General features: G+C 41.8%; 2 protein-coding genes, 2 long non-coding RNA genes, 2 other non-coding genes and 1 pseudogene across 18 annotated transcripts in view; 3 read left to right on the forward strand and 4 right to left on the reverse strand.

The window, feature by feature from the left end:
- Positions 1 to 24,540: 24,540 nt before the first annotated feature.
- Positions 24,541 to 36,996, reverse strand: LOC123607272 (annotated as a pseudogene).
- A 9,508-nt stretch (positions 36,997 to 46,504) lies between these two features.
- Positions 46,505 to 145,037, forward strand: ZNRF2 (zinc and ring finger 2). Of its 2 annotated transcripts, XM_045495201.1 has the most exons (5): positions 46,505 to 46,983; positions 98,832 to 98,927; positions 129,203 to 129,308; positions 136,467 to 136,546; positions 139,809 to 145,037. In XM_045495201.1, the coding sequence occupies exons 1-4, from the start codon at positions 46,515 to 46,517 to the stop codon at positions 136,522 to 136,524; spliced, it is 729 nt and encodes a 242-aa protein (XP_045351157.1). In that variant the 5' UTR covers positions 46,505 to 46,514; the 3' UTR covers positions 136,525 to 136,546; positions 139,809 to 145,037. The 2 variants fall into 2 exon arrangements, with proteins under 2 accessions (XP_045351157.1, XP_045351158.1); XM_045495202.1 differs by lacking the exons at positions 129,203 to 129,308; positions 136,467 to 136,546; positions 139,809 to 145,037 and adding an exon at positions 123,410 to 123,576.
- Positions 51,977 to 52,084, reverse strand: LOC123607745. Its single transcript, XR_006716894.1, has one exon. It is a non-coding gene; the product is annotated as a U6 spliceosomal RNA (small nuclear RNA).
- On the reverse strand, positions 134,075 to 146,987 carry LOC123606645. The gene is made up of 3 exons (XR_006716413.1): positions 146,815 to 146,987; positions 134,299 to 134,383; positions 134,075 to 134,189 (listed from the first exon to the last, which is right to left on the reverse strand). It is a non-coding gene; the product is annotated as an uncharacterized LOC123606645 (long non-coding RNA).
- A 20,330-nt stretch (positions 146,988 to 167,317) lies between these two features.
- On the forward strand, positions 167,318 to 179,582 carry LOC123606646. Its single transcript, XR_006716414.1, has 2 exons — positions 167,318 to 168,098; positions 179,341 to 179,582. It is a non-coding gene; the product is annotated as an uncharacterized LOC123606646 (long non-coding RNA).
- On the forward strand, positions 176,073 to 176,141 carry LOC123607808. Its single transcript, XR_006716946.1, has one exon. It is a non-coding gene; the product is annotated as a small nucleolar RNA SNORD2 (small nucleolar RNA).
- Positions 179,583 to 185,307: 5,725 nt separating the features above from the next.
- The window catches only part of NOD1 (nucleotide binding oligomerization domain containing 1), a 78,388-nt gene continuing 25,714 nt past the window's right edge, over positions 185,308 to 237,981 (reverse strand). For 3 of the 12 annotated variants that reach the window (XM_045495203.1, XM_045495205.1, XM_045495206.1), the window contains 12 exons: positions 226,619 to 226,715; positions 224,458 to 224,769; positions 223,392 to 223,566; positions 218,188 to 220,012; positions 215,412 to 215,495; positions 214,165 to 214,248; positions 213,257 to 213,340; positions 209,232 to 209,315; positions 208,255 to 208,338; positions 205,833 to 205,916; positions 198,490 to 198,573; positions 185,308 to 186,397 (listed from right to left, as the gene is read on the reverse strand). In XM_045495203.1, the coding sequence (XP_045351159.1) occupies positions 186,325 to 186,397; positions 198,490 to 198,573; positions 205,833 to 205,916; positions 208,255 to 208,338; positions 209,232 to 209,315; positions 213,257 to 213,340; positions 214,165 to 214,248; positions 215,412 to 215,495; positions 218,188 to 220,012; positions 223,392 to 223,566; positions 224,458 to 224,658 (2,862 nt within the window). In that variant the 5' untranslated portion in view covers positions 224,659 to 224,769; positions 226,619 to 226,715 and the 3' untranslated portion in view covers positions 185,308 to 186,324. The other 9 variants (XM_045495204.1, XM_045495207.1, XM_045495208.1 and 6 more) reach the window with 9 other exon arrangements.

The following is a 237,981-nucleotide window of genomic DNA, read 5'->3' on the forward strand; positions in this document are numbered from 1 at the left end:
TTTCTTCTTTTGATGTATGAATGCGCAAGAGTGATAGAAGATAAATGTGTAGGTACAAGGGTGCTCTCTCCATAAATACAAAATTTTTAAATTCTTAAAAAAAAAAAAAAAAAAAAAGGAGCTACTCTGGTAACAAACGTGGCCGCATAGGAGGGGCCTCAGAGAGAACCTAGCCCAAGCCCCTCATTTTACAGCCGCCCCAGAGAGAATTGTCCGAGGTCGCCCTGATGGTCAGCGAAGACAACTAGACAAAAGTCTCCTGGCTATTGCTGGACCACCTTCTCCTTCATCCGCCCCCAAGCTAAGTAAAGTAGCACCACAGTGTTGGTGCTCTGTAAACTGTGATAAAGAAGCAAGTGTTTAGGGGCGCCTGGGTGGCGCAGTCGGTTAAGCGTCCGACTTCAGCCAGGTCACGATCTCGCGGTCCGTGAGTTCGAGCCCCGCGTCGGGCTCTGGGCTGATGGCTCAGAGCCTGGAGCCTGTTTCCGATTCTGTGTCTCCCTCTCTCTCTGCCCCTCCCCCGTTCATGCTCTGTCTCTCTCTGTCCCAAAAATAAATAAACGTTGGAAAAAAAAAAAAAAAAAAAGAAGCAAGTGTTTAGAAACTTACAGTCAAATCCTAGCACACAGTGCAGGCCTCTTTTGTGACTCATCGTGCAAGTTCATATCCACCCGGCCTCACCCTGCTCAGTGAAACAAGTATGCTCGGCGAGGCAAGTGCCAATCACGTGGACTAGCTGCCACGCCAAGTCGCCACGGAGGTCTCAACGTTTTCTCTCAATTCCGCTCTTTGTCATGGCTGGTACCGGTTCTCAGACCGGCCCTGAGTAGCTCCGTCCCACCATCGTACAAAGTCTGTAACAGACTGATGGCAGAGAACATCCCTGGATATCTCCGTAAGCAAAAGCTTAAGTCTCTGCGTTGTTTTGTTTTCATTTCGTTCCCCGGGCGTAGTCTGTGAGGGTTAGGAGCACAGGTTTGAATGAGAATCACGACTAGCTGTGTGGCCTTGGGCTGGTGCCTCAACCTCTCTGAGCATGAGTTTTCTCACCCGTGGAATCAGGGCACGTGAGTAGCCAGCTCGAGGGATGCTGTGCAAAGGCCAGGGGGCCTGCTACGCAGCAGGCCCTCGTAAGCATTAGCTATTATTAGTGTTATTAACCCTCGCCTACTAATGGGGAAGGTCATCAGAAACACCTGACGGCCAACTGACCCATGAGTTGGACCCGGGCAATTAGAAGCTCCTCACCCCCACCCCTGTCCTGGGAAGTTGGGTTCCGCTTGCCTTTCCCGCTCCCAGAGGCTGCTCAAGAACGTAGATGTGAGATAATGATGCGGTTTAACAACACCTGCACGGTATATGTGCGCCTAGTTAGAGCCTCTACGTAAACTTCTAAGATCTGGCGGGGGCAGGCGTGGCCACCCATTCGTCCCGCTCCTGACCAAGACAAGCCTCCTATGTAAGTTCCCTTTGCTTATTAGCATTGCCACCTACGACCTGGAGCGGCCTGCCTCTTTCTTTGGTCCCTCCTTGCCCTCCGTGTACGGGGCCAATTTTACATTACACCAAGGAGGATCCTGAGAGGGTCGTGAGCCAATACTTACCTTTTTGGCTGGGGGGGGGGGGGGGGGAGGGGGGTAGGGGGGAGATAGAGGTCGTGTTATGTGTCATCGTGCAGCTACCATGAACGTAGCATAGGACAAGGAGAGCACTAGGCCAGGAGTCAGGGTTGTGGCTCCCGCCATGTTCTCTGGTGACCCGGCCTGTGTCACCATGTTGATGCACATTCAATAAGCAATAATGGGGCTTTGTCTGGTGCCAGGCCTTGCGCTGGGCGCTGGTTGAGAAAGGGTCTCTGACCTGGAATCTCTCACGTTATGGAAGAGACAGAGACACTGACGGCACATAGTAGGTGCACATCCAGAAGTTGCAATCCCTCACAGAGGAGCCCCAGCCAGCTCTGGTGGGAGTAAATGAGCCTCTCTGTCTATAGTTCTGAGTTCGAGCCCACAGAGTGAGCATGAGTTAGACTCACGTTAGAGAGGGACGCCTTCCCCTTCTCTGCCTCCCTTGAGGAGAGATTTTGCCCTAAGTGTACCCGTTACCCCCCCTCCACCTCCCGACCCGATCTGATCTGAGTGGTAAATCTGGGAGAACAACTGGGTGCTGGATTCTTTGCTTGGCTGCTCCCCCATGTGGTCCCTTGAGAGCCTCCTCTCGCAGGAAGCCGGCCCCCTGTGCTGAGTTCCAGGGCAGGCCCCTGCCCATCCTGGGGACCTGTGGGGAGACCCTCACGGGCCAGCTCTGCCTGCGAATGGGTGAAGGGTTGGCCCATTTGGGGGTTCAGCTCACAGACCTACTAAGCCACATTCTCCTGCTTCACTTCGATCAGCAAGAAAAGATGATACACGGGGGTGCCTGGGTGGCTCAGTCGGTTAAGCATGTGACTTTGGCTCGGGTCACGATCTCACGGTTCGTGAGTTCAAGCCCCACATCAGGCTCTGCGCTGGCATTGCAGAGCCTGCTCGGGATTCCCTCTCTCTCCCTGTCTCTTTGCCCCTCCCCTACTCTTTTTCTCTCAAAATAAATTTAAAAAAAGAAAAGATGATACATGTTGGGCATCACCTGCAGATATTCTTTGATTTATTTCTCAATAAGTTTGGAATTTGGTCAAGAGAGAGCGATGTTATTTCCTGCGCCCCGGGGGACCCCAGGAGTTAGGCATAACATGTCACTAGACGGACCGCAAGCTCCTTGCCGCAGGACCCAGGGGCGTGTTCACAGAGTGGCCTCTCTGGCTAGGACACCATTGACGGTTGCTCACTGATACTGGTTAAATCACTTAGTGGTTTAGGCTCGGGGGGCTGGAGGGAGGCGCAGGCAGAGGGGAACAGAAAAGCTACAGAGAAGGTGAGGTGTTTTATTCAGGCTTCAAGAGATAAGAAGCAATCTGCCAACAAAGCGAGGTAGAAATAGGCACTGAGCAGTGAGTGTCCGGGGCGGGGCTCGTTCTGTGACCATTTGTGAATTTCCTTCATTGTGAAACCCACTTTTTTTCATCTGTAGAACGAGGATAAGACAACTGCCCTCGCCTCCCTCGCTCGGTCCTTGGGAGTGTCCTACAACATACCAGGGGGCAGAAATGTTTGCAAACTAAAAAGTGCTGCGCGAATCGTTATCTAATACTCAGCCTCCAGCACAAACATCAACTGTCAGCAGAGAGGGTTAGAACAGAATTCTGTTCAAGTTGACGAATTCTTTTAATCTTTTAGAAACTGAACCCTCCCAGAAACGGTTTTTTGTTAATGTCCGATGCCCACAGCTGAACCACCAAGCCTCCTGTCTCTTACTAAAGCACGGGTCCCACACAATCTGGCTCGCCTTTACGGATGTGTTGAAAATGATATTTTCAGGGAGAAAAACAGACAGTGTTGTCAGTTTGACATTCCTGGCTGGGATATTTCCAGGCTGCTGATGTCTATATGCAAACAATACATTCAGAAACCAAATGGGTGCCTTATGAATTTCTTTCTTCTCCCCAGTTTGCGCGGAGGGGAGGCCAGTAGAAAATGTAGTGGCAATCAAATTTCAATGGTAATGAAACAAAGAGACGTTTTTGACTGTGGGTAGTATTTAAATAATCATGAAAGCAGCAGCTGGCTCCTTGCTCTCTTTTGTCCAATTAGGAGGCGCTTTCTCTGCGAGGAATACTCCATGGCAAGCATACCTGACCCTCCATGTGTCCAAAGTCTGTCTGAAAGACTGACTTCTCATCAGACAAAGCCACTTAGAAAAAGAAACGGCACAATTTATTTTTCTGCCTTGGTACGATGCCACCTCAGAGAAAGGCTGCTAGCTCGGAGCAGAAATCGTCTTTCATCCCTGGCGTGTCAGGGAGGGCTGTTTCTTCTAGGGCTTGGAGGGGATTGTGCTAGGTGAGGTAAGAACCCCGTAGAGCCAGCGGCTGTCGGCAAACAAAGGGGCTCGGTGGGACGTGTGAGAGAACGTGTGCATTAGGGCGAGGAGGTTCAGAGTTGCCGCGCAGCAGCAGCTCTGGGAAGGGAGAAGCTCTGTAAATAATCCACTTGCAGACAGTTTTAATGCTTGGAGAATAGTAGCAGCCCATGTGCAGAAACCACCTGATAGGGCACACTGCAAATTGCACTTCTAGCGATACGGATGTGCTTTCGCTGCGAGCTGAAGTTCTGGCAGCCTGGGGAGGAAGAGGGACAAGAAGGAAGGCTTTGAACTATAGCTGTAGCTGTCCTCTGCTCCCTGGTGCCACAGGGAAGGGGCTCTACCGCAGGGGGGATCCTAGCTATTGATGAGAGCCAGCGTAATTTCTCCCCCAGACTTAAGACTGATCTCCAGTTGCTGACAAAGCTCACGGAGCCTGGTCGTAGACTGACCACCTCTAGTGTGTCCAGCTCGGTGCGAGGTCCTCTGGGGGAGTCAGAAGACCTCACCGTAATCCCTAGCGTCTGTAGAGCTCTGGATGGCTTACAAAGTGGTTTGCACTTAAGGAGTTGTAGCTTTTTGCCTCCCAATAATCCTAAGGGGTAAGAAGGGATTTGGAAGTTATTTCCCAGGGAAGAGGAGTAAAGCAGTCAGACTTCATAATACTAATAACTCAGATGTATTGAGCATTTGCTGGAATTACCTGCTGAATTTTCACATTGAGTATCCACAAGCACCATCATCTCCAGCTTGCAGATGAGAAGACAGAGGCTCAGAGAAGTGAATACGCAGGTCCTACCGCTGGGCCATGGCAGAGTGAGGCTCTCAGCCAGCCAGCTATGCTGCCTGGACGGGCCGCCTCCCCGTTTGGACATTGGGTCCTGTTCTTCCCCCCAGGGAGAGAGCTTCAACAAGCATTAAGAACCTACTGCGTGGGGTGCCTGGGTGTCTCAGTCAGTTAAGCATCTGACTCTTGGTTTCAGCTCACGTCATGATCTCACGGTTTGTGGGTTTGAGCCCTGTGTCGGGCTCCTTGCTGTCAGCACAGAGCCTGCTTAGGATTCTCTCTCCCTCTCTCCCTCTGCCCCTCCCCCTGCCTCTCTCTCTCTCTCAAAATTAATACACATTTAAAAAGAGCCTACTGGGTGTCAAAAATAGCTCTAGACGCCATTCAACACATATTTCCTGAGTGCCCACTGTGTGCCAGGCACTGTTTTGTGCTTGGAGTACATCAAGGAGCAAAGCTCTCTGCCTTCCAGGAGCTTACATTCTCTTGGGGCGGGCCGATGTAAACATGATATGGTTAAGGAAACAGCGTGGTAGATTAGAAAGTGATAAACTCTATGGAAAAAAGAAACTCCAGGGCACAGGAAAGGGGACCAGGAGCGCTAGAGTTAGGGGTAAAAGAGACGGGATATGATTGTAAATAAGATGGTCAGGGAGGTCTCATTGAGAAGGTAACATTCAAGTATAAACATTGACAGAAGCGGGGGAAGTAATCATGCCCTCGCATAGCGAAGAGCACTTCAGGCAGAAGGAACAGGAAATGTGTGGTGTGGCCAGAACGGCGAGGAGAGCGGAGGGCAATGGAAGATGTGTAATGGGGGACCAGGCCATGGCGGGCCTTGTGAGCTCTTGACTTTCCCTCTGAGTGAAATGGAAAACCCTGCCAGGCCCTGAGCAGCAGAACAGCCTCTTCTGACCTCTGGACCACACTGGTTGCTATTTTGAAAATGGCCTCCAAGGGGGCAAGGGTGGGGGCAGGGGGAGGCCAGCCAGGAGGCTGCTACAGTGATCCAGATAAGAGGCGATTTGGCCTGCGATGGTGAACAGAGGTCGGATTCTGCATGTTTTTTGACCATAGATTCCCCACCAGGTCATTAGACCTGCTAAAACCCGGTGAAAAGAAAGTTGTTTTCGTCAAAGAGGAGAATAGAACACAGGAACTCGTGAGTGGTGATTAAAAAACAACAACAACAACAACTGAGAAACAGTGCCAGCTAGGAATGAACTATACTTATAATGACCCAACAGAAAGCACCAAACTGTAAAACCAGAAAACATAATACAGTCTTTGTTTTTATTCTTTATATCATTAAATTCAATGTATTCATGCAAATTAGCGAGCCTGGCGAGCAAAGCCACGTCATTTATAACTTTATCCTCGTGATTGTGCTGTGAGTGTAGTCCAGAGAAAGAGTGACGGTATTTTAGGAACCATTGCTTCTTTGTCTTCCAAGCTGAACTCGTAACTATTTTAATCCACTGGGAAATGCAAATAAAAGGAGAATAGGAAGGAAAAGAATGCATGTATTATGGAACTGTTCCTGATCCCTAGGACGATGACATCTTGTGATTTTGAGGATTCAGAGGAGATTGGGTCTTTCTTATCTTATAGATTCCATCTCTCAGATTCTAATTTGGAAAATAAAAGTGGCCAGATGGACTTCCCATCCCTATCTCTTGAGAGGAAGGTGAGTTGTACACAGTGTGGAAGGCAATCATCCCTGGCGTGGTGTTTTCATCCTCTCTGGATGTAGCAAAGGAAGTGTTTTGCTGGGAACACAGATTGGATCATCACTTGGTCTTGTATCACAAGTCCGTGTGGGCGGGGAATGAGCACCAGCAATGTGTTCTGATTGACTCCTGTGTGCCAGCCCTCTGCTGTCTCCTTCACCTTTGCTTACCCAGCGTCCGGTCTTTTAAATCAGCCCGATGTTGTTCCTTATTAAGGGGCACGCCATCTTTAATAGTCACAGTTGAATGAAGATCTTGCTTTCTGCTCAACTATATCCTCAATGCTCTTCTATTAAGGGGACATTATTCTTAATGGAGCTCCCTCCTAAAAGTGGGCTTTTAGAATCAGGAACTAGCCTGGAAGATCCATATGGTCCTGCTTGCCAGGGTTGGGTCGGGGAGCAAATCGTACAGCCAATATCAGACTATGGGGTGAGAAAGTGTGACCCAACTCTCCCCTGAGGAGACTACTATGGATAAATGTCTCAGCCTCTTCTCTGCCAAATACGCTTAAATACGCAAAGCATTCTTACCAATCAGGATCGCTATTTCTGGAAATTCTAGCCACCAACAGACAAGAAAAGGAAATAAGTAAACAGCGTGATTATTCTTTGTGAGACTTAATCAGGGAGGGGAGGGGAAAAAAAAAAAAAAAAAAAAAAGGCTCAGGAAGGAGCCACTGCTAGAAATCCACTTTGAGGGAAAGCTAAGAGACCAGCCCTGGCTCAGCAGAGCCTCAGACATCAACTTGCTGACTTATGGTAGACAGGACGTTTATTCTTATATTGAACTTTGTCCACACTCGATGTAAGATCAGAAGAAAGAGAAAAGTTTGTGAACCCTATGTCCAAGAAGAAAACAGAGGGCTGAAAACGAAGGCTTCCTTATTCTTTAACCATCTAAAAAGGAAGTCGGACATTCCAGACCAAGGACTATGGCTACAAGAACTTCGGGTATACAGCCAAATTTCTCACATTTTTTAAAACTCCATGATGCATGATGATCCTTTATATGCCTGTCCCTATCACTAAACACACACGTACGCACACACACTCACACAGGGATTAGTGATACACCTTTAATAAGACAAGAGCCTACAAGTCTGTTTTCAGGAACAATGACCGTAAGATTGTTGTCCTATCCCACAGGCAGGTTTCAGAACCCAAAAGTGATGCAGTAGGTAGTAGCAATGACTGAGGTTGCAGTTAGGCTGGATTTGGGGGAATGGAGTGCCAGGTGTTTAAAAATGGATCCAAAATTCTGCTTGGATGTGGCAGACAGGTCCAGCCCATGAGAATGGCTGGGGGAGACAGGGATGGTCACTTGACCTCTGGGGGGCGACCTCAAAGAATATTAGAATAATTTTTCTTTTGGTTTCAAAATATCTTCTCCATGGCTTTCAGTACATGGATCTTTCTAAGTGTGTCTGAATCTAAGAAGGCTGTTTCATGGCAAGGCATACTTTTCCCCTTGTTGCCATGGAAACGGCACGGTGCTCGTGTCTCGGCAGTGTATGTGCACATACACGCACTGTATATTCATATGTTCTCAGGGAGATGCCTTTTATGCCTTCTCCTTCTGGTGTTCTGTAGAATTTTAAAAGATACATCCAGAGCCAGAAATTATAATTTTACTAATTATTGCCACCCAATTGTTATTATCCCCTTAGCTTTTCATTAAAAATTCTGATGTTAGGGGGCGCCTGGGTGGCTCCGTCGGTTAAGTGTCCGACTTCGGCTCAGGTCGTGATCTCGCAGTCTGTGAGTTCGAGCCCCGCGTCGGGCTCTGTGCTGACAGCTCAGAGCCTGGAGCCTGTTTCAGATTCTGTGTGTCTCTCTCTGTCTCTCTGACCCTCCCCCATTCATGCTCTGTCTCTCTCTGTCTCAAAAATAAATAAAGGTTAAAAAAATTTAAAAAAAATTCTGATGTTAGGTTTTTCTTTGACATAGTCTCTCCTGGAGGTGAAATAATCTATTATTTGCCCCTTCATCTACCTCCAACTTTTCTTCCACTTCTTTTTTTTTTTTTTTTAATTTTTTTTTTTTCAACGTTTATTTATTTTTGGGACAGAGAGAGACAGAGCATGAACGGGGGAGGGGCAGAGAGAGAGAGGGAGACACAGAATCGGAAACAGGCTCCAGGCTCTGAGCCATCAGCCCAGAGCCCGATGCGGGGCTCGAACTCACGGACCGCGAGATCGTGACCTGGCTGAAGTCGGACGCTTAACTGACTGCGCCACCCAGGCGCCCTCTTCCACTTCTTAAATGAACATACTGTAGATCTCAATACATCTAGTCTATTAATTAAAAAAGAAACCTAGGGGCATCTGGGTGATTCAGTCGGTTAGGGGCATCTGGGTGATTCAGTCGGTCCGACTTTGGCTCAGGTCATGATCTCCTGGTTCATGAGTTTGAGCCCCACGTCAGGCTCTGTGCTGATAGCTCAGAGCCTGGAGGCTCCTTTGGATTCTGTGTTTCCCTCTCTCTCTGCCTCTTCCCCACTTGTGCTCTGACTCTCTCTCAAAAATAAATAAACATAAAAAAAAAAGAGGGGTACCTGGGTAGCTCAGTCGGTTAAGCATCTGACTTCTGCTGAGGTCATGATCTCCTAGTTCGTGGCTTTGAGCCCCATGTCGGGCTCTGTGCTGACAGCTCAGAGCCTGGAGCCTGCTTCAGATTTTGTGTCTCCCTCTCTCTCTGCCCTCCCCTGTTCATGTTCTGTCTCTCTCTCTCTCTCTCTCAAAAATAAACACTAAAAAATTTTAAAAAAGAAAAGAAAAGAAAAGAAAAAAGAAACCTAGGGGTGCCCAGGTGGCTCAGTGTGTTCAGCATCCAACTCTTGATCTCAGCTCAGGTCACGATATCACCTTTCATGAGACTGAGCCCCAAGTCCGGCTTCACTCTGACAGCCGGAGCCTGCTTGGGATTCTCTCTCTCCCTCTCTCCGTCCCTCCCCTGCTCACTCTCTCACAAAATAAAGAAAACATTAGAGGGGCGCCTGGGTGGCGCAGTCGGTTGGGCGTCCGACTTCAGCCAGGTCACGATCTCGCGGTCCGTGAGTTCGAGCCCCGCGTCGGGCTCTGGGCTGATGGCTCAGAGCCTGGAGCCTGTTTCCGATTCTGTGTCTCCCTCTCTCTCTGCCCCTCCCCCGTTCATGCTCTGTCTCTCTCTGTCCCAAAAATAAATAAACGTTGAAAAAAAAAAAAATTAAGAAAACATTAGAAAAAAGAAAGAAACCTAGTCCAGATTTTACTCAACCTCTCTGATGGGTAAATGATGCATTTTAGGTACTTCATTCCCTTAACTATTCTTTGTCCAAAACATTTTTAACTGGCAACACAGCGAGCGATTCTTCAGAGGAGTGGTGATGAGTCACAAGTTTGAGTGTGGGACTGATGTTGTCTGGTTTCATTTTCAGTCTGTATAAACTTGAAAAGAAACTAAACGAATCTCTGATGCAGAGGAGTAATTTATTTCAGCAGGTCTTTCTTGGGCACCTACTCTCTGACCGTAAATGACCCAGTTCCCTTGAGAGCTGATTCTGACTATGTGGAGAATCTCAGGGACAACTTTCAAGCTGGCCGGGCAGCACAGTGTGTGTGTGTCGGGAGACCCGTCCTGGATTTCACCACCGGCTCTGGGCTTTCACTTCAACTGAATTGGGCTGTAGGATGGTAACCTATAAAATGAACGACTCGAATTAGACTATCGCTCTGGTCCTTTTAGCTCCGTGATGCCATTCCTGTAATTCCGTTTCAGAGCCCGGCCTGATGGAGGTATGTAGTTGAACAGGCAGCCTTAGCAAGGCCCACAGGCTAGGGAGTGACTCAGCTGTGCCACTGGGTGAGGTCTGACACCCTATCAGTCTTCCTGTCCCTTGTTGTACCCATATCTACCCAATGCGTTGGCCTACACAGTGGGATGGCGCTCCTTCCCGAGTGTCCCTCCAAGACCATACCCTCTTCTGCTTTCATCAAATCTGACTGTCCTTTGTCACTCCCCCACTGAATTCCTCAACCTGCTACATTCCTTCACGCCAACCTACCCAGTGGCTTCATTAGCGACATTCAAGGTCCTATTCTTTCATTATGAAGTTACTTTTTGAAGATCCAGACCCTGCCAAAGTCTCCAATTCAGTTCCTACAACTTGCCCTCTCACATGCTTTGCTTTAGCCTCAAGGACAATTCCTGGAACTCACCAAGCTCCCAACTGCCCCGGGCCTTGGCCTATGGCCAGTGCCGCTGCGGCTGCCCAGAAGGGCTCTTCCTGCGCTCAGCCCTCGGTTAACTCCTTCCCACCCTCAGGCTCACTCAAAGTCCCTCCCCATCTGAGCCATTGCTCTCCTCTTCTCCTTCTTGAATCTTACCACCAAGGACAATTTTGTAATCCTTGACTGTCCATCTCTCCCGGTAGATGATTAAACTCCACAAGAGCATTGTGTCATCGTATACACAGTGCCTGGCCCACCTGAGATTTAGTGCACGGACGAGCAAACGAATGACAGCTCTTGTCCCAAAGAGGAGACAAATGTTGGAAATCTCAGGCCCCGACCCACGCTGATGGGGGAGAGACATTTTTGAACAGGTCAGACTTGCCTCTCGCCTATATTTGCAATGCTCACCTGGCTCTTAAAGGACAGACATCAGCAGCAGAAAACCTCATTACTTCCAAAGGTACCGGCTTAGCCTACAACTATTTGTCAACAGGAAGGCTGTGACTCACTGTGAAACCTTTCTTTACAGAAATCCAAAGCATTTTACAAAGGGGCGAACGTATTGGTGATGACAGCTCTTAGAATATAGAGCACGATGGTAGGAACAGCAGATCGAGATAGAAAAGTTGCGACTTGCTCCCGTCTCATGGCGAACCTTTAGTGGAACGAGGACCCGAAGCTAACTTTTGCCCACCAAGTCACTGCCTCTCTGGGCCTCAGTTTTCTTCCTCTATAGATGCATTTCCTCCCTTCCCCCATGTCATCCCTCAATGGACACTGGAACACCATGATTTAATGCAACTCTTCCGAAATCGGTAATGCCCAAATCCCTCCCTTGTATTTAAAAAAAAGAGTATAGACGAATGTCAGGCATTTAAGTACTACACATAAAGTAATTTTTAAGTGTTGTGATGTTTGTGATTTTGTCAGCTCTTTACAAATTGTTATATTCTCTAAATATTCATGTTTATATCTTAAAAAAATCACTCACGGGGCGCCTGGGTGGCTCGGTCGGTTAAGCGTCCGACTTCTGCTCGGGTCATGATCTCCCGGCCTGTGAGTTCAAGCCCCGCGTCGGGCTCTGTGCTGACCGCTCAGAGACTGGAGCCTGTTTCAGATTCTGTGTCTCCCTCTCTCTCTGCCCCTCCCCTGTTCATGCTCTGTCTCTCTCTGTCTCAGGAATAAATGAACGTTAAAAAAAATTTTTTTTTTTTTAAAATCACTCACGCGCGAACTTTTCCTTAAACAATTGGCTGATAAGAGTACACATATTTCTGGGAATACAAAAAAGCATTAGCGCCATTTTTGCAGCCCAGATTGATGCTGGCAGGTTTACAGTTGTCCCGCTTGTTCAATTTGTCCTGCCTGAAGAACAGATAGGACTGAGGGATTGCCCTCAAATCTTTGAATGTTTGTTCCGGCTTTAGAATATGGTTTCACATCCTGTTTTTACCGTTAAATCAATGCGAATTAGAAAAATCATCCAACCCCTTTATGTGTTAGTTTTTTCGCACGTCAGAGGTAAAGAGTACCTGGCTCTACTTCTGTCCCAAGGGATTTGGCAAAGACTGTCGGAATTAGTGGCTGTGGCCATGCCAGTTCCGTGGAGAGGTCTGACCTCAGGGCAGCACAACGATGTAGGCTTGTTAGGGATCTGTGGCACTTCTGTTACCGGGTGCCACAGAGGATTTCTGGAGTGGAGTTCTGTGGCCTAAGAAGACCGATTTGATGTTACTTTTAGCACAATGCCTTCCCAGAGGACCAAGTCCCATTGGGTCTGGTCTATAGACAATAAGTGAATTACAGATAAGCATGCTATATGTGTCTGTGTGCAAGTGTGTGAATGTGCAGGTTACTGTCGGCTGTTCTTCTGAGGTAATTTCCTTCCTCAAATTGGTGTTTTTAACATCCGTAAAATATACTCATCCATAAGATTCCGAAGTCCGCTTAGAAAACCTGAGCTGGGGCGCCTGGGTGGCTCAGTCAGTTAAGCGGCCGACTTCGGCTCAGGTCATGATCTCGCGGTCTGTGGGTTCGGGCCCCGTGTTGGGCTCTGTGCTGACAGCTCAGAGCCTGGAGCCTGTTTCAGATTCTATGTCTCCCTCTTCCTCCTACCCTCCCCTGTTCATGCTCTCTCTATCTCTCTGTCTCAAAAATAAATAAATGTTAAAAAAAAAAAAAAAAAAAAAAAAAAAAAAACCTGAGCTGAAGGACAACCTTGTTATTGTTTCTTGGATCTTCTATGACCTGGTTTTGTCCATCAATGATTAACTTACTTTGGCTAGCAGGGATAATGCTAAAGTTTGAAAATTCACCTAGCTTTCTAAGTGGAAGGATGCTAACATTTACTGAGCTAAACTGTGTGCCCAGAACTGCTTTGGTGATTCCGTGCCCATTATTGCATTAAATCTTCTTCGTAACGTGATGAGGAAGTATTACGTTCTCTGAAGCTTGAGGAAGACCAGTCACTTGATCAAGGTCCCAAGTTGCTAACCAGCAAAATCTGAATCTGAACTTAGTTTGTCTGAGACCAACGTCCATTGCCTTTTCACCTCACTGGCTTAATCCCCCAAATGAAACCACTAGATACATATTTTAACCTGGAATATGCCTCTTTTATGTTGCAGTATAATTAATGTCAGTGTGATATTAGTTTCAGGTGTACGATACAGCGATTCAACAATTCTTTACTCAGTGCTCGTCACATCACAATAACTGTACTCTTAATTGCCTTCACCTGTTTCACCCATCCCCCTACCCACCTCCCCTCTGGTAATCATCAGTTTGTTCTCTATAGTTAAGAGTCTGTCGTTGGGGGGGGGGGGGGGATACAATTTTGATGTCAATTGAAGGCTATTTTCTGTCTGTAGAGTGTGTGACAGAATCCAAAGAGGTCCCAAGGCCAAGCACCAAGCAAGACCAAATGCCCAAGTCACAGCGTGTCTCTGAGTATGCTCCAGAACTAGGTGTAAAACATTCTGGATTATCTCCTTTTTGGTACCACCTATCCTTGATTGTCCCTTTGTCTTTTATTCTCCTTAAGAATAACTAGTGTTGGCTAGATTTCATGACGTCAAAAAACAAATAATTCATTTGCCCTCCAGGGCCATAACCAGTGATTGCCCTTCTAGTCAGTGATACATGGGCCAGTGTTTATATCTGATACCTTGTTTTATCTGTGGTCAAATTCTGCTGTGAAGATAACAAAGAAAGTTGAACGTTCTGAATTTTAAAGACTTCATTGTGAAGAAATTAGCTCAAGAAAAGGCCAAGTCTCTGGGAAGAAAGACTGAGAATCTCTAAGCCCCAGGTTTGCAAGCCTTGGTTAAAAAGGTAGAGTCCTAGCCTGCCTGCCTGAAGGTTCCCATTTAGTAGGTTGGGAGTGGAGTCCTGGAATCAACGTTTTAACAAACAAACCAGGGGATTAAGTACAAGCAAAAACTGCAGGGAACACACATTGGGAAACAGTTCTAAGATACATCTCATCCAAGGAGGATATAATTCTTCACTTACTAGATGGAGGTTCTTTCCTTTCTTTTTTTCTTTTCAGCTGACAGAGATAAAGGACCGCACCTCTTTACCCTAATGCTGAGAGGGAACTACGTGAACCTCCACAAAACAACTCATTTTCTGGGCATGTTTCAATATAAAAAATGGTTAGCTGTGGAGAATTCCAGAGAGCTGAGGTGGGGGAGGGGTGGTAACCAAGGAATGCTAAAGATCCAAGAGAGGACGCCCTCACGAATACCCTTCATGAGGACAAGGAATGTGCTTGGCCCAATCAGTATGAAGGCCATAAATCTGGACTAAGCAGTCGCACTAATTCAAAAGTCCTTTGGAATTTCCAGACAGTTCTGTTTTTTATCGAGTATACGAGTCAGCATATCTTTCAAAAGCTGCCTGAAAATGCCAACGCTCTGGCTGGCTGCCATGTTTCTCCAAGGTGACGCGTACCGTGTGCAGGGCTGTCTTCATGATTGTTTATGGGCAGGGAGCCATTTTGGTTGATCAGCACCTGAGCCAAACCAGTTGTTAAATATACTGAATGCCATCCCTGACTGTGCCAATACCTCTTGGGCAAGTGTTGGCCATGGAGGTTCACAAAGAGTGAAGGGTGTAAAGGGTGCCTTGAGAAAGGAGAGCTGGAACCTCAGGCAGGGTGGGAAGAAGAGGGGCAGGGAATACAGAAATACTTAGCTCGCTGTCCCCAATTAACTGGGGTGGAATCTCTTTAGAGGAGTCAGGGCTGAAGGGCAGGGCGTGGCTCCTGGGGCCTGAGCTGAACCTGATTCAGAGATCATAGTCTCAGCAGTGATCATCTGCAGTGATTGATTACTGATGTCTGCCAAGGGCTCAAGAAGGGCAGTGTATGTGTGGCATGCTTGTTAGCTGGGCTCTAACTGACGTGGAGCTACATTTTTGAACCCTCCAGCATTTTGCTGATCTCTCCCTTCAGAAACACACACCAGCTTTTTCTTTCTCCTCATGAATATACATAGCCATCAACATGCTGCTCGAATAAGAGATTTATAGTAGTTTAGGCAGACTCTCTCAGAGGTATCTGGCCTAATGAGCAGTAAATGCCACTCAGCATATGTCGCTAAAAACTACGAACAGGGAAATCCCTATAAGATAGCTTTCCCTGTGTAGCCACTTATTTTCTTTGCAACAGATGTCCAACGCATCAGGTTCTTTCGTGCCCTGGAACCAACTGTCACCCTCAAATCCCCTGGAGTGGATCATGACTGTGGTAGGATTTATGACATCTGTCACCGGGCTTCACACAGAAGACCTGGTAGATTAATATGAAATATGACTGAATTCATCAGCACTTTCAGCCATAACTGAGCTCTCTGGAAACATCTGTACCACTTGAGCGTGCTGATGTTCCCAGTTGTGTCCAGCTGAATGGATAGGAAATGGGACCAAATAGGGCACTTATCTCCCTTCCTTATCACACTCCACTGCCTGGATTTTGACCTTTTTTTTTTTATTAATAAAAATCAAATATCCTTGGGGTACCTGGACCACTCAGTCAGTTAAGCATCCAACTCTTGATTTCAGTTCGGGTCATGATCTTACCATGTGGGATCGAGCCCCATGTCAGGCTCCACGCTGAGCATAGAACCTACTTGGGATTCTCTCTCTCTTTCTCTCTCTCTGCCCCTCCCTTGCTTACTCTCTCTCAAAATAAATAAGTAAACTTTAAAAAATCAAATATCCTTTTTAAAAAATTGTTTTTAAGTTTATTTTGAGAGAGAGAAAGAGACAGAGTACACAAGTGGGGGGAGCAGAGAGAGAGGGAGAAAGAGAGAATCCCAAGGAGGGTCCGCACTGCCAGCATAGAGCCTGATGCAGGGCTTGAACCCACAAACCGTGAGATCATAACCCAAGCCAAAGTCAAGAGCCAGACGCTCAACCGACTTGAGCCACCCAGGTGCCCCACAAAAATTAAATACCCTTAAATATTAAATAATCTTGATTAAATCATCTTGTTACAAGATTTCTAGAACTTGTGTTTTCATTGGAAAGCACCAGTCTTTGATAATGTAACCAAAGTTTCTAACACCAGAGAGTTTGCTTTACAGTTTGATCTGGAAGTTTTGTGCTTTGGGCTTTTTGGGGGTTGGTGTGCTTATGGTACTGGGTTGAATTAGTCAGGATTCTCCAGAGAAACATATATGTATATATACATATGGACCTATTATAGGAATTGGCTCATGGGAATATGGAGGCCGAGAAGTCCCACAATCTGCTGTCTGCAAGCTGGAGAGCCAGGAAAGACAGTGGTATAATTCAGTCCAAGTTGGAAACCTAGGGAACCAGGAACACTGATGGGCCAGGGCAGAAGAAGATGGATGTCCCAGCTCAAGCAAAAACAGCAAATTCTCCCTTCCTCTACCTGTTTGTCCAATTCACTTCCTCAATGGACTGGGTGATACCCACCTACATGCTAAAGATGATCTTCTTTACTCAGTCTACTGATTCAAATACTAATCTCTTCTAGAAACACCCTCACAGACACACAGAGAAATGATGTTTTGCCAGCTAACTGGGCATCCGTTAGCTCAGTCAAGTCGACACATGAAATCAACCATCATATGGCTTGAGAGCATAGATTCTTAAAACTCATTACGATTTAGAGAAATCATACCATTTAGAGAAATGGTATTTGTCAGTTAAAAAAAAAAAAAAGCAGTGTGATATTTGATTACTAATGTGAATTGTAGAAAAATGCCATTGAGGAATTGTGTGGAGAAATACCAAGAAGAAACAGCAGTAGGATGGGGAAAAATAGTTTGGGCCATCGAACCTGTTTTCTGTTAAGTGATGTTAAATGACAGTTCCATTTGCTGAGTTATCAATGTGATGTAGAAGGTTAGGAGCCACACCTGACTTCAGATCCTAACCCACCACTTATTAGCAGTGTGGCCTTGGGCTAGTTTTTAAATCTAAGTCTCAGTTTTGTCACTTTTGAAACAGGGATAGTAATAGCTTTTACTTCATGGGATTCAATGAGAAAAGCCAATGGGAATATACGCGAGGTAACCTAGCACCATGTCTGGAACACGGTAAGTGTGTGTTAAGTGTTAGTCATCGTTATTATCATTTATTATCAGCATTAGGAAGCAGGAGCCCTTTCCTCAACGACTTACTTAAATTAATAATCAGGGTAACAACAACAGTAGCAAACGCACGTCCAGGCCCTTAACACGTATTCAACTACAACCACCCTATGAGGAAGGTACTAATGTTATTATCACCCGTAACTTATAACTGAGGAAACTGGGTCACAGTGAGATTAAGTATTCACCCATTTGTGTCTGGCTTACTTCCCTTAGCGTAACATTTTCAACGTTCACCCGCATTGTAGCATGTATCAAAGTTTCACTCCTTTTCAGGGCTTTTTAAAAATTCATGCACCTGTTGGGGCACCTGGCTGGCTCGGTTGGAAAGGTGTGCGACTCGTGATCTTGGGGTTGTGAGTTTGAGGCCCACGCTCGGTGTAGAGTTTACTTAAAAAATAGACTAAATTCATTCGTCTGTTGATAGACAGTTGCCTTGTTTTCATTTTCTAGCTACTGTGAAAAGGGCTGCTATGAACATGGGTAAATGAGTATCTGTTTGAGTCCCTGCTTTCAGTTCTTTTGGGTGTATCCCTGGGGTGGAATTGCTGGATCACGTGGTAATTCTATGGGTAACTTTTTGAGGAAACACAATATTGTTTAGCACCGAAGCTGCACCATTTTACATTCCCACCAACAGTATACCACAGTTCTGGTTTCTTCAAATCCTCATCAACACTACCTCCTCCTCCCTTTTTGGTAATAGCTATCTCAATGTGTTTTTTAATATACCTTTTTAAGTTGTTTTTTCTTAAGTTTATTTATTTTGAGAGAGACAGAGATCGTGTGAGTGGGGAAGGGCCAGAGAGAGGGGGAGAGAAAGAGAGAGAGAATCACCAGCAGGCTCTGTGCTGCCAGTGCAGAGCCCGACGTGGGGCTTGAACTCCTGAAACTGTGAGAGCGTGACCTGAGCCGAAACCAAGGTCAGACACTTAACCTACTGAGCCACCCAGGTGCCCCAAAGGTGTGACAGTTAATTTTATGTGTCAGCTTGACTAGGTCATGGGGTGCCCAGATACATGGTCAAGTTATTCTCCATTCTCCATGTGCCTTTGAGGGTGTTCCTGGATGAGGTTAACATTGAAATCAGTAGACTGAATAAAGAGGATGGCCCTCCCTAATGTGAGCCTCATCCAATCAGTTGAAGGACTGACTAGAAACATAAGACAGACCCTCCCCTGAGTAAGAAGGAACTTCTCCTGCCTAACTGACTTTGAGCTGGGACATTGGTCTTCTGTTGCCTTTGGACTCAAACTGAAACACTGGGTCTTCCTGAGTCTTGAAGCCTACTGGCTTTTGGGCTGGAACTACATTAGCATTCTTGGTTCTCAGGACTTCAGAGTTGGACTGGAACTACCATCCACTCTCCTGAGTCTCCAGCTTGCCAAATGCAGATCTTGGGACTTTACAGCCTCCATAATCATGTGACCCAATTCCTTATCATAAATCTCTCGATAGATAGACAGACTGACAGATAGATAGATAAGGGGCAGGGAGGAAGAAAGGAAGGAAGGGAGGGAGGGAAGGAGGAAGGAAGGAAGGAAAGAAGGAAGGAAGGAAGGAAGGAAGGAAGGAAGGAAGGAAGGAAGGAAGACACCTCTTATTCTGGGTTTCTCTAGAGAATTCTGACTAACACAAATGGAAAGAAAAAAAATAAAATAAAACCTTGGATTCTTATGTACATGTAACCTGAAATAATCAAAACCGACACAGTGTTGGATTTCATTATGTAATCCAAGGAGAGACAGGCATATTTGGATCCTGAGATTCCGCTTTGCGATAAAGTTTTAAACTGAAATCTAAATTCCAATGGTTCGGACAAAGTGTTTCTCCTTAGAATCTCTAAAGATAGGCTACGGAAAACTATAAAACAAGAAAGATCATAGTTAAAAACACTACAATGAAACATTAAGGAAAAGAAGAATGGGAGCTCCATAGAGGAATGAGAAGAGACAAAAACTTAGGGCAAATATATTTAAATGAAACTTCCTCTTATATTAACATTTCTAGGCCCCAGAGAAGGAAGCTCCATGTGTATATATTGACAACTCACTAGAAAGGAAATATAAGAGATACCTATACATTTGAAAAAAAATGTTCAACTTCATTAATGAAAGAAATTTCAAACCATTGAAATAGCCATGTTTTTGTAACAATGTGAATTCTCACTGCTGGTCAGGATGTGGTAAAAAAATTAGCAGGAAAGGAAATGGATATGAACAAGGTTCATGGATATGAACTTGGATATGAGCTTTCCGGACACCATTTGGCAACACGTTTTAAGAGGCTCAAAAATGCTCATCATTTTGACACTATAATTCTTAGGGAAATATTTTTCTTAGGGAAACAAAGCTTTATATCAAACAATGTGCACTGCATTATTACATAGGGCAGGAAAAGAAAAGAAAGAAAAAAAAGAAAAGAAAAAGAAAAGAAAAGAAAAGAAAAGAAAAGAAAAGAAAAACGAAAAGAAAAGAAAAGAAAAGAAAAGAAAATTGCTACAGACAGCTTAAATGTTCACAAAAAGTAATGATTCAGTAGATCATATCTACGAAGTAATCTATAAAGTAGTTTTTAAAAACTGTGTTCGTGAAGTGTTTGTAACGTTGCAAATGCTTATAATAAGGTTAAAGAGGAAAAAAATCAATACTAAACTTATATGCCAAGCAGGGCCTAAACTGCCTAGGACAGGTCTTGGATGCCAGCCATTCCTTATGGTTCTCTTATATGGGTCTTTTATCCGGTGACCTTTCCAGCTGACCACAGCTGGGCCAGGGATGGAACGCTGCCCAGGAAAAGGCTGTTTATCTACCGAATGGCCATCAGGGAAGATAGTGATTAACTGGACCATGCAGAACATTCCTCAGCAGAACCTGAAGTTGAGGCCCAGGGACAGCAAAGCAATTGGACACAGGGGAGAGGTTAAAAAGTTGTCAAGTCTCCAACACGGTGGCGATGAAGCAGTGTCTCCATTATCTACTGTTGTATAACACACCATCCCCAAACTTGGTGTCTTAAAACAGCAATAAAAATTTACCTTGCTGGGGCGCCTGGGTGGCTCAGTCGGTTGGGCGTCTGACTTCGGCTCAGGTCATGATCTCACGGTTCGTGAGTCCGAGCCCTCCATCGGGCTCTGTGCTGACAGCTCAGAGCCTGGAGCCTGCTTTGGATTCTGTGTCTCCTTCTCTCTCTGCTCCTCTCCTGCTTGTGCTCTGTCTCTGTCTCTCAAAAATAAATAAATGTAAAAAAAAATTTTTTTATCTTGCTAACACATCTATTTCTTATTTTATTTATTATCATTTTTTAAGCAGGCTTCATGTCCAGGGTAACGCCTAATGTGGGGCTTAAACTCTTGACCCTGAGCCGAGATCAAGAGTCAGAGGCTTAACCCCCTAAGCCACTCATTTGTAGGCGCCCTCACAAGTCTATAATTTGTCAGAGCTGAGTGGTGACAGTTATTTTCTGTTTCATGAGGAGAGTCAGGGAGGGAAGTTCACCTAGGGGTAGAGGGTCCAGTTTCAATATGGCTCACTCACAGAGCTGGCACATTTGGGCTCACTATGAGCCATGGGCCTCTGTTCTCCTCCACATGGTTTTCTTCATGGACTTCCTCCCAACATGGTGACTGGGTTTCAAAAGGACAAGGTTGAAGAGCATGGCTTTTCTTTTCTTTTCTTTTCTTTTCTTTTCTTTTCTTTTCTTTTTTTCCTTTCCCTTTCCTTTCCTTTCTGTTCCTTTCTTTTAGCACATGGCATGTTTATGACCTGGACTTAGAAGTCAGAGCGTTGTTGGAGGTCACCAAGGTCATCGTAGTATCAAAGGCAGGGGGCATAGGCTCCCCATCTTGCCACAGGAGTGGCAACGGTCTGGAGCGGCACGGGGAATAGGAGATACTGTTGCAGCCATCTTTGGAAAACACCGTCTGCCACAAGTCCATAGGGTTAAGGAAGTGAGAGGGAAATAAATAACCTGGTTTGCTAAAGCTGTGCTGGGCCCTGCATGACCCGAAGTCTCAGAGCTACATTCTAGACACCATGAGACCTGATATTCAGTCCTGGGGGCCCATGATATCAGGCCTGTGCTCTTACAGTAAACTTCCATTACTTGATTGCTTAAGGTGACTTTAGCAAACCTTCCACCTTGCATCAACCGCAACAAAAGCCCAACTAATCCAGACACATCATGATTTCAGTTATTGAAAGAAAAATGAGGGGTAGCCTGGGTGGCTAGGTCGGTTAAGTGTCTGACTCTTGATCTTTATGAAGGTCCTGAGTTCAGTCCCCATGTTGGACTCCATGCTGAGTGTGGAGCCTACTAACAAAGAAAAGGAAGAAAGAAAGAGAAATTAATGGAAGGAAGATTGGAAATATGTTGAAATGTTAATAGTAGTTGACTCTGAGTGGCAGATTCTTGGGTGATGTTTTTGGGTGATTTACCCCTTTGAGATTATTACATTTTAATATGAAATTTATCATCAAATTGGTTTCCATACATTTAAGATTATTTTTAAAACACTGAGGGGTGCCTGGGTGGCTCAGTCGGTTAAGCGTCCGGCTTTGGCTCAGGTCATGATCTCGAGGTTCATGAGTTTGAGCCCCGCATCAGGCTCTGTCTGAGCTGTCAGCTCAGAGCCTGGAGCCTGCTTCAGATTCTGTGTCTTCCTCTCTCTCTGTCCCTCCCTTGCTCACAAACACACTCTCTCTCTCTCTCTCTCTCTCAAAAAATGAATAAACAGTAAAAAAAAATCATTAAAAAATTAAAAAAACACAGGAAGGCTAAAAAGAACTAAAAAGCTTTGCTCAGAAAAGAAATAAGGTTCTTCATGGTGTGGAGATTTGTCTTATAAATGACTCTTCTATCATGTTATGTCCAGTCCCTTAGACCTGGTTCTCATAATGGCCCTGATTGTACCTCATTCTTCCTAAACCTCATTTTTAATAATCCCGGCTTGGGGCCAGTTATTTGCCAGATGGCTTTCTAGACATCGTCATGTGGAATGATGACCCTACAATTGGGAGTTCAAAGGAAATTGTAAGAGGCCTCTTGTCTGGTCTGCTTCTCTCATTCTTCCCTGCCCTTGAGCAAGCAGACCCTCAGAAAGGGCAGACTATTAAGCCCACTCTGCAGACAACCACTGCATCAGGTTGGTCGGTCAGGCCTGCCAGTTTCTCGAATGCTCTGTTGCTTGTCACAAAGAGCAATGACACTCCACCGCAGGAAAGTCCTCAAGGGCTCAGGACTCCATTTCAACTCAAATCCACTGAAGGGTCCCCATTTTGTTATTTCTGCTTTCCCACGACAGCTAGCTGGTCCAAAAGTAGCAATGAAGCAAGTTCAAGCCGAACTCTCTCCATTCTACAGATCCTCTAGAGCTGTCCCCAGTGGCTCTGTCCCTTTCACATTGTCTTGTATGGGGACAGGACACATACTGTCACCAGCAGGCATGGCCCCTCAACGTGGTGGGAAGTCAGCTCAGCTCCCAGAGATTACCGGAGCATTCTCTCTCATCCTGCTCCCCCACTTCTCTTTTCCTTTTCTTGCTCACCCTGCCTCACACACTCCCACCCCCTTTCACCTCACTCACATGTGTCATTGCATGCGCGTGCACACACACACACACACACACACACACACACCCTCTACTGTCACCTCAAGCAGATCTGTTCATCAGGGTTTTTGTTGTGTCTTGGTACAATGTGGTTTCCCCTCATTCAACACCGAAACCTCTATTATCCTTTATCCTCAATCCCCACCTACTATCTCATTGCCTGCAGATAAGCTGTGTTTCCAAGCCTCTGTGAGCTGTGTAAGTTTTGTTTGCTGAGAAGTTCCAAGCATCCAGGTTTTTGTTTTTTTTTTATTTTAAGTTTACTTATTTTGAGAGAGACGGAGACAGTGCCAACGGGGAAGGGGCAGAGAGAGAGAGCGAGAGGGAGAATCCCAGCAGGAGGCTCCATGCTCCCAGCGCAGAGCCCCGATGTGGGGCTCAAACCCACAAAACTTCCTGATTGTGACCTGAGCCGAAACCAAGAGTCGGGTGCTGAACCGACTGAGCCACACAGGCGCCCCGCATCCAGACATGTTCATGGTCAAAATGGCTAGGGAAAAAGGGGTGGGGGTGGGGTCAAGCCAACATAGGGGATCTGTGACATTTGTTATTCCAAATGTGTGACCTCAGGAGGAGCCCTGCCACGTACTAGTGAGACCGGGCTTTCAGATCTGCCCCATATTCCCCTAGAAACGGCGAGGGCTTCTCGGACAAACAAGATTGCTCTATCTTGGAGGCACCTCTCCGTAAGCGCATGTTCTGGCAGGAAGTAATCGCTGTTGTGACCTATAGTAATGGGTCTGAGCGCTGGTGTGGAGCGACTTCGACGCATTTCTCATTGGCTCGTTTGACAATTGCAGAAGTATTAACAGCAGCGCGGCAGAATCATCTCGATCACACGAGCACAAGGTGAAAGCGGCAATTGGTTTTTCCTTGGTCACTGCGTTTATGAAGAAGCTTCACCTGTGAGGCCTCTGCCTGCTCGCCCGGCACAGACACTGCCCAGCCAGAAAGAGTCGTCCCTTCGTACAGCCATGCTTGTGTGCCAGGAATGTTGGGATTTGGTGCTAAGGCATTTTAGTCCTTTTGAAATCCTTGGGGAACAATTAGAATAGATTTGTATCAATAAAGCCAAAAACTGTCTGATGAAGGGCCCATCTCTTCCTTGCTTTCTAAAACAAAACCAAAAAATGCAGTATTTTGCATACTTAATGCAGTATGAAATACAGTTTTAACTTTAACTACAATTCAACAAACCTTTACTTAATTGCAACGATTTGTTCTAGGCCCTGAGGAGGGAACAGGCTTTAAAACGGGATTCTCTCTCTCAAAGAGCTCATTTCCTAAACAAAGTAATTAGACCTGTGTGATAAATATTGCAAGTATATACGAGGGAAAAGGGGGGGGGGCGGGACACAGGGGAGGAAGAAATGAACTCTGGAGGGTTCAGGAAGTCTTTCTGCAGGAAAAAAGTGCTTGCGGTTTTGCGGGATGAGTAGGAGTTAGTCTTGCAAACAAGGTGGAGAACAGGACATCATTCCAGACAGAGGGACAGAGGCAATACTGTGGGTGAAGGCATAGACAACCGATCTGTATGGGGAAGGCAGTGAGGTCAGGAGTCGATAAGACAAATTGGGAGAAAATGGTGGGGTCAAGAGCCTAATGGTGTTCATGAAGTCTTTAATTTTTAATTGAGATACAGTTTACAACCATAGGATCTGCCCTTTTAAAGTATCCTTTAAAAAATGGTTTTTAGTACATTCACAAAGTTGTACCACCATCACCCCTATCTAATTCCAGAGCATTTTCATCACCCCAAAAGGAACCCTGTCACCCCCTTTTCACCTCCCCCTGTCTTGCTTCTGGAAAACACTAAGCCACTCTCTGTCTCTATGGATTCACCTACTCTGGACATTTTATATACATGGAATCATAGAATATGGGGCTTTTTCCATCTCGTTTCTTTCACGGAGCATAGTGTTTTCAAGTTTCATCCATTTTGTAGCATGTAACATGATTCCTTTTTAGGGTAGAATAATATTCCATTGTGTTTGTTAATCACTTGATGGCCATCTGGGTTGTTTTCACATCTTGGCTATTACAAATAATGCTGCTATGAACATTTGTTTACACCCTTTTGCGTGACACATGTTTTTAATTCTCTTAGGTATGTACCTAGAAATAGAATTTCCGGGTCTCATGATTACTCTCTGTTTAACTATTTTTGTTTGTTTAGTTCTTATTGCATAATCATAAACTTAACTCTGCAATCCAGCTAGACTTGGAGGAGAGTAAGGAAAATGTGGAACCCATAGAACTGCAGCGAAAGCACAAAGATTATCGAACAATTTGAGCAGATGGGGGTGAAGGGGGCTCTTCTGAGCTACAGAAGGAATGGTCTGGTAGTTAAGATAAAAACACAAGTCAAATGGTGATCTTCCTGCTGGTCTTGCCATTCATGGACCCAAAGTGTTTCATGGCTTCTGCAACATACCCTCTTTCGCCCTGCCAAGACCACATGCTTGCCATCCAGCCACTCAGTGTCAGCAGTGCAGATGAAAAACTGGGAAGCATTTGTGTTGGGTCCAGCATTGGCCATGGACAAGATGCCGGGGTCCATGTGCTTCAGAATGAAATTCTCATCATCACATTTCTCCCCATCGATGGACTTGTCGCCAGTGCCATTAATGGTGTGGGAAGTCACTGCCCTGGCACAGAAATCCCAGAATAGTCCTATGAAAGCAGGAATCTTTAGAGCCAAATCCTTTCGGCCCAGTGCTCAGAGCACGAAAGTTCTCTGCTGTCTTTGGAACTTTGTCCGCAAACAGCTCAAAGGACACGCGGCCCAAGGGTTTGTTGTCCGTGGCGATGTTGGAGAACATCATGGGGTTCACCACGGCTAGGCAGCGCAGGCAGCTCTGGGGTAGGGGTGTCTCCAAGGTCTCTGTTTAACTTTCTGAGGAACAATTAGACTGTTTTGCAAAGAGGCCGTGCCATTTCCCATTTCTGTGAGCAATCACAAGGGGTTTCAATTTCTGTGCATCCTTACCCACACATGTTATTTCTTTTTTATTTTTTTTTTATTCTACCCATCCTAGTAGATGATGGGTAGACTAATGATGTTGAACATCCCTCTGTGTGCTCATCGGCATTGGCAAATATTCTTTGGAGAAATGCATATTCAAATCCTTTGCCCATTTGTCAATTGATGAGAACCTCATAAAATTTATAAAGCTTTAGTTGGACTGACACCGAGAGAAGAATAAAAGTACTAAAATTGGGACATTACTACCAACCTTACGGGGAATTCTATGAACATTCGTATGCCAACAAATAAACCAACTGGATCTTCTCAAAATAAAAAATGTGCTTCAAAGGACACGATTACAGTAGAAAGACAACCCACAGAATAGGGGAAAATATTTGGAGATCATGTGTCTTGTAAGGTTTGCTCTCCGGCATCTATAAATAACGAACTCTTACAACTCAATAATGAGACAAATAACCCAATTGCTCTCAGGGCACAGGATTCATCCGTCTTTGGTCTTACGCACAGAGTCATGAATATTCATTAAGTAAACTTCTTTCAATTGATTTTTTTCACTGTTTATAATAACAAAGCGCTCGTGGCCTACACCACCGATGTGTGTGCGAAAGTATCAGACACTGCAATGTCCTAACTGGGCCATTACCAAGTTACATCCGAATACAAGCAAAGACATCAAGATTTGGGGCTGAAAAACACTCTCAACACAATTGCTTAAACCCGCTACCGCTCTGGACAAGGAAAAAACGCTTCAAGTTCAGCTCCCAGACTGTGAAAGTGAGACCCAGGGGACCTGGGGTAAATTCAGCGTCTCTGCCTCTAATTTCCTAACCACATGTTTCCACCAGACTCAGAAGTAAACAGCATGAGGAAGCAGGGAAATTGCCTCCCCCTCAAGCCACTGCAAGCTCCTTCTCCTTCAGATCCATCGGAGCCTCCAGGGAAAAGGGTCCAGAGTTGGCTTCGAGGACTCATGCCCCTGCTGCCTTCAACGTGCTGTGTGGCCAGGGTCCCACTCCCACCGCTCCAGAAAGTTGAACAACGATGGACGCTCTCGCGTCAAGAATGGTGTCAGTCTTCATCCCATGCTAGCTGAGGGTCCTGAATGAACGAATCGGTCGTCAGTCCCCAAACCTGCTCCTTCTATCACCTTCTGGGGCACTCTCTCTCCCGTTTGCCCTTCTACCCGCTCTGACCCCATCTTTCTTCCCCAGCTCCTCTTCTCCCACCAGCCCCTTCCCGTTTCTTGCAAGTGCATCCTAGGTTTCATATTTCATATTTTCTCCCTCCCTAGCTCCTCTCCCTTGGTGATTTTCAGCAACTTCCTCCTAGCACCGTTATCTATAGTGACCCAGTCTCTGTCCCCAGTCTCCACCTGTGAGCTCCACGCCTTGAGCCCTAACCGCCTGTGGGACGCTGACACTGACAACGGTTTTGAGCAAGTGTCTCCAACTCGACGTGGCTCGGACTGTACCAGCTCTCCCCCAAACCTGCTCCTCTTCTTGTCTTCCTTAGCTTAGTCCTCACATCACCCAGCCTGGATAATTCTGAGTCATGAAATATTCTCCCTCCCCCTCCCTCTGTCCCCATATATTCAATCCACTGCATTTCTGACAAAACCATTCCTGGACATCTCTCCTCTCCACCCCCCCCACCCCCCCCACCCCCCCACCCCCCCGCTGCCTTCCCAGCTATCTGCCCGACTGTAGGCACGGCCTCTCCTTTCCAATCTGCACTGCTACCAGAATCTGCTTTCATACACCCAAACGTGAACAGTGTCCGGCCTTCAGGTTTTTCCAGAGCGAGGGTGACTGGACGTCCCTGTTAGCCTGGACCAGGGCAGTTGTGTGTTGGGTGTTCTCTTATTCCCTCTGGGCTACCTGCCCTTTTACTCCCAAAAGTGACCTAGATGGATGACGAATTACGTGGTCATCCTCTGACGGCTAACAGGATGAAATCCCAGCTCTTTTATCTGCCTTAGAGTCTGGCCCAGGCTGACTTTCTAGCTCTATCTTCTTCCACTCTGGCCACCTGCCATTCCCCAAACATACTGACCTGACCATCCCAAGCAGTTTCCTACCTTATCGCCACTGTCCATGCTGTTCTCTCTTCCTGAACGCCTTCCCCCCCTTCCCACTTATCAACTCCTCCTGAACCTTCACTGCCACAACAGCACCTCTTCTGTGACACCTCATATGCGGTCTGTCCCCATCCCCACCTGTCAGAGCCTGCTGCTCCCCGTCCTCCCCCAGACCCCTAGCCTGTGATCCTGCAGAGGTTCAATTTGTTCACACCTCTGCCGTGGGTTCTTGGAATCCGGTCCAACACCTGGAATGTTACAGTCTTCAAAGGGTTTTGCAAGAGAGGATTTAAAGAAGCATGAAGTCAGGAGTATTTTCTCTGGCTCTGATTAGAATTAGGAGCTTTCGTCCTTCATATGGGACTTGCTCGAGAAAATCCAACATGTCAGAGCCATGTCTGTTTCTTCGTCTATAAATTAATAAGGACAATAATTGCTGCTGCCCAAAGCTACCCATGTGAACTCAGTAGGGTAATAAAAACAGGTCCTGCTGTTGAAGTATAACACGTTGAAATAAAGAGTGAGATGAGCTTTGCATCTCCTGTCATCTGGCCCTCAGCCCGGGGCCTGTGGAGGGTGGGGGCAGGAGAAGTTTCTGAGCGCTGGCAGATGGCTAAATGGAGAATTACCTATGGGAGGCCAAAATGATTTATCCCCATTCAAATGAAACTAATGTGAGGAATAACCATCTATTGATCACGTGCACGGGTCAAATACCGTGCTAAGAATTTTACATGCCGTCTCTTCATGTAAAGCCCATCTCGTAAGATGGATGTTATGATTTCCCATTTCACATTTGAGGAAGCTGAAGCCCAGAGAGGTTCAGTTCATTTGCCAAGGGCACGAGGCTAGTAAGTGGAGTTGGGATACATAATCATGCTACTGATAATGCAAATGTATGTGTCTGAGTCTTTCGGAAGCGTGATGTTTGGTCCTCACAACCACTCTATGAGTTACCATCATCAGACGGGAAAACTCTTAAGTAGATGGCCCAAGGTCACATAGCTAGTAAGAAACTGTGCCAGGCACTTTACTCCAGAAACCACATGCCTGGTCACCACCTTTGCTGGCTTTCAGGTCTGTTTGATTTTGCTGTCTCGGCTTATTCTATGTTGCCAGCCTCCATCAGACACTCTACTCTTGTTCCTGAAAGTGTAGTCTGCAGACAAACAGTATCAACAACACCTGGAAAGTACGTGAGAAAGAATCTTGAACCCCACCGCAGACCTAGGGAATCAGAAGGTGCATCATAACAAGATCCCGAGGTCCTGGTCTAAGCCCTTGGGTCTCAACCTTGTCTGCATGCTGGACTCCCCAGGGGGGGCTTGAAAGTGTCCTGATGTTGGGGCTCCACGGACAGCAATTCTGTTTCATTGTCTGGGTATGGTGTGAGTCCTGGGCTTTTAAAAAGCTTCCCAGGGGATTCTGATGTGATGCCAGGGCTGAGAACCACTCTCTTAAGCAAATACACTGTTGGTTCCTTCCTTCCCTCATTCCTTTATGTGCAACAGACCTCACTAAAGGACACGCACAGCTTGCTGGGGAGATGGACAAAAAAAAACCCAATTACAATAGAGTAGAAGAAGCACTATGAAATCATTATTCCAGGGCCAGGAGAGAGTCAAAGGAAGGCCCAATGTCTGGGTCTGCATGAAGGAGTCAAGGCAAATTGCTCACAGGACTCTCAAGGACAGATAAGAGCTCTTGGATCTGCTGAGGGGGGTGGTGAGCTGGTGTGGGTGAAGGGAAGGTTCTGTGTTTACTAGTAAAATGAGCTTTATAGAATTTTAAGCTAGAACAGATTACACAGATCACTTAATGAATCCAATGGTTTCCTAACATTTTTGACTATGGCCCGATTTAGGAGACACATTTTATGTGTTGGCCCAGAATATATACAGAGTTTCATGGAATAGTATTAACCTTCACTACATGTGATGCACTTTGATATCTTCTAGTCTTTCAACACACTTCTCTTTCATTAGAAAAAAAAATCCTTGGGGCCCTTGGGTGGCTCAGTCGGTTAAGTGTCCCACTTCGGCTCAGGTCATGATCTCACCGTTCATGAGTTCAAGCCCCGCGTCGGGCTCTGTGCTGACAGCTCAGAGCCAGGAGTCTGCTTTGGATTCTGTGTCTCCATCTCTCTCTTCCCTCCCCCACTCATTCTCTCTCACTCTCTCTCTCTCTCAAAAATAAGCATTAAAAAAAATTTTTTTAAGGAAAAAAAAAATCCTGGGCATGCCTAACTGAACTGGTCTTCTGTTCCACTAACAGGTCATAACCTGCAGTTTGAAAGACCTGACTTAATCTCTTCCATTTCTTCCTTGAGGGAACAATGACCAAGAATATTTAGACAAGCTAGCCTGAAAGAGTAAGGAAAAGTGTATTTAAATCCCAGTGTAAAGAATTAGTCTTAGCAATAAAGAAACCCTTCTCTAGGGGATTAGTTGTTGGAGATTTCAGAAGGACTTGCCTTCTTTGGAAGTCCTACCAATTTTCTGGGAGGCTAAGACAGCCCTGTAGAGAAGGCAAAAGGGTGAATTAACAAATGAAATGTCCAAGTACTTTCTAGCCCCTCTAAAATATCCTAGATGGATGAATATTACTAAGCAAGAATTCTCAGTTTAGCTAGGTTTGGGGAGGAGTCAATGTCACCTGGAAGGCAGGGGGGAGGGGGTTGTGGAGAGGGCCCTATTAGAGCCCCCTGGGGCCCATCTAATATTCATGACTCCCAGCCATTCTGACATGCACACTGCCCCTTTAAGGCCAAAATTCCAGCTGACAATAAGCCCTACTGAGGTTGATGGAGGTCTATCATTCACTCCAGTGCATTGGGACAGGCAGGAAAAACAAAGGTGAGCACCACTGATCTCTTGAGCAATGGTTCGCCAACTTTTTGGTTTCACAGGCCCATAAAAATTCAAACTGAGTTTAGGAATCAATAACAGGGTGCAAACGTTTATTGTGTCAAATAAGGAAGTAAAAAAGAAAAACCCAAATACACAAAAAAACAAATCTCTCCCCCCGCCCCCAAACTACTGCCATCTACAACTATCATGAGGATAGAAGGGACATGATCTTAAACGAAAGGAAAGTCTTGCAAATTGAATACATTTAGCTTTAAGAAAATTTTTTAGAGTTTATTTTCATTTATTTTGAGAGAGAGAGAGAGAGAGAGAGAGAGGGAGCGAGAGGGGGAAGGGCAGAGAGAGAGGGAGACAGAATCCCAAGCAGGCTCCGTGCTGTCAGCACAGGGGCGGATGCGGGGCTCCAACTCACACACTGTGAGATCATGACCGGAGCCAAAACCAAGGGTTGGACGCTTAACTGACGGAGCCACCCAAGCACCCCTCCCTTTAACAAATTTTAAAGAAATGTTTAATTATGGTAACTATACATAAGACAAAATGTATCATCTTAACTGTTTTTAAGGGTACAGTTCTATGGCGTGAATTAAATTCAATTGCTGTGCGACCCATCTCCAGGGCTCTTCATCTTGCAAAACTGAAATTCTGTATCCGTTAACGAGTCACGAAATCCTCCTCCCCGCAGCCCCTGGGAACCATCACCCTACTTTCTGCCCTATGAATGTGGCTACTGTCTAGTTACCTCATATAAGTGGAATCATACAGTATTTGTCTTTTTGAGACTGGCTCATTTCACTTAGCGTAATGTCCTCAAGGTTCATCCCTATTGTAGCACGTGTCAGAATTTCCTTCGTTTTGAGGTCTGAATAATATTCCATCGTGTTACAATGTTACATTCATCCATGGATGGACACAGGTCCCTTCCACTTCTGGACTGTTGTGAATAATGGTGCTATGCACATGGGTGTACAAATATTTGTTTGAGTCCCTGCTTTCAGTTCCTTTGGGTGTAAACCCAGAGGTGGGATTTGGGGGTCATATGGTAATTGTATGTTTAATTTTTTTAGGAATCATCATACTGTTTGAAGACATTGAGCTCTATATAGATAAAAAAAAAAAAAAAGCAACTACTGCATTGTCCTAATTTTTTTTATTTCACTATGAATATTTCATCACAGACTGGCATTTGTTTATAGATCAATGCCTAGAATGACTGCTCCAACACATACAAATAAATACAAGAAACCAGAAAATCTGGATTCTTTATATTTTGTCTGACAAGAAAGCGAATTCTTTTAAATCATAAAACATCCATTAAGTAGTTTGGAAAATTATACAAAAGCCATTAGCTTGATTACACTAACTATGAAAAACAAGACAGTTCCTATTATTCAATTTATCGCGTCATCATCATTTCAAATTTGACTGTAAGCCACAGTCATTCTAATATTGGGCATTGAAGGTAACAGACATTGTTTTTCCCCTTATATGAAGTCTGTGTATATCAAGCTAAGTAAATTTTCTGCATGGTGGGGCTTTGAAAAAAAAATTTTTTTTTTTTTTGGAGTGGTATGTACATTTTAGGTTCTTTGTGAGCTACAGAGGAAATTCTTTTCCTACTGAAACTCATGAGTTATTATCAAACAATCTTAATTCAGTAGAACAAAAATCCTACCGTATTAAAATGAAATCCTAACCGTAGCTGTCATTCTCCTCATTATTACTGGTCTTGGCAGGGGGCGTCTGGGTGGCTCAGTTGGTTGAGCGTCCAACTTCGGCTCAGGTTATGATCTCACAACTCATGAGTTCAAGCCCCGCGTCGGGCTCTGTGCTGACAGCTCTGAGCCTGGAGCCTGCTTCAGATTCTGTGTCTCCCTCTCTCTCTGCCCCTAACCCACTCACATCCTGTCTCTATCTCTCTCAAAAATAAACATTAAAAAAAAAAGTACTGGTCTTGGCAGTATTTTTCACTTCTTCACCCAATCATTGGTGGGAGATGGTGATGAAGAGATAACAAAATTTATTAGTAGTATGCCATCTGTTTAAAAAATATGCTGGAGAAACCAGATAGACGTACATTTGAACATTTAATTGAAATGTTTTACTGAAGAAATTAAAGATCTCCTCTAATTCCTCCCTAGAAGTTCAGTGAATCACAATGTATTACAAGTTCTGAAAAGCAACAAATTGTCTTTTCCAAACCTATGAATCTGTTGTTTGCACAAGTCATATCTGAAGTTCCTTCCTATTTATCTTTCCTTTTTTTTCCTTGCCTCACGGAAGTAACTGAATTCTGGAAATGCTTTTACCGCTTGTATTTTTGACGGTGAAAACTGAATCAGAAGATGCCTAATGGACTTTTCCCCCCCATTTTGCCCTGTCTCTGCAAAATATGTGTTTTTAGTGCAGCACATTTTATTTTCCTATTTGTATGAATTGCTCGAAGCTTGATATTAACATGTCACAGAAGAAAATGCTCTACGGGTATGAAAAAAACACATCGTAAGATCTGATTATTTCATGATGTTTAGGTCTGTTTGTTTCAGTGAGAAGGTTGTAAGAGTGTTTTGGACATTAGTGTGCTAGAGGTTAGTATTTGTTCATCTGTAGTTAATGTGCACGTTTTGCCCATGAGAATGATAGGAAAATGTATCTGCCTCCAATCATTTGATTAGACCTGTGGAATCTTCTTTCATGCCCACTGCTACTGATGTGGGTCAGCCTCTCATTAATTTTTTATTCTGGTAAGATATACACGACATAAAATTTATCACTTTAAACATTTTTAAGTATAGAGCTCAGTGGCATTAAGTACATTCACATTATCATACAGCTAATCATTTTCTACCTGGGTTGCTGCACTAGCCTTTAAAATCTAGCCTTGTTATGGGATGCCTGGGTGGCTCAGTCAGTTAAGCATCCGACTTTGGCTCAGGTCAGGATTTCACGGTTGGTGAATTTGAGCCCCGTGTCGAGCTCTGTGCTGACAGCTCAGAGCCTGGAGCCTGCTTCAGATTCTGTGTCTCCCTCTCTCTGCCCCTCCCCTGCTCATGCCTCTGTCTCTCTCTTTCTCTCAAAAGTAAATAAACGTTTAAAAAAAAGTTAAAAATTCAGCCTTGCTTCTAATTTTGCCCCCATTAAGGAAAGACATAGAAATCTTACCTCTGTTGACTTATTTTCACCATGTGCATAGGGAAAAAATGGAAAAAAATGGATGGGGCATTCTTTGCCATTTCTTCTGTGCTTTCAGCTTCAGAATTGATGAAAACCTAATGGGGATCAAGTTCTAGGGGCAAAGAAGGGCATACGTACCTGCCGCCCTCGTTCCATCCCTGATGTGGGTTATTTCTTGCTCAGGACATCACACCCAAAGCAATTGTTCTGTGAACCTAGAAAATATACATGCTCTTAAAAACTCATTTGGCATTAAAGTGTCTAACCACTGGAAGCACGAAAAGGTTTTTAGAAGTAAAATGTTTTAGCTTTACAATGTGTGCAAATAATCATTTCAAAAACTTAAGAGCTAGGACTCTCAGGTGGTTAAACTTGGACAGGTTCACACAAGTGTTAAAGGAGCCTGCCTTGCCCCCGGCCCCACCTGCGGGGGAGCTGGAATCCCCTGGTCTGCACTGAGTCTTGAGTCCTGGAGAGGGGTGGGGGGGGTGGGGGGGGTGGGGGGGTGGGGGGCACTTGTGCTTTAGAAACAAGGAGCCCATCCATGCAGCCGGCTTCAAGTTTCAAGCCTTTGGCAGTGCAGTTTTGTATCACTAGATGTCAGTGTGGGCTTTCACAGCTGCTACCTTCTTTCCTCTGTGGGACTCGTACCAGACTTCACCCAGGGGCCTTCTTCAAGTCCTGGCAAACGCAGGCCTATCTTCAGAACCGCAATTTCACCAAATCTATCGTCCGCTTAGGTATTTTAAAACACAAAAACCCCAAGACTGCTCCTTTTAATGCTATGGCATTCTGATCTCAATGCTTGCATTTAGAAGGCGGTCTGAGAGGCTGTTGTGAGGCAGGTGATGGGACGTCGTTGGGGCTATCTATGCTCCACGTGGGGTCTTTTAAAAGCACCGTAGATACTGGTAGTGCCCGGCTGCAGGAGACCACAATGTCCTATGCTACCATGGCTCAAGAGTGGGGCAGGGAGCCAAGAAGAAATACGTATGATCCACCACATAAAGATTTAAGGATTTCATGGTCATGTTTATTAGATTTTTTTCTGGTTTTGAGGCAGGTTATAGCCGGGGGCTAGGGGGCGTTCTGAAACCTTAAAGGATAGTCATTAGTTTCCTGTTGCTGCTGTAACAAGTTACCACAAACTTTGTTGCTTAAAACCACAGAAATCTATCATCTTATGGCTCTAGATAGAGCTTGGAAATCCCAAATGGGTCTAACTGGGTTAAAATCAAGATGTTGGAAGATCTGTGCTCTTCTTGGAGGCTCTCGGGAAGGATCCGTTTCCTTGCCTTTTCCCGTTTCCAGAAGCCACTGGCATTCCTTGGCTTGCAGTCCCTTTCTGTGTTCAAAGCCAGCAGCGGCCAATCAGGTCTTCCTTGCACCGCACTCCACTTCCTCTGTCCCTCCTCCTCCCTCTTTCACTTTCGAGAACCCTTGTCCTTACATGGGGCCACTCAGACAATCCAGGACAATCTCCCTGTCTCAGGTTCCTTCATTTATTTGCACCTGCAAAGTCCTTCTTGCCACAGATGGTAACATATTCACAGGGGTGAGCGCATGGACATCTTTAGGTGGGCATTTTTCTGCCTATCGTAGTCACCATTTTAAAAATAATAAACGATGCAATATTTGAGGTGCTGAGCCTTTTAATAGCCTAATTTAGTGTAATAGGACCCTGCTGTTTGTACCGTAGACCGTGTTAGAAAATATCAAGCCCTGGATTTCCTTCGTTCCTGGAATGTTAACAATGAAGAAAAATAAATTTGCCACACCTAGCATTAATATTTGGTCGCCCTCCAATCTGACTGCACAGCACTAACTCTGCTGCCCCTTGTGACTCCCCATTTTCGGGAGGTCTCTCCTAGGGATGGCACCCAGCTAGTACAGGGTGAACACACACGGAGAACAGGAGACGGGGCTCCAGCGCTGACAAGCGTTGTGCAAGATGCAATCCGGGGCTCGGAGAAACCTGACTAAAGTAACCCACGTACCCCTCCATGAAAATTCCACATCGGCTGGGTGTCTAAAGCCAAGAGAACTTAACCCCATGCCTTGCCACAACCTAAAGGCCGGTTTTGTTCTGCTTTGTAAACCTGACTTGGTCTCCCTACTTCTCACACTTGATCTTTCCCCCATGTTTCCCACCTGGAGATACCAGGGACCAGAAAGCTTACCTGTCACCCTTGAGCGTCCCTTCTCAGTCATGCACAAAATCCAATTGGTTTCCAGGACCTGTGGAGGCTTCTCTCTCTCTCTCTTTAAGTTTATTTATTTATTTTCAGAGAGAGAGAGAGAGAGAGAGAGCCTGCGAGCAGGAGAGGGCAGAGAGAGAGAGAGAGAGAGAGAGAGAGGGAGAGAATCCCAAGCAGGCTCCATGCTGTAGCGTTTGAATCTGCCCTACATCAGTCTTCTGCTTCACTCTTTTCCCCCCTCCTATCAATAAATCCTCCAAAATGCCTCCTGAGTTATCCTTCTAAACTGTAAATACAATCACGCTACTTCCCTGTTTGCAGGGTGGTTCCCTTTTGCCTTCTGGAATGATTCCAACCTCTTAGCCCAGCGCACTAAGCCTCTTAGACTCTGCCTCAACCTACTTTCCCAGGCTGTTCGCTCACCTCAAGGCCTCCTCCTCTTCATTCCAGCTACAATGAGCTGCTTGCAGCGCTTCAGAGGCTCAAAGCTCTCCCTCGCTTCACGTTCCCTCGGCCTGGAATGCCTGTAGTTGCTGAAGCCAGCTCTCTCTCTCTCAAGACTCAGCTCACTATCACTTCTGGGAATGCATCCTTGTCCTTCACCCAACCCCCATCCCTGCACTCAGCTCCGGCGTGCACTTACCACACTGCATTCGATACATCTCATTATTTATGTCTGTGTCCCTGATGATAAGCTGTAAGGTTTTTGGAGGCAGGGACCCTGTTTGACTGAACTTTGCATCCCCTGTGCTAAACACAGGGCCTGACATATTACTGACATGCAGTTGCTTTTGGTTTAAGGAACGAAGACATCTCCGGTTTGGGTCCCAAGGTATCCCGATGTCTCCAGGCACCAGGGACGGACTCAGATCGGGGCTATGTTCTGAAACCTCCCCAGTTTAGGCCTGTGGCCTCTAGAGTACAGCCAGAGAGCCCAGCTGGCTTTTGGGAAATGGGGGGTGGGGCAGGTTGAACTGAACAGTAGCTTTTATTGCTCTGGGTTTTTGTTTTGTTTTGCTTTGGTTTTTTGTGGGGTTTTCTTTTTGTTTTGTTTTTTTTTTTTTTGCTCGTTTCCCAGGAAAGTTAGTCCCGCAATTATGAGCTTACCACTTCCAATCTGGCCCAACCTGAGAGCATATATCAATCAGTAGCAACTCTAAGGGAATTGACTACCTAAGGCACGGGCTGCCCTGGCCCAAGAGTGCAGAAGACAGCAAATGTGGCCCACACAAACGTAATGTGGTAATAGCAGCCTGTTAAGTCAGTAGTAATTCAGGACATGCGTTATCACCGCTAGCCCTCGTGATCCCCAGCAGTTACTGAATGTCTTGTGTGTGCACACTGTCTGGGAGCTCTACAAGCAGGCACTGTAGGGACTTAAAAATAAAACAGAAACAGAGTTTCCGTACTTGGGAGGCTTGTGCAATCTATAGGCCAAAAATAGGGAGCTTGCCTTTACTAGGGCTTTTGGCTACCTCTGGGGGGTGGGGGGGGAGGAGGTGGTAAGGGAAAATGTCTTATAAGACTTTTTAATCATTCATGTCTAACCATAGTGATTTAAACCAGTGGTAGGAAGCAGGGATGAGAGAGCATAGGCATTGGGGGCGGAGCCACATGCATTATGTAGCAGAGAACTATTTTTTCCCCAGATTCTTCTTCACTTCAGTAGGCTGGGAAAATTCCCTTGATACTGACCCCGTGTCACACCTTTCCACTGAGCGTTATACCTTTTCAACAGTAGGTCCCTAATAAAGATCAGGGATTCCTTTGAAAACGCTAGGTATGGAATCTGAGCGATTTCTTCATAATGGAGGAACAGTAGCATGGGTTGTGGTTGTTTTGTGTTAAGGGTTTTAAAATAAGGGCTTTTAACGATTTTTAAAAAATATCGTTCGCAAGCCAAAGTGGATTGAAAGTAGAGCATAATATAAATATTTAAGCTCTGGTTACTACTTTATGCCATTTTGATAAGAAAGAATTAAGTTATTTTTATGTAATAAAGATAGGTGCTGACATTGTGTCTCGACCTGTATTTAGAAAGGAAAATGATTCAGAATCTATGTTTAACATGGCTTAGGGATCTGGTCACCGATTGATTAACATGAAGTGCTTTTCCAGCACATTTAATCCTATTCAGGACCCCAAAGTCTCCTTAGTGGAAGTGTAATTTAACTGCCCTCTAGAATCAAAAGATATTTTTTAAAAAGTTTTAATTTTTTTTTAAATGTTTATTTATTTTTGAGACAATGCGAGAGACAGAGTGCAAGCAGCGGAGGGGCAGACAGAGGGAGACACAGAATCTGAAGCGGGCTCCAGGCTCTGAGCTGTCAGCCCAGAGCCCGACGTGGGGCTCGAACTCACGAACTGTGAGATCATGACCTGAGCCGAAGTCGGACGCTTAACCGACTGAGCCACTCAGGCACCCCCAAAAAGTTTTAAATATTAGAGATTTCAAATAGATAATCCTGGTCTCTCAGTGATAGTTTCTTTTCAAATTTCATCGAGATATATATGCATGCACACCCATCCGTCCCATGGTAGAAAGATGTAGGCTGGCCATCATGATATGTCAGAGTGTCCTCAAGATTCATGATGTACATATTTCTTAGTAAATCACTACTAAACAATTATCACCCATAAAGCATTAAGTGTCAGTGATGCATTCAAATTACACAAAGTGGACGGGACACCTGGGTGGCTCAGTCGGTTAAGCATCCGACTTGGGTTCAGGTCATGATCTCACAGTTCGTGACTTTGAGCCTTCATCAGGCTCTCTGCTGTCAGTGTGGAACCTGCTTCAGATTCTCAGTCTCCCTACCCCCCCCCCCCCCCCACCTCCCGGCTTGTGTGCTGTCTCTCTCAAAAATAAGAATAAAAAATAAACATTTAAAAATTAAAAAAATAAAATTGCACAAAGTAGTAAAATCAGTACCAGTATTGGTATATGTGACAATATCACGACCCGCTACAGATCATATGCAAATTAGTACAACTTGCTAGAGATAATGACACTGAGATAAAAATGCGTGTATCTATTAACAAATTTCAAAGTCTTTTCAAACAGAGACTGAGTCACTTGAGACTCGCAACTCCTCTGTGAGACTGGTATTATGATCATCTGTGTTTTACAGAGGAAACAGGTTTAGCCAGGTTCACTAGTTTGCCCTAAATCCCACAGTCAGCGCTAGACAGAGCCAGGACCTAACTCTGGCCTGAGCTCGCCCACTTCATGGTGGGTGCACTTGTACTCCTGTAGCACTTGGCTCCTTCCTTTGGAAGACAGGCATGATTGATTAAAGCATCAATGCGAGTAAAGGGAAAAGATGTTCTCTTGGCGTACTCAGAGAAAAGTAAAAGTGTGTTAAGGGCATTGTATACATTATGGATGTTCTCTGTAAAAAAATTACCCAATGATGTGGTCCCTAAATATTCCTCTAAACTAACTTCAGTTTTACAATGTAAGAGACAAGTTTCTAATCACCACTAAAATCCTAAGCAGTGTTTTCTGTATTAAGATGTATTAAGATAAATTTTAGATGGTCCTTTTATGTCTTTAAAGAAATGAAACCTATTTAAAGATAGGTAATAATACGGACAGTCCTATAGTTTGGTAAAGAGACTGGGTATTGTAAAAGAAAAGAGACAGAGAAGGAGAGTTTGTAGTGTGTAACACTAAAAAACAAACCAGGCAAAACCATGGCCATCTTTTACCTACTATAATGAGAGGAAATGTGGGCTGGCAGAGACCTTGGCAAAAAGTGCTCAAGTCCTGCTGCCTGCAAGAGGGCCTTAAGACTATGCCAGACAGGGGCACCTGGCTGGCTTAGTTGGTAGCATAGGCAACTCTTGATCTGGCGGTCAAGGGTTCGAGCCCCTTGTTGACCGTAGAGTTTGCTTAATATAAATCAGTAAGTAAGTAAGTAAGTAAATAAATAAATAAATAAAAGAGTGGGCGAGACATTTGCAAGGACATGGATGGAGTTGGAGAGAATACTGCTAAGTGAAATAAGTCAGCCTGAGAAAGATGAATGTGGGAATTTAAAAAACAAAACAAACGAGCAAAGGAGAAAACAGAGAGAGAGAGAGAGAGCGCGCCAAGCCAAGAAACAGATTCTTAACTATTGAGAACAAGCTGATGGTTAGCAGGGGGGAGGCAGGTGAGGGCTGGGTGAAACAGGTGGTGGAGATTAAGGAGTGCACTTGTCCTTGTGAGCACCGGGTGATGTTGAATCACTATCTTGTACACCTGAAATGAATATAACACTGTATGTTAACTACACTGGGATTAAATACTTTTTTTAAGTTTTATAATAATAAAAGAGTGGGCAAGAGAGGGAAGAGAAGCACAGAAAAGAGTAAGTGCCAAAGAGAAGAGACTCACCTAAACTGAAATTCAAATGGGGTCACAGCAAACCCAGCAGTCAGGTGTGGGTTTTTTTTTTTTTGTTTTTTTTTTTAAGATTTTTATTTTTTTAAGTAATCTCTATACCACTAAGCTCTACCAGCTAAGCCAGCCGGGTGCTCCATTAATCAGGTATTTTTACTGACAAGCCCAAAACTAGCTTATCTGCTCCAGTGTGGGTTTCTGGCCACCAATGTTGTCAATGTGTGGTGCTTTAACAATTCAAAGTAATTTTGAACCTCAAAAGCCATGGGTCAAAGTATCACCATTTAAACCATGTGAGGAGGAAGAAAAACAGAACATATTTTTTCATATGATTACGAAAAGCTTCAAAGATTAGGAATTTTAAAGAGCTGGGACTCTGTTCTCTTTAAGAGTCACCGAGACATGAAAAGAACAATTCTGATGATGTACAGGAAAGCATCATTTAGACCAGTGCTTCTCTAAATACAGTCTGAAGTGGTGTGGCACCAGCTTCCCTGGGCTGCTTGTTAGAATGCCAATGCTCAAGGCCCAACCCTGAACTAGGGAGTGGGAATCATGGAGGGTGGGGCCTGGCAATCGGCTTTAACAAGATCTCTAGATGATTCTTTTTCGTGCACTAAAGCTTGAAAAGCACTGATTCAGACCATCCTTAGTCAAACTGCAGGTTACAACCCATTAATGGGTTGTAAAATCAATTCAGTAGGCAGTGACCGGCATTTTACAAAAGTGAAATGGAATACAACAGAAAATGGAGTGCATCCCAAGTTGCATGGGTATGAGCTCATAAAATTTGTTTCAGTTCTAGATCTGTATGTATACCCATGTGTACCGATTTAGATGAAGCAGCACTTTTAATTTTTGAAGAACTGGTAGGATATAATAAGAAGCTACAAATTTTATATGAAGCCAGAACTGTTTGGTTGACGATAAAACACAGTGACAGCTTAATGTGGATTCCTGTTTGGAGAGAGATTGAGGAAGGAAGGAAAAGGGCCAAGGAAAAAACATAGCAAGCCAAGGTTTTCTAACTCCAGGATCCTCATGGGGAAAGAATCAAAAAGGCCTATCCAGAGAGGAAATCTACCACAGAGGAGATGTCAAGGAGGGTAAATAGAAGATAAGGTCATGTATGACCTTCAAGAAACAATCATTGGGGCGCCTGGGTGGTTCGGTCAGTTACGCGTCCGACTCAGGTCATGAACTCTCGGTCCGTGAGTTCCAGCCCCGGGTCAGGCTCTGTGCTGACAGCTGAGAGCCTGGAGCCTGCTTCAGACTCTGTCTCCCTCTCTTTCTCTGCCCCTCCCCTGCTTGCGCTGTCTCTCTTAAAAATAAATAAACATTAAAACATTTTTTAAAAATAATCATTTAAGTAGGAATATTCATTCACTCACTTATTCATTCACGGATCATTTGTTTTCCATCAAAGGTGCCAGGCACTGTGTTTGGTGCTGGGGGTATAGAATACATGTGAGGCCTATCGTGGACTGCATTATTTAGTGACAAGCAAGCAAGATCAATAGCATGATCAGTGCTGTGGAGAAGTATTAACACAGCATTTAGTGGGAATACAGAAGTCAACCTGCGATGGCGAGGTTGGGAGTGGGGTCACAGGGGACATCCATATGGAGAGGGCATTTAATCAAAATGGTGATCACATTGTAACATGGTATTCTACTATGAAACTAATCAGTGATTATTTAGAGCAGTGTTTTCTCAAACATTAGTGTGCATCAGAATCACTTAGAGGACTTGTTCAAGCACTTTTCCATTCAGTAGGTCTGGGGTGGGGGTCTGAAAATCTGCCTTTCTGACAAGTTTCCAGGCAATGCAGATACTGCTAATCTGGAGACTGTTTTTTGTGGATCACTGATCTACATGGCTAATTAAAGAGTTGTGTTAGACAGCATTTCTAGAAACACAATTTAGAGTAGATAGAATTTAGGGGCACGTGGGTGGCTCAGTTGGTTGAGTGTCCGGCTTAGGCTCAGGTCATGATCTCGAGGTTTGTGAGTTGGAGCCCCACGTCGGGCTCTGTGCTGACAGCTCAGAGCCTGGAGTCTGCTTTGGATTCTGTGTCTCCCTTTCTCTCTGCCCCTCCCATGCTCATGCTCTGTCTCTCTCTCTGTCTCTCAATAATAAACAAACATTAAAAAAAATTTTTTAAAAATACAAAAGATAGAATTTAGCTGATCCACATGCACACAAAAAATTAGTTTTTCTTCACTATATTTTGATGGTTTAATAACAGTAACTGTCACTAGAAAATTTTCATTTAAATTAACTTGATTGTAAAATGTTTTATTAAGATTTAATACTTAGATATTTGACAGTCAGGCAACTAACTGTTCTTGTTTGTGACAAAGACATACTTGCTCTGTACTTGCCAAAACTGTTTCCTTTTCTTTCTGGGCACACACATAAAACCGCATTTCCTGACCCCTTTGCAGTTAGGTTAGACCATGTGACTGATTTCTGCCAGCTTGGGTGGTGGGTAGGAGGGATGCATACCCTTCCAGGCTTGGCCAAAACTTCTTTCAATATCAGTCCTTTTCCCTTGGCCAGCCAGGTACACAGGTTTTAGAGAAGGGCTCTGTTAGGGGTCCGAGGGCCTGCGTAGCCATTAGATAAGAGTGTGGGTCCCTGAGTCACCACTTGAAGAGAAACCCAAGATTGCTACTCAGGTGGGAAACCGTTTGAAGAGAGATGAGAGGGCAGATCAAGTGAGCTCACAAATGTGCTTTCCTTCCTTGCATCATGGCCCTCAAGGTTAGGGGTTTGATTCCACTGGGTACCTTAGCCTGTCCTGACTAACATGCTTTGCCTGGTGCTGAGTAACACAAAACACATGTTTATGAGCTAAATAATTAATTTCAATTTGTGTTCTCTTCTATCCAACATTCAGCCTGTAAATGGCCTCCTGGCCACTCATTTGTTCAACAAATACTTACCTAGAGGCTACTGTGTGCCAAGCACTGCCAATGGTGAGCAAGAAAACTACACGCTTTCCATGCTCTCATGGAATTTAGTCTTGTGAGAAAGGGACATAAATCAAACAATTGCTCAAACATGTGTAACATTCCAGCTGTTATGCGTGCTATGAATGTTGGAAACCTGGTACTATAAGGGGATTTTTTTTTCCTAGTTAGGAATAAATATTGAGTGCTTTCAGGTGTAATTACCATCGGAGTGAAAATGATTTAAAAATATAAGTTTGGATGTGATGATGCAAAATATAACTAAATCTGGATTACAACTAAGAGTCATACAGTTTCATTAAGTCGTTTCATTTAATAGTTTTAACTACTGAATGGCATTTGCTCCATATAATAGTTACATAAACTTTTTTTTTAAGTTTATTTATTTATTTTGAAAAAGAGAGTGTGAGTGAGGGAGAGGCAGAGAGAGAATCCCAACCGCCTCTGGCTATTAGCGCAGAGCGTGACTGTGGACTTGATCTCACCAATCACGTGAGATCCTGACCTGAGCCAAGATCAACACTGAGTCACCCAGGCACCACTACCTAAACTTTTAAAATGCATATATAATGATGAATGTGATATCCTTTAGCTTATCAGTTGTTATCTCCTCAGAGACTTGCAAAACTCTTTTACTTTTTTTAAATCATAGTGCCTGTTACTTTTCTATATTCCTGCTGAACCAGAGTTTTACACTGAAGACCCCGTTCAGAAAAAGTTAAATCAGATCAAATCACTTAAATACCTTCTTGAACTAGAACTTATTCTGGTGACCACTTTAGCCTTTCAAAATTTGCTCTGCTTACCAAGTAAACAATGGTTTCAGTAAGCTCATACATAAGATGACAGAATTTTAGATTTGCATGGAATAGTTTTGTTTTCCCATTCTCAGATACACTGATATATACGCATATGTACATACACACACTGATACATATATATTGATAAATACACATATACGTTCTCATATATATATACATACATACACACACAATGCATCTATATCTGTACATATATTCTTTACTTCTGTTTAAAAACTTGATTCTCATACTTAAATGATGAAAACAATTACACCAATGACATTACAAATATGGAAAAAGAGATTTATTTTTACAGTTTGTACAAAAATACCGGTTGCTATTTTCACAAGAGAGGACCCTTCAGCCATTTTCAAAACGAATTTCCAGACCATGCTCTGTCACCAAGATACTACATCACAGTAATGAACCGAAGAGAATTTTGCTAAATTCCATTTTAGAGACATAGTGGGATTTTTTTTTTTAAGTTTATTTATCTATTTAAGTCATCTCTACACCCAACCTGGGGGCTTAAACTCCCACCCCCCACCGTCTGCCGACCGAGCCAGTCAGGGGCCCCTAGAGAAATTATTGCATTTTAAGGCTGCGGGTGCCCTAGGGATTTAATCCCAGGTCAGGAAACGAATGTCCAAAAAGGTAAAATTTGCTTACTGCATGTAAGTTATTTCTGCTCCCAGACCCAGACCCCTGGTCTCCGAAATCGGGTGTAGCTTTCTCTGCACCACAGTTTTTGCTTTACTACTGAAGGTCAGGCTCGATTATCTTTCCTTCTTCCAACTGCGCTTCCTCCACCGTCAGTTTTACGGGATAGGTCTAATTAAGATGGAGCTGGCTTCTGCCTTCTTGGTTATTTCTTTTGTTTTCGCTATTCATAGTCTTATCATCAATATTGCTGAGCTTCTGTTTGATTAAAAAGAGATGCTCTGAATAATACCAAAGAGGAGCTTAAACACCCACCCAAACTGAAAGTTCCGGACCCAAAACCCAGCCATTCCCAGGCTCAGTTGGGAAAACGTGAAGTTCCTACAGCCGGTGTAACCCAGGGTCCTGGAGCCACGTGCAAGAGGAGGGGCCGCTTTCTGGTTGGCGCCCAGAGGGGCTTCATCCCTCCAATCCGCTTAGGCCCCGCGGTGAACGAGGGGGCGCGCCCTGGGGGAGGGGGCGGAGCCAACGACCTGTCCATCACCGAGTCCACGGGTGGCAGCACCTACCACACCGCTGTACCTAGGCGAGGCGGGGCCGGGGCGGGAAGGCCGCGGCCGGGGAGGCGGAGCCGGGCCGGCGGGAGCCAATCCGCCGGGCGGCGCGAGGGGGTGGGGGTGGGGCTACCGCCCGCGACCCAAACACCCGGCCCGGTGCACTTTGGAGCCGCGCTGCTCCTCGGCCTTCCGGTGTGAAGGCCGGGGAACCTCCTCCCCTACTGGGCACCCCCACCTTCGTGGCCCAGACCCCCCCCCGCCCCTCTTTCGCGGGGGGGAGTGCGGCGACGGTTGCCGGGAAGCGCGCGCCGCCCCTCCCTTCCCTCCTCCGTCCTCCCCTCACGCGCCACCCGTTTTTCCTCTTTCTCCGTTAATAACAGCTGGGTGGCTGGGGGAGGAGGGAAGGTGGCCCCCGCGGAGTCTGGGCGGGCGCCTCCCACTCACCCGCGAGCCGCCGTGTGAGCGGGAGGATGGCGGCGGTAGTTGCGGCCGCCCGGGAGGAGGCGGTACCGAGGCCCCGGGCGCAGAGCGCGGCGGCGGCGGCAGAGAGCGGCAGCGGCCCGTCCCGGAGCACCAGAACCGAAACCAGCGGCAGCCGCACAGCCACCTGAGCCGCCCCTCCCGCCGGAGCTAGAGAGCGGCGTCCGCCGCAGCCCGACCTCCTTCCTCTCCGCCTCTCCTCGTTTCCTGCGACCTCCCGCAGGCCACCGGTCTCGCCCGCCGCCCCCGAGCACAAGAGCGCGCCGGGCGCCTACCGCCCTTCGGGGCGCGGGGCGGCGGTCCTGGACGTGCGGGCTGCTGCTTGCGCGGGTCGCGGCGCCTCGGCCCTTCCCGCTCGTTCCTGCGCTCGCTCCCGCCCTCCCGGCGCTCCGGGCGCCGCGCGCGGGCCCGGCCCGGGGCTGGGCGGACATGGGCGCCAAGCAGAGCGGCCCGGCCGCTGCTAACGGCCGCACTCGCGCCTACTCGGGCTCGGATCTACCTTCCAGCAGCAGCGGAGGGGCCAATGGGACCGCGGGCGGTGGCGGCGGCGGCGGTGGCGGCGGAGGGGCGCGGGCCGCGGCCCCGGGGAGGTTTCCGGCTCAGGTGTCCGGCGCGCACCAGCCCAGCGCCTCGGGCGGCGCCGCCGCGGCCTCGGCGGCCCCGCGCAGCCGCTCCCTCGGCGGGGCCGGGGGGAGCGTGGCGTCGGCGGCCCGCGCGGCGCAGTCCTCCTTCAACATCCCCAACAGCAGCAGCGGCCCGTACGGCTCTCAGGACTCGGTGCACAGCAGCCCCGAGGACGGCGGCGGCAGCAGGGACCGGCCGGCGGGCGGGGGCCCCGGCGGACCGCGCCTGGTGATCGGCTCCTTACCAGCTCACCTCTCGCCGCACATGTTTGGAGGTACGGCTCCCTCCCCTCTCCGGCTCCCCGGTTCCCTGCCTCCCGCGGGCGGCACGTGGGCCGCGGCCGCGCTGGGTTTTTACCCTTCTCCTTTTCTCCTTCAGCCTGAGCGCCGCGGCTTTGCCTCGCGGCCCGCTCGCCTCTCTGGGGAGGAAAAGCGCCGCTTAACCCTGGCGGCGCCGCTCCCGCTGCGCCCTGGGCTTTGGGTTTTAGACACCGGGTGCACCCCCGCCTCAGAGTGGGTCCCCAGCGGAGGAGGCACACGTTTTCCCCTTGGGGTGAAGGGAGCAAAGATTGTTTTTGAAACCAACCGACCCTGCAGCCCTCTTGCTTGTGGCTTTTTAGTATCAGGAAGTGAGCGGAAGACCCATTGCCAAACGTAGTGCTAACTGGGGACCCAAGTGGTGAGCGTTTTCTAAAGGCCGAGAGTCAAAGGGTCTCCAAGGAACGTGGGAGTATTTGAAAAAGGAGGGAGTTCTCTCCTTTGGACTGGCTGTTAATATAAAACTGTAATTCTTAAGTCTATGTCATTAGCCACACCTACTGCGAGCAGTTGAATGGGTTGAATGTGTGATGAAAAAAATGCATTTTTGACTCCAGTGAACTGCGACTTTAGGTAATGGTTAATGCGAGCTCCTCTTACTTTGGAGGAGGAGGGCATTTTAAACATTGAAACCAGTTTCTTAAAGGCTGAGTATCAGGACTCTGCCCAAAAGATGCAGTAAGAGCCGAGGTGCTTCGGAAAAGCAGTGTTGACAAGAGTTCAGGAAAAGTCACTTGTGAGAAATGGACATTTTAAATAGCGAAATGATGTGCTTTTGTGTAGAAACAGAGGAAGGGTGCACTTGATCTGAGGAAACGGAGTTTGGCCGCCTCGTGTGTTCAGTGGTGATTTACTTTACCTCAAAACGGTTAATACAGTAAATGAATCAAGAAACCCCTCCCTTCCCAGTTCATGAAAAGAAATTGAAGTTTAATCTGATTAGAGATGCTGACTGTAGAAGATAAACCTCCCCATATCATTGCATTATGTTCACAAGTGAGTGCAGCTAGAACAGTGAAAACACTATCCCCTCCATTTTTGTGGCCCTTTTATTCATGTTTCCAAATGTGAGAGATCTGAGTTGAAGTGGAATGTTCAATAATGTTATTTATCTGCCCTAATGTTCTGTACTATCAATATTCATGGTAACATAAATTGAAAACGAGAATGTCATGTTTAGTTTTTTCCATGTTTTTAATGCTGCTTTGCACATTCAATATAGAATAACTCTTTACCTACCTTTAATTGTTATAATTTTGATACGTAAGTAGAAATACTGACATTTCCTAAAATTGGGCCATTAAAAGCTTTTCCTTTTTTGAGAAAAAGAACTAGTGCCGTCCTTACTGTGGCTTGATCATAGTTAACATAGTTGAAGGTTAGTTTGATCGTAATTAACACAGCTGTAGTCACTACATTGAGGAATAACAAGAGTTTCTTGAGAATGGGAGATTAAAGAGCACCTGGGTGGCACAGGTGTTTAAGCTTCTGCCTCTTGATTTCAGCTCAGGTCATGATCTCACACAGTTTGTGGGTTCCAGCCCTGTGTTGGGCTCTGCGCTGATGGTGTGGAGCCTGATTGGGATTCTCTTTCTCCTTGTCTCTGTCTCTCTCTCAAAGTTAAATAGATAAACTTTAAAAATGAAAAAGTTAGGGCCGCCTGGGTGGCTCAGTCGGTTGGGCATCTGACCTCGGCTCAGGTCATGATCTCATGGTTCGTGAGTTCAAGCCCGGCGTCGGGCTCTGGGCTGACAGCTCAGAGCCTGGAGCCAGTTTCGGATTCTGTGTCTCCCTCTCTCTGCCCCTTCCCTGCTCATGCTCTGTCTCTTTCTGTCTCAAAAATAAACATTAAAAAAAAAAAAGGTTAAAAAAATACCTTAAAGTGAAAAAGCAACTGCATTTAGCAGTTATGATCATCAAAAGATGTATTTAAAAGCTTGCTAAAGGAATACGAAAAAGCCTGTCAAATTAATATCTCGTTTCTTTAATATACTGATTACTATCTCTGTTTTTTTTAAGAGCTGGTAATTTCCTTTAACAAAGAGTCAGTAGATCTGTATGGGTTTATTCTCTCAAAAAAGAAAAACAAAAACAAAAAAACCCCCTTCCATTTAGAGCAGGGGAAGATAATTGACATTCATGCCATTGCTATTAATTCATAGTAAATTAGCAAATGAAAAGACCTGGTTCCTGAAAGTAGAAGTAAAGCAAATTTATCTTTTCTTGTTGAAGTTCCTAGTTTTGTTTTGTGCACCTAGTTTTGTTTTTTTGTTTGTTTTTAAATACCTTGGGGGTTAGGATGACTGGAGCCTAATAACACAGTGACACTGTGGAACTTGTTGTGGCAGTATTTCTTCCAGGTCTGTATACAGAATGGAATCCTAATGGCCTAAGTTCTCTGATGTGTGCAGCTAATTCACTTTTTTCTACTATGCATTTAGAACGATTCTAGTTACGTATCATTCTTGGGAAATTGGAGAAAACGGTCAAATTATCTGTGTTTGGTAGTTCAGATGAGGAACCCCAGTTGAGAGAGCCTGGAAGGGGATCAGAGAAATTACTTGCTTCTGTTGTATGGTAGGAACAAATCAATGTGCCACAAATTCAGTGTACCTTGAATCCTAGTTAAGACAAGTGGATGGAGCACACTTATGCAGAAACACATCTTTGTAGTGGCATTTGATTTCATGAGATTTTTGCTTCTATTTCAGTGGATAGGTTCATCAGGGAGATTTAATAGAAGCAAGATTTTCCTCATCCTGAGATTTAGGAAACCAGATGAATCTTATCTTCTTTTTATGTATTTTTCAGATGATGAACCTTATTTTAAAAAATAGACTTGATTTGGGGCGCCTGGGTGGCGCAGTCGGTTAAGCGTCCGACTTCAGCCAGGTCACGATCTCGCGGTTCGTGAGTTCGAGCCCCGCGTCGGGTTCTGGGCTGATGGCTCAGGCCTGGAGCCTGTTTCCGATTCTGTGTCTCCCTCTCTCTCTGCCCCTCCCCCGTTCATGCTCTGTCTCTCTCTGTCCCAAAAATAAATAAACGTTGAAAAAAAAAATTTAAAAAAAAAAAAAAATAGACTTGATTATACTTCATTTTGACTTAATTTCTTAGTATGTATTATGGTATTAATGTGTTTATTCAATTACAGGTTGTACAGATGTTTGGGTGTGTATAAAGTAAGGCCCTCTGAAAATTGAGAAAAGGAATATTTCTGAGTTAGTGTGAAGTTTTGCTGTAATTTTGTAAAACTTATTTTAATTGATATTTACATTATTATTTCCTAATAAAATACAGTGCTAATAAGATTCAAAATTGTTACTCTCTTTTAGGATGTCATGTGATTTATGGAAAAGGAAAATCTAAACGGTACCACTTTTTTTTTTTTTTAAATATTAGTCTAACAGGTTGAATTGTTACTAGTTTCGTCATAATGAATAACCAAATTGCATGAAGTTTTCTCTGTTGGTTTTATGTTTTGAATGTGCATTTTAGCTGTGTATACTTTCTTATTTCTCTCTGGAGAAAACCTGAAGAGAGGTGCTTAATCCAGATACTTTAGTTTACAGAAATTCCCTAGAACTGAAGGATGTTTCTTTTGTTTTATGACTGCTGAGTTTAATACTATTAAAATGAACAAAAGCCTTCTCTTGGCTATCATGTTTGTTTTAAAACAGGTCTTCACTGATATATAGGCCAATAATTTAAAAGCCTTGGTGGCATTTTAGGATTTTTTCGGCTTTTTGTCTACATTTTCCCTATTAAGTTGCTGGTGTTCATAAAATGAATTATTATGGGGGCACCTGGGTGGTTCAGTGGGTTAAGCATCTGGCTCTTGATCTCTGCTCAAGTCATGATCTCAAGGTTCATGGGATCGAGCCCGGTGTCAGGCTGTGTGCTGACAGTACGTAGCCTGTTTGGGATTCTCTCTCTGCCTCTCCCTCCTTTTCCCTCCCCCCCCGCCCCCCCCCCCCCCGTCAAAATAAATAAACTTAAAATCAATTATTGTGAGTGGTAGAATAGTATTCTTTAATGATCCAGCAAGGATGGGGAAGGAAAATTGGAGTATACAAATATACCAGTGAATGGAGATTATTTCTGGAGAAATCATGTGGGCTTCTGTTAGAACCTATCCATGCACCTAGAAGTGACCATGTAAAATGAATTAATCTGGACAGTTAACTGGTGGTACTCAATTGCTTTTGGCCTTCTAATTGGCTTGAGTTGTGTCCTTGAGTGTTTCAGTAGTCTGTAATTCAGGCGCCTCCTGTTCCTGAGGAAACTTGCTTCCTTATGTTGGAGTGTATGTTATCTCTTAACACGAATATGTTAAATAAAACCTGTATTTCCAGGCAGATTTATTTCTCTTAATCTTCAAGATAGGTGAAGGTTTTTAAGGTAGTTAATTATCTTCATTAGTTGTTACTGAATTGTTCTCATTCTTACCAGTTATCTAGTGCTAAAAATGTTTGAATTTGGGATATTGTGATTAGTCTTCCTATTGCTGAATTTTATTCAATTGAAAATCTTTGTGCAGTGTGGCAGAATAGAAATATGTGCTTTTTCCTAAGCAAAATTACACTTAAAACTACCACCTCTGTCACTTCTCAAAAGAACAAGAACTCTGGTGGTTAATATACTTTTTCACATTTTTTTTTTAAGGATTTCTTTTTTAAAATGTTTTCGAGAGAGCATGAGTGGGGGAGGGGCAGAGAGAGGGAGAGAGAATCCCAAACAGGCTGGGCACTGTCCGTGCAGAGCCTGACTTGTAGGGCTCGATCTCATAAACCATGTGAGATCATGACCTGAGCCTAAGAAATCAAGAGTTGGAGGCTGAATCTACTAAGCCACCCAGGTGGCCCAGTGTTTCTCACTTGTAATCCCACGTGTCTTTAAACACCATAGAAGATACCTTGCATTGTATGCTTTGCTAAAGTGTGGACTCTGACCTAGAAGTTTCTGCATTGGGAATATTTTGAATGTCATCCTTGTGCAGGGGCCATGCTAATCTTGTCTGTATCATTCCAGTTTTAGTAAAGGGACTGCCGAAGGGAGCACGGGAATATTTTGACAGTTCTTTTTTTCCCTCCTCTCTTCTACCTCCAGCTTTATTTTATTACTTTTTCCCCTGGAAACTTCTCTTGACTGCAGGGTAGAAGATGGGCTGGAGGGAGGGGTGGTTTGTGTTGCACCGGGCATCATCTGATAGGAAAGCTGTCTGACCTAAGTACCTCTGATGCTTTGCTGGCTGCAAAGACAGTTGTTTCACTAAGGATGGTGCCTCCAGCAAGTCCCCAGCCCCCTCCAATTTGATTGCTTTGCCTGGTAACTAGTAAATGGGTTCTTATTTGTTTTTTGGTTACCAGTGTCATTAGATACCAGCTTTTTTTAATGTTTATTTTTGGGAGGGGGGGGGGCAGAGAGCCAGGGGGATAGAGAATCCCACACAGGCTCTGTGCTGACAGCAGAGGCCGATGCAAGACTTGAACTCACGAACCATGAGATTATGACCTGAGCTAAAGTTGTACGCTTAACTGACTGAGCCACCCAGGCTCCCCTAGATACTAGCTTTTAAAGTATTGATTATTTATCCTGTGTTTATAAGGAGAATTGCCTTAATATTATACTTATTGCATATACTGGGTATATGTACAATTGGGTATATTAGTAAGTTGGTTAAAAAAAAGAAATACAGGCAAAGTTTTATGTAGCAAAGTATTTTAAGTTAAAAATTAAATGTTTTAATTATGCATGCACTTGACTGGTATTAACTGATGATTTAAATTTGTTCTGTACTTGTTTAAGTGTTTAGAAATTGGGGAAAACATGTCTTTTGTGTAAACAACAAAGGGTTCAGAAATACCTTAGGTTCTCATTATATGTTTTCCATGCTCCTTATTAACAAATTACTATAATTTCTTTTTTTTTTTTTTTTTACGTTTTTTTATATTTTAGAGACAGAGTGCAAGCAGGGGAGGGGCAGAGAGAGAGGAAGACACAGAATCAGAAGCAGGCTCCAGGCTCAGGCTGTCAGTACAGAGCCCAACGTGGGGCTCGAACCCATGAACCACGAGATCATGACCTGAGTTGAAGTTGGACACTCAACCAACTGAGCCCCCAGGAACCTCCCCCTTTTTTTTTTAATTTTAGAGTGCAAGCAGGGGAGAGGGGGCAGAGGGAGGGAGATAAAACAGGCTCCACACTCAATGCAGAGCCTGACAAAGAAGGGCTTGATCCCTCGATCCTGGGATCATGACCTGAGCCAAAATCAAGGGTCGGGTGCTTAACTGGCTGAGCCAACCAGATGCCCCAAATTACTGTAAATTTTGCTAACCAAAACAATGCATATTTATTATCTCACGGTTTCTATAGGTCAGGAATCTGGGTTCATTTTAGCGTGGTTCTTTTGCAAGACTGCAATAAAGGTATGCTAGGACTGGGTTGTTTTTTCAAGACTCGACTGGGATAGCATCTACTTTCAAGCCCCCTCTGGTTGGTAAAATTGATTTCCTCATGGTTGCTAAGCTCATGGCAGCTTGCTTCTTCAAAGCCAGCAAAGGAGAAAGTCTAGCAAGATGAACTGATGCTATACTCTTACGTAAATACGTGCGTGTAATCACACACAGCTCGTTGCTTTACTGCTTCCACTGGTTAGAAGTCATAGGCCTTGCTCAGACTCAAGGGGAGGGAATGACAGGTGTAAATTTCAGAAGGCAGAGATCATATGTGACCATTGTAAAGTGTAACCACCTTTGGTTATAGACTTCGTTTGGCCAGTTAAAGATGGAACTGTTCTAACTTTATTTTTAAATTCATTTTTTATTTCCTTTAGAAAAGTTGTAATAATGAATGTGGTAAATGTTGCTTTAGTAAACATAATTTTTTTCTTTTTTCTTTTTAAGGGCTGGCATTGTAGTTGTCAGGGGTACAAACCTGGCCTCTCTTGTGCTTGCTTGGGTCCCAGTTGAATTTGAGATTATTATATATTATAACAAGTGCCATAATAAGACTATTACAAAATGCTTTGTAAGGTATGTTGTCTCAGGTAAGGAATACTTCACAGAGGAAGGTGACATCTGAACTGTATTTTGAAAGGTTTAGAAGTTGTATGCAGGGGAGACGCTATAGACGAAAGAATCCACAAAAGCCTTGGATTTTGATAGGGTACACTGAAAGGTTTGGATTGTAGTGTGTAAGGAGGACTGATGAGAGCATGAAACTGGAAAACTCGGTTTGGACCATTTGTTGAAGGATTTTATAGTGCTGTGCCTTTGTTTTACCTAACCAACCAAGTTTTAAAGTAGCAACACTCCTATCGTAGTTGATGTGGATGGCAACCTTCCTGAGTACTGCAGTGTGCAGTCTGTGACACTGTTTATGACATTGCTAATCATGATTAAATTGGTTGTTAGGAGGGGAGAGGTAGCAGGAAGATAAGCTAGGAGGACTCTTGCTTTAAATTTTGTTTATTTCAGAGAGCGCGTGAACAGGCAGGAGGGGGGGAGAGAGAGAATCTTAAGCAGGCTCCTCACTCAGCTCGGAGCCCAACCCAGGACTCCATCTCACTACCTGGGATCATGACCTGAGCTGAAATCAAGAGTTGAAAGCTCAACTGAGCCACCCAGGTGCCCCAGGCTAGGACTCTTTTAGACTATAATTGGTGGAAGATGCCTAAATTGAAATTATGGCATTGATGGGGCGCCTGGGTGGCACAGTCGGTTGAGCGTCCGACTTCAGCCAGGTCACGATCTCGCGGTCCGTGAGTTCGAGCTCCGCGTCAGGCTCTGGGCTGATGGCTCAGAGCCTGGAGCCTGTTTCCGATTCTGTGTCTCCCTCTCTCTGTCCTCCCCCGTTCATGCTCTGTCTCTCTCTGTCCCAAAAAAAATAAACGTTGAAAAAAAAAATTAAAAAAGAAATTATGGCATTGGTGAAGGAGAGGAAAAGTTGGATTTGATTAAGATTTCTAAGTAGAACCGATAGGATTGAGAGCCTGGATGCATAATGATGTCATTAACCAATATTAAAAAAGGAAAGAAATTTTAGGAAATGATTAGTTCTTTTAGGCCTGCTTAAATTTTGCGTGGTTACAGGAGTTCCATTTAGAAGTATCCTTTAAGCAGTTGGAACATCACTAATGTAGAACATTACAAAAACTTGAGAAATAATCAGATTGTAAGTGAAGCCAAAAAATGGACAAAATTACTATGGGATGAATATAAATTGAGGAGCAAGCATGGAGGCCTGGGGAACAAGAATTTTAAGAGACAAGCAGAGTAGGAGAACAGCCATTAGAATTGAACCCAAGGAAAAGAAGTTGATTGAAATATTTTTTTAGTATAAAAATAATATTCATTAGAAAAAATCAGAAAATACTGAAAAACACACAAAAGAAATAGCAAATTACTTGTAATCTTGCCACCAGAAATAACTAGCATAAAATGTCGATGTCTAGTTTTTCATATACATGTTTTTGGAACATTCATTCTATACTTTTCATTTTAAACTTTTCTCATGTTCTAATGTAAGATTGTAAGGCTACACATTTCCCTCTGAGAGTTGCTTTAGGTGAATCCCGCAAATTGTGAAGTGGTTTTACCTAGGAGTTAAAAATATTGCTTAATTTCTCTTGTGATTTCTTCTTTGATATATGGGTTTGATATTCTTTGATAACACCCTGTTTCCACTTCATCAGTTTCTTCCATCACTTTGAATTTTTTATAACGTGGTTTTTAATGACTGCTCAGGGTTCCAAAATTCAATCCATAAACATTTAATGAGAACCTATTTTGCCATTCATTGTCCTAGAGATACAGAAGTGAAGAAATAAAACACATGTCCCTGCTTTCAGGTACCTTATTTTCTACTTTAGGGAGACAGTAAACAAATAAAAACACATAGTGTGTCAGAGGGTGTTGAATGCAATGGGGAAAAATGGAGTGGGAAGGTGGATAGAGATTGTGGGGTGGAGGCTTGCCCCTGTTTTAAATAATGTTTTGGAGATCACCTCACTGACAAGGTTGACATTCAAACCAAGGGGAGGGAGCAAGCCATGAAGGATCTCTAGGGGAAAAGCATACCCAGGCAGAAGGAACAATTTCTAGAAAGGCTCTGAGAAATGATTGTACCTGATGTGTCCTGGGAACAGCTGTGAAACCAGTATATTTGGAGTGCAGAGGGTTGTAGGTGAGAGCAGAGAGGGGTTGGGTAGGACAGAATCCTAAAATGCCTTGTAACCACTGACCTGGTGTTTTGACTTTTGTTTTAGGGAGAGATGGGGAGGCATTTGAGAGTTTTTTGAGCAGAAGATTGACATAACTGGACTTGGGCTTAAAAAAAATTTTTTTTATGTTTATTTTTGAGAGCGAGGACACACGCACGCACGGGGGAGAGGCAAAGAGACAGAATCTGAAGCAGGCTCTGCGCTAACAGCAGCAAGAGTGACACAGGGCTTGAACTCAAACCATGAGATCATGACCTGAGCTAAAGTCAGATGCCTAAGCCTAACTGACTGGGTCCCCCAGTGTCCCCCCCTCCTCATACTTGGGCTTTAAAGGATTACTCCGGCCACGATGTGAGAGTGGATGCTGGAGGGCAAGACTCAGGTAAGGAGTTAAAAAAAATCAGGGCAGGGGCGCCTGGGTGGCTCAGTCGGTTAAGCGTCCCGACTTCAGCTCAGGTCACGATCTCGCGGTCCGTGAGTTCGGGCCCTGCGTCAGGCTCTGGGCTGATGGCTCAGAGCCTGGAGCCTGCTTCCGATTCTGTGTCTCCCTCTCTCTCTGCCCCTCCCCCGTTCATGCTCTGTCTCTCTCTGTCCCAAAAATAAATAAACGTTAAAAAAAAAATTTAAAAAAATCAGGGCAGCAGATAACAGTGGCTTGGGCCAGGGTGGTAGCGCTGGAGGCGGTGTGGACTGGCCAGATTCTTGATGTCCTTCCTGTTCTTACCAACCAGATGTGCGGAGGAGGGAGAGTGAGAGGGGAGCTGGGGTTTTATACAGTTTGTTTGCAGTGGGCGCTGTCACCGTGTACTATTGCTGTCAGAACCCTGACTCGCAAATGTTTTATGTTTCTCCAGTCACTTCTTAAAAATTTATCAGAGATGTGGCATTGTTTGAACCAAAGGTATGCATTTGTTCAAGGCTTTTGATGTTTATTGCTGAATTGCCCTTTGGAAAGGGCTGCTTCTTCAAGCAAGGTATAATTTCAGGACTATCTGATTTTTTTTTTTTTCTCCCCATGAAAACTCCAGTGAGGTTTTTTAATACTTAAAGTGGATTTTGAGTAATATCTGTCAGTCATTATTGTATTCAGTGCCCGTTTTTTAATAATAAGTTTAGTGTATCAAAAAAGAATAAGTACATTCCATCATTTGAATTTAATGAATTCTGACATCTTGTATATCCTAATTTTTGTTTGAATTCTGATTAGTCTGTGATAATGTGTCAATTCTATTTGTATACATATGAGCTGAGAAAAATAAACCATATACTGTGCATAGTGAGTTATTACATGTAATTCATTTCAAAGAACCAGCTTTTGGTTTGAATAAATTTTACCACTTTTATTATTGATTTTTAAATTTCATTAGTATTCTTTTATTTTCTTTCTCATTTTGTAAAGTTAATTTTGCCCTTTCTCCTAGCTTTTCTTAAATTTTATTTTTTTTAAAAATTTGTTTAATGTTTTATTATTTTTGAGAGACAGAATACTAGTGGGGGAGGGGCAGAGAGAGAGGGAGACACAGAATCTGAAACAGGCTCCAGGCTCCGAGCTGTCAGCACAGAGCCCTATGTGGGGCTCAGACTCACAAGCTGTGAGATTATGACCTGAGCTGAAGTCAGATGCTTAACCAACTGAGCCACCCAGGCACCCCTAATTTTTTTTTTTTTTAAGTAAGCTCTATACCCAGTGTAGAATTCATGACCTTGAGATCAAGGGTTGTGTGCTCTACCAGAGCCAGCCAAGTTTCTTAGTTCACTTTATTTTTCATTTGTTCTTTTTTTTAATGATAAAAACAGTAAGGCGATGATTACCCCCTTGGTACATATAAGTAGTCACTTCCCATAGCTTTAGATACTTAGTATTTTCACTGTCATTAAATGAACTCCCTTGAGAAATAATTTTGTTCACTACATTTATTTATTAGTTTTTAAGTTTATTTATTTTGAGAAGGAGCATGCATGGGATAATGGCACAGAGAGGGAGAGAGAGAATCCCAAGCAGTTTCTGTGCTGTCAGCGCGGAGCCTGATGCAGATTCAATCTCATGAACGATGAGATTGTGACCTGAGCCAAAATCGAGAGTTGGTCGCTTAACTGACTGAGCCACCCAGGTGCCCTTTGTTCACTACATTTAGATTTTTTATTCTTTTAGCGAGGAGTTAAAGTGTGGCTTTAACGTGTTTTGGTGGGAAATTTACTGTTGTTCTTACTGCCCTTTTGTTATTTCTAGTGTTCCCTAGAAGTGTTGCATTGTGGTCATTGTCTTAAGACTTTTTCAGTGGCAAATGATAGAAACACAATGCAAAATAGCATTAAGTGGGAAGACAATATTACATGTGTTGGAATGGTTCTGTGTTCATGCACTGCATATTTGGTAGGTCCTTTCAATCTGCTAACTCTGGTCTTTCATTTTGGGTAGTTTTTAAAAATTATTTCTGTGATTATTTCTTCCACCATTTTCTTTTCTCATTATTTCAGTGTTGGATATAGAGTGATCCTTTGCTTTATCTTTTTTATATCTTTTTGTTCTTTAGGGGGGATTTTTCCCCCCAGCTTTTATCTTCTAACCCTTTAGTTGATTTTTGTCTGTTGCTGTAATCTTTTAAAATTTCCGAGAGTTTTTTATTGTGAATTTTTTCATACATTTTGTTTGTGTTTTGTGGGTACAAGATCTTTTCCTAAGACTATTAATGACATGTGTTTGTGTGTATGCATATGCTTTTTTTTACCCTCCCAATTACTCAGTTTCTTCCCAGTTGCTTTTTCTGTTTGACTTCAGTCTTTCATTAGGTTCTTTCTTCAAATGTTTGGTGATCGTTGGTTGGTTATTCACTCATTTTTAAAGCACTAAAAAGCTGATTGGAAGCTGTCTGAACACCTAGGGTTATCTGTCTGTGCCCTTTTTCTTAGGAATTAAGAAATTCCTAAGAATTAGTGTCTTTTTCTCTTGAATTGGTCGTATTTTCCAGAGTGGCTTCTCTCTCTCTCTCTCTCTCTCTCTCTTTTTGGCCTGGAGGATGCACTTTTTTATACCTCTATTCTAGGAGCAGAGGAGAAGAAAGTCGGGACTGTTAACACTCAGTGTGGTACTTTTCACTTAATTTTCATATTCGTTATCAGTAGGGACCTCTGCCTGTCACTATTCCTGTTGTCCCCAAGTCCAGAAACTTTTCTCCCTCCAAATAACAAACTTCCAGTCTAATGCCAGGGTGGGGGGGGGGGGGGGGGATAGCTGCCTAGTTGCTGCAAGTCAAGGAGGACAACTGGAAAGAGACTTGGAGTAACTCTCTTTTTAGTCCTTTTCTCGCGCCTGCCACTTCATGTGGCTGCTGTAAATCTGGTTGCTTTTCTGCTTTCCTAGTTCTGTGATGAAAGTTGCCACTGCTTTTCTTTCTGTAGTCTAACGATAACCCTTTTATCCCCTCTATCTTTTATAGGCTTATTTCCTTGAAAAAAATACATTCTTAAAGATTTTAGTAGGATGTTTGAACTGAGCAGAGGCTGATAAATATGTTCAAGCAATTGTCTTTAACTGGAAGTCCTCTTTTTTTTTTTAATTGCCTAAGAAATATGAATCCATTTTTATGAAATTTTGACGGTTCAGATAAAATGAAAGTCACTTTCACTCCCCTGGTGATGCATTCACTCCCCAGATGTCACTATTATGATTGTTTTGTATGTGTACTTCCTAACTTTTTGGTAAATTGATTCACATACTTGGAGAAAAAACGGTTTCATTTGTATGAAATTTTGTGATAGAGCTTATTGACAAGACCGGCGGGGGCGTACTATCTTCTGAAACCTGTTTTTTTCTCTTAATGGGTTTAGGAACTTTTTATGTGGGAGGACATATGAGTGTAACTCTTCTGTAACTGCCGCATACTTACTATTCCATAATCTGCATATATACTGTAGTTTAACCCTTCTTCTGTCGGTAAGCATTTAGGACGTTTACACTTCACCAGTGTTGTAAAAAACACCTTTATGAATATGTGCACATGTATGGATCTTTCTCAGACATCAACCCTCTGGAATTAATGTCAGACTCCAGGTTTAAGGGCACTGTCTGAAGACTGCCCTCACTTGAGATTCAGTTACCTTTTGGGGTTCCCAGGCCATCTGTACTTCTGATCAGCTGACTACAAATTTGGAGGAACTGGGGTGGCAGGGGAAGGTCCCATGACTGTTCACGTTTGGGAATTCACTAGAATAACTCATGGTACTCAGGAAAATGCTATACATGGGACTATAGTTTTATTATAAAGGATATAAAGTAGGAGTAGCCAAATGAAGAGACACGGTGTGAGGTCTGGGAGGATCATGAACACAGTGCTTTCCTGCTTTCTCCTTACCCTCCTACCACAACTGTGTGTTCACAAACTAGAAAGCTCCCCCAAACCAGGTGTCCCTTTTTATTTGGGTTTTATTACATAGGTATGGTTGGTTAAATATTGGCCATATGATTAGCTTAATCTCTGGCCCTCTTTCCTCCCTAGAGGTTGCCTGGTTCATTGCCCCTCACGCCTTCACTCACAGGGTTGGTCTTTCTGGTGACTAGCCCCCATTCTGAATTGTCTCAGTAGCATGAAGTCACATGTCACCGAGGGGGCTTGTGAATAGTGAAGACATTCTTATCACTCGGGAAATTCCAAGAGTTTCAGAAGCTCTGTGCCAGGAACCTAGGAACAAAGACCAGACAGACACCTAGAAGTAGAATTTCCTGATTGAATGGTATACACACTCTAATTTTTAATAAATCTCAAACTCCCTCTCAGAGGCATTAGTAATCTGCTTTGTACCATATATGACAATACTAAATTTTCCATAGCTTTTCTGGTATTAGATGCTATTTTTCCTTCATTTCACTTGATGAAAACTTTTGATGTGCATTTCCTGATTGCTAGTGAAAATGAGCATTTTTCCATATATTTTTAGCCACGTATATTTCTTTTTTGAATTGCCTACTCATTGACTTTGTTCATTTTTCTGTTATGTTGTCATCTATTTTATTTATATTGATTTGTAGTTCATCATATATTCTACAAATTAGTTTTGGGTTGTTTATATGTTTTAAATATTTCCTCTCAGGTTATTGACTTAAATTTTTATGAATTAGATTTATTGTGTCAATTCTAATGGCACAGGGTTATGAATTTAAATTATTAAAATGCTAAGCTCTCGTTTCCTATAAGTGAAGAAGAAAGGGCCTTTAGTAATGGCAAGATTTTGGGGAGTGATTTTTAGCTATCTTAGATATATTAGAGCTAGTTTCATAGGGATTTAAATTATATAGGCCCCCATTTGTGTCTGTCCCATTATTTGGGAACATTTAAACTCTTTAAAAGTAATGAAGAATGGAAAGAAGAGGGAGAATATGTATTGTGGCAGTATGATGAGAGAAGTCCAAAGGTAATAACTAATTTTTTAAAAATTGTGTGAATGGTATTTATCCAGATCATTCCTCTTCTGTTTTATTAAAGGTGATGTAAAATTGACCATAACTCTAAGTGACATAATTCTATAAATATTAAATTCTCTATTCTAATAATTTATTATACGTATAGTATCCTTATAAATTGCTATGTGATGTGTTCTTTATGGAATGAGAAGTATGTAGTAGAAGACTTAGTTCTTTTAAAATTTTACCATTGAGGGGCGCCTGGGTGGTTCAGTGGGTTGGGCTTCTGACTTCCGCTCAGGTCATGATGTCGTGGTTCATGAGTTCAAGCCCTGCGTTGGGCTTTGTGATGACAGTGTGGCACCTGCTTGGGATTTCCCCTCCCTTCCTCCCTCTGTCTTCCCCCCCCTTTCCCCCCCTCCCGCTCTCTCTCTCTCCCCCTCTCTCTCCCCCTCTCTCTCCCTCCCCCTCTCTCTCCCCCCCCCTTGCACTTTCTCTCCCTGAGTGAATAAACTTTTAAAAAATGTTTTTTAATTTTACCGTTGAAGGGGCACCTGGCTGGCTTAGTAGAGCATGCAACTATTTAAAAAAAAATTTTTAATGTTTATTTATTTTTGAGAGAGACAGAAACAGAGGATGAGCAGGGGAGGGGCAGAGAGGGAGATACAAAATCCAAAGCAGGCTCCAGGTTCTGAGCTGTCAGCATAGAACCCAACTAGGGACTTGAATCCTTGAACCAAGAGATCCTGACCTGAGCTGAAGTTGTATGCTCAACTGACTGAGCCACCCAGGAGCCCTGGGCATGCACCTTTTGATCTTGGGGTCATGAATTGAAGCCCCATGTTGGGTGCAGAGCTAACTTTATTTATTTATCTATCTATCTATTTATTTACCATTGAAGAGATTTCTTAGAAATTTAAATGATTTTTTTGACTTAAAACTTTCAGGAATACATAGTTCAATAAATATCAACGAAGCCTTGTTTATAGAACTCTTAATTGTATATGTATATACAACATATTGAATATATCTTTATATCCCAGCATGAGGGTTACCTTGTTAATATTGATCTTGTGTAAAAATATTTACTAGCTCACATCTGTAGACATTTTATAGTTGATAAAAACATATTTACATATACTCTGTTTTTTGGGGGGTAGGAGGCTTTATTTCATTGGAGGGGCAGGAGGGAGAAACTGGACACAGGCAGCACGTGGGGTGGGGGTCAGGGGATACCCTCTATATTTTCAAGTAAATTATATAGGCATCTTTGTAAGATGCAGAGAACATAGTTTCCCTGTTTCATAAATGAGAAAACTGAGGCTCTGAGATGTAAAGAAATTTGGCTTTTAAGTTGTATAAATCATAATGACTCTGAATCAGGTCATTGCTTTTTTTTTTTCATTCCATCCTATGGATTAGTTTCCTATGGATGTTGTAACAAATTACCACCAGCCTAATGACTTAAAACCACACAAATTTATTACAGCTGTGGAGGTTAGCGGTACAAAATGGGTCCCACTGGTTTGAAACCAAGGTGTTTGTAGGCTGCTTCTGGAGGTTCTGAGGGAGTACCTGTTTCCTTGTCTCTTTCTAGCATCCAGAGACCACCTGCATTTCTTGGCTTAGGACCCCTTCCTCTGTCTTCAAAGGGAACAGTATTGGGCCAGGTTTTCGCACGCTGACCTCTCTCTGGTTTTGACTCTTCTGCCTCATTTCCATATTTTAAGGACCCTTGTAATTGAGTTGGGCCTACCCAGATAATCTAGGATTATCTCTCTATTTTAAGATCAGTGATTAGCAACCTTAATTCCACTTTGCCATGTAACCTAACATGATTCCAGGGATTAGGCTGTATACATGAAGCAATGACAATGAGTGGACGGGTAGAATTACAAAAAACCAGTAACAAAAAAAATGCAGTGATCATCAGATCTAGTCTCTTGAATGATTGAAAGCAGAGTTGTCACTTCTTTGACAGACCTCTTTGTGGAAAGGAAGTAACTACTTTTTTTTCCTTAAGAACGTAGGGTTAATTTGCATACGTTGGAATGCACAGATTCTAAATGTGCGGTTTGAAGAGTTTTGACAAATACAGTGACAAATACATTAACACACCATCAGAGTAGAGAACATTTTCTTCACCCTGAAAGGTTCTCTTATGCTCCTTCCCAGTCATTCTCACCCTGCTTCCAAGAGGCTGATTAATATTACCTATTTCTACGTTCATTGATTAGTTTTGCCTGTTCTTGAACTACATATAAATGGAGTCATACAGCAAGTCCTCTTTGACGTTGAGGGTTTGGGGCAATTGTAAAGTAAGTTAGAAATGGGAGACCTTGGAAAGATGCATGCAATTCTTCCCTAACTGCTGCCATTATCCTGCTCTGTCCCTTCATGCTACTCCATCCCCACTTGCTGTACAACTCTGTAATGTGTGCACACCGAAACTAAGAATATGCTAAGTACTCGATGGATATGTAGTAGAAAGCATGATTGTGTAAATATCTTAAAATTCAAGATAAACTTAACTTGAAAAAACTAATGCTTAAATTTATCCCTACTTGGTATATTCTTTCAGTTATCTGATTGGCAAAGTTTTTGGATGCCATTAAATGTTTTAGATGGTATTCACTATAGCAAAGCAGGATATAGTGGTTGATTTATTTGCAAATTGTCAATTCTCAGGAGAAGGACAAAGTTCAGGGAACTTTATTTTTAGGGTCAGTGTTTTTCAAGTAGGGAAGTGGTTGAACAAAAACTTGAGAGTTGGAACTTCACTATGTTTTTGGTTTAGTATAAAACTTTTTTAAAAATTCAGGGGGCGCCTTGGGTGGTTCAGTCAGTTGAGCATCTGACTTTGGTTCAGGTCATGATCTCAGGGTTTGTGAGTTTGAGCCCTGCGTCAGGCCATGCAGAGCCTGCTTGGGATTCTTTTTCTCTCCCTCTCTCTCTGCTCCTCCCCCACCTGCTCTCTCCTCTCTCTGTCACAATAAATAAGTAAACTTTAAAAAATTCAATAGACAATGGCCAGGCATAATTTTCTTTACGCCTGTAACTTGTTTTTGTTTTCATACGAGTCCAATAAGTATAAATGAGTCAGGTCCCATATTAAGTTTTGTGTACAACTCACCTGTACTCCAAAATAACAGCTTGGCCAAAGAGAAATTCAGCCTTTATGCAAGAGGAATCAGCAAAGGGAGTTCTTGTGGCTATTGTGATGGCGAGGTGGACTGTCCCCACTCTCAGATGTGGAATCTGTACTCCCCAAAGAGGAGACTGGTGAAGAGAAGGATGTGCTCATCTGTTGTAGCCTTCAGGGTGGAGAAAGGGGACAGGGGTGGAGAGCATCAGTCAGGGGATTCCTTTAGTAATTAGGAGGAGGAGTGTTTTTATTTACATATTAAAAAAATAAAATTTGACCTAACATTGTGTAAATTTAAGGTGTACAGTGTGACGATTCGATGCACGTATGTGCGAAATGATGATCAAGATAAAGTTAACATTTCATCACCTCACATAATTACCAATTTTTTGGTGGAGAGAACATTTCGGATGTACTGTCTTAGCAAATTTCAACTCTAATGTAGGACTACTAGCAATAGCCACTATGCTGTACTACTCATCTCGTAACTGGAAGTTTGCACCCTTTGACCAACATCTCATTTTCTCCACCACCCAGCCCTGGCAGCTACCACTCTGTTTCTACGAGTTTGGCTCGTTAAGTCATTTATTATTTATTAAAGTATAACTAACATAGTGTTAGATTTCATGCATACAACATAATGACTCAGCAGTTCTGTACATTATTTGGTGCTCGTCACGATAAGTACAGTCACCATCTGTCACAGTACAACACCATCACAATATTGACTGTATTTTCTGTGCTGTACTTTTCATCTCCGTGACTTCATTTTATTTTTATTTATTTTTAAGTAAACTCTGCCCCCGACATGGGGCTCAAACTTAGGACACTGAGATCAAGAGTCACACGCTGCACTGACTGAGCTAGCCAGGCATCCCATCAAGACTTTATTTTATAATTGGGAGTTGATATCTCTTAATCTCCTTTATCCATTTCACCCATCCCCTCATCCTCCTCCTGTCAGCCACCAGTTCTCTGTATTTAAGAATCTGGTTTTTTGCTTGTCTCTTTGTCCATTTATTTTTTTTTCTTGGTTTTTGGTTTTTTTTAGATTCCACATAAAAATGAAATCATATGGTAATTTGCCTTTTTCTGTCTGGCTTATTTCACTTAGCATTATACCCTCTACGTCCATCTATGTTGCAGACAGCGAGATTTCATTCTTTTTTATGGCTGAGTAATATTCCTGTGTGTGTGTGCGTGCATACTTGTGTGCATGCATGCATGCATGCGTGTACCGCCTTGGGGAAGAGTGCTTTAAAAAGCTAGTAAACAGGCTTGACGAAAATTCCTAAAAGTCGGGGGTATGGTTAGCTGCATTCACTCTTGATATGTTATTTTTGGAAGGGTCACAGGTTATGGTGAGAACAAGTTCTACCTTGAAGTCAGTAAAACTAGCTTTATGACCTTCATTTTTCATTTTCTTGGATTTCACTTTCTGAGGTAAACTAAAGAATAATAAGGCTTTTAAATAAAAAGCCGTGTCCATCTTAAAAAATTTGAATATACTAGTGCAGGCGATTTTCATTATTAGAGGTTCCACCAAGACAATTACATGTACAGTATAAAAACAGATGATTAGGTCAGCAGCCCAGAGACACTGCCCTCTTGCAGGCTAGTGCACTAAAGGGAATCCTGATGGTACTTGTAGAAAGTTACCTGCTGTTGCTTGTTCAGAGAAGGAGGTGGTTTCACTTTGTTCAGAGGTGGTGGTGACTTTGTGCTCTCAGCATCATTTCCTTGGTGTTCTGAAAGCAGTTTTCCCCTGGGAGTCCAGCACTATAAAGGAATTTGAGAAATTTGACAAGCTTATTACTCCACAAAAAGTTGGTCTGTTGGGTACCAAATTGTCTACCATCCCATTGACATTATCCTTTTGCTTTGTACGCACATATTTAACATCGTAAGTCATTTTTGAAAAGTAGTGTCATATGTAGCAGGGACTAGAGAAAAATACTCCTTATGCTATATAGGAAAATGTGATAGTGGACTTCAGAAGCAAAGGTAGCACAGGACTTAGATATTTTGTGTTTTAGCTGACTTTAAAATTGAGAGTAGAGGACATAATCTCTCTGATTTTTTCTTTGTTGCTTACTTAGTCATTAAATATTTTTTAAGTTTATTTTGAGAGAACGAGAGAGATACAGAGCACGTGAGCAGGGGAGGGGCAGAGTGAGAGGAGTGCGAGAATCCCAAGCAGGCTCAGCACTATCAGCGCAGCGGATATGGGGCTCGAACTCCCAAACCACGAGGTCATGACCTGAGCCGAAACTAAGAGTCGTATGCTTAACTGGCTGAACTGTCCAGGCACCCCTCAATCATTAAATATTTAATACCTGCTGCAGTAGGCTACATAGGTTTTCTGGTACTGAGAATGCAAAGGAGAGAGACACTTTTGTTCCCTAAAAGCACATAGTCTAGTGGAGACATAGCTTGGAAACAAATGATTATAAAAATGGTATGTGGTTTGTTTTGGTAATTTTGTTACTAAATGAGTGTATATGTGTAATGAAGAAAAAAGGCCTAGAGGTGTTATCCGTAAATTAAAAGTTGGTTATCTCTGGCAAGTAGGAACACTGCTTTCTATTATGTATTGCTTTGTGTCAACAGTAATACACCTGTAATTTTTATAAACAGAAGAGAATTGGTAGTGGTGTCACCACCATGGCTACTCTGTTCCTATTCCTGTACTCCCATTACTCACACTTCCAGAGTTCAGATTCACACTCAAGTCTGTCTGGCTTGGCTCTGGGTAGTGCACTCTGGTCCCAAGGAGCAATACCTACTTCAGATAGCATCCTTGACAGTTTAATCCTATTGAACACTTCTCCCATAAGATTCTCCTGGAAGGAAGAGCTCTGTATGTAGATAGGCAAGTTTGTAACCTATTCAAGGTCTGCAGTAAAGAAATATGAATAACTCATTTTAATTCCTCATTTCCCAAATTAATTTCATAGTAACTTGACTCCCCCCCCCCCCCCCCCCCCCAGTAATCCTTTATTGATGTTCTGTGGTTTTCACACTTCAGTGGGCCTGAGATTCCCTCCTACCCCCAGAGTTTTGATTGAATTAAATTCGGGATGGGACACGAGAAGTTGCACTTTTTAAACGAGTTTCCAGGTGTTGCTGATGCTCCTGGTCCAGGAACTGTATCTTGTGTTCACTTTTGTATGTGATTTGCACTTCCATCTTGCCTTGATGTATAAACTCAGAACTCTGCTAGATTATGATGATGTTTTCCTGCTGGAAGAAAAGTATCTTAAAAGCAAAAAATGTGTTTAGCATAGAAGGAGCTTCCAAAGGGGGCTTCATTAACTAAATTACCCCAGGGGCATTATTTCCCTCTGTCGTCAGTATTTTTCTGCTGCCCTGTGAGCTTCAACTTAGTCATTTGTAGATGGAAATGATTAAACCTGCTGTAGAAGGTTGTAATAAAGATTAAATGATATAATATTTGCAAAAGTGCCTAGTATAAGGCATGGAGCATTACAATTGCTTACCACTTTGCTAATTGAAGTTCATTTTCTGGACCAATGGTACTAACCTTCACTTGGGAGCCTATTAGAAACAATTTCAGGCCCCACCTCAGACTTATGGAAACAGAATCTGCATTATGAAAATGCCTAGGTGATTTGTATGCACATTACTGCATGACAAACACTGATGGTAGCATGCACCTTGGGAAAAGCTTTCCTGGTGCATTATGTGACTTATTCTCTACTTTATAAACTGACTATCCAGGACTCTTTTTTTATAGATTTTAACTATTCCAGAGCCCAGAAATACTTTGCCCAAAATGACAATATCCACCTTGGTGTTTCCTGACCATAAAATAATGTATACTGGGGTGCCTGGCTGGGTTAGTTGGTAGAACATGTGATTCTTAATCTCAGGGTCATGAGTTCAAGCCCCTGCCCCGCCCCAGGCATAGAGCCTGTTAAGAGAATAATGTATACTATTATTAAAACTTGAAATAACACATAAAAAAAAAAAAAATCTGGAAATCCACTCCCTATAATAGATAAATAAATCACTGGCACTTTCATACAGTAATCAGCGTATGTCTTTCTACATGTGTATATGTGCACACCCAGTTTTGGGGTGCTTTCTTTCCCTTTTCTCCCCCACACCCATACCTTATTCTGCAAGATAAACTAACCCAGTGTTTAGCTTCTGAAACTTTGTGCTATCCATTGATACAGTAAATACACGTTTATAGGGATTTTGTGGTCATTGTTTTACGAAAATGGAATTATATGGGTGCTTGTCTGCATCTTTTCCCACTTAAAATACTGTGGAAATTCCTCAATTAGTATCACATTCTTTTCAATAACTGCTTTAGGCCATGGTAAGGATATTGGACAAATTATTCATCTGTTTTTACTGGCCAGTTTTTGTTACTACATACAGAAGAATCCTTATTCTTTATATACTTGATTCCATTATTGCTAGGATAAATTGCCAGGTGGGAATTTCTGGATCAAAGGGTAATTTTTAAAAATAATTTTTATTATGAATTATATTTTACATACACAAAAGTATGTAACACACATATGCATCTAATGAAGTGAATCTTCCTGTATTACCTGGGTAGAACACTCATAGTTTCTTAAAATCTCCCTTCTATTATGTGCCCTTCTATTATTTTCTCATTGTTTTCCTTTATAGCTTTCCCACTCAGTTAGGCATCCCTACACAGTTAACATGTGCAACAGTAAGCTTGGTTTTGAATATTTTGAATATTATATTAATAGAGTCATTCTAAACATATGACATTATTTGTATATATCCCTTATGTTATTGTCTGGAGCTATAGCTTATTCCACTTCATTTATCCATCACATTCCATTGAATGAATACCACAATTTATCCATTTTTATTGTTGATGGAATTGGAGGCGTTTCTAGTCTTGCATCATTATAAACAGTGCCGCCATGAACATTTTTATTTGTGACTCCTGGGGCACATGTTCACAAGTACTCCAGGGCAGTGGTCTTCAAACTTTTTTGGGTTTTTTTTATCCCCCTAATAATTTTTTTAAGCTGTCTACCTCCTTGCACATTTTTAAGATGATATCTGATTTATCATGTTTAAATAGTTGCAATTATGTAATTTCAGAAATATTAAAAATGCTGATCTTTTAAAATACCACTTTTATTTTTTTCAAGTTTTAATTCCAGTATAATTAACATAGTCTTATATTAGTTTTGGGTGTATAATGCAGTGATTCAACAATTCTGGACACTACTTAGTGCTCTTCATAAGTGTCCTCTTAATCCCCTTCACCTGTTTCACTCGTTTCCCCCCCACATCTCCCCTCGGGTAACCATCAGTTCTCTATAGTTAAGAGTTTGGTTTGTCTCTTTTTTCCTTTGTTCTTTTGTTTCTTAAATTCCACGTATGAGTGAAATCATATGGTATTTGTCTTTCTCTGCTGGCTCATTTCACTTCGCATTGTGCCCTCCAGATCCATCCACGTTGTTGCAAAGGGCAAAATCTCATTCTTTTTTATGACGGAATCATATTCCATGGTGTGTGTGTATCACATCTTATCCATTCATCTATCAGTGGACATTCGGGCTTCTTCCATAATTTGGCCCTTGTAAATAATGCAATAAACACAGGGGCACATGTATCTTTTCAAATTAGTGTTTTCATGTTCTTTGTATAAATAGTAGTGGAATTACCGGATCATAGGGTAGTTCTGTTTTTAACTTTTTGAGGAACTTCGACTGTTTTCCACGGTGGCTGCACCAGTTAGCTTTCCATCCGTGCCAACACTTGTTTCTTGTGTGTTTGATTTTAGCTATTCTGAGATGTCTGAGGCGATACCTCGTTGTTTTAAGTTTTTAATTCCAGTTAACATGGTGTTACGTTAGTTTTAGGCTAGGTTAAATTACTATATTGCACATCACCCTGTGCTCATCACAAGTGCCCTCCCTAATCCCTATTACCTGTTTAACCGCCCCCCCCCCCACTTCCCCTGTGGTAACTATGAATATATATATATGAATGTGTATATAAATATATATAATCATCAGCTTGTTCTCTATAGTAAAAAGTCTGTTTCTTGGTTTGTCTCTTTTTTTCCCCCTCTTTGCTTGTTTGTTTCTTAAGTTTATGTGAGAGAGAGGACGTGAGTTGGGGGGTGGTGCAGAGAGAGAGAATCCCAAGCAGGCTCTGTGCTGTCAGTGTGGAGCCCGACTCCGGCCTCCATCTCATGAACCAATTCTGGCCTAAGAATTTGTAGCTTTCTTTGCCAGCTCATTAATGTTCTTAAGATTTTTTGTTTTTAATCCTGGATTTGGAGTTGCTTCTGTTAGGAGGGTTGATCTCAGTACTGTTCCGCTATATTCCTGGAACAGCATTCTCTATTATTCAGTAGACTTTGCCAGACTGCTTTCTAGGGAAATACAAACTGAAGTAGTAATGCGATAGCACTTTATGTTGGTCAGATTGGCAGAAAGGAAAGTCATAGCATACCATTACAGGTGATACGGGTTGTAAATGATACTCGTGGAAATGTACGTTGCGCTAGTCTTTTAGGAAACTTCAACAGCTTTTATCAGGCAAAAATTGTCATGTCAAAGGAGTGGATTGGGGGAAGTATGTGGCAGCAAATGCAGCTGGCCATTGCTTTCATTTTTCTGTGGTGAAGAGTGGAGAAAAATATGAATGAATGTTACCAGCCTCTCAGCGTTTGGGGGCAGCAGGGTGGGGCTTGCTTAACTAAACAGCGGGAATAGGTGGACTTAGGGGACACTCGCATAGGCTTAGAAGAAATAATTGAGAGAACCTGATTAGAATATTACAACTTTCTTTCTTGCTAATCTACCCAAAAAAGTGTAATAGGAAAATGAGAAATCAACAAAGGACTGGGTGAATTAAAAAGGGAACTTATGACAGTGGTGTTCTGGAACAAGCTCTTCCTGGAGTTGATGGCTAAACTCAGGATTTTGGCAACCACTGTTGAAGTGAAATTATGTAAACTTACAATTAAATAAATTATATTTAAAACATAGGTAGTAGATTCTCAAGCTCATCACTTCCTAGTTATCTTATTACATTTTACTCTTTTTTGTGTTTTTGAGGTTATTGACATGCATTGTATCTGGATAGTGGAAACACTGTATCAGTCAGCTGTTGCCTGCCTCTTCCGGGTTCTGTGTTCAATGAGGACCGTTTGGAAGTTTGAAATCGGTCATAGATTATACCATTGAAATCAGTAAATACTAAGAGTCAGGATTTTTTCTCTTTTGGAGAGTAGTTGTTAAACATCTACCACTGGGTATAAATAACATTTCGCTGTTTGAGATTCTGATTGCCTTTCATCGTTGTAGATGTACTTATTTTCTGAAGATTTGGGCCTTCCAGCCTCCTACGTAAAGCATTAATTGGGAGTACCCGGGTGGCTCAGTTGGTTAAGTGATCAACTCTTGATTTCAGCTTGGGTCAGGTTCTCATCTGTAGTTAGACTGAGCCCCGTCAGGCTCTGTGCTAACAGCGCCCAGCCTGCTTGGGATTCATTCTCTGTCTCTCTCTCTCACTCTCTCACTCTCTCACTCTCTCACTCACTCATACTCTCTCACTCTGTCTCACTCTCTCTCTCCCTCCCCTGTGCACAAGCACTCACTCTGTCTCTCAAAATAAACAAACATTTTAAAAAATAAACGCTAATTGTTCCTAAGGAAATGAGGAACTATTTATACTAGTTCTACTCAAATATTGTAAACATTATCTTGAGCTAAGGAAAATATGCCTCTACTTAGCTTCTACTTGTATGTAGACTGTATTTTTGCTAATTTGTTCTCCTAGTCTTTTAAAACAATGTTATTTAAAGGTATCCTTGAAAAATCTTTCTTTATAACAACCATACAGAATTTGTCTGCCTTGAAAGCCATTAGTTTCATTGAGTTTCTTGTAGCAAGAAGGAATATACTCTTTTTTTGTTCTTTCTAATATGGACATGTTTGTGTGTACTGTGTGTGTACATGATTTAATTCTTAACAGTGGTGTTCTAGATGAGTTGATCAGTTAACACTAAGAAACATTACCTCTCTGGTATTTCTGCTTATGATTGAGTTTGATTTTTTGTAAGATTAAAATGTTGTTTTAATTATTTCCTACTTGTATATTTGGTGTCTTTATGTTCTGGTACTTTAGAAAAATCAGTGAATTGAGGAAACTTTCCATGAGACTTGTGATTCACTTTTATCTGTCATACATATTTTCAGCACTTACAGAAATAAGAAAATTCTGAAACATTGTGAAAATATTATTCTAAGTTGCTTATTTATTACCATCTATTTAGTATAGTTTAAAATTTTGGGTCTGTAGTTGGACCTTTGTGACTTTGGCCAAATCATTTAAAGTCTATCAGCCTCTTATTTTCTCGGTATTAAAGTGGTGATAATAACACCCCTACCACATATAGTGGTTTTGAAGATTGGGTGAGATAATGTAGTATTTAGCAAATAACTTGGCTCATGGTAAAGTGCTCTGCAAATGTGAGCCAGCATCCTTATCAAAATGATAAATTCTCCTATCTACAAGTTTCCTTATGGTGGATATGAAAGCTGGTAGTAAGTAAAAGATTGCACGAAACACTTAAAATAGCAAAAGCTATTATTGAAACAAAGTCATGAAGAGTAAAATTCAGTCTTTGGTGGCATATTATTAGGTGCATATTAGTGAGGTGATTAAGTGTTGTCACCTTTCATTTGTTCAGGATAATAGTTTGATATCAGCCCTGCCAGCAGATAATGAGACCATGTGTTTGTTCACTGTGATGCTAATCACCCACTTTGGTTCTATAAATATATTTTGGATAAATGTAGATGATTTTCCTAAAATACTGGATAGCCTACTTGCTATAGAATAGAATTTAAGTCAGAATAGGATTTTCCTGCCATTAGTCATTTAAGTTGCATGTTGCCTTGTTGGCCATAATAAAAGTTACACTTTACCTTCTTTCCCTTCCCAAGTCTGCTTTTCAAGATAGCCAGCTGTTAAGTAGTTCTATGTCCAAATAATAAGCAAAACAGGAATAAGAGGCAGAAGCGGGGGGCATTGATAACCCACCTCTCAATACTACTAGAAAGTGGGCTGCCTAACCTCGTATTTTGTATTTATTTGCTATTTTATTCTAGGTGCCTAGAGTTGATACTGTGTTGCCACTTTTTATTCTTAGTATTGATTGGGTTTTCCCTCTTTTTTCTACTCTGCTACCTCTATTCCTTCTGGAACCAGTAGTTTAATGGTAAGTATTTAAATAAGATTTACAAAGTTTTTGACCTAGTGAGGAATTTTTTACCCTCACCTGTCTCGGTGAAAACTTTGTAGACTCCAGATGGTCTCTGTGGTTTCCCAGGTTTTCATTGTTGCCTTGTTTGTGTGTAGACTGACAGAACTTTAGTTTTGAGGTACTCCTGTCCTTGCATGCTGTGTCAAATGGCATCCATTGTTTGTGTGTTTCATAGTGATGTTTTTCTTGGAGCTTGCACTCTTTTTTCCCTTCTTTCTGCTGGTGGTTTTTGTTTTTGTTTGGTGGGTGGGTTGGGGTGGGAAAGAAAAAAAGCACACATCTGCACTCTCATTTCTCCTGCAGTATTTGGAATCTTTCCAAATTTTGCCAGTTAGATACTTGTAAGATGTCTCTTCTGTATGCATTAAATGTATAATTACTGTTATCTTTGGGCAGAATTGTAGATTGAGTCCCAGGCTGTTAAGTGACACTGTTGTCATCCATTGACTCTTAACTGCTAAATTTTCTACCAAACTCTGTTGCTTTATTTCTAGTTTGAAAATTCAAGGTGTTTGAGCCTTTGGGGTATTTTTGAAATATGATTTCTAGGATTTATCATAGCAGTATCTATTCATCATGCTGTTGCCTCAAAACTTTGTATTTTAATTTAATGAAACTTGGATTTACCACCAAGCCTAATATTTAATTTTTTGAACTCAGCTTATGAAATAGAACTTTATTGATTAAAAGGGTGAGGCTAGGTTTAGTGCACTAAGATTTAAATAGGAAACTTTAGAAAGTCACTTTCATAACATTCTGTCATCAAAGACAATCTCTTAAAATTTTTTTCTTGTTTATACATAAGAAAAATGCGTAAACAGAATATAGTTTTACAAAATGAATACCAGTGCAACTATCATCAGTGTCTAGAAGTCGATAGAACATTGCCAATACCTTAGAAACCCTCCCCTGTGTCTTTCCCGATTATAAAACCTTTTCTTTCTTTTAAAATAACCATAATCTTTTATGATATTTCCTTGCTTTTCTTTGTTTTGTCATTTCTATATGTAATTCTAAAACATATCTTTGAATTTATCAGCTTGATATAAGTGGAATCATACTCTTGTTTTGGGTCATCTTTTCCCCCCAGTATTATTATTGTAAGATTTATTTATATTGTGTGTAGGATAGGGGAGGAAAAATAACTTTCCCTCTACCTTTCTGAGTTCTTAGCTGAGACTCTTGTACTAAAAGGTTAATAAGACAAAACCAAACAAGTTTATTAACATGTATGCTTTATGAATAACATGGGAGAAACCCAGAGAAAAAAGAGTAGCTCTCCCATGGTGGCTTAGATGGCTTAGAAATCAGGCCTGAATATCATCTTAAGAGGGAAAGGGGCGAGGAGAGGTAGTCCTCTCAGAGGAGAGTACATGATTTCCTAGGAAAGCTGAAGGGGCTATTAGAAGAGTAGGTGAGAGGTATGTGTGTGACTGTTGGTTTGGATGTGGTGGCAACTTCTAGTCTTCTCTCCTGTGATAGGGTCAACCCTCCCTGGTTGATGAAACTCCCAGGGAGGGGATTTATGGCAATGGGAGATCATTTCTTTAGATAATGAGGGAGTTTGGAGTAAGCCTCCCCCTGCATTTGCTGCTTTCAGCTGAGAATAACCGCTATCCCGAAGAGGCCTGCTTCAGAGTGGTGTCTTCTGCTCTTCTGTAGCCGCCGTCATCCACAGCCATCAGTCCGTTCTATGAATACGTCCTCGTTTATTTAGCCCTTCCGGTTGTGAACACTGCTGCTGTATTTTGTTAACACGCATCCAGGTGCACGTGTGCACAGATTTCTTTAGGATGCTATTCGCTCGAAGGTGGGGTCCTCTGACCGGCTGGCTGCATTGGTGTTGTCACCTGGGAGCGTGTCAGAAATGTGGATTCTTGGGCTCCACCTTCACCTTGGTGAAGTCTCAGGGGACCAGGAAACAAGCTCTCTGGATGACTCTTCTATACGTTAAAGTTTGAGAATCACTGCTCTGGGATACATACTTTGAAGTGGAATTGCTGAATCCCAGGTTACACGTACCTTCAGCTTTGTTTGGTTTCTGATATAGTTGTATCAGTTTATACTCAGGTTAGTGGTGGTTGAGAGTCCATTGTTTGCCTGCATCCTTCCTCTTTAGCAAGTAGTATTGCCGGAATGTGCATTTTTTTAAATTAGAATTTTAGTATTTTCTGAGTTCATTTTAACAACAGTTGAATTTTGTCTTTTCGTATTTACTGCAAAAATTAACTTCTTACACTTATGGAAGACTTTCTAAAAAATATTTCAAGTTTTCAGATACACTGAACGGTAGAAGTAAAGTGAACTCGTAGACTTCATGTACCCATCATCCACATTTACCAGTTAATTATATTTTGCCGTATTTGCTTCATGTGTCTCTTTTCTCTGAAATATTTTAAGGCAGATTGCAGACACCCTATCATTTTCCCCTATGTATTTGTGCATATTTGAAATACATCCCATTTTCTTTACGTGATGATACTGTCCTTCTTAATGAGGGCCTTTTTTATTTTAAAAAGTTAGAGCAACATCATATGAAAAACATGTAAAAACTCTGAAATAATGACAAAGCTCAGTTTGTAAACTCTTACCATTTGGGATATCGTGAGTGAGAGATTTTAAGTGAACTTCTGGTCTTTGAACATTCTCTACATTCTTCTAATGTATTCAGTTAAGTAATCATACTGAATCCTTTGTATTTCACCAGCAGAGTCAGAAATTCGGGTTTCTTAAAATGATTGATTATCCCAGGTTTTACTTTTAGGGACAAGAAAATGTTTGAGTGCTTAGAAGTTTACTACTTCTCTAATAAAATGCAACATATGTAATGATGTCTGTCCTAGTTGAGGACTTGAATAGACTGTTAAAAAAGACCTTATTCTGACTCTTTATTCTTAGAAGCAACCCTTCCAGAGTCCATACAATCTTTCACATCTGCCACTGGTTTGCTGTTGAGTTGTGCTGAGTTCAGTGCCCTGAATCAGCACATCCTAGTCTAAGCTTCCAGTAGAATTGAGAGCACATTCATGGTTTTATGAGGAATCAAGCAGTGAGTAGTTTTTGAGTGGGACTGCTATGTTGGCCATTGTTGGGTAAAAGTAAAAGTATAGGTAACTGTCAGGGTGGTTAGGAATGCAAAAATTAAATGCTCTAACATGCATGTTATTTATTATGCAGCACAAAAGATGTGCAGTAATTTTTTTGTTGATTTTTGCACTTGTGATTCAACTGAATACTAAATCATGCTGATAGGAAACTACAGATATGTGGTATGTAATATATATCATTTTTTTTTAAATTAGCGGTTGGAAGAGAAATGAAGCTGGAGTTGGGAGCGAAGAGATAATGCAAGGCTTTGTATAATGAATAAAAAGGTGTGTGTGTGTGCGTGCGTGCGCGCGCACGTGCGCATGTGTGCGCTAAGCAGGAGCGTTGACAAGATCAGATTTGTGTCTTGAAGATGGCCTATAAAAATAGTTTGGGGAATGGAAGGGCTAGGGCAGATGTGAGGTTACTGCAGTAGTCAGGGAAAAAATATAGTAGCTAGATAGAGGATGGTGATGGATGTGTGGAGAAGTGGTAGAATTTGACAGATACTTGGGAGGTAAAATCTACCAGGTTGGTGACCGATTGAGAATATAGAGGTGTGGCTTCAGGGAAGCAGTGGTAATACTGGCCTGACTGGAGCATCATCATTATCCCTCAACTCTTTTGTAGATTAAACTTTTCAATCAAGTTCGCCTGCAGTTTACAGAGTTTTTGTGATGACCAAAATTTGTCAAAGGAGTTTTCTAGTTTCCCTTTTGAAAACAAATATTCAGACCTTTTGAACAATTTTTAGTGACTTCAGAGATCAGACTTTCAGTAAAGGGCTAGATAGTAAATATTGTAGGCTTTGCAGGCCATTTGATTTCTGTCACCATTGTTGTAGTGTGAAGCCAGCCATAGAAAATAGGTAAAATATATAAATGCATACATGTAACTGTTCCAATAAAATTTTACTAGTGGAACTAAAATTTGAATTTCATAGAATTTTCATGTGTCAGTAAGTATTACCCCAGCCGTTTAAAAATCATTCTTGACGCAACAGCTGTACAAAAGTAGGTGGTCGAGCTGAGTTTAGCCCATGGGCCCCCCAATGGTTTGCCAGAATTACTCCAAGTGCAGTTTCTTTGCAAGAAACGTTTAAGGTAAATAGCAAATAGGCTGTACGATGGTAATTCCTTTCATTACTAAAGAGTTATAAATCCTTAAGTCTGTAATGCTGTCATTCGATCCTTCCGTTTGTGAGTTGCGGGGGGTGGGGGTGGGGCCCAAGAGACAGGAATACACGTAGAAACAAGGAACTCCGCAAACTCAGTATTGCTAGGGAAATATTTAATACAGAATGAATTCCCTGAAGAACTGTAACTTTAAGAAGGTAATTAACGAGGTACCAATGAGAAGTAGTTTCCAGAGGTCAGCACCTATGGGAAAGAAAGTCAATAACTTTTGTTAGACTAAATACAAATGTGTTAAAAAGTGGAGTTGGGTTATAGTGTAGGGAATTAATGTGAACTTGGGAGTTGGCATTTCTTTTAGTCTTTGCTCTTCTCGGAATCTCCTATTCTAGTGATTTCACAACTGTTAAGCTAGAAAACCCATATAGAACCAGTCCTTTAATTCTAAATAAAATTTGATACGACAGGTCATAAGGATTAAATTATGCATGCGTGGTGTTAGGAAGTTCAGGCAACACTGAGCCTGCTTATTTGAGCGCAAACAGAGTGGGCAAAGTTTCATCTACATAAAAGCGATACTGATTACGGTCATGTGCCCAACTGCTACAGTTAACATTTGATTTTAATTGGGATACTAAACTGTTAATGGGAGTTTAGCCTTCATAATTACCTCTTTATTTGTCATGGTGGTGGTAAAAAAAAAAAAAAAAAAGATTATTGACATGGTCGAAAAAATTAGATTATTGACAAAACTATTTTTAGCCAAATGTATTTAATGTTTTAAAGCTCCAGTTGCCAAAAGAGCGTTTCTAAAAATTCAATCAAATTTTGTTAGGTGCATTTTACATTTGAGTAGGCATATGAAAACAGTTATTTGGTAAAGAATGTAGTATTTGTGATTTATGTTAAATACGCGTTCTTGAGAATTGCTATATTCACACTGATGATAAGGATATACAGCATCAAAGACATTTTTAATGGAAAACTAGAATATTTACTATTTTACAAAGTGATATCTGGCTACTATTTAAATTATAATTTTTTGTTTTAATTATTACTTTTGTCTCACATTTCAAATTACAGTGCATTAGTATGTGGGGGAAAAGTAGGTTTACTAACAAAAGTGTAAGATACAACTAGGATGGCATGAATATACCATAAATCTAATTCTAAGAACTTTAAAAATGTAGATGTTTTGCCAGCTAGCCCTGTATATTATCTGTGGTCCAGTGTTTTTTCTTTCAACATTGTTTTGCATTTTCAATTGAGATTTTTTTTCCCCTTTTTTGGACAGTATAGAGCACACTGAGCAGGAAGATGCAATGGCAGAAAAAGAGGATATATTTTTTATTCTTGGCTCTGTGTTCCTGTTTTCCTACCTATATTCTAACAGCTCTGCTTTAGCCAGTACATTGGGGCTCTTGTACTTTCTTTTGCTCTTGAAGCCTCCCTAGTTGGGTCTTAACTTTTCTTTTGCTTCTTTGTTCAAAGTAGCTATTCTTGGGGCATCTTTTCTTTAAGTCTCTAATTCCATGAGAATGAATGAGATCAGTAAAGATTTTAAGATTTAGTTGATCAAGATGAGTGGTAAAAGATTGCCTCCTTTAGAAACGAAGTACACACAAAAATTTTAGCATTTTATTAAAAAGTCCTCTAAGAATATAATGTACATATCATTCCCTGCTCCTTTCAAAGAAACATTTTTTTTATGGTCAATTAGGGAGAATTTATACTGTGATTATTTATCAGGAGAATCTGTGCCTCATTATGTTGGCTTCTCTCTCATTTTCCTGTGGCTGTGAATGGAACATTAAACCATTTAAATATGTTTTACTTGAGGGGCACCTGGGTGGCTCAGTCAGTTAAGCGTCAGACTTCGGCTCAAGTTATGATCTCACAGGTTCATGAGTTTGAGCCCCGCGTCAGGCTCTGTGCTGACAGCTTGGAACCTGGAGCCTGCTTCAGATTCTGTCTCCCTCTCTCTGCCCTTCCCCCACTCACACTCTTGTGTATCTCTCTCTCTCTCTCTCTCAAAAATAAACATTAAAAAAAATTTTTTTAAATGCATTTTACCTGAAACAGCAGCAGAAAGGCACCAGCTGTTGTCCACCAAATACATAGTCTAGATTTATATTTTTAAAAAATAACAAATCTTGGAATTTGTTCAACCCTATGGTCTCCACCCCATTTTCTACTTTTTAGAGAATTAAATTTTACATATTTTGTCATCTTTGACTTAAGCTTAATTCTGACAGCTGACACCCTGTTTGTGTGTAAGTTACATGTGTGTGTGGGAGAGGGAGAGGGAGATGTGGAGAGGAGGAGGAGAGAGAAACATAGTGAGCCATGCTTTAAAAATGTCATTTAGCCAGCTGTTCAGAGCTGCCGTTGTTAATTTGAGGACTTAGAGAATTGTGGAAAGAGAAAAAACTCTACACTTTATCCCCAAATTTGGGCAAGAGGAAGGATATATTAGTGGGAGGACATAGTTGTTCATCCATTCAATAAGTATTAATGAGTATCTACTCTACCTTGGCATGGTGCTGTGAAGTAAATGGATATGTTGATGTGAAATGTGAAGATTTAAAGTGTTTTCAGTTTTAGTGGAATATTTTGAATATTTTTATTTGAAAGTTCTAAAGTTAATTTGATAGTAGTTTCATTAAGACTATAACCGTGACTGTAGTTCTTGTATAAATTTTAAGTCTAATGAAGTCTGGTTATTGTACAGTAAGAGCAGTTATTTCGTTTTCATTGACATTTTTTCACCTATTTATTTTTGAGAGCGAGAGCAAGTGGGGGAGGGACAGAGAGAGGGAGATAGAGAATCCCAAGCAGGTACCGCTCTGTCAGCGCAAATGTGGGGCTTGAGCCCCTGAACTGTGAGATCGTGACCTGAGGTGAAACCAAGACTTGCCAGGTTGCTTAACCAACTGAGCCACCCAGGCGCCCCTTCATTTACGTTTTAAAGAGACTTAAGACCTTCAGTAAAATCCACCTGAACCTTCAGTAGATAGTTTCTAGAGTATCTAAAACATGGTAAAACAACAAGTATAAATATGATAGAACACTATGTAGATCTTACAGACCCTGAAATGAAACTGGTGATAATTGTAAGCCATGTGGGCTGTACCCAAGTTGATACTGTTTCTCGGGTTCATTTCCAAACTTTGATCATGTGTTTTCTGCAAGTCAGGGAGATTGGAAACATGCATGTTTAGAGGCAAATTATCTTGAGAATTTTAGCTGTGGCCTATATAGATTTATCATAGTGCTGTGCGTAAGCCTATGGAGTGTAAATGGTTATTAATTGTAGTGGTCAGAGTTCATTGTAATAATTATTTTGAAATCTAGAGTTTAAATTTCTTTCTCTTCATTTGACTTCAGTGTTCGTCCAGGGCCATGGCAGAACTAACCTATTGCTCGTACGTTACATATGATCCCATAGGCTAGTGGGTATTATACACATGAACTGTGTCCTGGATAAAAAGCTGTGTGGCTCCAAGGCGCCTTTTTCATCTGTGTGAATTCCTAGAGCACATACCAGTACTCCATCCTCTGCCTCCCACCCCCATCTCCCACTGAGAGAAAATTCCAGAACAGAGGCCATTGTCCTATTTATGAAAATAAGCAAATAGCCTCTGATTACTGTTGAAGGTCAAGCTCTGTTCCAGTAGTGCTTTGCATACTGCTGTGGTTTAATGTTTGTGTTCCTCCCAGAGTCTTCTGTTGGAAACCTAATGCCCAAGGCCAAGGCCTTAGGAGATGACACCTTTGGGAAGCGATTAGGTCTTGAGGGTGGAACCCTCATGGATGGGATTGGTGCCATTATATAGGAGGCTCCAGAGAGCTCCGTAACCCCTTTTGTCTGGTGAGGTTACAGTGAGAATTCTGTGACCAGGAAGACCTCATCCAGCGGTTGTGTGGCACCCTGATCTCCGGAACTGTGAGAAATAAATTCTGTTGTTTATAAGCTACCTAGTCTCTGATATTTTGTTATAGAAATGGACTGAAACACATATGTGGTCAAGTGTCTAAAACTGCCCCAAGAATGCAGAGACTAAATTACCCTTGGCACTGAGGCCTCCTCCTCCTTTTCTAATAGTGATAAAAACTGCTTATCTCCCTTTGTGTTTTGGTCGTTCTATACTCTGCTTCAGTGGCTTCAAACCCCAGTGAGGGTGTGTGTTATTTTGAGGTTCATTGATGACAGAAGATATTCAATATATTGAATTTTGCCGGACTCATTTGTACTAGTTAAGCCACTGATGCCTAGGTCCTTATACAATTATTGACGTACTTTTTATAATTTAATTATAAATTGAAGACACCTTGTTTATATTGCCATGTGGAATTTACTTAGTTTTCCATGAGAGCTGACCTGCCTCATACTACCAAGTTTACTTTTCTACCATTCTGAATAATCGTTTGCTGCTTTTGTTCCCCTTCTAGCTGTTTAATGAGAGCAACCACATCGTATCCTATTTAGTATTCTTGTGTAAGATGGGATAATTTCTTTTTTTTTTTTTAATGTTTGTTTATTTTTGAGAGTGAGAAAGAGAGAGAAAGCACCAGCGGCGGGAGGGGCAGAGAGAGAGGGAGAATCCAAAGGAGGCTCCAGGCTCCGAGCTGTCAGCACAGAGCCTGATGTGGGGATCGAACCCATGAACTGTGAGATCATGACCTGAGCCAAAGTCGGATGCTCAAATGACTGAGCCCCCCAGTTGCCCTTAGATGGATTAATTTCTTAATTCATTCAAAAAGATTTTTTTTCTTTTTGGTTTTTTAAAGTTTATTTATTTATGTTGAGAGAGACTGTGAGAGAGCAGGGGACCGGTAGAGAGAGAGGCAGAGACAGAATCCCAAGCAGGCTCCATGATGTCAATGCAGAGTCTGATGCAGGGCTTGAACCCAAGAACCCTGAGATGACCTGAGCCGAGAACAAGAGTTGGATACTCAATTAACTGAGCCACCCAGTGCCCGTAAAACAGATTTAAATAAAAATGTTTTCCAAGGGAAAACACCCATGTTGCTGAAGATTTTTATTTTCAAATTAAGCTTTGAATTTCAGTATCAGAATTACTTTCTATGTATAATGTAGTGCTCACAGAAATTACAGTGACAGAGAAGTGTTCTCTGTCAGTTGTGGCCCACCATTAAGATCTTTTATAATTAATTGATCATATTTGTAGGTTGTATGTATTTAAGATAATCTAGACAATAAAAGAGCCAAAATACAGGATGAGAAATGAAGCCAATGGGGTATTTTGGGGAGTGGAGTTGAGGAGACAAAAAGTTGATGGGAAGTTACTTAGTAGGGTATAAAAAAAAAAAAAAAAAGGAATAATGAAATAATGGAAAAAAGTAAAATAAATGGGAAACAAAAGCCAAAAGGTGGACATCTTTGCTGTTTTTTTTTTTTTTTTAAGGTTCTGAATATGCCAAGGACATGAACAATTATGCATGTTAAGCTTGCATTTTACGACTTTAACAATGCAAACATTTTTTTCACTTGGATGGAGGAAAATTATTGAGTCTCCAATACTTCATCTCTTTGGGTGTCTGAATAGTTTCCTGAACATGTGAAGTAACATTTGCCAAGATGTCCAGTATGAATTTTGATTTGCTTGTGGTTTCTAGTGTATGTTCTTAATCCTAGCCGTTCATGTTGTAGAATTTTGCCAGTGTTCACAAGGAATATCACCACTCTTTAAAAACAAGGTCAAAATGGATCCCTTATAAGGGTTTCGTGGTTCTAACAGTTTTACGTATAAGATTTTGCACGTTGTTAGTTTAGTTGGTTGTAAGTGCCTATGAGGGAGGTCTGGTTGACGAGTGGCGTGCCTACTTCTGGCCGTACTGCTAACTCATTTTATGACTTTCGGCAAACAATTTCACTTCACTGGGTTTTCTTATCGCTAAACGATGAGAGTAGATGTTCACTTAGGGTCCTAAGTGGTGTGGGAGTGATGACAGTGAACATGGAGAAATAGCTGTTTTTAAACAACACTGAGGGTGTTGTTAGGTGCACCCGGGATAAAGCATATGAAAATATCCAGTCCCATAAGTTTGTTTTTTGTTTTTGTTTTTGTTTTTTTTTTTAATCAGGAACCAAAAGAGTGAAAAGAAATCTTCAGGGCATATATAAAGAACTCTTGTAGAACATTTTATGAATCATTTCAGTGTGCTATTTAATACTAAAAAATTACACATCTTTGGATAAGCTTTTCACTCATTCTGGTATTTGAATATCTACTATGTCTCATATAATAGGCACACTAATAGATTTGGGATACTAAAAAGAAATTAGATCTTAATTTTCACTTAAAATTGTTTCATTCATTTTCTCTTTCCATTCTCAGCAGAAATAGTTCTTTTAAAAATATAGTATATGAAAAAAGAATAAAATGATAGAATTGTCACAAATAGGTCGATAGTAGAAAATAACAACTTTCCCTAATGGACTTAAAATATGGTCCTGATATAAGTGAAGCTTTTCAAGAATGTTTATTATGCATATTGATGTATATTGATGCTTTGTAGGTTCATCAAGGCTTGTTTTTGATGATTCATAGAATTCGATATTTAAACATTTAATCTGGTAAATAGGCTTGTTGAGCAAGGCTGGTCTTCCGTATTGTGTTGTGGAAACATTTGCTATCCTGCCCCTTTTCTTTTGTTAGATTTTTGCCCCTGTCATTTTGGCCCCGTCCTTTGTAGCTGTCATTATTAAATAGTGCAGGTTTTACTTAAGTGTTTCCTTTTGGCTTTCTCAAGCATCTTTAATCAAAATACAGCAGAAGTTTCACTTACCAGGCAATCATGGTAGTTAGAAAACAGGTAGCCTGCCGTTCATCTTGCTGCTGGTTATTTAGGTTACTTGGCTTACCTTTTCTGAGGAGTTTTGTTTTTTAAAGAGAGGGAGCGAGCCTGCATGTGTGCTTGGGGGAGGGGCAGGGGCAGGGAGAGACTCCCACGCAGGCTCTGCGCTGTCAGGCTCTGTCCCCGGAACCGTGAGATCATGACCTGAGCCCAGAGGAAGAGTACGATGCTTAACTGACTAAGCCACCCAGGCGCCCTCTGAGGAAATTTTTCATAACATATATAATCCTGTATTTGCCAAACTCTGAATAGGTCCTACTGACAAATGTCTTCCTCCTCAGTTCACGCTCCAGACCTTTTGTTTTATGGCACATGTTATTTATATATACTATAAAACTTTGCTTATGGAAGTTGATTTAATTACCTTTGTTTTTATTGGCATGTTTAGAACAATTTTACCTTTACCTTTCAGCTTAAAACTGAATTTTTAAAAAATGCCTTTCTTTCCTGCAAGGAATGGTTGGGACTTTATTTAAACTGCAGGTAGAATTCCCAATAATTAGAATTCCATCATCTGCCTTTAATTGTCGCAACTCTTGCAACACTAAGACCAACTATGCAGTTCATTCATGAATGCTTTTCCATATTTATTGAGTCAACTATAGGTCTAGCTGGATGCTGGGGTAGGGTGGTTGAATAGAATACGTAGAAGAATATATAATTTCTGTCCCCACAGATAATAATCCAATTTGGGAGATAAAATCTAAACACAAGAAATGTTGTAGATGATAGATATATGTGTGTGTGTGTGTGTGTGTGTGTGTATACATATATATATATATATATATATATATATATATATATATATATACATATATAATGACTTACCCACTAAAGAGAATGTAGTAAGAGAAGGACATCATAGTTTTGAGTTCTCTTAAAAGGCTTCATTGCAATGGTGATACTTGATCTGAGCTCACTTAAACAGATAGAAGTCGATTTTTAATAAGATGAGAGAAAAGCAAGGCATATTGGTTTAAGAGCAAGGGCACAGAGGTGTGAATGGGTATATTCTGTTGGAGGAAAGATTAAACTGGCTACACCAAATAGCGATTATGTGAAAAGCCCAGTCTGGGAGAAAATAGGGTATGTGTGTGTACAGTAATGCAAAAGATGATCAAGAGCCAGGAGCTGTGGTAAAAACCTTGATAGCCAGGAATCTGAAGAGCTGAATTGTGTCACTTTTGATTTTTTTTTTGCACTTTTAGGTTGCTGTTCTCTTGAAGTGAGCAGTTTTAACCGAGAGTCCTTTTGCTTAATTTTCTTCAATTCCATTATTGAAGATAGGAAATGGCATCTACTGTTTTGCATTACCTGGGGAGTTCGGTGTAGCAGATGGAGGTCTCTGTTATTGATCTGTTCTGTTTATCATATTCATTGCGCATATACCTAAGTTTTAAGCTTATTGGTCATTTTCTTCCAAATTATGTTTGTCATTTAAATTAAGTATAGAAGAGTAGTTGTAATTTTGGGAAAACTTGGAGTACCAGCTTTGAGTAGAGAACATTGGCAACCAGTGGGGATGATAATAATAGACTGACAGCATCTGGGGGAGGGACTTAAGTGCCATTCCCAGGGTCACGTAGTTTGCATATAGTAGAACTGGATTTGCACCCAGGTTGTTGGGACTTGAAAGTCTGTATTTTCGGGACACCTGGGTGGTTCAGTCAGTTGAGCATCTGACTTTGGCTCAGGTCATGATCTCGTGGTCCTTGAGTTCCAGCCCCACATCGGGCTCGCTGCTGTCAGTGCAGAGCCCGCTTTGGGTCCTCTGTCTCCCTCTCTCTCTGCCCTTTCCCCACTTGTGCTCTCTCAGAATAAAATATTAAATTTTTTTAAGTCTGTATTTTCACTAGCCCATTTAAGATAATCAGGAATATAGAAACATAAGTAATTACTGTGCCATGTGCGTGCGACATTTTAGTATTGGAAGTATCATCAAAACATAGAAGAAATGGAGAGGGAAAAATTAAATCAGCCTTTGCTTGCAATGGAGCATTTAGAGAAAGATTCCTGGAGAAGGATGATACCTAAATAGGGCTTTGGTGACAACCTAAGAGTTGTGTAGGGTAAAAGGGAATAATAATATTCGTGTTTCAGCACCTCTATACTTTGCTTTTTAAAAGACCTGGGTTATCAGGCTCATTTCTATGGTCCATTGTCTTCCATTATTAGTCTCCCTTGTCCTCTTTATACGCAAACATGATCGTGCCATTCTCATCCCAGTTTTTGGTGGTTGTATCATTTTCACATTGTTGATATATCTAGTATTTGTATACTGTACCAGAGCAATAGCTCCTACAGTTGTTTTCACTTATTTCTCCAATTAAATATTGTATGTAGTGTATGTACTATGTGTGAGTGTGTGTGTAAAACACCATAGCTTGTCCATTCCTGGATTCTTTATTAAGCTCTTGTTTGAGTTCTGAGTCTTGAGTCCCACTTTTAAGTATTCTGTAAAAGACAGAATACTTGTAAGTATTCTGAAGACACCCCCTCCAGGCATGCACAGGTCACCCCTCTGTCGTAGACCTCTTATATTTTCTGTTTGGTCACTAGGAATCTCTTTTTTTTTTTTTTTTTTTAACGGTCGTTGATAATTTTGATGTGTTCTTTTGATTCCATTCTTATTTTGGGGAAAAGCAGTTAGCCTTTGTTTTCCATGAATTTGTCTTTTTTCAGATCATTTCTGTACTGTTTTCCATAATTCCTTTTCTGTGTCAGTGATGTTGTCACTAGCTATTTGTTTCTTTCTGGTTCTTCCGTGGTTTTTATTTCTGTTACAGGTTTATTGTTATATTTAATTTATTTGCTGAACCGTGACAGCTGTTTCCTGAGTTAATTTTTTAAATTGTCTCATTCATCTGCCTTTTTCAGGTTTTTGTCTTCCTTATATGGTGAATTCCTACAATGTTTATTTAGGTCCCATATTGAATCCTTGATTATTATTCATCAGAGAATGAAGTCACTTCAAGTTGGGACTGCTGTAAAAGTGAAAAGCAATGTGGGGAAAGGGCAGAGAAAGTGATTTAGGGAAGGCAGCATCTTTGGCTGAGATACATTCTTGCAGAATACTTTTCCACTAGGCCAATGTGTCCTATGCTCTAGACACTTCTTCCTTTAAAATAGTTTTTTTTTTTTTTTCAACGTTTATTTATTTTTGGGACAGAGAGAGACAGAGCATGAACGGGGGAGGGGCAGAGAGAGAGGGAGACACAGAATCGGAAACAGGCTCCAGGCTCCGAGCCATCAGCCCAGAGCCCGACGCGGGGCTCGAACTCACGGACCGCGAGATCGTGACCTGGCTGAAGTCGGACGCTTAACCGACTGCGCCACCCAGGCGCCCCTAAAATAGTTTTTAATTAAATTAAAAATTAAAATTAAATCAAGATAATATATGTATATATTTTGAAAAAAGAACTTCTAGTCTTCTAATAACAATCTTATGCTTCTGCCCCAACTACTGGTTTTTATTTTCCTGAGACAACTTTCAGTACTTGTAGCTGTCACTTATAACATTTAATTCCATATTTATAAGTAATATGCTTATTTAATTTTTTTAGATGCTATTAACTGCTTATTGTGGGAGATTAGGATTTATATATATTACGTGTGTTAATTTTTATCCATATACCTTTTTAGAAAACTTTATTTTTTAATTTACATCCAAGTTAGCATATAACGCTATAATTTCAGTAGATTCCATTGATTCATCCCCTATGCAAAAAAAAAGTTTTTAAATTTTTTTTGTATTTGAGAGAGATCGCGAGCAGGGGAGGGGCAGAGAGACGGAGACAGAATGTGAAGCAGGCTCTAGACTTTGAGCTGTCAGCACAGAGCCCCATGCAAGGCTTGAACTCATGAGCTGTGCGTGAGATCATGACCTGAGCCAAAGTCGGATGATTAACCCAGGTGCCCCTCCATCTACCTTTTTTTTGTTTGTTTGTTTATTTTTGAGAGAGAGAGAGAGAGCAAGCGAGGCGGATAGAGAATCCCAGGCAGGTTCCGCACTGTCAACGCAGAGTCCAACACAGGCTTGAATTCACTAACCGGGAGATCATGATCTGAGCTGAAATCAAGAGTCCATCCAGGTGCCCCGATCCGTCGACCTTTGAACATCTTTCTAAATGATGATCTGCTTAATTTCATACTCCTTGTTTATGACTCTGGATTGCATTTCTTGTTGTGTATTTGTCTCGTAGTTAAAAAAATTGCCTTGTCTGTTTGCTTACCTGATTTTCTAAGTTCCTCTTCTTCCCAAACTTGCAAAAAAATTGTAAAACTGTCAGAACCTAATACTGTTTTCCACCTGATAAAACACATCAAGAAACCTTATCTGTTCATTCCCTACCACTCTCTACCCTCTACCCTTTTCCTCTCCTCCTTGGATCCTCTACTTCCTCTTTGGTCTGAACCAAATACTTTCTAGACCACAATTATCCAAGGATTTCCTTACACCTCTCTCCTATGAGAGATCTATATTTCCTCTATCTCGGTGTCTTTCTCTCTCTTTTTCTTTTTTATTTGCTCCTTTGTTTTAATTAAAACAATTTTTTTTAATGTTTATTTATTTTTGGCGGGGGGGGAGAGAGAGAGAGAGAGAGAGACAGTGCAAGCTGGGGAGGGGCAGAGAGAGAGGGAGACACACAAACCAAAGCAGGCTCCAGGCTCTGAGCTGTCAGCACACAGCCCGATGTGGAACTCAATGAACCATGAGATCATGACGTGAGCTGAAGTTGAACACTTAACTGACTGAGCCACCCAGACGCCCTATTTGCTCCTTTGTTTTAGTGTGCCAGGTGTTCAAGATACTTCTCCAGGTGCATAGGGAGGAATGTTTTTGATACTTTGCCTGTGCTTTAATGAAATGTATTGATCAGTCCAGTGTGAATATGTAATAGTTTGGGTATATAGTCTAGGTGAAATAATTTTCAGAATTTTGAAGTTATTCACTTATCTTCTTCTAAGTGTTGCTATTAAGATCAGTGCCATTCTGATTCTACAAAGCAGTTGAACTAGACTCTCAAAATATTAATATCATGAAAGACAAAAAGTTAAAAGTCTGGGAAACTGTTCTAGATGTTTTTCATTGATCTTTTTTCTTTTTGAAAACTTTTAGGGGCGCCTGGGTGGCGCAGTCGGTTAAGCGTCCGACTTCAGCCAGGTCACGATCTCGCGGTCCGCGAGTTCGAGCCCCGCATCGGGCTCTGGGCTGATGGCTCAGAGCCTGGAGCCTGTTTCCGATTCTGTGTCTCCCTCTCTCTCTGCCCCTCCCCCGTTCATGCTCTGTCTCTCTCTGTCCCAAAAATAAATAAACGTTGAAAAAAAAAAAAAAAGAAAACTTTTAGACTTCTGTTCTTTAACCCTAAGGCTCTGTTATTTCACAGTACCGTACTTTGATATGGCTATTTATTTTCATTTGTTACATGAGTGCATTCTTTCAGTCTGCATAGTCATGAACTTCAGTTTGGGAAATTATGTCTGTGGTAGTTCCTTCCTCTTTTCTCAAGTCTGTTTCTAGCTGATTGGATGTTAAGACCACTTGGATTGATCTTCTGGTTTTATTACTTATTCCCCTATTTGACTTTTGGTTCTAGTTCCTGCAAGATTAAAAAAAGATGTGTAGAGTGATGGTTAAGTTAGGCTTTTAAGCCAGAAGCTTGGTTTGATTTCTGGCATTGCCAGTTTTTAGCTGTGTGATCTTATGTAAGTCACTTACCCTTTCTGTTTTTCATGTGTAAAATAGGGTTTATATTAGTACCTAACTCAAGGATGTGGGAATAAATGAATTAATTTAGCCAAAGTGTTTAGTAATTTCTTAGTACATAGTAAATATTCATTGTTATTATCCTTTGACATCATTATTACCTCAAGTTAATATTCCATCTGTCTATTTGAATTCTTAATTTCATCAAAAGTTTATTTCAAGAGTTTTTGTTTGCTTCTCTGTTCCTAGTTTATAGTCTCTTGTCTTGTGGATGCAACATCATCTTAAATTATTGGGAAAGTTGAGGAATTTTGGAAAAAACTTCCAACATATAAGATGGACACCAAAACTAAAGAAAACGGAATCAAATAAATATACAGAAACAGAAGTAAATAGAAATCTTAGGAGATTTTTGGGGTTTGGCAGTGCTAGTGTTTTCTTCTCTTTCCTGTGTCAGTGTTACCATACTTCTGCTATTCTGTTTATTTGGTGTACATCTTCTGTGTTGGAGACTTTTTAAAAAGTTTCCTCGTAATGAAGATCTAACTATATTTGGTGGAAACATATCGAAGTATTGTGTCTTTGGTGAGTCATATCAGGGAGCACAGTTGTCAGCTTGCCCTTTTGTTGCTGATCCTAAGTTTGAACATGGAAGCTGATGGCAGGTAGTTTCTCCATCTTAGAAGTATCTTTTTATCTTTGTTAATTAAGTGATTTTAGGTTGATATTTTCAGAATGTATAATTATATATACTTCTGCATTCTTTTTAAATACAAAATATTATAATCTATTAAGTCATTATCCATTTGACTTGTCAGATTGTCCAAATCTGACCAGGAGAAGCTCCTTCAGGGCTTGATGGGGAGTGATATTAAGAAGCGTAAAATCTAAAGGCTGAATCTGCTTTTTGAGAGGTATCCTTGCTTCTACATCCTTTTAGTGGACTGAACTCTGTGTGTGTTTGTGTGTGTGTATATATGTGCACATGCATGTATATATTTTCTTTGTATCTGATGTACAGTTACATTCGTTTCCATTTATATTTAATTTTAGTAGGGATTCTCCCCTAATCATTTATTTTTGAATATGTATATCATTAACATTTTTCAGAAGTCAAGAACTTTATTAAAAGGTATACTCAGGAGTACCTTTTTCCCTTTTTTCCACCACATTTCACTACCTAAAGGCAACATGTATGTAAACCTTAGTTTGAAGTTCCTTGTTTTTCTGTTTGCAGGTACATATGTGTACATGTATTCTTATTTACCTTTTTTTGATACACAGTAGTTTGCATAACATGCAGTCTTTTTTCACTTAATATAGCCTTGATATCTCTCTGTGTCCATTCATAGAGACTTTTCTCATTTCTTTTTTATTCTGTGTAGTATTCCATTGTGTAGATACCTAATGGTTTCTTCATTATGTCTCTTATGTTTACAGTATTGTGCTATTCCAAAGAGTGTCATAGTAAATTACTGTGTGTGTGTGTTTTAATTAAAACATACGTTTATTAACTCTTGAAGTTCTAGGAGTAGAATGGAATCAGTTGATGGGGCCCTCACTCGGAGTCTCTCAGGCAGTTGCGATGGAAGTTGGGGCTAGAGTCATCTGAAAGTTCAAAGTAACTTAACATCAAAGGTAGCTCACTCACTATACCTGGAACTTGATGCTGGTTTCAGCGCAGGCTGTCAGCTGGAATGCCTATCTATGACCTTTCTCTGTAATTGGAACTTCCTAGAGCATGTCAAGTGGGCTCTGAAAGGGAATATCCCAAAAGTGAGCATTCTAAGAGGTCCAAATGGGAGCCGTGAGGCTTTTCAAGATTTATCTGAGAAATCCCAGAACATCACTTCCGGATTCTCTTGATTGACTAACTCATTAAGGCTGGCCCAGATTTAAGGAAAGGAGAATTAGGTTTTTTATCTTAGGATGCATGAAATTGAAAGCAACTATCTTTGGAGACTAAATACCAGAGTCACCTTCTAGCCATCACAGTTCACATTTCTTCCATATGTAAAATGTATTCGCTTTCTTTCCAGTACTCACACAGTCTCATCCCATTAAGGCATCAATCTGAAGTCCAGGATCTTGTTATCTGAGTCAGGTCCCGATATGGATAATACTTCTCAGGTGCAGTTCCTCCAGTACAGTTCCTCGAAAACAGTTCCCCTTGACCTAAATACCTTTAGTGAGAGCTTTATTTCTCCTTATGGCTCTGAGTTACTGTCTGGTGTTCTTTCATGTCACTTTGTAGGACTCCATTTCTTCTAGGACAGGTCTAGTGGTAATGAACTTCCTCAGCTTTTGCTTATCTGGGAATTTTATAATTTCTCCCTTACTACTGAAGGAATTTTGCTGGATATAGGATTCTTAGTTGACATTTTTTTTTTCATCAGCCCACTGCCTCCGGACCCCAAAATTTCCCATGAGAAATCTGTTTATAATCTTAGAATCCCTTAATATGATGATCACCTTTATCTTGCTGTGTTCAAAATTCTCTTTGTCTTTTCAAAGTTTGATTATAGTGTATCCAGGTATGGATGTCTTTGAGTTCATCTTACAAAGATTGTTGAGCTTCTTAGATATTTGTATCCATGTTTATATTCATTCACCCATCAAACTGATGAAGTTTTCAGCCATTATTTCTTCAAATATTCTCCCCCCCCCTTACTCTCTTCTCCTTCTGGGACTCCCACAATGCATATGTTGGTCTGCTTGTTGGTATCCCACAGGCCCCTTAAGCTCTGTTCACTTGTTTTCAGTCCTTTTTTTCTTTCTGTTCCTCAGACATGATAATTTCCATTGTCCTATCTTCAGTTTCACTGATTATTTCTTCCTGCTCAAATCTGCCTTTGAATTCCTCTGGTGAATTTTTAATTTCAGTTATTATACTTTTCAGCTCCAGAATTTCTTTGTAGTTTCTATTTAGGTTTTCTACATACTGATATTTCCATTTTATTCATATTTTGATCATATTTTCTTGACTTTCTTTACATCTTCCTTTAGTTCTTTGAGCATCTTTAAGAGATAGGCATTTAAAAATCTTTGCCTAGTATATCTGTCGTCAGATCTTTTTCAGGGACAATTTGTTTTATTTTTTTTTTTTCCTCTAAAGGAGCCATGCTTTTCTGTTTTCTTGTTTTTGGTATGCTTTGTGGTTTTTTGTTGTTGAAAACTGGATATTTGAATCTAATAATCTGGTAACTCTGGAAATCAGATTTTCCCCCTCTTCCCAGTGTCTGCTATTTTGTATTATTGTTTTTTGGGGAGTGTTATAGCCTGTCTCTGAGGATCATCAGCCTGAGATATAAACTTAGGTCTTCTCTGAGACCTGCCCTGGGCATGTACAGTCCCTTTCTAATTTCCCCTGTGTATATAGTTGTTTTTGAATGTCCTAATATTTAATGTCTGGCTCCGAAAAAGAGAAAAATAAAGGGGGAGAAAGGGGTGTAGGTCCTTTAAATCCCCTTGCAGTTTCTTGAGCCAGAATGGGAGGGGCTTAAAATGGGGAAGGTCCAAAACAATGATACCCTTCTCTTTGTCTGTATCTCCTGAATCAGAAGCAGCAATCAGAGTGCAGAGTTCCAGTTTTTGGAGGATAGAGTCCTTTATGTCCACCCTGAGTTCCTGCAGGGTGTGTGTAAGCTGCTCCAAGAACAAGTGCACTGCTGCCTGCCATGTAGCTGGGCTGGGCTGGGCTGGGCTGGGAAGGGTGGCTGCTACTGTGCTAAGAGCTGAAAATAACCACGATGTACTGTCCAGGTTTTTCCCCTGGAAGTTGCAAGCTTTCAGTAGTCTCCAGAGTTCCAAAATAGTTCCCTCAGACAGATGCAAGCATTTAGGTGGGGAGGCCGATTCTGCCAGTGCTTCCTACTCGGCTGTCTTCCCAGAATCCTCTATGTGTGCCCTTATTTTTTTGTATTTTGGGGACATACCTTCAGGGTAAGATCCTAGAAATGGGATTGCTGGACCAGAAGATAAATACATATGTAGTTGATTTACATATTGCCAGATTGCTGTCTGTAGAGGTTGTATAAATTTGCACTCCTACTAGCAATGTATGAAAGTGCTTGTTTCCACACAGCCTCACCAACAGTGTGTTGTCAAGCTTTTGAGTTTTGGCCAATTTTGGGTAAGCAGTGATATCTTAAATGTAGAGATAAAGTAAAGCCTAAGGAGAGAGAACAGTTATATACAAAGACCTGACCTGGATTTTTAGTTAAATAAAGTGAATTGAACACAGGTGTTACTTTTCCTTCCCAAAGCCCACTAAAATGAGAATAAAGAAAAAGAACTTGAGAGAAAAGTGCTTCTTGGGGCGCCTGGGTGGCTCAGTCAGTTAAGCATCCACTCTTGGTTTTGGCTCAGGTCATGGTCTCTGATGTGTGGGTTCGGGCTCTGTGCTGAGAATGCAGAGCCTGCTTGGGATTCTCTCTCTCTGCCCCTCCTTTGCCTGTGCTCACTCACTCTCTCTCAAAATAAATAAACTTAAGAAAGGAAGGGATATTTCTTTTATTCTGACACTGTGCAGTTTTTCATTTATTCAAAAAAAATTTTTAATGTTTACTTTTGAGAGAGAGAAACAGAGGGAGCAGGGGAGGGGCAGAGAGAGAGGGAGACACAGAATCCAAAGCAGGCTCCAGGATCTGAGCTGTCAGCACACAGAGCCCCATGCAGGGCTTGAACCCACGAACCTTGAGATCAATGACCTGAGCTGAAGTCGGACGCTTAATCAACTGAGCCACCCAGGTGCCCCACTTTTTCATTTGTTTAAAGAAAGGTCAGTTGAAAATACCTTTTTGGTGAAATACTGGTTTAAAACTTTTGCCCAGTTTTCTAACTGATACTTGGTTTTCCACAAATTTTAAGAGTTCTTTATATATTAAGAGTATTTTTTTTTATGATACATGTTGTAAATATTTTTGTCTTTTGAATTTGCTTCTGTGTATTGTTTTCAGTCACGCTAAATATTTTCTTTCATTGAATTATGTTTGAGAGAGGCCCTGAAAAGCTGATTAGAAGCTTTATTTATAAGGCTAGGGCTTATCAACAGACAAGGGTCTTGATGTTTCATCCTGCGGGACCTTTTGATTTAAGAGAAGAATCTACCAGGGCAGGCAGCCGGGTGGCTCAGTAGGTTAGGCGTCCGACTTCGGCTCAGGTCGCGATCTCACAGTTTGTGAGTTCGGGCGTGTGTCAGACTCTGTGCTGGCAGCTCAGAGCCTGGAGCCTGCTTTGGATTCTGTGTCTCCCTGTCTCTGTCCCTCCCCCACTCGCTCTCTGTCTCTCTGCCTCAAAAATAAATAAAATGTTAAAAAATTTTTATTAAAAAAATTTTTTTTTTAAAAAAGGGAAGAATCTACCAAGTTCTTGGTAAAGATGGAGTAAAGGAAATTGCAGAGGGGCCCTTTTCGGTACATAGGTCTTTATTCCTCTGTTTTCTTTCCTTCCCATTGCTCAAGTCATTCTATTTTGGGTTTTTTATTCTAGAAGTTAGTTAGCCTTCTTTGTCCTGCTGTAGTTGGGGAATTGTAGTTTCTTACAGCTGCTGTATGTCATGGTTTGGAGACCTAGGGATTTTTTTTTTTTTTTTTTTTTTTTTTTTCCTAGTCTTTGAACCAGTCTAGATTTTATCCTCATGCCTCCCCATTGTCTTGGGAAGTCATTTGGAGGTATCGATTTTGCAGTCTTTTGAGAACTAGATAGTGAGAATTGACTTCTGCAGACACTTAGGGTGTCTGTTTTCTCATTGGCTGTCTCCTTTCAAGGTCTTTATCTTATTTTATTCTCATTCTCTTATAGATTCTACTGAAATCTATTTCAGTAGATTTTAGAGGGGAAGAGAAAGAAACACATGAATTTATAGTATTTAATTAGAAATCCAGGTGGTTCTTTGTACATAGAGTTTTCTCCTTGAGCTCTACTTTGTGGGCAGTTGGATGGCTCTCAGTAGTTCACAGTATCGTACTTTGATAATTTAGAGTTTATGTGCCTATACTCAGGTGATTCTGATCAGTAGTTTAAAAAACTGGCCTCTTGCCCTCTTGTATGTCCTGTTGAAAACCTCAGGGGAAGAAAGTTTTTACAGTTCCAAGTGAAAGATAGATAGTTGGTCCTGGAAATATGAATGCTACTCGAGAGTCTCTGTCTTCTCCCCATTTGATCTAAGTTTCCTTGTATTGGTATATTCTGTATTTGGGGGTTATAGCTATTTTGCAGTTTCTTATTTACTTGTTAGTGGGAGCGGGGGAGGGCCAGAGGGAAAGAGAATCTTAAGCGGACTCCACCCCTGATGTGGAGCTTGATCTCTTGACTGTGAAATCATGACCTGAACCGAAATCAAGAGCCAGATGCTTAAACGACTGAGCCATCAAGGTGCTCCTGCAGTTTCATTTTAGACGGATTTCTTTCCTCTTTCTTTTTCATTTTGGTGGTTTTCAAGAAGGGGCAGTAAACATACATTTACATACGTTTTTTTCACATTGTATTAAGTGCATTTTACTAAAAGAAAAAAATGTATGTTCTTTGAAAATACATTGAATACAATGTGAAAAATGGTGTTCAATAGCATTTATTTCATTTAGGAAGTTGAATACCTGGATTAAGTACCCATGCCAAGACCTTTTCCTAATTTGTACAAAATTGTGCATGAGGTATGAGTCTAGTCTGACACATTTGGTCACAGTAAGTTTTGAGTCACGATGAAGGGAGGAGAGTGCCTCTAAGAACACACATGTGCCAGAAGTACAGAGCTGTCAGACTCTGAGGCAGCCTTACCTTAGGGACTGGTTTCTGTCACTGCCCTTCTTATTAGCTTTGGTCTCTCACTGCGCTTCTCCTCTCTACACATCTGCTCTGGGATCTCCATGCAAACCATTGTCCTTTGCTGGCTGATAGTTGCTATTCTCTTGTAAGCTCAGCTTACACATGAGCCACTGGGCTCTCTTTTACCTACATGTGACCTTTCTGCTTCAGCTCTTTACACCTGACCAGCGTGTACTCTCTTGCCATTTCTTGTCATATTTCCAAGAAAAACAGATTGGCCCAGACCATCTTTTTGTGCCACTTCTGGTTTGTAGTTCTTAGCCCTGAAGTATTAATTGGCTGTCTACAATCAGGTGACCAGTGCTGCTCAAGCAGTGTAGGGGTGTTGAGGGAGCTGTAGGGCAGCAGGGGACAGCAAGGAACCAGAGATGGGACAGTCCCCTGGGAAGTCAGGGAGCAGGATAGAACTGAATACATAACATACTCTCTCTTCGGTATACCAGTTCATTTTTAATAGACCGCTTTAAGCAAATACTTAGTAGTATAGATTGAATATGGTAGGAAACAAGCTAATATTTAAGTGTCAAAATTGCTGGGAAATCTGCCCTGTTTGGTGCTTTTTTCTGTTTGCATTGTGACTTGAGTAGCATAGTGTGACAGATCACGATACTGGAAGACGGGCGTCTTAGGTTCTAGACCTGATTTTGCTGATTTTTGACTTTCTTCATCAGAATAATTTTTAAAAGATCAGTGCAGTAGAATAGTTTCTAAAGTACCGTCTAGCAATAAAACCTTGGGATTCAAACTGTGCTCTACCAAGCTGGGAAAGGTAATTTCCACGAAATGATAAGTCCAGATTAAAGGAAAAAATTAGAAACAAAAATGATTGGACCCATACATTAGAAAAAGATTTGAGAGTTTTGTAGTGAGCCTACTTCTTCTCATTTGTACTTGTTTTATTTGATATGGGATGGTCTTTGTAAAGTGATTTAAGTCAGATATTATAGTTACAAACCCTTTTCCCAAACGAACTTGCGGTTAAGTAGTATATTACTGTACGTGTAATACTGAAATTTGAAATGCTTTTAGTCTTCTGTGCTTTATTAAAAAACAGAATTGGACATTCAGAATAATTAAGTAAAATGGGTTTCTTTTACTTTTTAGGATTTAAGTGCCCTGTATGCTCAAAATTTGTACCTTCAGATGAAATGGATTTGCATCTTGTGATGTGTTTAACAAAGCCAAGAATAACCTATAATGGTAAGTCCAGTGCTTTGAAATGCTTTTTAGAATGACCTTAGATTTTATGATTTTTATGTTTCAGATAAAATATAAAAGGTGAAGGAATGACCGTCTGTGAGCCCTGGAGCTAACTGGTGTTTCAGTTATAGGTCTGGTGCTCTGGCTTTACTGCTCTTTCCTGACCACAATCCCAAGACCTTCAAAATCCTGGGGAAGATTTTTCAGTGTAGCCTTGGTACATTTTGAAATAGGCTTAAAAAGTGATCACACGGTTCATTCCTAATTTTAAGTAAATGGAATGAAATAAAGGACGAGTGAGAGCTTTTTAAAAAATTTCCTAAGTAGACAAACTTCAAATGCCTACAAGAAATTTTCAGGAATTTTTCAAATGTAATTTTGGTTTGAAATAGAATGAGTCGGAAGAATACCAGTGAACTGTGAAAGGTTGACTTCATTCAACAAATGTCTTTTGAGCACCTTTGGGAGTATGAGGTGTGGTGTTAGGAACTTGGGATACAGCAGTGAATAAAACAGAAGTGGGTCACTATAGCCCAGCATCAGCCACAGGTTAATCAATGCAGCAGCACTTAGTTAAGAATCTGAGATTTCTTGTCAGACTATAAAAATGTTGGGGGTTGGGGGGTAGACTTTAAAATTGAAATGAACATGTTACCCTGACTACCTTTTTTGCAGACTGATTTAGGAATCTCTCCCTAATAAGGTAGGGCTTCAGCCACACTATTATTGTAGTGACAATAGAACTCTTTTTCCCATTTATTTTCCAATGAATAAGTAAAAGGAGATTGTAGCAATTCCTTTGAATAGTAAATGTACCTGTTGATTATATTTAGACCTTTCTGCATTGTGAAATTGAATGGGCTACTTTGCATAATATAGTTGAAATTCAGTTACTTAAAAAATAAAAAGAATTCTCATTCAGGTTCAGAATTTGAGGTGAAATGATTGGGCTTGTTTCTCGTTTGTACTCCATTATCTTATCATTAGCCTCCAAAATTATGATGTTTATTACCAGTGTCTGAGAAATAAATACCTTTGAATGTCAAGAGTCTGTCCTTGAATTTTGAAAGCACAAATGTATTTCCTTTGTGTGTATTTGCACACAACCTTAGTATTCTGTACATTGACTTTTTGGTAACGTATGTACAGTATGGTCTATGAATATTTGACAGTTTTTAATTTCCCGATTTAACTATGCTCAAGTCATTAAAGTTTTTTACTAGATCATGTATTTGGTGTCTTAAAGATGTCTTCAAAAACCAAGACGTAACCTTCTGCTTGGGCACACTGTTGTTAAAAAGGAACCCACAGGCCCATAATGGTGTCACTTAGGTTAAAGCACCAAGTCAATAAACCAAGACTTAATACCTAATCTAACTGCAGTTTCAGCCCCCCAGAAATGTAACCTTTAACCAGTCACCATGAGAATTTCCTGATCAGCAATAGGAAATTTGATACACTCCTTCAGTTCCCCTAGGCAATGGGTTCTTTTCTAATAATTTTCTTTTTTCCCCCTCTCTTTTTACCTCTTAGAAACCTTTCCTTTCCTGCAGCCCTTTGGAGCTCCCCTCTACTTGCTAGAGAGGATACTGCCTAATTCATGAATTGATTAATAAAGCCAATTAGATCTTTAAAATTTACTCAGTTAAATTTTTATCATTGAACAGTGTAAACCAAGGATTTAGGTTTCAAATATTTGACAGTATTCCAATTCGGAAGTCAGTAACTTAATGTGAAAAGCAAATAAAGTTGCAAATACTTTTAAGAATCGCTGCCTGCTTCACAGTAGGTGGATCTGAAACGTTTTAAATTGTTAAATACATATTAACTGTCAATAAACATTCAAAACAAAAAGCAAAAACAGCTTCTTCTAAAAATTATACATAGCTCTTGAAGTTTTAAAATTGGACAGTGGCCAGCTGTGGTGAAAGAAGGTGGAGTTTTGATTTAGGTTAGAGAGTGATGGGTGATTGATAATATGTCTCCACATCACAGTCTGTGGGAATTCTTCCGCTACAGTTTTGAGGGCAGGGCCCTGTAGGTAAGGAAAAAATAATCCTTCTACCCGTCTGAGCTCTTGGCTGAGACCTCTAGTAAAAGACAAGAGAAAAACAAACAAAAATGTAACATGCTTAAGTCTTGGTATGTATGGGAGATACCCTGGGAGAAATGAGCCTGGTTTAGAATGTGGGTTTAAACACCCTCTTCAGTTATGGAAGGTTAGGGTTAGGAAGGGTTCCTTCCTAGTTATGGAAGGTTACCAGGAAAATTCTGGTAATCTAGTAGTTTGTTATGCATATTTAAGTCCTGTGCCTTCTCCATTGATAAGATTCTCTTGTAATATTCCCTTATGATTTGGAGTCAACCTTTTCTTCCTGGTGCTAAAAGGGAGACACCCTTACAAATGGAGATTTCCTTTATAAATTTAAATTTCCCTTACAAAAAGATAACTTTTACTCTGTTTAGGGTCTCTCCTGTGTCTGTTGTTTTTTAGTCATCTTAATCCTTATGCCAGACAGGCTTATTTTATCGTAGCATGTTTTGTTACCCTTCAGTCTCCTGAAGCTCATCTATCACAGGTGATGACTCTGAAAATTGGCCTCTTTAACACCTAAACTAGGCATTTAGGATTACTATGAAGTTTAGAACAGGATGAGTCCGAGAATCAGTGAAAGGGAATCGGTCCTCTTAGTCACCTGGGCTTCTTAACACTTCATATTTGAATTCCTAAACAACTGATTCTGGCATCAGAGAGATGGGGCCTGCAAATTGCATTGATACTCAAGTGAGAGTTTTATTCAGCATAGTGCTTATTAATGTATATCTTTTACAGCCTTGGTTTGGTTTCCAGACTAGTTCACAATGATTCTCTTAATTTTTTTTTTTTTCCTTTAATCTGTAATACTATATTCAAATACCTAAGTGCTGGTAACTGAAGAAGAAAATTGGCTAGGTGGGAGCTCTCGGTTTAAGCAGCTGTCTCAGCAGAGGTTCAGGTAGGAGGCCCAAGGCAGTCTGGCAGAGAATGATTCAGAATGATGTGAGTGGTTATGTATTGCAGGTGGTGTTTTGGCAGGATGGGAAAAAAAAAAATTCATAATGCCACAATCAGCATTAATCTACATAGATTGCTCTTAAATCAAGGACTGCCTGTTGCGGGATTATTGAGCGTTCTGTGCCGGTTAAGAAAGAATTCTTGAGACGTTTTACAGTGCACCTTAGTACGTTTAAGTAGCATAGGGACAGGACCTGTGGGCAGAAAGAGCTGCACTTCTGTATGAAGCTGATTCTATGTGGTTCTATGCTTAGTCTTCAGAGGGGAGGGAACATGCAGGAAGTATTAGATCATAAATGTTTTCCTTGAATTTCTACTTGTAAAACCACTTTTACAAGATTTCTCTGGTGCTTATAATTCAGCTTGATATTAACTATTGGTGAGATGTACAGGCAGTCATGAGACCCTTTAAGAATGAGGCAGCCAGTAAGCATTTGATCCTTATCAGAACTATCTAGTCTATAGGTCCGTCTTCTGGGCTAAAGGTGAATGTTTTTCTGCTTCTGTCCCTCATCACTGCCTATTTCATATACTTTCCCCTTTATTTGTGTGCTTCATTGTTTACTTTATGGAACTAGTAATTCATTATGTAGTCTGTGAACCCAATACAGATTTTATGACCATAGTAGAGTCTCTCTTTTTTTTAATTTTTTAATGTTTATTTTTGAGAGAGAGAAAGTGTAAGCGTGGTAGGGGCAGAAAAAGGGAGACACAGGATCCAAAGCAGGTCTGCGCTGTGAGAGCAGAGCCTGATGTTGGGCTCGAACTCAGGAACTGTGAGATCATGACCTGAGCCGAAATCGAGTCGGCCGCTTAACCGACTGAGCTATGCAGGCGCCCCAGTAGAGTCTCTTCATTTCCTTTATCCTCATCTTCTAAAGTGTTTTAGAACCAAAACCAAAAAATAAAATAAATACTGTTGGCAAATTCTTAGTCTTGATTTTATTGGTCTTTAAAGTTCACTAGATCATAGCATGTTTTGTGTCCTATAAATTTCAGTTTTTATTTTAGCCTCCTGTAATTGAGGGTAGTAGGTTTGTGCTCAAGATATCTTTGTTTTATTGGTAAGTGGTACAATGTGTGTGCATGTGTACCTGGAGGAGATGGAACTTGAAGAGTTAAGTTACTCTTCTGAGACTTAATAATAAACTTCTGCAGTGTATCAAAGCAGAACTTTTCAGAACCATCAGGAATATAAACCTGACTCTGTGGACAGAGTAGGATGTGACTATCACTCTGTTAAAGTAAACATACTTGAAAGATGGAGTCACTTGGAAACTTGTTCTGTAATGAAAGGGAGGAAAAAGGCTCCCACTTCCTTGCGGTCTGCGGAAGAGTATAACTCAGGCTCGCTCAGGTGTCGAAGATAGATTGCACCAGGCCGTGAGCACTTTGATTCAAGGGTGACAAGCCGCCTCCTAAGGGCCTGGCTTCCCATGTAAGAAGAAATATACTTTCTTCTTTGTAGATACTGTGGCTTTCTAGGTGGTTGTGGTGCTCATCTTAAGTTATAAACTTGCTCTTGGCCTTACATATTACATTTTCTTGGTTTTAAGATCCCCCCCCACCTCATTTTAATCTTTCTGAATTCAAGATGCTTTCTGAAAATGGCATATCTCTTATTATTCAGGTAAAAAAAAAAATGCCAACCACAACACAGAATTTTAAATAAGAGGTAGTCATCATGGTCTTTGTGTGAACTTTTCCTTTTGTGGAATTTCTGTTCTGTGTGATTTGATATCTCTCTGTTTATTTGTTAGTGTTCTGTGGTTGAGTTTTAACTTAAATGTGGATTCCTAATAGTTGTAAATACTACATTAGGGGACAGCATTGAAGTAAAGTTATTTTTTTGTACCATAAATTGACTGTCCTGCAATGCAGTGAAATTAAAGGCAGTAGAAAGTGTCAAATCCGTTATACTATGTTATAAAAATTTCAAAGTAGATGATATCCCAGAGGCTTTTGGCAAAACAAAAACGAAACTGTTCTAAAACCCATATAGGATTCCTATAGAAAAATGTAGTCACCATCTATTAAAGGTGAACTTGTGATTAAAAAATTTTAGGGATGCCTGGGTGGCTCAGTTGATTAAGCATCCGACTTTGGCTCAGGTCATGTTCTTGCAAGTTCACGAGTTTAAACCCCATGTTGGGCTCTGTGCTGACAGCTCAGAGCCTGGAGCCTGCTTCGATTCTGTGTCTCCCTCTCTCTCTGCCTCTCCCCTGCTTGCGCTCTCTCTCTGTCTCTCAAAAAATGAATTAATGTTAAAAAAATTTTTTTATTTTAAATATGCATGCAGTAAGAGCAGATATGATCAGAATTACCACCCCAAAAAACTTTAGAACTATAAATTGATTTCTTTTCAAATCATTACAATCATAAAAGGATGAATAGGAAATAAGTAAAAAATAATAATAAGATATCATGAATAAGACAGAAATTGAACTCTTTAGACTTTAGTCACTGAAATTAACGTCTCAACAAATAGATTAACTAGCACATTAGAGCTGCAAAGAGAACTAGTGAGGTATAAGGTGGATCTGAGGAAATTAAGCAGAGTGTAAAGAGTGATGGAAAATAGAGAGGTACATGGCTTGGAGCCTGGAACAAGAGCATCTACCATACATAAAATAATCTCAGAAAAAGAAATGGAATTGACTTCTGGTTTCTAGTTCAACACGTAAGAAATTCAGAAGTGGTCACTCCATCCTGACAACAAGTAATAAGCTGAACAGACTGACTTCTTGGATTCATAAGAGATGGAAGGACGCAGGCAAATGGCCAGCCCCTGTGATTGCTGAGACAGGCAAATACAGGCACTCTCTGGTTTTGGTTTATTGCAGCAGAGACTCAGTAGTGGGAACCATTGCAGGAACCAGTGTCAGGGTCAACCTGAACTATAATTGATGAATTGCTGGGGGCTCAGTGCAGACAAGTTGAGAGTTTAAAACTCCAGGGAGACCTAGTCACAGTGGAGCCCCCACAAATTTGTAAGATTTTCTTCCAGGAGCTTGACCAGGTTCCCGTATTAAATATGGGAGAAAAATTCCCTCCTGCTTCTGGTAAGGGGGGGGGGGGGGGGGGGGGGACAAGGGACCAGTTTGAAATATGCCAGAGGACTGTTTTAATGAGGTCTGCCTAGGAGAAACTAGTTAACCAGACCCTAACTGACCTGGGAGAAGGGAAATACTCCAGCCTGCTCTAGCCATTCTGTTCCACCTAACAACAGAGAGAAAAAAACCTGAGAAATATTTGTAAAGTTTATAGTCCAAAGGCATAGGATCACTAAAAGACTGTGGGATAAAAGGTGTATAACATGTTACACAAAAGGTACAACTTGCGCATAATGGGAGATGGAATTGGCAAGAGGCAGTATTTGAAGGGAAATGGCAGAGAACCTTCTAGAATTGCTGAAAGATAGGAATTCTCTGATTGCAGGAGCACTATGATGCTGAGCAGTATAAATAAAAGTAAATTCATACCTAGGGACACCGTAAATCAAGTCCAAATAAAAAGAGTAAAATGTTAAAGTAACCTGAAAAATACTTTACCCTGTTCCACTTGTGTTAGCATTTCTAAAATGCTTTTTGTTCTGTGTAGCAATTTAAAATTTAGTATGTGTTTACTTTATAAAGACAAGGGATCAGAAATGGTCATACAGGGGGTGCCTGGGTGGCTCAGTTGGTTAAGCGTCTGACTTCGGCTCAGGTCATGATCTCACGGTTCGTGGGTTCGAGCCCCACATCAGCCTCTGTGCTGACAGCTCGGAGCCTGGAGCCTGCTTCGGATTCTGTCTCCCTCGCGCTCTCCGTCTCGCTCTCGCTCGCGCTCTCTCTCTCTCTCTCTCTCTCGCTCTTTCGCGCTCTCTCTCGCGCTCTCTCTCTCTCTCTCTCTCTCTCTGTCGCTCTTGCTCTCTCTTGCCCTCTCTCTCAAAAATAAACATTAAAAATTTTTTTTAAAAAATGGTCATACAAGAAACTTAAACATTGTTACAGTCTTACCCACTGAGGAAAATTGAATGCCTATTTTAGAAGACACCAGATTCAGTTTTACTGCCCTACTTTTAACATAGCTGCTCAGGAGCAGCACCTGTTTGCATTTAAAATGTTATGCAAAACAGCAGTACTTGGAACAAAGTACCAACTTTGAATTCAGCTTGCTGAGTTCAGATCCTTATTCTACCACTTAATAGCCATATAACCTTGGTCTTGGTTTTCTCTTCCAGAAACTGAGGACTAGAAGTAGTGCCTCTTACTAGACTTGTTGTAAGAATCAAGTGAGAAATCATGCATAGTTCTTTGCAGGTATTGAGTGCCAAGTAAACAAGACCTGTTCTTACTAAGAAATACTATTTTTGGCTTTGAGAGGTAAACCTATAGTTGGTGCTGTATTTAACATGCTAACAAATCTGCAATTCCTTTGATATTTTATTTTAAAAGCCCATAGTTGTTTAATTCCAAATTAGATACCAGAAAAGCTTGGGCAGCAGTAATAGTTCTATAATATATGGAGAAATCAGGAATGGGTGGAAGGGTAATTAGAAAACTACCTGCTGTCATATAATGTGACAATTTAAAGCTGCAATGTAATGAAAAAAAATTTTCCTACTTTTTATGAGCAGCATGGTGGGCTACTCAGCTAGAATCTGAAGTCTGAATTTGATAGGCAGATTGCTTAATCTTTGTGGAAGCATAGATCCTTTCATACTCCCTATGGAAATAGAATACTGTAGAAAGGTGACTACCCATGGATAACTGTCTTGAGATAGACCCCTTCCTTGTGGTATGAAAAGAAGATACATAGAATAGAAATTGAACTCAAGTACATAGTTCAGTGAGAAGGAAGTTCTGATAGATTTCTAAAGCATGAAGAGGGTTTCAGATTTCATTTCTGATTTATTTGAGAAGGATGACGAAGTTTCTTTACTGATTCTTGATTTGTCTCATTTCATAGAGCTTTCATATCATAAGTCTTGCCTCTTTTGTGTTCTCCTTATCTTTGTATCACTGTCATAATTTTGATTAAAAAAAAAAATCATTCTAGGGGCACCTGGGTGGCTCGGTCGGTAGGCGTCCGACTTCAGCTCGGGTCATGATCTCATGGTTCGTGGGTTCAAGCCCCGCGTCGGGCTCTGTGCTGACAGCTCAGGGCCTGGAGCCTGCTTCAGATTCTGTGTCTCCCTCTCTCTCTGCTCCTCCCCCACTCACACTCTCTCTCTCTCAAAAATAAATAAACATTAAAAAAAAAAAATCATTCTAGGGGTACCCAGGTGACTCAGTTGGTTAAGCATCTCTCTCTTTTTTTTTTTTTTTTTTAATGTTTATTTATTTTTGAGACAGAGCATGAGCAGGGGAGGGGCAGAGAGAGAGAGAGAGAGACACAGAATCCAAAGCAGGTTCCAGGCTCTGAGCTGTCAGCACAGAGCTGTCAGCCCAGAGCCCTATGCAGGGCTCGAACTCGTCAACTGCGAGATCATGACCTGAGCCGAAGTTAGATGCTCAACCGACTGAGTCACCCAGGCGCCCCAAGCACCCAACTCTTGATCTCCGCTCCAGGCTTGATCTCAGGATTGTGAGTTCAAGCCCTTGTTGGGCTCTGCACTGGGTGTGGAGCCTACTTAAAAGAAAAAATTCTAACATTCCAAGTAAGCTTTCCTGATTTTAAGAATGTGAAGAAACAAAACAAAGACCTTAGAAGGACCAAGTGAACTGACATACCTGTCCTCAAAGGGAAAAAGGTCTTGTTCCCTGGTCCCAGTTTTTGTTAAGGTGTGTGACGTTGACAGAGTCTCAATTCCAAGGAATTCTAATACAAATATGAATAAAGTACATTTTCAGATTTATCTCATTTTTTGTTTCCTCTATATAAGAACAAAGCTAGGACCTCAGCCCACAACTGTCAACAATTTTGACCTTTCACAAAATATTTTATATGTATGGTGATGTGCATAGTAAAAGTTGTAGTCTATTTAGATATTTAATCTAGATCTTGGAAGTATTAATAAGATTTGGAGAGAAATGGAGCACCTGTTTAGAAATAACAAGTAGGCAGGCATAGTTTGGAGCAAGGGAGACCTCAATAAAAGAGAATTGAAAGTGAAAAGATAGGACTATATAATGAAGTTTTAAAATAAATTATTTCGAACTTCAATCATTCATATGCAAAAATGTTTGTAAGGAAAAGAATTTCTCTAAAGACCAGTTTAGAGAGTGGTGTGGGACTTGATGTGGAAGTGGTTAGCTGGAGCCTGGGGAGGAGAAAGAGAGCCGGGAGAGAGGATGAACGGGCTGAGAGCTAGAAAAGGGGAGGGAAGAGTGTCCATTCCAGAGCTCCTCTCTTCGGGAGTTCCTGGCTGTGATCTGAAACTGTCCCCCTATGCAAAGAGCAGGGAGAGGCCAGAGACTAAAAGAAGAGATAGATCACTTCAGATTGAGAGGTGACAGTTTTTGGTTTTGTTCTTGTTTTTTATTTTTTATGGATTTTTTAAATAGTATTTTTATTTAAAAAAAATTTTTTTAATGTTTATTTCTGAGACAGAGCATGAGTGGGGGAGGGGCAGAGAGAGAGGGAGACACAGAATCAGAAGCAGGCTCCAGGCTTTGAGCTGTCAGCACAGAGCCCGACACAGGGCTTGAACTCACCGACCATGAGATCATGACCTGAGCCGAAGTTGGATGCTTAACCGACTGAGCCACCCAGGCGCCCCTACAGTATTTATTTAAGTGATCTTTACACCTAACATGGGACTCGAACTTGGGACCCTGAGATCAAGGGTTGCATGCTCCTGTGATGGAGCCAGCCAGGTGCCCCAGTAGGGAACAGGTTTCGTTTTTCTTTTTTTAAATGTTTATTTAATCGGGGGAGAGGGAGAGAGCCCCAAGCAGGCTCCACGCAGGAAGCGTGGAGTTGATGCTGGGCTTGATTTCGTGAACTGTGAGATCTTGACCTGAGCAGAAATCAAGAGCCAGAAGCTTAAACAAATGTGAGCCACCCAGGCACTCTGGGGACAGTTTTAATAAGCAAGGGAACTTACATAAGAGGCTTGTCTCGGGCGGTAACAATACGAGTAGATCTCCCTCTGCCAAATCTTAAAAGATTATATAGAGGCCCTAACTTAGGTTCAGCCTCGTATATTGTCTAGATGTTCTCAATACCACCTAACTGTCTCAAGGCTGTATCCTTCGGGCGGCTTCAGGGATCAGGGACGGGAAGCAGAATGCACGTTTTAAGGACAGAGGACGGGGTGAGGAGCCTCCAGATTGCTTGGGTCCAGCTAGTGAGTTAACCTGCAGTTAGGACTCTTCAGTAACCTTCTCCAACAGAGTCTCAGGTGACTTGAGGGTCAGATGTGGAGTGACTCAGTTTGGGGTAAAAAAGATCGTAAGAGTACCTAGTTGCTTTAAACACAATGCCAGCGATGTTGATCTTTGCAAAACGTGAAAATTAGGAATTGTGATTTTTTTCTCCTGCCCCCCCCCCCCCAAAAAAAAAGGAGGTGTAAGTATTTGGCAGAGGGAATATTTTGTTGAGTTCAAGAAAGATTTTAGGGAGGAATGTTAAAGAAATGCTTGTGATTATTTTTTGTTATTCAAGTAATAAATGACTTTTTCTTAAATGACTTTTTTTTAAATGCTTTTTCTCCCCCTCTTTAAGTCCTCTTAGTCTGGACAATTCAAAATACTTGCCTGGATTTGCCTCAGAGATGGCCTTGAGAAGTATCTTCTCAGCCACTCAAACTGAGTGGTTTGGTTTCAGGGAAGACAGTATTAATTTAGTGGCTCTGCATTGTTGGAGAAGTTGCATTTAACTGTTAACATTTTAACAGTGTATTAAGTTAATAGAACAATAAAAGTAATAAAGAGTATATTCTAGGTGGTCCTACTCTTTTGCCATCTCAATATTTACTAAGATTTATGATTTGCTTGATTCTTCCATTTTCTGATAGACTGATTTTGGAATCTCCAGGCTTCTTGACCTCTTAGCACCTCCTAGATTATTGTTACTTAGGTGTCCTTTTTATCTTAATCTTTTTAAACTGTACTCCTCAGCATTTTACCTTAATCGTAGGCCCTTTCCTCGTAATGCTTTTTGGTATGAGCTACCTTTTTATAACTAAAAAAATCTTTGACATCCACCACTCAGATCTTGGTTTCTAAATATTTAGAAGTAAATCTCTAGGAAAAAGGAACCAGGGCGCCTGGGCAAAATGGCTGATTCTAGGGCTAGAGCAGAGAAAATAAAGAAAAGCCTGGAGATTGTGTATTGTCTGAAAGAAAGGAATTGTTCAAAAACCAAAAAGATAAGGTTATATCAGAGGGACACAGGAGCCAATCTCAAAGAGCTCCCAATGAACAATTTGAGTAACAAAATTAGTATAGCATAATACTGAATTACACCCAAAAGTATAATAAAATAAATATATCAATCAGTAAATGCATATAGAATTGTAAAGTTTAACCTGGAGACTGATTCCTAAGAGATTTATTTAAAAAAAATTTTTTTTTAATTTCATATTCCCATTACCGGTGATATAAAAGAATTTTCTTCCAAAATTTTCTCATGTGCCATATATACTCTCTGATTTTAAGTCCTCCTAAGATATACTAAAACATACTGTATGTGGCATGTGTATAGTTTGAAATACGAGATCTTAGTTTATTGTAAATATTCCAGTGTGTCTGAGAGGGATTTAGGGGAATGAGAGCTACTGTTATAAGCCCAGCAACAAAAGACTTTATCGTTTTTTAAATGGAAAATGTGAGTTAATTCTGATATTGTGTTAGGTTTTATACTATGGAATTCTCTCAATGAGGGGTTCTACCTTGAAGTCTTATTTTCTAACTTTAAACATTTTATGTTTATTATATAGAGAGAACAGAGGAGTTGAATATTTATTAACAAAAGACACTTGGACTCTGTATGTTACCCCTTATTAAATCACTAAGAAAGATGTGTGCTCTCTTTTGAAATTGAGGTAAAATTGGTATATAACATTACGTTTAAGTTTCAGGGTGCATACTGTCTTTGCTCAATGCTGTTCTTTGAAAATTTTCGGTTTGCTAACCAACATGGTTTATCTACATTTGTTTTGATTCATTGAGAATCTATATATTCAGTGTTAAACTTGTTAAGTTCATACCTAGTATTTTATAGTTTTGTTACTGTTACGAATGGCATTTGTTTTTACCATTTGAATTTCATACTGGTTTTGCTGGAATAAAGAGAAGCTATTGCTTATAGGTGAATCCCTGGATTTTCTAGATTTACAACCGTCATCTTCAAATGAAGATCATGTTTTCAAGTGTCATGTACATGTTTTGTTTCTTTGTCTTAGTGCATTAGTGTGAAGCCTAAAAACAATGTAGATAAAATAATCATGCCCGTTGACATGCTTGTTTTGTTCGGTGTCTTTAGTATTTCACTGTTTAATAGATGCTTGCTTTGAGTTATGGTAAATTATCTTTATTGTATATGTATCATTTTTTCTCTTATTTAAAGCAAAAACAGCTTAATTTTACGAAATGCTCTTTTCTGTTTTATTTGTTGATAAATTAGGTTGATTTTTCTAATGTTTTAGTTGAGTTCTGTTGGTTTCTAATGTGACTGGATTTAACTCCTTTTGATCTTGTGTTACTGCTCCATTGAAGCACTGATACCAGTTATGTCAGACAAAGATTATGCTGCAAAATGAATTGGAAAGCTTTCCATCTTTGCTCTGGGATAATTTAACCCAGGAAGTACTGTTCTTTTCATATCAGAGTTCAACTATAAAACCATCTACCTTTTTAAAGGTAGATCTTTGGCAGTCTTTCTAACTTCTGTGATCATTAGTATATTCAGGTTTTTCTGCTTCCTGAGTCAATTTAGAAAGTTTGTATTCTGCTAGAAAATAATCCATATCCTCTAAATTTCCTAAAAATTGCCATAGAATTGCACGTATAATATTTCTTGACAGTTGTCTTAATCTTCTAAATATCCTTTATATTGCCTTTTTTCTTCAAATAAATACTTTTGGTTTAGTACTTTATGTGCCTTAGGCTAGCCAAAAAGGGCATATATTTCATTGATATTTTCAAAGAGCTACTTTAGATTTGTAGATAAAGGTACTAACATGACTAACTTTATACTAACTTTGTACTAACTTATTAATAAGTACAAATTAAAGCTGCTTCACTTTTTTCGTCTTTCCATTTTAATAAAGGTATTTTAGAAATAGAAATACTTTTCTTATAAGAGGTTAGTTATAATTGAGGTTTTAATGTAAAATGTTCTTTTTGTTATTTTCTAGATAACTTCTCATTTCAGTTTTTAATCTGCTTGACTGAGGTTAACTAAAAAAAACAAAAAACAGCCTTTTTTTTTTTCCTTTAATGTTTATTTTGAGAGAGAGAGAGAGAGAAAGAGAAACAGAGGTTCTGAAGCAGGCTCTGTTTATGCCAGCAGCGAGCCTGATGTGAGGCTCAATCTCACGAACTGTGAAATCATGACCTCAGCTGAAGTCAGACGCTCAACAGACTGAGCCACCCAGGTGCCCCTAAAAAAAAAAAAAAAAAAAAAAAAAAAGCCTTCTTAATTTCAAAGATGCCTTTTTTGGAGGAAGGGATGTGTGTAATGAGCAGTCATTTTGATCTTGATATTAGAGAATGCTGCTTATAATATCTATGTTATTAAAATTTATTCATGTTTTCTTTGTGGCAGAGCACATTGTCGAGCTCTATAAATCGCGAATGTATGAGAAGCATGTATGTCATGTAGAGTAAAAAGTTGACATGTTGTTTCTTTTAAATGTTTATTTTGAAAGAGCGTGCATGCAAGCAGGGCAGGGGCAGAGACGGAGACAGACAATCTCACGCAGGCTCTGGGCTGTTAGTGCAGAGCCCCGTTCAGGGCTTGAACCCATGAACCACGAGATCATGACCTGAGCCAAAATCAAGAGTCCGATGCTTAAATGGCTGAGACACCCAGGCAACTCTACTTGTTATTTTTTTAATTGCATATGTATGTATGTACCTAGAATACACTGAGGTTGATTGCATTATTGAAATAGTCGGTTTCCTTGCTTATGTCTGGTCTACATCGTCTGACAGATTTAGGAAGAAGTTTGTTACAATATACTCTCTATGGCTGTAATTTTATCAATTTTTTATTTTATTTACAGTGTCTAGTTCCTTTTGGTGATATTTGCCTTGGCTAGCTGTATATATTTCATAGCTATATTATTTGCCTAAATATTTATGATGTATTTTCCTTTTGGATTGGATCTTTTTGTATTATATACTTCTCTCTTCTACTTTACCTAATAATCTGGTTTATCTGATAATATTTTGACTACTGCTTATCAAAAATTATGAAGGGCCTGAGATTTTCCTCTTTCTGCAAGCTGACAAGTTAGCCTGCTACAGTTTCATGGATTCTGGCAGAAACCGGAATCAAAGGACTTTCATTATTATTACTCACAGCAATAGCCAAGATATCAGCATTTTCTTGTGCCACTTCCTCCAGCCCCAGTTCTCTGTGAGAAGAGCCAGGTGATATCTGCACGTTCATTGAGTTGCTTTGCAGAAGAGGAACCCTGAGCATGGTTAGGGAACGCAAATCTTTTATTGTGGGAAATAAGCAGATCTACTCTTGGCTCTGGAGAGGACACTGCATCTGTCTTCCAAGGCTGTTTGCTCTACAAAGATCATTGAAAAGACAGTCCAAAACATGTTGAAACGTGAAAGACCTATGGAAAATTATCTCCCAACAGTTTTTTTATTTGCATTTGCCTGCTTTTTGCTCATCTCTCTCGTAATTGATTTTAATTTTGTATTTGAATAGATAACATGTTTGCAGTGGTTCCAAAGCAAAGAGATGCAAAGGATATCCAGTGAAGCCCCTCTCTCACCTCAGTCCCTTATTCACCCTTTCCAGAGGCAGCCAATGCTATCAGTTCTTGGGATCGGTTCTTGTGATTGCACATGCAAATATATATACACATATTCTGCCCCCAAACTTTTTACATGGTGATATCATGCTGCAGACGGTTCTGAACCTTAGGGGTTTTTTCATAATACAGTATATCCTGGAAATTATTCCAAACGAGCATTGTTCTTTATAATTACCTTACATTTTATAGATGGGTGAGTCACAATTTATTGTTAATGGATGTTAAATTGTTCCTGGTATTTTGTATGTGTATGAGTGGGTATATGGGATACAGTCCTGGAAGTCTTGCTTGGTCAGGGATGTATGTGAATTTGTTATTTCTGATAATATTTCTTTTAATTTAAAAAAATTTTTTAATGTTTATTTTATTTTAGAGAGAGACAGAGCACCAGTAGGGGAGGGACGGGGAGAGAGAGAGAGAGAGAGAGAGAGAGAGAGAGAAAGAGAGAGGGAGGGAGGGAGGGAGGGAGGGAGGGAGATGCAGAATCTGAAGCAGGCTCCAAGCTCCGAGCTGACAGCACAGAACCCTATGCGGGGCTCAGACTCACAAACCACAAGATCATGACCTGAACTGAAGTCAGTGCTTAACTGACTGAGCCACCCATTTCTGATAATACTTCTAGTTTAGTAATACTTCTAGCTCTAATAATACTGAGTGTCCCTATTTCTGATAATACTTCTAGTTTTACCCTTAGTGTAGAGCTGGAGTGATTTTGCTCGTATTTTATTTAGGATTTTTGCAAAAATGAGGTTGGACCAGTTTAAGGGTAGTCTTTTTTGAGTCTTAGAATCAATGTAATGCTTGCTTCAGAAGAAATAATTCAGATTTCCTTTTTCTATGTTCTGCAGCTGTATAAATAGCATTGAGACCATCTGAACTTCAAAGGTTTGGTGTAACTCCCTATGGAAGTGTCTGGGCCTCATGCTCTTTGAGGATCACTCTTACACAGCTGTCTCTGATTTCTACAGAAATTGATCTATTTGGATTTCTGTCTTTCCCTCCTGAAAGTTACATATTTCATTGCTGCATATTGTTACTAGCAAATTTAGTCTCTTACGGATTTTTAATTTTCTGCCCAAATGGGATTGTTTTCCCATTTTTTTCTTAACTTCTGTATCTGTGTTTACTCTCTTTCACCCTTTTTATTATTGCCCTTAGATTCCTTTGGGTCTTTTTTATTTCCTGTTTTAAAACTTTTTCGGGGTGCCTGGGTGGCTCAGTCGGTTGAGCGTCCGACTTCGGCTCAGGTCATGATCTCACGGTTCGTGGGTTCAAGCCCCACATCAGGCTCTGTGCTGACCGCTTGCTCAGAGCCTGGAGCCTGCTTCGGATTCTGTGTCTCCTTCTCTCTCTGCCCCTCCCCCACTCACGCTTTGTCTCGCTCTGTTTCTCAAAAATAAATAAATGTAAAAAAAAAAAAAATCTTTTTCCTGTTCTTAGGCTTTTTAAAATCTTATTTCTTCTGGTTTCCTTAGATGTGCTTGTCCTTGTCTGTTGTATTGGGAGTATTCATTTCTTCCATCCTGTCTGCTTTCCTTCCCTTCCTTTTTCAGCATAAATATGCAAGGGTATGAGTTTTTCTCTGATATTTTAGCTCTGTTCCATAGATTCTTTTTATTCACTGTTTATTTATCACTGTTACTTTCTTTTTTTTTTTTTTTTTTTATGTTTATTTATTTTTGAGAGAGACAGAGATAGAATGCGAGTGGGTTAGGGGCAGAGAGAGAGAGGGAGACACAGAAGCAGAAACAGGCTCCAGGCTCTGAGCTGTCAGCACAGAGCCCGATGCAGGGCTCGAACTCACAAACAGTGAGATCGTGACCTGAGCTGAAGTCAGACGCTCAACTGACTGAACCACCCAGGCGCCCCTATCACTGTTACTTTCTTGTTGTTTAGATATTTTGTGTTTTGGGGGCTCTCTTCTTTAAGTTAAAAGTTATGTGAGAGTCTTTTAAAATTCCCAGGTGTTAGGTGCCTTTTCCCTCCGGTTTTGCTGTTTTCTGGTTTTGCTGTATTGTGATCAGACGATGTTACCTGTACTATTTCTGTATTTTAATTTACTAAGTTTTTCTTTGTGGTTTACTATGTGGTGATTTTTGGCAAATGTTCCATATTCGTGTTCAATTTAAAAAGTCTTTTATATCCATCTTGTTTTTCAATTGATTTGTCATGGACTGAGGTGAATTAAAGTTTCCTTCTGTTGATGTTTCTATTTTTCTTTGTTTTGTCTATCATTTTTTGCTTCATAGATGCTGTTATTTGTTTGATGCTATCATTTGTTATTTATAATTACTATATACCTTAGGTACAAATTGCATCTTTTAGTATTTAAAGGGTCCTGTGTCTCCTTTAATGCTTTTTGGACTGTATAACTTTGTCTGATATTAAAAGTATAATAATAATTTTTCTTTTGTTTCTATTTGCCTGATAAGTGTTTTTTCTTCCTTTTATTTTCATCTTTCATCTTTTTGTTTCAGATACGCTTCTTGTGTACAATACAAGGTTAAGTTTATTTGGGATCTGGTCTAATCTTTTTTTTTTTTTAAACTATATTGGGTTAGTCCATTTACATTTAGTAATATAGCTAGTTTTAATTCCGTCATTATACTTCCTGTTTTTATAGCTTTTTAAAAACATTCCACCAAGTGGCCAGTTTTTCTTTGCTCCATGTTTCTTCTTTTAATTGAGAACAACTGCATTTCTTATTTTAGAGCTTTTTAGTTCATAAATGTAACTATATAATAACCTTGATGCTCCTTATTTTTATACTCTGTTAATTTATTTCTTTTTAAAAAAATTTTTTTAATGTTTGTTTATTTTTGAGAGAGAGACAGAGCACGAGCAGGGGAGGGGCAGAGAGAGAGGGAGACACAGAATCCGAAGCAGGCTCCAGGCTCTGAGCTGTCAGCACAGAGCCCATCGTGGGGCTTGAACCCACAAACTGTGAGATCATGACCTGAGCCAAAGTCAGATGCCTAACCGACTGAGCCACCCAGGCACCCCTCTGTTAATTTATTTCTATGAGCAATGATGAAATATGATGAATGAAACAATAAAAGTTCTTCTATATCCTAATTTTGGTTATTAAATTATCTCTTGTTTACTCATATAGTATTAAACATATTTATACTTATGTTATTTGCTTTGTCAGCCTTAAATGATACTTGACACCCAGTTATTAAAGGTGATAATTAGCTCTTTTAACTTTATTTAGATATTCAGTTTATATATTATCTTAGAATGATTCCCACATTTGTTTTTGAACTTACATTTAAGTAGATTCAATTCTCCCTGCCAGTCATTTTGCTTGGATTTTTCTAGGCATCTCTTGGTTAGGTGAAGTTCATCCTCATGTAAATCTTTTAAAAGGGCTCATGGGAAATGGTTCCCTACACTTCTTGCTTAGGTCTGAAATCTTTGGGTTACACTTTCTTTACTGGAGGATATTATAAGTGTTCCTCCAGCCCTGTCGTGTAAAATGCTGCTCCGAAGAAGTCTGACATCAGCCAGATTTCCCTTCCTTTTAGAATTGACAGTCTTTCTTGCCAGGGTACTCAAAGAACTTTTATTTTATTTTTTTTTTTTTAATTTTTTTTTAACGTTTATTTATTTTTGAGAGACAGAGCATGAGCGGGGAAGAGAGAGGGAGACACAGAATCTGAAGCAGGCTCCAGGCTCCAAGCCGTCAGCACAGAGCCCGACGCGGGGCTCGAACTCACGAACCGTGAGATCATGACCCGAGCCGAAGTCAGATGCTCAACCGACCGAGCCACCCAGGCGCCCCAAGAACTTTTATTTTTTATGACCAGTATCTGCTGTAGGATATACTTTAAATAGTATTGGGTTTTCATGGCTAATTTTTCTTGAGGACTCCATGTGTCCTTCAAATATGCAGCTCTAGTTATATTTTCATTTTCGTAATGTTTTCTTGCATTTTACTTTTGGCTGTAGATAGCAGTTGGAGCTCTTGTTTTCAATAGATACCTTTTTTGTCCCCCTTCAATTCTTAATAGTTTCTTCATTTCCAGCTTATTTTTCTGGTTTCTAACTCCTTCTGTCCCTGTGATTTCAGGAATTTTTCTTTGTGCTTCTTATTAGTTTCCACCTCATTTTCATTTTATAAGTTGTTTTTCCCCTTCTTTTTCATCTTCATTCCTGAGCTGTAATATCTTTGCATGTGTTCTAGGATAGTTACTTCTCTGTGTTTTTGTTTGTTTGTTTGTTTGAATTCATGGCAAATAAATTTATGTTGAGGCTGGATAGTAGCTATATGATGTTCTGTTACACTATCCAGTGCACATATTTTATAAAGCTGGCGAATTTGGTGTTGTTCCGTCACTTATTTTGTATTATTTATTTTACTTTGTTCCTGCCCAACCTTCTCTTGATTAATGAAGTTGCTTTCCCTTTCCTCCAAGTTAATTAACAACTTTTACTCAGCATCTTGTTTTTCCTATGATAACCTTACTTTAATATGTATCTTTGAACATATATTTCTATTTTATTCTATCAAAATTCAGGGTTTTCTTTGTGCTTTCTGCCATTCTTGTTCACTTTTGTCTCCCCGACTTCTCTCCCGCATATCTCCCAGCTCCTAGATGTTGTGAAGTAGAGTTTACATTCTGCATCATTAAGTTTACACTAGTGAAACACTGTTTTTATTTCAAAAACCTATAGTTACATTACAGTTTCAGTCACAGTATTCTGTATTTAAATTTTACTTATACATGTTTAATTCCCACTGCTGTTTTTTATACTCTGTTTTTTTCTATTTGAAATTTTTGTGGGTTTTTTTTTGGGGGGGTGGGTTCTTGGTTTTTTAATGTTCTTTTGTTAGAAGCATTTCCATGAATAATTTCCTTAGATACCTTTCATGGATTATCCACTTAATGAGTATAATAACATTTGGATGCCCAAATGTTTTTGGTTTGCCCTCCCACAGAATAACTATCTTTGCTGAATATAGGATATTGTTATTTCAGTTGTTTTGTTTGTTTTTTAAGTGTATAAAAGTGTTCTGTGCTGTGACAACCAGTATTCTAGATGAGAAGTCTGGCTAACTCATTATTTTTTTAATTTTAAGGTTTCCTGTTCTTTATATTTGGAAGCTTATGGGTTGATTTTGTGTTTTGAAGGTTGGAAATTGTATTCCCCCCCCCCCCCCAGGATGCATCGATTTTAGTATTTTTCAACCTTACTCCCATCTGTAATCAATCCTGCTTAAAACTTCATGAACCCTTTCAGTTTAAAACTCATTTAGTCAGCTTGGGGTTTATTTTCTTCTAGTATTTCTTTGATTAGTATTTCCTTCTGTGTTCCTTTTTCTCTTTCTGTAATTTGTCTTTTTGAAAAGTGTTTTTTGTTTGTGTGTTTGTTTTTACTTAAGTAATCTCCACATGCAATGAGGGGCTTGAACTTACAACCCTGAGATCAAGAGCCGCATGCTCCTCTGAGTGAGCCAGCCAGGGGCTCCTCTTTCTGAAATCTCTGGAATTTCAGTAGTAGAGCTGGATTTGTCCTCTGTGTCATATGTTTTCATTCATGACATGTTGGGGCTTTTTTGGAATGACGTGATATGTATTCTAGATTGCTAATAAAGTCGTTTGATGTTTCTTTTCCTCTTTCTCTGAAGTATTAACAAAACATGGGTTTTGGTTCTAGCAACTTGTACTTATAAAGTGGTTGTCCCTCCATCCCCTCCATCCCTTCCTTGCTTCCTTCCATTCATTCTTTCTGACACTGCAGTAAGCGTCTGTTTCAGTTCTTGGGCTGGTTCACCTTCATTCACATTACTGTGTGTATTTAGTTAGCTGTGACCCTTCTCTGTTACATCACATTAGCTGTTGTAGAATCTCTCGACACACATGTAGATCTTAGCGTTACTTTCTTCTCTGATAGAAGAAGAGCTTAGTGATCATTAACTTGACACACTAAGCCCTTTTTGTTGGAAGGTGTGAGGAAAGAAGTTGCCCTCTTCTTGGGTGTACAAGGAGAGTGTTATCCTCAGCCCAGCTCTGTGGCTTTTTTCTGGTTTCTCAGTGTCGAGGCAGCCTTGTTCCCTTGTCCATGTGAGAGTCACTCAGATACTGCTGACTGCCTGGGCAACTTAAGGATTGGTCGGTCAGCTTTGAGCAGATCTGCTGAAAGGAAATAGACCTTCCAAAGCAGTGTGTTTTCCCCATCCTTAGAAAGATTTTTTTAAAAAACCCTTTTCATACTTGCTCTTTCTTGATTTTCATGTGACGCTGGGGCACTTTCATTACCTGAAGTTCAGATGAATCTAGGTTTAGATTCTCCATGATCCGTCAGGTAGTCACCGTTATTTTAGCAATTTAGTAGCAGGATAAGAGGGGATCAAGAAAGAAGTCTGAGTTGTCAGTGTTTCATGACTGTTACTATCACAGCTACTGGTTCACCCCTGCTTGCTGTCTCCAAATACTTTTGAGTTTCACACTCTGTTTTCTCAGGAGTGGACATTTTAAATAGCTTTCCTGTGCATACATACTTTTAATACTTTACTCATATATACTAATAAACCTGTAAGTATTTGTTGGCAGACTCAGCATATGTCCAGTACTTTCTTGTTGATTGTCTGATAACCTCGTGGGTAAAGAATTGAGTACACTTAACAAAAAATAGATCTGAGCTCATCTGAGTCACCAGACTGCAAACAAAGCCACTGAAGCAACAACTTCTGGGCTTTGGGGCGTTTTCTCTGTTCATTGGCTGTTTATTTGTCACTTGGTGTATTCTCTAGTCTCCTGAGATCTTTTGCTTCATTAGTTATTCAAAAAATGTTTATTGAGCACTTGCTGTGTACAAAACACTATGCTACTTGGTAGAGTAAGCAGAGCATAGAGGGTTCTCTGGCTTCATGGAATTGACTGCTTCTTTATTACAGAGATTACAGAGTACTGACTACATCTGACTACATTCTCAGAATGTAGACTCATTCTACTGTGTTTGGTTTACACAGTATCAAAGTGAGGTTTTTTTCAGTGAGTATTTTGAAAATGAGAAATTTCACCCAGAAACCTAAATTTGCAGCTGCCTTAAATATGTAATATCTGGCTACACTGGGCCCTCATTCCTACATGGCATTCTGCTATCATAGCAAGTGCCCCTTTAGATAGGACTGTGTACATCAGTTTTAATCCGTAAAACTGAGGCCTACTTCATTTGGTATTTATTGTCACAACTGTGCTGTTCTTTTTCTTACAAAATGATTAAAAAGATGAGCTACTTCTTGAATGTCTTCTTGGCTATCCTTCAGGCATTTGAGTTTGTGACCTTTGTATAATATTTATTAGCCAGCCTGCTAATTATCTTACAGCTTCAGGAGGAAGCAGAAGGGAAAGACACCATGGTTTAGCTTCAGTCAACAAAAGGAGTAGACAGACATACACATTGTAATGCTCTTTCTCAAATTCATTCTAACAAAGAGATAGAATCCTGGTTATAAATTTAAAAAAAAGGGGAGGGCACCTGGGTGGCTCAGTCGGTTAAGCATCCAACTCTTAATAATGGCTCGGGTCATGATCTCATGGTAGTGGGATCGAGCTGCACATGCTGAGCAGAAGCCTGCTTTGGATTCTCTCTCTCCCTCTCTGCCCCTCCCCCATGTACAAGTGCACGTGTGCTCTCTCTCAAAATAAGTAAACTTAAAAAAAAATCTGATGATAGTTCTGACATGTGTTTTTGCATGTTATAATACCATTTGAGTTGACATGTTTCAGTTTACTTCAATAATGCTGTAGTAAAATGGTGTTTATATTCAGTTAACGCTTAGTTAAAGCTTGTAAGTATTTTCACATTCATTAGCTCTTTTGTTTTTAATCATCAAAGTAAAATATCATATGAGATACAGGTATTATGACCTGCAATGTAGTTGAAGACAAACGAGGCTCAAAGAGGTTTGCACATTGTCCAAAGGTCAAGCCTGTTCTCTTTCCACGAGGCCGCCTTCCATTTGCATTGTCTCATTCGATCTTCACAACAGTCTTAAGAGACAGGTGGAATGGGTTTCATCATTTCTTAGATTGGAGAAAACAAACTCAGAGGAAGAGTCCTTTCTTGGCAGTTATCACATGGCTAGTGTTCAGAACATGCCTGCTACTATGAAGCTACACTGCTGGACATTTAACAGGTCTCCTGTAATTCTTACCACTCCCCTGTGGGATAGGTATTGTTATTCTCATTATATTCCCCAATAAGTTGACGAGTTGGAACTTGAACCTAGAACTGTCTATAAGCAACACTGGTTTTTTTTTTGTTTTGTTTTTGTTTTTTGGTGTTTTTTTTGTGGTTGTTGTTTTGTTTTGCTGCGTCATATTACAGAGCTTGCTTGACTCCTTTTTATTGCCATTAAGAGCCTATATTTTAGAAGTACACAGTGGTAAATTAAGCTTAAAAATCAGCTTTTTGTATTTTTAGGACAGGTGTTTTCTCTGTGCAGTGTGATTCAAAATAAAAGTGGACCAAACTTAAGTTTAGTTCAAAGTGTATTCTGTTTTTGTATATATTCAGCTGTTTTAAAATAATTCTCTTGCTCTTTAATGGGCATAACTTATTTAGGAAAGTACTTGTTTAGCGTTTAGCAAATCAGTGTATTGGTTGTGAATTTTGGTTTATTGTTGATTTGTGACAGAGAGGGGCATAGGAAAGTTACCTTGATTTGAAGATTGGGGAACAATTTGGTAACCTAACAAGTACTTAGGTTGACTTGTGTGACTTTTGGCAGCTTGTTACATACCTAATTTTATATAATACCCAACCCTAGCTAGCCTTTTAAAGTAAGTTAAGAACAAAAGGCCCAAGAAAGCTAAATCTATTGAATATTGAGTTTATGTTCCATTTGTATATTTTACCCTTCAGAGTTTGGGTTCCATTTTATTTTACTTACATTTTCTTGGAGAAGGCACCAAATGTCTATTTCCAAAAATATTCCCAAGAATACACATTTTCCCTTAAAAGTCATCAGAAGAGTCACAAGTTCCATCTACCCACTTCTAAAGAACTAGTCTTAATATTAAATTGTTTCTAACAGTGCAGATGAAAAGTAGCTATATGCTTAGTCAATTCTCCATTATATTTAAAGAAAGCATTGATGCAGTAATTGTCAGTGGCACTGAGGCAGAGGAAGCCAGTAATTTCAAGCTGAATGAGAGTGTCTAAAAAGGATAAAAGCATAGGCTGACCATGGACTTTGAGTTTTAGTCACTTTAATAAAGGTCATTCCTATGTTTTTATTTACATATTTGTCTCATAGTGAAAATGGCAATTTCCCTAAGTATCATCTCTAGTTCCTCTTATGATATTTGAGTACACTAATAGCTCACGGATCTATAATCTAGAATATTAATGTTAACTTAAGTCCATTAGAGATAAATTTATATCTGAGAGTATTTATTAATAAACCTTGTGAGTCCCTGTTTTTCATTCTTTGAGTAATTGCTTCTTACTAATGTTGTGAATTTTTTTAATTCTTGATTTTTCTAGGGATTATTTCACATTTCAGCTGCTTTTGTTTTCTACTGCTATCATTGAGGGTTCAAGAACAAAAAATAAGTCTTCAGGTAAAATGCCTGATCCATAATAGTGCTTGGCATTGTATTTTGCTGAAAAGGTCATATAGCTGTTTGGATGCTTGATCTGAAAATACAGTTGTGATGACTATGAAATTTCCGCATGGAGTTTTCTTGGCTGCCTCTAACAGAGTTGGTCTCACTTGTTCGTTTGTTCATTCTTTCTTTCTCTCTTTCTTCCTCTCTTTTTCTCTCTTTCTTAATTTTCAAAAGGATTTTGGCTGTCTGCTTTTTTTCGTGTTGTCTTGATCTGCAATAACTATGGCTATGTGCTTGTATCTGCTAAATATTTTAATTTTGCATTTTTGGCTGCTTGAAATTTAAGTAATGTTGGGCGATGCAAATTAAGAGCTTGAGGCTATAAGTGAAAGAGTAATCTACAGAAGTTTTTAATTAGCTTATAAATGTATGTTCTTTACCTATTATGTATTTTCAGGTTTGGTATTTTACTAACATTAAAATTTAAAATTTAGTTTCTCAGTTGCACTGACCACATTTCAAGTGCTACTTTCAGGCCATATGTGGCTAGTAGCTACCAGACAGCACAGATGAAGGACTGTTTCTGTCATCATAGAAAGTTCTAATTGGACAGGACTATTTTCCTGTCCAATAGAAGCAAATAAGCAGTAAATTGTAAGCTCATTTCTGATGATACCAGTTTTTATAGCAGTTTGATAACTCCAGAAGCTAAAGTATATGATCAGTCTTGAGCATACATCCTCTAAGTTAATGTGCCATCTCGATCTTGAGTATTTCATACTTAAAGTTGTCTGAAATAGTTCATTTGCTTCACTATTCTATTTTAAAGTGAAATTGCTTCTTGTAACAAAATTCATGTAGTAAACAGCCCACCGATTTAGCTTAATTTTGAGTCCTGACCCCAGAACTTACTTAGGTTAGTAACTTCTGGTAAGTTACTTCTTTGAGCCTCAGTTTCCATATCTATAAAGTGAAGGTAACATTAGTTACCTCATAGGATTAATAAATAATATTAACTATATGTAAAGATATGTCACAGAGTGGACATTTATAATACTTTTAAATATAGAATGAAGCCAAAACATTTAAAAATTAAGTGATGTTGCTTGCATGAATTTGTGTTCCAAGCCTTGAAATTTATAATAGGTCTCTGGAAATGGTTAGGTCGAGTGTCCTATAGAAGTTTCTGGTGGCCAGGATTATTTATGACATCATGTAAAGTTAAAACAACTAGAATACCAGAGTGAGGAGAAAAAGAGATAGAAAAGTGAGCAACTTTGTTTTTGGAGAAGTTCGTAAAGTATTTTCTGATAACAATGGCAATAAAAATGAATTTTTTGTATAATGTTTCCATAACTTACAAAGTTTTTCACATAATTCTTTAAAATTTCATGTCCATACTATTTTAGGTACCTTTATTGTATTAATATTAGGGGAAAAAAAGAATAAAAGGAAAACTCAAAGATGGCCAATATTTTGGAGCTTATATAGCTAACTGTGAGGATGGAAACTCATATTAAGTTTTCAACTTTAAATCTTACACTCTTTCTTCTTCAGCATGCTTGTTCCATTATTAGCAGTTGTGTTTCTGAGGCAGGGGTGTATTTCAGAATCTCTAGGGATGGAGGCCGGGTGTATGTAATTTATTTTCTTCTGTGTTGAGACAGAATGCATACCCAAGTGATTCTGGTGCCCACCTCTGGTTAGAAATCATTGGTCTCTTCCTGGTTGAATTCTTCTTTACCTAAATTAATGCTTGCATCATATGAATAAGACAGAAGAATTAGCGTGATAAGCAATACACTGGTTTAACTTTCAGTGTTCCAAATGTTTAAGTAGGACACCAGCAACGATTGAAAAAGCAACACAGATTTACTTTCCTCTTCACTATCTTTAGTGCTTGTCCATTTGTCAGTGCTTGTGGAGAGCGGGAATCCAGACTAGCTCGCTGTGAAGTGAAATCTATTAGTGTTCCCTCCTCTGATAAGAACTTTGGCTAGTTAGTAGCCTGCCCTCAATGTATTGCAGTTGTAAACTGTTGACTCCTTATTGCTTATAGTAGGAAAACATTTATGAATGTTTTCAATTGACTGGCTAAAGATTTTTATCAGTCTTTTCCCAGCTGTCTTGAAGATGCTTCAGTATCCTGGATTTAGTGGTTTTTCCCAGCCGTATATAACTCTGAATGTTTCACAACTTTTCCTTTGAATGAGAGGACAGTGTCATAATGGAGAGGGAAAAGGGAATATTCTAGCAAACTCCCACGTAGGCAAAAATAAATCATGTTGCGTAGTGAATTTTAAAAATGAAAGACATTTTCGAACATAAAAAGACAGATTTTTATGGGAAGTGACATTTTCAAATTTGAAAATTAGGCATTTGCTATTGGAGACCATAAATAAAGTTTTTCAGTAAGTGAACTGTGTTTTGACTCAGTTGCTTATCAAAATGCAGTTGGATAGTGGCATTGTTAACGTTAGCTTTTAACGTTTTCTGAGTAGAGATCATTTCACTAGAAGCTATTTACAGTGGATATTGGCTGCTTCTGCATTGAAATTTGCTTGGGATGTTCTTGTATATAGGTGTACGTTTCTTAACGTAGAAAATGAAGTTCTGATTATTTTTCATTACTGGGGCTTAGGGAGCTTATGATTAAATGGCTGACTTTAATATGGCAGTTTAGATTAAACTGAAATGATTTTCTTAACTTAGTACCTGCAAAGCATAACATTATATTCTTTAAATAAATACCATTATGTTAATTATATGCAGATTATATTTGTCTGTGTTGTACTGTAAATAAATTCACTTAAAAACAGGATGAAACCAAGGCCGTCAAGATATTAAAATTTTTTCCACTCAAAGATTGATTTTTAAAAACCTATTGTAAGAATTGAGACTTGGTCGTAAGTCACCATAAAAGTATTGTTAAGACAGCTATTTTTCTGTGAACAATGCATTCAGAAGCTTGTACTTGATGGATTTCGAGTTCTTTTCACTTGGTATTGACAATCTGTTACCTAGTAGTGTATGGCAAAAATAAGGTAATACTTTTTCTTTATTTTTTAAAAGCTGGCCTGTCTTATTTTCTTAATTTAAGATAATTGAGATTATACGGTTCATATTTACTTAAATCTAGAGGCAGTGTTAATGTATTCCAAAAGGTAGAAAACATGATACCATATTTCACCAATTCTAAGACACACTTCCTTTTCTTACTTTAACTGCCCTGGAAAATGAGACGTATCTTAAAATTGGTTTGTGTCGTTTTAATGGTATTTTTTTTTCTTACTTACTCATGTGTAAACGAATGGTACATGTTACAATCATTGATGTTTTAGGCTTGGTAAAAAGTGATCACTGATGTTTTGAAGTTTGTTGTAGAACTTAGACTCATTGTTACGATGCCGTAGGTCTTTGTAGTGGAAGAAATCTATGCCGTGACTATACCATATTATGTGGAGTTACAGACCTTTACTAAGATCTCTTCCTGTTTCCTTCACATCCACTCATTGCTATCACCCTAGTGTCAAATGGCACAACTAAAACAATTTAATAGTGAGTTTGATGTACTTTATTCAAGAGAAAACAATGCATGGATTGAGGGAGTATGGTACATCACAAGCACTTGCCCAAGGTATTTTCTTACAGGATGTTGGAGGAGACAGCACTGAAACAGGGCACGACTGGCTAACAGGGTCCTCTTGCCTAGGGTAATGTAAGCTAGCTAAAGCCAAGTTGGAAGACTGTGACTGGTGTTAAGTTGCCTTGACAGTGAGGTGTTTTCCATAAGTGCAGGATGATGTAGGTTTAGATTTGTGACATGGGTGGGGCCAACTGGAGTGGCCTCATTTTGTGTGTCCCAGTGTACCGATTAACAGTCACTAGTTAGGTTTTTTACATCACACTGGTTTCCTATCTGTGGAAAGCCAGCCAGAACAATAACAGCAAAATGGAGATCAAGAAAAGGAGGAAAGACTTGGGGTCAGGGTTGGGGTGTGTAGAGTGGAGGTAGGGATGGGACCTCCAGGGTGAAGAAGAGAAAAATGGGGATAGCACATTAGGGCACGTGTTAATGAGCAAGCAGCATTTTCTGTTTATCCAGCTTGACTTATCCTGGTCAAATCTCTGGTTGTGATATATTAGCTTGTGAACTACCCAGCAGTTAGCTAAAATCATCTCAGTCGTATCCCCTAGATTCTTCTTGCCGAGGCCTTTTTCTGCAGAAGTTGCCCTGTTACCCCTCCAGCTTTAGGGGTAAATTATCTGCTGGTACAGACCCAATAAAGGCTGTGTTTCCTTCTAATGTGCTGTCTCAAAATGAATGACTAAATGGGGAACTACTTCTTATGGAAATGAATTTTTCTACAAGGAATGACTACAGATATATGCACAATTACATTTGCTGTTTTTTTATAAGAGGTATGAGACTACCAAACAAATACTTGATTTTAGGAACTTTCCTACCTTACTCTGTCATTCAGCATTTAGAGATTGGTGTAGTCTTTTCCTTTATCCTATTTTATTTTCATTTCTAAACACAGTGATTTGTTTCTTTGTGGTGTAAATGTTTATTGCGTGTTCCTGCTTTACCTTCCCATCCTCTGCACTTGCTGGGTACACATTCTCCTGCGTTGAGCAGCCTCTCCATACTCTTCAGTAATGGTGGTTTCAGTTCTTCCTCACTTAAAAAGAGTTACAAAGAATTATCTAGCTAACATACTCTATTTTATGCAAGATCCTTTGAAAAATTAAGCTTTAACATTAATAAAATACTTAAATTTCCAGTATAAAACCTAAATTGAGGGTAACTTTTTTTCCAAAAGGAATTTTTGCTTTGTAAAGGGCTTTATTTACCGGTTGGGTGTTTTAAACACTCTGCAGGGCCCTCTGGAAGCCACTCTAATTGCTGCCTGGTGTGGGCCTTGCATTGTCCTAGAAAAGGATTAAGAAGAATTGTTGCATGCCTGAAATCCTCAGGTTTCCAAAAGTACCTTTCGGAATCTTTGGATCGTCTTGAGTTAAGCAGACCTTTTAAAAGAAGTACCATATGCAGGGTGATTTCTTTAACTTAATCCAATTTTGCTATTTTAGAATTTTATAAGACACTTTTTTTTTTTTTTTTTTGAAAGAGACAGGGACAGTGTGAGTGGGGGAGGGGCAGAGAGAGAGGGAAAGAGAGAGAATCCCAAGCAGGCTCTGCACTGTCAGCACAGAGCCCGATGCGGAGCTCAGACTCCCGAAATCGTGAGATCATAACCTGAGCCGAAACCAATAGTTGGACGCTTAACCGACTGAGCCACCCAAGTGCCCTGTTATTTTAGAATTTAAAAAATTTTAATAGTAGTTTCATGTCTCTTCAGCCACTATGCTCTAAGGTTTTTTGAACTATCTTAGGCAATAATTAATAGTGATTAGTAAGAGAAGGAAAATGGATTCCAAATTGCAAATAACTGACTTGATAAAGTTTTGTAGCAAAATCCTTTGCAAGTTAGAGCTCTCTGTACTGTTCTTGCTTACTGAAATGCCTCAATGAAATGTAAATGGAAATAAGAGATGCCGTCTATAGGTAAAGGTAAATGTTATTCACTGACTTATGAATAATGTATCAAATATGGTTGCCAAGTTTTATGTATTTCGGACAAAATATGGCAGTCACCACTCTATAACGTTCCTGTAATTCTTTTTTTAGTTTTATTGTCCTGAATTCATTTTTCTCTTTCCTCAGAGGATGTACTGAGTAAAGATGCTGGGGAATGTGCAATATGCCTTGAAGAATTGCAGCAGGGAGATACTATAGCACGACTGCCTTGTCTATGCATATATCATAAAGGGTAAGTTTATTTTTATGTTGACCAAATTGATAGTAAAAAGATGCTTCTCGAAGTTTCAAACATTGTTGTTAGTGCTGAAAAGTTTTCTTCTTAATTGAAACCCCCACCCATTTCTTAAAAAATAACAGCCTTTGTTTCCTGCTAGAACTAAGATTTGAGCCCAAATATGTTTGTATTCAAAAATCTACCATTTGTTAAACGTTTACTGTTACCCAGGCATTGTCCGTAATGGCTTAGCCAGGCTAGCCCATGTACACCTTGTAATAATCTCATGTTAAAATCGAGGGAATAAGCCAAGGGACCATAGGAAATCTCCCCAATGCCATGGCTAGTAAATGGAAGAGCTGAGATTTTAGCCATGCCTATTTGACTCCCAACACCCATCTGGATTCTCATAAAAGATTCTTGGTTTCAGAGCAACACAGGAAAATTGGGGGTAGAAAATTATTTAAAGCAAACACAAAAATCTAGAAAACTATAACTTTCGAACAATAAAAGGAATAAGGTAGAATTTTATTTAAAGGTAGGGGGTGGAGAAGAGCATAGAGAGCACAATAAATTATACAAAACAAAGAGACAAGAATAAATGTACTGTCAGCATAATTCTAAATGAAACAAACTCACCAGTGGAAAAGAGATTGAAAGATCAGGATATGCTGTTGATGAGTAACACTTAAATATAAGGATATAGAAAAATATGAAAGTGAGGGGATACAAAACTGTATCCAGGCAAGTATTAACTACAGGAAAACTGACAAAGCTAGAATAATAGACAAAATAAATTTTGGCAAAAATATTATTAGTGTGATATGATAAAAGTATATATAAAATTCAGTTTTTGGTGAACCTAAGAACAGAGTCTCAAGGTAAAATATTTATAGAACTGTCAGAAAAGAATTGACAAATATGTCATGATAATGGGAGATTTCAGTACAGTTCTCATTGTGTCAAGCAGACACAAAATGAGTCAAAACCTAGAAGAATGTAGCAACAGAGTTAACAGGTTTGTCTGATGGATGTGTGTGTATCTGCACCCAGCAATTAGCATCTTTACTTTTCAGGCACTCATTACATATGCAGAAATTGATGGCATACTAGGCCATAAAGCAAGTTTGGCAAACTATGAAAAATTATACCATACAGAAAGCGGTTCTTTGGCCACTCTTAGATGTCAGTAATAAAAGATGAATTATCTTCACACATACTTTTAAGTAACTTGTGGATTAAAGAAGAAATCATAATGGAACTTAGAAACACTTGGAACTGGATAATAATGAAAAGTCTTGCCATTTTTCTAGAGTGATCCATGGAGAGCTTGTGTTAGAGTGGGGAAAAAAGACTGGAAATCATTAAACCCAATTCTTCCTTAAGAATTTAGAAAAATGAGGGGCGCCTGGGTGGTGCAGTCGGTTAAGCGTCTGACTTCAGCCAGGTCACAATCTTGCGGTCCGTGAGTTCGAGCCCTGCGTCAGGCTCTAGGCTGATGGCTCAGAGCCTGGAGCCTGTTTCCGATTCTGTGTCTCCCTCTCTCTCTGCCCCTCCCCCATTCATGCTCTGTCTCTCTCTGTCCCAAAAATAAATAAACATTGGAAAAAAAAAATTAAAAAAAAAAAGAATTTAGAAAAATGAATTAACACTGAATAGAACAAGAAAATAATAAAGGTTAGAGAAGGAAAAAAAGAAAAAAAAAATATACACTAGAGGCCAGCAAAGCCAAAAGTTTGTTTTTTGAAGACTAATGAAATAGATAAGCCTCTGGCAGGATCATCTCTAGGAGGAAAAAATGAACAGTATAGGAATGACACATCAGACATAGTAGAAATAAAAAACAAATGGAAAAATCTGTGAGAAATTTATTTACTCTTCGATTTAAAGAAAACAGGCAATTTCCTTAACATTATTTTATATATTATTCATTATATATTATGTAATATCTAAGTATATTTATTATATTACTAACTATATATCTCAATATATAGTAATTACCAAGATATTTCAAAAAGAAACAGAACACGTGAATTGACTATAATAACTATTATAAGTAATTATTAAGAAAAACTTTTTAAAAAACAACAAATATTAAAAAATAAAACCCCAAAACCTAAAAAGAGGCCTACAAAATTGGTCTGACGGCAGGTTCTACCAGACGTCCAAAGAACACCATGTTAACCATTGTTAAACTCCCCTCAAGGTAGGAAAGGATGGTAGGTTCCCCCACTTATTTTGTAAAAATAGTATAAACTTGATACCAAAATCAGACAAGGAGAGTATAAGAAAGAAAATTAGAAGGTACTCTCATTTATGAACATAAAAAAAAAAAAAAACAAAACATACTAGCAAACCAAATTCATCAATATCTATCTGAAGTAATGCCTCATGACTAAATTAGACTTATGCTAGGAATATAAAGACATTGTAAGATTAGAAAACTTATATATGCAACATATTATGTTAATAAAGGAGAAAGAGCATATTATCTCAGTAAATGAGAAAAAAATGCATTACAGTTCTATACTTGGGTATTAATGATTTCAAAACAAAAGCAAAGAATAGATGTTAGATAAACTGTTAAAATTGTTAACAGCTTACCAGGGTTTTCAGATATAAGCTCAACATGAATGTTTGTTTCATTGATATCTCAGTAAGAAAAAATAAAAGCTTTTTTTTTTAGAATAATATTAACACCCACAGAAACTACAATAGCAGTAAGCTATGTTAAGAATACATCCTACAAAAGATACAAGGATTTTAAAACTTTACTGAAAGATCTAGAAGATCCAAAATGTAGAGGTATATTGTCTTGTGGATAGGAAGACTTGGTGTCATAAAGATGTCACTTAATCTCAAATTAATCTATATAGTTAATATTATCCCATTCAAATCTCGACTAGTTTTTTCATGTAACTTGACAAGTTGACTCTAAAATACACATGGACCAAAGAGTCCATGTGGCAAGAACGGTCATATTCACAAAGAAGAAAACTGCTGGGGGGTGGGGGGCTTCCCCTATGCAGATACATTTTAAGACTATTAATTAAGACATGTGTGGAAAGGACATAGGAATAGAGCCCATAAACACTCATGCATATATGAGAGACAGCATAGCACAGGGGTTAAGAGCCTGGACTCTTGGGAGTCAAGCCTGCCTCCCAAGGTTCAAATCCCAGCCCCTCCACTAATTCACTGTGTGATCTTGATCAAGTTACTTAGTTTTTCCCTCCTTCGATCTATAAAATGAGGCGACAGTACCAACTTCATAGAGTTGTTTTGAGGTTTGAAATGAGTTAAATTTTAGAAAGTCTGGCACATGATGGATAGTATGTAAATATTTGTTAAGTAAATGAAAAAATTAAAAAATTGATTTGGCAGTGGTGGTATTATAGCAGTAGAGGAAGAATGAACTATTCAAAGAATGGTACTGAGATCACTTGGTTATTGATGTAGAAAAACAGTTGAATCTTTATATTTGAAATAGGAATCAATTCCCGATTGACTGAACATATGCCTATGGAAACCAAAAAACAACTCTTACAAGTGTTGGAAAGAATGTAGAGAAATGTTCTTGGCCTCTTTGGGGGCTACAATACAAGCCTTCCCCCACCCCCCTATAAAAACTTGAAGGAAAAGTTGATCAATGATCTGAACTGAACCCCCAAAATTGAAGTGTGCCTGCTCTTATAAGGATACCCATCCACTGAATGTTTTTACACCCAGTTCAGTTAGGCCACGGGCTTTATTTTTGAAGTACTTGCTTGCTTCATTCATGGTTCTCAAATTTGGACCATATTAACATTTTAAAACTTTTTTTGCATCATGATACTGTGAAAAAGTAAAAGAAAACTAGACCTCACGCTGAGGTTTTTTTTGTTTTTTTTATAACACACGAACAACAGTTGTAGTATCTGAAACAGTACTCTCCTTCAGCAACTTTCTGTAATGCAGTTAGCGCGTTGCAGTTGGTAAGTGGAAGAAACGGTGACGGTATAATGAGATGATCTTACTGGTTCATCCATAGTATTTCTCAGCACATCAGTGTTTTGCTCCAGCAAATAAAAGCAGATGAAAGCATATGTGGAAGCAAGCCATGGGAGAATACGATGCAGGTATACCGTGTTTCGTTGCACTTCGTTTTATTGCGCTTCACAAATACTGTGTTTTACTAATTGAAGGTTTGTGGCAGCCCTGCGGAGCAAGTCTGTGGGTACCATTTTTCCAGCAGCATCTGTATACTTCGTGTCTCTGTGTCACATTTTGGTAAATCTCAGAGTATTTCATACTTTCATTATTTATCTGTTACGGTGATCTGTGATCAGTGATTATGACTCACTAAAAACTCAGATGGTAGTTAGCCTTTTTTAGCAGTAAAGTATTTTTTAATTAAGGTAAAGTGTGGACATGACTTTGATATGCACTGGGAAACCAAAAAAACTATTTGATTCTTTTTATTGCGATATCCACTTTATTGCAGAGGTCTGGAACCAAACCCCCATATATGAGGTGTGCCTGCTGTTATAAAGATACCCATCCACTGAATGTTTTTATACTCCGTTCAGTTAGGCCATGGGCTTTATTTTGGAAATACTTGCTTCATTCATAGTTTGTGCATTGGGCTTTTGTCTCCATATTAATCCTTCCTTAGCCCTCTTAGGTCAAAGTTTATACCTTCGGGAAAAAATCCTGTATTTATAGTGGTATTTTAATTATTCGGAGCAAACACATCTTTGTTCTAGTTACCAGGTTGCATTGTTTGAGTGGTCTGCCTTTAACGTTTTTCCCTTAAACCCTGTTACTTTTAGTGTATGATTTTGTAGACAGCAAGGACCATCAAAAATGTGTATACTATATTATAGCTGAAGTATCTGGATGATAACTTCTGCAAACCTATAAGAAAAAGACAAAACAGAAAATTTGGCAAAAGTTACCAGTCAATTCGGGGAAAAAAAGAGCCCCAAGTGCCAGTAAACATCCAGATGTAAGTTGGTGTACTTACTTGGTGGATAGCTCTGTAAGAGCTCTGTGCTGTCTACATCCTACAACTCCGTAATTCCACTCCTGAGACCAGGCCTCCGGGGAGTCTGTCAGTGAAAGAATGGATACATACACTGCAATATGCTTATGTTAATGGAATATTATACACAACAAAAATGTAAAAACCAGAGCCTTATTAGCAGTTGTAAATCTCAGGTTGAAAAACACAGTTAGAAAAAGCATACTTGACAGTAGCATTTGTATAAAATTTAGAACACAGAAACAATACTATATGTTGTTTTGGAATACGTACTTATGTAGTGATAGGTTAAGAAAATGTCCAAGAATGAGAAACACCAAATTCATAGTAATGGTTTCCTGCTGGAGTTGGGAGAAGGGATTATGATATTTCAAATAACATGGGTTGATAGCAATTTACATGAGAAGGACCCTGGGTTTTAAATGATTAATTTCTCAGTATGAGCCGAAATTCCATGGCTGTAAAATAAGAAGTGCCCATTTTAAATCACATAGGTACTGAGAATTGTTAATTCATGTGGAGTATTTTGTTGAGTGCTTCATTTAAAGAGGTATTCCAGTAGACCAGGGGACTGCTGGAGCCAAGTAAGTAGGATAGAAAGCAGGCTGAAAACCATGTCAGAAGCCAATTGGGGCAAGGTTATTTAGCCAGCAGAAGTCTTAGTGGCAACAGAAATTAGTGGTTGAAAGAATATTATATGGATGAAATACTTTATCTTTTTTCCGTTCAGTTTTGTCCATTATTTTTACTTACCAAATTATCCTGTCAGGATATGAGAGTGATAAATGCTAATTTTGCCTGTAAGCATATTTACCAAGCCTGCTAGCTTTGTGGCGTGTGCCAGTTTGACACATCAGTGGGAGTGTTGAGCAGTTTGAATTCTGCTTGGGTAACTTCCTAGCTGCTGGGCAAGTTACTTAGCCTTATCGAAGGCTTTATCATTTATCACAGTGAAAAAGAACTTTCTGCAGTGATGAAAATGTTTTGTATCTGTGCTAATAGAGGGGCAAATAGCCACGTGGCTTTTGAGTGCTTGAAATGTGGTCGTACGACCGAGGAATTGCATTTTTCTTTTATTTAATTGTAATGAATTTAAATAGCCACATGTGGCTTGTGGCTACTGCATTGAACAATGCAGGTCTACAGTGAGGATAATTATATGCACCCTAGTATTTAACTTCCAATAAAATCATGAAATACTTTATAAATGCCAAGTGGATGATGGTATATTTACTTGTGTATGTGTATGTATTGTGTAGGGTGGGATAGAATTAAAATAAGTATTCAATATTCACATATAAAGATAGTCTTTTAAAAGGTGATTCAGGGGCACCTGGGTGGCTCAGTCGGTTGAGTGTCTGACTTTGGCTCAGGTCATGATCTCACAGTTCACGAGTTGGAGCCCCGTGTCGGGCTCTGTGCTTACAGCCCAGAACCTGGAGCCTGCTTCAGCCTGCTCCCTCTTTGCCCATTCCCCGCTTGCTCACGCTCACACTCACACTCTCTCTCTCTCTCTCTCTCTCTCTCTCTCTCTCAAAAATGGATAAACACTGAATAAAAGATTTGAGAGGTGATGCAGTACTGTCCAGAATTAGAATTTAAAAGCTGCTTCTGATTACATTGATCGGTGGCATGAACAGAATAATACTTGTGTGAATGAATGACTATTTTGGAGAGAGGAATATCTGTCCAGATTTGTCACTTAATTTTGAATACTGGTAAAGTAGTGGTTCTTCAGATTTGCTTTTGGTGTAATGGTTGTTCTATTTAAACTTTAAAGTACTTTACAGTATAATTTTGCAAAGATTGTTTCCTTAACTTCTTTGAGTAATCAAAATGTGGGGCGCCTGGCTGGGTCAATCGGAAGAGCATGCCTCTCCTGATCTCCGGATCATGAGTTTGAGCCCCACGTTGCATGTAGAGATTACTTTAAAAAAAAATCAATAAACTTAAAAGATAAGTAAATAATCAAAATGTAGTAAACAGATCCTTATCTTTTACTTAAATATGCCAAATATGATCATGTAAAATACTGATTTTTTTTTCCTGAAAAGATACATTAAAGTCAAGAAGTAAGAATTTTTTATTACAGCTGTCATGATATAAATAAGCATAAGTGTTTCAGTTTTTCTGGTTTTGTTCTTTTCTAGCTGCATAGATGAATGGTTTGAAGTAAATAGATCTTGCCCGGAGCACCCTTCAGACTAAGCATCAGCTTCCTGTTTTATAGGTAATTCTCCCTTTTTCTGTTCTAACTGGCTTTTTAATTGTTACCTGAGTTATACATTCTCTGCCACCATTTTTATTCATTTATTGAAGCGTGTGTGTGTGCGTGCGTGTATGTATCCCAGACATTGTGTTTGGCTACTATATAGAAAACTCACGTGAAAAGATATGTAGAAAACAACTTTGCTGATTCCTGAAAAGAGTCATACATTGAGTAACTTCCCCATTCTTGGTACTTTAAAATACATTGGCTTGTTTAATTTTAGTTTAGTGCTTAAACCCAGGAACTCTATGGTCGATATATTACTTCATATATGTACTACATATTAGTACACATTACCCCATTTTACCCCTGAAAACCTCAAGGCCTAAGTATTTAATTTCATGACTTTAAGAAGCAATATACATAATAGTCAAAGGTCATGTATTTAGCAAACAGAATCAAATTCTGTACTCTTATCCCTCACTTTACAAGTATATCCTTAGGTAATGCAATATATTGTAATTCTAATCATAATAATTAATTAGCATTTATGTTGCATTATGTGCCAGGCATTGTTCCAAGCATTTTACATCTATTAATAACTCATCTAATTGTTGGAACAACCCTTTGAACTCAGGACTCTTGCTATTCCCATCATATAGATGAGGAAACAGTTATAGAGAGGTTAAGAAACCTGGCCTGTCAAGCCTAATTCCTTGGTAGAACTGGGATTTGAACCTAGGCATATTATCTCCAAAGGTTGTGTTCTTAGCTATTTTGCTGCTATTAGGTAGGAGCATTTTCTTCAAAAAGTTGCATCATGCATTCCTTCATTCAGTTCAATCTTTCACCTTAGTATCCTCAGCATATAATAAAGTGCCTGTCCGTACAGTAGGAGGAAAAAAGAAAAAAAATTGAATTTTAAACCAAATACAGAATTTGTTTTCATCTGCTGATTTAGCTCATTCATTATTCTGCATTATCTAAAAATGTTCAGTGAATTGAATGATAACCTCACTTGACTATTGCTTTTTTCCACATTCCGTGAAGTGTGTTCATTTGACTTTGAAAAAAATAGTTAACTTAAATGTTATCTTCATATATGTGAAAAGCTTTTTACGAGAAGACTTGGAGAAATGACATAAAGCATTGGGATTATACATCAAGGCATAACATGTTAGCGGATCCTGGAATCGTTTCAGGAGTTGGAGCCTCTGTGTTCAGAGGTTTAAGGTAGCAGTCGACAACAGTCTTTCCTGAATGGTTAAGACCAAAGACAGGAAACTGGAGCAGAAAGTTGCTCTTAATGATGATGATTTAATAGCAGATTAGAATATTGACAGGAGATTTGAGGTAACTTAATAGCCACCATAGCAACCAAAGAAAGAACTGCAACATTAATTGAGGCCCCTGTCACAATTACAGTAGGGTATGCGTGTGAAATGTGAAAGCCTTGGTGAACTGTAGGGTACTAGAGGACTGTCAGCTTTTGAACCTTCTACTGTGAGCTGATTCAGACCACACTTTGACACATTTGAAATAAGAATTGGGATAAGATGGCCATGTAAAGAAAGTGTGGCGATAGAGTGATATTTTGAGTATATGTGCATAAATGTTTTTATTTGGCTGTGAAAAGGTTTTTTGAAGAGGAAGATGCTTTGAAATATCCTCAGTGTAACCTTATGTCTGGGCCAATAAACTAAAACTATAGCTAAAACTGTAGCAGCATTTTAAGAGAAGTACTAAAAACCAATGCTAATAAAATGAAATTTTTATCATAGTGTTTTACGTACCAAGGTAGTATGTCTAAATTTTTCACCTGTGGGTAAAATTAGTCTTCTACAGGCAGTAAACTTTTCTGTGTGAGGTTGAATTTTATGGTTAAAAATTTTATTTTATAAAAAAGTTTTGGAGCACCTGGGTGGCTCAGTCAGTTAAGCGACCAACTCTTGATTTTAGCTCAGGTCGTGATCTCATAGTTCCTGAGATTGAATCCGCGTCAGGCTCTGCACTGACAGCACAGAGCCTGCTTGGGATTCTCTCTCTCCCTCTCTCTCTGCGCCCCCCCCCCCCCCGCACTCACATTCTCTTTCTCTCTCTCTTTCAAAATAAATAAACTCTAAAAAGTAAGTAAAATTTAAAAGTTATTTCATGATCTGATCAGCTAAATTCCTTTAGCGTCACAGTGAGTTATGGGGTATAAGGAACATGCGTCTCATCTCATAGTCATTATGCATATTGGTCTTAAACAGCATTTCAGTTTCCTTACCTATGTATTGGTGTTATCTTTTCATTGTTTTTGTTTTTTGTTTTTGTTTTTGTTTTTTTGTTTTTTTTTTTGTATATAGAACCTGAGTTTGGTAACAGCTGCCTTAGAAACTTTAGAAATCAATGGAATCTGTCTCTGTGGGTCTTGAGTCATTTTTAAGAATGTATAGACATGGAATGTCTTGATTCTTTTATATTTTTGCTCCTGTTCTAACTCCTCTTATTTGTCACATGATAAATTCCTCCTATCCCTTTTGCTGTCCCAGATTAAACATACGGGTTTTGTTTTTTGTTGGTTTTTTTTTTTTTTTTTTAAGTATTTTTTAAGTTTATTTGTTTCTAGAGAGAGAGAAGGGCAGAACAAGAATCCCAAACAGGCTCTGTGCTTAGTGCAGAGCTGGACACAGGGCTTGAACTCATGAACCATGAGAACGTAACCTGAGCTGAAACCAAGAGTTGGATGCTCATCCAACTGAACCATCCAGGAGCCCCTAAATGTATGGGTTTGAGGAGTATTTCTTGTTAAGACATTAAAAAAAAATGTAGCAACACATGCAACATTTCTGATATTTTTTAGCATAAGAATTTAATGGATGGCCCAAAAGAGATACAGGATTGTCTAAGGTTTTGATTAGTCAGGAAACTGTTTACCATTTTTATTTGGTGATTTTAATTATATGGGGGAAGGTTAATAGGTATGCATAGGTATTGTGTGTGTGTGTGTGTGTGTGTGTGTGTGTGGTGTGTTTTCTGTACTCTGGTCTTAATTGTGGAGGGAAAATGACTGTGATGTGGTAGATATTTTTCATGACTGTTTTAAGCTTTAACTGGTCCTGCTGTGTCCTTTACCTGTTCTTTTGCAGAACATTGATTTCATGAGTTTTCAGAATAGTAAGTAAACGTATGAAAACTTATAGCAACTAAAGCAGTGTTCCTGGGGAAAAGGATGTTGTATTTTGATTTGTATTAGTGTTATGAACCACTGCTTGAACTTCATGTGTCTGCTTCTCCACAGGTTTTCTTGTGTTTTCAAGATGCTTGAAGAACTGAGAGAAGATGAGGATCTGTCTCTGGAAAAAGAAAAACAAAACCGCAGGCATACTCAGCCAGAGATCTGAGTTCTGTGAGACTTGGTAACGCAGAGATGGACAATCACACGGGGAAAAACCCTGCTGAAGAGAAGGCAGTTGCCACAGAACTCAGTGTACCAAACATGCATATAGAGGACACACAGGGATTTTGAAAATGCTGCACCTCCCTTACTAGTCATCTACATAGGTAATACTGATAAACATTTTGTATTCAGACGCCAAAGTTAACTGATTTAAAAGTTGATTTTATTAAGTTCTCTAGAGTTGCGCAACTAGTTGTGTTTGACTTGTTTTTTTCTTGTTTGGGGTCACTTTATTTTCCCCTACATGATGTTTCTGTATTCATCTGTTCTTAAACTGAAGACCACATAATGTACTTCCTATAAATTAAAGTCTTAAATGTGAAACCAAGAAATGAAATCAAGCAGTAAAACATTTTCTGAATGTAGACCATGATCTCAAGTTCTTCTATTTTTTTCTCCTATGAGTAGAAAATATACTTCTGCATAGGAGAGCTAAAATATGTTAGTATTTTAAATTCAAGGTTTAACATTATCAGAATGCAGTCCAAAGAGTAAATCAAGTTACATAATTACATTTTAATGAACTAAGGCTAAGATTGTCTGTTGAATTGCAATTTATTACACGTGTTATTTCCTCTTAAGTAAAACTGCTCAGTAGTTAATCAGTAATGAATCATCTTGCAGCTATGCAACTTTTTAAAAAATACAAATTACCAATTTTAAGTGCTGCCAGCTATAATAACTTTGTTTTAACGGGTATTTTTGTTTGTTCTTTTCATGTAATTATTTCATTGTGCTTTGCATCTCCAGACAGTTTTCCCACATTTGGGTAGAATGTTTAGCAGGTTGTAAACTTAGTAACTTATGAAAAGGGTAAAATTTTCTTGAGTGGAACTTGGAATAACTTGAGGGACATTTTATATACTTTTAAAAATCAGAATTTAATTGGGATGCCAGATTTATAGCAATTTGCATCTTTAATTTTCCAGATAATCTGGAAGTTAGTGTTTGATAAATGATTTTTTAAAGAAAATATGAAGATTTTGTTAATTTATAATTTATTAATGTGTTATTACTGTAATTGAAAATGTTATAGATAATAGACTTTTAAATTCAGTCTTGTGTAGAAAGAAATGTATTAAGCAAAATTATGTGAATAAATATTCCCACAAAATACATCTGAATGGTTACAAAATACTGGAAGAGAGCTATCAGGCTACAATAGTGAATGTCTTTTTCTTTTCTTTTCTTTTTTTTTTTTAATCTAAAAAGATACCAATAAGTAGATTTCATATTTTCAACATACAGGGAAAATGTTATCAGTGAACATTTAAGCAGTGCACTTTACTTGGTATAATTGAAAGTTGCACAAGTACTGTTTCCTTATTTTACGCTTTCTTTAACATATTTAAGTATTTGCTTTTCTATTTAATGCTGCTACTCTTACTCTCAAAATTTTTCCCTATTCTGCTTCTGTTTCATATTTTTTGAAAGGGCACGTACAGGAGCAACTGCTGCTACCCAGAAAAATCGGTGTTTTAGAAACAATTGAAAGAGTTTTTCTTTGCTTTCTGTGTGATTCCAGACCAGATAACATTTTCCCTAAAGTTATGCTGTGAAATGCCTTTTGTTATGCTGCAATTGACAAAAGCGTCCCAAACCTCCATTGTGACGGCTGACAGCACGGTTTCATAGGTGCTTTTTAAACCAGTTATGGGAAATACTCTTCCCTCACGGAAAATCTTTCCTTCAGTTTTCTTCTGTTACCATGAAATCTTAGTATGAATCCATTTTGTTTCACATTTTTAATTTTGTAAGCTTCCACACATAACACCATGTACCCGCTCACCCCAGGAAAGACCTCTTAGAGTATTTTGTGAATGATTCATTTTTTTCCTACTACTGGTATATTGTTATGGTAAGAATTGTTTTGTTGTCTTCCGTTCTTAAAGGCACAGGTTAACTCTAGCTGTGGTAGTGACGCATTAATATTCTTCTGGAAGTTGATTTTCTGATATGTGATTTACTCATTGACTTTTTAATTTTACAGACTTTAGTTCTTTTCCTTCTGTGTCCTATTCCATATCAGCCTCTCTCGCTCAGCCTCTAACCTACGGTTCTGTGCTGCAGCCGCTACAGCAGAAGAAAGTTCAGTGTTTGTTAGCTCAAGTGCTCCTTGATTATTATATTTGTCTAGAACAGTACTTACTTAAAATCTGTTTATAGCAGCCCTTTTGTGTTAAAATTGATAGAGGTTAGCATTTTTTACTTTAGGTTCAGTCTCCATCAATGACTCCCCAGAAAGAAGAATTTAGGAATTGAAAATGTTTTTATGCCCAGATGCTCTGGTTATTATTCAAAGTCAAAATTGCTACTCTGGAAAATATTATAATATTCTACATAATGTCACTTACAATATTTGTGTATCTGTATGTGGACACTGAATAGTGTAAGTAGGATATAAAAATCACATTAGATATTTAAATATGTTGCTTGAAACTACTGACAACTGAATATTATGGAGACAAAATAAAGATTGAAAACCTAGCTATCAAGTTGGTGATTGATAGCCTTCCAGAATTTTTGTAAATACACGTTTTAAAATGAGATCGCACTTGCGTAAATAGAAAGCAATATGTTCTCAAATTTCACTTTAGTGCCACTCTTCATAATGGGTTTATTGCCAATTTTGACTCGTTTTACTTTGATCTGGCTTTTTGAATTTTGTTATTGTTATTGCCGGAATGTATAAGAGATAGTAAAATTATCTTGTCTTTGGGCTTTTTGCCAGAGAAATTAGCTAAACCTAGTCTTAATCTATGTTTTTCAGATCTGGTTATAAATCTGATATAGATCGTGTTTTAAGAGCAGTGTTTGTGATTGAAATATAAGTAATGAATTCTATAACTGATTTTTTTGTGGTAGCTGAACAACATTTAAAAGGCCATATTGTTAACTCTTGCATGCTATATGGGTTTTGGTTTCTTTGTGCAAATCTTCTGTTTCTTTTAAGTGATACACAGTTATTTCTGTTCTCACCACTAAATAGTTTATTAGAATGTAGCCCAAACGAAATGCCTGAGGGTCACTGTCAGCATATTTTCAATATGTATTTTGAAAAGATTTCAGGTTAACAAATTATTAGTGAAAATGGCAGATTCCTTTTCAAAGTTTATTTTACTTTCCCAATTTGGGTATAGTGAAGTTTAAGGGCAATTATTTAAATTAACATACTATAGCAAGACTAAGAGAAATGTCTTTAAATGAAAAGACAGTAAATTAAATGTAAATATTACCTAATCTTATTTACTAACTTGGAGAGCTGAAGAAGAGAAATTTCCTAAAAGTAAGCTACATTTGAGCAAAGCATGAAACTCTTTAAAAATTCAAGAATAATTGAATTTACCATCTGATTGACATCCCTTTTATGCATTGATAATAATACCCAAATCATCCTATTTTTTCACAGAGGAGTTTCCATATAAATCAGATGAACTTTGTAAGACTTCATAGAGGTAAATGTTGCTTATTAATTGTGAGTACAGTCTGTGAGCTGCCGGAAATCTTCTAGTTCATTTGGGCCATTTTCTTGCAGTTTGATTTATCCTAAGGTGAACTCAATGCATATTGACAGTGTGTTAAATGTGAAATGTCCCTTGTTCTTGTACAGGTATTTTCTAAGTTAAAAAAAAAAAAAAAAAAAATTTTAGCATGCTGATACTTTTATCTTTGACCCCATCACTCCCCCCTTTTTTTGAAGTGCGTAACTTCTGATTTTTTTCTTTACTATATTGTGAATGACAACAGTTAAATTATGTTTTACTGTTCTATTCCTCTGTATCCAGACCTTTTCATTCTGATACTAAATTGCTACTTGCTTTGTTTTGTTTTGTTTTGTTTTGTTTTTAGAGGAAATTGCTACTTGGTATACTCCTAGTAGTGATTCTTATTCATGAACAGCTGAATAGGTAAAACTTTTGGTAATAATTTACTCAGGCAGTACTTTGAGTGCCATATTCTGGGAATGCTGTGTTGAAGCTGGGAAACTGAATGTTCTTTTTCCATCACAGAATTCCTGAATTGAATGGGAAATACCTGGTCTTTGAAGTTCAGCTGATTCTCTGGAAAGAACTAAAGGCATTGAAGAAAACCAGATATATTCATATTAAGTTTTAGCTGAAAATGCAGTATGACTAAGGGGAGTTGGTGTATTTTCAGATGTTAAGCCATCATTAATTTTAGACCAACGGCTAACAATAAGATAAATTGTTAGTTGTTTATAGGGAAGCAAAGAGCAGTATGGCATAAACTCACATCTCAGAAATGAAAATTTTCAAAGTAAGATTGCAGTATTTGATTAACCAACATTGTGCTTCCTAGCTCTGCCCTGGACTGTGAGGCCGCTGTCAGGACTGCAAGTCTTAGAATCAGAAGTGACTGATTTCTCCTATTACTAAATTCTCATGCCTTCCATTTTGATTTGATATGCTGAGATTGACTGATGGTTTATGTTTATAAACTTACAGTTCTGCCTGTACCCTGTTACCAGTGACCCTGGTGCTAGCATCTTGAAAAGGTTATGTTATTAGTCATTAGCATTTTGAGCACGTGTGTGCATAGAATACAGTTAACAGACCCTATAGGGAGATCAAGAGATATTTTGGAATTTGATGATGATATTGGTCTTTATTACAGAAGTCCATTTCATTTTATTTCTTTCCAATGATTATATGAAGTGTCTTTTTTTTTTTTTAAAGAACATCACAGTAATAGTATTTATTTCCATTGGTTCATGGTTTCAACAACTCTTCTGTAATACCTCTTAATTTCCTCTATTAGAAAGTATTTTCCTGTTAAATAAGGCATCAAAAGCATCCATCAGAAGAAATCTAGAAAATGTATTAGGAACAACTTGTATTAGTATGTTCTAAACTAAAATGGAACAATTCATGATTGATATTTTAATAAATAAAACTTCCGAATGATCTTGCCAAATTACCCTGTTATTTAGAAGTATAACATAAGAGAATGCTTTCAAGGAAATTTGTCATATCCACTGTAATGCCTAGAAGTTGACAGTACATTATAATAAAACTGAGAATTACCTGATTGCTGAAAGGTTACCATGAATTAACTGTTGTCACAATTTCTTTATCTGTTTTTGTATACCCATTAAGTTAAAAATCTACAATAGCTTGAGAAATTACGTAATGGTAATGAACAAAGAAAGAGGTCTTCGTTACCTTAACCAGGAGTAAAAATGTACTTTGAAATTTCTACTGTGAAACCTATTTGTAAGTTTTTTAATTGAAATATGATTGTAGTAGAGCTATTAAGTTTTGGGGTGGGGTGGTCTGTCAATGTGTAATCATAACTTTAAAAATTTAGACTGTATTTAGTAACATTCCATCATGTTTTTGAAAAGGGAGTAATTGATCTTTTGAAGTACAGGTTTCATGATGTGTACGAGGTATTGAGCTTTGTAGCAGAGTGGTTAAGAACATGGGTTCTGGGGACAGACTGCCCAGTTTTGCTATCTTTGTGACATTGGGCGAGATGCTTAACTCCTCTGTGCCTTGCCTTTGCCTATAAAAAGAGGTAAAAAAAAAAAAAAAAAACAAACAAAAAAAACCCTGCCTACCTCCAGGTTGTTGTGAGGGTTAATTGGGAAGGTGCACGTATGCAACAGACACACAGCAAGCACTTCATGATGTTAGTGGTGGTTAAAGATGGTAAAAATATTTGTGCTTATCTATAAATAAATAACTTTTGTCATTCTCTTCAGTCACAAGGTGTAGAAGTAATGTCTTAAGCCTTTAGCTGACGCATTTAAGAAACCTCTGTATATAATAGAGGGCATTGTAGATTCTGTTCTTGCTTAAAGATTGATTCTTTTCAGCAAGTATGTATTAAGCATACTTGGTTTTATGGACTGTTATGGACCAAGAATACAGAAATCCAAGATAGCTAGCCTCTGAGACCTTAATTAAACTTTAGTGGGTGAAGCAAATAAGTGAGCAAACCTATAATAAGTTGTAATAATTGTTATTATAGACGTATACACAAGATGCATATGGTCATTAGACCATAGGTCATGAGACTAGGCAAGAGAATGATTAAGTCTTTAAGAACAAATAGATCATACATAGCTCCAGGGGGTATGGATAAAAGGACTTGTGGAGTGGGAAGTGGGCCTAAGGCAGAAAGCATAGCACACACAAGCAGGACATTCTTGGAGAGTTGCTATGTCTAGAGAGGTAAGCAGGTGGCAAATCATGAAGGGATATACGTCCCAGACTACAATTCAAGGGTTTTAAGCAGGAAAAAGACCAATTTACCCATACAGAAGAATGAAACTACAGGCAGATAGACTTTGTTGGAAAATTTATAGCAGTTCAAGCAAGATAATGCGGGACAAAACCAAAGGAGTGACAATAGGAAAAAGAAAGATGGAGGCACTTACAAGTTTTGAGAGCAAAATGAACTCCACTTTAGTAGTCATTTAGATGTGAGGATGAAGGACAAGACCAGGACAACTCCCGTCTGTCCTTTTGCCACAGCTTGGAGGGTTGACTCTTAAGGACAGAATATTTCCACTTGGGGAAAGCTGATTATACCAGAAATACTCCCTGGAGAACCAGAGAGAAAGATTACCAACTCTAACATAAATTAGATCTGAAATGGGAGGCAGAGCCTTGAGACAGAAGCCAGACAGTTGGCAAGTTGTGAGAAAGAGAAGGTTTAGGAGTGCTCTAGACACAAATGTTGCCAACACTGTTAGAAAGGGCAGTAAGCTCATGCGATAAGTAAGGTACACTTTTCTAGTGCAGTGACTTCTAGGTCGGTTGAGTTGGGCCTTCTCCCAGCAACTCCCCCCACCCCCATATTCCCCCTTAACATCCAATACCTGTTGGAATAGGGCCATGCTTTCCCAGCTTTGTCTAGTGAAGTGCTGAAATGCATTCTGAAGCATTCATGAGGTTTTCTCTCTGGTTCATTTGTCCCAAACTCTTTTCATTATGCCAGTCTTCTCAGACATTCACAACAGAAGTAAGCTATTGTTGGAAGTAGAGTATTCCAGAAGAGGCTTATTGGTTCCTGGAAGGCTGTGGGTTGCCCGTGGGTGCACTATGATTATCTTTGTTTAGCAGAGAAAGATGACTTTAAGCTTATTTTTAGTTCCTGGAGAAGCAGCAGAAACCTTGGGGCATCCTTGTATTATATTAGGTCAAGGACTTCCCCACAGATTCCCTAATCTAATACAACATATCTGTAGGAACACCAGACTTTCACAGGTTTCTGCAAATTGGTTCAAAGATACACCTGTAGATAACTTGGAACTTCCTAGACCAGGAATTCCTACAAAGCAAGATCTGTGAGAATAGTAGAAACTTAACACCTTAGAGGGAGTTGTCCTAAAATTTAAAAAATAAAAAAAATAAAAAACATAAGTATTACTGCATGATTTAAGATTTGATTTCTCACATAAAATGAAAATAATTTTTCTGCAACATCATACTGATGCTGTAATTATAAGACCATTCCGCCATATAGTGCCTTATTTTTCTGGTTCTTTTCCATGAATTCATGAATTCAATGTTCATTATTTTATCAGCATTAAAAAGTACTTGACCAAAAAATACAACAAAGTCAGTTTAAGACTTAAATCCTTCGGGCGCCTGGGTAGCTCAGTCGGTTAAGCCACCAACTTTAGCTTAGGTCATGATCTCACCGTTGATGCGATCAGGCTCTCTGCTGTCAGCACAGAGCCCACTTTGGATCCTTTGCTCCCTCCCTCTCTCTCTCTGTCCCTCCCCTGCTTGTGCACTCTCTCTGTCTCAAAAATAAGTGAACATTTAAAATAAAAGACTTAAAGCCTTTCTGACTGGCTTGATAATTTAGTGTCTGGATAACTGAAAACAAAACTGTTTAGCGTTAACAATGTAAATTTGTATTTCAGAAAAATATCAAATAACTGTCATAACGTTTTAAAGTAGCTCGTTTACGGGCACCTGGGTGGCTCAGTCGGTTGGGTGTCCGACTTTGGCTCAGGTCATGATCTCGCGGTCCGTGAGTTCGAGCACCGTGTCGGGCTCTGTGCTGACAGCTCAGAACCTGGAGCCTGTTTCAGATTCTGTATCTCCCTCGCTCTCTGACCTTCCCCCATTCATGCTCTGTCTCTCTCTGTCTCAAAAATGAATAAACGTTAAAAAAAAAAAATTTTTTTTAATAAAAAAATAAAGTAGCTCGTTTATAACTTAAATGTTGAAATGTTATCAAGTCTGTAAATGTTAAGGATATTCATTATCCAAATATTGGGAGGATATCCATCAAGGAAGTCAAATAGTATATAGTTCATCATTTTTGGAGTTCAAACATTGTGAAAGCTAAAGGCCTTAGGGTATTTAAATATCCAAACTATTGTCATTTTAGCATGTAATCAGTATAGAAATTATCAGTGAGATTTTAGATATTTTTCAGTCTTTGAAATCTGATGTATATTTTATACCATATCTGTACTCGGAAATAGCGGCATTTAAGTGCTCACCAGCCTTATGTGACCAATGGCTGATAGGTCTTACATGAGCCTGGGAGTTTGGTTTTCCATTCCAATCTATCCTCACCTAAATGTTTTTAAAGGTCTTATAAGTCCAACTTGGTAAAGACCTGGGTCTCAGAAAGTTAATTAAGGACTGCATGAGCAGAGCTGGTCCTATGTCATTACTAAATGGAGTCTGAGTTTCCTAATTTTTTCAGTGAAAGAGGCTGGAAATACCTTGAAAAGGTTGAAAGTCTAAGGAACCTCTGTTTGCTTTCCCAGATGCCACTAGCTTTTGTTATGACTACAGTGTTTGGGTAAGAACACACAAGCTCCGAATAACTGAGCTGGTGTGTTTGTGATGACCCACGGGAATTGTGAGCAATGCTGATGAATAGCTCCAGTCCGACTTGTCCCCTGTGTTGAGCTCTGCAGGGACAGTTGCGTGAGTTTCAGGCCTTCTAGCGGTAGTTAACTTTGTATCACATCCATGCTTAAACTGTGAAACTTGTCCACCAGACACTCATTCACAGAACAGACTCTTCAAAATCTAGCTTTGAGAGTTACCAGTAGTGAAGTCTGAGCTGTGTTCAGTAAGATGCTCCCTGGTTTGTGTGGGGAATTCTGTGCTCAAGCGCCCTGTGAAAAGGAGTCAGCGGTGGAATTGCCAGGGAGTTTACACACGAGGATGGCTATACCGTGGAAGACAGGTACTGCACTCTTCAGCTGTGGGATCTCCCTACGTCGGTAATCCTTAACACTTGGCTGAACATTAGATCAACTCAGGAGGTAGGAAGGGAGGACAGTTTTTTCAAAAAAATTATTAAGGCCTTGGGGTGCCTGGGTGGCTCTGTTGACTAAGTGTCTGACTCTTGATTTCAGCTCAGGTCATGGTCTCGTGATTTGTGAGATTGAGCCCCACGTTGGACTTTACATTGGTAGTGGGGAGCCTGCTTGGGATTCTCTCCTTCCTCCCTCTCAAAAATGAATAAAAATAATAAGGCCTGACCCCACGCCAGAGACGCTAAGTTAACAGTTGTGGTGTGATCCTGTTGCACAGCCAGGGTACAACTTTATCTAGGGTTTTCTCACACATTCCCCAGAGTGTCAGCCTTGGAGAGGAAAGTGCCAGGCCTGTCGTAGACCTCTACAGCCAAGATCTAGCTACATTACCTCCGGTTCTCTTAGGAAAAAGACTTGATCAAACTTTTGGCTCTTTTTGAGTGAGAAAACTATCCTCTATCATTGCCCATTCTTCCCATCTCACTGGTTCGTAGAATAAACTGCCTGATGGAGCCAGGCTGAGGTCCTCGATGATTTCTTTTATGTTGCGCACCCAAGTTGGCAAATTGCTAAAAGCCCTTTCTGCCTCCAGAATGTGGCTCTGACAAATCAAAAGTTACCTTTTAGGTTCCTCTTTCTTCCCTTGGCATTAAAAAACCTTGGCCATCAAAATTGAGCCTTGATGTCTTTGTCTTATGCTTATCATCTCTCCCTACTGAAGCAGCAGCTCCCAGTGATTCACTAAGTTGCCATAAACAGCCAGAAATGCAAGGCATGAAAAATGTGGCAGTTAACAGTTCAGAAATCGCATTCTGCTGCGCTGATATCGATCACTAGAGAGCGCCTGTAGGTCACTGCATGTGAGCATGTGAGTAGCTGTAGTCTGATTTTCGTTCTTAGAGTTCTGTTGATAATCTTGAAGTCTCGAGGCCTGAAGAATATGCGGCAGTTGCCTGAACTGGAATGCGGGGTGAGTGAAGTGTTGGTTCATTCACTTAGCCTGTGTTTTTTGAACACTTGATAGATGCAAGATACTGTGTGAGACACTGCATGTACATTGACGGGGAAAAGCGAGTTTCTGCCCTTAGGGAGCTTATGGTTCCGTAGTTTTAGCAAAAGCTGGTGATCAGGCGTGACATAGCAAGTATGTAAATAACACAGCTGTGTGAAACCTCGTTCTTGAATAAGCATTTGTTGTCCTATCTCTCAAGGAGTACGATTATTAAAGTCACTGGAAAATACTTTATCTGACTGTGCATCTGTTAACAGTTTTACGCTTGTGCCAGACCCTGGTCCGTGTCAGTGCTGCTAAAACAGGTGAAAACAGATGAAAGTACTAAACACACTAGGATTGCAGTGGAGACAGCCAGACAGATGAGTTAGCGCATTTCTGTTTTTTTAGAGGCCTGTTTTCTCAGTAAGAGTGGGGATCTATTCCTAATCAGATTTTTTTCTTCACGGCTTTTTAAAAGCAACTCCATAAGTGATAGTTTACGTACAACAAAACACTCTTTGTAAGTGTCCAGTCTGATGGGCTTGGACACATACATACACCTGTGCTGTCACCATAGCCAGGATAGAGAACATTTCCATCACCCCTCGGGAGGTACCATAGGCCCCTTTACACCTTGTTCCCACCCATCCACCCTCAGCCCGTAGGCAGCCATTGATCCGCTGTGTCGCTGTAGAGTAGATGAAAACATTATTTGTGTAAGGCTTGCGTTGCTCAGCGTATCTGTGAAAGGCATCAGCGTTACTGCTTGAGTCGGTTCTTTTTTATTGCTGAGTATTGTGTGAATATACTACATTCACTCATACTACATTCATTGTATGAATATACTCCAGTTTGTCATCCACCAACCCATGGGTGGACACCTCGGCTATTTATAGTTTGGGCTGTTATGAATGAAGGGACTGTGAACATTGATCTATAAATCTTGGTGGGAACATGTGATTTCATTTATCTTGAATAAATAGGAATGGGATAACGGTGTCACAAGGTAAATATTTGTTTCCGTTTCTAAGATAACTGCCAAACTGTTTTCCAAAGTGGCTGTACCATTTTACATTCTCACGAGTACCATATATGGTTTCCCCTACATTATTGCCAACATTTGATACTGTCAGTGTTTTGAATTTTGGCCACTCTAGTGGGTACATAGTGGTATCTCACGATTTAATTTGAATTTACGTAACCACTAATAATATTCCCATCTTAACACTTGTTGCTCCTGTGTGTTTTCTTTGGCGAGAGGTCTAATCAGATCTTTATCCCGTTACTTTTAACAGTTTGCTTGAGGTATAATTTACATACCACAGAATCCAGTCATTTAATGTGTTCTCAGGTTCATCCGTGTCTAGTGTGTGTTAGTAATTTTAAGTTTTTATTTAAATTCTAGTTAGTTAACATACAGTGTAACATTAGTTTCAGGTCTCTAACGTAGTGATTCAACACTTGCATATATCCCTACTGCACATCACATCAGATGCTCTCCTTAATCCTCATCACCTGTTTCACCCATCTGCCCACCTACCTCCCCTCTGGTAACCATCAGTTTGTTCTCAACAGTTAAGAGTCTGTTTCTTGGTTTGCCTCTCTCTCTTTCTCTTCCTGCCCCCCCCCCGCCCCGCTTTCCCCTTTGCTCTTTGTGTTGTTGTTTCTTGAATTCCACTTATGAGTGAAATCCCATGGTATTTGTCTTTCTCTGACCAACTTATTTCACTTAGCATTATACTCTCCAGCTCTGTCCATGTCGTTGCAAATGATGTGTTAGTAATTCTTCTTTTTGCTGAACAGTATTCTGTTGTATGGATATACCACTTTGGTTCATTCACCAGCTGATGGAAATTTGGATTGTTTCCACTTTTTTGGCTATTATGAATGATGCCACTATGAACATTCACCTTCAAGTCTTTGTGTGGACATGTTTTTCATTTGTCTTGGGTAAGTACCTAGAAGGAGTATTGCTAGGTTATATGCATGCATCCATACATACCTTCCCATCCTGGGATATGGTGGAGGCTTACTCACTCTTATCCCCAGATTACTGTGTTAAATTTCCACGGTTCTGCTTATCTGTTGCTTGCTGCCATCAGTATCTTAACCTCAGGCTAGCTACCATGTTGGCCTTCCCTGACTGCCACTAGCATTGTTGTTTCCAGCAATACCTGTGACCGTGAGTTTTTCCCACATTTTGCTCCAAAAGCAGTTGAGCCCCCGCTCCAGCAAGGAGGCTGCAGGTTCTCACAGCCTGCCCCTCTCTGGTGGAACTATAACGCCCCAGAACTTGGGAGGCTGTGGGGGGATTACGTGTGGGGCAGAAGGGCGGGGAAACTGCTCTGGGCTAAAATGCCAGATTCACACTGTTTTTACTAAGGATCGGTAGCTCTTTTGGAGTAAACGTTTCTGTTTGTTGCATGCCTTTGGTCATTTTCCAAAGTTCTAAAATCATTGTTTCAACAGTTTTCTCAATGTTTTTCACTACTTTCTGGGGAGAAAATGTGCCATACTCGTTTCCCACTTATTCCCAAAGTCTCATGGGGCTCCTTATTTTTAAATTGGGTTGTAAGAGTTCTTTTATATGCTCTGCATGCAAATATTTTATCAGACGTATGATTTACAAATACCTTCGGTCTATGGTTTGCCTTTTCAATTTCTTAACAGTGGTTTTGAAAGAGCAAAAGTTTTAAATTTTGCTGAAGTCTAGTTTATTAGTTTTTTGTTTTCCTGTTTATGCTTTTAGTCCTGTTTGAGAAATTTTTGCTAAATACAAAGTCACAGATTTTCTCTGTCACTCTTACATTTGGATCTGTGATACAACTCAAGTTAATTTTTGTGTATATTGTGTGAAGGTATATATTGATGTTCATGGTTATCCATATGACTCTCCAGTTTGTTCCAGATTGTTTGTTCTAATGACCATTGAATTAACTTGGTATCTTTGTTGAAAATCAAAAAGCTTTATATGTGTGGGTCTGTTTCTGGGCTCATTTTTGTTCCATCGACCTATATATATTACATTATCTTGATTACTGTGTATTTATAAAAGTTTTGAAAGCATTGTTTTCAGTTTTGAAACAAACTTTTTCTGGGCCTAGAATTCTAGATCATCTTTTTTTTTGTTTTGTTTTTATTGTCTTTTAGTACTTTAAAGATACTCTCCCATTATCTTCTATCATACAGTAGCTTCAGGCAAGAAATTGGCCATCATTCTTTGTAAAAAAATTTTTATGTTTTATGTGTTTGTTTTGTTTTCAGTTTTTTGGTTTTTTTTTTTTTGAGAGAGAGCATGAGCAGGGGAGGAGCAGAGTAAGAGGGAGAGAGAGAATCTTAAGCAGGCTTTTCACTGAGCATGGTGCTTCATGCGGGGCTCGATCTTACAACCCTGGGATCATGACCTGAGCCGAAATTAAGAGCTGGGCACTTAACCAACTGAGCCACCCAGGTGCCCTTATAAGATTTTTTTTTTTTTTTTTTTTTTTTGAAAGTTTATTTTGAGAGAGTGGGGGAGGGGCAGGGTGAGAGGGAGAGAGAGAATCCCAAACAGGTTCCATGCTGTCAACATGGAGCCCATTGTGGGGCTCAGACCCACAAACCATGAGATCATGACCTGAGCTGAAATCAAGAGTCAGACGCTTAACCAACTGAGCCACCCAGGAGCCCTCCCCGCCCCATGTAAAAACTTTATAGTTGAGACTATTTACATACTATAAAATCCACCATTTTGAAAGGTACAATTCAGTGCTTTTAGAATATTCACAAGGTCACCACTGTTTAATTTGAGAACATATACAGCAGTCCAAAAAGAAATCCCTGCCCATCAGTAGTCATGCTCCATTCTTCCCTCCCTTCCCATCGCCTTTCTCTTGGTAATCACTATTCTACTTGTCTCTCTTTAAATCTACGTATTCTGGATACTTCATTAAATGGAATCATACAATACGTGTCCTATTGTGTCTGGTTTCTTTCCCTTAGTGCAATATTCTCAAGGTTTACCCATGCTGTAATAGGTATCAGTGCTTAATTTTTTTAGATACCTAAATAGTATTGTATGGATACATCACATTTTCTTGATGGATATTTGGGCGGTTTCCACTTTTTAGCTCTCCTGAATACTGCTGCTATGAGCCTTTATTTGAGCACACATCTTTTTGTGAACATGTCTTCAGTTACCGTGGGTATATACCCAATAGTAGAATTGTTGGGTCATATGTATGGCAACTTTGTGTTTAACTTTGTGAAAACTGCCAAACTTTTTCCAAAGTGGTTTCATCATTTTACATTCCCACCACAAATATGTAAAGGTTTAAATTTCTCCACATCCTCACCGACACTGGTATTTGTCCATCTTTTTTAACATAGCTAACCTAGTGGCTATGAAGTGATATCTCGTGGCTTTGATTTGCATTTCCATGAGTAATTATGTTCGGTGTCTTTTCATTTGCTTATTGGCCATTTGTGGATCTTTGGAGAAACACCTGTTCAGATTCTTTCCCCACTTTAAAATTATTTGTCTTTTTATTACTGCGTTTTAAGAATTTTTTTAATATGTTCTTGATTCTAGACTTTGTCAGATATGATTTGCAAATATTTTCTCCCATTTTGTGCATTGTCTTTCACTTTTTTTTGGTAGTGACCTTTGCAAGCACAAAAGTTTTTAATTTTGATGAAGTCCAGTTTATCTAAATTTTTGTCTTTGGCTGCTCGTGTTTTAGGTGGCATCTAAGAAACCATTGCCTAATCCAAAGTTACAAAGACTTACGCTGATATAAAAGTTTTCTTCTAAGAGTTTCATAATTTTAGCCCTTACGTTAGGTCTTTGATCCATTTGGAATTAATTTTGTGTATAACATGAGGTGTAACAGTCCCAACTTCATTCTTTTACATGTGGATGTCGGTGTTCCAACACCATTTGTTGGAAAGACCATTATTCTTCACCCCATTGAACTATCTTGCCTCCCTTGTCGAAATTCAATTGAAGATAAGTGTATGGGTTTGTTTCACAACTCTTAATTTTATTCCATTGATCTATGTCTATCCTTATGCCAGTACCAAACTATAATCTTGATAACTGTATTTTTGTAATATGTTTTAGAACAGGGTAGTGTTTTTGGCTTGGAAGTGGAAGTTTTCCTTGTCACTTGAACTAAAGATTAGGTAATGCCAGTTTGTAAAATATTAGGCAGCTTTAACATTTTTGCATACAAGGAAATGATGCCATCATACAAATGATAGGAAAGCTCTCGACTGGGCATTTTTCCCTTATTAGAGTTGACCATAATCTTGGCTTGGGAGATCTTTACACCCACTCCCCTTTCCCTTGTGTGGCAGGGTGAAAACTCAAAGCATATTGATGATTGCTGGTAAATGTGAATTGTTAGCTAACTGTCCAGTTAGTATAGCTTTCTAAAATTCCTTCTTTGGGACAGCTCCAAAAGTAAATATGTAAGTATTTACACAAAGAAAAAGTACTATTACTTCAAATCCCATTGTGTATAGATAATCACCATTAGTCTTTGGTGACTATACCCCCACTTACCAATCTGTGTAAACCTAATTTAACATATGTAATGTCACACCAAACATTCTCTCTTTCGGGCACATTCAACAGTGTATCATAAATACTTTTGTCATTAAGTACAAATCTTCACATATTGATGATATAGTACTATTAGGATATTTATGATTTCCTTTACACTTTTATTGTTAAAATTTTAAGCTGTTTCTATGTTACACTCTTAACAGGACATGGGAGTTCAAGTTTCTCTGTACTTTGAGCAAAACTGAATTTTATTGCTGTGTTTCCACCTCTGCTATTCTGATAAGCACAAACTCAGTTTTCATTGCATTTCTTTCATTATGACTGTAGTTAAGCATCTTTTCATTAGTGTACTGGCCATTTGTGTTTCCTTGCAAATTATTTGTTTATGACTATTGCTGGTTGTTTGGGGGTTTTTTCCCTTAGTGGTTTAAGATATTTTTAAGTGTTAAGACTATTAGTTTTTTAATATACATTACAAATGTGTTTATTAGCTTTTCACTTCACTTTGAATCTAATTTATGGTAGTGTTTTTTCTTAGGGTTGTTTTGCTTTCCTTCTGTTCAACATTTTTAAAATAGTCACATTTATTAATTTTGGCCTTTGTTTATTTTGTTGTTGTTTATTTACTTATTTTGAGAAAGAGAGTAGGGGAGGGGCAGAGAGAGGGAGAGAGAGAGAGAGAAAATCCCAAGCAGGCTCCACACTGTTGGTGCAGAGCCCGATGCGGGACTTGAGCCCACAAACCATGAGATTGTGACCTGAGCCAAAGTCTGACATTTAACCAACAGAGCCACCCGGTGCCCCCTTTTATGTTTTTGACTTTCATGGTCATGTTTAAAAGGATTTTACTCATCCACCCTCCCCAGCTCGTGCTCTGTCTCTCTCTCAAAAATAAACATTAAAAAAATTTTTTTTAAAAAGGGGGCGCCTGGGTTTCTCGGTTAAGCATCCAACTTCGGCCTAGGTCGTGATCCTTGCAGTTCATGAGTCGGAGCCCCAAATTGGGCTCTGTGCTGACAGCTCAGAGCCTGGAACCTGCTTCAGATTCTGTCTGTCCGTCTGTCTCTCTGTGTCTCTCTCTGCCCCTCCCCCACTCATGCTGTGTGTCTCTCCTCTCAAAAATAAACATTAAAATTTTGTTTTAAATAAAGGGATTTTACCCATCTTAAGTTTATATAAGTATTTGCTTGTATTTTCTCCTGGTGCTTTTATATATAATTTCCTTTCTAAATATATTTAAATATTTAATCCATCTCTTAAAATGCAACTTTAAAAAATTATAGAGCTTTTTGTTTGGCACAATATGTTTGAGTAATAAGTGTCTTAGGTGGATTTTTGCATTATTTTTTGCAGAAGCATCTACTTAAGCTTTTAAGGTCTCATTGTGCCAGTCGATGCTGGAATACAAAATAATGGTGAGATAACAGTTTTTTATATACAATATTTACGCTCTTCTCAATGTTCTGATCTTTGCATAAACGTCACTTCCTCAGATAGGCTGTCTCTGACTACCCTGTCTTCATAAAGTACAATCCGTGATCACTCCCATCTCATGAAGAACACACTCCTCTTCTGTAATTTTCTTCATAGCACTTAGTACTATGTGATCTCATCGTGTTTGTTTGCTCATTATATCTCCCATTGGAATGCGGATTCCATAAAAGCAGGGATCTTTTCTGTTTTGTTCATTGCTATATCCCCAGAACCTAGAGCTGATTCTGGTGCATAGTAGCCAGTCCATAAATATTTGACAGTGACCGTGATTTAAAGTATATCCTTGTGGTAATTTTTGGATGTGTCAACTTTTGTTGAAATATATGAAAGAGGGGTGCCTGGGTGGTTCAGTCGGTCAAGCGTCTGACTTCAGCTCAGGTCATGATCTCACAGTTTGTGGGTTCAAGCCACTGGGGCTCTGTGCTGACAGCTCAGAGCCTGGAGCCTGCTTCAGATTCTGTGTCTCCCTCTCTCTCTGCTCCTCCCCCTGCTTGTGCTCTGTCGCTCAAAAATAAATAAACGGGGTGCCTGGGTGGCTCAGTCAGTTAAGTGTCAGACTTTCTCAGGACATGATCTCATGGTTCCTGGGGTCGAGCCCCATGTCGGACTCTGTGCTGACAGTTCAGAGCCTGGAGCCTGCTTCAGATTGTGTGTCTTCTTCTCTCTCTGCCCCTCCCTCGCTCATGCTCGGTCTCAAAAGTAAACATTAAAAAAATAAAAATAAAAAACATTAAAAAACATGTGAAAGTTATCCACCAGTGTCTCTGAAATTAGAAATCACAAGGCAATAGAGGAATAGAATTCAATATAAAATAAAACTGCAGTCATCTAATGCTGGGGCATAGTGACCACACCTAATAATGATAAAAATAAAACTAAGCTGTTCACATAGGCCTTTTGATTGTTCTTTTTTCAGGGTTTTGTGTTGTGTCGTTGTGCTAATAAAAGTGATAAGTCGTATTTTGGTGCATTCACTGAGTGCCAGCCATTGTGCTCAGCACAATTATCTCAGTCCTTACAACAACCCTATCAGGAAGGTATTTTCATCCTCATTCATAGATGAGGAAACTTGAGGTTAAGTGATTTGCCCAAGAGCAAACCAGTGGTAGGTGACTGAACTTGAAATTGCAAGTATGACTATCAGGATTCCTGGCTCCAGAAGTTTGTAGAGAAGTTAGAAAGGCCAAGCTCACTGATCTGCCCTTGCCCCCATATTCCCTATTTTCCTTACCCTGCTTTTTATTCTTTTTCTAGAATACCTGTCCGACAGATTTTGTGTTTGTTTATTGTCGCTCTTTGTCCTTCTAGAATCAAAGTGCTGTGAAGTCAGATTAGTCCATGAGTTTTGTTCACTATCGCATGTGTGGGTCTACAACACCACCTGGCATGTAGTGGGCTCTCAGAAGGCTAAACAATAAGACTAACATACTGGAGGTGTGACAAGGAGGCAAATCTAGTGTAAGGGCTATTATCTTTTTACACCGGAGTTTATGAACCAAGAAGCAGAGAGAGAAGGATCTTCATTGGAGAGTTGGAGGTTGTGACTATCAGAAGAACTAAAACTAGACTCAAACCCAGAGTATTAGGACTTCTAAGGAGTAGGTTTGGGTGGGACTAGTGTCAGGTGCGTGGGGCCAGTGAGGAGGCTTTTTTCTTGTACACTTCTGTAAGATTTGAATTTTTACCATATACACCCGTTACTTAATAAAAACATTTTTGGACTTCAGTTTCTGGTGATGACTGACTAAACATAGTAATAAAATGTTGGATTTAAGAAAGAAGGAAGAAAGGAAAAAATAGGAACTGCCAGGTCAGTTTTTGGATGAAAGTCTGTAACAAAGGAGGAAAATGGAACATTAGAACAACAACAAAGCTACAGCCGTTGTGAGCTGTCAAGAGGACTGTCTTGCTGCTCTTGGAGCAGGTGAGGAAAAGAAATAGAAAAAGCAATTTCCCTGGGTGGTTTGGGCAGATGCGCTTTCCCGAAGTTCAGCTCTTCAAGTACGCATAGCTGGATGGACCAGGATTCTCCGAATCTGAACTTAACAGCAGCTCAAGATCTCTGGAAGAAGACTCATCCCAAGCCATTGCTTTTTCAAGGTTAATATCCAGCAAGCAATAAAGATTATTGCAAGCTATGCAAACAACCTGATGGTGAACGAGAATCAACTTTGGAAAACACAGAGTGCATAGACCAGTTATTGTAATGGTCATTTTTTTTTTAAGGTTAATGAGATAATTTACATAAAGTCAAGTTCACCCTTTTCAGTGTGCAGTTGTATGAATTTTGACAAATGGATGTTCTCACGTACCCATCCACACAAGGTATAAAACAGTTCCATTACCCCAAAAAGTTCCCTGTGCTCCCCAAGCCCCTGGCAACTGCTGGTCTGGTTTCTTCCCTAGGGATGTGTTTTAAACAATGGCCTATAACTGAAATCACCTATGATATGTAGATTTTGAGCCCACTTCTTTCACTTAGCATAATCATTTGAGATTTCTCCATGTTGTTGTATGTATCCGTAGTTTGATCCTTTTAATTGGTGAGTAGTAATCCATTGTATGAATGTATCACGTTTTGTTCATCCATTTACTAGGTGAAGGAGATTTGAGTTGTTTCCGATTTTTACTGATGACAAATAAAGCTGCTGTTAACTTTCACCAAAAGGTTTTTGTGTGTGAACAGATGTCATTTCTCTTGGGCGTATTTCTAGGAGTAGGATTGCTGGGTCGTATGATAATCATATGTTCGCTTTATAAGAAACCGCCAGTTTTTCAAAGTGGCAGCACCATTTTCATCCCTACCGCAATGTACAGGCATTCCAGGTGGTTCACAGCCTCACCAGAACTCAGTGTTGTTAGGGGGTTTGATTGTTGCTATGTTTTTGCTTTGCCTTTTTGTTTTGTTTTTGTTTTTGTTTTTGTTGTTACTGGGTGTATGGTGTGTATCCTTGTTTTCTTTATTTCCATTTCCCTAATGATAAATGATGTTGAGCATTTTCATATTCTTATTTGCTGTCTATATAGCATCTTCAAAAATGAAGTGGGAAACTCCTACATTTTTAAAAGACTGGTGTTTTTTTTTTAATTAGTGAATCTTGAGAATTATTTCAATATTTATTTTTGAGACACACACACACACACACACACACACACACACACTGGGAGCGGGGGAGGGGTAGAGAGAGAGGGAGACACAGAATCTGAAACAGGCTCCAGGCTCTGACCTGTCAACATAGAGCCCAACGCACAGCTCGTACCCATGAACCATGAGATCACGACCTGAGCCAAAGTCAGATGCTTAACCGACTGGGCCACCCAGGCATGAACCATGAGATCACGACCCGAGCCAAAGTCGGATGCTTACCCAACTGCCACTCAGGCACCCCTCTATAGAAATTTTAGAATCAGCCTGTCAGTTACTTACTGGGATTTTCACTGGGATTCCATTGAATCTATAAGTCAGTTGTTACAGTCTTAATAGTATTGACTCTTCTAGCGAATGAACACAGTATCTCCATTTAGTTTAGTTTTTTAAGATGTCTTCAGTAATTTATACTTTTCCACATATAAATCTTGCATATAATTTGATAGATTTATACCTATGTATTTCATGGTTCTTAGTGCTACTAAAAATGTTACTGTTCTCCGGTTTACTGCTATTATATAAAAATTAATTTTTGTACATCGACTTTGCATCCTGTGATCTTAAACTCACTGGTAGCTTTTTTGTAGATTCTTGATTGTTTTCTGTATACCCAGTCATACTGTCCACAAATAGAAATTACTTCTTCCTTTCTAAACTGTTTTATTTACTTCCTGTTTTCTTTATTGTTTGCTCCTCCCTCCCTTCCTCCTCCCTTCTTTCCTTTTCTCTTATTACATTGCCCAGGGTCTCCAGTAGGATTTGAATAGAAGCCCCAAAAGCTGAGAACCTTGCTTGTTCTTGAACTTAAAGGGAAAGCATTCAGCCTTTCACTATTAGGTTTGTTGTGGATGCCCTTTATAATATTGAGGAAGTTGCCTTCTGTTCCTCTTTCCCAAAAAGATTTATCACAAATGGATATTGAATTTTATCAGATGCTTTTTATCTACTGAAATGATCATGTAGGTTTTTTTAATCTACTGATATAATGAATTTCATGGATTTTTAAATGTTGGGCTACACTTTTATATCTGGGTTCAATTTGCTAATACTTCGTTAAGGGGTTGTTTGCATCTGTGTCCATGAGAGATATTAGTCTGTAGTTTTCTTGCAGTATCTTTGGTTTTGGTACCACAGTAATGGAGAGCTCATTAAAAGAGTTGGGAAGTATTTCCTCCTCTTTTATTTTCTGAAAGTTTGTAGAAAAGGCTATAAATATTCCTCTCTGCCCTGCTATAGCTGTATCCAACAAACTGATACACTGGCTGAAAAGAATGGTGAAAACGAGATTGGCTTAAAACAAAGATGAGGGTAGACTATACTGGGAGTGTAAATAATATTGACCACATTACATAAATAAGATTTATCATGTTAGGGGCAACTGCTTGTCCCTTGAGGCAGGCAGATTCTTGCAAATCAAGCTGGAGAGTCTCTGAGGAGAACACACTGAGCATCGCCACAAGGATAGCCCCAGAATTCGTTCCCACTTCAAATGAGCTTATAAGGCCTGTACTATAATGAGTTCCGCAGAAGTATTTTGTTGAAGTCGTGTTCCCGTTTTTCACGGACTGGAAGTTGGGGTTAATAAATACGAGGAAACTTCAAATATCAGAAGGAACCTGAGGTATATAAAAAGTCACGTGTTCAATTTTTTTGTCACTGAGTCCAGGTCAGGGATGAAAATAATCTGGAAGTCCGTTAGATTTAGAGCAGTAGCTATGGACAGAAGTACGCAAGAGTGTTGCCTTTTCTTAGGTCACAAGGAAGATGGGGAGAATGGAAGTACAACAGTGAGAAAGTATGAAAGCATTCTGTGAAACCATTAGGTGACTGCTAGAGGGCACCCAAGTACAGTAGTAAGTAGGACTTGAAGGAAAGCAAAAAAAAAAAACAAAAAACAAAAAACAAAACAAAAGTTGAGCCATGAAAATCCATCTTGTTCTGCCATGCTGGGTGGAAGTTGCCTGCTTTGTGTCATCATGTCTTGGATCGGAAGGTCTTGAGGTAGCAGACCTCATCTGAAGATCATCTGCTCCTAGCGGATTTTTAGCATTCAAGAGCTCGAGATCTCCTGGGAGGGCTTATCTCATCAAAATTTGAAGGTACTTTTTCTCTGATGTTACATCACTTGAAAAAATGTCTCTTAGGATTTTTCAGGTTTTGTTCTTCTAGCCTATGTCTGGAAAACTGAAAAGAGCTCTCCTAATAGTTTCAAATGAGTTAAAATCTGAAGCACCAAACAAATCCAGTTCATTCTAGTATTCTTCCTTCTAAAGATGAAGAAGCAAATCGCTGGTTACCTTGTAGCAATCCCAGGATATCCAAAGAACATGTAGTTTTAAAAGACACATGGGCAGTTTTATTCTCAAATTGGGGAAGGCAAAAAGTTGACCAGGAGACAAAACATAAACCTAATTAAGAAGTATCTAAATGCAGGAATTTTTTTTTCTTCCAAGTTTTTATTTAAATTCCAGCTAGTTAACATACAGTGTAATGTTGGTTTCAGGTGTAGAATTCAGTGATTCACCACTTAGGTCCAACACCAGTGTTCATCATAAGTGCACTCCTTAGTCCCCGTCACCCATTTCACCCATCCCCTTGCCCCCCTCTTCTCCAGTGACCATCAGTTTGTTGTCTGTAGTTAAAAGTCTGTTTCTTGGTTTGCATCTTTTCCCCCACTGTGTTCATTTGTTTCTTAAATTCCACATAGGAGTGAAATATGGCATTTTTCTCTGACTTATTTTGCTTAGAACAATACTCTGTATGTCCATCCACATCATTGCAAAGGGCAAGATTTCATTCTTTTTGATGGCTGAGTAATATTCCATCACACACACACACACACATCTTTATCCACTCATCAGTTGATGGGCACTTGGTCTCTTTCCACAGTTTGGCTGTTGTTGATAATGTTGCTATAAACATTGGGGTGCATGTCTCCCATTGAATTACCTTTTTAGTATCTTTTGGGTACATACCTAAATAGTGCAATTGCTGGATTGTAAGGTAGTTCTATTTTTAACTTTTTGGGGAACCGCCATCCTGTTTTCCACCAGTGGCTGCATCAGTTTAAATGCAGGACATTTTAACAAGTTGCTAATGTAAGAGCAGCAGTAAGTGATGATAATTACAAGAAATTTCATTTTTTCAAAAATACGGTACTTTGTGTTAAAACAATTTATGAGTATGCCACAATTATAGATATCTCACAGTGTGTTTAAATTTCTTTTTAATGTTTGCCTATGGGGGGGGAGGGTAGAGAGAAAGACTAATGGGGGAGGGGCAGGCAGAGAGAGAGGGAGACACAGAATCCGAAGCAGGCTCCAGGCTCTGAACTTCAGCACAGAGCCTGACATGGGGCTTGAACCCATGAGCTGTGAGATCATGACCTGAACCAAAGTCGGATGCTTAACTGATAGCCATCTGGGCGCCCCTGTATGCCTTTCATTAATGCACCTTTCTCAAGCCCTCCCAGATATTTGTTTAGATGCGTGTAAACATGTTTTACAGTTTTAATTCAGCTCTAAAATAGTTACCTCGATGAGCATGTTAAATGAACATGTAATATATTGAATTTACCATTCTCATAAAATTGGCAGTTCCCTTAGCAAGTAGATAAGCCAAAACAATTATCCCATATGTATAAGATATGTCACTTTATAACTGTACTATAGTATAGTCTCAAACATTTTATTAGTTACTACCTTAACCAAAATAACACATTTTGTTTCCTCCAAACACAGAACTAGAAAACCTATAACCAAAGGCTTAATTTCTTTTTACTCCATAGCTATATATACATTTTGCATCTTTTATTGATTTTCTGATATACAATGAACCTCTGTATTCATAAGCCAAAAATTTATATCATGTCAAAAGTTTTAACTTTCCTGCTTTGTGGGTCTGATAACCTAATAACCAAGGTCATTATTCAAACAGCTTTTTCTTCTATATTGGTTTTAGCAAGAAAATTTGAAGAACCAATATGTGTAAAGCTTGAGACTTAAAAAAAATTTGGGGGGTGGGGGGCGTGGGGAGTACCAGGGTGGCTCGGTTGGTTAAGCATCTGGCTCTTGGTTTCAGCTCAGGTCATGATCTCACGGTCATGAGATCAAGTCCTGTGTCTGGCTCCAGCATGGAGTCTGTTTGGGATTCTCTCCCTCTCTCTGTCTGCCTCTCTCTCTCTCTCTCTCTCTCAAATAAACAAAAAAAAAAATACTTAAAAATTTTATTTGAATCTTATCTGGACTGCATGAATACGTGAATAACAACAGAATATTTTTGATCGATTTTTAACTTTTTTATTCCTAAAGTCTTTCCAAGGAGACGGGAAGGTGGAAAGGAAATGAGAGAGGACCAGCCTAGGCAGATAAGACAAGGACAAAGTTAGCCTACCACTGATAATTTTATAATTCTGAAAAATATACTTTTATAATTATAGAAGCAGTTGTAGGATTTATAGTATAACCTGTGCCCCCTTGAAAGGTTTCTTTCTATGCTTCCATCAGAAATAATTCACCTTAGGGGCACCTGGATGGCTCAGTCAGTTAAGGGTCCGACTTCAGCTCAGGTCATGATCTCATGGTTTGTGAGCTCAAGCCCTGCATCAGGCTCCATGCTGACAGCTCCGAGCCTGCTTAGGATCCTCTGTGTCCCTCTCTCTCTGCCCCTCCCCCGCTCATATGGTCTCATTCTCTCCCTCTCTCTCTCTCTGAAAAATAAACATTAAAAAAAATAACAGTTCACCTTAAGGCTCCTGGCTGGTTCAATCATTACAGCATGGGACTTTTTTCTTTTTTCAATATATGAAATTTATTGTCAAATTGGTTTCCATACAACACCCAGTGCTCATCCCAAAAGGTGCCCTCCTCAATACCCATCACCCACCCTCCCCTCCCTCCCTCCCACCCCCCATCAACCTTCAGTTCTCAGTTTTTAACAGTCTCTTATGCTTCGGCTCTCTCCCACTCTAACCTCTTTTTTTTTTTTTTCCTTCCCCTCCCCCGTGGGTTTCTGTTAAGTTTCTCAGGATCCACCTAAGAGTGAAAACATATGGTGTCTTTCTCTGTATGGCTTATCTCTGTATGGCTTATTTCACTTAGCATCACACTCTCCAGTTCCATCCACGTTGCTACAAAGGGCCATATTTCATTCTTTCTCATTGCCACGTAGTACTCCATTGTGTATATAAACCACCATTTCTTTATCCATTCATCAGTTGATGGACATTTAGGCTCTTTCCATAATTTGGCTATTGTTGAGAGTGCTACTATAAACATTGGGGTACAAGTGCCCCTATGCATCAGCACTCCTGTATCCCTTGGGTAAATTCCTAGCAGTGCTACTGCTGGGTCATAGGGTAGGCCTATTTTTAATTTTTTGAGGAACCTCCACACTGTTTTCCAGAGTGGCTGCACCCAGGAATTTGCATTCCCACCAACAGTGCAAGAGGGTTCCCATTTCTCCACATCCTCTCCAGCATCTATAGTCTCCTGATTTGTTCATTTTGGCCACTCTGACTGGCATGAGGTGATATCTGAGTGTGGTTTTGATTTGTATTTCCCTGATGAGGAGCGACGTTGAGCATCTTTTCATGTACCTGTTGGCCATCCGGATGTCGTCTTTAGAGAAGTGTCTATTCATGTTTTCTGCCCATTTCTTCACTGGGTTATTTGTTTTTCGGGTGTGGAGTTTGGTGAGCTCTTTATAGATTTTGGATACTAGCCCTTTGTCCGATATGTCATTTGCAAATATCTTTTCCAATTCTGTTGGTTGCCTTTTAGTTTTGTTGGTTGTTTCCTTTGCTGTGCAGAAGCTTTTTATCTTCATAAGGTCCCAGTAGTTCATTTTTGCTTTTAATTCCCTACAGCATGGGACTTTTAATCTGAGGATTGTGTGTTCAAGCCTCATGTTGGGTGTGGAGTCTACTTAAGAAAAAAATTTTCCCCCTTGTTAGGCAAAGGGAACCTTTGGGATTTGGATGCTACAGTTTCCCTTGGATCTCCTTTGTAATCACTCAAAAGTTTCTGGTTCTTGGCTAGAAGGGGACAATTTTCCAGAGAACTTTTTGTTTACATTATCAAGTTTCTGCATCTCCTGGCTCCACCAAAAGAAGAACAGCTTGATAGTGGTCAAGAAGGTTTGGAGTATATGGACCAAGACAGGGCTTGGGAAGTCCTTAACAATGGCACAAGATCAGAAGTTGACATTAGGAAATATCAGAGACCTCTTCATCTGGAGGTTGTAATTTTAAGGGACTTCGAGTATGGATAGTTCTGAAGATGGAAGAGGAGGGAAGAGAAAGGAAAGATAAATAGGAAAGTGTGGAACAGAGTTTTAGATGGACGCACAAAACTGAGGCAGATTAAAAATTTTTCACATCTCATTGGCCTAGGTAAAGAGTTTTAGGGAACCTTAAGAAGCTGGATTATATCTCTCTCAGTTTCTTAGCCATATTTTAAATTTAAACTCACAAGGAATTACAAAAAATAATACCAAGCATTCCTGTGTCCTTCATGCAACTTTCCTGAGGTGCCTCAGTGGTGATATCTTGTATAAGCATATTTCGTTATCAAAATCAAGAGATTAACATTAGTACAATACTTTTAACGACAGACCTTATTTGAATTTTTGTATAGTTTTATGAAATTTTATCACATAGGTACTTTTTTAAAGTTTTTTTTTTTTAATGTTTTTAGTTTTTTTGAGAGAGAGAGTGCAAGCAGGGGAGGGGCAGAGAGAGGGAGACACAGAAGCCAAAGCAGGCTCCAGGCTCAGAGCTGTCAGCACAGAGCCTGATGTGGGGTTCAAGCCCACGAACGCGAGATCATGACCTGAGCTGAAGCCATACGCTCAACCGACTGAGCCCATAAAGATTTTTTTTTTTTTAACGTTTGTTTAGAAAGAGAGAGTGCAAGCATACGCGAGTTGGGAAGGGGCAGAGAAAGAGGGAGAGAGAGAATCCCAAGCAGGCTCTGTACTGTCAGGGTGAAGCCTGACCTCAATGCAACAAACTCTGAGATCATGACCTAAGCTGAAATCAAGAGTCGGACATTTAACCGACTGAACCACCCTGGCATCCTGTAAGATTTTTATTTTTGAGTAATTTCTGTACCCAGTGTCGGGCTCCCACTCACAACCCTGAGATCAAGAGTCCCACACTTCATTGACTAAGACAGCCAGGTGTCCCCATTCACATATGTAGATTCTGATAACTACAATCATCAGGGTACCGAACTTTTCTATCTTCACAAAGAAACTCTTATGCTAACCTTTCTATAACCTTCTCCATATTTCTAACCACTGGCAACCACTGGGGCAACCACTGACCTATTCTTCATCTGTATAATTCTGTCATTTCAAGAATGTTATAGAAGTGGAGTTATAAAGTATACAACCTTTCGAAATTGGCTTTTTTTTACGCAGCATAATGGCCGCGAGATCCCTTCCTGCATCAACAGTTTGTTGCATGTATCATGTTGTTCCTTTTCATTGTTGAGTAGTAGTCCATAGTATGGGTGCGCCACAGTATATCCATTCACTTTTCATAGGACATTTGGATTGTTTCCACTTTTCGGCTATACAAATAGAGCTACTACTATAAACATTCATGTACGGATTTCTTACGTGGATGTGTGTTTTCATTTCTCTAGGATAAATACCCAGGAGTATCGTTGCCAAGTCTTATGGTAAGTCTGTGTTTAACTTAATAAGGAACTGCCAAACTTCTCTTCAGAATAGCTGTACCATTTTATATTCCTACCAATGATGTATGAGAGATCTAATTGCTCTATATCCTTGCCAGTGGTTGGTATTGTGGAATTTTTTTTTTTTTTTTTTTTTTTTTTTGCCATTTTAATAGAGGTATAGTGGTGTATCATCATGGCTTTGATTTGTATTTTTCCAGTGGGTAATGATGTTGAATATCTTTTCATATGCTTATGTATGCCATTAAAAACTATTTGCCATTCAAATATCTTCTGTAGGGAAATGTGTAAGTCTTTTGCACATTTTCTAATTGAATTTTGTGTGTTTTTACTGTTGCATTTTAGAGCATTTTTATATATTCTGAATACAGATCTCTTACCAGAACTGTGCATTGCAAATATTTCTCCCAGTCTGTATCTTTCTCTTAACAGGGTCTTGCTCAGAGCAAAAGGATTTGGTTTTGATAAAGTCCAATTTATTGGTATTTTCTTTTATGGATCATGATTTTAGAGTCATGTCTAAGAATTCTGCATAACTCAGAAGATTCCCTCCTATGTTGTCTTCTAAAAGATTTATGGTTTCACTTTACATGTGGATTTATGATCCATTTGGGGTTAATTTTTATATCAGGTGTGAGGTCTAAGTCAAGGTTCATATTTATGCCTAGGGTTGTACAGTTATTCTAACACCATTTGTTGAAAAAAACATCCTTTCTCCTTTGAATTGTTTTTGCCTTTTTGTCCATATCCGTTGACTGTGTTGTGTGGGTTATTACTGGCACTCGTTTCCATTGATCTGTGGAATCCACATGGCCACATTGTCATGATTACTGTGGCTGCATGATTACTGCTTGAAAATGAGGATAGTGTGAGTCTAGCAACTTTTCTTTTTTTTCCTTTTCATTTCATTTTCTGTTCGTGTATTTCCCTATAAATTGAGAAACTGTTTCTCTAGATCTACAAAAAAATGTTTTTCATAAATTTCATAAAATTTCAATAAACGTATAATTCAGTTTGGGGAAAACTGATATCTTTAGTATGTTGAATCAGTTTTTCAGTACATAAACATAGTAAGTTTGTCTATTTAGGTCTTTTAAAAACGTTTGTATCAAAAACAAAAGCTTTTATCAGAGTTTTGTAGTGTTTGCATACAGATCCCCTACGTTTTGTCAGGTTTAGACCTGTAGTATTTTTCTTTTGAGGAGAAATTATAAGTGGTATTGTGTTTCTAATTTCAGTTTTGACATGTTCGTTGCTGATAGAAGAAACTCAGTTGATTTTTGTATATGACTCTTGTACTTGTGACCCTGCAAAATTCAATTATAAGTGTTTCCTTTTCTTCTGTTTCCTGGAAGAAATGGTGTAAATTCCTGTTATTTGTTCTTTTAATATTTGGTACAATTCAGCAGTGAAATCATCGGGCCTACACACAGCTTTATCAAAAAGTTCTAAAATGTTGATTCAATTCCTTTAGTAGTTACCAGACTATTCAGTGTATCTATTTTATTTGGGTAAGTTTTGATAGTTTGTTGCTTTTGGGGAATTGGTCAGTTTCATCTAAGTTGTTGAATGTATGTGCATAGAGTTGTTTGTAGTAAGTATTATCCTTTTACTGTCTGCTGGGTCTGTAATGTCTGCTGACATCTCCTTTTTCATTCCGGATGTTGGTAATTTCTCTTATCTCTTTCTGGTAGACGTGAAAATGCTTTGTTATCCATTGTGCCCATCTCTTTTAATTCATGTATATAAACTGTTTACATTTAATGTAATTATTGGTATGTTAGGATTTAAGTCTGCTATTTTATTTTTCTGTTTCTTTCTTCTGTTCTTCATTGATCTTTGCTGTCTTTCTGTGAGTCACCTGAAGACTTTTTAGTATTCCGATTAGATTGTTGTATAGTGTTGATAAGTCTATTTCTTTGTATAATTTTGTTAGCAGTTACTGTACATTTGCATATGTAACTTATCACGGTCCAGCAATATCAACCTTACTCCACTTCAGATGAAATGTAGAAGCATACCATTGGATAGTTGGGATTTTGTTTCCTTTTTGTGCTAAGGTACCTGTCAAATGAGCAATTTGCCCATGTCAGATTTCCCCAAACGGACCACTGCTATAATACCTAATTGTCCTTGATGCAGTTGTGCAACTTAGGAAGTTGTATGCAGGATTTAGCAGTATAACAGTATATCATGAAGGAAAAATTATTTGGTCTGACATTGAATGCAGACTTAGACTAAAAAGACCTCATGAGCATCATTGCACTGATAATATGTTGTGCAGGTACATAACCTCCAAGAATCTGGCCAAGGACCAGCTGTAGCCAACTGAGAACTCATTTAAAAACAAAACAAGAACAGTTCTAGGAAGATGAAACTAAAAGGAGTAATTCTTTTTTTTTTTTTTTTAATTTTTAAATTTAAGTTTTAGTCAACATACAGTGCAATGGTGGTTTGGTTTTAGGAGTACAATTCAGTGATTCATCACTTACATACAGCACCCAGAGCTCATCACAACAAGTAGTCTCCTTAGTATCCATCACCCATCTAGCCCATCCCCCACCCACCTCCCTCCATCAACCCTCAGCTTGTTCTCTATGGTTAAGAGGCTCTTGTGGTTTGTTTCCCTCTCTCCTCTCCCCCCACCCCATATGTTCCTCTGTTTTTGTTCCTTAAATTCCACATATGATTGAAATCATATGGTGTTTGTCTTTCTCTGATTGACTTATTTCACTTAGCATAATACATTCTAGCTCCATCCATGTTGTCGCAAATGGCAAGATTTATTTATTTGTTTGTTTATTGTCAAGTTAGCTAACATATAGTGCATATGGTATGCTCTCGGCTTCAGGAGTAGATTCCCATGATTCATTCTTCTTCATGGCTGAGTAATATCCCATTGTGTATATATACACCACATCTTCTGTATCCATTCATCAGTCAACGGACATTTGGGCTCTCTCCATAGTTTGGCTATTGTTGACAATGCTGTTGTCAACATTGGGATGCGTGTACCCTTCCGAATCTGTGTTTTTGTATCCTTTGGGTAAAAACCTAATAGTGCAATTGCTGGATCGTAGGGTAGTTCTATTTTTAATTTTTTGAGGAACCTCCATACTGTTCTCCAGAGTGGCTGCCCCAATTTGCATTCCCACCAACAGTGCAAGAGGGTTCCCCATTTTCCACATCCTCACCAACACCTGTTGTCTTATGTTGTTAATTTTAGCCATTCTGACGGATGTGAGGTGGTATCTCATCATGGTTTTTATTTGCATTTCCCTGGTGATTAGTGATGTTGAGCATCTTTTCATGTATCTGTTAGCCATCTGGATGTCTTCTTTGGAAAAGTGTCTATTCATGTCTTCTGCCCATTTCTTAACTGGGTAATTTGTATTTTGGATGTTGACTGTGATAAGCTCTGTATAGGTTTTGGATACTTACCCTTTATCAGATATGTTTGCAGATGTCTTCTCCCATTATGTAGGCTGCCTTTTAGTTTGGTTGTTTCCTTTGCTGTGCAGAAGCTTTTTATCTTGATGAGATCCCAGTAGTTCACGTTGGCTTCTGTTTCCCTTGCCTTCGGCAATGTGTTTAGTAAGAAGTTGCTGCGGCTGAGGTCAAAGAGGTTGCTGCCTATGTTCTCCTCTAGGATTTTGATGGTTTCCTGTCTCACATTTAGGTCTTTCACCCATTTGGAGTTTATTTTTGTGTATGGTGTAAGAAAGTGGTCCAGGTTCATTCTTCTGCATGTCGCCATCCAGTTTTCCCAACACCATTTGTTGGAGAGACTTTTTTCCATTGGATATTCTTTCCTGCTTTGTTGGATATTCATTTCTGGGTTTTCTGTTCTCTTTCACTGATCTGTGTCTGTTTTTGTGCCAGTACCATACTGTCTTGATGACTACAGCTTTGTAATATAACTTGAAATCTGGAATCGTGATGCCTCCAGTTTTGCTTCTCTTTTTCGGGATTGTTTTTGCTATTAAGGGTCTTTTGTAGTTGCATACAAATTTTATGATTGTTTGTTCTAGCTCTATGAACAATGCTGGTGGTATCTTGATAGGGATTGCATTCAATGTGTAGATTGCTTTGGGTAGTATAGACATTTTAACAATGTTTGTTCTTCCACGGACATGGAATACTTTTCATTTCCTTCTGTCCTCTTCAGTTTCTTTCATGAGTGTTCTGTAGTTTTCAGAGTGTTAGATCTTTTACCTGTTTCATTAGGTTAATTCCTAGGTATCTTACTGGTGTTGGTGCAATTGCAAATGGAATCAATTCCTTCATTTCTTTTTCTGCCGCTTCATCATTGGTGTATAGAAATCCAACAGATTTCTGCATGTTGATTTTATATGCTGCAACTTTGCTGAATTCATGTATCAGTTTGCACTTTTGTGGTGGAGTCTTTTGGGTTTTCTACATAGAGTACCGGGTCATCTGCAAATAGTGACAGTTTGACATCTTCCTTGCCGATTCGGATGCCTTTTATTTCATTTTGTCGTCTGATTGCTGAGGCTAAAACTTTCAGTACTATGTTAAATAGTAAGGGTGAGAGTGGACATCCTTGTCTCGATCCTAACCGTAAGGGAAAGGCTCTCAGTTTTTCCCCATTGAGGGTGATATTAGCAATGGGTCTTTCATATATGACCTTTACGTTTGGGGTACAATTAATGGCAACAATTAATGTTGAGGTATGTTCCATCCGTCCCTACTTTGTTGAGGGTTTTTATCAAGAATGGATGCTGTATTTTGTCAAATACTTCTTCTGCATCTACCGAGAGGATCGTATGGTTCTTATCCTTTCTTTTATTAATGTGGTGTATCACAGTGATTGATTTGTGAATATTGAACCAGCCCTGCGGCCCAGGAATAAATCCCATTTGATCATGGCGAATAGTTTTTTTAATATAATAAAGAGTAATTCTTAAAATACCTTGAAAGGTGATTGTTGTGGGTTGAATTGTTTTTCCAAAATGTTATGTTGAAGTCCAAACCCCAGGTACCTGTGAACGTCACATTATTTGGAAATAGGGTCAAGTTAAGATGAGGTCATATTGGATCGTGGTGGGCCCTAAATCCAATGACTGGTGTCTTTATTAGGAGAAGGAGGTTTGGAGATGCAGAGACCACAAAGAGGGAAGTAGGCCATGTAATGACAGCAGCAGAGATTGGAGCACTTGCTGGTACAAGCCAAGGAGCACCAAGGATTAAAGCAACTACCAGAAGCTGGGAAGGATTTTCCCCTACAGCCTTCAAAGTGGGTATGGCCCTGTTGCCACCTTAATTTGAGACTTCTTGACTTCAGAATTACGAGAGAATCAGAATCTATGGTATTAAGCGACCTAGTTTGTGGTAATTTGTTGTGGCAACCCTAGCAAACTAAGAGCGACCCAAGGCAAAGTCTACTCTGAAGATGCAGGGCTGATGAGATGTCCTGAGCACCTTGGCCATCAGGACCGGCCTCACTGACAATTTATCTGGCCTGTATCCCTCACTATAGGCATTTCTCTTACAGACGAGTGACAGTTAGGACAACAGACAACCAGACAGATAATAGGAATGCTGAGTTAAATGCTTAGAAGCAAAATTTCACCAAAGAACAGTGCAAACTGATGAGAATTCAAAAGTCCTAGGAATGAAATAGAGACCAAACAGTGAAGGGCTCAACAGATTATTTGGAGCTCATACTCAGCTGCTGTCAAACAAGGTGAGGTTTCTTGGGCTAGCTGAGGAACCAAGGGGGCGTCCCTGTAAGAAAATTGGACAGGCGTGCAGGTTTGGACTCATCCTAGGTGATTCAAAGAAGGGTTAACGGGAGTGGAGACCAGTCGTGATTTGGGGCTATTTGTGTACCTTGGTAATTTTATCTCAGAGGCCGTACCTTTAAAGCCCAGCTAGAATCCTCACTGGCAAAAAACTGTGTTAGAAGAGTGGGGGGTATAATTACATTAGGAGCGGCAGTTCCGTTGGTTCAGATGTGCTCACAGAGTGGTTGTGCTCTATCTTGGTTGATTAGAGCCAGGTGGAAATGTTACAGTCTTCCAATTAGCTGCCAGGGCCATTTTTCACTTTCTGAGGGCCCGGCCTGGAGAGAGCACAGAGCACTTTCGCCTACAGTCCCTTAGTGAAAATGCAATCATGTGGCCACATTAAATGCACAAGAGGCTGGAAAGTAGACTTTGGCTGTGTGCTGAGAAAGAAATGTGAATCAAGTTTTACAATTACATAACCATACTCTTCGTTTTGGGTTTTTCATGGTTGTTGTCCCTTTTAAATTATGTTTTGCCTTTGTCCCCATTCCCACTCCCGCAGACCTACACCCTCGTGTATTTAACATATGCCCTTCTGATTGACCTTCTATATATTAATTTGAAGGTATGAATCTCTGAAAAATATATGATTGTTTTGAATACGTTTTTAAATGTATATAAATGTTTGTTGTCTGTATGTCATTCTGATTATTCATTTTTTCACTCTATGTTTTTGAGATCTATCCACGCTGACACCTGTAAACCGAATTCTTCCCTCCTGATTGCTTCAAAATACTCCATTTATTCATATTATTTCAACATTTTATTCTGCCATGTACAAAAGACAAAAATGTTTTAGTAACTTAATAATGTCATATTTACTTTTATTTATTGTTTTTAAAATTTTTAAATGTTTTTTTATTTTTTTGAGAGAGAGAGGGAGACAGAGTGCGAGCAGGGGAGGGGCAGAGCGAGAGGGAGACACAGAATCCGAAGAGGCTCCAGGCTCTGAGCTGTCAGCACAGAGCCTGACACGGGACTCGGACTGATGAACTGCGAGATCATGACCTGAGCTGAAGTCGGACGCTTAACCGACTGAGCCCCCCAGGCGCCCCTAATAATGTCATATTTATTCTTTATTTTATTCTCAAATGTGCAATTTGGGCTGGGATTGCAGGGACAGCTCATGTCTGCTCCATGCATTATCAGCTGGAGCTGGCAATGACTCAATGGGTTGGGGTCAGAATTAGCTGAAGGCTCGCTCTCTCACACGTAGTGGTCAGTGTTGGCTATTGGTTGGGACCTCAGCTGGGGTTGTTTGGTGGCACACCTATACATGACATGTCCGAGTAGCTGCACGGCTTCCCTGTAGTGCAGTGGCTCAGTTCCAAGAACTGTTGTCCCAAGAGGGCAATGCAGAAGTGCGTGAGTTTCTTGTGACCTTGTCTTGAAGTCACGTGGAGTCACTTCCATTGTACCCTGTTGGTTGAGGGGGACACAGGGTCTTCCCAGGTTCACAGGGAGAAGACATAAAGCCCACCCCCCAATGGAAGGACTGTCAGTGTTACGTGGTTAAAAAAAACCCAAACAAACATGTGGGAATGTGGGATGGAGTATGTTGTGGCATCTATCTTTGGATAGGACAGTCTGCCACATTTGTGAAAATAAAAAATCTGATTTGGATATGACGACATGATTTGGATACCAAGGCTAGTTAGCAAAGCTTTTTAATTATAAAAGTTATATTCCAGTATGCTTTCTTTTTGGACAGAGTATTAGACTGTAGTCAATAATTGCTTGCTTCCTGTATTCTTAGACTTTTGTTCTAAGATTATCAATACCTTTCCCCTCAGTCCTTGTTTTTTATGTGATCGATACAATGAGATCAACCAGTTCATAGGACATGATGATGAAGAATGTAATACAGAGAAATTGATTTTTGTTTTCTTTAAAAAATACATCCTATGGGGCGCCTGGGTGGCGCAGTCGGTTGAGCGTCCGACTTCAGCCAGGTCACGATCTCGCGGTCCGTGAGTTCAAGCCCCGCGTCAGGCTCTGGGCTGATGGCTCAGAGCCTGGAGCCTGTTTCCGATTCTGTGTCTCCCTCTCTCTCTGCCCCTCCCCCGTTCATGCTCTGTCTCTCTCTGTCCCCCAAAAAATAAATAAACGTTGAAAAAAAATAATAATAATTAAAAAATGCATCCTATAGTGAAATGATGGCAATCATCTTTCAGGACTGACCTGCGGTGAAGAGAGTACCCATTGCCCACCACTTGGTTATTTGGGGGGAAAAAGCTTAGAAGAAAGAGTAATAGCTAGTTCTCAACCTCTTTTTTTTTTTTTCCTGGAGCTGCCCAGAGAATCTCTTAGGTACTGGATATTCTGATTAGATACCCTTAATGCACATGTGACTATTCTGAGCTGATGGTCTCCATCACTAGAAAGTAGGTCTGTAATTTTTGTAGTTCTCATGCTTGCTTTCTCCGATCTGTTCTCTCCTGAGACCCTGTTAAAATATGATGGTGCTTAAGGACAACACGGCCAAGATCGCTCTACCTTTCTTAAAGAGATACAATGTGAGAAGAGTGGGGAAGCGTTCTCGCAATCAGCAAGGCCAAGAAAAGGTTGTAGTTGAAATCATCCAACCCTGTGCTGATGTCTGTGTATCACTTTAGCCATTTCTCTCAATCCAGAAAAACCATGGCCAATCAGATGGCAGTGGTGATCATGGCAGCATTTCCCTTTGGGTACATAGAGTTTTCACCAACGCAGAAAGTCACTGCTTAAAAAATGTGACATATGGTGGGCCAGTCAAGTCTGTCCCTCCTCCTCCTTGATTCTCTAGGTCAAGATGAGATTGATTCTCCTCCTCCTGATTGTCCCTCCTCCTCCTTGATTCTCTAGGTCAAGTCTTGGGCTTTTGTTTTATTTTGTTTGTTTGTTTGTTTGGTGGAAATTTCCAAATGTATACAAAAGTAGAGAGAACAGTATAGAGAACTCCCATGTACCCATCCCCTAACTTTAGCAGTTACCAACTCAAGGTCAGTAGGACATGCTTTAAAAATATAACCATAATATCCTACATTTGAAAGTTAGCGATTTTTGAGGCTGTTGAAACATGCAAAGGTGTGCCATTGGAGAGAATGAAGCAAAGATACAGGTAAGTGACATATAGCAATGACAAAGGAAAAGAGCTCCAATCGCTGAAGTCTTGGAGAAGGCTCCAGTTTGGCAGGTCTCCCCTTGATGTGAAGAGCTACGCCCTGTTATTCTATCCTAATAAATCCCCTCCTCTTTTTTTTTTTTTTTTATAACATTGGTTTGAGTTAAACTTTTGTGCCTAATGTTACTGCTATCTAGATAGCTTAGTGTTACTCCTCTCCATGTTCTTTGATTTTTCGCACCACTCAACTTAGTTTAGCAATGGTAATGCTAACAGCTACCATTTATTGAATGCCTACCGTGTGCCAGACCCTCTTACCAAGTACTTAACCTTCATTCCTTATAAGGACCCAGCGAAAACCATTATTTCCCTGTGTTGTTGATGAAGAAAAGAAGATTTACATGGCTTAGGTAGTCTGTGCTCAGGTTACACAGTTAGTAAGCACGGAACCAAAATCCTGCTCAGATCTTTCTAACCCTCAACCTCTGTTCTCACTGTGCCATGCTGCACGTGACAGACATGATTTTTATTTTCTAAAAAGCTAACCTAAGTCTGTAGCATTAAACCATGAGGTCGGCAGACCGTTGCCTCGCCTTTCTAGGCACACAACTAGACTCCTTTGCATTTAGGGTTGGCCTTGTGGTTGGGCTCTACCTTTGAAATGTGAATAGAAGAGACGTGCCCTGTTTCATGACTGGGCCCATAAAGCTTCCCGTTGGCTGCCCTCTGTGCTCTTTCTGCTTCTGCTATCTGGTTTACACTGCCGAGGGTGACCTTGGCAACCACATGTTGAAGATGGCAAAAGCTGACAGCCTGGGTCCCTGAGTGACTATGCAACAGAGCTTTCTACCACCAATCTGAAACCTTCTGGAACGGTTTATATGAATCATAAAGTCCTACTGTATTTAAGCCATTGTACATTTAGGGGTCATTTCTTAACAGCTAGCCTTCCTTAATTTTTATGTACTGTTTCGGTTATTCAGTATTTATCTGTGAGAGAGGGAGGGAGAAATGGATGGATGGATGGATGGATTGATGGGATTTCTCAGCTCTGCTTAAGACATTGCAGAGGTCAAGCCCTTTCAAAAGAGCCAAATATCTTCTGGAATTACTCTGGGGTCATGAAGGAGATAAATGAGCAGGATAATGATGGGGGAGGTAGGCACCCTGGGGTGAGCAGAGGCTTGATTCTGTTTCAAAAGGGGAATTGTGGACATGGGTGGGTCCCTTGGAGGCATTGTGAGGGTGGGGGAATTAGGAAGTGAGAAAGGGAAGTGGGACAACAGCAAAGGCGAAGTTGGCCAGCCCCAGGCTCTGCCCAAAGGCCTGGTAATGGTCACAGAAGTGACCTTCAGAGCTCTGAAGCTGCTGGCGCCAGAATGCTCCAGATAGGAATGACCCCTGTTAGGACAGACTGTTCTCCTTTTACCATTAGCGGTTTTTAAAGCAAACGCAAGCCATGTTTTTGCACAATGATTAAAATTGTTATAGGACAGATTAAAAAAGTGACGAGAAAGAATGAGCATGTTAGAGTTGTAACTACTAAAATGTATCGTACTGGAAGATAATGTGTAAAAAGGCAACTGGGAGTTACGGTGGTGGTGGGGTTCTTGGAGATGGCAAGGGTAACAAGAATCATCTAGGGTTTGACTGGATCCAGCATTCTCACCCAGGAGGATATCGCCCCTAAGAGGGTGAAAATTGGTTCATGGGGGAGCAAAAAGAACTTGGATATTCAGTGGTTTGTGGCCCTCCAGGGGGCCACAAAGAGAAATATATCTGTGGTATTAGAATTTCATGGTGGGAAGGGGGAATTAGGAAAAAATGTCTAAATATCTCCTTAAAGGGGTGATGATGGAAAAAAAGGTTGAGGCACACTGGACTAGATGATTCCAATGGAGGAATTCTGTTGACCATCCATGGGTCCTCCTGGGAAAATGAATTAGAAATAAGTGCATTATCTTGACGGAAGGAAAAAGACCTTACACATGGCCTAGGAATGTGGGAAATAAAAAATCCACTGGGAAATATAAAAGCAGCAGTGGGCAGCTGGGCCACCCCCACAGCTGCCCAGTAGATGATCAACTGCTCCCTCCGTAAATGTCAGTGTCCAGGACGCTGGGCTGAGGGCCTGAGACACGCGGGGCCATTTCCCAGACAAGGTGATAGGAGGGGACAAGGCAGGATGCAAGTCAGGATTCAGGAATTAACCCGCCCACCTCCCACCTTCCCGATTTGTTTTGTTTTATTCCCTTGTTTTCTGCCTCCTTCCCTGTTCTCTCAAGACGCCCATCACTCATTTCTTCTACAGGCTGGGGAATCAGTAGCAATGTTAATGAGTGAAAGAAAAGAATGCTAGAAACAGCCGCAGGCTGACATCAAAGAAATGAACTTCAGCCCTGTGATTGTCATGTGGAAGGCCTGGAAATACACGCGAACATCTGTGAAATCAAATCAAAACGCAGACAGGCTTTTGGCCTCCCTACTCCACGCTTCCAGATAGGATTTGGATGCGCAGTTCCTTAACAAAATAAAAATGAAGGACCATGTCAAGTATGGGGAATGGTTCTCATCCCACGGGTGTTCAGCCGTGGAAATGGCTTCTGGCTCTAGGCTGCTTGAAAGTCTAGAGTTTGCTATCAGTCTGAAAATAGCGATGTTGTTTCAGAGGGGCTCTGAAAGATGGAAAGGAGGGCCCAGCACAGGCCACTCTTTTCTCTTGCCTTCTCCCTGGTGCTCATTAAGGAAAAGGTTCTGATCAAACAGTAAGAGTTATTACTTCTGAAGCCCTTATGACAGGTCAGGTAGTTTTAAGTGCTTTACATATATTAATTTACTCCTTTAACCAAACAGCCCTGTGAGGGGAGTACCATTATCACAATGGGAAACTCAAGCTCCGAAAAGCTAAGTTGCTTATCCAAGGTCACACAACTACTGGTGGCACTGAGATTTGAGGCGATAGGAGCCCTGGGGCCAACTCTCTACTTGTCAATGATGTCTTTGAGCACAAGAGTGAATGGGCTTACACTGAAATTGCTTTTGACATTACATCCTTGGTATGGAGTCTTATTTAATTTTTTAAAATTTACATTCAAATTAGCTTATAGTGCAACAATGATTTCAGTAGATTCCTTAGTGTCCCTTACCCATTTAGCCCATCCCCCCTCCCACAACCCCTCCAGGAACCCTCTGTTTGTTCTCCATATTTAAATGGACTCTTAAAAACTGAGAATAAACTGAGGGTTGACGGGGGGTGGGAGGGAGAGGAAAGTGGGTGATGGGCATTGAGGAGGGCACCCATTGGGATGAGCACTGGGTGTTGTATGGAAACCAATTTGACGATAAATTTCATATTAAAAAAAAAAGTCTCTTATGTTTTGTCCCCCTCCCTGTTTTTATATTATTTGTGCTTCCCTTCCCTTATGATCATCTGTTCTGTGTCTTGAAGTCCTCATATGAGTGAAGTCATATGATATTTGTCTTGCTCTAATTTCGCTTAGCATAATACCCTCCAGTTCCATCCGTGTAGTTGCAAATGACATAGAGTCTTCTTTAAAGAACAATGTGTCAATCAGCAGGCCTCTGGCGCAGTTGAATCCTTGGGGGGCACTGACAGGATGGACTAATTGCTTACTGGACACATCTGCCCTCTTGTGATGAAAATTATTCAAATAGGATCTTCTCCAGGTCTCTGGAATGCACCTACTTAGTCCTTTGGTCTAGTTCCGTGGTTGAAGAATGGAGGATGGGTAGCCAATGAGGAAACTGACTCTGTAGAGTCAGACATCTGCATCTCCCAACCTTCTCCAAGATGTTCCTAGCTTTGTGACTCTCAGACAGTGAGACTTATAAATGTGACTCCAGAGTCCTGTAACTTATAGCACCAGGGATAAGGGGGAAACAGATTAGGCTTCCTGAAGAGTCCCAGGGACACTAATGAGACCCCATCTGCGTCCGTAGGGAAGGAGTTTATTTTGTTTAAGTGGCCCTAGTGGATTAGGACCAGATGTACAAGACTTGGCAAAAAGATGGTCAATTGCAGAATGAACTGAACGTCACAAACTATCAGAACAGAGAGGAAACAGAAGCAGACAGGCCCGTGTTCTAGTCCGTGCTCTACCGGTGACACGCTGTGTGACCTTGGGCAAGTTGCTTTTGTTTGGCACCAGTTTCCTCAGCGGTAGAGTGACAGAACTGAACTACATGAGCTCAAAATCTCAGGTGTCGCCAGGTGCGTCTTTCAACGTTCACCAAAATCCCTTTCCTGATGGGCTCCCCATCACACACACATTTTTATGCACATTATGATTAGTAAGACAAGATCCACACCCATTGTCACGGGTTTTCCTCATTCATGAAGTAACTCCTACTTCTCTGGGTTGTTGGGAAGTCATCGTCTCCATTTGATGCAGTGTTAGGGGGTCCCGTCAGACTAGGTTTGTTTGGGCAAAGTAAGGACACATATGCACAGCTATATATTTTTTTAAGTAAGGAAAACTGATTTTGAAGATACTGATGCCTACACTGATGAATTATTATGCTGAACAGTGCCAGCTTCAAACAGAGGCTGATTTAGGGATTATTCATTCTCCCTGAAATTGTGGTGATTACCAGTGTCAGCCTGTAGCTCTAATCTGTAGGGTGGGGGTCCAGGGTCAGAGGAGACCTTACTGGCTTCACTTTACATTACAGATTATGTTCTGTAACTTCCATCTGCTTCCAGACCATTTAGTTTACCCCTAGACTTCATGGGCTGACATAGGTTAAAAAAGAAAGAAAACTTCATAGCAAAAATCTTTGATTGATAATCCTACTCCAAAGAAACAACCCTAAAGAATGTTCTACGTCCACAGAAACGTCATATGAAATAATCACCACCACAACCAGTCTGGAAGACTGGATCTCTAACATTCGGAACATAATTAAGCAAATTCTCTAACCAACAGAATTCAAAGAAGCCTATGTAACAATGTGGGAACATGTCTGATTGAAAGAAACCACAAACGTCCACTGTGATCATAACCATGTAATTTTCCAGAAGGAAATCCTGATGCATGGCTATAGCATGGATGGACCTGAGGACATCATGCTAAGCGAAGTGAGCCAGTTACACAAAAAGAAATGCTGTGTGATTCTACTTATATGAGGTACTTAAAATAGTTAGAATCCTAGAGACAGAAAGGGTGGCTGCCAGGGGCTGGGAAGAGGGGAGAGTAGGAAGTTCTCTCATGGGTCTAGAGTTTCAGTGTTCTAAGAAGAGAATTCTAGAGATGGATGGTGGTGGTTATTGTGCAACGTGACAAATATATTTAATGCCACTGAACCGTTCACTTAAAAATAGTTAAGATGGTGGGGCGCCTGGGTGGCTCGGTTGAGCGTCCAACTTTGGCTCAGGTCATGATCTCACAGCTTGTGGGTTCGAGCCCCGTGTTGGACTCTGTGCTGACGGCTCAGAGCCTGGACCCTGCTTCGGATTCTGTGTCTCCCTCTCTCTCTGCCCCTCCCCCCCCTTGCTCTGTCTCAAAAATAAACATTAAAAAAATTAAAAATGAGGGGCGCCTGGGTGGCGCAGTCGGTTAAGCGTCCGACTTCAGCCAGGTCACGATCTCGCAGTCCGTGAGTTCGAGCCCCGCGTCGGGCTCTGGGCTGATGGCTCAGAGCCTGGAGCCTGTTTCCGATTCTCTGTCTCCCTCTCTCTCTGCCCCTCCCCCGTTCATGCTTTGTCTCTCTCTGTCCCCAAAAAAATAAACGTTGAAAAAAAAAATTAAAAATGAAAATAGTTAAGATGGTAAATTTTATGTATATTTTACCACAATAAAAACAATTGGGAAAAAATGTCACGAAGTAGGTAAAACGGGAAGACGGCATGCAAAAATGAACTGTTACTATTGTGTTCTGTATACGCATTATCTTTAAAATTTCCTTTAATATAGCAACACTACTGCTTTCATAACAGCACTGACAGAAAAAAAAAATCAGGGAAAAAAATTTTGAGATCTTTGGGTAGTTGTTATTTGCCCCAGGAAGTACCCAGGTAGTCATGGGAAAAACTTGTTTAACATCCTCGCACTTACTTTATAATTTGCTATTGTTTTAAAAAATTTTTTACTACAGATCATTGGGGGCCCATAACCTTTCCAGTTTTAGGTTTTAGTTTAGGTTTACGTTTTAGGCCGGTCTTGGGTGCAGTCCATTCGATTTGCAGGCTGAGGGACTTGTGCCGGGGCCCTGCAGCTCTTCGAGAAGCGCATCTGTGTGGTCACAGGAGCCCCAGCCTCCTCACCAGCTTATTCCATTTGCACGAAAACTCCTCCCCATGGACCTGGGAGAGTGATCCTGGTTTTGCCTTTCAACTCCAGGGCTAGGGTGGTTTTTTTTTTTTGCTTTTGTTTTTTTCTGTAAGTGATCAATTAATCACTAGAAATAGACATGTGGCGCACCCGGAAGTGGACCAAAATATCCGTGAGCCAAATGCTTCCAGTCCGGCAGCAGAAGGGGACGCCTGGCGAAGGCTCGTGGGCCCAGCTTGGTGTGGAGCAGGAGACAGGGACTCCTGCTCCCGTCTCAACTGTGTGAGGAAGACCTGAATGTGCCTCCCACTGTTCGGTGAGGGACACTTAAATGGTAGCGCTGTTTGGGAATAACGATGAAAACTAACGGCTACGCTTTTCACTGACAGAGCTAGACTGTTCCAAGAAGCTTGAGGTGGACTATTTTTGGACTTGACTTTGAGAACTTCCAGGCCCATATTTGACCTTGTTGGGAAGTTCCCTAAGCCCAAGCGTTGAGAAGACCACCTGGGCCGTCCATCGTGAGCTGAAATGAACAACGTCGGTTTCACGGTAACTGGCGTATACTGAGCAGGGACCCTGCGCCGGACGTTGCTGTGCTGCTTACCATGCGTCAGCACGTCTGGTCCTCACAACCACTCTGTGAGCAGTACTCTAGGATTCCCATTTTTCAAAAAGCAAATTAAGATTCCGATAGTCTTAGGTGCTGGCCCAAAGCCACCTAGTGACTTGACCTGGTTTTTTTTCTAGAAGTTCCAAATCAGCACAGACATGCCATAAATGCAGGTCTGAAATATGGGAACTGTCATTTCTTTCCCTAAACCAACCAAAATGTCCTGTGGGAGGAAACAGTCCTAAGTCTGTGGCTTTTTTTTTTTTTTTTCCAATTCTCAATGGATTTCTTCTTCTTGATTAGGAAGGGTCTCCTCTTCTTGTGCAGAAACTCACCAGTGAGTAATGGAGAACCTTTCCAGCAAATTAGGAGACTTGAGAAATAGAAAATCCTTCATTTACCGTTGGAAGACCAGCGCATTTCCAAATAGACTTTAAGCCAACACTACATAAATTCGAATTTCCTTAGAGGCAGCAGTTTTAATGTTGATAATTTCTAAGAGCAGTACTATTGGGTGGTTTCTGAGTAAACTTTAGACTCTCAAAAGTTTAGTTTTAGTGGTTTAATAAAACCTGAATCTGTATAGCTCTTTTAGTCGGGAAGTCTGAAGTCGAAGCACCCCTGGCCATCAGCTCACCACGCTCATTCCACATCGGTTGCCCAGAATCTCTGGTAGAAATAATCACCCCGTGAAGCAGCCACTCTTAGGTGAGTAGTCGGGTCTGGGGTGAGGGCAGAGGTGGGGGGGGAGCTACCAAAGCAGTCCCTTAGGGGGACGGCCACCACGTGGCTGAATGGCTGGATAGGATTTTCAGAGTTAACTTCCTAAATTGTACTGGGGCTGCTGTACAAAGCCAGACTGGGCCTCCGAGAACTCAAAGGTACTGTCGGTAGGCGCCCCCCTCGCTTCCCCTCTCCTGTTGGATCTTTATCTTGCCACAGTGGATGAAAGGTCCACCTGGATCTTCCCCGCAGCAGTGAACAGCCCCAGAAAGGAGTCCATGTGGAACATGGCCCGCCAGGGCCCACTAGAGCACGGGGCGAGGGCCCAGGGGCCATATCCTAACCCCAGCCACCCCTGACCAAGTCTGTTCCTCTCAGAAGCCAGGTGTGTGGATTCACAGGTCAGATGGAGGGAAAGGCCTCAGTTACTTCCTCGGCTTTTCTTGGTCCCTCGGTAGGCGGAGAGGCCTGCGAAGGACCATACCGATGACTGCTCTGGCCTCCCTCCCCAGCCTCTTCACAGCACCGCACCCCAGGGCCCCACCCAACGCAGTGGGTGTCTCTGAAGGGAGTCAGGCATGCAGTGCAGGGATCCCAGCACGCCTACCAGGCTGAATCCCTTTTAAAAACCCCAGACTTGGGCAATTAGAAGGAGTGTTTTCAATATTTTATTAACAAATAAATTGGTAGAAGAACAATTTCTCTGGTAATCTCACTGCCCCCCCCCACTCCCATTTAACGTCCAGCATGTGGCCGCCATGATGGTCGGTGTCTAACCTGCTCTGCTAGCTGGGTTCTCAGCAGCCCCCTCGGCCTAGTTCAGTCATCCTCCCAAGGACTTTGGGGCAAGGAGAAAACTCCCCTCCTCAAGAGGGCGAGAGAGAGACAGAAGCTTCTGCTTGGAGGCCAGGGCCACAAAGGCAAGCCAGGCCTTATTCCTTTTGGAGGAGGGGCACAGGTTCTTCTTCCTAGGGCAGAGCACTTGTGCCCGCCCCCATCCGCCTTCCGGAGGAGGTGAGCCCAGCGTGAGAAAGCCCTGAGCGGAAACTCAACGTTACGAGGACACCACTCTTTTCTCTTAGATCTGCTAAGAGGGCACCCGGCGATCTCTGTCAGCAGAGTGAGACTCTAGGACTAAAACAAAAGCCTAGGAGGAGCCCTTGTCTTGGCAAAACCTTGGGTGGATCAAATCGCAACACTGCACAGACCTAGTATCTACAGCGGTGAAGTGAGCAGACCGTCAACCTGTCGGGGAGTACGGAGGAGGAAGAGACTATTCCAGGTAAAACACTTGGTCGTCGAGCACCTTTTGTCCAAGAAGTTTGGCACTAACTCTATACCATGTCCTCAATTCTTCCACGAAAACAGCGTGACCAACTCATTTCCGGGGTCCTCAGGGCAGGCATTTGAGCTCAGTCTTCTTCCTCTAATGTCCGATAAAAATAACCCTACACGTGTGTTACGTCTCTTCATAGTGTATTTACAGTAAGTAAGACGGCCCGCCAGGCACACTCACGCCCTGCAAAATTGTAACAGCTGCTCAGGGACGCTCGTGCCCGTCACCAAGGCAGCAGGGTCCCCTGAGACTCCGAGAGGGACGAATGCACGGGGCGGCTGGCTCTGCTAACGGGCCGCCTGGGGCCCACACCCCGTGCACAGCAGTGGCCTCTCAGAAGCAGACGATCCGCTTCTCGTCTTGGAAGACTTTGGCCTCCTCTGGCTTTATCAAGTTTCCATTTAGGCTGTCGGGGAGAAACAAAGAACACAAAACATTAGCGGTTTGTAGGAGCCTTCCCGGGACGTGTTCCCGACACCCTCCTGTTCTTCACGTGGCCCAGAAGTTCCGGAACATGCTCCATTCAGACACTTGCTTGGTAAGATTACTCCCTTCCAGCTGTCGTCGCTCTATGAACTGGGTCTCACTAAGGTCACCAATACCCTCTAGGAGCCTGAACTTAATGACCTTGTCTCAGGCCTTGTCTGTCCCGTCCTTCACGGGCGTTTGGCTGTTCTCTCCCCTGCCTCCTTGAACCACCACATTTGCTCGGCTTGATTTCTTGCTCTCTGGTTTTCTCCTGTGTCTGCCACTCCACCTCCGTCTCCTCTCCCATGTTCTCCCGTATGTGGCCTCTAGATACTGGATTTCCTCTAGACTGGGGGCTTGGCCCTTTTCCCCAGCTGACCTCATCCCTACGTGAGTGGACCTGCATCCCAGACCTCTCCCGTGTGGCTCCACTTACTTGACATCTTCACTTGGACGCCGCCCAGGGACCCTGGCTCAGTGCACGGGACCACTCTTTATCCATCTGTGCAAGGTAGCGACCTGGGGGTCGGCCTTGACCCCCTCATCTTCATAGTCTATCACAAAGTTCTATCTTATTCCCTAAACATCCCCAGAGTGCCTCCCTGGGACCTTTCCACGTCCTCACCACCACCATGGTGGTCTGAGCGCCATCGTCTCTTCTCTGGAGCGCTGCAGTGCCCTCCTGCCTGGTTCCTTTACATGTACTCTTCTGGCCTCTTCAAATCCATTTTCCTGGAGGAGCCAGAATGGTCTTTGTAATGCAAATCTGACCATATCCCTCTTTGCTTCACACCCCTCGACGACTTGCCATTGCTTTTAGGATATAGACCCGAATACGTGGCACGACCCACAGATCTCTTATGGTCTAGTCTACCCCCTCTCCTCTGCCCCCTGTTGCCCCTTCTCCTGCACCGTCTGAACCCCAGGGCCCACGGACATCTTGCCGTTTTTCAAGGGCACCAGCCCCTTCCTGCCTCCGAGCCTTGGCATTATGCTATACCCTCTACCAGTCAGCCAATCAGACCTTCACATTTACTCCGCTGAATTTTGTCTAACAGACTTGGTGGCAGCGTTGGGATCTGAAGCGAACTTCCTCCGGCCTCCGGGGCCAAGAAGACCCACAGGCAGGGCACCCTGCCAGCGCGCTTCTGAGTTCAAGGTCAGCCTTGCCCATTTCCCCATGTTTCCGGGGTGCCACCGGGGAGTCCCTCTCCATTCGTACTCCCCTCCTTGCACCGGAGCTCCCGCCCTAACAGGCTTGCCAGTCTAGGGTTAACGGGTCAGCACAGAGCGATGGGGGTGGGATGGGGGGCAGTTCTCACGGAGCGCCAGCCCGCCAGTTCACGTTGGAATTCCTCCTCAGCTTCCATCCGCAGTCCCCGTTTCCAGTCTGCAGTCCCCGTAGTGGAGACCACTGGGCGGGTCGGTGCTGGGAATGGCCGGTGGTGGGCACAGCCTTCTCTCTGCCAGCCCAGTCCGCGGTTAACAGGTTTTGGTTACCGCTGGCGTGTGAACGTTTGGGTTGTTTGGTGTAAACAAAGGCTCAGCTAACGGGATCCTTAAATTTTACAGACATGCCACCTTCCAGCCCACCTGCCCATTTTATGTCTGAGCACGATGGTGCCAGGACCTGTGGATACCTACTGAAATGGCAAAACGTTACCAAAAACCACCTAGAAGTACAACGGCCACTACGGGGAACGTTCCCATTAGGCGTGGGGGCATTTAGAAGCGCATCTGAGAGCACGGCTTCCCCAAGTAAAACGCATCGGGATACCTGCGTAAATTGCTGCGTAAAGCAGCAGCTCTGAAAGGTTTCACGATTCCAAAAACAGTTTCATTAAAAGGTTAATTAAAAGATTTAGCAAGAGACTAAACATGACACCACAAATATTAGTAATGTAGGGTCTTTGCATCTGCGTGTTTGTATGTACGTTATAAACACGACATATTGTCCCACCTCTGGATGGTACTGCTGACGTTAATTTGTAAAAGAGCTCTAGGCAGTTGGTTTTGTAGGGGCCAAGGACAGGCTGCTCCAAAATGTGCTGCGCTGGCATCCTGAAAAAATTTGTCGTAATGTTTTTCTTTCTTTTTGAGAGAGAGAGAGAGAGAGCACAAGCAGGGAAGGAGCAGAGAGAGAGGGAGATACAGAATCCGAAGCAGGCTCTGAGCTGTCAGCACAGAGCCCCACAGGGGGCTCGAACTCGTGAACTGTGAGATCATGACCCGAGCCAAAGTCGGATGCCCAACCGACTGAGCCACCCAGACGGCCCCATGGCATACTGATTATTTTAAATAAAACTTATTTAAGAGACAGCCTGCGCAAGAAGGCCATTGGGACCCTCCTCTGTCCCCTGGAAGCAGGAAGTAAATCTCCCATCTGAAAGATTACCCTCCCTTTACCAGGGAGGTAAAGAGACCTTATTATCAGATAGAAAATTTAGAGGCAAGAAAGCTGTATAAACACCCCTTGTTAATTCTTACTAATATATATCACACCCCAAATTCTGTCGACAATTCCTTACTAATTGGAACTCCTGAAGTTGAGTTTTCTTTGTCCTGCGGATTTTATGTTTATTTATTTATCTTTTAGAGAGACAAGAGGAGACACAGAATCAGAAGCAGGCTCCAAGCTGTCAGCACAGAGCCCGACGCGGTGCTTGAACCCATGAACCGTGAGATCATGCCCCGAGCCCAAGTCGGTCACTTAACCTACTGAGCCACCCAGGTGCCCTGACCTGTCAATTCTTCATGGATTCATTTATTGTCTCTTTGTCTACAATGTAGAAAAGCTGCCTGCCTTGGCCATTTTGGCCCACTGTGCACTCATAATAAAACTCTGTGGTTTTTTCCCCTGGTTAATCTGTTTTATGCAAATTTAACTCTTAGCCCAGCTGGAAGACCTTGAAGGATAGAGGACGAATGTCTCCTTCCCTTTGGTTGGCATTATCGGCAGGATACTAACTCACGGGACAGGTGCGTGCCTGGTATTGCTGCAGCTGAGATCCTGGGACATCTGACGTGCAGCCAGCAGAAGGTGAGATTTCTGACCACGTCGGCCTCCAGCCACCTCTGTCTGCGGGGTCTGGTGGAACGAGTGTGGTAAGAATCCTTCTGTCTCCAGATTTAGTTAGCAGGAGAAAATACTGTCGAACCAGTTCCTTGGGTGTAGCCACTTCTGATAAAAATGCGGTAGAGTACTCCTTGGCTACCGATCATTTCTTCCCGGAGACGGTCACTGTTTTGTCTGTGTCTTCTGTGTTGAGTGTCACAGAGAGGAATTATCGTAGGACAGAACACAGGTATGGGCCCTGTAAACCCGCTGCTGGGGCCCGCCTCACAGACTAGTGAGGTCCCAGTCGCATCGGACCCGTGGCCATTTACACAAACCTTGCTGTGGTTAACGCGCACATGGGGTACAGGCTGTTGCTAGGAAACATCTTGGAAGCCAAAGCCACGAGTGGTCACAAGTCAGGCACCTAAAAGCTGTTAGAGTGCTTGTCATCTAACTCAAAGAACCCTCAGTAGGAGAAATTGGTCACGGAACGGGGTAGATTAAGCAAACATCTGGGGGGCAAGGTACACTGTGAAACACCGAAGGCACATCTCTCCTACGGATTAGTTTGGCCCCAGAGACCCAAGGCGCAGACAGGGCTGTTAATATGAATATAAAACAATTTTGCTTTTATCTTGTTCTGTGTCCTAAGAGCTTGGCTTTGTGACCTTTCTCTGGTTTCTGTCACGTGGAGGGCGTACCTACCAGGGTGCACCGTGGTGGCCAGTCCAACAGACCGGGGATCCAGAAACACAGTTATAAGCAGCGTGCTCTGTCGGGGCCGTGCCGCCTCCCAAGAAAGTGTCAGGAGAGGTCCGAGCCCATAGGGTCCTCTGTTGCCTCAACCGCTTGCTTGTCAAGTGCTGGGAAATGCCACTCCATTAGCGTCTGCCTGTCCCAGATGACCCTGGAGGTGTCTCACATTCTGGGGAGACTGGAGACACGGCACACGTGACCTCATTCTTCCGGCCGGCACAGTGAAGCTGTCTGCTTTCTCAGCCTGGTCCTGGAAGTAAACTTTTGGGTCATGGGGGCTGCCTCGTCTCTGCCCCTCTGGGACACACCTCTTTGGAGTTTTCCGTTAAGCCGCTTATGGTTTTGAGTCGCTACTGAAATTAGTAACATCCTATTTGTCAATGGCCAGGTACCAGATCGTTTAAATTGGCTATTGGAAAAAAGAAAAAAAATCTTTACAAAAAGCTCTCAGTTATCTTAGAACGGCTAGCCTTAGGGATTCCCTTGACAACATAAAAGAACAAAAATTAGACTTAAGACAGATAAGCGTCCACCTCCGAAGAAAACTCCCCTCTTAACATCCAGCCTGACCTCTAGGTTCAAAGTATAAAGGCTACTCTTTATATTTACTCTTTCAGTAAATGCTGAAAGCCAGAAAGTGACTTTAACAGAAGCACCAAGCACCTAGGACGACACAGGAGGGCTTGGTTTACCGTAATCGACCTCTGTCGGCCTTAGACTTCTTTAGACAATTGCCTTTGCAGATGTCTCCTGCCCCAATGCATGCCCCCCAAACGGCAGGAAATCTTGTATAAAGCCCTTTTTCCTCCACTTTCAGAAGATACTACCAAATTTAGAGAAACATTAAAAAGATTTGACTATTCACCCACCTCCCCTTCACAGAGAAAAGAGATGACCAATAACATTTCTGCTTGGCCTTCTGACAAATGATCAGAGGAAGGTTGGTGTTCAGAGGCTAATAGAAGCCAAGGTTGACGTGTGTAACCGTGAAGAAGGCTTTTTGTTAAAATGCTTTGTACCATTCTGTTCATTCCCATTAATCCCCCTGATATATAGAAGCAAATTTAGGGGCACCGGGGTGGCTCAGTCAGTTAAGCCTCTGACTCTTGGTTTCAGCTCAGGTCATGATCTCACAGTTTGTGAGTTCAAGCCCCACATCGGACTCTGTGCTTACAGCACAGAGCCTGCTTGGGATTCTCTCTCTCCCTACCCCTTCCTGGTTCGCTGTCTCCCTCCCTCTCCCTCAAAAAATATATAAAAATAATTTTTAGGGGCACCCGGGTGGCTCAGTCCGTTGAGCTTCCGACTTCGGCTCAGGTCATGATCTCATGGTCCGTGAGTTCGAGCCCCGCGTCGGGCTCTGTGCTGACAGCTCAGAGCCTGGAGCCTGTTTCCGATTCTGTCTCCCTCTCTCTCTGACCCTCCCCTGTTCATGCTCTGTCTCTCTCTGTCTCACAAATAGATAAACGTTAAAAAAAAAAAAAAAATTAAAAAAAAATAATCATTTTTAAAAAAAGAAGCAAATTTAGTTAAAAAAGTGGGCCTGTCTCTTGATATATTCAGGCTGGAATCTGGTTCTTTGGAATCCATCTTCGTCTTACAAATCTCTACAAAACCAGACGTGCAACTCCACAAACAAATCAAAACCCACCTATCTTTACCAATCTCCAAACCTCTCTGGTTCCTCTCAGAATTTTTGTGGACATCATCAACGGTCAGGATATTGGGACAAAATTGCCATGTACTTAAGGAAAAAAGAGTACATTTTTTCCCAGATGAATCAAGCATTTTATTTAATTATAACCAAGTACTCATGTATTCTCTCTTTAAATGCTGCGTGTAGGCAGAAATAATATTCAGGCCCATATTGAAAATACTGCCCTACCAGTTTCCAGAACATTATGCACCATTCAGGACCCAAGCTGTTGAGACTTAAAGCCACATTGGGCAGTGTACCACAGGATGCTAAATAAACAAGACTTCACCCATATCACTTTGAATTTCTTGATATCTTTCCCTGTGTTCTATCACCCAACAGAACAATTAATTCGGCTTCCTAGAAACATTTGAATAATAGGGGCGCCTAGGTGGCTTACTAGGTTAAGTGACTCTGGATTTCAGCTCAGGTCATCATCTCACTGTTCATGGGATTGAGTCCGGAGTCGGGATCCTTGCTAACAGGGTGGAGAGACTGCTTGGGACTCTGTGTCCCTCCCTCCCTCTCTCTCTGCCCCTCCCCTGCTCACTTTATCTCTGTCTTTCTCAAAATAAAGTAGACATTTTTTAAAAATTAAAAAAGAAACATTTGAATAATAGTTAGATATATGCCCAATAACCCTTCCATGTTTTCAAAAGTGAAGAATGTTACTAGCGCAAAAAAAAAAGGTAGAAAAAAAGAAGTCTTTGCATTCTTTCTCTGTCCCTTAATAGGTCTTTGAAATGTAAACACAGAGGTCTTCTTAAAATACAAACTGCTGGGGCACTTGGGTGGCTCAGTCTGTCAAGCGTCCGACTTCGGCTCAGGTCATGATCTCACAGTTTGTGGGTCTGAGCCCCGCATCGGGCTCTGTGCTGACAGCTCAGAGCCTGGACCCTGCTTTGGATTCTGTGTCTCCCTCTCTCTCCACTCCTCCCCAACTCTTGCTCTGTCTCTCTCTCTCTCTCAAAAATAAACAAACATAAAAAATAAATAAAGTAACATACAAACTGCTAACAGGGATCTTGTGCCCAGACTGCAGCACCTCTGGTAACAGGCAGATAATGCTCCAAATCACCTCGGACAAAACTTAGATAGGTTCTCTATAAATTTTCTACCCCCATCTTCTCTAGCACCTAAGAGCCCTTCTTTGAAATGCAAACTTTAGAGGGAAGTTGTTCATCAAAAAGGGAGAGAGGGACATACTTGGAAATTGGGCCCATCATCTGTCTACAAACATTAGTAAATCTGAAAGCCATAAGAATTTGTTTGCATCTGTTCTGTGTATTTGTATGTGTGTCCGTGTATGTTGTGTGATATTTTCTCTACCTCTGGATGGTATGGTTTGAAGGGAAGCACGAGTAAGGATGGGGCATTCTAAAACTCAGAAAGCTAGACAGAAAAAACATTTGGGTTAAAGTGAGCTGGGAAAATATTTGGTGTTAAAGCTAATTTAAGGTTATTGGTTTAATTAAAATAGACCTGTCTTTAGAGTTATCAGCATTTTAAAAAGTTTTTTTTCTAATGTTTATCTTTTTTTTTCTAATGTTTGTTTCTTTTTGAGAGAGAGAGACAGAGCTGAAGCAGGGAAGGGGCAGAGAGAGAGGGAGACACAGAATCCGAAGCAGGCTCCGAGCTGTCAGCACAGAGCCTAACATGGGGCCTGAACCCACAAACTGCGAGAGCATGACCTCAGCTAAAGTTGGCCACTTAACCAACTGAGCCACCCAGGTGCCCCTGGAGTTATCAGCATTAAATATGAAACTTTTATTCTGCTTTTGTTTACTGAAAGATTAGTTTCATGATATCTCTGTTGCAAAATCTGTCAGAAAAAAAAAAAAAAAAAAAAAAACTAGACAGAATAATGGTTGAGTTTGCCTATGAAGTTTTATGGGTACTCCACATATAATTGTTAAGAACAAGTAAATTAAATAGATGTAAATAAGATGTAAATAAGATAAGACGTAAAAAAAATAAATAAAAAAAAGATGTAAATAAGATAAGATGTAAATAAGATACATAGCTTCCAAATTCTTTTTTGGTGGTGACCCAAAACGTTAAAGTTTTGCTAAGTTACATGGTAAGGTAAATTCACTGAAAATCTAGATCACTTCCAAATAAGAAAACACGAAGTATTAACATACGTTTATCCACTTTTCTCTTTAGTTTCTCTGTGTGCAACAGATTTGCACGTGTTAGCAAAACCTGTTTTGTGCTCTTGTACCATGAAAAAACACATTTCTAACTATGAAATGTATTCATAAAATCACCAATCTAGGGGTGCCTGGCTGGCTCAATCAATAGACCACGTGACTCTTGATCTCAGGGTTGTAAGTTCAAGCCCCAGGCTGGGCATGGAGGTTAAAAAATTAAAATATAGGGGCACCTGGGTGGATCAGTCAGTTAAGCGTCTGACTTCGGCTCAGGTCATGATCTCGCGATTTGTGGGTTCGAGCCCTGTGTCAGGCTCTGTGCTGACAGCTCGGCACCTGCTTCGAATTCTGGGTCTCTCTCAAAAATAAACAAACATTAAAAAAAAAAAAAAGGCATCTGGGATCCCAATTAAAAGGGTCCTGTTGGTCACAGTCTAGAGCCTGGTGGTGATTAGGTATTTTGGAAACATCACCAGAGAAAAAAAGCTCTTGAGCCCCATTGGAAAGGACCTTACAAAGCACTCCTGACCATGGACAGTGCTGCACAATCAGAAGGCACTGAGCCTGGGGTACCTATCACATGGCTCAAGAGGGCTCCACCTGAGCCCTGGTCCCATGCAGACGCTGGAGACCCACAAATCAAACTGACAAGGAAAAGAAACAGCCGCCCCCAAGGTAGACGGCTTCTGCTCAAGACACCTGATCAAGGCTTCATACATGAACTGAACAGGACACGCTTTCTCCTCTTTCCTTCACTCTGGCATCGGCTAGGAAAGGTAATGCCCTTATCTTTATTTCCCAGGCCACCAGGACACCCTCTGGACTTTGGAGCAACCTTTTATTTCAGGCCGGGAGAAAATCTAACTTTTATCGTTGGTCAACTCCTGTGAATTTACACCATGAGTTGGAAAGGGCCTCCCAGGAGGCTTTCATGATTCAGGACTCTGTTTGGCAGACCCCTACGTCTCTGTTTAGGGATAAATACAAACGAAGCTATGAACAGGAACTTCTCCTTAATTCTTGAAATTCTTGCAACAACTGCCCAACAATGATCCCTAGACTCTCTGGCCAGTGTTGTTCTTGAGAATAGAGTAGAATAGAATAGCCCTCGATTATCGTTTAGCTGAGCAAGGAGGTGCCACCTGGATTACACTCCTGGGAAAGTTGAAACTCGATTACATCATATCCCAAAACAAGGCACTTGCCTTAAGAAGATGACTCCTTCCACAGGGTCTTTCTTTGATTTATCTGATTTTGATCGCATTGGGTCTTGGAGACCAGGGCTTCAAAGTACCCTGCAAACATTGGGGAGGACCCTGCTTATCATAATCATAAGAATCGCCCTGGTGCGTTATATTTTCTTAAATGCTTTAAATGCATGTTTGAGGCCACCAACCGCTAAGCAAATGGTCTCCCTCAGACTGGACCGTCCAAAAAGGTACAAAGAGGACAAAGTGACTTAACAGAATGTAAACCTGAGCTCGTAACCTGTGACTGTCACAGAGACAAAGCGAAAACATCAGGACCTGAGAATGCCACGCACAGGATCAACAAAGGCTTCGAGAACTACAGAGCAATAGCTGAGAAGGGTGCTAATGCCCTAAAGTTTGATCACAGCTCTCAGCGAAGTGGAGAGGCCGGTCTGAAAGGGGACCACTGTTTTGTTTTTTGTAAATTTTTTTTAATGTTTATTTTTGAGACAGAGACAGAGCATGAACGGGGGAGGGTCAGAGAGAGAGAGGGAGACACAGAATCTGAAGCAGGCTCCAGGCTGTCAGCACAGAGCCTGACGAGGGGCTCGAACTCACGAACCGCGAGATCATGACCTGAGCCGAAGTCGGACGCTTAACCGACTGAGCCACCCAGGCACCCCGGGGACCACTGTCACACACGCACACAGGCCCAAAATAGCATCGCTTAGGTTAAGGCCCCAAATCGGTAAACCAGTTAATACCTAATCTAACTCCAACCTAATTTTAACACCCCAGGAATGAATGTAGCCTTTAATCAGTCAGCATAGAATTTCCTGGTCAACACTAGGAAATTTATTGTCAGACCTTCCTGCTCCCCTTAGGAGGGCAACCTTGCTTACAACGATGTACTCCCTGCTAATAAATTCTTCCTTGTTGATGTCCTCTGCCTTTAAGAACCTTTCTCTTGTTTGGCTCAGCAGAGCTCCCCTCTACTTTCTGGAAGGGATGCCGCCCAACTCAGGAACTGCTTGCTAAAGCCCATCAGACCTTCACCTTTACTCACTTGACTTTTTTTTTTTTTTAAACACCATGACCCAGGCTCCACCCTCAAAGAGCTCACAGTCTGGAGCAGACAGCCTCCCAGGAAGCTACTCCAGCGGTATGATAGATGCCGCCCAATGTCAGGGCATTGTTCACCCTGCCTCCTGTCTCTGAAGCAGAACTCACTTGGGGCATCAGACCGCAAGTTCTCATGGGACAGGGATGAGGTAGAAATCAATATCAGCACGAACAACGAGTCCCTGTGCCCCTGGTGACTGCGGACAGAGCTGCTCCCTCATCCCCACAGCCCTGGCTGGACAGGGCCGATGCGACAGGACGTCACTAAGCCTGGTTCCATGACATCACTCACACACACACACGCCTCCAGGCCCTGGGTAGCACACCTTCAAGCTAAAGACACCTGGCCCTGCACACGTAGTTCCTTGTATAGGAACAGTGGTCCTTCCAAGGCAACAAATGCACATTTTTCAAGCCGGACAGAGTTAAAGCAGCTACATGTTCTTACAACTGTCCTAATCAGCCTTCGAGAAAAGTAGAGGCCAACTGTTGTCTGCAAACTTCTGCAGCCTGGCCTGCCCCCTCCTCCCCCTCTGCCTGCTGTTCTCGAACCACAGAGTCAGCAAGAATTGACGTGCTTCTAGGGAAGGGACCACGGGCAGGAGGGGGGCTGGCGATTAATGGGAACCAGAGTTCCAACAGCTCCCACCTGCCTTGCGGGCACAGGGTCACACACACCCAAGCCCCAGCGTCCTCCGTCAGCCTTGCTGGAGCTGGGCTCTCCCCTCTAGGACAGCGTCTTCCAAATGTTTTTTCAAGCACGACCCAAACGAGAATTACATTTTACGTCTTGAACCAGCATCCACGCAGGCACACATACCCACATCTGACCCAAGATTATAAAATAATACTTCGTGCTGTGCACGGTGACTTTTGGTGTTCTGCTCGACCTCGTTTTCCAAATAATACGCTGGTTGCAACCCGCCCAACTGATTTTGTGATGCACTAACAAGTTCCAAAGCAAAGTTTAAAAAACGCTGTGCTGGGAGCCCAGGTCAAGGAGCTACGTACCTCGATGTGCTTTTTTTTTGGCTGGGAAATTCTCCCCCGGCAGGACGAAATGAGGTAGTTGATGAGTAACTACCCCCTGAGCTGAGGGTTTGAGTTCGCGGGGAGGCTGCTCCTTGGACCTCAGGGAAGCCATGGGGAGAGCGTGAACCCCTCCGGTGGCCCGTGTCCTCAAGGGAAATGTGGCTGTGCCCCCCACCCCGCTAGGTGCCCCACATGGTCACGCTGCAGGGCTGTGTCAGGCTGAGGCTCACGGCACACTCCAGAGCACCGGGGAGCCTGCTCAGGGCCCCCTGTCCGCAGCCCCGGTGAGCCAGTGCTCTCAAGCCATCGGGACCCTTTCTGTCCGCCTAACCGCCACATCCCCAGCACCCAGGCCGCTGCCGCACCTGTCACTAATGGGAACTCCCCCTACCCTGCCCACACAGTCCACAGGCCGGGACCCGCTTAGGGGGGACGATGTATGGGTCTTATGAGGCAGTAACGAAGTGGAGTGGGGCTCAGTGTTGTAGAAGCAAAACGATCCAGCTCCCTCCCACTAGCATAACAACTCCTCCAAGCAGAAATAGGAAGAAAGAGCACAAGTCGGAGCAAATCCAGCAGGGAAGTGTCTCCTCAAGCCCGGCAAAGCCCAGAAAAGGAGAAGAAGGGGCCCCAAACGCCAGCTACCCCATCCACATCTCAGCCTCCTGAGTCCCCGAGTGATCCACTCTCAGCAGGATCCCTTTCCTGGGCCATCTGCCCCGTGCATAGCGGGGAGGTAGAGGAGGGCAGGGCGCCTGCAAGGGGAGCCCCGGCCACAGAGTCAGGCAGCCTGGACCAGATTCCAGCTTCTCCTCTTAGGTGGCACCTTGGGCAAGTATTCCCTCACTGCTCTGGGGCTCAGTTTCTGCCTCTGTGAAGTGGAACTACTACCAGCCTGCTTTCCGGGACTACTGGACACATGAGGAGTAAGTGGCACATGCTCTACACTGTGCCTGGCGCCCAGTCAGGGTGCTGAGTAGACAGTCACTGTTCTCATTACTACGACTGGCGCAGGTGTCTTACCAAATCTCCATTATGCCAGTGTTCCTCTGTAATGCGTCTGCCAGCTGGGCAATCCCCTTGGCCGTGATCTGGTTCTGGATAAGCCTGAAAGGAGAACATATCTTGTATCAGATACATGATACTGGATTAAATCTGCCCCCTCCGTTAAGGAGTGGTAAGGGCATGGTGGGCATGAGACAGGGTCCGGGGAAGCGCTGTGTCCACGTGATGTTTAATCTGGCTGAGGCTGTCCAGATCAGATCTACAGGGCATCTTTTAAGACGTTTAATTTTTTGGTACATTTCTAGAGTGAGCCTAATAGATCTGTGCACTCACACGTAGATAATTTAATACACGAACCCAGATATGTATGTGTCGGCATTTTTCCCATTTTTTCCTGCGGGGAGGGAAGGGGACGATTCTCCTGCTTCCACTCGTGGGTCCCAGTGGGAAAGCATCGACAATGGGGCCTCTAAGGGCGCACCCCATTATGTCTAGTTGCAGTGATCCAAATGAAACCAAGGTTTCCAATAGAGCTGGGGAGCCCGGGCGATCTCTGAAGTGCTCCCCTGAGCAGCTATGCTTCCGACCCAAGAAATACACCCAAGAAATTCACCCAAGGCACTGAGGTGTCTCTGCTTCATCACAGGCCCACTCCTCACTCCTGGCTATTGGTAGAATAAAAGCCTACTGCTCAACTTGACCCTAAGAAATCCTGGCCACTGACCCAAGAACGCAGCCCCACCAGGAAGACAGGGTTGCCCCGTCATGATTGATGAGATTATAGAAATTAGGCGAGAAGGGGCCAACCCCATGAAGAGGCAGTCGGTGCAGTGGTTCAAAGCTCCCCTCCTACACACACACCCTCCACCCCCTACTTCTCAGCCACAGATCCTTGAAGAAATAAGCTTACACTATCTATGCCTCGGTTGCCTGTAAAATGGGAGTAACCAAGGTTTCAGTGGGAGGATGTATATGTAGGAAGTAGTCCTCACGGTCTCTGCCACAGCACCCGATGGCAGGGAGCGCCTGTCACCATTACTGCCCGAGCACACGGGACTGTGGCTGTGCTGTGGAGGGGCCCCAATCTCCCAGCCACATGCCCCAAAGGGGGGCGCCTGGGCTCAGTGGCAGAGGTGATGACTCCCTGGTAAGAACGACCACAATGTAACTCAGACATTTTTGCAAGAGGAGCAAAGATAGAACCTAGAAGTGAGCAGAGAATCGTGCATTCAGCCAAACTCTGCTGCTTCCTAATTTCCTCCTTCACGATTGCCACCACCACCACCACCTACACTTTGCTGGGTGAGCTGCTTCCAGCCAAGACCTGGCAAGAGGCCGGGCAGGAAGGGAGCCAATGAGTATGGCAGTGCTCAGGCGCACCTGTCCCCTGGGGCCACCTTTGAAGACAAGGGCCAGTGTGATCTGTGCACCACCCAACAGCCAAGACTCGCTCTCTAGCCCTGTTCTAGCTCTGTTCTCCCTCCAGGCCGGGCCCCAAGGGAAAGAGATAAAAGAAAGTCTACAGGCCAGAAAAACAACAGCAAAACAGACATAAAAGTAGCACAGTGTGGCTGTTTTGCAGAAATTAACAAGGTTATCTAAAACTCATACAGAGGGGCGCCTGGGTGGCTCAGTGGTTTAAGCGTCCGACTTCAGCTCAGGTCATGATCTCACGGTCCGTGAGTTCAAGCCCCATGTTGGGCTCTGGGCTGATGGCTCAGAGCCTGGAGCCTGTTTCCGATGCTGTGTCTCCCTCTCTCTCTGCCCCTCCCCCACTCATGCTCTGTCTCTGTCTCAAAAATAAATAAAACTTAAAAAAAATTTTTTAATAAAAAAATAAAATAAAAATAAAAATAAAACTCATACACAAGCACAAGGGACCCAGAATAGCCCAAACAACCTTGAGAAAGGAGGACAGAGTTGGGAGACTCACCCTTCCTGATTTCAAAACTTACTGCCCAGTTAGAACAATCAGGACAGTGTGATCCTGGCATGAAGACAAACAAACGGATCAATGAACTAGAATAGAATGTCCAGAAATACACCCATACATTTATGGTCAATTGAGTTTTGGCAAAAGCGTCAGGGCCATTTAACAGGGAAAGACACTCTCTTCAACAAGCGGTGCTGGAACAGTGGGACATGCCAAAGAAGGAGTTTGGACCCTTTGCCTCATATCACACACAACAATTAACTCCAGAAATTAGCGTTTAGGATCAAAGACCTCAATGCAAGAGCAAAACTATAACACTTAAAGGAAATCTTAGGTGTCAATCTTTGTGACCTTGGATTATGCAACAGTTTCTCAGTAAAGTATCTAAAGCACAAACAACCAAAGAAAAAATAAATTGGACTTCCGTCAAAATGAACAGTGTTTGTGCTTTAAAGGTCACTAACAAGAAAGTGGAAAACCCCACAGAGGAAATACATGCAAATCATGTATCTAGTAAATGTCTAGTATGCAGGATGTATAAAGAGCTCCAATAATTCATCAATAAAAAGGCAGATAACCCAGGGTGGTCGGTTGGTTAAGCGTCTGACTCTTGATTTTGGCTCAGGTCATGATCTCAAGGTTTGTGGGTTCGAGCCCTGTTTCGGGTTCTGTGCTGACAGTGCCTGCTTAGGATTCTCTACCCTTCCTCTGCTCGCACGTGTGCACCTGCTCTCTTCCCGCCCTCCCTCTCTAAACTTTAAAAAAAAAAAAAAATGGCAAACAAAATTAAAAATGGGCAAAGGATGTGGAGACATTTCTCCAAGACAGATGCCCCATGTTAGTCATAAGGGAAATGAAAATCAAAACCACAATAAGACACCACTCCACACCCACTAGGATGGCAAGATTCGAAAAGATGGACACTAACGAGTGCTGGTAAGGATGTGGAGAAATGGGAGCCTTCCTAAGTGACTGGCAGGAACCTAAAGTAGAGCAGCCACTCTGGAAAACACTTTGGCAGTTCCTCAAAAGGTTCAGAACAGAGTGGCCATTTGCCCCGGCAATTCTAAGCCTAAGCACATACCCAAGAGAAATGAAGACGTATGTCCACACACGGACATGCACACGAATGTCAAAGGCATCATTATTCACAACAATCGAAAAGGCAACGTTATTCACAACAACCAAAAAGTAGAAACAACCCAAATGTCTACCAGCTGATGAACAGACAAAATGTGGAATATCCATATAACGGGGTATCAGCCCTACGGCGCAATGAAGTTCTGACACGTTCTACGATGTAGATGGGCCTTGAAAACCCATGTAAGTGAAAAGAACACAGACAACGAGTCACACATTGTAGGATTCCATTTCTAGGAAATGCCCAGAACAGGCAAATCCACAGAGACAAAAAGGAGATTAAGGACTGGGGGAGAAGGATGGGGAGGCTTAATGCACACTGGTATATTCCAGTGGGGGCGGTGGGGAGGTAAAACTGTCCTACAACTAGATCGTGGCGATGGTTGCACAACTTTGTGAATACGCTAAAAACCACTGACCTATACATTTTATTGTCTTTTTAAGATTTTATTTTTTTAAGTAATCTCTACACCCAGCGTGGGACCGGAACTTCCAAACCTGGAGATTGAGAGTCATACACTCCACTGACCAAGCCAGCCAGGGGCCCCTGACCTGTACATTTTTAAACGGTGAATTTTATGCACGTCCATTTTATCTTACAAAATATCTTCTCTTGGAGCATGTGGATGGCTCAGTTGGTTAAGCATCTGACCTTGGCTCAGGTCATGATCTTATGGTTCGTGAGTTTGAGCCCCACGTTGGGCTCTCTCTTAGCACAGAGTCCACTTCAGATCTTCTGTCCCTGTCGCTTTCTGCCCCTCCCCCACTCTCACTCACACGTTCTCTCTCAAAAATAAGTAGACTTTAAAATATACTAAAGAGAGAGAAATATATTACTGAGACAGCACATGTGTGCACACACGCAAGCATGAGCTAGGGAGGGGCAGAGAGAGAGGGAGAGAACCCAAGCAGGCTCCATGTGACAGCACAGAGCCCAACATGGGGCTCGATCTCACAAAAATTGGGAGATCATGACCTGAGCTGAAATCAAGAGTCGGGTGCTCAACCGACTGAGCCACCCAGGCACCCCTCAAAAAATATTTTTGCATTTAAGATTTCATTTTTTAATTTTTAAAAAATATTTATTTTTGAGAGAGAGAGAGAGAGAGAGAGAAAGAGAGAGAGAGAGGGAGGATAAGCAGGGGAGGGGCAGAGAGAGACACACAGAATCCGAAGGCAGGCTCCAAGCTCCGAGCTGTCAGTACAGGGCCCGACGTGGGGCTCAAAGCCACGAACTGTGAGATCATGACCTGAGCCAGAGTCAGACGCTTACCTGACTGAGCCACCCAGGCACCCCTTAAGATTTTCTTTTTAAATAATCTCTATACCTAACACAGGGCTCACACTTACAAAGCCAAGATCAAGAGTCGCATGCTCTATCGACGGTGCCAGCCAGGCACCCCATCTCAAAAAATATTTTTCAAAAGTAGAACAGGAGAATTACAGGCCACAATCCCTCATGAAACTAGATGCAAAAATTCTCAATAAGATACTAGCAAATCAAATTCAACAGTACATTAAAAGAATTATTCACCATGATCAAGTGGGATTCATTCCTGGGCTGCAGGGCTGGTTCAGTACTCGCAAGTCAATCAATGTGATACACCACATTAATAAAAGAGAGGATAAGAACCCTATGATCCTGTCAATAGATGGAGAAAAGCATTTGACAAAATACAGCATCCTTTCTTGATAAAAACCCTCAAGCAAGTTGAGATAGAAGGAACATACATTAACATCATAAAAGCCATATATGAAAGGCCAACAGCTAATATCATTCTCAATGGGGAAAAAGAGCTTTCCCCCTGAGATGAGGAACATGACAGGGGTGTCCACTCTCACTACTGTTGTTCAACATAGTGTTGGAAGTCCTAGTCTCAGCAATCAGACAAAATGAAATAAAAGGCATCCAAATTGGCAAAGAAGTCAAACGTTCACTCTTTGCAGACAACATGATACTTTACCTGGAAAATCCAAAAGACTCCACCAAAAAACTGCTAGAGCTGATACAGGAATTCAGCAAAGTCACAGGATATAAAATCAATGTACAGAAATCGGCTGCATTTCTATACACCAATAATGAAACAACAGAAAGAGGAAGCAAGGAATGAATCCCATTTACAACTGCACCAAAAACCATAAATACCTAGGAATAAACCTAACCAAAGAGGTAAAAGATCTGCATACTGAAAACTATAGAAAGCTTATGAAAGAAAGTGAAGAAGACACAAAGAAATGGAAAAACATTCCATGCTCATGGACTAGAAGAACAAATATTGTTAAAATGTCAATACCACCCAAACCGATCTACGCATTCAATGCAATCTCTATCAAAATAGCACCAGCATTCTTCACAGAACTAGAACAAACAATCCTATAATTTGCGTGGAACCACACAAGACCTCGAATAGCCGAAGTAATGTTGAAAAAAGAAAACCAAAGCTGAGGCATCACAAACACAGACTTTAACTTTTACTACAAAGGTGTCATCATCAAGACAGTATGGTATTGGCATAAAAACAGACCACAGATCAATGGAATAGAATAGAGAACCCAGAAATGGACTGACCAATATATGGCCAACTAATCTTCGACAATCAGGGAAGAACATCCAATGGAAAAAAGATAGTCTCCTTAGCAAATGGTGCTGGGAGAACTGGACAGCAACATGCAGAAGAATGAAGCTAGACCACTTTCTTACACCATTCACAAAAATAAACTCAAAATGGATAAAGGACCTGAATGTGAGACAGGAAACCATCAGAATCCTACAGGAGAAAACAGGCAGCAACCTCTTTGATCTTGGCTGCAGGAACTTCTTAGTTAACATGTCTCTGGAGGCAAGGGAATTGAAAGCAAAAATGAACTATTAGGACCTCATTAAGATAAAAACCTTCTCCACAGCAAAGGAAATAATCAGCAAAACTAAAAGGCAACCAATAGAAGATATTTGCAAATGACATATCAGATAAAGGGTTAGTATCCAAACTCTATAAAGAACTTATCAAACTCAACACATGAAAAACAAATAATCCAGTGAAGAAATGGGCAAAAGACATGAACAGACACTTTTTCAAAGATATCCGGAGGGCTAACAGACACATGAAAAGATGCTCAACATCATTCATCATCAGGGAAAAGAAGTCAAAACCACAATGAGATATTATCTCACACCGGTCAGAGTGGCTAAAATGAACAACTCAGAAAACAACAGAGGTTGGAGAAAGTGGAACACTTTTGCACTGCTGGTGGGAATGCAAACTGCTACAGCCACTCTGGAAAACAGTGTGAAGATTCCTCAAAAAATAAAAAATAGAACTACTCTACAACACAGCAATTGCATTACTAGGAATTTACCCAAAGGCTACAAAAATGCTGATTCAAAGGGGCACACGCACCCCAATGTTTATAGCAATGCTATCAACAATAGCCAAATTATGGAAAGAACCCAAATGTCCATTGACTGATGAATGCATAAAGAAGATGTACAAACATAAAATGGAATACTACTCGGCAATGAAAAAGAATGAATCTTGACATTTATAACAATGTGGATGGAACTGGAGGGTATTATGCTAAGCAAAATCAGTCAGTCAGAGAAAGACATATACGATTTCAGTCATATGTGGAATTTAAGAAACACACCAGATGAACATAGGGGAAGGGAAGGAAAAAATAAGATAAAAACAGAGAGGAAGGCAAACCATAAGAGACCCTTAAATACAGAGAACAAACTGAGGATTGCTGGAAGGGGTGGGGTTGGGAGGTGGATTAAATGGGTGACAGGCATGGAGGAGGGCACTTGTTGGGATGAGCACCGGGTGTCATATACAAGAGATGAATCACTGGGTTCTACTCCTGAAGCCAAGACTATACTGTATGTTAACTAACTTCAAGATGGATGGATGGATGGATGGATGGATGGATGGATGGATGGAAGGAAGGAAGAAAATGACTCAAAAAGAAAAAAAAGGAAACAAAACAGATGAACATATGGGAGGGGGGAAAAGAAAGAGGTAAGTAAAACAGAAGAGACTCTTCAGCACAGAGAACAAACTGAGGGTTGATGGAGGGAGGCGGGTGGGAGATGGGCCACGTGGGTGATGGGCATTAAGGAGGGCACTTGTTGGAATGAGCACTGGGTGTTGTATGTGATGAATCACTGAATTCTACTCCTGAAACCAATATTGCACTGTATGCTAACTAGAGTAAAAATTTAAAAAAAACTTGAAAAGTAAATAATAAATACAAGTAGCACAGCCTGAAATTCTGAGGTTCTCTGAGTTACCATAAATGTTTCAACGTCTGGTTGACTTTCAGCATCTCTGCCAAGCTCTCTGCCACTTCATCATCGAGTTCATTTTTGGTGAGCCTAGAAAAGAAAGCAAGTGTTTACTCAGGAGAGCCCTACCTGGCACACATTTTTAAATGAGTTCTCAGAAGTGGGATCCCAGCCCAGATCTCTCCAACTCATGCTGCTAATCGCTTGCTGAACTGAGCAAACAGCCAGGCCCCAATCCCAGCCTCTGAGCTCCATAGACAATAAATAAGGCTCATTTCTAGTGCAAATCCTGCCCCCAAGCTCCTACTCCTTAGTCCTGCTGCCACAGAGGAGCCCACGTTCCCTGCCCATCTTTGCTGCACCCTCCGTTCTCACAGAAGCTAGGGGCTAAGGCCCACTTCCCCCAAGTCTCCCTGAACACCCTGACAGCACGTTACCAAAAAGTCTGTCATATGAAGACCTAGAAAAGCCTGCCAACTGCACATTAAAATGTGCTCAACGCTTTGCTCTGAGGCCAGTTGTGAAGGACCCAAGTCCAGTGAGTCAAGGATCAGGAAGCCTCTTAGTTGCTCCTAAAAGCAGCAGTGGTCTGGATAAAGCACTCAGGACTAGAAGCTCCCGGCTGTAAACAGGATTGGACCCTGTCACGCCAGTGGATGAAAGAATAAATAAGGAAAAAGAATGACATAGAACATTAAACAATCGTTCCTCAAAGGGCAATTTGGTAGCGTCTAGCTGAATTTTAAATGTGTTATACTTTGAGTCAACGATCACACTTCCGTGTGCAAAGATGTACGCACGAGGATCTACACATGCAGTACCGATCGCCACGTTACACGGTTATACTGTGAAATGTGAACACATGTAAGCGTCGGCAGAGGCTTCTGGGAAACTAAACTGCAAACACCCATTCAATGGGACGCTGTGCAGCCCCTCCAGGGAACGAGGGGTAGAGAGAATGAGGCAGAAGATGACGTTATTTAAGAGTGCTCCGGAGCCAGACATGCCGGGCGTGTGTCGCCTACTGGCACGACAACCTCAGGCGGGTGGCTTAACTTCTCTGGGCCTGGGTTTTCTCACCAGAGAAATAAGGGTGAACAGTCACGGTACAGACATTATGGGGTGGCTGTGAGTCAACACGTATAAAAGGCAGAGAATAATGCATTCCTCGAGAAATGCTGGGTATTGGCATTCTTACTATCTGTGTAGAGTAGTGGTTCTCAGCTGGGTGCTTTCCCCTCCAGGGGACATTTGTCAACATCTGGATACATTTTTGATCATCACAATTGTGGGGGGGGACGTACTGCTAATGGGTAGATGCCTGGGATTCTGCGAAACATCCTATACTGAACAGGACAGCCTCTTACAAGAAAGAGGATTTGGACCAAAATGTCAATAGTGTTGAGATGGAGAAGTCAATAGTCAATAGACTATTGACTCCGTCAATAGATGGAGAAATCCTGACATAAGAGGACATGTAAAATGCGGACACTACACAGTTGAGATGTTTTTTAAAGTCATTTGCTAAATGCTATTCCATGTTGTAAGAAAAGCGATGTACATACAAGCATGCTTTCAAGTGCTAGGAGGCTAGAAGAGAAAGGTTCTATCTGGGAAACACAAGGGAGGAAGTACTTTCCCTTCCGACTTTTCGAGTTTCTTACAGGTTTTTTAGATATTTATTTTAAAAACATTTTTAAGGATTTTGTTTAGAGGAAAACCATTGAAAATACATCTAATGGCCAGAAGGTCTAGTATCAGAACTCTCAAGATGATGACACTGTCGTGCTTAACCAACTTCGCTGATAGCTCCCTCCCTTGGAAGGCAAGTAGAGAAAATACAAAGAAATAGAATTGAAATAGAGCAAATGAGAAAAAGGAAACCAAAACCAAAAAAAAAGCACTGTCAGAAGGCAGCATACACTAAAGGAGTACGAAGAGGGGTGAGGAACATGGGCTTCTGGGGAGAGGTGACAGGTGGGCTGGGACCTGAAGGCCAATTTGTGATGTGGCTACTGGGGAAGGAGGAAGCAGCATGAAGAAGGCAGTTTAAGAGGAGGTAGGGAGAAAAGTTTGAGCCAAGTGCATGAAGGCTGGACTCTGCAAGGCGTATCTGAGGGTCTCCTAAGCATCATCCTGACAGAATGGCCAGCCTTCGGGTTTTCCTGAGGCTGAGGCTGAGGCTGGCAAAGGCGGCTAAGGTGGAACCCATGCTCCTGGGGTCCCCGTCCCCCTTCTGTACACCTGTCTGTGCTTCTAGGAATGGCTGCTTTCTATTCTAAGAAGAAATTAAAACTATCAACCCAACACTGAGGAAAGGCCTAGGGCCTTTTCAATTAAAAGGCGGCTTTTCAGTTAGGATTCCAGGCTGTGCGGTCTCTGGAAGAGTCCCTGAGACCCAGCCTCTCAAAATGGCTTTGCTTATTACCAGAATATTCTCAGAGAGGTGTTCCACTGCAGGGCCTGGGCGAGGCTCTTTCCACCCTCCGTAGAGATGCCGTTGAATGCAAGACTAGGAAGGAAAACACTTGGGGTCAATTATCAGAGACACGTCTACACTTGGCTTTGGCTTCAGTGACCGAAACACCCGGAAGATGCTGCTGGGAGGTGGCTCCTGACTCGAGGCAGGAAGCAGAAGTGCTCAGCCTTGCCTGCTGTTGTCCCAGAGCATACTCCCCGAGCATCAGGACAGGCACAGACGTGTCAAGGAGAGTCCAGACAGGACATGGAACACCAGTGAGACCTGGTCACAGGCAGACGGTGGGGGGGCTGGGAGGGCTCTGCTTCAGGTGGCTGACGTTTTCCAGGTGCCCATTGATGAGACCCGGAGAAGTTTCCTCTGTTCTCATAAAGAAGAAAGTCTGCTACTGCCCCCACTATGTTGGACTCTCTTTCAGTGTTAGGAAGGACCTGAGCAACACGGAGATGCCCAAGGCTCCGAGGTTTGGCCCGAGGCCTCCAGGAAGGCCAGGGAGGAGGATGTCTTTACCGAGATGAAGGGTCCCCCTCTGTCTCAGCACCGTCCTGTGAATGCGAAACGGATGGCATCCCTTCCAGTTTTGTCGGGACTTAAGAATTCCACCCCACTTCCAACTCCCAAGGGACCTGGGCAGACTGCTGAGATGTCTCTTCCCCGCCGTGGCAACGGCCTAGGTCTTAATCCAGGTGGTGGTTACACTGGTGTGTACGTTCGTCAAGTCACCAAGCTGAACGACGAACAGTAATGCCTCTGACGTGTCAATAAAGATGTTCTTAAAAAAATCCCACACACGCACATGCAAATACCTTCTCTCTTAGGAAAGCCAACCACCCGCGTCCCTTCGGCTCCTCCCTGGCAACCACGAGGTACAACCGAGTGACCAGGTTGGACCCTGGGGACAGCGGGTCTTGGAAGGCAGCGCTTACCTCAGGTTGGTCAGGCTGGGGTGGTTCCTCAGAGCCTCTGCAAAGGCCTTTGCTCCTTCGTCACCGATTCTGTTGCCCCACATCCTGAGGGCAGAGGCAAGACGGTGAATGTTAGCCTGCGCTCACCACTCACTTTCTGCTGGTGGCCGAGCCCACGGGACACTCACCGGCAGATGTCTGTCCTCTGTCCCTGGAGCCGTGGCCTGGAGCAGATTCCCACACCAGCCCCTTAGTGAGCTGCTCTCGGTTTCCAATTCAAAGGGAAATGTAAGGGTAAGAGCAGCAGAAGCCTCGGGAACAGAAGCCCATCAGGTAGTTGCACAATTAGAGACTAAGTTCACGCCGCTGGGCTTTCTGAGAGGCGTGGGGGGGGGGGGGGGGGTGGAGGTGTCTGAGCACAAGGCAGTCCCAGATGCCCCTCGCGGAGGAGACAGGTTTGCAGAAGCCTAAACAGGAGGCCTGTGGAATCGCCAACTCCAGCATCCATTTGGCTCGGTGCCAGGGCGTGAGACATTGGTGAAGACACAGTCAGTCTTCCAGGAAGCAAAGATCAGGAAGCACCCTTGGAAACCTCACCAGCAACGCTGCTTTTCCGGAAGAGGACCCTACTACAGCGTGCTGGCGGGCCGATGTGGTCTAGGGGGGAGCAGCAATAATGAAGCCTCGCCCCCTCCTTCCCCACAGCGGATAACCTGCGAGGGTCTGCGCGGCAGGATGCTGGGCTCCAGAGCCACACCGCTGGCCTCCCGTTTTAACTGGATTTTTATCTGGATTTAAGGTTCACTTGGGTGAATGATATAAGCTCTTGGATCTTTGTCTCCTCATCGGTAAAATGGGGCTAATAAGAAAATTCCCCCTAGAGTTGTTACGAGGATTAAGTTAACATATGCAAAGCCCTTAGAACAGCACCTGGCCTATGGCAGGCGACAGCTATTGTTATTAGGCTGAGGGCACTGCCTGCCCAGCCCATGCACAGTGGACCTGGGGCTGCCTGGGCAACATGCCCTGTGCCCTGCCACCATCCCTCCTGGGGACGCTAAAGCCCTGGAATGAATTCTCAGTATTTTGTACAGAGAGTATGTGTACAGGAGGAGGTGGAGAAAAGGGGAACCTCTTAACACTGCTGGTGGGAACGCCAACTGGTGCAGCCACTGTGGAAAACAGTATGGAGGTTCCTCAAAAAGGTAAAAATAGAACTACCCTAGGACCCAGCAATTGCACTACCAGGTATTTACCCAAAGAGTACAAAAATACAGATTTGAGAGGGCACAGGCACCCCCATGTTTATAGCAGCACTATCAACAACAGCCAAAGCATGGAAAGAGTCCCAATGTCCATTGACAGATGAACGGATAAAGCAAACGTGGTAGATATATACAACGGAATATTACTCGGCCATTCAAAAAGACGAAATCTTGCCACTTCCACCAATGTGGACGGAGTTAGAGGGTATTATGCTGAGCGAACTAAGTCAGAGGGAGTCAGAGGTGGCTCAGACGGTTAAGCGTTCAACTCTTGGTTTCAGCTCAGGTCATGATCTCACAGTTTGTGGGTTCCAGCCCCACGCTGGGCTCTGCTGCTTACAGTAGACAGCCTGCTTGGGATTCTGTCTCTCCCTCTCTCTGCCCCTCCCCGCCTCGCTCCCTCAAAATTAAATTTAATAAATATAAAATAAAATAGGCACTGGCTGTAATGAGCACTGGGTATTATATGTAAGCAATGACTCACTAAATTCTACTCCTGAAACTAATATTATACTAAATATTAACTAACTGGAATTTAAATAAAAACTTGAAACTACAAAAAAAAAAAAAAAAGTACGTGTACTATACAATTGAACGATATCAAATTTTTAATGAAGGGGAAAACTACTCATGAGATTAAGTGAAAAGGAATAAAATTCTGTACATATAGCCTGACCTCTACTAGAGTTTAAAAAAAAAATTTTTTTTAACGTTTATTTATTTTTGAGACAGAGAGAGACAGAGCATGAACGGGGGAGGGTCAGAGAGAGAGGGAGACACAGAATCCGAAACAGGCTCCAGGCTCCGAGCTGTCAGCACAGAGCCTGACGTGGGGCTCGAACTCACGGACCACGAGATTATGACCTGAGCTGAAGTCGGCCGCCCAACCGACTGAGCCACCCAGGCGCCCCTCTACTAGATTTAAAAAAAAAAACCAGTGGCGAGCACACACTGCATGAGAGAACACAAAAGCTTAACCGACCTCAGGTGTTGAGAATATTTCTGAGATGATATTTATTATCTTTTTCGTATTCGTCACAGTTTCCAGATAAAGTTATCGGTGTTTCTTTTGTAATCAGGTAAAAATTATAATGCTATAAAAAGCTTTTTTAAAAAGCCTCTGGAGTCCAAACCATAATGAGATACTACCTCGTTCCTGTTAGGGTGGTTACCATCAAAAAGAGCAGAAAATGACAAGCGATGGGGCGGGGAGGGCACGGAAAACCTGGATGCACTGCTGGTGGGAAACAGTGTGGTGGGCCCTCACAAAATTAAAGACAGAATCACCAGGGGCGCCTGGGTGGCTCAGTCAGTTAAGCATCCAGCTTCGGCTCAGGTCATGATCCCGTGGTCCGTGAGTTCAAGCCCCACGTCGGGCTCTGTGCTGACAGCTCAGAGCCTGGAGCCTGCTTCGGATTCTGTGTCTCCCTCTCTCTCTGCCCCTCCCCCACTTGTGCTCACACACTCCCTATCTTAAAAATAAACATTAAAAAAAATTATCTTAAAATAGAATGACCGGCCGATCCAACAATTCCACTTCTGGGGACACAGCCCCCAGAAATCAATGAGACATTTGAACACCCACGTTCATAGCAGCACTGTTCACGGTCGCTAAAATGTGGAAGCCACCCAAGTGCCCAGATGAATGGACAAGATATAGCCAATGAACCGCTACTCCGCCTTAAAAAGGAAGGAAATTCCAACACATGCTACAACACAGATGAACCTCGAGGACCCTGGGCCGAGTGAAGGAAGCCAGTGACAAAGCGACACATGCTGTATGACTCCACTTAGGTGACGTACTCACGGCAGTCAAATTCACAGGGACAGGTAGCAGAAGGGTGGTGGCCAGGGGCTGGGAGGAAGGGAGAAGGGGGAATTATCGTCTAACGGGTAGAGAGTCGCTTTTTTGCAAGATGGAAAGGGTTCTGGAGATGGATGGGGGTGATGGCCGCACGACTAACGAGTGTACGTAATGTCCCTGAACTGTATACCTAAAGATAGTTAAGACAGTAGCTCTTATATGTATTTTACCACAATAAACAAAACAAAACAAAACAAAACAAGCCCCCGGGGGCACCTGGGTGTCTCAGTCACTTAAGCATCCGACTTCAGCTCGGGTCATGATCTCACGGTTCATGAGTTCAAGCCCCACATCGGGCTCCCTGCCATCCGCACAGAGCCTGCCTGGGATCCTCTGTCTTCCTCCCTCTCTGCCCCTCCTCCACTCCCACACATGCTCACTCGCTCTCTCTAAAATCATAAATCTTTTTTTTTTTTTCAACATTTATTTATTTTTGGGACAGAGAGAGACAGAGCATGAATGGGGGAGGGGCAGAGAGAGAGGGAGACACAGAATCGGAAACAGGCTCCAGGCTCTGAGCCATCAGCCCAGAGCCTGACGCGGGGATCGAACTCACGGACCGCGAGATCGTGACCTGGCTGAAGTCAGGCGCTTAACCGACTGCGCCACCCAGGCGCCCCATAAAATCATAAATCTTCTTAAAACGCCTTCCCAAGATGAAGAACATCGGCCCGCAGAAGCTTACCACCTCGGGCTAGAACGGCACCCCCTCCGTTTGCTGGTGGCCATCACGGGCTTGTGCAGCAATGAAATAAAAGTCTGCGCAGCTGACTTCCCCAAACGGTTCCCGGTCCCCGTGCAGAAGCCAGAGGCGCGCCAGGGAGGATGCCCTCTGCGGCCTCCCCACAGCCGGCCCCAGCGGCCCTCTGGGCGCTCTCGCGCCCAGGACAGGCTTAGGTGCCTCTGCCTCTACTCACCCAACTTCAAAGATGGACTTGCTGTTCTTCACAGCCAGGGCGAGACACTTTCCTCCTTCACTCGTTATTTTGTTCTCCCCCAGTCTGCAGAGAGAGCCGTGCGCAGGTCAGCTCCCAGCTGGGAGGGGACTCCGCCGTCAGCACCCTTGTCCCCAGTGCGGGGCCCCTCTTGGGAGGTGTGGGCTTTGCCCTGGGACCCGCGGCACCCATGCCCTGGGCTTCCGCTCGAGGAAGGACCCAAAGCCCTAAGGAGAGCCGCCGGATTCCTCTCCAGGAGGTGGTCGCGGTCTCTGCCGAAACTTAGGGACCCGTAAATAACCGTCTTTAAACGTCACTCCTTTCCATCAGCAGGCCAGGGAGGCGCCCCGTTCAAGTGCAAGTGGCCAGCCTGTGTGTGTTCCCGGCCCCAGTGCCGTTCCAGGGGCTCCTCCGGGCCTGGTGCTCCGTCACCTTTGGCAGAGCATTTCTGTGACGGGACCGAGGATCAAGCCCCTGCTTGCAACCAGATGGGTGCTATGTCTGAATGGCTGTGTTCCCCCCAAATCCATATTCTCAAATCCTAACCCCTAAGGTGATGGGATTAGGAGGTAAGGCCCTTGGAGATGATTCGGTCGTGAGGGTGGAGCTGTCACGAATGGGATCAGTGATTTATTAGAAGAGGCCCCACAGAGCTCCCTTGCCAAGATTTCCCCCCAAGGTAGGTGGCCCTGCCTCACCCTCAGGGCATGATTCCCCCCTGCGGTCAGCTCTCCTTTCCACACACAGGTCTCAATTTGACCCATGTGGCCTGGGGCAAGCGGAAGGCTTTAGGGCGAATGCACCTTCTCATGACTTATATTCTGTGTCTGAATGATGAAGGGGTGACCCACAGGGGCTCCCGAATAAGCCGCCACACCCAGCCCACTCACTTCAAGTGCGTGAGGCCCTTGCACTCGTCCAGGATTCTGGCGATGTACCGGGCTCCGACATCGGTGATCTGGTTGTTATACAGGCTTGGAGAGAGAGCACAGCGTGAGACTTTGGGACCCCCGGTGTCGGCTTTTTTGGGTTTTTTTTTTTTTCTTGGTACAGTTGACACAGTGTTGCATTACTTTCAGGTGTACAACATAGTGAATCCACAGGTCTACGAGTTATATTATGTTCACTACAAGCGTGGCCACCGTCGGTCACCAGACGATGCTCTCACAGTATCACCACGTTCCTTGCGCTGTCTGTCCCTTTTATTCTCGCGTCCCCACGGGACATTTTTAAGTGGGTATGTGCTGGCTGCCGATACCTGAAGTCTGGGCTGAAAGGAGAGAGGAAGGGCACGCAGAGAGCAGTTTGGGGCTCGGGGGTCTCGAAGGCCGGGTGCAGAGCCAGCTCCGCCACTTTCCCAGCCTCTGCTTCTGCCTCTGCGATGACGAGGAAGAATCACCGTGCCCCCACGGGGTCATTAGGATGATTATGTGCGACCAGTCAAGCAGCAAGTGATGGGTATTTTTCGATTAAGGTCACAAGCAGCAGCTTGAGGGACAGTGAGTGTTGGAAGCTCCCGTCTCCCTGTTAGTCATTTTACTGCCTCGTACCAATTCAACAAGAAGGCAGAAAAAAGCAGAAAGTGATAAACAGACAGGTTTCAAGTGCTCAGCAGTTTGGCGACTGATGTGGAGCCTTTTGTGGGCTTTATCCCCACTGCTCTGAATATTCATACGTTTTGCTGCAGGCAGATTCAATTACTTGAAACCCGGGTAACGCCCTCGACCTCACTGGCCACATCACTTTTACACGGCACATACGCTGACTCCGGATTTGTGTCTTTCGCTCAGGGCTCTGGATGAGGGATTGTGGATCCACAATCTAATACGTAAACAGCATCTGGCATTTATAAAAGGCAGCCCTAGCCACTCCCTCAGCAACCCCCAGTCACCGCTTGTAAAATACTGGCCTGGATTAGGATCTCAATAGACAAGTGAAAGACACTTCTGGGCTTGCTCAAAGAGTGGGCTGCTGGCCGAGCCAAGAGCAGAACCCAAGACTCCTGGCCCCCTGTCCAGGGCTCTTTCTGGTGGCTCGGCCATCATTCCAACCCTCCAGTGACTCGCACGAACGGCAGTTTCCTGCTCCTCTGTATTATTACTACACAACTGATCTGGTGCTGTTGAGGAATACGTACCCTAAAAACGTCAGAATTTTGTATTTGGTCAGCTCTTCACATAACACCTTTACCCCGCTGTCAGTGATCTGGTTTACGCTGAGTCTGAAACAAAACAGCAAAGGAAGTTGAATCACGGCAGCTGCTCACTATGGACGAGTATGAAGGCCACAAGATCCAGAAGCCTGTAGGTCCTGGAGTTTTCCCAGCTATAAACGCTCCCCTGAGACAGTGGCCATGGCAATCAGCCACAGAGCTCCTAAAGGATCTGGGCGTCGTGGGGCCAACAGACCCACGCGGAAGTGGCCCGTCAGCAAGACTACAGCAGAGCCCTGACTAGACATGAGGGCTACGAGAGACACATAAAGGACACGTGAGGCCAGTCACCTCTCATAGCCTGCATTTGCGGGTGGCCTACGTGTCGGTCAGGCCTTCTCTGTGGCTCTCACAACACAGCAGGGGCTGTGGATTTGGAAACGTGTGGAGCGGCTTATAGTGATGGCAAGGCTCGGGGAGGGAAGGCCCCGCCACCTGGCAAGGGGGGGCCAGAGCTATCAGGTGTCCTGCGAAAGGCTGGACAGTCCCCACAAGAACTGTCTCACCCGCAGCACCAACAGCCTCCCCATCTGGGGGTCACATTTACAGATGGGGGCAGGAAAAGAGAGCCTTCGGGATGATGGATCTCTCCTGCACAAGGGCCGGCAATTCACGGGAACTGTTCTGCACAGTCCCTGTACTAACAGGATATTCTGATGTGGCTAATATGTGATTTTTTTTTTTTTTTTACTACCAAGCAATCTGTGTAACAAACTACCCTGATTTTCTCAATCCTTCACCCCGTCGTTTACCTGAGGCTGAGGGACAGAGGAAGGCTCAGGGATGGAGGAGAGTGAGGGAGCAGGGGTGGGTGAAACAGTAATCCAAGGGTCAGCAAACTTTTTCTGTAAAAGGCCACAGAGCAAATATGTGAGGCTCTGAGGACCATGTGGTCTCTATTGCAATTATTTGGCTCCACGGTATGAAGCAACTGTGGGGCGCCTGGGTGGCTCAGTCGGTTAAGCGCCCGACTTCAGCTCAGGTCACGAACTCATGGTTTGTGAGTTCGAGCCCCACGTCAGGCTCTGGGCTGATGGCTCAGAGCCTGGAGCCTGCTTCCGATTCTGTGTCTCCCTCTCTCTCTGCCCCTCCCCCACTCCTGCTTGCGCGCTCTCTCTCAAAACTGAATAAATGGTAAAAAAAAAAAAATTTTATAGTGTGAAGCAGCTGATATGTAAACATATGGGTGTGGCTATGTTCCAATAAAACTTGATTTACAAACACAAACCCTGGGACAAACTGTGCCAGCAAGCTGACCTCTCTAATAAGTGAAAGGCTGAACACGTTTGATTTTTAGGCCACGTCAAAATGATCAGGTCAGCTACTCACGGCCCCTCCTCCCAAGGTGCCCACCTTGGTGCTGGGGCACACTGTGTACACACACTGCATGGCCATCCCAGGGTGGCAGAGGCTGCTAGTCACTTCCAATATCTGTGTTTTCTTAGAAATAGGATCCCCCCTTTTTTGAACAGGGCACATGATTAAGTTTGCCCCTGTGAAATGTAAGCAGAAGTCTCATTAGCCATAGCTGACAAGTTCTCAAAAGAATGAGGTATGTCCTTCTTTGCTTGCCCCTTCTTCTTCCTGGAGGCTGGAACGTCAACAGAATGGCTGGAACTAAGCAGCTATATTGGGCCAAGAGGTGGAAATCAGGTAGTGAGGGCAGCAAGGCCACTGTAAGGCTGAAGACAGCCTGGGCTCCAAAGATAGCTACTTGGGGCAGGAGCACCACCTTGGAGCACTCCATCTTAGGAGATGAGCACAGGGAGGCCACGGTGTGTGAGAGTGCCCCAGGCGGAGAGCACAGGCCTGGGCTCCTTGCATCTCACTGCCCCCACATAAAGTACACTCTAGCATCGGTGTAACAGGTACCCAGAACCAGTTCCAAATCCCCTCTCCCCATCAGAAATGCATGAGCCAAGTTATGGAGAACTGATACCGTCAGAGAGATGGAAAAGCTGTATTTTATACAGGAAATGCTAACAGGAGAAAGCAGACTGGCCTCCTTCCTCTAAACCATCAAACAGGAAACCACTCGAAAGTGAGCATTCTGTACTAAGATCCCTGGCAGCTCAGGGCAGCTGGCTTTGATCGTGGAAAGTAACAGAGGCCAGTGAGCACACAGTCTGCTTTTTATGCAATCCCAAAAGCACCCACGTGCCAGAAACCCCTCACTGGCTATCTTTGAGCCTCCCATGAATCTCAAAAGATTCATTCTTTAGGATTCTGCCTCTACCATGGCCCTGCTGTGTGACCTTGACAACATCTCTGTGCCTCCACACCCTCGTTTGCCAAAATGAAGGTAAGAGTCCCTACCACCTTAGAGGGTCGCTAAGAGGATTAAATCAGATAAAGCTTGTAATGCACTTCACCCTTTCTCAATAAAGGCCAGTTGTTATTACTGTAATTGCTAGGATACCAGCGTCTCCTTCTTCCAGATGAGGGCTCAGAGAGGCTAAGCAACTCACTCGATGCCCAGCCGGGCCGACCCAGCTCTGCCCGCTGCAGAGGCTTCTCTCCCAGCTGTCTGCCACTGTGAGATAGAATAGGCTTGGGTGCCCCCACACCAGGGGTCACGAGTGCCAGGGTATTTCAGGAGCTCCTACCCCAGGAGGCTCCTCCTGGTGTTTCCCCGAGCTCAGCCCGCCCCCCCCCCCCCCCCCCGCCCCGCCCGGCTGCTCCCTGTGCCTGGCGGCTTCACCTGATGACGGAGAGACGGCTAAAGCAGGGCTGCAGCTCCCGCACGCCATAGTCGTTGAGGTTGTTGTTGTCCAGGTCCAGGGCGAGCCGCTTGCGGAGGTGGCGCAGGACGAACGAGAGGGCGCTGCAGTCGGCCGAGCAGGCGTTGCAGTAGGTCAGCTTGAGGTAGTTCGCACAGATGCCCTTGGCCGCCAGCCGCCCCACCTTCTCGCTCTGCGTCTCGTAGATGCAGCGCAGCATCCAGATGAAGGTGGGCATGGCCTGCACCTGGTTGTAGCCCTCGTACTGGAGCCGGGGCAGGCTCTTCAGGTGGGCCCGCACGCTGGCAAACAGGTGCGCCCACAGGGCCTTGCGCTTTCTCCGCAGGACCGCGGCGGGCACCAGGTGCCGCAGGAGTTTCTGCTTGGCCTTGGACAACAGCCCGCACAGGAAGAGGTTGGTGAACTGGAAGTGATCCTTGTTCTTGAAGAGGTCCTCCCCGGCCAGGCCGGGGCCCCTCAGACACCGCACAGGGAGAAAGGAGGGGTAGCAGGACTCCACAGCCGCCTCGCCAGGAAGCCCACACTCCCGGAAGAACCTGAGCAGCTGCTGCGTGCCTACCTGGTCGTCCGCCACGAGAAAGAAGGCGGTAAAGAAGGCCTGGAGGGTGACGTGGAAAAACTCATAGGCCTGCTGGTCACCCCCGAGGCCCTGCTCTGGCACGGCCCGCAGGAAGCCCAGCTGCAGCTCTCCGTCCTGCACCTCGGCGGCCCGCACGTCCTCCTGGCCAAAGACAAAGAGGTTCTTCTCCATGCCCTGGTGGGCCACCCGCCCCAGGGAGCGCAAGGCGGCGCCGCCGGCGCGGAAGGTCTCCGTCCGGCTGCGCGTGTTCCGCTGGACCAGGCTGGTGGGCTGCGTCCTGTTCAGGTGGACCTCGGTGATCAGCAGGAAGACGTCGGTCAGGGTCACCGTGCAGTCAGGCAGCTGCGTGGAGATGTCCACAAGACTGTGGAAGTGCTGGAAGCAGCGGAAGACGATCCAGCAGAAGAGGGGCACGGCGCACAGGCTGCAGAGGTTGGGGTTGGCCTCCAGGTGGGCCAGCAGGCGGTCCCGCACGGCGGGCTCGGGGAACACCCTCTGGGTGTAGGCCCGCAGCTGGCTGGGCGAGAAGCCCCGCAGAAACACCTTCTTGCGGAGGAGCTGGCGCGGGATCTCGATGCCCGTGCGGGCCGTGAGCAGCTTGGCGGCGCCCTTGAGCAGCTTCCCGCTGAGCAGGTTGGCCAGCAGGGCCAGGGGGTGGGCGGGCTCCCAGGGGGAGGAGGTGTCAGGCACGCTGCTCAGGTCGAAGTCCGAGTGCAGCTCGTCCAGGCCGTCGAAGGTGAAGAGGGCCGTGTGGGGGAAGCGCAGCAGGAAGGCGAACACCTCATCCGGGTCCTGCTCCGGGTAGCAGTAATGCTTAAAGAGCAGGTCCTGCAGGCACAGCGCGTCGTCCTCCTTGAAGCAGCTGAACACGCGGCAGCGGAAGTGGAAGAAGAACTTGAACTCCGCGTCCAGCAGCCCTGCGGCCCACAGGCCCTGCAGCCGCTGAAGTAGCATGGACTTGCCCACGCCGGCGTCCCCGAAGATGAAGATGGTCTCGCCCTGCTCGCTGAGGACGCCGGTGGAGTGGTCCAGCAGGCAGGCCAGGCTGCCCAGCAGGCCCAGGCTCTCGTTCCTGAAGCCCACCAGCTCCACGATGGTGTCCGTGTACATCTCCTCCAGCAACAGCTCCTCCTTCTGGGCATAGCACAGGATGAACTTGGAGTCGAGGCCCAGTTGCTGTCGCAGCTTCTGGGTGTACCTGCTCACTGGCGTGGGGGGGGGGGGGGGAAGACAGCCAGTTCCATTGAAACTCTTTAAGTAATCTCTACACCCAACATGGGTCTCGAACTCATAACCCTGAGATCAAGAGCCATATGTCCCCCTTGACTGGGCCAGCCAGGCATCCCCTGAAACTCCTATTGTTGAGGCAGAGATTGCCTTGACCATTCTTTTGCTTATCACTCTGCTCTGAAAACAACGGGTAGTCTTACAAAACTACATGCCAACACTTTTGGTGAGAAAATACATTTGACATTAATCCCGATTATAAATGAGCTGTGCCAAATCGCCAAAACGGAGTAAACTGAGATGAAAACTAGCCTTATTCAACCTGAAGGTCACTGACTTAGCGCCTGCCCACAGGGGAGCTGGCAGTAACATGCTCTCTTGGGCGTGGACTTAAGCAAACCTGAGCTAGAGATGGGCCTTACACAGACAGGGAGGTGGTCCTTCCCCAGACAAGAGGCTGTTCAATAAATGCCTTGTAGATACTTTGGTGGGTGGGGGGCTAGGTGGTTAGTGGGTTAAGCTTCCCAGTTGGGCTCAGGTCAAGATCTCACGGTTCCTGAGTTCAAGCCCCGCACCGGGCCCCACGCTGGTGGCACAGAGCCTGCTTGGGATTCTTTCTCTGCCCCTCCCCCACTCATGCAGGAGAGCTCTTTCTCTCAAAATAAACAAACTTTAAAAATACTTTGGGATTTTAATTATAAGTCAGGTACAAAAATGAGACATACATGCCCATTTCCAAATTCATCTATAACTTTTTCCCATCAACTTAGACCAGCTTGGCTGCCTGCTTAAAATTTGTGAATTACATTTTTTTTATAGCTTTCGTAAGGCATAACTTACATACTATAAACTCACATATTTTACGATAGGCATTGTATACTACTCAACGATTTTTTACTCAATTTGCAAAGTTATGCAAACACCGCCACAATCCAGTTCTAAAACATCTCCATCATAAGCCCACTTCTAGCCAATCTCTGCCCCTGGCCCTAGGCAACTACCAATCTTCTTTCTGTCTCTATTAGTTTGCCTTTTCTGGACATTTCATATAAACAGAATCACGCAATATATAGTCTTTCATGTCTGGCTTTGCAGAGTGACTCATACTTTAAAAGCAATACTAAAGTAGCTGGTTAAAGGAACCAGTGGAGACATCTTTTGAAAGAATTATTCATCACAGGCAGGAACATTTTTCTTTTCTCCTGTGGAAGGAAACAGAATGAAGCAGGAAGGAGCATTAAGTGCTAACAATGGCCACAGGTATCTGCCAGAGCTTGGCCCTGACATTGCTGGTTGGCCTGGTTTCCCCTAAACACACACCTGATTGTCTGGTACTTTGTACTTTTTTTTCTGTGTTCAAGGTCAAACTACGTTCTTTAAACATCAGAGTCGGGGACGCTGGTGCGAGGATATTTTCAACAAGTGTCTCAAACTAGAGAGAGCACAGGCATGGAGAGAAGACTCCCTGGTTCCCAGACCAGATCATGGCCCCGATTACGTGGGCTCACTGCAGCTTGAACTGCTCTTGTCCTTACCACCATGTGCAAATACACATTTTTGTGATTACCGTCGGGGCTCCTTCACTGGCCTCTGAGCTCTCTGAAAACAAGAACCACGTCTGATCTGCTCCACACGGAACCCGTGGCACCAACACAACGCCTTTGCCCATAGTGGGTACATCATTAATACCTGTTGGACTAATGGATTAGCTAATGCAGTACCACTGTGCTTTGGAAATAAGGATTGGCAACTAGAGGTGACAGAAGAATAATTTGCCTAGAATAAATCCCGCAACGAATAAGAATCCTGGGCCAGATGTCTTCCTACAGACCATGTGAAGACGAGTTAATACCTATTCTTCTCGAACTGTTCCAAAAAAATAGAAATAGAAGGAAAACTTCCAAACTCATTCTCCAAAGCCAGAATTGCTTTGATTCCAAAATTAGACAAAGACCCCAGTAAAAAGGAGAAGTATAGGCCCATATCCCTGATGAACATGGATGCAAAAATTCTCGACAAGATACTAGCAAACTGAATTTGACAATACATTAAAAGAATTATTCACTGGGGCATCTGGGTGGCTCAGTCGGTTAAGGGTCTGACTCTTGATTTCAGCTAAGGTCATGATCTCACAGTTTATGAGTTTGAGTCCCGCATCAGGTTCTGCGCTGACAGTGTGGAGCCTGCTTGGGATTCTCTCTCTCCTTCTTCATCTCTCTCTGCCCGTCCCCTGCTTGTGTGCGCGCGCGCTCTCTCTCTCTCTCTCTCTCAAATAAATAAACTTTAAGAAAAAAAAAAAAAGAATTATTCACCATGATCAAATGGGATTTATTCCTGGGCCGCAGGGCTGGTTCAATATTCACAAATCAATCACCGTGATACACCACATTAATAAAAGAAAGGATAAGAACCATACGATCCTCTCGGTAGATGCAGAAGAAGTATTTGACAAAATACAGCATCCATTCTTGATAAAAACCCTCAACAAAGTAGGGACGGATGGAACGTACCTCAACATTAATTGTTGCCATTAATTGTACCCCAAACATAAAGGTCATATATGAAAGACCCATTGCTAATATCACCCTCAATGGGGAAAAACTGAGAGCCTTTCCCTTACGGTTAGGATCGAGACAAGGATGTCCACTCTCACCCTTACTATTTAACATAGTACTGAAAGTTTTAGCCTCAGCAATCAGACAACAAAAAGAAATAAAAGGCATCCAAATTGGCAAGGAAGAAGTCAGACTTTCACTATTTGCAGGCAACATGAAACTCTATGTAGCAAACGTGAAAGACTCACCAAAAAAATTGCTAGAATACACGAATTCAGCAAAGTCACAGAATATAAAAACCAACATGCAGAAATCTGTTGCGTTTCTATACACCAATAGGGAAGCAGCAGGAAAAAAAAAATCAAGGAATCAATCCCATTTGCCATTAATTGTACCCCCAAACAATAAGATACCCAGGAATAAACCTAACTAACTAAAGAGGAGATCTCTGGGAAGATTTTAAAGAGGAAAAAAATTCATTCTTGAATTTGTGCAACCATTAAACTGTCTATATATGTCAGAACAGTAAGTAACCAAGAGGTCACAAGAGAGGCCATTCCCACAATTGCACAGGCCTCTATACAGATCAGACCAGCTATGTGTGCTCGGTTCAGTCACAGTCCCCAGGCTGCCCTTGGACAACAGGGAACACAACACTGGGCCAACGGCCTGATGTAGAGGCCAGGGCTGACCGTGGTGGACCATGCTTTCATGTGCTGCTGGGCCCACACACCGCAGCATTTCCAAACCCCAGGGCCTTGCTTGCTTGGTGTCTGCAGTCCCCCATGGGGAGGACTCGTACCTGGGTCAGTGTTGACGACAACTCTGCTCTGAATGAGCTCGGAGGGGGAGAAGCCAGTCTCCAACAGCCAAGGCCTGAGATCCACGTAAGCATCTGCAAGTTGCTGGAGCACGTAGAGGAAGAACTCGGACACTTCCTCGCCCTTGCTCTGTACCAGGTCCAGAATTTTGCGAACCTTAGTAAGAAATTAGACCGCACAGCTCTAAGGAACCAGGAGGCTTCCATGAACCCAAAAGTAAAAAGAGGTGTGCCCACCCCCAGGATTCTTCCTGTGTCTCCTTGTGCCTCTTCACCCAACACTATTGCTGGCCAGGAGTGAGTGTTGCAGGGAGAAAGTTACCTCTTGGGCATAATGAGGTGGGTGCTGGGCCACACAGCAAGGGGCTAACAGACCCCCATGGAAGTTACACCCTAAAAAAGCCTTTTTGTATTATTAAAAATGCACGAAAAAATCACGTAAGTCAGTTACTGGGCTTCCCCCAGAAACCCTCTGTCTCCTCAGAGCCTGGCAGGATCACGTGACAAACAAGTTCTGTCACTCCTTGACCCAAAGAGTGTTCAGTCTTGCAATTCTCTTTTTCAGGAGATGACACAAAGCTAAAATGAAACTAAGGGTTGTTAAGACCTCCTCCAGTGGCGTATGAAAAAGTCTTTACTGTGGACCCAGTCTGGGACACAGTTGTTCCCAAATCAGAGGCAAGGCCATTCTCAGAGCCTTACCCAGCAGTGAGCAGCTCTCTGGAGTTTAAAGGCACTGAATGAACATCACTGCTAAGGGGTGAGGTGGTCATTTTCTTTTTCTCTCCTCCTACTCGAAAGTGGATTGAAATCAACCAGTTTGGGAGGCAGTACACAGAGCGAGGAGAGCAGAGACGTAAGAGGAGTCTGCTCTCAATGCGCACACAAAAAGCAAAATGTGCAATTGTGTAATCAGCTGATAACCCCAGCGTTTCTGTTTTATCAACGACCCCAGTGGGAAATTCTGCCAATGTACTAAACTCCCAGAGGTCCTCACTCAGATCAGCGGGAGAAGCCCCTTCTGGCTACCAGCCCCTGTCACCCGTACCTTGTCAGGCTGTGTGGGGCAGGCACACACGATCTCCGCATCTTCAGAAGAGAAGTAGTCATTCTTCAGCAAGTTGTCCACCAGACACTGGGTGTTGCGAATGTGAGTGACCAGAAGTTCCCGGTTGATTTTCAACAACTTAACGTGGGAGTGAGACTCTGATGGAATGATTCCCATCTCACCGTGGCCCTGCTTTTCCATGGCTAAAGGAGCAAGCAGCTACTTTGCCCAAATTCATCTTTGGCTACACGTATCTTCCTGGCAGAAGGGCAATCAGGATCCAGGGCGCCCGCCTCTCTCTCCGTGATGCACCTGAAGACACCAACGAAGTCACCAATGAAACCAAAGCCATGGGAAAGATCCCTCCCTGCCCTTTGGTCCTGGAATTTCTCTACTTCAAGCAGGAGGAGTCCTGCTTAAGATGGTGATCCGAGATGTATTAAAGAAAAAAATCTTAATTGAATGGCTTCTGCTTGTGGGTTACATGCCTAGAGAGGGTGACCAGAAATATATAGCAAATATACAGCAAAACTTGTTTATTTCCTTTTGAATAAAACAAAAGTGTGCTTCAATCCTAGCCTGGAATAGGGATGGAAGGATATATTATTTTCCATAAAAAGGTTAACCGGGACTGGAGGTTTCCACATACCCCAAGAGGGGAGCACCCAGAATTGGGAGCAAAGGAGCCATGGGGTGGGAGGGGTTGTTGTGGGGGGCAGGGTCTGAGCGCAAAATGGCCTGAGGAGGGAGACAGGCAGCATGAAGTCTCCTGTGGTAGCGAAGCCTCCAGGAACCTGGGCACAGTGACGTCTCGGTCATTACTGCCCATTCTGGGTTGTGCCGTAGCCCTCCTGCACCCCTGCTCTAGCTATCCTCACACCTCCAGCAAAGTCTGCCATATACAAGCACCTCAGGCAACTAAGGAGGAGCAATGGCCATGTGTGGAATAAAATGGGGCAGGGGGAGGGCAAGAAGGAAGGTGACATGGACTTCAAGTGGCAGATGACCAGGAAAGGCCATCTCCCTGGAAACCCTTGAAACCCTTGTGCACCTGCTGAGCCTTCTGTCTGGGTAGAAATAGGGGCCCAAGCCATTTTATGTGGGTATTAAAAACTAACTTGGGGGGCACCTGGGTGGCTCAGTCAGTTGAGCATCTGACTTCGGCTCAGGTCATGATCTCACGGTTTGTGGGTTTGAGCCCCGCGTCGGGCTCTGTGCTGACCGTGTGGAGCCTGCTTGGGATTCTGTTTCCCTCTCTCTCTGCCCCTACCCTGCACATGCTCTCTCGCAAAAGAAAGACAAACAAACATTAAAAATTAAAAACAAAAAACAAAAAAACAAACACAACTAACTTGGGTTCATCTGAGCTAGATGAAATAAATAAACCTTAAAAAAAAATTTAAAAACCTAACTTTAAAACCTAATTTGAGCTACCCCAAATTGCACTGATTATCTTTCTTGTTCCCTAAGATCCTGTGGCCATTTCTCCACTCATCCTTGTGTATATAAAATGGGTCATCATCTTAGAAGCAGAAAGGCCCCGACCTAGCCACTCAGTCCCTCATCTAGGTAGGAAAACTCACAGATTCAGACAGTTTTTAAACTTTTTGTTGTGCTCTGCCTGCCCTCCCGCCCGCCACAGCCACACATGACAGACCTGTAAACACAGCATCATTCATGTTTTACGAGCCCACATCCGTTAACATTCAAGTCCAGCGGTTCTCAGCTTTTTCCCCCAAGTCACACATGAGGCTCCTGGTCTTTGACACACTTCCAGTTTTCCTTATTTTACTTATCAATTTGCTCAACATTGCAAGCCTTCCAGAGATTTCCCAGGCAATAACTTTCCTTTTATAACCCCACGCAATTACTTTCCTTTTATAACCTGAGTGACTGAGCAAGACAGACTACACTTGAACATTCTAAGCAGCAGGAGGCCAAGACATCTTCACCAAAAAAACCAAAACAAAACCTTTCAGGGATGGAAATGATTGGTTAGTTACTGTTGTGCTAGTAACACGCTCACCTCTTAGATGTTAATGCAGCCTTTTCCGCTGAGGTCAACTGTATGCCCCATTTTAGGATCCACAGCTTTGGAAAACTGGTTCCCTGAAGGGACACCAGGTGATAATATTAAATTTAAATTAGGGGTTAACGATACCTTTTTAAGTTTCTGGCCTTATTCTTTGAAGTAAGTCAGAATATTTTAGAACAACATTCTCTCCTTAAATCTTCGATTTCCAACTTCTTTCTGGAACCTGCAACATAAAAAAAAAAAAAAAGTTTTCTTTGAAAATACTATTGCAATGAATGGCGAACAAACAAATGAAATTGACGACTAGATAGTTTCAAACCCAGAACTCAAGGATGCTGGGTACCACCTGGAGGGTCTTCCTCAGGGCAATGTTTTCCACATGTCATTCAGAAAACACACTCACCTTTTTTTTTTTTTTTTTTGGCCATAATAGAGTCCTACCTGTACTTTATTTGCTTCACTTTGTGCTTTAAATTGACTGTTTTATTCTATTTTTTGTTTTACTTCTAGTATAGTTACTACACAGTGTAATAGTAGTTTCAGGGGTAGAATAGATTGATTCAGCACTTCCATACGTCACCTGTCACCCAGCGCTTGTCACAGCAAGTGCACTCCTTAATCCCCATAAATAAACTATTTCGAAACCCAGATTAATTTTTTTTTTTTTTAAGTAGGCTTCCCACCCAGCACAGAGCCTAATGTGGGGCTTGAACTCATGACCCTGAGATCGAGACCTGAGCTGAGAACACTAAGCCACCCAGGAGCCCCAACACTCAGATTCATTTTATTTATTTTATTTTATTTTATTTATTTATTTTATTTTATTTATTTTTATTTTATTTTATTTATTTATTTTATTTATTTATTTTATTTTATTTTATTTTATTTTATTTATTTTATTTATTTATTTTATTTATTTTATTTTATTTTTATTATATGAAATTTATTGTCAAATTAGTTTCCATAATAGATTCATTTTAAAGGAAATTTTATACTGCCATTGTAAGTGAAAACTATCACTTTCGATAAATAGAAAGTTACACAAAAATAAATCCGTCGGAAATAAAACCATGCTGTTGGATTCCAGCTCAATGGTGCTGCCTAGGGAGATCTGAGGTCTGAGGCCTGAGGCCTGTGTGCTCTTAGAAACATTTGAGGCCATTAAAGACACAGTAGGACAAACTGAGTCTTTTTTTCCCCCTTTGGTGATAATCCTAAATCTGAGAGAACTGGAAAGGGAACTGCCCACTACACGATGCTGTATTATGCTGGCCACCACTCCTGCCGAAGGCGGCTTGACATGGGTGTTACCTATCATCTGTTCAAACCTAATCTGCATCCATCTGCAATAAGGGTCCAGTTTTACTCATGGCTCTAGCCTCTTCTGAGCCTGCGATTCTCACAAAACCAATGATCTCTCCCCTCAGCCTGTGCCATAATAGCCCCACAGACATTTCTACTGTTTACCATCAAAGGCAGAAACTTCAGTCTCCTTATTTAGAGCCACTTAGGCAAAGCAACAAATTATGTGCCAGCCAGCTGGCAAGGGGGCTATTGTACTATAATTTCCAAAGCCCTGGTTTGAGATTTAATCAGATTTGCAGAATGAGCTCAATTCAGCAGGAACTTACGGTAAAGAAAGCCGAACCTGCCCGGGTATACAGAATCCAAGGGTAGACGGAATATATACCGTAGGACGCAATAGAGAAATTCAGTTCACAGGCATCTGGAATACCAAGCAGAGTCAGGGATCTCCTGGCCCCAGCAGGGCATCCATTACTATCTTCGCCTGGTAAAAGGTGGGTCTGGCTAATGAGGCCAGTCTAGGTGTCACTTCCAGGCAAACAGAAGACCAAGGTTGGCCAGGGTCAGGTTTGGTGAGCTGGGCCTGCTCTGATGGGTGGGGCTCTCCCGGGCAGTGGTGCAGAGCCAAGAAGACAGAAGGTGGAGATCCTGGTGAGGCATGTCCAAGAAACAACCATAGAAAACATGAAGCCAGTGGAGGTAGCCAGAAAAACTAGACAGACCCATGGCAGAATAAAAGAGGAAGATGAGGCAGAGGAACGAAGCAGAAAAGGTCAGGGAAGGGCCAGTCTACCACCTAAAGCCATCTCTTGTGACAAAGGCAAGTGGGTGTAGAGCCTATTGGTGGGGAGGGAGCCTCTTGGGAGCTGAGGGGTTTAGATGGCACCCCTACCCACTCTTCTTCCTGGCTTTCTGATATGCCCTCAGAGAGGTTTAGTTCCCAGGTAACAGAATGCCAGAGTCCATCCACCACCTTAGGTTCCTTATGGAAATCTGTGCCCAGGTCCCATCTTGGAATTTGATCTTCTAAGCTAAATATAAAGTCTGCAGAGCCAATCAATAATTAATTAATTAATAAATAAATAAATAAATAAATGGCTCAGGGAAGCTTCTCTGAAGAAAACAAAGCAAGTATTGGGGAAAGGCAGGCATTCAAAGGAAAAAAGAGGTAGAGACAGGAGAGAGACATTCTGTAAGACTATACAGCAGATGGTTGACTAGAAATGAAACGCAAGCCACATGTGCAATCTAAGATTTCCTAGTAGCCACATTAATAAATGTCAAAAGGAATCAATTATAATATTTTATTTAACCCAGTGTATTAAATATATTATTGCAATATGTAACCAATATAGAATTAAGGAAATATCTTACATTCATTTTTTTTTTTCCATACTAAGACTCTGAAACCCAGTGTGCATTTTATACTTAGACCACTTCTCGGTTTGGACCAGCCACACATCAAGTGTTCGCCAACTACATGCGGCCAGGGGCTGCTGTGTTGGCACAGCTGTAGAGGAAGCACTGGATGCTGGCGTAGGAAGACATCAGAGCTCCTCCCTGTCCCTGTTCCATTTTATTTTTTTTTATTTTTTTATTTTTTCAAAAAAATTTTTTTAATGTTTATTTATTTCTGAGACAGAGAGAGACAGAGCATGAGTCGGGGAGGGGCAGAGAGAGAGGGAGACACAGAATCCGAAGCAGGCTCCAGGCTCTGAGCTGCCAGCACAGAGCCCGACACGGGGCTCGAACTCACGGACCGTGAGATCATGACCTGAGCCGAACTCGGACGCTCAACCGACTGAGCCACCCGGGCGCCCCTCCCTGTTCCATTTTAAATACCGATGCCAGGAATGACTGAATTGGCTTTTCAGCTTAGTTTCGCAGAAAGTCAGTGAGGCAGGTAGTTAAAAAAGTGAGGTCACTGATAGTTCTGCCAGCTCAGAAAGGAAGTAAGTACTGGTTTATAGACCTACTGGTTTATAGTCAGTGTACAGTTCCTTTCAACTATCACATACAAATTTACAGCTTTTTATGCTTCCAAAGATTAAAACTAAGAACTATTTTTTATCAAAGCATTTTTGTGAGGGGCGCCTGGGTGGCTCAGTCGGTGAAGCGTCTAACTTTAGCTCAGGTCGTGATGTCCCAGTTTGTGAGTTCGAGCCCCGCGTCAGGCTCTGTGCCGACAGCTCAGAGCCTGGAGCCTGCTTTGGATTCTGTCTCCCTCTCTCGGCCCTTCCCCACTCACACTCTCTCTCTCTCTCCCTCTCAAAAATAAATAAATATGAAAAAAATGTGTTTTCAAATGCTATAGATAGTATAATGAGACATTCACACACCATGGGTAGGAATGTACCCTGGTGGAGACCATCTGGGAACCCATTTGACAGAATATATCAAGAGCCTGTGAAAAGTTCGTTTTAGTGATTTCCCATTCTAGAGACCTGTCTTCTGCAAATATTTCCTATTCTAGAAGTCTGCCTTCTGAAAAGATTCAGAGGCTCTGACAATTTTGTGGGGTTTTTTTTTTTAAACAGTTTTCTTCTGCTTCTAGCTGTAATACAGTAGCTTATGACTCCCACAGAGGTCAACTGCAGGTGAAGTGATCAACAAATTGGGGTATAATCATACAGTACAGCGCTATTCGATAATAAATATGAATGATACAACACGAATATCACAGATATTATGCTAAGAGAAACCAGACTCAAAAGAATCTGAATGATTCCATTCATATGATTCCAAAAATCTGACCTAGAAATCAGAGCAGTGGTTCCCTGGGGTGGGGGGTGGGAAGACAGGAGAAACTGCCTGCATAGAGAAACACGAGAAATTTCTGGGGAGACAGAAATGTCCTTTATCTTTTTTTGATAAGTTTTTTTAAAATGTTTATTTTTTGAGAGAGAGAGAGTGAGTTCTGCAGCTCTGTGGAGGGTAGGGAGCCATTTTGGCAGAGACAGGACAGAGAGAGAGAGGGAAAGTGTGGCGCGTGGAGATTGCACAAGAAGAGCACTTCCCCTGGAAAGGAGCTGGACAGAAAGAGTGTAAACACTCACAGGGCACTTGACAAGAAATCTGTCCCCCAAAACCATTGATGGGTAGAAAGGAGAGGGTTTCAGTTCTACCAGGATTCTATAAACAGTGGAGGGCAGAGTCTGAAGGTTCAGAGCTCATTAACTGGTGGTGCTCCAGTGATAAGAGTAGGGCAAAACCCCAGGAGTGGGCAGCACAGTCTGAGGGTTCCCTGTGTCTTGTGGGGAGAAGCTGTTCCCCTGCTTGGAGTACATGTGGTAGAGGCCATATGGCCTCCTCACAGGCAAAGTTTTCAGTGGACCCCAGAGAGAAGTCACGTTTGCTGGTATTGGGACAAAGACTTTAGAGTGTGGCAAATTGGCGCTGGTTAGGTGTTGTGATTTGCCATAGACCTCTTTTTCCCTCTATTCTATCAAGCTTCTTTCAACAAGCAGACTGAAACACACCTAGGATCAAGCTTCCTTTTTTGATTTTGTTTTGTTTTTAATTTTTACGTTTTTATTTTTTATTTAATTTTTTTCTTCCTCCAAAATGACAAGATGGAAGAATACCCCAAAAGAAAGAATGGGAATAAATGACAGCCAGGGATTTAATCAACATAGATATAAGTAAGATGTCTAAACTAGAACTTAAAACCATGATTTTAAGAATACTAGCTGGGGTTGAAAAAAGCATAGAAGACACCAGAGAATCCCTTTCAGCAGAGATAAAAGAACTAAAATCTAGTCAGGCCAAAATAAAAAATGTTGTAACTGAGATGCAATCTTGAATGAATGCCACGATGGTAAGGATGGATGAAGTAGAGCAGTGAATCAGTGATATAGAGGATAAAATTATGGAAAATAATGAAGCAGAAAAAAAGAGGGAAACGAAGGCAAAAGCATGATATAAAACTTAGAGAACTCAGTGACTTATCAAAAATTAATAACATTTGAATCAGAGGAGTCCCAGAAGATGAAGAGAGAGGAAGGGGCAAAACGTTTATGCGAGCAAAATATAGTGGAAAACTTTCCTAATCTGGGGAAGGACACGGATATCAAAATCAAAGAAGCACAGAGAACTCCCATTAGATTCAACAAAAACCGCCCATCACCAAGGCATGTCATAGTCAAATTCACAAAATACACAGAGAAGGAAAGAATTATGAAAGCAGAAAGGGGAAAAAAGTCCTTAACCTACAAGGGATGACAGATCAGGTTCGCAGCAGATCTGTCCACAGAAACCTGGCAGGACAGAAGGGAGTGGCAAGATATATTCAACGTGCTGACTCAGAAAAATATTCAGCCAAGAATTCTTTATCCGGCAAGGCTGTCATTCAAAATAGAAGGAGAGATAAAGACTTTCCCAGACAAACAAAAACTAAAGGAGTTTGTGACCATTAAACCAGCCCTACAAGAAATTTTAAGGGGACTTTTTGAGTGGAGAAGAAACTAAACAAAACAAAAAAGACCAAAAGCAACAAAGAAAGGACCAGAAAACATGACCAGAAACACCAATTCTACAAGCAACACAATGGCACTAAATTCATATCTTTCAGTACTCACTGTAAATGTAAAAAAAAATTTCAGTACTCCAATCAAAAGACACAGGATATCAGAATGGATAAGAAAACAAGACCCATATATATGCTGCCTACAAGAGACTCATTTTAGACCTAAACACACCTGCAGATTGAAAGTAAGGTAATGGAGAACCATCTATCATGCCAATGGGCATCAAAAGACAGCTGGAGTAGCCATACTTATATCAGACAAACTAGATTTTAAAACAAAGGCTGTAACAAAAGATGAAGAAGGGCATTATATCATAATTAAGGGGTCTATCCACCAAGAAGGTCTAACAATTATAAATATGTATGCCCCCAGCTTGAAACAACCCAAATATATAAGTCAATTGATCACAAACATAAAGAAACTCATTCATAATAATACCATAATAGTTAGGGACTTTACACCCCCATTTACATCTAAGCAGAAAAATCAACAAGGAAACAATGGCTTTGAATGACACACTGGACAAGATGGGCTTAATAGATATATTCAGAACATTTCATCCTAAAGCAGCAGAATACAGATTATTCTCAAGTGCACATGGAACATTCTCCAGAATAGATCACACACTGACCAGGTCACAAATCAGCCTTCAACAAGTACAAAAAAACTAATATCATACCATGCAGATTTTAAGACCACAGTGCTATGAAACTTGAAATCAACCACAAGAGGGGCGCCTGGGTGGCTCAGTCAGTTAAGCGTCCGACTTCAGCTCAGGTCATGATCTCACAGCCCGTGAGTTCGAGCCCCGCGTCGGGCTCTGGGCTGATGGCTCAGAGCCTGGAGCCTGCTTCCGATTCTGTGTCTCCCTCTCTCTCTGCCCCTCCCCCGTTCATGCTCTGTCTCTGTCTCAAAAATGAAATCAACCACAAGAAAAAATTTGGAAAGACCACGAATACTTGGAGATTAAAGAACATCCTACTAAAGAATGAATGGGTTAACCAAGAAATTAAAGAGGAAATTAAAAGGTACATGGAAGCCAATGAAAATGAAAACACAACAGTCCAAAACCTCTGGGACGCAGCAAAGACAGTCATAAGAGGAAAGTATATAGCAATCCAGGCCTTCCTTAAGAAAGAATAAATGTCTCAAATACACAACCTAATCTCACACCTAAAGGAGCTGGAAAAAGAACGGCAAATAAAGCCCAAAACCAGCAGAAGAAGGGAAATAATAAAGATTAGAGCAAAAACCAATGATATCAAAATCAAAGAAACAGTAAAAGAGATCAACAAAACCAGGAGCTGATTCTTTGAAAGAATTAACAAAATTAATAACCCCCTAGCCAGATTTATCAAAAAGAAAAAGGACCCAAATAAATAAAACCATGAACGAAAGAGGAGAGTTCACAACCAACAACAAAGAAATACAAACAATAATAAGAGAATATTATGAGAGATTATATGCCAACAAATTGAGCAATTTAGAAGAAATGGACAAATTCCTAGAAACACATAAACTACCAAAACTGAAACAAGAAGAAATTGAAAACGTGAACAGATACATGCCCAGGAAAGAAATTGAATCAGTAATCAAAAATCTCCCAGCAAACAAGAGTCCAGGGCCGGAAGGCTTTACAAGGGAATTCTACCAAACATTTAAAGAAGTGTTGACACCTACTCTTTTGAAGGTGTTCCAAAAAATAGAAATAGAAGGAAAACTTTCAAACTCGTTCTACAAGGCCAGCATTACCTTGATCCCAAAACCAGACAAAGACCCCACTAAAAAGGAGAACTACAGACCAATTTCCTTGATGAACATGAAGGCAAAAATTCTCAACAAGATACTAGCAAACCAAATCCAATAATACATTAAAAGAATTATTTACCACGATCAAGTGGGATTTATTCCTAGGCTGCAGTGCTGGTTCAATATCCACAAATCAATCAACTTGATACATCACATTAATGAAAGAAAGGATAAGGACCACATAATCTTCTCAATAGATGCAGAAAAAGCATTTGACAAAATACAGCATCCTTTCTTGATAAAAACCCTCAACAAGGCAGGGATAGATATAACACACCACAACATCATAAAGGCCATATACCAAAGACCCACAGCTAATATCATCCTCAATGGGGAAAAACTGAGTGCCTTCCCCCTAAGGTCAGGAACACAACAGGAATGTCCACTCTCGCCACTGTTATTCAACATAGTGTGGGAAGTCCTCGCCTTAGCAATCAGACAACAAAAGAAATAAAAGGCATTCAAATTGGCAAGGAAGAAGTCAAACTTCCACTCTTTGCAAATGACATGATATTCTAGGTGGTAAACCCAAAAGACTCTGCCAAAAAATTGCTAGAACTGATACGTGGATTCAGCAAAGTATCAGAATATAAAATCAACGTACAGAAATCTGTGGCATTCCTATATGCCAATAATGAAGCAGCAGAAAGAGAAATCAAGGAGCCGATCCCACTTACAACTGCACCAAAAACCATATAATACCTTCAAATAAACTTAACCAAAGAGGTAAAAGTTATATATGCTGAAAACTATAGAAAGCTTATGAAAGAAATTGAAGAAGACACAAAGAAATGGAAAAACATTCCACACTCATGGACTTGAAGAACAAATATTGTTAAAATGTCAATATTACCCAAACCAATCTACATATTCAATGCAATCCCTATCAACACCAGCATTCCTCACAGAGCTAGCACAAACAATCCTAAAATTTATATGGAACCAGAAAAGACCCCAGATAGCCAAAGTAATTAATTTCCCCCAAAAGGAAAAGAAAAATTAGGTATATCCTCACCAAGAAAGAGCTGGCATAGCTACATTAAAATTAAATAAGGGAAGAAATGTTACTAGAGGTAGAAAAACATTTCATAATGACAAAATGATCAATTTTAAAGGACAATACAAAGATTTTAATTTGTATGCACCTAGTAACATATTTTCAAAATAATAAAGCAAAAATTGGGGCACCTGGGTGGCTCAGTCAGCAGATAGATCCTCTGACTTCAGCTCAGGTCATGATCTCATGGTTTGTGAGTTCGAGCCCCACATCAGGCTCTCCGCTGTCAGTGCAGAGCCTGCTTCAGATCTTCTGTCCACCCCCACCTCGCTACCCTTCCCCCTGTTGCACTCTCTCTCTCTCAAAAATAAACACTTAGAATAATAATATAATAATAAAGCAAGAATCGGCAATCCTAAAAGGAGAAATAGACAAATCCACAATCACAATTGAGTTTTTTTTTTTAAGTTTATTTATTTATTATTGAGCGAGAGAGAGCAAGAGAGAGAGAGAGAGCACACAAGCTAGAGAGAGGTAGAGATTGGAGACAGAATCCAAAGCAGGCTCCAGGCTCTGAGCTGTCAGCACAGAGCCTGATGCGGGACTTGAACTCATGAATGGTGAGATCATGACCTAAGCTGAAGTCAGACACTTCACTGACTGAGCCACCTAGGCACCCCACAATGGAGGACTTTAATACATGCTTCAGAGTAACTGAAAGAAAACACCACAAAAATTAACATGGAGAATCTGAACAGAATAACAAGTCTTCTAACTGACATCTATAAAACATGTACCCAACAGCAACAGAATGCCTCACATTAAACTGACATATCCTAAAGCAAGTTCTTAACATATTTTTTTAAAGTTTATTTATTTATTTTTTAGAGAGAGAGAGAATTCCAAACAGGCTCTGCACTGCTCCAATGCAGAGCTCGAACTCAGAAACTGTGAGATCATGATCTGAGACGAAGTTAAGAGCCAGATGCTTAACCGCCTGAGCCACCCAGGTGCCGCTTAGCACATTTTAAAGGACTGAAATCATCCAGAATATATTCTCTGACCATAGTGGAATCAAGCTAGAAATCAAAAATAAAAAGACACCTAGAAAATCCCCAAATCAACTGGTCAGAGAATAGAAATCAGAAAATATTTTGAACTGCATGATAATGAAAATACAACATACCAAAAATACAACACGTGTGGGATACAATTAAAGAACTCATAGAAATGTATAGACTTATATGCACATATTAGAAAAGAAAAACAAAAATTCTATCTACAAAGTGGGTTTAGGGGGAACATATATCAACCTAACAATGAAGGTCATATATGAAAACCCCACAGTGACCATCATACTCCATGGTGCAAAACTGAGAGCTTTCCCTTTAAGGTCAGGAATTCATTTAGAACAACAAGCAGATGAGGACAAGCACATGGTCAATGCAGGTCGCTGTGTTCTCTAGCTGCCCCCACACCCTCCTTCACTGGCCAGCTGCCAGGAGAAGCTGGAGGGGAAGTGGGTCTGGAGTGGCAAAAAGCTACACTTTCCAGAGAGTGCTCCTGTAAGTCAGTCTTACTGCAAAAGGGTCAGCAAGGCGCCTTCCCAGCTGAGGAGCACAGTGAGAGTGAGCAGGCCTCCTGGAGAGTGGAGACCTCCGTCCATTTCATTTGTTCATTTACACTCATCTTGCACAAAGGCAACTGGACCCAAGGGGGCTCACGGACAAGAGAAACAGCACAAACAGAAACCTAGCCGCTCACCAAATGCAAAGAAAACAAATAGAAGAACGGAGGAAACAAAGCAAAGACTTCTGCCTGAGGTAAAGTTGGAACCCTAGAACGGAGTGAGGTCTGTGCTAGCCAAAAGTCTGCAAACGGCAAGCAAGGCCCGGGGTGCTTAGAAGAGCCCTGCGACCGACCTGCTGTCAGAAGGCATGTGTTGAGGTCACAGGAACACATTGGACAAAGTATCACTTAGAAAAAGGAGCCCCACTTGGGGGTGCCTGTGTGGCTCAGTCCATTAAGCATCCCACTTCGGCTAAGGTCATGATCTCCTGGTCTTCTCCCCATCTGTGAGTTCGAGCCCCACGTGGGGCTCAGAGCTGACAGCTCGGAGCTTGGAGCCTGCTTTGGATTCTGTGTCTCCCTCTCTCTCTGCCCCTCCCCTGCTCACAGTGTTTCTTTCTCTCTCTCTCTAAAAATAAATGAACATTTTTTAAAAAATAAAAGAAAGTGGGGCGCCTGGGTGGCTCAACTGGTTAAGCGGCTGACTTCAGCTCAGGTCGTGATCTCACAGTCTGTGGGTTTGAGCCCCGCATCGGGCTCTGTGCTGACGGCTCAGAGCCCAGAGCCTGCTTCGGATTCTGTGTCTCCCTCTCTCTCTGCCCCTCCCCTGCTCACACTCTGTCTCTCTCTGTCTCTCAAAAAATGAATAAACATTAAAAAAAAAAAGTTGAAAGAAAGAAAGAAAGAAAGAAAGAAAGAAAGAAAGAAAGAAAGAAAGAAAGTCAGAGAAAGTCAGTCCCACCTGGGGAAAGAACAACTGGGACTCACATGCAGAGACTGAGCGACTTCTGTTCCCCTTTCATCTTGGAATCACGGGGAGGCCCTTCCCCTACATTCAGTTTCACTTTCTAGAGAGGGATTTTGCCCAGTCCTGTGGCTTTCTTCCTTTTCTACTATCCCAAGGGACCCTGAAAGTAAATGTGCACTCTTTGTAACTAAGATAAAAAACATTCTATAAAGATGCTCATCTCTATAGAGGTTTCTTTTTATGTTTGAATAACTTTCCCCCTAGTATGAAAGCAATTTATCTGCTCACTGTGGAAACTTTGGGAAATTCAATAAAT

This window comes from Leopardus geoffroyi, chromosome A2 (assembly GCF_018350155.1).
Source record: "Leopardus geoffroyi isolate Oge1 chromosome A2, O.geoffroyi_Oge1_pat1.0, whole genome shotgun sequence".
NCBI lineage: Eukaryota > Metazoa > Chordata > Mammalia > Carnivora > Felidae > Leopardus > Leopardus geoffroyi.

Coding starts and splice junctions, on each gene's coding strand:
- ZNRF2 (XM_045495201.1), top strand. CDS start 46,515: ATGGGCGCCAAGCAGAGCGGCCCGGCCGCTGCTAACGGCCGCACTCGC. Junction 98,928..129,202: donor GCCAAGAATAACCTATAATG/GTAAGTCCAGTG, acceptor CTCTTTCCTCAG/AGGATGTACTGAGTAAAGAT. Junction 129,309..136,466: donor CTATGCATATATCATAAAGG/GTAAGTTTATTT, acceptor GTTCTTTTCTAG/CTGCATAGATGAATGGTTTG.